At 39.9% G+C, this 232,264-nt stretch overlaps 3 protein-coding genes and 1 non-coding gene across 6 annotated transcripts; 1 reads left to right on the top strand and 3 right to left on the bottom strand.

The window, feature by feature from the left end:
- Positions 1-2,489: 2,489 nt before the first annotated feature.
- Positions 2,490-33,431, bottom strand: KIAA1614 (KIAA1614 ortholog). 3 transcript variants are annotated; one of them, XR_009551574.1, is made up of 11 exons: positions 33,114-33,431; positions 30,206-31,116; positions 29,114-29,177; positions 24,722-24,865; positions 16,417-17,915; positions 15,327-15,447; positions 13,550-13,784; positions 12,243-12,373; positions 11,083-11,267; positions 3,781-9,725; positions 2,490-3,529 (listed from the first exon to the last, which is right to left on the bottom strand). XR_009551574.1 is itself a non-coding variant. In XM_016189466.2 (10 exons), exons 1-10 carry the CDS (start codon positions 33,149-33,151, stop codon positions 9,532-9,534), a joined length of 3,522 nt encoding a protein of 1,173 aa, XP_016044952.1. In that variant the 5' UTR covers positions 33,152-33,431; the 3' UTR covers positions 2,490-9,531. The 3 variants fall into 3 exon arrangements, 2 of the variants coding, with proteins under 2 accessions (XP_016044952.1, XP_016044953.1); XM_016189466.2 differs by having other exon boundaries at positions 2,490-9,725; XM_016189467.2 differs by having other exon boundaries at positions 2,490-9,725; positions 12,243-12,370; positions 33,114-33,430.
- A 23,126-nt stretch (positions 33,432-56,557) lies between these two features.
- Positions 56,558-225,185, bottom strand: XPR1 (xenotropic and polytropic retrovirus receptor 1). Its single transcript, XM_007525845.2, has 15 exons — positions 224,931-225,185; positions 178,940-178,991; positions 118,111-118,212; positions 108,983-109,206; positions 103,339-103,488; positions 103,011-103,094; positions 102,409-102,490; positions 95,057-95,247; positions 94,705-94,884; positions 90,146-90,317; positions 88,412-88,606; positions 68,580-68,746; positions 67,790-67,929; positions 62,399-62,620; positions 56,558-58,630 (listed from the first exon to the last, which is right to left on the bottom strand). The coding sequence occupies exons 1-15, from the start codon at positions 224,997-224,999 to the stop codon at positions 58,570-58,572; spliced, it is 2,091 nt and encodes a 696-aa protein (XP_007525907.1). The 5' UTR covers positions 225,000-225,185; the 3' UTR covers positions 56,558-58,569.
- On the top strand, positions 208,437-208,540 carry LOC132540559 (U6 spliceosomal RNA). Its single transcript, XR_009551758.1, has one exon. It is a non-coding gene; the product is annotated as a U6 spliceosomal RNA (small nuclear RNA).
- On the bottom strand, positions 212,526-214,443 carry LOC103115989 (golgin subfamily A member 7). The gene has a single exon (XM_007525844.3). The coding sequence runs from the start codon at positions 214,398-214,400 to the stop codon at positions 213,987-213,989; it is 414 nt and encodes a 137-aa protein (XP_007525906.2). The 5' UTR covers positions 214,401-214,443; the 3' UTR covers positions 212,526-213,986.
- Positions 225,186-232,264: the final 7,079 nt, after the last annotated feature.

The raw sequence follows: 232,264 nt of genomic DNA, 5'->3' as shown, positions 1-232,264 counted from the left end.
GGCAAGAATGGGGAGGTGAATATGGCTTTTTCTTCCTTGGGATACCAATGCAGTTTTCTTACCCGTTCACATAACTGAGCCAGTCCAAATTGAAATGCTAGATGCTTTAATTGAGTTCGAATAGCTGAAACTGCTGAGACACTAAACTTAAAGCTTCTGATGACTTTTTCAATGCCTCCAGCACGCACATGTATATAGGCTATTTTTATAAGCTCCCTTCCTGAGAAATCACCTAATATTAAGTAGGCAGTTGGAACCAGAGCCAGCTTGGCCGAGGCAGCTGCCAGTCTCCCACCACCTTGTTCAGCACCTGGAAAGAACAAAAATACCCACATAGAATTCTAGCTTTGCTTCTCCTTTCTCAACTTGTGGGATCTACTCTTGAGCATACTTTTTATTTTTTACTTTTTTCTTTTGTATATATTTTATTTTGGGCTTTCTCCCTTTTTTTGTGATTTGCAATGATGTACTTGCGTAGCTAACTTTTGAATTGCACTTTTTAATAAATATTTGTAACAAGTTTTTTTAAAGAAGGGTATTTTCTCATGTTTAGGATAATGGTAAGTGAGGAAATCTGCCTAATGGCAGATTTATAAAACTAAAAGGTTGTTGACATCCAACATTTACACTCAACTTCTCTTTGATATATAGATCAGTTATTTTCAAATTAGTAAAAAGGCATGGGGTGGAGGAGGTTGCATAGTGGCTATGCAAAACAAACTGTCATACCTAAAGCTCTGAGTCCCAGATTCAGTCCCCTGCACCACCATAAGCCAGAGCTGAGTAGTGCTGGTATGTGTGTGGGTGGAGGGGGGAGGGGGAGGCACTATGACAAAGGGCTTTAGATGTAGGATACAATTTGTTTTTACCAAGTTTTAAAGCTTATTTTATAAGTCTAGAACAGGGATGGTCCTTAAAGTTGCATTAATGTGGGCCATTTCCCAGCAATATAACCCCAGTACTCACCTGACAAGAACATCTAACAGCATAATAACATCTTCAGGAATCGCATAAGTGCCCTAGTTAAAAGTTATGCCATTGTCCGCTATTACCAGACTTACTGCCATATGGTAGCCGGGCCTTTGGGAATACCACTCATCAGAAATGAGTAAGATATTCCTGTAACTTCAGGGACCAATTTTTGTGTCCCCAGACTGATTACTATTTGCATAGCTTTAGAATCAGCGTACTGACCTTCCTTATCTAAGGTGTTTGTTAAATATTCACTGTGTAGTGTAGACCTCTGGCTGAGGCGAAATTAGGACAGCATCTTAAAAAAGCAGCATTTACTTAAAACAAGCTCTGCAGGGCATCCTCCCATTGCACCTCCACACTGGCAGATCTGTTCTGTGACAGCCAGTCTCCAAGAATTTGCTTCTGCCCCACAGGATGGAGGTTCAACCAACTTGAGCATGTGTCTGACCCTCTTGTCCTCCAACTGAACAGTCCTTCCACTCAGATGCTAAACTAGGTCAGTTAAGTCAACTTAGTTTTCAGGACAAATATTTCTTCATCTATGATAATGTTTTGCTCGACAGTAGCAAACACAAGGGTATAGAGGTGTAGAGGACCAGAGGTGGTAGCAGCTCCTCCCAGTACACACACTGCTTAGAAGCATAGCCTGTGACTGTTGAACATTTTTCTCCCTTCAGTCTACTTTATCCTCTGTTCATCTGAAGAACTGCAGAAAAGTGATAGATGAGAGTAAGAATACAGTTATTAGAAGAACATTTTAGTAATCTGCTGGCTGGTGGGGGGAGTAGCTGGAGGGTGAGGGAACAATGGAGATAGTCTGCCAGAGTATGATCCAACTGGAAAACAAAATACCTATAGTTTCCTGTCCTTTTTATTTTTTTACCTTGTCCTTTGTCGATTGTGATGTGCACTGTGGGGCAGTTGAAAGTAGAAAGAAGCATATGTTCCAGGAGACTCTTTATGCCAAAGATGGGGAGTGAGAAACTTGGGAACTAGCCCATTAGTCTCTGCTTCTAGTCAAAGTGAAAACAGACTGAGGGTCTGGTAGCCAACAATTTGGCAACTTTCTGCGCCTTCTCACCTCGTGAGATTAAGGGCTGTGAAGAAATTGAGAAACTGAGTTGAACTCCAACAGAAATCTGTTTCTGTTAAGTGTTTTACCTTCTGTAAGTGAAGGTGCAGAGCCAAGATTCTTGTGGTAATTTCCCAGGGTGTACAGTCAGACCAGAGGGAAATCTAGTTCCTGTTACTTGTCTAGAAATTCTTAGTACTTGAAGATCTAAAATCTGATGATAAACATGAGTTGCTTTTTAACTCTGTCAACTTTGGACAAAACAGCAAATTTTGATCTTGAAAGCTAAAGTTTTATTCTAAAATATGAAACATACGTACAACCTCTAATTCTCTTTGTCTTCCTCTCTCTGCATTTCTTTCTCTCCCAGATGGTTGTGTATATATTTATAATATATTATATATATATAATATATATATATATATATATATGTGTGTGTGTGTGTGAAAAGATACATATATTTGTGAAAAGAATGTTCTTTGTCCATTAGAAGTGACAGAAGATGAACCAATGTGTTTGCAGACTGATGGAGTCCCTACCCCAGCACCTGCATGTGCCTCCCTGACCGAAGTTGGTCTTTTTCAGGTGGCATCACTGAAAGGCCCTGTGAGGTCATCAGACACTTGACTCCTCCTGGGTCTCTGCTACTGACCTTGTGAGAGGAGGTTATTTTTCTGGGATGTCCAAGTGCCCTTTTCCAGCCCCCACATCACAGAGTGTGCTTAAACTTAAAAAAAGGCAGTCCTACTCTTGCTGGACCAGCATTGATCTGCCATTCATAAACTTGCATGCTATTCTTACTGGGAAACTGCTGTCGGGTATTAAGTCCAGGTTCTGAGGGTTCTGAGTATAGTAGAATAGCCCTGCAGAGAACCTCCAATGCTGAAGCCTGATCATCCTGGTGGGACAGCCACTCCCAGTTAGCCAGTTTCCAGGATCAGCACCACCACTACCCCTCCCCCAGAAGACTCAGAAGGACCTGGGCTCATGTCCTCGACATTGAGAGTTGAAGCAACTGGGGTGTCATATCAACAAGTTGAAGCAACTTGGTGTGTCATTAACAAGTCTCCATGCCTAGAGTCCACACTATCAGATAAGCTTTCAGCATTAACAATGCTTCCGTGACATGGCTGAAGGGGCTACCAGTGACTTGTGCTTCCCTCACACCCCTAGGATGCTCTTTCCTTTGGACAAACACTGAAGCTATGTTGAAGAGAGGTGCTTTGGCCTTGTTGCTACTGTCTGTAGGTATTTGGAATCTTTTGGCATAGTCTCTTAATGAGCACAGATACTTGGAGAGACAAGTAAGAAAGAGCTTAGTGTGTTGGTGTCATTTCCTTCTGATGTGGCCCACTGGTGGCCCACTGGCTGAGCAGACAGGAACTCTGCTTGGGTAGTGACAGTCCCAGTACCCGTCCATTCTGATTGGGGTCCACATGAAATCCATCTCATGCCCCTAGTTTGCCAGTGACAGCCAGCACTCTGTAAGAAAGCATGAGATGGATTACCATTTTGTTGTCTTTAAGGTTATAAGTTAGGAAACCCAAAGGCCACTTGATTACCCAAAAGGTTTTAAATCTAAGCCCACTGCTTTGCTGTCTGCTGACCATAGCTCTGGAGCCCTATGCTCTGGGATTGATGGTGGACTCATACTCCACTCTAGTGAGGTTCTCTGCCTGTCTGGGTAGCACCAGCTTCAGGAGTGCTCTTTCTGGTTCTGTAAAAAGTCTTACCTGAGCGTTACTGCTAAAAGTCCTGCCATGAAGGCCTGTTCTGGAAGAAGCAGACATCCTAATAGAGTATCTGTTCTGTCATCTGTTTGTAAGAGAAGAGGCCAGCCAGATGTCCTGCTGATAAATTATTGCAACTGCTTGCTAAGTGCCATGTGACTATGTCCAACTGACCCACGTCTGGTGAGGAATGGCCCAGAAACTGCCCAGGAAAGGACCAAAAGAAGCAAGCTGTAAATGGTAGGGATTCTATTCTCATTCCTAGAAATATGCTTTCCCTGGCTCATTTGTAATCAGAAATGTCATTTGCAATTGAAAAATGGAATGTGTAATATATGGTAGTACTCACCAGGACTAAACTATTGTATTTTTCCAGGAAAAAATAACCTTATGGTGTTTCAGTTAAAAAAAAAAAAAAGTAAAAGGTGCAAACTTAAGAGGCGAGATCAGGGATTAGAATTGCAAATGCCTGGGTGATTTCCAGATGGTGCTTCCCCCACCCTCATCATGACAAGGCACTGGTGCCAGAAGTTTACAGCCCTTGCACAGGTAGATAAGACTCCTGTTCCCTCCACCTGCTGTGTCTCCAAGTGTGTGGGGACCTTTGGTCACAGCATCTCTTGGGGATGTGTTAGAAATGTAGGTTCCCAGGTCCCAGACCTACTGAGTCAGACTCAAGGTGTGGTTCAGTGGCTGTTTATCGAGCCCCCACGGGACTATGATGTCCCCATCCTCACCCCCTAGTTTGAGAACCACTGTGTTGTGGAACTAAGGGTATAGTCAGCCATTCCTGCAAATAAAGCATCTTTCACAGCTTTGATTGTAATCCTGACATTGAAAAAGTGTTGACACTATAAACTTGAAAACTTAAAAAAATACTTGTATAAAAAAGTAAAAACCTCAAGTAGCCATCCTTAAAAATGATATTTTTACACCCTAGAGTCCATTAGTAATGTTTCTTACTTCTGCTCTTGAAATTGTGTTGCAGCTGTATAAAGACCATTGTTCAGTATTAAAGAGAAATGGAAAAACCTAGAGCTTTGTCCTGGGTGGTTTTTGTTTCATTTGCTTGACTCCCTCTTCTTCTGCCACCAGGAATAAACACAGAACTGTAGATAGCTGGGGTGGGAAAGGCTTTTGGCTGTTGGATGGTCCCAATCCTAAACACTTCTTTCTCTGGCTGAGTCAGCTCTGTATAAGCCCCCAAACAGTTTAAAGAGTCCTTCAAATATGCCGACAACAAAAGTGCCTTCAGAGGAAGAATCTTCTTTCCATTCTGTCTTTGATTCCCTCACCCTTACTGATACAGAACACCTTTTAGTGTGCCAGGCACCATTCTAAATATTAACTCACATAGTACTTAAATATTTAAAATGGATGCACAAAACTATGAAGTGCCTCATCTAATGCCCCAAATTGTGCAGACGAGGAAACCAGGTCACAAAAGTAATATTGCAAGGTTGCACAGCAGCGAGAGACACAGCCAGTTTCTATGCCCCAGGGACTGGCACTGAGTACACATCAGTGCTGGGGAAAGCCTGGGCAGGAAGGGCTACAGGCAAACAGGCATGCTAACTAGCCTTGCTGGAGGAGCACACAATGCCTATTCGAAGCATTGTGGTTAATGCTTGAGGACTGGGAGGAATGGTTCTATGTATCCCTTGATAACAGCAGAGCAACCTCACACCTTGGGAGAAATGTGGATTTAGGCACAGGGGAGGGTTCCAATTCCATCAATACCTCAGCTCCTCTCAGGGTCTGCTGGACACCAAGTGATCTGCTATCATAAATAAGGTTCCACCCGCCTGTAAGCCTTACACTGATTCCAACTTCGGTTGAAACTGATTTAGAGTCAAGACCTAAAGGGGAAATAAAACTCCCAGGAATGATAGCCCCTTCTCACTGTCCAAGAGGGTATTTCCAGCTTTCATCGATGTCAACTTCAGGGTATTGGATGTCTGGGAACAGGGACCCTCCTCCACAGTGCCAAAATCCCCAGCATTAGCAGAGGCTCCTGTGGTATGCAAGTGCAGACAACCTGAGCACAGAAGTCCCTCAATAAGACACCTCTGGCATGAGGATGCTGGGGGGTGAAAATGTCCAGAAACCATTTGGGCATATCCTTTGACCTTTTGCCAGTGCTGTGCCCTGCCTCTAAACACATCATCATGTGCTCTCTCTTCCGTTTACAAGAGTTCACAGCAATACAGGATCACCTTTGCAATGGTGTTATCAACTCTGTGTGAAGACTTCTGGGTCCTGCCTCTGAAGTTCTACTTCCCAGGACTTCTGGGAAGTTTTGGTGATACATAAAGTCGAAGGAAAATCAAAAGAAACCAGACCAGTTTCAGGAATACTTGTCCCCTGTCTATGTAATCCAGGAACAGATGTCCCCAACTTTGTATTTAACAAGGAGCTTCTACTTCGGGACAGCATTTGATGAGAATCTGCTGTGGAGAGCAGTTCTTTGACCAAGACATTAGGCACACTGGGGAAATAACGTTGCAGTCATTTTTATACCTGAAAACTGAAGCCTGGAGCAACTGAGAACTTAGCTCATGGTTATGACTAATGAATGGTGGAGTCAGGATCAGAACTTAGCCTCTGGCCTCTCTTAAAAGAAAAAAAAAATGGTGTTAAGGGCTCAGAGATAACTCACTCAGTAGAGCACATGCCTTACCATACTCAAGGACCCAAAGATCAAGTTTCACTGCTACACAGGAGCACTATGCACAGTACCTAGTTTGGGGGTAGGAGTAAGGAGTGCTCCACAGTGGAACAGTGCTGTGATCTCTCTCTCAAATAAAAAGAATGAAAATTTGGCCCAGGATCAATATAATAAAGCATATTGAAAAAAAAAAAGGTGAAAGAAAGATGTGTTATTCACATTTCAGTGGTGATGAGCAGGCATTTCACTATGTGTTCTAACCAGAGCAACAGCAAAGATAAAGCTAAGGAAGGAAAGAGAAGGTTAAAAAAAAAAAAAAAAGACAATGGTACAAATGAGTGGTGGGCTGACATTGTATTCCCCAAAAGGCCAAAGATAAAGCCTGGATAACATCTTGACCTCACCTCTAGCACTATACTACCTCACTGTGGAAGTCAAAGAACCCAAGACGGGCCTCAGATCAGTCTTGCTGGTAAAATGTTTTGGAGTTTTAACTGGAAACATGCCTAACTCTTATAAAGTCAGAAAAACTTGGAGCCTGGGCTTAAGGGGGGGGGGGGGTTCCAGATAAGAATCAGTGTTGGACATATAACCACCATGCACTCCAGTGCCAGCCAGCACCCCAGGTCTCAGGTTTAACATGCAGCAGGAGGGAGGCTAGGGAACTTGGGGCTGGTCTTCTGGTGAGTTTTTCTGCCCACCAGGTGGGGTGGGCTGCCTTCCTGGGGTTCCCATTGGAGTCCTTGGCACACTGGTTTCTTTTTCATAGCTGGAGCTGACTGCCCCAGGGCTCTGGGCACCCCAGGGCAGGGCCAGCCTCTTTCTAATGCTGGCACCTGGCCAGATCCCTGAGAGTGGGGTCTGAGCCCAGATTTCAGAAGGACAAGACAAAAGCAAGCCCAGCAGGCAGCCAGACATCCAAAGGGGAGCCCAGATACCCTCTGGGCTGGCAGGGCAACTATTATGGCCTGTCTCCAGGTGCAGAACACCAGGGCTATCCCCCAGTAGCCCCCTCCTTGAACCAGCACTCCACCTCAGCCAAATCTGGAGCCTGAAAGCTGGCTATACTTCCTGCCAAGGGAGATTGTTGCCATTTCTAAGCAGGTGCTCTGACTCTGGAGGGAAGAAGAGAAGCAGATTAGTGATAGTGGGACTTTGAGAAATAGCTCCAGGACTGGCATGGAGGTTTGGGTGGGGAGTAGCTTAGGCAAATGGACAACAAAAGTCAATGTGTTGCCAGGTGAACCTGGTAGAGGAAGACAAGACAGGGCTCAGATCCTATGGGATTAAGGGAAGGGGGCATGGTTAGCATGAGGTGACAGTGCTTCTCAGGAAGGCATCCCATTACCTTGTAGGCTGTTTCAGCCAACACATGACTAGCTGAAGTTCCAGGTGGGGGAATGCATGGAATTTGGGCATGGTGGGCCAGGGAACCAGCAACCAATGAAAACCCACAGAAGGGCCCAGTGGTTCTGAAGGAGGTCAGTTTACAGGACCTGGATATTTGGTCAAGCCACTCCACCCGTGGGATGTAGTACGTCACCCAGCATCCTCTTGGTGATAGAGAGATAGGATTGAGGATGTCTCTTTCCCCTCAAGGACCAGGAACATTCAGGCCAGTCATCAGATAGGAAAGATTTCAGCAGCTTTGCCTCCCTCCAGAATAGGATCCTAACAACATTTTCAATTACAACTTCAGATACACATAACATCTGAAAGAAGCATTTCCCAAATAAAACCTACCCTTGGCTTGTGCAGGGCTCTAAATGCATTTTATTTTGTGTGTCTAATGCTAGTCTGAGAAACAGCAGATGAATTTTATGCCCAGGAATAGGCTGAGAGAGACCTGCCTGCCCTTCCCTGCTCTAGGTGAGAGCTCTGACCCTCCTCCTTGTCAAGACCCCGTGCCCCCACCCTGTGAAGTGAACATCACTAGTCCTTAATCTGAGTTGTTGCCCACCTCCTGTTCCCATATCTGACCTCCAGGAAGAAAGTAAGGGGTGACTAGGAAAGGCAGAAAGGAGAGAGCAGGGGGCTGCCCCTGAGAAGTCAGTTTTAGGGGCAGAGCCAATCACAGACCTTGGTCCTCCCTTCCAGAGTACAGACTGAGGACACTCACCACCTCAACACACCCTCTAACCTCCCCTACCCACCACTGATCCCTGCCCACTGCTTGTTAAAGGAAAGTAGATGTATAGCTCTGAATTGGTATTTTAATCATTTAAGACTCAGCTGGTCATTAGCTGACAGAGAAAGCAGGCCTTTGGGTAGAGTTCAGGCCAGTGTGGGACACTCCAGGCAAGACAATCATCCCTGCCCACTGGTCTACCCACACACAGGTGCCACTAGGGAATTTGGTCAGAGCATGTCCAAAGCTGACAGGATGTGACACAGGCAGGGGACAAGTGTTCCTGAAACTGGTCTGGTTTCTTTTGATTTTCCTTCAACTTTCATGTATCGCCAAAACTTCCCAGAAGTCCTGGGAAGTAGAACTTCAGAGGCAGGACCCAGAAGTCTTCACACAGAGGAAGGACTGTGAGCGCCAATTTTGGTTTTGAAATCTAATCACTAGCAAAAGTTCGCCTGACCCATTTTTGGGTTAAAAAACACAGGTGGAAAATGGAAGCTGGAGAAAGGAGACTGGGAAAAGCAGCTCAAAGCCAAGATGGCCAGGTATTTTCTTTGGTTCTCAGGGCTGGAGCTACAGGGTGTGTAGCAGGATGGGACACACAGGGGAGGGAGGGACTCCTAAACCTCTCTCCTTGTCAACAAGGATACAGGAAGGCAGTGTCACAAAATAGTGGAGGGAGACCCTTACTTCTTTCCCAGTCCTGCACAAATGCATGAGGTTTCCACAACAGGTACAACTAGGCTCCTTCCTTGTTTCCAATGGGGTTGGTCACAGAAGCACTGTCACAGCCTAAGGGGTTATATGCCACCATGACTTTTTTTTTCAGTTGACAAAAGCAGTGATATGTTCCAAGCTACCACCACTCCAGATAACAGGTGGGGAGGCGGCTCAGGTCTTCTGCGGCAGAGGTGGGGTGGTGGGCAGGGGGCGTGACAGTGAGAGCAAGAGCTCCAGATCACCTTGGGCCAGGCCTCTGCCGCAGCACTCGCAGAGACAAGCTGTCAGCGTGGGCCAACAGCTCTTGAACGTGCACTAAGCCCAGTCTTGCCACCTTGGCCCCATTCACTTCCAGGATCTCATCCCCCACCCCCAGCAGCCCTGAGTAGAGCTTGGCAGTGCCCCGGTCAGTCATCGCCTGCACGTAGAAGCCTGTGGAGGAAAATAGGAGAATTTCAGGTGTGACATCCAAGTCAGACACACAGTCCTAGGGAAGACTGAGAGACTGAGTGCTGCTTGGAGTGGGATGGTTTGGCTCACATTGGCACACACCCACCCCTGCCCTTACTGCTCCACCCCAGCAAAAGTCAAGTTTTCCTGAACCTACACTCTGAAATCTGGGTTTCAGATCTCATGGGTACTTTCCCCACCAAGACTCCTGCAAGACTGAAGTTGAATAAACTTAATCTTTTACCATCTTTCTTCTTCCTATTCAGAGGAAGGGAGTCCTCTCCAGCATCTTGGTCACTCAGAACCTTTCCTGCGGGTGAGGCTTTCCCTGGGCCCTGCTGTCTTTTACCTCCTCTTCCATGTGGGTGGCTCATGTTTCCTGCTCTGTCTCCCTTGATGGGAGGGAATTGGGCTGGGGAGGAAGGGAAGGTTGAACCAGAAGTGGCTGCTGTATACGGGCTGAGCAGGTGGCAGTGGTAAGAAAGCTGAGAGATGCCCACCAGACCACACAGACATTGTTATCATGTCAGCCATTTGGAGAGACTAAGGTAGGTTTTGCCACTGAAACTCAGGTTTCTCTTGGTGACCTTGTACAAGTCTAAACCTCTGCAGATCACAGTCAGCTCTGAGCCCATCTCTCTGTCTCCCTTCTTATCCCTTCTCTCTCCTTTAAACCTTATTTTCACCTACCTGAGAAACACCTTTTCAGAGTCGCACACCCTAATGTGGTGTCTGCTTTACAATTTTGGGGTAAAGGTATGGCAAATCATTTTGCCCCAATGGCTCACAGAGTAGAAGTGAAAACTGGCTGGTGTGAAAACTGACTGAATTCTTCCAGAATTCCTCCCTGACTCCCTGTGTGTCATCCAGACCAGTGGGCAGCCCAGCCAGGGGCCTGGAGCCAGGAGCCATGTGACATAGTCTTTGGGAGGGCCCTGGACTCAGACAGGCAGGCACATGCCTTGTGCCCAGACACTCAGCAGCTGGAGGAGGGAACTGTTTCAACGAGGCAGCCACATCAAAGGGATCCCATGCCCAGCAGGCACGAACAGCCTCTCCTGGCTCTCCAGTTAAGAGATGGCATTCAAGATTCAAGGTGTTAGCCGACAGCCTCGTGGCCTTTTTTGGGAAGCCTGCCAGCTCCAGCAATCCACACCTGGGTTCCTCAGATAGAGCTCCTGAGGGGAATGTCCTAGCCTGTCTCCTCTCTGAGTGAGAGGCTCTCTGCTTTCAGAGCTTCACAGAGTCTCTGATCAAAAGCAGCTCAGAGGCAGCCCATCCACCCCCACCCATGGTTGCTGACCCCGGACCTCTGAGAACAAAAAGAGAAAGGGCATACCTGAATCCCTGCGTCCATTCCCTGAGGCCACACAAAAGCCAAAAGTGCCCCCCGGAGAGCGTTGTAGCTGCAGCTGGCTGGTGCCATCTGGGAAGACCTCCACCACACGGCCCACTGTGCGTGCCCGGCTGGGGGCACTCACATCCTCCACACTGAGGCTGCGCCGGGGCTGGACCTCAGCTAGCCTGCAGGGGACCCAGGAAAGTGAGGACAAAGGAGGCAGGACTGGAACTGATGCCTACAGTCACCCAACTCAACCAGCACTGCCAGGGCTGTCTAGGGTCCATGAAGAGTCCAAGGCAGCCCAAGCCCCAGTAAGAACAAGGGTTTTGAATCTTGTGGGACCTCTCTGAGAATCTGATGAAAACTATAATTTTACATATATATATATGCCAGAACACTACTCAGCTCTGGCTTACGGTGGTTGAGGAGGGATTGAACCTGGACATCGGAACCTCAGGCATGAAAGTCTGTTTGCATAACCGTTATGCTGTCTCCCCTGCCCAAGCTATAATTTTAAATAACATTTCCACAAGTGAACAGATACCCTGAAGTTACTCCAGGGAGAATCTGGAGAAAGCAGTTGGCCTAGAGAGACTCATGCTCAAGTCACAGGTCAAGATCCTCTGTCTCAGGATCTTGTACCCATCTTTGGCTGGGCTAGGGAAGCACTTAGTATTGTGATGTCAAGATGCTGTTAGATAATAGCAGGTCAAAGGAATAAAACCTTCCAGCTCTCCTCCTGCCAGCAACCTGGAGTGCAACCTCACTGGCAAGGGCACATGAGCAAGATGGTACCTAGGTAGGGGTAACAAGGCTCATTCTTTTTTTAAATAAATAGTTTTTTGTTTGTTTTGTCTTTTTTTTTTTTTTTTAACAGAACAGAGGGAACTTGAGAGGGAGGGGAAGTAGGGAGAGAGGGACAGATACCTGCAGCCCTGCTTCATCACTTGTGAAGCTTTCCCCCTGCAGATGGGAACCAGGGGCTTGAACCTGGGTCCTTGTGCTTGGTGATACATACACTTAACCAAGTGTGCCACCATCTGGTCCCTTGGCTCACTCTCTCTTAAAGGGAGGGTGGATTACGTTGCTGAGACAGGAAGTTAAGCTCTCCTGGTCAGTCTCTAGGTTTGCCCTCCAAACCACTTGCCCATTCTTACCTGCCAGTTGCTTGTTCATCTCCTGGCTCCCTGATGAGGTAGAGGCTAGAACGGTCCACCTTGCTGCTCAGCAGAGTGTGGAGGTTCTGAAAGGAGGCAGCTTTCCGATGCTGGTGGGAGGGTGACACCTGCTGGCCAACATTCAAAATTGCAGGTGAAAAAAGCTTCCTAGTAAGGGTTGAGACCTGACCCCAACTGTGGATCTGAAAGTCTTCTAAGAAAGTAATGATAAGGTGCCTAGCAGGTGGTTTACTCAATAGAATGCATACATTATCATGCTGTACCTACAATCCCACTGCCATCCAAGTTAACTACCTCACTGTGTCTGTTTCTAGAACATGACCTGACCTTGGAACTCTCCGGAGTCCTATCACTCAACTGCCTCTTTGGCACATCATCTCTCTTTCCCTCAAATAGGCATTCACTTTCACTCATTCACTCACTGTGTGAAGACTACACCAGCTACTGTACTGAGCACCATGAATAAAAAGATCAAGCAATGCTCCCTCAAAGAAGTCATACTCCAATGAAAATACTATGTGACCTTTTCTAGGAGCATAGGATGAGATGGCAACATGGAGCAAAAGCTCTCATCTTGGCCCAGGGGAGGGCTCGAAGTGGTTTCCTGGAGGAAGTGACACTGGGAAGCAGCAAGAGACAAACAGAAATGGAAACAGGAAGGGAAGGTGAGAGCAGCAGTGCAGTTTAGGCACAGGCAGTGTGAGACCAGGTTACAGAACTTCAGGGAGGTCAAGGAAAACTGGGGTCCATGTGAGAAAGAGAATGACATAGGCTGAAAGTCAGATCACAAATAAGTCCTGTCAAGTGATCTGAGTTTTATCCTGAGGTGACAAGGAACCCATGATGGATGCTGAGCATAGGGGTGGCTGGCTAGATTCGCAAAAAACGGACCTCCCTGAATGCCTGAAAGAGAAAGACACAGCAGGGAGACCAGTTAGGGGACAGGTTGAATTGATTTGTGATAGTCACTGTGGCCATGGGAAAGGTCCCAGAATGACCAGGTAATAGACTCCAGCACTTGCTGGTAGTGTTGAGGGAACAAGCCAGGGAGGAGTCTAAGATGAAACCAGGCTGGGGCAACTAGGGAGCAGGACAGAAATGTGGGGTGCTGCCTATCTTCTTGTGTCCAGGGAACTCCAGTCTCAACTCCACAGGAGGGACACCAGTAGCAGCACTGTCTACCTTGGCCTCTGGGACAACTTCCTGGGCCTTATTACTCTTGCTGCGATTCATTCAAAAAGTGGCCACCATTCCACACTTACTCACCCTGTGGCCTTGGGACTCACCAGATGTAGGATCTGTAACGATGGGGTTCTCTTCACTTTGGGGGTGCCAGGCGTGGGGGTCTGCAGATGCTCCACACTGTAGCTGCGGGACTTACCCACCCTTAGCCGGGTGCCCTGGCCCAAGGCTGAGAAAAGCTTTTTCAGCCCCAAGGTGGAGGCAATACTGCTGGCACTGATTTTCTTGCTCCTGTCAGAAAGGGCAGCTGGGGGCACACAGGGCTCTGCACAGGGTACTCTGCAAAGCAAAGGTGGACATGAGGTAGTTTGAAGAGCTGGGAAGGGGAGTTATCTGCATTTTAGAGTCCTAAGTGAGTTAGCTCCAACAGCTGTGGAGCAGGCAAGGCTACAGACAGAAGAGTCTGGTGGACTGTGGCAGATTCCTCCTGGGTGGTCTTGAGGGAGTAAGACTTGGTGTCACACTCAACCAAGGATTCACCCACTCACTCACTCACTGACTCCATATCTCTTCAGGATATCTTCTGAGTCTGTTGTAGGCCCTGGAGTAATGGGAACTGTTGAGTTAAGTGGTCAAGAAAATAGACAGTGCCCTCACTCCTGGGAACTTATAAACCTTCAGTGACTGATGAATAGAGAAATCAGAGAAATCAGCTTGCTGTGACTGGAGGTCAGTTGCAGTCTCTCTGAGAAGACAGTGTATAAACTGAGAGTCAAATGGCAAGAAGGAGATGGTCCTGTCAAGGCTGGAGGAGAGAGAGTAGCTCTGGAAGCAGCAAGAGACAAACAGAAATGGAAACAGGAAGGGAAGGTGAGAGCAGCAGTGCAGTTTAGGCACAGGCTGGAAGAGGACATGTGCTCAGCTTGGGGCTTGGATGAAATGAGAAAGGGAATAAAGGTACCCCAGGAGGGTAGGTTGAGGCAGATCATGGAGCCCTCAAAATGAAGGGCAGGGTTGGAATTCACTTCCAAGTGAGAGGAGCCCTATGGGGGTTGGGGGGGGGCAGCAGAGGGGCAAGCAAGAGGAAGGAAGAACATCATGTCACTGAAGTTTTGAAAGATCCCCTGACTGATGTGTGGAGGAGGAAGCAGGGGGCTAAAGGTAAGGTCCAGAGAAGCTAGGGGCTAGCAGAGTGATACAGGAGGAGCAAAGGCAGCTCAGACCAGAGAAATGCAGGAGCCAGAGGGACCCACAGACTATTTGATTAGGAGCAGAGGCAGCCAAGAGAGCTCCAGATTTGGGTGAGAACACATGGTGTGATTACTGAGGAGGCAGATTTCAAGGGAGTAACAGAGAGCTCTATTTGGTGGCATTGGGTCTGAAGTGCCTGACCGACTCCCTGCTGGAGATGTTAGGGGAAACAGAGGATGGGAATCTGGAGTTCTGGAGCAGATGGGACTGGAAGTGCAGATTTGGCTCCAAGTGGTATAAAGAAGCTGGACCCTGCATCACTGGTGTACGGAATGGAAAAGGGGCAGGCCTCAGAGTCTCAGGACTGGGAAGACAATAGACATATCAAACCAGGCTCTTTGTTTAGCTTCTGGTTGCTTTGAAGCCCTGAGTCAGGACTTCATCTTGGTGCCTTAGGGCTGGCACCTGGAACTTGAGGTCAAACATAAAGTGTCCAATGAGGGAATGATCAACTCATGAGACTAAAATGGTGGGCAAGGAGAATTAGGAACTCCAGGCTTAGGCTGAAGTCAAGGAACCCTCCAAGGATAGGAGTAGTGAAAGTCACCTGACCCCTCCAGAGGGATTTCCCTGCCCAGTACTCCTGGCCCCCAGCCCTCACCTCCTGTCTTGCTCTTTACTGTCACTTACTGAGATGACACAGGTTGTCTGGAACATGACTGTGTCTTCTGCAGGTCCCCTTCTGGTTCCTGGTTGGACTCTGGCTCCTCTGAAGCCCCAGCTCCTCTGTCAACAATGCTCTGGAGTCCCCCTGAAACAATCACAGTGGCTCCTGCTCTGTTCATGTACGCCTGCACCCCACACAGAACCCTGCATGTAAGTAGATTCCATGCACAGTGAGTGACCTCTGGGTCTATAAGTGCAGGGAAGATGCTGAAGGGAAGGGCCTTAGCTCTGCAATTGATTTAAAGCATTTTTTGTTTAGGCAAATAGTAACTTCTAGAACTCCTGCTTCCTCCAATTTTCTTTTTAATTTTTGTATTATCTTTGTTTATTGGATAGAAACAGCCAGAAATTGAGAGGAAGGGGAAGATATAGAGGAAGAGAAACAGGGAGACACCTGAAGCACTACTTCACCACTCACAAAGCTTTCCCCCTGCAGGTGGAAACCGGGTCTTAAACCCGGATCCTTGCATATTGTAACATGGTTGTTAACATATTGTAACAACCAGGTGCACTACCATTCTGCCCCTCCTTCAATTTTCTTTTTTTTTAATATTTATTTATTCCCTTTTGTTGCCCTTGTTTTATTGTTGTAGTTATTATTATTGTTGTTGTTGTTGATGTAGTTGTTGTTAGGTAGAACAGAGAGAAGTGGAGAGAGGAGAAGACAGAGAGGGGGAGAGAAAGACAGACACCTGCAGACCTGCCTCACTGCCTGTGAAGCTACTCCCCTGCAGGTGGGGAGCCAGAGGCCCAAACCAGGATCCTTATGCGGTCCTTCTGCTTTGCACCCCTTCAGTTTTTTTAAACCTTGGGTGTCCAGCATCTACAAAGCATAGAGCTTCTGGACACCCCTTGGACAGGAAAGAGCATCCCCTTCTCATGTTCTATGTCTGTCATGGTTAAGCTGCCTCCAGGCTGAGGTTGAATGCTCACCCACAGACCCCAGTGTCTCCTACCCCTGATGCTGTTCTGAGGGGCTCAGAAGAACACAAGTCTGACCAGTGGTCACAGACCCAGGAGAGGGGTGGGTTGTTTGGCTGGGGCAACACCTTACCATTTCTGTGATTCTCCAGCAGGCATTCTGGCTCCTGAATGCAGAGGCTTTTCTCTACCTTGTTATGGAGGGGGGCTCCTCCCTGAGGCTCTAGCAGCACCTGAGGGGCACTGTTGTTGCAATTGTTGGTGGTGAGGGCCAGCAGTGGGTGCCTGATGTGGGGGCTGCGGGGCTGTGTCTGTGGGGGGGTAGGCTCCCAGGTCCTGGTAACCACATTTCTACAAGAGGGCAGGGGGTTATCTTCTGGCTCTTTCTGTTCCCCTAGCCCACGGGATCTAGTAAGGAGGGCCTTCCGGTGAGACATGGATGAAGGGGTCTTCCTTGAAGAAGGAGGGGTTGGCATCCAGACTTCAGGACTGAGGGACACACTTGGCTGTGGGGGGGTGGGGAGCTCCGTATGGCTTGGTGGCAGGGAGATAGTTTCTAAAGATGAATGCTTATCTCTATCCTGGCCTTGCCTGCCAGTCCTTGAAGCCTCTGGGCTCACGGCAGGGGTCAAAGCAGATGTTGCCTTGCATGGAGTCTGAGAGTCTTCAGACAAAGTCCAGGAATTTCGTGGTCCTGGTTCAAGCTGTTCCTGGGACGCAGCTTCTTGCTTAGACTCCAAGACAGGGGGCTTAGAGGAGGAATCTTCTTGGGAAGACATTGTCCCCTTGGGCATATGTCCTTGATCTTCTTTCAACTCACCTAGATCCTTCACCAGACCAAACCCCTGTGGGTGCTGCAGGGTGTGGGGGCTTCTAGGGGACTCCTTGTCAGTCTTTCGTAAAGACCAGGGTCCCCCTTGAGGCTTGGAGGCCCTCCGACTTGGGCTGCCCCTTCGTGCCCTGCTGGGCTTGGTTTTCCCTACCTCTTCGTTGTCTGTCCGGCCGCTGTCAGAGGTATCCGTGCTATCCAGGTCAGAATCCACTTCCTCTGGATGACCTGATGGGTCCCCAGTGTGTGTTTCCCGGAGCCACTCTGTTCGCAGTGCTCGGTCAGCTGGGTAGAGCCTGAGGGGGTTGCTCAGGACCCAGGAATTAAGGGACTCTACCTGCACCCTCTCTATCCCACCAGCAGCCTGACACTCTGGGGCCCCCCTCCAGTCAGGGGGTGCCCTCCCTGAGGCAGGGAGTGGACTGTTGAGGCAGTTGCCACAGGCACGGCACTTTTTCTGGCTGCCCTGGGCAGGGGGTACTGGGAGGACCCGCCTAAGCAGTGCCTCTTCGTTGAGGCGCCGGCAGCCCCTGGGGAGGTATTGGGCCAGGTTAGGCTTGGAGCACAGGAGACCCTGGTCCAGTCCAGGGCGAGGGCGCTGCTGAAGCCGCTCTAGGTACCGGGACTCAGCATCCCGGGCTGACTCATCCTGGAAGCGCACACGTGATGGGGAGGAGCCCCGCCTGGGCCACTGCCAGCTGCCTGATTCCCCACTGGAGGAGTCACTCGTGCTCCCATTCTGGAGGCTGTCTCTGCAGGCAAAAGGTCTCCTTGAAGTCAAGCCTGGATTTCTGCAGTTACCTCTGATGGGGAGACAGGAAAGAGGTCACCGGTAGAAGGGATGGATATAGTTTCCCATGGTGCTAGTAAGAGCTATAGTCCCTAAATCCACCCCGACACCAAGTGAGGTTCTGGGGAGTAGGCAGCAAGTCCATCAAGATGCTGACCTGGGGGCTGGGCGGTGGTAGCGCAACGGGTTAAGCGCACATGGTGCAAAGCGCAGGGACCAGCATAAGGATCCTGGTTTGAGCCCCCAGCTCCCCACTTGCAGGGGAATCGCTTCACTGCTTGGTGAAGCAGGTCTGTAGGTGTCTGTCTTTCTCTCCTCCTCTCTTGATTTCTCTCTGTCCTATCCAACAACAACAACAGCTATAACAACAATAACAACCACAACAAGGGCAACAAAAAAATGGGGGAAATGACCTCCAGAAGCAGGGGATTCATAGTGCTGGCACTGAGCCCCAGCAATAACTCTGGAGGCAAAAAAAAAAAAGATGCTGACCTGTCCTGAGCAAAATCAGTAATACCTTCTTCACATTGGGTTACCCTTCTCCACCCAGCTCAGGCTCAATATAGACGAAACATTATTAAACTTAGATGGCCCAGAAGGGTGGCTGCCACAGACAGAGGTGAGTTAGCAATACTGGGATTGCTGCAAAGGTGTTTTGGGAAGAGTAGATGATAAATTTCTCTCGAGACTCCAGGTGTGGGACTCCAAGTCAGAATTTCAAACATTCTTGCTTCTGAAAGTGTCCCTCCATGCCCCTGTCCCCCAGCCCCAGCACTCCAGGTCATCTTGCTTACAGGAGATTTAGACAGAGACAGGTTCTCCTTGGCTTCTCTGCATGTCTGTTTCAACAATCTCTCCTTGCCTACTGGTCCCTCATACATGCTCTTACCCTGAAAAGCTGTTACAATAGCTACTGTTGAAAAACATCTTCCCATTCTGTCAGAACCTTTGCTCTGGGAGACACTGGCTAGACTGGAGGCAACTGGGGCCAGATCTGACACCAGCACATCCTAGAGCCAAGTCACCTGAGTTTGTGGTGACAGCAGACTCAGATGCATTACCCAGGCACAGAGATGCCCCCAAGTAAGGAACACTCTTCTCCCTTTCTTTTTGCTTCAGTCCTGCACCACCACCACCCACACCTAACTTACTGAGTGTTTGCACTTAAAAATCTTTCTTTCATTCAATACTTCTTACCACACACTAGCCACTGCTGAGGCCCTCTATCTGATCTCCTACTCGCTGCCTGTCAGTCTTCTCTGAGCAAATGTCCATCATGTCATCCCCCAAGGGTGCATGGGATCAAGATCACAGTCTCTGGGATCAACATACAGGCCCTCCACCTTTCTCTCTTGTTCTGTGCTCCACTAACCACCTGTGGGACCTCCAGGTTCCTACCTCTATCAGATGCAGCCCTGATACCAATATTTCTTTGACTTTTTCTTATTCTGCCTTCATTTTATTGATTAAATGTTCTATCAAGTTAATCCTAGGCAAGGAGGTAGCACAATGGTTAGGCAAAAGACTTTCATGTCTGAGACTTTAAGGTCCCAAGTTCAATCCCAGATGATCACCCTGATGATTAATTTGATGTGTCAACTTAGCTTGAACACAATACCCAGGTGTTTGCCCTAACATTTTTCTGAATGTTTTTAGAAGATGCTTCTCAGGTAAACTTGTCACTGAAGTGGATTGATTCTGCGTAAACACAAGTACACTTCACAAGATAGTAGGCTTCTTGTTCAATAAGAAATTCTGACTTCCCCCAAGCAAGAAGGACCTCTGGTGGCAAACAGCCTTGAGATTCCAGCTGCATATCTCCCCTGGTCTCAGGTCAGCCTCCTCAGCAGATATGATACTCACTAAATGTAGATAGTCATGAAAATCAATTCCTTAAAATAAATATTTTTCTCAAATGCACATGTATACACACATCCTATGGGTTTGTTTCTCCAGAGAACCCTGACTACTACATCTCCCTCCTCTCAACACAGATGTTAGACTGGAAAGGATTACCAGGCCATGTGGACTTCTCTCTTAACATAGGGCAGGCCTCAAAACACCAGCTCCAGGGCCAGAAGGGTGGCACACGTGATTGAGCACACATGTTACAGTGTGCAAGGACACAGGTTTAAGCCCCTGGTCCCCACCTGTAGGGGGAAAGCTTCACAAGTGGTGAAGCAAGGCTAAAGGTGTCTCTCTATCTCTTTCCCTGTCTATCTCCCCCTTCCTCTTGATTTCTGGCTATCTCTATCCAATAAATAAATAAAGATAATAATTAAAGTATATATATATATATATATATATATATATATATATATATGACCAGCTCCTCAATTGAAAAGGGAAGAATTTTGCTCCCTCAGAAGGACTGACAAAGTAAAACTAGACAATAAGCATACCAGGGCCTGGATTTTACAGATATGCATTTCTATTCCAACTGACCCAAAGTGTACACATGCTGACAGCTGTCTGTGTTGGTGTACTTTGTGTGAGATGCTATAGCTTTTAGTCCTCAATGTACCTATAAATACTTGCCTAAATATGGGAAAGGTGTATAAATATTGTTGACTATAAACCCCATTGATTTGATCTGATCCAGGGCCCATATTCAGCTTAGGAGCCTATGTGACCTCTGCATCCCTGTAGATCTAAGCTCACATTCTGTGGTCATGAGTAGGAACGTTCCAAGCTGCCCCAATATCAGGACCCATCTTCCTCAGGTAGAACAGAGTATCTTGTCCAGCCTCCTTTCGGAGGATGGAACATTCTCTACCACTGTTGATCCACATTGAGGACAAGGTCCTATGGGGGCCCACAAAGGGGTCTATTGTGTTGTTCCTGATAGAGATGCCTGGTAACAATGGTGAGAGGGATTAATTTGAGGTCTAGATCCATCATGTCTGTTTGGGAATCTCAGGACTTCCCGACTAGGGCCCCAGCTGTTGGGGTGGCCTAATAGTGACTAAAGAAAGAGTCATCATTAACATATGCCAGTCTCTTGCCCTTATTCAGCTTTTGTAGTCCTTACTTTGATAAGGTTAGCTTGGGAGTGAGTGAGGGAGCTACTCTCTTCCCTGATCCAGTTTTCTGGTCCTTTTTCCAGCCATGACATCATCTCCCCAGACAATAACTAAGATCCACCTGCATAGTAGATGTCAGGCTCAGGAAAAAAAAAAACTAGTATAGTCATGGTTTTTTTGGAATATAACTAAAATAGCACTACTAACTATCTACAAAACAGAGACCCCCGACTTTTCATCTCAACTTTTCCAGCCTTTAGGTTCATGATTAGTCATCAATTTTTGGGGCTCTATATGTTAACTCTTTTTTCAGCCACCAGGTTTCAGATGCTAACATGATGCCAACCAGACTTCTTTGGGCAGATGACCCCACCAATGTGTCCTGGAGCCCCACTTCCCCAGAACCCCACCCCACTAGGGAACGAGAGAGACAGGCTGGGAGTATGAATCGACCTGCCAATACCCATATTCAGCAGGGAAGCAATTATAGAAGCCAGACCTTCCACCTTCTGCACCCCATAAAGATCCTGGGTCCATACTCCCAGAGGGTTAAAGAATAGGAAAGCTATCAGGAGAGGGGATGGGATACGGAGTTCTGATGGTGGGAGTTGTGTGGAGTTGTACCCCTTTTATCCTATGGTTTTTGTCAGTGTTTCCTTTAAAAAAAAAAAAAAACTTGCCTAACTCCACCCTTCTCCACCATATACCCAAACAGTAAATTAAACTCTACTCCAGTAGCACACTATACAGTACACAACTTGCTCTAGCTTGCCCACTCCCACACTCCAGTTCCTTATAACGAAATGTATCTGAGCAATTTGTGGAACTGACTAATCCTCTCAGAAATTGGATGCTTTGGTAATTCTGAAAGTTGGGTGCCAAAGCTCTCAAAGGCTGCCTCATCATGAGTTCCTTTTGCACCAAATGTTCTGCTACACAACTGGACAAATATGGAAGGCAGTTAAAGGAAGAGAGTTCAGATAGCCACAGGAAGAAAGCATCAGACTTAATAATCACTGTTAAAACATTCCAGCTCATAGAGAGAACTGACAGTGAACTACAGACTTTAAGAAATATCTGCGACATTCACTAGATCAGGGGTATATCTTTCCAGGGTGTTCTTTCTGTGTGGATAAAGAGCCTTACTGTCTGACTCAGGGAAACATGACCTATGTTCTGGGAGTGTCACTGGCCATTTCTAACCATCTCTTCTCCATAACAGCAAAGTTAGCAACCAGTCCTAATGTGTTTGAATGCTCTAGAGGGCTGATGACTGGAATATAATGTAAACAAGCTGCCCTGGGGTTGGATAGGTAGGGTAGGCTGAGAATTAAGAGTCAAGTTGTCTGAGACTGACTCCTCACAATGTTCCATAGACACCAGCTCAGTTGAGATAAGATGTTCATTCATGTAGAATATGTCAGACAGACTACAACCTCAAATCGTCAATGCAGGTGAACATAAAAACACTCGTTACTTAGCCCCCTCCTGCAGGGGAGAAGCTTCATGAGTGGTGAAGCAGTGCTGCAAGTTTCTTGTTCTCCCTCTCTTTTTCCCTCCATATATATAGATATGCATGTGTGTGTGTGTGTGTGTGTGTGTGTGTGTGTGTGTGTGTGTGTGTGTATCCCTTCCCACTCAATTTCTCTCTTATAAAAATAAAGGTTTTTTTGAATAGTGTAACACAGATAACAGTACATACCATCCCAGCTCTTGCATCTTACTGACGTGCTCTTCCCTCCCAGAATTTAGACACCAACATAAGTGTGTCTACCCACAAATTGGAAAAGCTTGTGTTTTCATAGATGCATTATTTCTATATCAATTTTGCTTATAGAAAATGCAGCTTCTGCTACCCTTTCACTCTTTGGAAAAACTATTTAGGTTTGCCCAAGTTACCTCCAGCCAGATTGAGGCTAATGCCTCTGTCTGTCCCCACTCTTCCATCATCTTTCATCAAGCTGCTCTTTGGAAGGGATGATGCCTCTGGGCATGGAGGTGCAGAGGGAAATGCATCTAGCTGGTGCCTATGTGGCATCTCCATGTTAACTCAGTACAGCCCTCCAGGGTGATTTGACAAGCGTAACCTTTCAAAGCATCTGCAGCAAGCCATCTGGTATTGATTTTTCAGCTGTACCCTCTGAGGATTCCCCAGTGCTGCCAAGTCAAAGTCATTCTTTTCTGGACACAACAGATGCTAAAGTAGGTCACCTTGCATTTCTGCAGCACACCTATGGCCAGGGGACAGCCTGGAAGAAGAGAACCTACCAGAAACTTAGTAAATGGGGATGCTGAGGCCCAGGACATTTCTAAGAGAACACTGACACATCCAGCTGGTTTGGCTGATAGTCTTGCCTGTTTTGAGGCTATGTAATCCAACCTGAGTTGGAGTGAAACAGGAGAGTTATGTGAAAGTCTAAATAAAGCTCATGTACACGCAAAGGAGAGTAGGAAGGATGCCTAAGAGAAGCCATGTTCACTCCTACCTAGTTCCCTGCAGTCAAAGGGGAATAGGCACAAAATGTGACCTGCTTGACTCCTCTGGTCAGTATTTGGGGTCTCGAGCCTCTCCTCAGGGCCACAATGACACTGAACAGGAACCAGATTGCAGGCTCTACTCCTAACAGATTCACCCCAAAGATGTCAGGGAGGTCCCTGCCTTTAATGATGGGGCTCAGGACACATGACCTGGCCAACTAGAATCCTTGCTCCCTCCGTGTCATGTGGTCATGAAAACTCAGGGGGCAGCCAGGAATGTGAAGTAGTGGTCTGAATGTCTTGAACATCACCCTTTCTTGTCTCTTCATCCCTGATGTGTTTCACTCTCACCTACGGTTCCAGCATCATAAAATCAGGTTACTGCCCCATATCTGTGGCTCTACCCTCTTTCCTCCTCTGTAGATCCTTTAGCCAGTTGTCCCCCTGAGCATCCACAGTGTATGCTCCATGGATATTCCTCCAAAGACAAAACCCAGACTTCACCCTGGGTAAGTACCTACCAAACCTCCAGATCCATGTCAAAATCCTGTGCTATTTCCCATGGCAGCTCATTAAATGACCAGTGGTGAGAACAAACACAGAACTCTCGATGCATAGTGAGAACTCTTCTAAACAGCTCAAGTGTTAATTCATACAACCTCACAGAGACCCTGGAAAACAGGCACTATCTGAATTCCTGTTTGGCAGACAAGGAAACTGAGGCATCAAGACTTCCCAAGGGCAGAGGGAGAGTTCCCATTTGGGTGAGGGAAAATGTAAAGCAAGAGGTCAGGTGCCAGGGTTTTGACCAGTTCTTTGCTGCCTCATCAAGCCTGCTTGCTTACAGTACATGGAACTCTCATTTCGATTCTGCAAGTCTCCCTAGTCCCCCAGTGAAGCCCTCTCCCTATCAATGCTTCCCAGATCTATCATATCCCTGCTGCCAATTCTGCACACTTGGTTTTCCTCTCCTACACCATTTGAGTATCCTTGAGAGCTTGGTCTGAATATCCTTGAACTTGTTTTTTTCCCCTGTTCTTACATTCCTGAGGTGCTCACAGAACAGAAGTGACCCATTTACCTGTCTTTCTTCCTGGACAAACCCTGTGTTCCATCAGGAAGCTGGGGTATGTTTCACTCACCTTTGAAGTCTCAATGCATATCCCTTGGGACATGTAAAGGTGTGTTGATTGACTAAATAAATTAACACCAGTGTCTGACACAGGAAAACATACAGATGGGAGGGAGCTGTGAGCAGTGGCAGAGCGCTCGATACTTTCACTTCCCTTGGCCCCTTTCTTCCCATGACCCCACTCACCGGCTACCCTGGGTGATGGTGGGCACAATGTCATGGCTGGCACGGAGGGGCTGGGTCCTGGCCTTCATGCGTGCACGCTGTGGCAGATATTTGGCCTCCTCATGACTGGGGTTCAGCATGGGCTCCAGCTGGGGACCAAAGGTCCTGCAAGATGGTACACAGACCAGAGCCAGCAGGCAGGGTGAGATTAGAAGCAAATAACATGGGTTAGGAGGGCTTTAACAGTATCAAGCATAGTTCTTCCAGGAAAAGCCCCAGGTGTACAGTCTCTCTGTCCAACTTCCACCCACAAGGCACCAGCAATGGCCCTGAGTGGTCTGGACAGGACCTGGGAGCTGGCTCACCTTGGATATCTGTTCAGGGGGTGGAAGCAGAAACTCCAGGAGGGTCTAGAAAAGGGTAAGGAAGTCTTCAAATTGTTTTATTGTTCCTTCTCTGGGCAGAGGCAGGAATTCTCTGGGAGGAGGGGTGAAAGGGCTGGGGTTATCAGGCTGGGCCTGTGTCTGGCCAGATGGTCTTGATCCACCTTGCCTCCCCACATCTTTGTCTCTCTGTGTCCACACATGCTTTCACTGTGGACCTGGGAGGCAGCATTCTGTCCACCAGGGGGTTGCTCCTTGGGAAGGAATGGAATATCCCCAGGTCAGAGGACTTGCTTGCCTAAGTCCCAGGGTGGCTTAGGAAAGGCATTAAGCTGGCATCACACTGAGCCTGTACATAAATGGCTCAATGTTCATCATCATGAGGGTCCTCTACTGGCCCTTGTCACCTACCAGATGTGCCCCCCCTCCCCATTCCACCCCAGTTAGACTAGATCTGCATAAAATGACAGCTGCCCTTGTTCAAAACTGTCTCACAGCCAGTGACACACAGACAGCACCATGTGACTGAACAGCAGAACAGCAGCCCCACAAGTCCCCACGGCCTTCTCTGTCAGCCAGGCTGTGGGGGACAGGTGTTCGCACTGCTTGACAGATGAGGGTGTTCCAGAGCACAGAGGAGCGGAGCAGTCTGCTGCTCAAGGTCAAATGACAATTCAGAACAGAGCTGACAAGGATGACAGCCCCACTGCCTCCTTCTCTTGTCCTGCTGGGTCCCAGGGCAGCATATGGCCAGAGTCAGACACACTCAGTGATGTGACTGCTGTCCCAATCCTCATGGTCACACACCCCCAGCTGTCCTCACTGGGGAGGGTCCACAGAAAGAGAACCTGGGCAGCTCCAGGCTCAACCAGGTCTATACCACAGACTGTGCCCCACTCCCAAATCCCAGGTCTCTCCCAGCCCATCTGTCATCTGTAGAAAGGGGTCATGCCCTGACAGGGGACAGTGCCAAGTAGTTTCCTGAATGACAGAGATGTGAATGGAAATTGGCAACACTCTTGAGGCCTCCTGAGGATATCACTGGACAAGCTCAAGGGGCTATGATTTTTATTATTGTATTTTTTTCTCATTGTTTGCATCTAACTCTGCTTCAAACTAAGAGGGAGAGGGAGAGGGAGAGGGAGAGAGAAAGAGAGAAGCACTGCTAGAATAAAGGCACCATCTGTGCCTCTGAACCCTGACAGGTCCAAGCCCAGTTCTGGAATTGGTGGTGGTAGTAGAGGGAGGGAGGCACTGGAGGGGTGTGAAAACACATCCAGGCGGCTTCCCCTAGCAGCCTCCTTTGGCAGAAGTACCCCCACCACCACTTTGCATAGTGTTGACTGGAGGGTGTCAGGGAGGGGGGTGGGTCCTCCAAGAGCAGTTGTGCTCCTCAGGGCTCCTGCTCCAACTGCAGAGATAATGAGGTTACTGGCCTGGAGAGAAGCCCCTGCCACTACGGGCCTCTGGCTGCCTGCCTGCGCCCTTGGAGCCTTCCGGGGACAGCTGTGGCTCCCCGGCTGTCAGATGGCATTTGTCACAAGACCTGGTGGGCAGGCAGGAGGGCCCCCAGGCAGCTGGCCAGATGCTGCCAGGATCAGCCTTCCTACCCCCACTCTGATTTTAAGTCATTTTCCAGTTTGGCTGTTTGTTTTCTGCTCCCCCTCCTTGGAGCTGTTAATTTTTTCATCAGCTGCCCTGCTTTAGCTCCTGGCAGACAAAGCTAGCATCTCTGATGAAGAGAAAAGCAGATCTTTTTAGGTGCTGGGAGGCATCTGTGCATAACAAACTGAACAGGGAGGAGCTGGAAAGCCACTGTCCCAAATGGCAGTCAAGGTCAGTGGGTAGAGGCAGACTGGAACAGCCCTCAGAGGGTGGTCTTTCTGTACAGAAGCGGGGGGTGTGGGGAGGAATACTGGGGCATGCTGGGTCTACCTGCTTCCCCCCTGCAATCATCCTGGGCCCCAGGGCTGCTAACCCCACACAGCAGACTGGATAGGGTCAAACTTGCATCTTTGGGAAGCTTTCCAGTCTAATCTGGCCCTGGCCTGTGACAATGGTCCATAGCCCTGGAGACAACTCCTACCCACTGTGAACTCTAAACCATTGTTCCTGCTCCCACAAGACTTCTGGATGTTCGCTGGAAGGGTTGCCACATCTAAGCCTGACTCGGCAATAGCAGTTCCTCCATGAGTAGACTGCTCTTGCCACTCTCTTGAATGTCCACCCATCTAAGGGCCAGTGAGGTAGCTTACCTGGGAGGCTGCCTCCTTTGCCATTTGCATGATTCAGGAGAAAAAAAAAGCCTAAGGGAAGCTTTGATGCTGTGGTTTCTTTGCTGTATGTCTCTCTTTCTATCTGAAAAAAATTAGCCTAGAGTAGTGAAGGAAGGCCCGGTGACAAATAAATAAATAAATACATGAAATGAAAGCTTTCTCATGTGGGGACATTTGTTTGCTCAACCAGGCATAGAGGTAAGGTGGCCAGCTGCCCCCCCCCTCCCAGTCTCACCACCTGCTAACAGTGGGAGTTGAAGAGGAGCCATACGACTAACCTTTGAGTCTGAGCCTTTGGTCATATGGACTGGTATCAAATAAGGTATGTGGCGGGAGGGAGGGGTTGGAGGTGAAATCTTTCCTCCCTTGTGGTTCACATCACAGATTTTTGGCCCTTAAGCAGTAGCAGTGGCTTAAGAGGATAATTGCTAGAGAGAACTATAGTTTCCCAGTTGTCTGCCTCTAACCACTGCATTCCCAGCAGTTCCTTAACTGCTTCCCAAACACACAGGGCAGTGTTCCCCCTTCCCTCTGGTCTTTTCTAAATCTGTGTCCTGGAGGAAGGACAACCTTCTAATCCTACACAGCCTACTGGTTCAGATCTTGAGACAGGACCACCACTGCTTTTTTTCTAGCCAGGTAGATCAAGGGAATAGAGTAGCCTCTTTCTGCAACCAAATAATCCTGGATTAAAACAATTAGTCCAGAGAGTCTTTACCTCAGAAACCTGAAAGAGGTAAGTAGCGGGAACAGAAAGAGATTGTCAGAGAAATGCAAATAAAGACAACAATGAGATACCACTTCACACCTGTGAGAATGTCATACATCAGAAAAGGTAGCAGCAACAAATGCTGGAGAGGGTGTGGGGTCAAAGGAACCATCCTGCACTGCTGGTGGGAATGTTAATTGGTCCAACCCCTGTGGAGAGCAGTCTAGAAGGCTAGAAATGGACCTACCCTATGATCCTGCAATTCCTCTCTGGGAGATATATCCTAAGGAACCCAACACACCTATCCAAAAAGATCTGTGTACACATATGTTCTTAACAGCACAATTTGTAATAGCCAAAACCTGGAAGCGGGTGTCCAACAACAGATGAGTGGCTGAGCAAGTTGTGGTCTACATACAATGTTAAAAATAGTGATTTCAGCATTTTCTGCTCATCTTGGATGGAGCTTGAAGAAATCATATTAAGTGAAATAAGTCAGAAACAGAAGGATGAATATGGGATGATCTCATTCTCAGGAAGAAGTTGAAAAACAAGATCAGAAGCGAAAACACAAGTAGAACCTGAACTGGAATTGGCATATTGCACCAAAGTAAAAGACTCTGGGGTGGGAGTGGGGAGAATACAGGTCCAAAAAAGATGACAGAGGACCTAGTGGGGGTTGTATTGTTATATGGAAAATTGGGAAATGTTATGCATGTACAAACTATTTTATTTACTGTCAAATGTAAAACATTAATTCCCCAATAAAGAAATTTAAAAGGAGGAGGAGGAGGAGGAGGAGGGGGAGAGGGAGGGGGAGGGGAGGGGGAGGGGAAGGAGAAGGAGGGGAAGAGGAAGAAGGAGAAGGAGAAGGAGAAGGAGAAGGAGAAGGAGAAGGAGAAGGAGAAGAAGAAGAAGAAGAAGAAGAAGAAGAAGAAGAAGACTATTTCTTCTTGTAGAAGAACAGATGCAGGCTCACTAATGTCTGGTTGAGCCCCTAAAGGAGGGAGGGGGAGGCAGAAAAGCTAAGGCTCTGTGCTCTCACCTGTTCTGGGCCAAGTCTTGCAGGTGGATGCCTGAATCCCAGTCTGTGTCCCCAACCAGCTGCTCTGGAAGACGAAACAGTCACAGATGAGGGCAGAGCCAGAAACTAGCCTCTCAGTTGCCACTTTTTGAGTAAGTTTTCTCCAGAAGCAATTTACTCCTCAGATACTTTGGACCCTCAGCCTGTGTCTAAGAGATGGCTTGTGATGGTAACAATTGATGGGTGGTGTCATGAGCTGAGGGGACTGTGTGGATTCTCTCAGGAGGGGAAGAGAAAAATTTGGGGAAGGGCAGGAAAGGAGGGAAAAAGGCTGTGTCTCTGGCCTGAACACACATCCTGGAAGTGCTACTGCCTGAGCTAGCTAATTCTCCTCTCTAACACTGCTAGATCTCTTCATGGGGGAATTCTAGTCTGCCCTCTCCCCCAAAACCGAAAGAGGGCAGTGAGCTCACTGGTGATGGTAGTGAGGGCTTGTCACTCCACGGGGATGCACAAAGCCACTTTCTGGAAAGCAAAAAGTTGGGGTAGTCTCCAACCCCACAGAGGGTTGTTTTGAATTGGTTTAAGGAGTTAGGGATCTTCAGGAGACAGACTGGCTGAAAGAGAGTAAATATTATATGTCACAGTCAGGAGAAAATTCACTCAGTAGAGCACTTGCCTTGCTGTGTATAGGGTGCTGCATTCAAACCCCAGCACACAGGAGCACCACAGATGGCACTGGGGGAGTTCCATGAGAAAACTGTCTTTCCTCCTCCTCTTTCTCCATCTCTCTCTGTCTCTCTCTCTCAGCTAAAGGACAGAAAATTGGGCTGGGGAGGACATTCAGTGGTATCACACATGTGCAAGGCCTTGAGTTGATTCCTTGGCACCACATTAAAAAGAAGAAGGAGGAAGAAAGGAGGAAGAAAGGAGGAGGAGGAGGAGGAGAAGGACATATGATAGAACAAAGATAAGAGGACATCCTGATTACTTTGATGACAGGCAGCTAGCTATGTGCCCCCTCTTTTCTGCCCCACCCCACCCCACCTTTCCCTTTTCCTCCTCCTGTTTTCTCCCCTGCTACCCTCCCCCTCCACTCACAGTGAGCCTCACCTGGTAAAACTCTGTCCCAGGATGGAGCCCAGGCTGGATTTCCCAACTTTAGGGGGGCCTGTCCCCCAGAACTTAGCATCTCCTGCAGTAGAAGGCGGTTCCTCTCTACCCGGTCAGACAGGGACAAAGTGTAGCCACCCGTGCCCAGTGCCTCCAGAACTCCAGTTTTACAGAGTCCTGACAGCAGGGCAGACCTGGGAACAAAGTCCTCAGAGGTTACAGGCATGCCGTCCAGGTCTCCTCCCATGAACCGACCATCCTGACGGGCGTGTGGTCTTCCTTTTCTCGGGTGAGGTGTGTGGATGGTGTTACAGGGCTCAGGGCCCCCAGGATGATTTGCAGGGGTCATGTGAATGGAGTTCTCTCGCAGCAGGCCCCTGTCATGGTCAAGCAGTGTCCATAAGGCTTCTGGAGGCCAAAGGCTCCTCCCATTCCAGCACTCAAGCCCAGGATCAGGTGGCCTGGGCAGCCTGTGGTCCCCATTCCTAGCAAGATCCTCTTCACGGATGCTGCTGTCCAGCTGCCTATTGTTTAGGCTCTGAGCAGGGAGAACCCCCATTGTCTCTGATCCAGAAGACCCTGATGATGGAGTACCAGTCACCTTGACTCCTCTGCATTTGTGCTTCTTGGAGGATGGTCGCTTGGAGGTGGCAGGGCAAGGGCTTGCCCCCTGTCTGCTAGCTGTCATCTTCTCCTTCAGGGCCCTCACCTTAGACTCCAACACAGAAGGGCCTTGATGCTGTATCCCCCATACCCTGGGAGGCTGGGGGAGTGTGCACTTGGGTGTTCTGTCTTCCTGAGGGCAGGGGCAAGGTCTGAGAAGATGTCCATTGTTGGGCTCAGAATCACTTTTTTCCACAGCTGACGTCGTCTCCATGGAGTTGGCTTTTTGGCTAGTGAGACTGGCCCCTCTGAGAAGAAAACAGAACTCCTGAGACCTGGCATCTGGCTTGCTCACACAACCTCCTGCATCCCCAAAGTGCTTAGGCATTGGGCCCTGCCCAGAGGAGAAAAACTTAGGGACAGACCCTCTGAATAATGTGAAAAGACATGGAATAGCAGAAGTCATTGAACCAGACAGAAAATGAATCATTAAATTTTTTTCTTCCAAACCTGAGTAGCATTTTTGCTTTTCTTTATTGTTATTATTTTTCAAATTGTCACCAGGGTTATTGCTGGAGTTTGGTGACTACATGACAAATTCACCATTCTTGGTAGTCACTCCAACCCTCCCCCCTTTTTTTTTCTTTGATAGGACAGAGAGAGATTGAGAGGTGGAGGAGAGGTAGAGAGGAAGAAAGATAGACACCTGCAGCATTTCTTCAATGATCTTGGACTGGCAGGGGGAAGGAAAGTCCCTGGTCCACGTACGTGGTAGCATATGCACTTAACCGGGCATGCAAACACCTGGTCCTGCATTCTAGTTTTTCTATTATAGAAGGAGCACGAGTTTCACATTCCCTCAAGCCCTATACTAAATGTGGACCATTGTGAAAATGGGTACTGGATTCCCTGTTCTCTGGAATCCTGCTTTGCTGAATGGAACATGTCAGCACCCGCTAAGAGGCAATGACATCCCCTCTCCAAAGGGCACTGGCACTGGGGTTGGACCTCAGGAAGATGCCACACAGGATGGAAACCTCCCATGGAAGTTTGTCTTTCTGTGCACCAAAGGCACAGGGCAGCCATGATTTATCAATAGTTCCTATGGGCATCTGACAGGTGCCTTCAAACTCTAGCTCTTTGTCCTCACACAGTTCTGCCAGAAGGGGATCATCCACCTCATTTTTTAGAATGGGGAACTGAGGCATGGTGAGTTGATGTGACATAGGCAAAGGTTGGAATGCAGGACATCTCCTCCCAAGGCCAGTGCTCCTCCAGAGCACCCAGTGAGCAGTTAGATCTAGGCTGTTAGATCTTGGCCCAGAGGGGTGGGCCAAGGTGAATTACACAGCCCCTGGTGATATGGTATCTTCACAATGCTGGTATCTTGACAGGGAATGAAGGTGAGCACAGGATTTTATTCACCAAGTAGTTTTGTGCATATGTTCATGAGTTAATATTTTTAATTTGTTTTTATTATCTTTATTTATTGGATAGAGACTACCAGAAATTGAGAGGGAAGGAGAGAGAGAGGGAGGAGGGAGACAGGGAGACACCTGCAACACTGCTTCACCACTCATTAAGCTTTCCCCCTGCAGGTGGGGATTGGGGGCTTAAACCTGTGTTCTTAGGCATTGTGACAGGTGCACCACCACCCAGCCCCTATGGGTTAGTATTTATTCTGTTCTGAGACAAAGCTCCTTAAACATCATACATCTTAAATCTGTCCACTTTTAACTGTGTAGGTAAAAATCAGATATACAGAAATTGCAAACAAGAGTTAATCATTCACTCTGTGTATCAACGAAATCTCACCATAGGCTTCTCTTAAATGGCAAGTCCCTTCTTGTTATTCATTTCAGGAATGCACATATTTCACAAAGCAAAATACACATAAAATGCAAAATGCCACATCCTGTTTCACCAGTGTCAGATACTTAAGGTCTGTCTTTCAGGAGGACTGGTCATCTACTTCAACAGTGACTCCAGAATCTGCCAGAATTCTCGGCAGCTAAGTCTCAACTTCCCTAAGGTTCCATGCAGAAAGCAGGGAATTAGATTATGAAGAAATTTTTGACCTATAAAACATGGAGCAGCATTCCGGATATAACCATCCCTCAGAGATCTTAGTAAGTGCGACCTTCCCATGGGGTACTTTAGGAAGAGCCTTTGGGGACTGGCCTGTTTTGGGGACTTCCTCGCTGGAAGTCAGAGAGGAAGCCTCCCCGGGAGCCTCCCTCTCGGCGCCAATCTTGAGGTCGGTCCCCTGCACTCAGGCCATTGGGCCTGTGAGGCTCATACTCACTGGAGACAGCCGATGGTGGGCTGGGTCGCTGCCTCCATGCCCTTGGCCCAGTCTCTCCCCGACGGCCCCGGACAGGGTCGCCTGGGATGCAGAAAGAGCCTGGGCCCGGCTTGGCCCGCCGCGAGGAGGGACGCGGGGTGTGTGCGCAGGGGTGGGGGTAGGGGCTCCTGGTTCGCGCTGTGCGGTTGGGGGAAGCGGCCGGGCCAGCGCCTTCCCAGGCCAGGAGGGGAGGAGAGAGAGCCGGGCGCCGCGGTGGGGGGAGCGGAAGGGGCTGGAGGATCCGGGCCTGCCCCTCCGCCCCCATCCCCAACCCTCCGCAGCCTGGCCCGGACGCCGCGCCGCAGAGCTGCTTCCCGGGGAGAGGTGGGGAACAGGAGCAAGGCTGCAGTGTTAGGCCTGGGGCGCTGCCCTGGACGCAGAATAAGCAAGAGGTATATAACTTGCTCTTCCTCATGGCTGACTGAGGCAGCTGGGCCTCAGGGAAAGGCCCCTGGTTACCGTCTAAGGGAGTCAGGGTGTCCAGATTCCAGTCCTCTGCAGTCAAGGTCAAGACCTTCAGTTTCTGCTTTCCAGGGGCGTGGGTGCCTTGGGAGGACGTGGGTTCCCTCTTCCTGCTTTGCTAAGGAGGACTTGCCTATGGTCCTAAACCAGATGGAGCTCTCTTCTTCCACAGAGAGGTTGGATTGATTGAGCCTCACTCATTTCCAAACTCCCTCCACCACCCACCTTCAAAAATAAATAAATAAATAAATAAATAAATAAAGAGTCAGGACCCAGGAGATTCCAAACATCTTCAGAATGGGAAAATGCTCATTGACCTTTCTTTCAGCTAACAAGTTCAACTCTCCAGGGTGAGTGTGTGCCTTTCTGTTTGTACCTGTTCAGAATCATTATCTCCTGGACTGGTAGGCATACGGTGAGGACCACGTGTGCCGCGCATGTGCTAAATGTAGGCAAAGAGTGGAAGGAAGGAGGGTTTCCGAAAAGGCCCCTCACTGCAGTGCTAGAGCACACAGGCCTGAGAGCAGCTATTTGGGGGTCAGTGGGAGGGTGGCTGGCTGTAATGTGTAGGTGGGTTTTGGGCTAATGTACCAACCAACCTGAGAGATGACTAGGGCAAATCCTTTGTGTTACAGAGCAGACCTAGGCCACAGGACTCTGGGACTGATGGTCTCTTGCAGCCAGTCACCTCTCCTGACTCATGCTCCCAAACCAAGCAGCACCTCCAACAGGCCACTCTGCTTGTTCCTACCAGTCACTTCATAACACAGCAACTGGGGTTTTCAGGGGAGGTCAGACTGTGCAATGGACATTCCATTTTGAAACCTTAAGAGGTGCGCTCTGTTTATTGCATCCTTTCTACAGGTGAAGAAACACAGGAGTCCAAATCTTCCTCAATCATACTACGAAGTGAGGTCACCAGCATTCTGCTTGTTAATCACAGAAAAGACTTGGCTTAAAAAAAAAAAAAAATTCTGTGAGAATCAAAATATACTGTCAGTGTGGTCTGACCCATCCTTTTAGGGTTCTTTCTGTCTTCCCCAGCTTGCAATCCAAGGTGAAATCCTTTAAATCTTGAAAGACTCCCTCCTCTGCACCAGTGTGATGCCAAAGTTAACTATATTCTCATATTACTGGCAGTATCCTCAGAGCGCAGGTACTCCAGTTATCTTTACAACAACCCTGCAAAGTAGGTACAGTGTCTCCCCACATTGGGGATAAGGAAATCAGGGGACAGAGTGTTTAAAGGGTTGACTTAGGCCATACTGCTAGTACAGTCTGAATCGGAACCCAATCCTGTCTGGTCAGAGATTGCTTCCCCAACTCCTGCTCTCTCTCCACTTCTACCTCTCCACTCCCACCCCTCTGGCCCCCCCAGTTAATGATCTCCAAGGTAAGTTCCTGAAAGTTCCAGCAAAGGCTTAATGTTTAAAGCAAACCTGCCCTCTCCTTCAAAGATGCAAATAGTCACCTTTGGTTTTACTCATTAAATTTCTTAGTTTGCATTTAATATGGGGGAGGGGTGTCAAGCTGTGTAGAGGTTGGAAAGGTTCCTATCTCCAAAATACCAATAAGCAAATCCTCAGGATATCTTTAAATTATCAGCTTTCATAGGTCTGAGGACACCATTTCTTCATCTTTATTCTTTTTTTTGTTGGGCAAACATGTGTTATGTTTTTACTGCCTACTAGGAGGGGAAATGCAGAGGGGCATGACAGATGAACAAAGGCCATTCCATAGACTCTGTGCCTGAGGGATTTCTGGTCAAGTGGGAACAGTAGAAGAGACAGTGTATACTTTCTGTACAAAGTCATCTCATCGTGGTGGCAGGATTGGTCGCAGGGATGACTGGATTGGGGTCTGTGTTGGTGCGGGGGGGGGGGGGGGGAGGTATCACAAAACTAGGTCTTAGAGGAGCAGGAATAAGCCAGACAGAAGGGGAGGGGAGGGAGGAGGCATTTCACACAAGGAGATTAGCATAAACACAGTTATGGGCTGTGAAACTGCCTAGTTTCAGTGTTACCAAGTGGAAATTTTTAACTGGGAGAGGCACAGGGAGGTCTGAGGCTAGGGAGTACATGGGGGGGGGGGGGCAAGGCTGAGTGGCATTTCCAGCATCTAGGTGAGAAGCGTGAACTTCTTTCTGTGAAATGGAGTACCTAGAGGGTGGTCTACACCCATCTTAGTCATTGAGAATGGCAAGTTTCTGTGCCAGGAACTTGCTATGATTTTTTTTTTTTTTTTTGCCTCCTGGGTTATTGCTGGGGGCTCAGTACCTACACCATGAATCCACTGCTCCTGGAGGCCATTCCCCCCCCCCTTTTGTTGCCCTTGTTGTTGTAGCCTTGTTGTGGTTATTATTGTTATTGTTGATGTCATTCGTTGTTGGATAGGACAGAGAGAAATTGAGAGAGGAGGGGAAGACAGAGAGGGGGAGAGAAAGATAGACACCTGCAAACCTGCTTCACCGCCTGTGAAGTGACTCCCCTGCAGGTGGGGAGCCGGGGGCTTGAACTAGTATCCTTTGCGCCAAGTATGCTTAACCTGCTGCTCTACCGCCCGACCCCCCTTTTTTAAAAAAAGATTATTTATTTATTTAGCCTCTAGGGCTAATAAGCAGTGCTAGCACTATGAGTTTACGGCTCCTGGCAGCCATTTTCCCCATTTTATTGGATAGGGCAGAGAGAAATTGAGAGGGGAGGGGGAGAAGATAGATAGACACCGGGCAGGGATAGATAGCATAATAGTTATGCAAAGAGACTGTCCTGCCTAAGGTTCCAAAGTATCAAGTTCAATCCCCTGCACCACCATAATCCAAAGCTGATCAGTGCTCTGTTTAAAAAAAGGAAGAAAGGGAGAAAGAAAAAGGAAGGAAGGAAGGAAGGAAGGAAGGAAGGGAGGGAGGGAGAAAGACGCAGACCTGCTTCACTGCTTGTGCAGCTTCCCTCCTGCAGTTGAGAAGTAGGAGCTCGAACCCAGGTCCTTGCACAGGTCCTTGCACTTAGTACTATGTGTGTTTAACCCAATGTGCCACCAGCCAGCCCCCAATTATTTATTTATTTATTCATTCATGATGAGTAATAAGTGGAGAGAGAGAAAGAACCAGATATCACTCTGGTTCATGTGCTACAAGGCACTGAACTCAGGACCTTGTGCTTGAAATTCCAACCCTTTATCCACTGCTCCATCTCCTGACCACTAGTTATGTCTTTATGTATCAGACTCTCATTGCCATCTTATAGAGAGAAATCTAGAAGCATGCATATCTCTCCATTCCTCTGCTACAACAAATAGGAAAATGAACTATTCCAAGAAGCCTCCTTTTTCCTCAGCCTCCCCCTCCTGCCCAGTTTCTCTAACATGCTCTGAACCCTCCACCTGAATAAGGAGCTGGGTGGGTTGTGGATGCTGGGAAAGGAGAGATGTAAGGTCCTTAGAAATCACATGTTTGAGTCAGGCAAGGTGGGGATAGGCTGGGAGGCAGATTGCTCTGCCATGCTCTAATTGCCTAAAGGAACTTGTCAACTGGAAGCTCCCTTTTGCTGGATGTTCCTGTCTTGGAACCTGGACATAGGGAAACAACTGATCTTTGCAGAAACTGCTGGAGACATGTTCACTGCCCCAGAACCCTCACAGAACTTTCCAGGAGAGGCCTAGGAGATTGTTGTGCTGGTCTCCCATGCACTGCCTTCCCTGCTTGGAACCCTCCCATGGTGTATCATAGCTGGTGGGATTGGTGCCTGCATAGATAAGCATGGGAGGCTGGAGAAAAGGTTTAACCCAGGGGGAACTGACTTGCTAGGTTGGTGTAGGGTGCAGCAATATTACCTCATAACCTTCCTAGGCCTAGTCAGGTTTGAGAAGCACAAGTCCTCAGGTGAAAACCCCTAACTCCCTCATGGATACAGGGGTCTCTCTAGCCTCAGCCCTTGGGGGCCCATCCTGTACACTCATCACATTGAATTGCTCCACCTCACCCACAGGCCACATAGGTTTCTGTCTCCTTGCCTCTGCCTAGACTTTTATTCATCTGAAACAAACTGCTTTGCACTACAACCACTTATATGCTCACCCCAATTTGGAGTCTCCTACCAGACTCAGCTCAGATATCACCTCTTCAGGGCAGTATCTCCCAACAGCTTCCAGCATCCTCCCACTTATCACCCTGAATAGTCATGAAGAGCTTCTTGATCCAAAGCTGGGTTTCCCAGCCACATAGAAGGTATTCACTAAATGCCAGACAGTTAAATGGGGAAATCCTATCAGGTAAGGAGGAGAAGAGGTGCTAATGCTTGCTAAAGATCAAGATCAAAATAATTTCCAGGGCCAGGCAGTAGCACACTGGGTTAAGTACACATAGTACGAGGCACTAGTACTGGCACAAAGATACTGGTTCAAGCCCCCGGCTCCCCACCTGCAAAGGTGGGGGGTTGCTTCACAAACAGTGAAGCAGGTCTGCATGTGTCTATCTTTCTCTCTCCCTCTCTATCACCTCCTCCTCTCTCAGTTTCTCTCTGTCCTATACACTATAAAGGAAAAAATGGCTACCAGGAGTAGTGTATTCATAGTGTTGGCAGTGAGCACCAGTGATAACCCTGGAGGAAAAAAAATCAAGGTAATTTCCAGGGTATCTGGCTCTTCAAGGATTGGTCTCCCCAAAGATATTCAGATAAGCTTCTTCCAAAATGACCACAGTAGGTTTTCAATATATGTCACCTTGGTATGTGGGGCTAAGATCAACTGAGGCCCTACCAACCTCATAAGAAACCTACCAACCTCATAAGAAACCACTTCCATAACCTAAAAGAAGTCAGAGTATCTAGCTTGAGATAGCTCAAGAAATACCATTTATATTGAAAAATAGAAAGCTATCATAAGCAGGGCAAACATCTAGAGGTCAGGTTTTGTCATATGAAGTCAGTCCCTCCTAATAATATGAGAATCTCTCCTACCTTCTGATGCTTCCATTCTCCTTGGCTCAGGATATAAATATCTAATATAGTCAGTTCACTTTAGAATTAATAGTCATGAAAATTCTCCATAGATGTGCCAATAAATTTAGTCTTTTTCTCTTACTGACTGGTCTGTTGTTAACTTGCTCATCCAGCAGGGGAAACACTCAGAATGATGAAGAAATGTTCTCTTGGGCCTGAACCATTGTTTCTCTAAATGTGCCAGGATATACCCTGGGAGGAAGCTGGCTACTGACTGGGCTTCTTGGCTGACCAGCATTTATATCTGATGCCCAAGCCTCCTTGTTCTATCTTCCTCCTTCATCCCGAAAAGTTCACAAATCACTAACAGTGGTGTGGGTCCTATTTGAGTTTTAGTGAGCCTGGAAAGTTGCAAGTAAGAATAGCTCTTAGGGCTGACAGCTAACTGTGTCACAGCACAGGGTTTCCATGCCTGAGGCTACAGAAGCCCCAGCCAGGTTCATTATGTGGTATTACCATATTCCATAGTTGAACAGTGCTCTGGTCTTTCTCATAAAAATAAATCTTTAAAAAATATATATCATGTCCAGAGATGTCAGGCATGGAATGTCAGCCCTTCACCTTCATTACTCAGGTGAGACCTTTCATTTCATAGGATTATCTAATTCCATTCCAGGAGGTTCACTTCCTAACAAAGTCCCAAAACCTAGATATAGACCAGGCCCCATAAGATAGAGCATATGTTCACATGTATCCATAAATTAGGGCAAAATATATACCTGAAAGCAAAAATACACAATAGTCTGTAGTGAGTCAGTGTCAAGTTCGTAATGAAATAGTGTCTACTAAGACTTAGATAACCTCCTCACCTACTTCCTATTTCAGTTCTCTCACTCACTCCAAAGCTAACCTCATCAAAGCAAGGACTGCAAAAGCTGAATAAGGGCAAGAGACTGGCATACTTTAATGATGACCCTTTAGTTACTATCAGGCCATCCTATCAGCTGGGGCCCTAATCGGGGAGACCTGAGATTGCTAAACAGACTTGATGGGCCTAGACCTCAAATAAATCTCTCTTTCCATCATTACCGGTCATCTCTATCAGGAACAACAGAATAGACCCCTTTGTGGGCCCCCACAGGACTTTGCCCTCAACTTGGATCCACAACAGTAGAGAATGTTCCATCCTCCAAAGGGAGGCTGGACAGTATACTCTGTGCTACACCTGAGGAAGATAGGTCCTGATATTGGGGCAGCTTGGAATGCTCCTACTTATGACCACAGAATGTGAGCTCAGATCTACAGGAATGCAGAGGTCACAGAGGCTCCTAAGCTGAATATGGGCTCCAGATCACATCAGATTGATGGGGTTTACAATCAACAATATTTATATACCTTTTCCATATTTGGGAGCTACTCTCTTCCCTAATACAGCTTTCTGGTCCTTCTGCCAGCCATGACATCATCTCCCCAGACAATAATTAGGATCCACCTGCATATCAGATTTCAGGCTCAGGCAAAAACAAAACAAAAACAACAACAACAACAAAAAAAAAAACCAACAAAAAAAAGCACTAGTACAGCCACAGGCCCTTTGGAATATAACTAAAATATGCCTACTAGCTATCTACAAAACAGAGACCCCCCCCCCCCAACTCTTCACCTGCATTATTCCAGCCTTTAGGTTCATGATTGGTCAACCATTTGTTTGGTTTTATATGTTAACTCTCTTTTCAACCACCAGGTTCCAGATGCTAGCAGGATGCGACCAGACTTCCCCGGACAGACAGCCCCACCAATGTGTCCTGGAGCTCTGCTTCCCCAGAGCCCTTCCCCAATAGGGAAAGAGAAAGACAGGCTGGGAGTATGGATTGACCTGTCAATGCCCATGTTCAGCGGGAAGCAATTTAGAAGCCAGACCTTCAACCTTTTGCATCCCACAAGGACTTTGGGTCCATACTCCCAGAGGGTTAAAGACTAGGAAAGCTATCAGGGGAGGGGATGGGATACAGAGTTCTGGTAGTGGGAACTGTGTGAAGTTGTACCCCTCTTATCCTATCATTTAGTCAATGTTTCATTTTTATAAACAAAAAATTAAAATATATATATATATCAGGGGAGTCGGTTGGTAGCACATCGGGTTAAGTGTACGTGGTGTGAAGCGCAAAGACTGGCGTAAGGATCCTGGTTCAAGCCCCCGGCTCCCCACCTGCAGGGGAGGTGAAGCAGGTCTGCAGGTGTCTATCTTTCTCTTCCCCTCTCTGTTTTCCCCTCCTCTCTCCATTTCTCTGTCCTATCTAACAATGACAACATCAATATCAACAATAATAAAAAAACAAGGGCAACAAAAGGGGAAATAAATAAATAAATAATATATATATATATATATATATATATATATATATATATATATATAAATGAGCAAATATGTGGATCATACCTGGTTAGATCAAGCCTGTTCTGTCCTCTAATCAGGCAGTGAGAAGCCCACCATGAAGGCACAGGGCCTCCCCCAGAGACTCCAGGCTTCACTGCCTCTAGGGTCTCTCATGTGCAGCCTTTCATTTCCTAATCCTAGTTACAGGGAAGTAACGGATTAGGAAAACACTTTAATATTCTACTTCCCTCAACTCTGCCATTCCTGTTGGGTAAGGAGGGTGCTATCAGAAGAGAAATGAACTCCTGCTTTTAATTTTGTCAATCATCACCTCCATTGGCCCAGTCAATCTCCTCATCTGCACAATGAGTGCCACTTCAGTAGGAAGCTCTTAAGAGGGTGACTGGACCCTGAAATCAAGTTTGTGACAGAAAAGGGTTGGCACTACATTAATAATAATAATAAATAACAACAACAACAATAATATGCTTAAGACATAGGAGAGGCTATCAAAACCTGATAGCATGATGCTCACACCAATCATTCAATAAAAAAAAAAATGATTTCAATGGGTGTGCCAAAGTATTGCCTCCTGCATTGGAAGCTCTCTGGTGTCCACTTCCCATTCCCTTCCACCATCCTCACCAGCTTCAGAGGTTTCACTCTGAGCAGCCTCTCTGAGAACCCCCCCCCCCCACGCACACACTGGGAAGTTTTCTCCTATGTTACATTAAGATAAATGGTGGTGAGTTGTGGAAGGGAAGATTCAGATCTGAGGAGTCTAGGATGGAACTCAGGCAACCTGGACTCAACTGTGGGGTTAGGCACTGGTAAATCCAGAGTACAGTTCTCTCATCTGAAAATGAGAGAACTATCTATCTATCAGTCTACTAACTATCAGTCTATCTGGACTGATAGATTTCAAACTAAATTTCTCAGAACTCTAGGGGTCCATCAAGTTCCTTGAAAAAGAAGATTCAGACCTAGGGAACCTGGGCTATAACATATGTCATCTTACCCTCCTGGTACTTCTAAGGCATTTCAAAGGATAAAGAAATCCTGAAATGAAAACTAAACTAAAACCTTTGCTTAACCTACTCTATAAAGAATTGACCCCAGAAGCCACTTTCCTCAAAATAGCAATTAATATCCTAGGAACACACTTTGGGACAACCTGGACCAGATAACCTCTCAGGTTCCTTCCCAGCAGGCCAGTCAGGTCTCTGGATTGAGCAGGTGGGTCCCACAGCAAATTACAGGGTCCCACAGAAAGGGGCTGACTGTAAACAGAAAAGGTTCCCTCTGAGGAAAAGGGGCAGCCTATTCCAGCTTTTATTTATTTTATTTTTTATATTTATTTTATTTTTTCCCTTTTGTTGCCCTTGTTGTTTTATTGTTGTAGTTATTGTTGTTGTTGTTGGATAGGACAGAGAGAAATGGAGAGAGAGAGGGGAAGACAGAGAGGAGGAGAGAAAGATAGACACCTGCAGACCTGCTTCACCGCCTGTGAAGCGACTCCCCTGCAAGTGGGGAGCCGGGGTTCGAACCGGGATCCTTATGCCGGTCTTTGTGCTTTGCGCCACCTGCACTTAGCCCACTGTACTACAGCCCAACTCCCTATTTATTTTATTTTTAAATTTAATTTTTACAGTGTGGTCTGTATGGAATTAGAGACCAGAGAAAGATTTTTAAAGGTCCATTTCTTTAGATTTCAATCCAATTCAACTCTATTTCTCAGACTGTCAATTTGATTAAGTCAATTCCCCTCAAAAAACAGCCTCAGTTTGCCCATCTATGAAGGGAGAAGAGGTGGGGGACTGGGGAATCAGCTGGTCAGCACTTGCTCAACATCAGCCCTCAGAAAAGAAGTTCCTAATCTGACATCCCCAGACACATAATGGAGAGGAGAGCATAAACTATTTCTAATATTTAAAGAAGTTGAATGAAATTTATGTATATTTACCATGAGAAGTGTCTGCTTTTGACTGGTATTTTATCAACTGTTATGAACAACTTCAGTTGTCGTGGGGACTAGGATTATTATGCAATAAATATGGTTGGTTTGTTTGGCAAACTCATTACAAACAGCATTGGTGGATGTTATTATGAATAAAACTGCTTATGAACATGTTCTAAGAACTATCTTCTGAGAAATTTATTCAACCAAGTAACAAAAAGACCAGCAAGGAGTGAAAAGACAGGAGGCTACTCACTTGAGAGGCTGCGCCTGAAACCAACCTGAGTATGCTACAAGGTGAGGCTGTGAATGCTTCTGGAAGATGTTGGGGATTTTCCTAGGGAAGGTGTCACTCCAAGGTTCCAGGTGTTGCCCCAAGGTTCTGGAAGTTCTGCACAGAAGTACGTTTAATATGTGATGTGACTACAACATGGCTGAGCTGTACAGGTAGTACTAGTAAAGGTTCTCCAATGACAGAGTGAAGGGCCATTTTTACCAAGTGCCAAGTCCTCAGTTCAAAGGGAATTGGGGCACCGTGGTTTCTACAGGACTGATTATAAAGCTTTCTGAAGGGAGCTTACACAGTGGTAGCACACCAGACTTTCATGCCTGAGGCTCCAGAGGTCCCAGGTTCAATCTCTAGCACCACCATATGCCAGAGCTGAGCAGTGCTCTGGTATCTCCTGAGAGTTTAAGAGACTTGATAGCTCTGATTATCTATGAGGAGAGCCTGGCCCTATTTGGTCTCAAGTCATCACTACATAAGCAACCCTTGGTAATGTTCATGGCTGTTTATTTTTCTAAGATGCTATTCATCTAGAACTGCATCCTCTAGTCTTCTACTCCCCTCTCATTCTTTCGCCTCCTCCAGACTATGGTCTCATCTCAGTAGTAATCTTGGGATCTGCTTCTAGGGGAGCAGCTATGAAGATTACTGGATGGTTGATCCCTGTATACTATACAAATGATGACTAGCTGTTTCTAATTCTTTAGTATGGAACATCAAAGACAATACATTTCTTATTAATAATTATAATGCTAATAATATCTTTAAGAGTTGGGCCATATCTGTGAAGATTTGGGAGACGAGGAAAACCGAGGTGGATTTCCTCTGCTGGAGACATAGACCAGGTCGCTGGCACTAGCAATATGATTAAATCTGAAAATGTTTCCCCAAAGAGTTATTAACAATTATATTTTTTTGTCAGCACTGGGGCTTCACTGCTCTAGGCCAACCTTTTCAGACAGAGACAGAGGGAAAGCAGGAAAGACCTTATCATCCACCAAAGTTTTCACCAGTGCAGTGGGGACCAGACTTGAATCTGTATTTTAAGTATGGCAAAGCAGTGACCTTCACAGACAAGCTATCTTGATGGCCCAGTTGATTCTGTTGTGTCACATGACCTAATAAATGCATAGTTTGGGGCAGAGGTGATAGCCATTCAAGTGTAGGGGGGAAATGTGAAAGATTATGAAATGGATGAAAAAGGTTACTAAGGTGGTATTTAGTGAATCCTTCCAGTTATGAGTTATTTTGTAATTTGGGTAAGTTGTAGAAAAAATGATAGTAATGCAACTGATTTTATTTTTTTTATTTATTTTATTTTATTTTATTTATTTCCTTTGTTGCCCTTGTTTTATTGTTGTAGTTATTGTTGTTGTTGTTGTTGCATAGGACAGAGAGAAATGGAGAGAGGAGGGGAAGACAGAGAGTAGGAGAGAAAGATAGACACCTGCAGACCTGCTTCACCGCCTGTGAAGCGACTCCCCTGCAGGTGGGGAGCTGGGACTCGAACCGGGATCCTTAATGCCGGTCCTTGTGCTTTGCGCCACCTGTGCTTAACCCGCTGCACTACAGCCTGACTCCCTGCAACTGATTTTTTTGTATGAAAATTCTAGTTGTACTAATGGAACTGTCCCATAAATATTGACTAGTTTCACTAATTTTGCTTTTATTTGTATACTTTTCTCAGTATTCTAGATGTTTCCCTCTATATATTTGTCTGTGGTTTGGAATCTTGTGTGAATAGGTTATACCATCTTACTGGTTCTTTCAATAATGGATGACTTAAGATCTCTGATGTGTTCATTTTATAGCTACATGAGAAGCATGATAATAACTTTTGGGGAGGCTGGAAGGTGTCTCACATTACCACGCTCTAGGACTACATTGGAGGCTTCCTGAATAATCTATCAGTGATATGGTGTCTCTCCTGTCTCTTATTCTCTACTTCGATGGATGGGGAGCCTTTTCCTCCTAAGAGTCATTTAGTTGTTTGTAACATAATCCATGTGCCATACAAAAATTTCAGCATAAAAAATTAGCACTTAGTGAAGCTATGTAAAAAGGTCTTGATTTATTGAAGTTTGAGTGCACCTACAGCTGTCTTGGCAAGGACAGACCAAATGATCTGGTGAGCTGTGGGGTGGATGGTCCCCATCTGTGATCTAGATGCAAGAGAGGGAGAAAAAGTCACCTGGAACAGTGAAATCATCCAGGCACTGAGCCCTAGTGGTAATCCTGGTGGAGAAAGTTTTCTTTTTTTCTTTTAAAGTTCACTAGGTGATTTTATTACTATTTTAAAAATATTTTTAAAATTTATTTTGGATAGAGACAAAGAGAAGTTGAAAAGGGAGAAAAAATAGGGAGAAACAAACCTGCAACACTGCTTCACCATTTATACTTCCCTGCTGTAGGTGGGACCTGGAGATTGAACCTGAGTCCTTATGTACTATAATATGTGTGCTCAACCAGGTGTGCCACCACTCAACCCCCAAAAGCTTATCTTTTAATGTGCCCATGTAGAAAGAGCCATGTGGACACACAGAAGTTTGGAAAATATGGTATTTATTGGAAACCTGTGACTGTGAAATTTACAGGGAGAAACAGAATGAGGTGGAGGGAGAATTGAACTGCAATGAGGGTTGACAAAGTGTTGGTCAACCTGTTGTGGAGCTCTGGAGTGAATCATGTTGGGACAAGAGAGCAGGGTCTGATAGAATATTTTGTGTACTGTAGCACCTTTGGAAAACTGAAAGTCCTTAAAGAAATAAAAATGGAATTACTGTATGGTCCAGCAATACTACTCTTAAGCATTTATCCAAAGGTCATGCAAACACTAATTTGAAGGGACACATGCACCCTTACTCACGGTTGAATTATTCACAATTGCTAGAGTGGAAGTAGCCTAAATGCCCATCGACATATGATTGGATAAAGAAGTTAGGAGATACATACTCCTCAATCAAAAAAGACAATTTTGTGTCCTTTGGGACAAAATGGATGGAACTGGAAGTGATTATGCTTAGTGAAATAAAAGATGAAAGCCATCTACTAGATAGTTTCACTCAGTGTGAAGTCAGAATTTGCAAAAAAAAAAAGTTTCATCTAAGACTTTGTGAAAACTATGGTGGTTATCTTTGGGAAGTGGGCAGGTGGGGACACAAGTATGGATAAGGGCAAATAATAATAATTTCTATCCCTTTCTCCCCATGTAGTATGATACTTGGATTCAGGAGGGGTTAATTTGAGACTTCCATTTGACAATTCCCAATGACTCTTGTTTTGTAGACCAAGGATTCAATGTGGGGCTCTGATCAGCTATCTACTAGGTCATTCCAAGCATAGTTTGATTTGAAACTGGCTAAGTGTTCACTAGGCAAGTTCACGACAGCAAATAGACTTCTAGAAGGTGGCTAACAATTAGGGCTACATTATCTGATTGGACTCATTCTGGCAGTTCTGGTCATGATGGTTCAGGCTTCTCAGCATCAATGACAATTCAGGCTTTAAGTCCAGGAATCTGCAGGATGCAATGTGGGGCTTTTCCCTAATGCATAGTTAATTGCCTGAGTAAATACTCACAGGGTCATGTGGTGAAGACCTAGGGAAATTATTACTGTGCTATTATTACTATTATTAATAGTGATATTGCTGTATCCTTCATTGGACTTAGGCACCTTTTATCAATAACTCTGGGTGTGAAAACTGGTTCAGAGTCAGAAACTGGGTAGAAGACTGACTTTTTAGTGGAGTATTTAAACTCAACCTCCTACTTGTCCACTGTTAATTTCTTCTGCAGGTATAATCTGAGTAGGAGTAGGGTGGTTACCATCTAATTTCTCTCTTTTCTTAAATAAGTAAACTTTATTTTATCTGACAGGAGAGAGAGAAATTGAGAGGGAGGTGGAGATAGAGAGGGCAAGATAGAGAGATACTGTGGGACTATGTGAAAGCTTGGTAGAGCTTAGGGAAGCTCTCCCATCCTCAGATGGAGGTCTGGAAAGACTCCCCACTTGTTAGCCTCTCTCGTCATAGAGATGAGCTGAGAGGGAAAAGTCTCCCAGACTCAGTTTCTCCTTGTTAGACTCTCAAGCTCACAGAAATCTTAGTTTCTCCCTGCTAGCAGCAGGCCACATGGCTGCCTGCTTTAAGGTTCAAAGTTCACATAGTCACTCAAAGTTCACACATCAACCTCACATTTTGATTACAGAGAACACACTATCATACACCTCCTCAACAACAGAGAAAACCCTGTAACTTCTATTTCCTTATGTTCCTTGATATCTATGATTTACATCAAGCCTTGTTTATCTTCTATCTCACCTTACTGGTTTAACACCTATGGTTCTCTCAAATGCCTTTGGATAATTAACCTGCCTGCCATCATGGAGAATAATTGTCTTGACCTTTATGTATCGCATCAATTCTTGTCCTACCAGCCCCCTACCACAGGGGCAAGCTGACCTTTAAGAAACCTGTATTTCTGACGTATTGAAAAATGTTCTTTAACTTTCTATATATACTCAAGCCCGCCCTCAAATAAAAGGAGTGTTTGTACCAAAATACTCCCCAGTGTCTCCTTTCTGATCTCTGGGCCCCTTTAGAGACGGAGAGGAAGAATCGGTAAGCTTACCTCCTGGCTGGAGCCACCCCACATGAGCCCCAACAAGATACCTGAAGCACTGTTTCACCATTCATGAATTTTTCCCCCTGCAGGTGGGGACCAGGGGGCTTGAACCTGGGTCCTGGTACATGGTAATAGGTGCACTTAACCAGGTGCACCACCATTTGGCCCCCTAATTTCTCTTTAGACACAAAATTCTAGTAATCATTCTTGTACCTCTCTATGGTTCTGGCCTTGGCAACCACTCTGAACTTGTCAGCCATTATAGCAATTCCAACCTACTGGTTTTGAGTTGCCACCTGGCCTCTATGGCTTAGAACTCATTGCTTTCAGGAACCATAGTTCTATAATAGTGTATTCATGAAAGATTCCTTTCTGGACTTATGTGATGCTGGTGTCCTTCTGACCAAGGAGTTTCTTACAACTTTGTCCATGGTGTTTTCTTGCCTTTCCAGCCATAGCCTAAACTGTTTAGCCTCTTCCTCCATGGTCATCCATAACAACAGTGCTTTCTTAAGTTCTGTTCAACACTATTAATTTTTCCAAGAATCCAGGAGTTACATTAGTGGCAAGTTTATCAACTCCTGTGATTCTTTTTAGGAAGTTGAATTCTGTACCATAGGGGGACATTTTGAGATTAAAAAATCTTCTCCAACTCCTCACCCCCTTAGGATCTCTCCAGCTCCTCAGTACACAGTGATGCTTGTGATTCTTGTGTACAATGTTTATCCTTCCTAAGCAGGTCCTGTATGCCACCATGACTCCCCAGCTGAGTCACGGAGGATACTGAGTAGGTTCATGTGGTTTTGCATCTCCCATAATGGGAGGGGATGGGGATGCTGGGAGGCATGTCTGCCTACAGATTCAAACTATGTCATTGGTTTTAGGGAGTCAAAATCTTTGCACCAGGTTTTCCCAATCAGGGTCCTGACCTTGAGAAAAGCTGTCTTGGTTGGGTGTTTGTTTTTGTTCTGCCACTTTTTAATTCCTGGCTATGACTGTCTTCATTTCTTCCTTCTTACTCAGGAGATGAGAACTTCTATATATGTAACCAAAGAGGCCTCTTCTGTTTGCGTATCTTGTCCTTAGTTTCATTATTTTTTCTTGGGCATCAATAATACCAATAGCAATTTCATTAGCTTATAGCTACTATCTCCTCCCTGTAACTACAAAATTCAATGAACGCAAACAAATAAAAATGCTTCCTTTTAGTACACTGTTCCAAATTTGGCACTAGTGAAACTTTTAACAAACGGGAGGAATGGGTAGGAGTGAAGAGTAACTAGTTGGCTCATGTAAAAGCATTTCCATGAACAGCAGTTGACTAGGGAGCTATATTTATTACTATCTAGTGTTTAATCCCTCCCTCAACTATTTTCTCTTAGGGTGGAGGACAAATTCCCAAAAAGCAACAATCAGTGAAACCCAATCTGATGAGGAGCCCATGAGTGTGTGTTTTCTAGAAGGGAAGAGATAATTCTCTCATTTTTCCTTAAAGCTGTTATATTCTGGTCTGAACTGATACTGTCTAGTTTTAAACTGCCAGTTAGGGAAAAAATCATTTTTTTCTCATTTGCGAAGGGGGCACAAAGAAAATGGGCCGTCCTGATCCTAGGTTTAGTAATTATTTTGGTACTCAAGGTCAGTTATTTAACACTGATTCTCTCCTCCATTAAAAGCAGTAATACTGCATGGCAGACACTAATGGAAGTGTCTTGTCTGCAGTGGCACAGAAGTTAGTTATGACTACTCAGCCCATGTGGAACATGGTTTGTTCTCTGTGAGGAGCAACAGAAAGCCCACATAATGAGTGCAGGAAGAGTGGGATCAAGTTTTCCGCTATTGTGTTTTACACTAGGATCAAAGTTAGGAGACTAACCACTTGCCAGCTGGCAGTGTGTAAGAGACAGGACCACTAGAGAAGTCAATCAAAAACCAACAGTCTCCTAAATTTACTCTGCATCTCATCTACTGATAGGCTTCTACTGATAGAAGGTATGTTTCAGCTTAACAATTATTTACTGGGCTCCGACCAATATATTAGGTATTTAAACATTTAAACATAGAAAATGTGATTTTGTTTAACTTCCTGGAGACAATGAAGCACATCTAAGAAAAAAGATTCTCTCCTTAACTAGATTGCTACTAGGACCCCAAACTACTCAAAACTGAGAGACTGACACTAAAGGAAACCAAGATCTGTCCTCAGACACTCAGATTAGCAACAGGACACACACCTCACCCTGCGAGTATTTGGATGAGGGTTGCCAAGAAGGGGTTTAAAAATTCTCAAGGGAGTCAGGCAGTAGCACAGCGGGTTAAGCGTACATGGCGCAAAGTGCAAGGACTGGCATAAGGATCCCGCTTCGAGCTCCTGGCTCCCCACCTGCAGGGGAGTCACTTCACAAGCGGTGAAGCAGGTCTGCAGGTGACTATCTTTCTCTCTCCCTCTGTCTTCCCCTCCTCTCTCCATTTCTCTCTGTCCTAGCCAACAATGATGACATCAATAACAACAATAACTACAACAATAAAAAAGGCAACAAAAAGGGAATAAATATTTTAAAAAAAAGTTCTCAAGAATCTCCTGAAGTATAGAAAGAAAAAGTCTAAATCCAATAGTTGACAAACATAATCTTTAGGGAATTGATGTTTTTGAACTATCTTTGATATTCCCTTATAGAAGGATACAAAAGTCTTGATTCATTGGAATCTTTAATTTTATTGGTTACCTAGTCAGAAGACTATCTGAAGAACCACAAACAAAATTATGTTTACTTTAGCCATAGTTTTGAAATTTAATAAAGCGGTAAAGGAGTTGGGAATTAATGATATTAATGTGCTGGTCCTTGGTTCTCTTCGGTTTCTCCTGAATGTCACTTTATTATCCTCTCTCCCTAGAAACTAGCCAGAAGTTAGTGTCAGAGTGAATCTACTGCCAAAAAACCATACTCTTATTTATTCTATTCACAAATGTAGAAAAGAGGTCACTGGGCTGCTTTCTTGGAATCAGGCAGGCTATTATAGCCCTCAACTTCCTAGGCAATCAGTATAAAAATTAATTGTACTGCAGCTAGGCAGTGGCACACCCTGTTAAGCACATGTTACCATGCACAAGGAACTGGGTTCAAGCTTCCAGTTTACCTGCAGGGAAAATTTCATAAGTGGTGGAGCATTGCTGAAGGTGTCTCTTTGTCGCTCTATCTCCACCACCCCTCTCAATTTCTGTCTCTAAATAAATATTAAAAAAATAATTTATCATCTTTCCCATCTTGTCTATAAAACTGTAATGATAATGAGATTAATTTCAAATAAAACAAACATTAAAGTGATGCCTAGGACACGATAAGAGTGCAACAAACTCATAGTAACTAAAAATTTCAAAAATAACTATTTCCTCTAAGGGGTAAGGTGGGAACCTAAAAAAGAGGTGAATCAGAAAGTATTAAATTGGCCATTATCATTCCCACAAACTTAGAACATATCTAATCAAAACTGCCCACATTATACAGGTCACTAAAGTCTAAGGATTCTGATTATGTCTATCTTAGAATCATCTAATTGCAGACTCAGTTTTTCTAAGTCTTTCTCACTTCAATTCTACAAATTTGTTTGTTAACCCATCTGGGATGATGTTTGGAAAAGTAGAACAGGCATACAATGCTGAGTATGCATGTGTCACCATCAGATTATGGGAAGGGGTAGTGGGCATTGAGAGGTAATCAACTCTCTTTAATCTGGAACTTAATATTCTGGGTTAGTTCTTTTTTTTAAATTTTTTATTTAAGAAAGGATTAGTGAACAAAAACATAAGGTAGGAGGGGTACAACTCCACACAATTCCCACCACCCAATCCCCATAACCCACCCCCTCCTATGGTAGCTTTCCCATTCTCTAGCCCTCTGGGAGCATGGACCCAGGGTCGTTGAGGGTTGCAGAAGGTAGAAGGTCTGGCTTCTGTAATTGCTTCCCCGCTGAACATGGGCATTGACTGGTCGGTCCATACTCTCTGGGTTAGTTTTTTATTTTTGTTTATTACTAGATAGATAGAGAAATTGAGAGGGAGGGGGAGATAGATAGGGAGACAGAGAGACAACTGCAGCCCTGCTTTACCACCTGTGAAGCTTTTCCTCCTTGCAGGTGGGGACAAGGGGCTTGAACCTGGGTCATTGAGCACTGTAATGTACACACTTAACCAGGTGCACACCTGCCCCACCACCATAGTTTACACAGCGGTATAGTAAGAACAGAGCTTGTGTCATTCACATAAAATGAAAAGGCACTTAGGCCTTAGTCAAGAAAGTTTCATTTCTTGGGGCTAGGTGGTGGTGAATCCGGTTAAGTACACATGCTGCCATGTGGAAGATATCTGGTTCGAGCCCCAATCCCCACCTACAGGGGAGGAAATACTTCCTAAGTGGTGAAGTAGGTTTGCAGGTGTTTTTATTCTCTCCCTATTTCCCCCTCCTCTCTCAATTTCTTTCTGTCCTGTCAAAACAAGAAAGGAAAACAATAGCAACAAGGACAACAAAATGGAAAACATGGCCTCTAGGTGCAGTAGATTTGTAGTGCAGGCACCAAGTCCCAGCAACAACCCCAGTGGCAATAAATAACAACCAAAATAAAAGGGGGGGGGGAAGTATTTTTCTTTAAATTTTATATTTATGTTAAAGGCAGTTAATTTCCTTCTCCCTTCTCAGTTTTGGTCTCTATCCAATAATACATAAAATAAAATAAAAAGAATTTGACAGAAAATTCTATGTTCACACAGGACATATAGCTATGTAGTGGTATATTACTTCAACTAACATTTGAGATTCTTTGTACATGGTACAAACATTAAATAAATACATAAGAGATACTCATCAACCTCACTGCTTTAGTTACTCCTCACAGATTCCTAAAGAAAAAAGCTGGGTGGTGGCGTAGCTGGCTGAGTGTACATGCTACAATGTGCAAGGACATGGGTTTGAGGCCTCTGTCCCCACCGGCAGGGGGAAAGCTTTGCGAGTGGTGAAGCAATGTTGTAGTGTCTCTCTGTCTTTCTATTACCCCCTTTCCTCTCGATTTCTGGTTGTCTCTATTCAACAATTAAATGAAGATAATTAAAAGGAAAAGGCAGTTTGTGATTTCTTAATTTAGTGAAATAGTCATTTTTTTCTTTTCTTTTTGAGTCTTATTTGCCCAAACCCCATAGAAGTTAGTTCTAAGCTGAATCATGTTTTGGAATACAAGAAACAGAGAAAAAAAAAAAAAAAAACACCACCATTCACCAGTGACAAAGAAGCCAGAAAACTGTTGGAAAACAGGGAATTTGTAATAATGAAAAAAGAACAGAGTATTGTAATCAATCACTTATTTTCTTTTAAAAACACATAACCACATTTGTACAACCAGCTAGAAACTATAAAACAGTACCACATTGTGCATTTAACCTACTTATCAAGAAGGGAACTCCACACTTCTTAAGAATTCTACCCATCGAAGAAGGAAAAAGGAGACAGATTTAACAGCATAGTCACAGGTACAACATGACTCCAAGCAAGCATCAATTTTTTGACGTCACCTTTTCCATTTACCAGAGTGGAGAGAGTAAGAAAGAAAGCAGGGGAGAAAAAAAGAGGGAAAGGAGCACCCACAGAGACTAATCACATTTCATAGTTAACATTTGACAACTATAGTTCAGAGTTTCATAATAGTATTATGTGATCAACACAATGTGGTAGGGGATGAAGGAAACATGAGTAGGAGAGGGTTTGAAAATTACATTTTTGTTTCTATTTTCCTCCCAAACACACTTCATTGACAACAAGTTTCTGTGCAGATGTGGGTAAAAGCAAGAAATTGACTTTTCACAACGAGATAGAGCTTAAAAGTTCAGCTCTTTTTTGTCTGCTTTTTCTAAGGTCACAATTTTATTGTCACCTTAAAAGAATTACAATGTCATGATCAATTACTTTTTTGGGATTCCCCACAATCTTTCTCCCTATCCCCTCCACGCTGGTGTTGTTATAGGACAATTAGGGAAGTGTGGGTAGGGACTTCCAGCATAGTGATAAAATGAAATTCTTGCTTTCTTAGTAGTCCACATCTTCCTGGTGGTTAACACTTCCCTCTGATTCATTATGGTACAGAGGAAAGGGCAGGAAGAACAAAAATAATACAGTGGAAGGTTAGTCAAGTAACTGGTTTGAAGGTGCACAAGATGAGACTGTGTAACTAGTAGATGCAATGAATCCAAGGCAAACAATAGGTTATTTGATTGTCCTCCTTAGGTTGATGGCACCATTAAACAAACAGAAACTGAAGGTGGTTTTGACTCAATAAACCAAATCAAAGGCCCAAGGAAGCATACTTCAGTTGGAAATTAGCATAATGATTCTCCTTCAACTCAGAGGAACTTTCATCTTGTCCCTCTCACTTCCTTTTCTACTTTAAGGAAGCAACACATTTAGAAAGTTGTCTTCAATGTGTAACTCATACTAGAGTTCTACCAATTCATCCTAGAAAGGCATGATAATACATATGAGCTATTCAGCAAGCATCTCTCCATTCTCAGGTAAACTTCTGCTAGTGTTCAAATAAACTCCTCCAAATATAACAAGATGCTTTTTCTTTTTCTTATTTAGTGAGTAGAGTGTGGTTTAATGTTGGTTAAATTACTTGGATTTGAAGCACTGACCAGTCCAAACTTCATTAAATTTAAATAAAATCAACTATTTCACATCACCATTGCATATTGTATTGCCTTAAAATACAATGTAGAAAGTTAGGTGTTAAGATTTGCTATGAAGATTGCAAAAATTTTACTAATTTATAAAATCTTTAACTCCCTTTGTTTCCATTCATCACAGCAAGATATAAAATTTAGACTCACCAGAGTGAAGCTGGCAAATTTAACTTATTCCTCTCTACTCTTTTCAAATAATGTTTATTGTCTCAACTTAGTACTATATCTTAACTGTAACGATGCTGCTTTTGAGTTAAATTGAGATAAAGTGATTTTGTTTTGAGAAAGTAAGTCATAAGCCCAACAGTTTTTAAAGTCTGGAAAGCTATCTTAACTTTTAGAATTCACATGTTATATAAAGCAAGAAGCACTTTTTTAAGTTAGGCAAAATGTGTGCAAACTATTAAAGTAATTAATCTGTGATTTGCTTACTAGGTAAATTATAAGTACTTCTGAAAATCCTGATTTTTAAAATAAAACCATAGATAGTGTCATTTGCAGATTATTTTCCTTAAACTAAATAGTTTTATTCATCATTTCTTAGTTTGCATTTGGGCATAAAGAACTATCTTCTGAATAATGCAAAGAAGTGGAAATAATGATAGTGAATTAAGGCAGATTTCTATAAGCAATATAAGTACTTAAAAGAGAAAGGGAGAGGCATCACCCATGACACTAATTTCACCTACCTTTCTAACTTTTCCTGCTAAGGTCCAATATCTTCTTGTTCCTCCATTATCTCCATATTACTTCTTTCCAATTACATATCTATTAATCTGATGCCAGTATAACTTTTTTTTTTCTTTCCTATCTTTAATTTGCCTTACTTTACCTGTTAAGAAAGGATAAACTGCTTTCTTTGTCTTGAAGGTACTTTGGTCAAATTATGGTAGACAGATACCACATACTGATAAATTACTGCTAAAAAAAAACCTTAAAACTTTCATGTTAAGAATATTGGAAAGGCACAGATCCCAGGAGGTGGGATCCATTTTCCTTTTTTAAGCGTGCATATAGATTACTGAGGTGAATGCCATTTCCCTCTCAGTCACTGCTTCTGAATCTAAAGCCTTCTAGGGAATCTAATGATAGATGCTGGAGAAAAAAGTTTCACATGAGTTTTCAACTTTTCTCCAACCTGAAAAGCAATCATTGTAACTCAATTCATGATAACTTATATTTTGCTCATTTTACTGTCTCTCCATGGTATGGTAAGCAACCTGCAAGTATAGATACTTTTTTGTGCACAGAAAATAAACCATTTTTTTCCTCAAATTTCTCAACACATCAATGCTTTCCATGCTATTTATCATAAAGAAAAAAATGAACTTTATTCTTTTATTTATATTGTTTTTCATTCTGTTTAGGGTATTTTAGCTGATATAAATGGAGTGATTCTCAACTAATAAAATTAGACTTCCTAAATCTAAAATTAAATGAAATTTTACCTTTATTTAAATTGTTACTCCTCTAAAATGGCTCTGTGATAATTCATCTCCTAAGAGTTCTATCAAGAGGTTCAGTGTGCAAGAGTTGTCAGTAAAATTTTAGGTGGCATTCACAATTCCTAGGGCATAGAAAGTATAAGAGAAAAATAAACGCACATTGTCTTAAGGAAAAAAAAATAATGTGTCTTCCCTAAGCTGTTTCTTCTTGATGAGGAAAACCTTCTTTTGTCTTTATACATTCAGAAGAAACATAAAGCTGTGAGTTTAAATACATATTATGGTAAACTGAAAGTTAAATAAACCTTAGCATTCCCATATAGAATACTAACAGAATGAACACATAAGAAAAGGAATACATGCTATATTGTTTTATCTATCAAAAAGAAAAAGTACTGATTAGGGCCTAGCATCGTAACAGTTGGAGCTGATCATTCAAGTTGCCCTGGATATAATTAATACCACCAACTTTATTTGTCTAAGAATGGTTCACTGAACTTATCTATATAACTGAGTAACTGCTGCTACTCCTTGACATACTAGTGATACTTCCCTCCATAGTTTTAAAGTACAATAAAACAGAACAGGGGGGAAAATCACAAGTATAAATACTTTATTAATAAAGGGTCACTAATTTGTTACCACTGATCATATTTGGTATAACATTAAAAAAAAATTTCTCTTCAGTTTTGAGCTAAGGAACATGTTCAACAAAACACCCTCCCAGTCCCCAAAATGCAGTAAGAGCCACAAAGTTGTATGACTTGTCAAAAAACAAAAAAATCAGAAAGAGGGCAATTTTACAAGTTTATAAAGAGTAAAAATGGAAGATATTCCTTTGAAAAGGAAACTATTTGTCAAATAATTTATGGAAATTTGGTGGCAACAGTGACTCGAATATAATTCACTATAATTATGGCAGGGGTAAGTAGAGGAATGTGGTACATAGAAAAAGAGCTATGAGAAAAGGGGAATGTGAATGGGTAGTAACCATATGTTCTTAAGCTTAAATAAGTGATGATAGCTTTCATTCCACTTGTTTTTTTCTTTTAAAAACTAAACTGAAAAATAACAATAATCTACTTTCATGTACCTATTCATGCTGACTTTGGACACATCTGGATCTGAGAGATTAAAATATACTTTTTCTTGGTATTTAAATAATGTTAGATAATGAAATACTAAATTTAGCTATATTCAAGAAAGTAAAATCCTTTACACAGCCCTTAAATTAATTTGGATGAATTAGGAATACTGGGATGAAATGAACAAAGCAGTAAATGGGCTTTTTATACAAACCATGATAGCCTGGAGTTTCTAAGAAAGATTCCAGCTTTTCTGTAAAGCAGTTTTCTTTGTCTTTTTTTTTTTTTAATTGAGAAGACAGAAAATTCAATGTTCCTTCTTTAAAACTGCTGAAATGGCTGCCAATGCCTGTTCTATCAATGTTATGTCAAAGAGGAAGTAAGATTTGTTCTATGCACCCAAAAACATAGTTTCTCCACAGAAAGACTTTTAATTTGATCAAACTCAGGCTAAAGTAACAGTATAGAAAAAAAATCTAATGGGGAGATAGAAAATATATGCAGTAGTTTTGTCTTTTAATTCAGAGTTATATACTTCACTGGAGCACAGAAGGGCATAATTTCAGTTGTTGCCAACTAACGTAGTCCTTATCTGTTCCTTTAAAAATAGTATCGGATCTCTTAAATTTCAAATGATTATGTGTATGTATATTTTGTTATGAGAGATATCCTTGGGATTCTAAAGCAGCAGCAACTTCAATATCAGTAATAAAACTTTGACTTACAGTTAAAAAGAACGAAAAAAAAAATCAAAGTGGTCTGTGCAGGATGTCTTTAGAGAGGTATTGTGGGACTACACTCTCATAAATGCTAACTTTCATTTTCCCTGTCTTCTTTCATTGTCATCATGTTCATTGTATAGGAGTGATAGCATTCTTTTATGGTTAAGCTTCATAAATAATGAGAAAACAATATGTAACAAATACATCATATTTCCCACCCACCCAGAAACCTCCCCTCCCCAAAATAAGAAAAGTTACATCAAATTAAAAAGTAGCTTCATGAATGAAGATACTGCTCTAAGTTGCACTTTCCCTGCAAGTGCAGCCAGTGCTTTGCGCTGGATATGAAGGAAAGGAAAAAAATTCTCCACTTAAACTGACAAAAAAATTTTAAAAACCAATGTCCGGTTTCAACCAGTCAAAACCGGGCTAAGCGGAAGCTGAGCTACTTCGGTACCATCCTCTCAGAGGGTCCTTGCAATGCCTGTTCAACATCCTGATAGGTATCTGTGTCCTTCTGATTGTAAACAGTCCATAGATACTATGTTTTTGTTCCTTAAAATATCCTCTGATTGGCAAAATGAAGTAAATATTTGTTTTAAAAATAGAAAATGAAAATAAAACCAGAAGAAAAGAAACACAGTGAGCTTGTTTGGAGTCCATAGGATCCGATCTGGAAGAGCTCGGAAAATGTGTTGTGTCTTCTATTTTCGGCTGGAAAGGTTCTAGAGGTTGTGTTGGTCAAGGAAAAAAAAATGCAGAGTAGAATAATCAAGGATGTTAATCTAGACTTCAGAGGACTCAAGTGTTAGCTTCATCATCTGTGTCTTCTATCAATACCTTAGTGTCACGAGCCTTGGATCTAGAAGTCATAAGGAGAAAGAAAGCATTAAAATACAAATACATCCACTGTACTAGGTACATTTCCAATCTAACTACCATAATAATGCAACTTACAGATATTGGATGGTGGCATACCTGGTAGAATGCCTAAGCTACACTTGAGGATCAGAGTTCAAGCCCTCAGTCCACAGCTGCAAGGGGAAAGCTTTACAAGTAGTAAAGCAGAGCTGCAAGCTTGCCCCTCCACTCACTCTCCCCTTCTTTCTCCACTCTCCACCTCTTTTTAAAAAAAATATTTTCCCTTTTGTTGCCCTTATTGTTTTTATTGTTGTAGCTATTATTGCTGTTGTTATTGATATCGTCGTCGTTGGATAGGACAGAGAGAAATGGAACGAGGAGGGGACGACAGAGAGGGGGAGAGAAAGATAGACACCTGCAGACCTGTTTCACTGCTTGTGAAGTGACTCCCCTGCAGGTGGGGAGCCAGGGGCTCGAACCAGGATCCTTATGGCGGTCCTTGCGCTTTGCGCCACGTGTGCTTAACCCGCTGCACTACCGCCTGACTCCCTGCTCTCCACCCTCTTTTCCTATTTCTCCAAGTCTTTGTTAGAAAAAGGAAAATTAAAAAAAAAAAAAAAATCTTCTGGGAGTGGTAAAATTGTTGAACCAAGTCTCAGCAATAACCATACTGGGAGAGAGAGAGAGAAAACACAAAGTATATACTGAACTACATCTAATGCACTAGGTGGACATTCATATTATATTTCAGGTAATATTGGAAAAACACTTTCAAAAAACTAAATTATAATCAGAGGAAGATGGCATGAACAATGGAAGGTCATGTGTAACTGAGAGGAGTAATCTGAAATAAGATCGAGTCTTGAATACTAGCAGTGTTTTCCACTAAGCACCTGAAACTGAACATAATAGTCCATTTAAAGAGCCTACTTTTTAAAGCTGAAAGTATATGTTTAGACTGCCCTCTGCTGGCAACTAACCACGATGGCTTTTGAACTTTTGGTACTGAGAACCAACTACAGCATCGTCTTAAAGTCCACTGCCTTAAAGTCCTCTGTGACACTGCTCACCCCTATGTGCCCGGTGTCCCCCACTTCTTGCTTCTGTAGGTTTGGCTTTATTGCCATACAGTATTTGTACTGTCTCATGTTTTCTCTCTTGGGCTCCCTGACTACCCTCCTTTCCTAATCCCTTTCTCTTGTTTTCCCCCCAAGACTCATTACTGTTCTGTTTTCTTTTTCAAGAAATCTATTAATTTTATGAGATATAGCAAATGAATAAGAGTGCTTGCAAAGAGCACTGCTTAGTTCTGACATGGCACTACAAGGATTGAACCTGGGGCCTCAAGCAAGTTAAGTCTTCCATAGTTCCCTCCACCCCTATCTTGAATCTTCAAATAGAAAGCATGCAGGGGGTTGGGTGGTTGGGCACTCAATTAAGTACACATAACACTAAGCACAAGGACCCGCGCAAGGATCCTGGTTTGAGCCCCCACTCCCCACCTGTAGGGGGAAGCTCCCTATCTCCCCTCCCTTCTTAATTTCTCTCTGTACTATTCAATAAAATGAAAAAAAAATGGCCTCTGGGAGCAGTGGATCTGTAGTGCCGGCACTGAGCCCAGCAATAACCCTGGAGTCAAGAAAAAAAAAAAAAAAGGGAGTTGGTGGTTAGTGCATCAGGTTAAGTGCATGTGGTGCAAAGCGCAAGGACCAGCGTAAGGATCCCGGTTCCAGCCTCCGGCTTGGCTCCCCACCTGCAGGGGAGTTGCTTCACAGGCAGTGAAGCAGCTCTGCAGATGCCTCTCTTTCCTCCTCTGTCTTCCCCTCCTCTCTCCATTTCTCTCTGTCCTATCTAACAACGACAACATCAACAATAATAACTACAACAATAGAAAACAAGGGCAACAAAAAGGGAAAAATAAATATAAAAAAAATACAGCGCTACAGTTCAGGTAATTTTTATTCTTTTATCCAGTGGGTTACCATTTCACAGTTCCTTGGCATTTTTACTTGTTTTTAATTTTAAAAAATTGTATTATATTTATTTATTGGATAGAGCAATCAGAAATTCAGAAGGAAGGGGTGATATGGAGAGAGACAGACAATCGCAACAATACTTCACCTCTTGTAAAGCTTTTCCCCTGCAGGTGGGGACTGGGGGCTTCAACCTGGGTCCTTGCACACTGTAATGTGCGCTCAATCTGGTGCGCCACCACCTGGCCCCAGGTTCTTACTTTCTTTACAGTATTTCCTTACATTGTTTTTATTTATTTATTTTCCCTTTTGTTGCCCTTGCTACAGTTGTGGTTATTATTGATGTTGTCATCGTTAGATAGGACAGAGAGAAATGGAGAGGGAAGGGGAAGATAGAGAGGGGGAGAGACAAACCTGCTTCAACCACTTGGGGAAGTGAATTCCTTACAGATGGGGAGCCGGGGGCTTGAACCGGGATTGTTAGGCCGGTCCTTGTGTTTTACGCCATGTGCGTTTAATTTCCTTACATTCTATCTAGTCTTGTAGTCAGCATCCTAAACCAAGTCCTTGTCTCTCCCATTCATAAGAATAGTGCAACAGCATTAAAGTTGGTACTCCAACCTTCAGTCGTACTTTCCAAATATACCTTAGACAAAACCATTCAAATTTAATAAAATATTACTTTCATAATGACATTCTTCTATGAAACAATTGCCTTGCTTCCTTCCTTCCTAGAAGAACAAGCTTTCACTTATTCAATCTTCATCTTCAACTTTACCTGCCTGGTTAAGTTTCTCTTACTGAAGTTACATGATTCTTCTCTCATGGCTCCTCGCTTTTTACCTGCGCCTCTAGTATACTCAACCACTCATTTACCCTTTAGAAAACTGTTCAGTGGGGACTGAGCATCCTTCTTCATTCCAGCTCACTGTGGCAGCTACTGCTTCCAAATTTCAAATGCAGAAACAATATATTCTATACTTACTACTTTCTTTCCTTTTTCTTTTTTTTTTTTTTTGCCTCCAGGGTTATAGGTGGGGCTCAGTGCTGACAATATGAATCTACTGCTTCCAGAGGCCATTTTTTTCATTTATTGGACAGGACAAAGAGAAATTAAGAGGGACACAGGGACTCAGAGAGGAAGAGAGAAAGACAGACACCTGAAGATCTGCTTCACCACCCATGAAGCTTGAACCTGAGTCCTTGAGCTTAGTGCTATGTGTGCTTAACTGGGTGCACCACTGCCCGCCCCCTATACTTAGTACTTTCATGAACAGACTAAACCAATCACTGATGAAGATACTGTGTATATTAAGAAATAAAAGCTTACATTTGAGCTCTATGAGGAAAGTGACCTAAATTCCATCTTAACTCTGAATTACTTCACTTAGCCATCCTATACACAGGGGTCATATTAATCCTACTATACAGATGAACAATAATATGGAGAAATTAACTTGGTCAAAATTACACAGGTGGCAACTGGTAGAGTCAGGAATCTGAAAGTTCACAACTTGGAATTTAGTTGTATACAAAATATACTTAATCAAATTATTCTCAATTGTACTTTGTCAAATTGTCAGACACTAATGAATATATTAGTGACATTTAATACCTCATGTATTCATTAAGACATTTTATATATCTGGTCATAAGAAACTGCTATTATTTGTAAGTGAAAAATGACTGAATATAAAAAGTTTCAATTGATTGTCTCCAACAGTTTCTTAGCTTAAATATTATCCATTTTAACATCTAACATAAATTCATCTTGCAGAAGTGGATACCATACATACTGTGAAGCAAGGCGAGGACGACGCAGAGCTATGTTCTGGCTGTACTTCCATTGCCGGTTTTTCTGTCGATTCCGTACCCCATCCTCCTGGTCCATCATCTGTTCTAGGAGTGTCTGATCATCTGCATTCAGGGGGGCCACAGAGATATCCCGTACAGCACGGAATTCACCACAGTTATTCAGATGTTCATTCTCCAGGCGGAAGAAGTTCCATACAAATCGCCTTAGTAAAATCAGACAGGGTAGGTACATTATTTACAAAATCTAAACATACTACTATTCCCATAAACCATTATATCCTAAGTTTTCACTCACAGAAAAGTGTCCAAGTAAAGGAACACCAGGTCTAAAAGGACCTATGTTGGAAAGGCGTCTGGTGTGTCAAAACAACAGTAAAAAGGTCAGTAGAGCTGGAATGGACTAAAGCACTGGGCAAAAAAAGAGGCTGGACCTGGGGACACAGCACAGTGATTACAGAAAAAAGAGGTAGAAAGGGTCTAGTGCATAGAAGGACTTATAATTTTTAGCAAAAAGTTAAATTTTCAAGTCATGCATTCAGGAATATAAACAGAGGCAATAAGAGGGCAGGGGATTAAATCTTAAGAGCATATCAATACTTTACATTTTTGGAAGAGGGAGTTGCAGTGAAGTTGAGAGGGAACAGTTAGTGAAATTGAAGAGTATAGTTTATAAGAAATCAAGTGAATAAAGTACTTTCTAAGAGATAAAGTAAAATTATTACAGAGAAGCAATCACAATATTTTTAGAATGAACCCAACTTGGTTGTGTATACTATATTTTTTATATATTGTTGAATTCATTAGCTAATAATTTTGCTCAGCATTTTAATATTTCCCCTATGTGAGACAGATTGGTCTTTCTTGGAATGTTCTCTGAGGTTTAGCTGATTGTATAAAATGAACTAGAAATGTTCTTTTTCTTTCTTCCTTTTTTTTTTTCCTGTCTCCAGGGTTATTGCTGCAGCTTGGAGCCTGCACTATGAATTCACTGCTCCTGGTGGCTATCCTTTTTCCATTGTTGTTGTTGGTGCTTTTGTTGCTGTTATTGTTGTTATTGCTGGTGCTGTTGTTATTGGATAGAATTGAGAGAGGAGGGGAGGACAGAGAGGAGAAGAGAAAGATAGATACCTTTGGACCTGCTTCACCAGTTGTAAAGCGACCCTCCCCCAAGCAGGTGGAGAGCCAGGGGCTTGAACCAGGATCCTTGAGCTTTGTATTTATGCACTAAACCTGGTGTGCCACAGCCTGGCCCCCCAAAATGTTCCTTTTATTGCCTCTTTTCCCTGGAATTTTTTTTGTGTAAAACTGGTATGTCCTCCACAAATATTTGAAATAATTTCCTAGGTCTGCAGTTTCCTTTGTGGGATGCATTTTTCCATTTTAATTAAGGGGGGTTGTTAATGGCTTATAGCACAGTTGTCTACATATAAGCACTATTTCCTAGTTGTGTGATGGGTGTCTACAAAATACTTATTCCCAACCTAGGACCCCAGCATCTCCCAAGCCCTTCTCTTTTTGATCCTTCCCTGATCCTTCGGTGCAATATATCACCCCCATGTTCTCCCTTTCTGACTGTCTCCCAAGTTCTACCTATATGTGAGGTCATCTAATATTCACCCCTCTCTTCTTGACTCATCCTACCCAATACTTTTCCTTGAGGTTCTACCCAAGGTGAGGGATTTCAGAGTTTCTAGTCTAATATCTAGGTCTCTGATAGTTGCCCTTGGCTCACCAACATTGGTTATATCGCTCTCTCACTTTGCCTTTTCTTTTTCTATGTATTTGCTTGCTTCTTTTGCTGTTATGTTACTAGTTCTATTCTATTGATACACCTGATCACCTTATTTAGAGTTGGAGATCCTTTGATTCTTTTCATGTAGGGCTCCGTTTAGTAATTCTTGCAAGACCAGATTATTGGTAGTGAATTCCTTTTAGTTTCTGTATGTTTGGAAAGATTTTAGTTTCTCTTCCATACTTGAAGGATAATTTGGCAGGATACAGTATTTGTGGTTAGCAATTTTTATCTTTTAATACTGTGAATAGGATCTGTGATGAGAAATCTGATGAAACCTGATGGTGCTACTCCTGTATGCCAGATTCTAGTAGCCTACAATATTTTTTCATTGTCCTTGCTCTTATACATTTTTACTCTGATGTGTCATGGTAAGGGTTGTTTTAGATCCAGGAACTTAGGTGTTCTTTCAGCTTCTTGAATGTTTACACTTCGAATACTGATGTGGAAAATTTTTTGCTATGATTTCTTTGAATATGCTCTCTGCTTCTCTCCTCTTCATCCTTACATATCCCAATAGTTGTCATTCTTTTTTTCTTTTTTTTTTATTGTTGTAGTTATTATTGTTGTTGTTGTTGTTGGATAGGACAGAGAGAAATGGAGAGAGGAGGAGAAGACAGAGAGGAGGAGAGAAAGATAGACACCTGCAGACCTGCTTCACCACCTGTGAAGCGACTCCCCTGCATGTGGGGAGCCGGGGTTCGAACCGGGATCCTTATGCCGATTCTTGTGCTTTGCGCCACCTGCGCTTAACCCGCTGCGCTACAGCCCGACTCCCGTCATTCTTTTTTTCTAATGGAGTCTGCTATTTCACAGAGAATTGCTTCTTTTTTCATGAACATTTCCTTTCCAACAGCTCTATGTCAGAGAGAGTGGTGGTTTTATCTAGTCCTGATATTCTTTCCTCAAGCTGATTTATTCTATTACTAGACCTCTTATGTAATCTCAACTCCATCCAAAGTACCTTCATACCCAATAGGTCTGTAGTGAAATTATCTGAGACCCTGAATTTGTATGTTTGACTAGAGTCTTGAATTGCTTTCATAATAAGCTTTTTGAATTCAACTTAGCCATTTTTTTTTCTCAAATCTTTGAGAGTTTGAACAATTTTGCCCCGTTTTGGCTAGACATAGTTTTGACTGTTCATCAAGAAAGGAGCACTGTGGCTATGTTGTTTTTATGTTATGCAGGGGGTGCAGATAGGTGAATGGGTAGGAGGGGGTAGTCTTCTGAATAGCCTTGGGTAGGTTTAGACAGAATACGTTCTTGCTGTCTTATTTCAGAATGTACTTTGGCTTCTGGCAGTCCTTGCTGCAGTCTGGGCAAGCTGTACAGTTTGTGTTTTTTCCACACTTTCTTGGGACAAACCTGTGTTCTGCTGTGTCTGTACCAAAATGGTGCAGCTGCTGACTGTCTGCTGCTGACTCCCAGTTCAGTTTTTGTCTTGAAAGTTTGTCTTATGAACCTTATCACACTGGCCTGCACCTCAGTAAATTCCTTCAAACGTGAGCAGTAAAAACACCTCCCCAAAGAGATCTAGGTAAGCCTATGTTCATAGTAGCACATTTATAATAGCCTAAAGTTGAAAGCAACACAGATGCCTCATGACAGATGAATGGCTTAAGAAAGTTGTGGTATATATACAGAATGGAATACCATTCAGCCGTTAAAAATGACAAAATCATTTCCTTTGCCTCATCTTGGATACAACTTAAGGAAATCATGTTAAATGAGATAAGTCAAAAAGAGAAGGACAAATACCAGATGATCTCATTTATAGGTGGAACTTAAGAAATAATGACAGAAAGAGAAAACACAAAGTGAACCTTAGACTGGGTGTGGTGTATTGCAACAAAGTAAAGGACTGGGGGAAATGAGGAGAAAGAAGGGTAAATGAGGGCACTGGAGTTCTGGTACAAGATGGTGGAAAAGGACCTAAGCTAGGGTTTAGAGTGTTTTGCAGACATATTATAATGGAGAGATGAGAAGTTGTACTCACATGATAACAACTGTACTGTAAAAATAATTAAACTCCCAATAAAATTATTAAAAAGTGTTAAACATATGAAAAAGAATGTATTGCTTTCTAAATATTCATAATTTTCCAATTATTTTATTATTTCCCTCTGAAATTTACTGAGATATCCTTCAGGGACCAACATGTGATTAATTCTGGTAAATGTTCTATGTGAATTTAGCAGAATTTGTATTGGGGCCAAGTGATGGTTCACCTAGTAGATTGCATGTGTTCATGTCCCAGGTTCCTACCTGTGGGTTTGAGGGGATTTCATGAGTGGTAGTACAGTGCTGCAGTTATCTCTCCTCTCTGTCTCTCTCCTCTACCTCTTTCCCTCTATTAAAAAAAAAAAAGCCCACCAGGAATGTAAACAGCAAGCCCCATAAACAACCCTAGTAAATGAATGAATGAATGAATGAATGAATGAGTACTTAGAATGTCTATTCATCTAAGTCAGTTAATTCATCATTTGCTTATTGCTAGGGTGTGTTACTATAATTGTAAATTCTTTTTAACAAATCTGCTTTTTATATTTTTAAGCTGTATTTTAAGAAGCATACAAATCTGAACTAACCAACACAACTAAATCTCAGTCTCTAGAAAATTTCTTTAGTGCAAAAGCAGCTTCAATGTTTTGTTTACTTCAGGTGACTACTTTCACTTATTTTCTGTGCTATCTTCTCAGACCACTAATATCTTCATGAAAGGCTTAAAAATGTTTTGTTTTTGAGAGATTCAGAGAGAAAAATATATAAAGGAAAAAACCAGAGCAACACTCAGCTCTAGTTTATGGTGGTGCTCAGAATCTGGGACCTCAAAGCCTCAGGCTTCTGCATAACCATTATGCTGTCTCCCTAGCCCAGAAGATTTTAAAAGCATTTTATTTGCTATTTTCATTTCTTTCAATGATAAAATTAGGCTCAAGAACCCAGAATGTCAAAATGCAAATAATGATACTCTGGCAGGGGAGGTTGCTTACAAGTAGGACATATGCTTCATTCACATGCATAGGGCTTTGGGTTAGGGTTAAATCTCCAAACCACATAAAATTGTGGAGCAGTGTTCTGGTCTCTCTCAATAAACATTAAAATAAGAAAACAAACTGCTCTTATAAGATTTTAATTTCTCTATTATGACTTTACCTTCCAATATCTACTCATGACTCAGCCAATAGAATCTAGTTCTAAAAAGACATCAACAGCTATTGTTAGCTTTATAAGAATTAACCTCTGGTCTTTAAAAAAAAAAAAATGAGGAGAGAAAGAGACACTGGCTGGCAGCACTGCTTCACTACTTATGAAATTTTCCCCACGGAGGTGGGAACCGAGGGTTTGAACCTGAGTCCTTGCACATGGTAATTAGTGTATGCTAAACAGGTGTGGCACTCTAATTCTCAGTCCTTTAAGTTAGAATTTCTAACTCTCAAGTTGATATTTGAACATTTAAGCTATGCTAGTATAAGTTTTAACAAATTGTTATGAGAATTGGAACTCTTTAGGTTAAAAAAAAAAAACAAAAAACAAAAAACAACCTTTGACGAACTTTTTATGACAGTCTGCTTACCGGAAAACCTCAAGAGGAGCAAAGACAGTGGCAATGATGTCTCCAGAATGAGGCAATGAAGTCATGGAGGTAATTGAGATTTGAATAGTCCAGGCAAAGCGTAATATCACATCCTCTATGATGGCACAGTAGTAATAGGCCTGAGGAATAATAAACAGAGTACACTTACCATTATACAATTCATAAATACACCTATCACAACAAGACCCACATGTTGCACCAGCAGATAATGACTATTAAGTTTTATTTTTTCTTCTGTATTTTAGAAAGATGTCATCATCCTAAATGGTGTAATATTTTAAGTGAAATTTTACTGAATTTCAGTAATCATTTAACAAATATATATTCCATTCCCATATTGTGTATCAGGCTCTCTTCTAGCCCTCAGAAAAACCAGTTACAGGAGATACTTCATTTGATTATGACTACATTTAAATACAGATATTACAATGCAGAGTGATAACTGCTATAACTGTTTGTACAGAATAAAACAGGAATAGGGAAAATGGCTAAATATGCTTAGAAAAATAAAGGTCACCACTCCAATCCCCAACACTTATAGCGTATGGTAGCACTGGGGATTGAACCTGGAATCCCAAAAAATGGTTTTTCTGAGATCCTGCAGGCAGGAAAACCATTTTCAGAACCATTATACTGTTTCTTCAGCTGAAGAACTTTTTAAATAAAATGAAACTCAAACTGACTTTTTAAAAGGAGGATCAGGTATATGGTCTTCTTGAGAACTTACTCTAAGTCTTTTATCATCAACACAAACACTCTTTGTACATACTTTCTGGGGATATACAATCTCTTCCCGGAGGAAGGTGTTTTCACCAGCATTCTTATCAAAGAGACCCCAGTCCATCTTCAGATCCCAGATGAGGGTATAGCAGGAACTGATGATACAAAAGACAATCCACAGGTAAAAGAAGACTGTGCTGTCTGAATGACTTTGTTCTGAAGAAAAAGGAAAGGTTAAAGAGAAAAATTACTAGATTTGAGTAAAAGTATTTTTATTAGATAAAACTAATTTTAAAAGATTCTTCATATATTTCCAGAAAGGGAACTAGATTTTAAACAGTTTTCCTACAGGATCATTGTTTAACAAATTCCAAATAACAAATCCAATTCCCCCAAATTCTGAAGTATCATCAAACAATTATAAACCATATAAAAATTTGTACAGATTCACATTTGGACTTCTAGAGGTTCCATGTTAAATACATAAAAGCCCAAATAATTGTAAAGATTTTGAATATCCTAAAAAAAAAAACAAAAAACATTATTCTAGCTGTTGCCATTAGATGGCAGCTTAGAGTCAAAGATAAAAGAAAAACACTAAGTAGGAATGTACTGCACTTGCTTCAGGAAATTCTTGAAGTGTTTACTTTAGAAAGACATTTTCTTCATCTACTTAGGTTTTGTCAATACTCACTGTAAAGGCAAAATTTAATTTTAACTCTAGATAAAATGCCAGAAAGCAAGAATGATGACAATTTTATCCTTTTGGACATATATGAAAGCAAATTACTTCCAAACCACAGTAAACCATGGCATTTTTTATTCTTTAAGAGACTTTTTATTGACACAAAGATTACAGCTATGTTGCAAACATTGTAATGTAAATTTTGCTTTTATTAAGAACTTTATGAAGTGCACTAAATGAGCAATAATCTCTTAGATAACTATAATCTAGTAAGTAAAGCAGCCATTTATTACTAGTATTAAGTTTGAACTCAAAGCATAAACAAAATGCTATGATAACATCAAGGAGATGGGAATGCTTATAACAGGAAAGATAAAACAGTATTTCAAGATATTTCCAGAAGGACAAATAGTGTAACAAAGGGTAGGCAGAAGAAGCAAGGCAATTCAAAACAGAAGTTAATGAAAAAAGAACTGGGTGGTGATGCACCTGGTTGAGTGTGCACCTTACCATGTACAAGGACCTGGGTTCAAGCCCTTAGTCCCCATCTATAGGGGCTAAACTTCATGAGCAGTGAAGCATTGCTTCAGGTGTCTTCCTTTCTTTCTCTATCTCCCTTTCCCTCTGTTCTATCAAATAAAATAGATTTAAAAAGATAATCAGAAGGCATGGGGGGGGGAGTAAAAAGCAAGGTATGAATGGGCATGTTCTGAAATGAGGCTGGAATAACTATTTGAGCCTTATGATCAGATCTGCATTTTAGGAAAACAAATAGTGGCAACATGAGGATTTATCAGATGAGTATAGGCAGTATCAGATCTTAGTACTAAAAGCTGATTTTCTTACCTAAGTGAAGAAAATTAGAACAAACAAACAAAACCACCAAAGGGCTGGAGAGTAGCATAATGATTATGCAAAAGGCTTTCATGGCCTGAGACTCCCAGATCCCAGTTTCAGTCCCCCACACCATGACAAACTAGAGCTGAGTAGTGCTCTGATATCTCTCTGTATCTTTCTGTATCTCTTCCATAAAAATAAAACAAATAATAAAAAATCACAGTTCAGATCATTATACAGAAAAACATTACAATAAAAATAAAGAAGGAATGAATGAGCAATGTGCTCATTTTCTTTTATTCTATGTTTCAAGTAAGTCTATCCTTAGTGCACTGGGTCAAGTCCCGCCCTCCTTTCTAGGACCACAGTATTTCTATGAAATATACATGACTATATAAACACAGCACACACACACCCTATTTTAATGAACTATTTTAGAATAAATAATATTTTATCTCATGGATCATCTCAAACACTGATTAGCATACACCTGATCTCCATATGGTATGCACTGGTCTCTTTTTAATTATTGCCCTTACCAGAATTTTCCAATCTCCCAAATGAGGAGTACTTCTCCCTGAAATCATCTGCCTTCATTGGTATTCAGGGGATGTACTGAAAAGATATCATCACTTTAGGCAAGCAATTACATCTAATTCTCTCTTGGCTAACTCTGGTAGCCCACTTTAGTGATGCTTAGGATCACAGAAAATCAAGTCATTGCTATTCTATCCATAGCATCTATCTATTACACACCTGCTTCATTAAAAACATAATTTATACTGGACATATTTATGGTAACGTATCTACTGAATGTAAAGTAAAAGTAAGCTTATGTTTTGTACCCATAGGCCATGTAGTAAGTATAAAGCAAATAATGTATCAGGAAAAGAGCAGAAAGAGAAATCAAGAGACATGTATATGGAAATCATCCAGAACCATTATTTTGGTAAGGATATTTTTAAAAATAAGAAGTGGGGGGCCAGAAGGTAGCACACAAGGTTAAGCGCACACAGTGCGAAGTGCAAGGACTGGTGAAAGGATCCTGGTTCGAATCACTGGTACCCCACCTGTAGGAGGGTCACTTTACTAGTGGTAAAGCAGGTCTTCAAGTGTCTGTCTTTGCCCCTCTCTGTCTCCCACTCCTCTCAATTTCTTTCTGTCCTATCCAATAACAACAGTAGCAACAACAGAAAAAAAGATAGCTGCCAGGAGCAGTAAGAAAGAAAGAAAAGGGGGGTGGGAAAGAAGGAAGGAAGGAAGGAAGGAAGGAAGGAAGGAAGGAAGGAAGGAAGGAAGGAAGGAAGGAAGGGAGGGAGGGAGGGAGGGAGGGAGGGAGGGAAGGAGAGGAGGGAGGAGGAAGGAAGGAAGGAAGGAAGGAAGGAAGGAAGGAAGGAAGGAAGGAAGGGGCACCTTCTGAAAAGAAAGTGCATGGCCTTCTAAAACCTTTTTACTCTAGTAATAGTTTACTATTTTTTTAATTTCAAATTAAATAAAACAAATACACTGGATACCAAACCTGTGCAGGCAAGCTGATTATGAATGGACTAGAATCTAACCAATCCTAGTAATGTTGCTATTATAGCAAAAAAAAAAAAAAATGATGAGATTAATATGATTCTCTGAAAAATTAACAGGCAGGAACATTTCACTGTGTTTTAGTCAACATCTGAATTCACAAGTACTAGACTTCTTCAGATAATACTCACATTTATCCTTAGGTCAGGTAAGACAGACATTATAATTCTCATTTTACAGTTAAGGAAATTGAAGCTCAAAAAGACATTCAACTAGTGAAGATACTTGTATTTGAAGTTAGTTTACTGAGATTGTATATAGGTTATTTCTTTCCAACTTTATTATAGAAAATCCAAACTCTTAAAAAAGACCGGGAAAACTGGAAATCATCGTGTTAACTTGATGACTGAGGAAATTTAAAAACAGTTTCTCTTTGGCATCTTTAGCTAAGGAACTTCTAACATAGCATTGTTTCTTTGGTCAGGCTTACTCGTAGGTATTTTATTGATTTTGCTGCAACAGTGAATGGGAGTGATTTCTGGATATCCTCTTCTTCGGCTTTATTGTTTGCTTAAAGAAATGCCACTGATTTTTGTGTTCCTTTAATAGTGACTCATAGTTTTCAGTATACAAGTCTTTCACTTCTTTGGTCAGGTTTATTGCTAGGTATTTTATTGCTTTTGCTAGTAGCACTGTTTCTTTAAGTTAACCACACCTCCAAAATGGAAAGGAAAAACAAAAAAACAAGCAAACAAAAAACTATGGTGTGTACTGCACCAAAATAAAAGAGTTAAATTTTAAAAAGTTAATAACTACTTCATATTGCATGTAAAATTATTGTTTTAGAAAAAGGCAAAAAATGGCTAGCAATAATGAGCAGTGAGGTAAAATTGAGGACTCACCTTTAACTATATATTTACATATTATTTGAATTTTACAGTGATATATACATATCTATGTTTTAATTTCTTTTTAAATTAAAGATTTAAAGTCTTCTCTAGGGAAACTAATTGCTACTAAGATGTGGATATTTTATAAATGATGGAATGATTCCTAGATTAAATATGAACAGATGTTTCATAAGTATTGATTTTAATTCTTACAATATTTAACACAATACACATCTATCTGCTTCTCTAAGTATTTAGTTTAAAAGCAGCAAATGAAGGCTTCCTTAATAAGGCATCACAGTCCTTGTCTGCTTTGCTTTGAAATTATGAATGGTTTCAGATGGCTTTCTTAGAACTGATATACTAATGTGGAATATTGGTAGGTTGTGTAGAAAATGGTGAAGATTTTGACATTGCTTCTCTCTATGCATGTCTCCTACTAATATATACTTTGTTATTTTTACATCTATTAATTAACTACATATTATTTTTGTGCTACTACATTATGTTTTTATGATCTATATTCCTATTCATTTCAAATTACCTCAGTTCCCTAAAGATGTTTTCCAGTCCCAATTTCATTTTCAAATGGCTGTAATTTTGGCTCATAAATTTTATGACTTAATTTTTTTCTGTGCAACTAAGAAAAATTCCTACTTCAAGCATTGCCTGAAGCTTTCATATAGCTTCATAAAACAGGCATTTGAAACACTATAAAAATGATAGGATACTTGTATTTCTCTGTAAAGTGATTGGGTGGATGATAGCATTCCATTTTGTTAAATAAATGAAATTGTATCTCTTTGCAAGAGAAGGCAGGAACATAATTTTAATAGTCTGAGCCCCTTTGTCAAAGATTAGATGTCCATAGGTGTGGGGGAATGATGGCTATGTTGTGTAGCTGAGACTTGTCATGTAAGCCATGTATTCTGAGTTGTATATAAACCCTAGTAAAACTTAGACAGGGGTCGAACACCATGTTCAGCCCTAGCGCTAGAAATAAAGACTTTGTTTTTACATAAAAAAAAAGAAAAGAAACATAATTTTATCCACTCTAGAATTATGTTATTTATTTAGAATGCCAAACAAGTAGGGAAAGACAGAAATCAATCAATAATCATAGAAGAGAGCATTTTTATTTGAGTCAGCAAATAAAGGTCTATATAAAATGCAAATTAAATTCAATATGATTATAGATGACTTAATTTATTGATTATATCAATCACATCACTTTATTCAGACATTTATAAAATATTTTCATGTCAGAGACTATCAGGATACTAGAGATACACAGATGAAAATGACGTAACTTACCTTTAAGTCCTTCCCTTGGAGGTCAGTTCAGTAAGGGATGATAAATTGTAATAGAATTTGAAACGGGCATGGTAATGAGGTGGCTTGAAAGGGAATAACTCCTTATAAAGTGAGTACTACTATTACTAAGTAACACTTGGGCCTAGTGGGGGTTGTATTGTTATGTGGAAAACTGAGAAATATTATGCATATACAAACTACTGTATTTACTGTCGAATGTAAAACATTAATCCTCCAATAAAGGGAAAAAAAATTTAAGTAACACTTGAGGTACACGTGACCCAAAGTCCATACTCTCACCAATTATATTCTTCTGCATCTATCATTGCTTAACTACCTTATATACAGTATAAAAGGAAATAGCAGTATTCATACCACGTTTAACCTATCTTCATGACTGCTCAATATCCATTTACAACCTGTTCTTCATATTCTGTTAATATTTACTGAGATGTGGTCAGTAAATAAATTACTTTTAGCAGAAGAACCCTCAAGTACAAGGTAAAAACAAAAAAAATTGGATCAGCAGCCTAATCCTACTGAACTAGACTGAAGGTGAGGCTAAGGAAACACATTTTTAAAAAAGCAATTGTGTGGAATTGTACTCTCTTATCCTATGGTCTTGTCATATTGGGGCAGCTTGGAATGTTCCTACTGATGACCACAGAATGTGAAGTTGGATCTACAGGGATGCAGAGGTCACATAGGCTCCTGAGCTGAATAAGGGCCCCAGATCAGATCAAATCGATGGGGGTTACAGTCAATAATATTTATACACCTTTCCCATATTTGGGAGCTACTCTCTTCTCAGATCCAGCTTTCTGGTCCTTTTTCCAGCTATGACATCATTCATCTCCCCAGACAAATACTACGATGCACCTGCATATCATATTTCAGGCTCAGGGGAAATAAGCAAACAAACAAACAAACTAGTATAGCCACGGACCCTTTGGAATATAACTAAAATATGCCTATTAGCTATCTACAGAATGGAGACCCCCCCCCCCCCCCAACTCTTCATCTGCACTACTCTAGCCTTTAGGTTCATGATTTGTCAACAACTTGTTTGGCTTTATATGTTAACTCTCTTTTCAGCCACTAGGTTCTAGATGCTAGCATGATGCCAACCAGATTTCCCTAGACAGATGATCCCACCAATGTGTCCTGGAACTCTGATTCCCCAGAACCCTGCCCCACTAGGGAAAAGAGAGAAATAAGCTGGGAGTATAGATCGATCTGTAAACTCCCATGTTCAGCGGGGAAGCAATTACAGAAGACAGACCTTCCACCTTCTGCATTCCACAATGACCTTAGGTCCATACTCCCAGAGGGTTAAAGAATAGGAAAGCTATCAGGGGAGGGGATGGGATATGGAGTTCTGGTGGTGGGAACTGTGTGGAGTTGTACCCTTCTTATCCTATGGTTTTGTTTGTGTTTCCTTTTTATAAAAACAAAAACAAACAAACAAACAAAAACTGGCAGTAACATTTTGGGGCCTGCTAGAAATAACCATAATATATCACTAAATAAAAATCTGAATCAACATGCCAGATGAGTACATTTGGACTTCCTGAATTGAGTGCAAGATTGATTATTTGAATAGAGTTCAAGGCTGCCCTAGCATCTAGTATTTCTAAAATTGGGTTGTAACCCTGTTAAATAAAATGGAAGACAAAAGGGGAAAAAAAAAAAAAAAAGAAAGATGATTCAGAGTCTATCAAAATTTGAGGGTCACAGATGGCAATATGCTGACTGCTGGAAATAATTTTTTAGAGTATACGAGGTGAGAATTCAAGGAATTCTGATTTTGTTGTTTGCTGTAATAAAACCTGGGGAAAGCAATTTCACAAAAAGAAATCGTATGTGCTAGGTGCCAGATATTGATGAGTCGTTACATTAGTATAATAGAATATACAAAGCTGAAGGTCCCTTAGAAAGTTTTAGCTAATTCTTGAAACATCTTTGAAATGAAAAAAAAATTTTTCCTTTTCATAAAAGAATTGCAGTTATCTCATCTTGGATGGAGCTTGAAGGAATCATGTTAAGTGAAATGTCAGAAAGAGAAGGATAAATATGGGATGATATCACTCCAGACATTAGTTGAAAAATAAGAACAGAAGGGAAAACACAAAGCAGAGGACTCTGGGGTGATGGGGAGGGTTTAGGTCCAGGAACATGATGGCAGAGGAGGACCTACTGGGGGTTGAACAGTTATGTGGAAAACTGAGAAATATTACACATGTACAAACTATGGTAGTTTACTGTCAACTGTAAAACATTAACCCCCTAATAAATTTTAAAAATGGAATTTCTCAAAGAAAAAAAAAACTGCCATTACACAATCACCCCAGAACCTCACTTCTCCAGAGCCCTACCTGACTGGGAGAAAGACAGAAACAAGCTGAGGGTCTGGATAGACACGCCAATGTCCATGTCCAGTGGAGCAGCAATTACAGAAGCCAGAACTCCTACCTTCTCACCTCAAAAAGAAATTTAGTCCATATTCCCAGAGAGGAAGAATGTTGGGGAAGATGACTAGAGGGCTCCTAAACCCAGTTCCATCAGGACCCAGAGAGAGAAGAGGAAAAAAGGAAAGACTTTTGGAAGTAGTAATAGATATAGGTGTAGGTAGAAAAGACAGGACCATAGAAAAAATGGGCAGGTGGCTAGGTGGTGGCACACCGGGTTAAGCACACGATACCAAGTGCAAGGACACACACAGGGATCCTGTTTTGAGCCTCCAGTTCCCTATCTGCAGGTATGATGCTTCATAAGTGGTGAAGCAGGTCTGCAGGTGTCTTTCTTTTTCCATCTTTCTCTCTCTAGTTTTCTCTGTCCTACCCAATAGAATGGAAAAAATGGCCTCCAGGAGCAGTGGATTCATAGCACTGGCACTGAGCCCCAAAGATAACCCTGGAAGCAGAAAAAAAAAAAAAAAAAAGGAATATTATGCAGCTAGTAAAAACGAGGTAATCTTTTTTGCAGTATCTTGAAGGTAACATGTTGAGTGAGATGAGCTACAAAGTGAATGTCTAATACCAAATGATCTTAAGGTGGAATTCAAAGAAAAAGGGCAATAAAAGGGAAAACCCAAGGTGAAATTTGGACTGGGTGTGCTACATTTCACCAAAGCAAGAATTCTGGGGAATGAGGGAAAGAGGTGGGAGGAAGGGAAGGAAGGGAGAGAGAGAGAGAGAGAGAGAGAGAGAGAGAGAGAGAAACAAGGACAGAAAAGGAAAACACAAAGCAAAATTTGAACTGGTGGTGGGATGGGGGTGTGTACTGGCAATAGTGCACTATACCAAAGCAAAAGACTCTCGGGAGGGAGTACTTGGGAGGGGGTAAAGAAGGCCTTGGGGTCTTGAAGTACCCGTATGCCAACAACTGTACTGCAAACCATTAAGCACCCAATTAAATGGAGACAATGGAAAGAAAAAGTCTTTTTTTTAATAGAACAGAACTGTCTCAGAATTTATGGACAACTTTATTCATTTGATAGCTGATAGTCTATAATTTAAATGTTCTGTCTTCCTGCATTTGTTTTGATTTATAACTTCTGAAACACATTATTTTATCCAAATACAGTCATAAGAATTTTAATTCATAGCTACAGTGAAACTTATTTTCTAATATTTTACATGTTTTTCACATTTCTATCATAGTTCACAAAAAGACATCAATAACCATTTCTAGTGTACTTAAACAACTTAATCTTTATAATAAATCAAGGAAGAAATTAGTTTGATTTTACTACCCTTTACCTCAAAGTCACTTTCTCAGGGTGACATAAATAGTGACTAAGTTACCCTACTTTTAATCCATCTAATTCCAAAGTCCATGTTCTTTCTCTCAACATGAAATCATGTCTTGGGGCTGAGTGGTAGGACACCTGGTTGAGCATACACACATTACAGTGTTCAAGGACCTGGGTTCAAGCCCCCAGTCCCCATTTGCAGGGAGGAAGCTTCACAAATGGTGAAGCAATGCTACAGGTGTTTGTGTTTTTCTCTCCCTTCCATTTTTCTCTCAATTTCTGTTACTATCCTAAATAAATAAATATTTTTAAAAAATTCCTACCTTTTCATTAAGATCATACTTATAAAATTCCTACTGGCAGAGTGCTTGATTAAATTAAGCAAAGAGATGGAGCTAGCACTCTAAAAGAACATACCTACTTTCTAAAACAAAGTCTAATGAAAGATTCAAAAAATTGATTTAAAACATCACATTATTTTCCATTATTGAGGAAGAAAATAAACTTAGTCATATGCTTGCAAGAGAGAATGGAAAAATAGTATACAACAGACCCTAGTCTTACAGTTTCAGTGACTGAGTCATTTCTACACCAATTATAAAAGCCTGTGCAGGTTTCAAGTTCATGTTGTGTGGTAGACATGAATTTTCTTTGAGAAGACTTTTTGGTAAGGACAAAGCAGTTGCAAGCAGTATAATTCTGTCTTTTACAGAAACATGCTCTGGGACATTTTTCAGAAGCCCCCCAAAATTACTTACAGAGAGTTATACCAATAATCACACATGAACAAAACAAAGAAAATGAACAGTCAATGTGATGTTCAAGCATTAGGTATGTCTTACTTTTTTAAAATTTTTTATTTTTCAAAGATATGTATTATTGGATAGAGACAGAGAAATAGAGGAGAAGGGGATATAGAGAGGGAGAGATAGAGACACCTGCAGCCCTGCTTAACCACTTGTGCAACTTTCCTCCTGCAGGTAGTGTCTGGGGCTTGAACCTGGGTCCTTGTGAACTGTATTTAATGTGAATGCTTAACCAGGTGTGTCACCACCTGGTCCCATAGATATGTCTTATTTTACTACCTATTAAGTATTTTAATATGTGCAAAAGGAAAAAGGGTTAAAATATAGAAAAATTTCTCCCCTACCCTCTCTCTCTTTAAACAGAGCACTGTTAAGTCCTGGTTTATGGAAGTGCTGGGGAATGAACCTGGGACATTCTGTGCTTCAGGCATATTATAGTCTTTTTGTGGGAGTCAGGCAGTAGCGCAGCGGGTTAAGCGCAAGGATCGGCATAAGGATCCCAGTTCAAGCCCCTGGCTCCCCACCTGCAGGGGAGTCGCTTCACAGGCGGTGAAGCAGGTCTGCAGGTGTCTTATCTTTCTCTCCCCGTCTTCCCCTCCTCTCTCCATTTCTCTCTGTCCTAACAATGATGACATCAATAACGACAACAACAATAAAAAAAATGGCAACAAAAGGGAAAATAAATATAAAAAAATTTAAAAAGAAGTCTTTTTGCATAACTATTACACTACCTCCTCAGCCCTATGGAAAATTTTCTTTAAAACTTTTTATTCAAACTGTATTGTATGCCTCAAAGTATCAATGAAAGTATTTATTTACTCAGTGGTTTTCTTCTCAAATTTGGTTCGCTATATTCTAAGAACATGCAGGTAACAATCCTTGCTTACTAACAGTATGTATTAAGAAAACAACTAGTGGAGCCAGGTGAGCAGTGGCCCTCCTGACCGAGGGCACGAATTCCCGTGCACAAGGACAGGGCTTGAGCTCCGGCTCCCCACCTGCAGGAGGGACACTTAACAAGTGGTGAAGCACGTCTGCAGGTATCTTTCTCTCTATCTATCCTCCTCTCAATTTCTCTCTGTCTTATTTTATGGGGGTGAGGTGGAGGTGGGGGGGAAGGAGAGCAAGAATGCAAGCAAAAAAGAAAATAGTGGCCAGTGGGAGCAGTGGATCTGTAGTGTGGGTGCCAAGCTCCAGTGATAACCCTGGTCGCAATAAAAAATCAAAAACGGAGAAAAGTCAATTTTAAGAAATACCTAATTACCTCTGATATATTTTTTAACATCTATTGACATATAATAAAGTACATGTAAAGTGTACAATTTGTTGCTGGGCACCTGGGTTGTTTCCAGGTTTTGGCTTTTACAAATTGTGCAGCTGCTGCTATAAAATAAAGATAGGCGCCAAGCATTGGCACACCTGGTTAAGTGTTCACATTACAATGTACAAGGACTCAGGTTCAAGCCGCTGGTCTCACCTGCGGGGGTGGGGTGGGGGGAGGGACAACAACAACACACACTTCCCCACTGGTGAAGCAGGTCTGATGGTCTCTATCTCCCTATCCCAATTTCTCTATATCCAATAATAAATAAATAATATTAAAAAATAATGATCAAGTAAGTGCTTCCCTGTTACAAAGATACTCTTCACCTGACCCTAGTCAAGGTCCTTAGTTGTAGAAAGATTCTTTGTTGAGCCAATCTACAGTAAACCCTTTACCTTCTGTATCTGAACATCCTTAGTATCTCATTACATTCCTCTTCCTCCTGTGGTATTTGGTCACCTTGCTTTGCCCCTGGCAAGAATCCTGTCAAGTTAGTTTAGTCAAAAATCTTCCCTTGTCTCAGTTTCCTGATACCAGCTTTCCACCCAGCCTGCTCCTTTGGCTATTAATTCCCACTAGCTGACTCTGCATTTGATTTAGTAGTTTTACTCCAGGACTTCTTTTCTTTACTGCAACAGTTCCTGAGTACAATTTGCTATTTGTCACTTTACTGTTAATCTCTGATTCTAATACCTCAATAGGCTGTTGATACATGCTAAATACAGAAACTGACCCACAGAAGTATTATTAGAGCTTTTTAATACCTCCACTCTTTATCTACTACTTACAGGTGCTAAGTGCTTTGTATTACTTTTGATAAGCAATTAAATAATATTCTATGCATACGTAAACATTTTGTGTGTATGTGCATGTGTGGAGCCAGGCTTCACTGCTAACTTACTCAGATTTCACTGCCCTGCTGGGCATTTTTTTTTTTTTATTCATATGACAGAGAAACATAGGAAGAGGAAGAGATACCACAACATTGGCACTTCTACAGTCATTGTGCACCCTGCTTGATGAGAGAGCTCCCTGCCTCATATTCATTTTCCTTTTTTAACCCATTTCTTTAATTACTTTCCTGGAGAGAAAATTATAGAAAGGGAATTATAAGGTCAAAAAGTACCAATGAATTTAGAGCCAGATAAAAATGCTGAGTTGCTTATTCAGATATGTGAAGAGTGGGATTCAAACCCACACCGCAAGGAGACACTATGACTAACACTGAGCCTTAGACCTCTTGGCAATCCTGACATGACATTAAGTTGCCTACTGATTCATGCTGTCATTGAGTGTATGTCCATCACTCTATATTCTTTTTTTTTTTTTTTTTTTTTGCCTCCAGGGTTATCGCTGAGGCTTGGTACTTGCACTATGAATTCACTGCTTCTGGCAGCCATCTTTTTTTTTTTTTTTTTTTCCAGTGCTGCTGCTGCTGTTGGATAAGACGCGGAGAAATTGAAAGAGGTGGGGAAGACAGAGAAGGGGAGAGCAAGACACCTTTCACCGCTTGTGAAGCGACTCCCCTGCAGGTAGGGAGCCGGGGACTCAAACCAGGATTCTTGCAACAGTCCTTAAGCTTTGTACCATATGCGCTTAACCTGGCACACTACCACCTGGGCCCCCATCATTCTATATTCTTGTCAGTGATGACCAGTCTCTGTTCTTTGATTTAATATTATTTTAAGTTGCACTTATTTTGTTATTAGAAAAATGTATTTTCCTATGTGATTAGTCAAGGCTACTTATTCTATAAAATTACCTGTTTATATCCTATTACATTAGAAAAAAATCAACAAAAATTGATTTCTATACAGTGGCAAATTAGATTTAGTTCAAAATATTCACTTCTACTCTCATAGCCTTTTTGTCATGACTCTTACTCTTCCTGACATTAAGTTTAATGACTTGCTCTGGTTTCATGATGAGTAAACTTCCTTTGGGATTCATCATGCAGCCTGCTTTGACCAGTGGGAGGTGAGGAGATAGGAAGCAAGGAGAGAATTGAAATGAGCTTGTGTAAATGGGAATTGTTGCTGCTAGTACCATGTGAAGAGTTTTTAAGTAACTGCTAACCTTACCTGACCCACAGAAACATAAGCAAGAGTAGATTATTGCTATTCTAAGCTATAAGTACTAGAGTGAGTTACTATATAGCAATAATTGGGTTGTCTTGTTTTATACTTAACTGTGTTTATGTTCTCTATAATAATACACAATAGGAATTCAAGGCCCTAGAATAGTTACCTGAGCATTCTTCTGTTCTTTTCACAGTTTACCTAAAAAATATCTTTTGATAAACTTTTCATTAGTAAGTCTTATGTGAAATTATATAATGTAAAATACAAATACTATTTTCAAATAATTGTCAATTTTTTTATAATTAGAAAACTATTCCATAATTGATTTCATGAAGCTTTCAACTTCTTTTTTAAAGTATCACAGATGTCACAACTTGTAAGTAATAAAATAGTGCTGTTACTTTGAAACTTCAAATTTTTATGTATTGTTACAAAAGCATTGTAATTTACATAGAAATTCTAACAAATTACAATGACCACTTACAAGAAAAAATTAAATTTTACCAGGATATAACAAACATGTTTATTTTTAATGTGTAGATATAAAGTTAAGTAATTCAAAACTACCTATTTTTAAATCAACTTAAAGGTGAAATATAAACAGAATTGTTACTATAATACTTTTAAAATCATTTAAAATTAACATAGTGCCATTAGATAAAGCTACACAGAAAACATCTGTTCACATCAAGTTAACAACTAAGAGACCATGTGGTGGAATACTTGGTTGGCTGCACACTTACTATGTGCAGAGGCCCAGGTTAAAGTCCCTGATCCCCACCTGCAGGGAAAAGTTTCACTAATGGTGAAGCAGTGCTGCAGGTATCTTTCTCCTTATCTCCTCTATCCTAGTAAGTATAAAAATAAATAAATAAATAAATCAGAAGAAAATACTACCTCAAATTTGACTTTAGATAATCAACAGGATTTAAGCCAATTTTGACAAATAACGAATTATAAAACAATCAATTTCTTGTCTCCATTAATACTTAGGCTAGAAAAATCATAGAAAAATATATTAAATTCCGGGAGTCGGGCTGTAGCGCAGCGTGTTAAGCGCAGGTGGCGCAAAGCACAAGGACTGGCATAAGGATCCCGGTTTGAGCCCCGACTCCCCACCTGCAGGGGAGTCACTTCACAGGCGGTGAAGCAGGTCTGCAGGTGTCTATCTTTCTCTCCTCCTCTCTGTCTTCCCCTCCTCTCTCCATTTCTCTCTGTCCTATCCAACAACGACGACAACAACAATAATAACTACAACAATAAAACAAGAAGGGCAACAAAAGGGAATAAATAAAATAAAATAAATTTAAAAAAATATGTATTAAATTCCAAATACATTATATTACATTAATGAGTTTTTGTTGTTTTATATTATGTGTGACTAGTAATTATTATATTATATTTTTATTAAACTTTCAATAGAAAATAAAAAACAGTATTTACTTAATGAGTCATTAAAAATTATGCATGTCTTACAAAACTGAAATTTAGCTTTCTGGCACAGCTGCCTATTATTCAGGGTAGGAAAAGGGGTAACAAATTGGTCATATTCCAGAGAGGAAGCACTTGAACACTATGTGTCCTTACTCAAAACAAAGAAATAACTATTTCCATGGAAAGCACTGAACTACTGCTGGGGAATCCTCATTAAGGAACACAACTCTCCTTAGAGAATGTTAAACAAGAAGAGATCTAGAAGGAATCTGGGCACTGAAAAACAACCAAGCTAACAAACATAATGAACTCAGCATTTAACTGAACAGAGAACAGAGCATCTTTTTCTCCCAAGTATTTTAAATCTAGTAGCAAATGCTTGTTAGCAAATGCTAACCAAAAAGTCTAAAGCAACATATGAAATATTAAAGTTCTTTTCCTTGCATATATTCAGAAAATGGCAAAGAGCTAAATCCAGTAAGAATTTATGAATTATTTCAGAGTTCTAGAAACTGTAAACCCATCAACAGGTTTAAAGAAATTACCACAATGGCCTTTTCAAATATTGCACCCTCCACAGGTTTTTCCTGGTCAAAGTCAAGAAACTTCAAGGACACACAAAAACCATTAAAACACTTTCCTGTCTCTTCTAACCTCAATTCCAATACAAAACTTGTAGGAATTGGCTTCTACTTAGTTTTATAATAAAATATGAATTTTTACAATGTAGAAATTGGCCACTAGCTAAACACCTTTATTTCTGGAATCAGTGATGGAAAATAAAATATACTAAAATAATTTTAATGTATCCCCTTTTTACTGTAAGTTGAAGACTGGGTGCAATATTATATTAAGTCTCCCTAAAATGGGTTACTTTTCTACACTTCCTTGCTCTAACTTATGAAAAATACCATTTTTGGTGTAGTGTTAACTCTTATACTTCCATTTTTACAAATCATGCAGCACAATATAAAACATAACCTTTGAAACAATCCTGAAAAGGTCCCCAATAATGCTGTTACTACGTTAACTTGTGTAGGCTAATTCTCTGAAGAAGATTCATATCCCTGATTCTGAAAAAGGCTCCCTCACTAGCTTCTACATTTTCCTTCCTAACAAAATCAATGCTTTGTAACAGTAACACAACTTCCAGAGAAAAAGACCCAACCCATTAGCCATATAGAGCCTGTTCTTTCTAGAGTAATTACTTCTTTTCAAGTCTGTATTTTGTCTTTTCTGTGATGCCTTTTCTCTATGAATACTGCCCAAGAAAACAGTTTTACTTTGTATTATCACACAATGCCAAATTTTCTGCTTATGGTTTCTTTACCTATCTTTCCAGTTTTCTTCTTTTCACCTTAGTGATATAAACATTTACTATGTAACAAACATATCTTAAACAGATTTCAATTTTAGGAGGATATAAAAGAAATATAATCGATGATCCCTCTATAAAGAGGCTAGCTTTAAAAAAAAAAACTGCACACATGAATTAAGTTTAGTAACTAAACAGCTATGATCCTTGAACAAAAAGTCAAATACATTCCTAAGTGACTATTGCCTCAAACAACCCCTCATCTATGGTGATCATAAGGGTTTCTCCTAAAGACTCAAAATGGAAGAGAAAAGAAAATTACATTTTGTCAATGTGTAGCATTCTATAGATTATAAGGTAATTTCATGTGCACTACCTTATTTACTCCTTACAACAAATCTGCGACATGAACTGAACAGAAACTATTGTCTGTGTCTTAAAAGTGTGGCTTTGGAAAATAAAGGCCTTATGTTGAAGATGATCTGAACTGGAAAATAGAAGCACTTATACCACTCATAAATTACATGGCCTTGAGCAAAGATATAATGGGGTAACTGGAATTCTCCTTAATATAGACTATAGGATATAGTTTAATTATCACCTCTGGGAAGTCTTTATCTACAAATCCCAATCTTAGACCAAGAGACCTGTTTAGGGATTTGGACTATAGATCGTTCTGGTATCCTACTTGCATTTTATCCCCGAGAGACTGGAGGTGGTGGGGGGGGGGGGGCGGTGGCTGACTATTTGCCTGGAAAAATAAAAAATCACAAAGCATAATTTATCATTTTAACATATGTATACACAGATGGAAGTTATAAGTATGTTCACATTATTGTGAAACAATTAATACCTTTTTGCTTATCTGTTCCTGCTTCTGGATCATAAATTCTTAAAAGATTAGTGTTTTGTTTGCTGCTATGTTTTCAGTGCCTAGCACAGCCTTATGCATAAAATATTCAATAATCCTTACTGAATGCATGCTTTCTCTATGTAACTACCTATTGAATCACCAAATGACCTCACTCAGAATTAGAGAATTAAGAAATATTTATGCTTGTAATTTACTATTGACAATGAAAAAGAAGAAATGCTTACATAGGAGTGTTTACAAATCAAGTGAAAACTATTTTCTGATTAGCAAGTGGTTTGCTAATTCAGATATACGGCAGCTATTTCTCTATAGTATATTGAATGAGTGTAACTTACTGTTTCAAGAGTATTTTTCAAAAATATATTAAAAGAGTAAGATAAAAAGCATTTAATTAAAAAGCACAGCACTGGCAAATGTATTAAAATAATTTTTTTTAATTATTTTTTTTCCTTTTTAAAAAAATTTTATATTTATTTATTCCCTTTTGTTGTCCTTGTTGTTTTATTGTTGTAGTTATTACTGATGTCATCATTGTTGGATAGGACAGAGAGAAATGGAGAGAGGAGGGGAAGACGGGGAGAGAAAGACAGACACCTACAGACCTGTTTCACTGCCTGTAAAGCGACTCCCCTGCAGGTGGGGAGCCGGGGGCTTGAACCAGGATCCTTACGCTGGTCCTTGCACTCTGCACCGCGTGCGCTTAACCCACTGTGTTACCGCCCGACTCCCCTAAAATTAAAAAATATTTTTATTTCTCTTAATAATTTTTGTATTATGTTGGGATACGCTAACCTTTTAAAATTAAATATACCCAACATTTTATGGTTTACTGACCAGAAACAGACAAAAGTGAATAACTAATAACTAGTTGATACATGTTCATTCGACTTCTGCACAACTCTTTATTTTATTTAGCTTACTTTCCATTCTTTGCTCTCAACAAAGAAAACTTGAAAAGCTACCAAAATTACTAATGATGATATACTATGTAATTTTAACACTATCATTCATGATTTGTCCCCAAAATTATGCTAAGTGTCTATAACAATAAAACTTATTCTCAAGTACAATTATGCTTATAAAGGTTCTCAGAATTTACTTTTGTAAAAAAAACAGAAGATGAAATAGTAATAAAATCAGCTCATTAAAATGTTAAAATGGAATAGTTATTAAAGTTTGCAGTATGTTTGTAATATTGTTTTGATCAACTGTAGATAGTAATAAGGGTAGTGACAAAAACAGGAAAATTAATCTTCTAGTAACAGTTAATAATTCCCCTCCCCAGTTGCCAATATGTGTTTTTCAAATAGAATATATCTGTCATCTCATCAAAATGGTCTGTACTGTACATTTTTTTCACCAGCTTTCTGTTCAGGTAGAATTGCCAGGCTTTTCTTAGGATTAAGGGTTTCTCTGCAAGTCCTTTCCTTCCTTACTGAGCTCTTATGAGACTCACAATAGTTAATAATTTCAATTTATGTAGATATGCACCAGACAAAACTCATTAAAAGAAAAACAGCATATTAAAATAAAATACATGAAAAGTTCAATGGGAATGATTATAAAATTTCTATTACAGAAGTGCTTTACTTTGAAAAATATAAATCATGATGAGTATCATAATTTATTTGGATTATCTGGATATATTTACTAGAAACATCTGGTGGTTTTCTTTAAAAGGTGAATATTTAAAATACATTGGAAACTATAATTTTAGTAATTAAACTTAAGATGAAAATCTTTATATACAAATTTAAAGATCCCGAGTGTTTTAAATAATCGTATACTTAAACATTTATAGGATACATGAGTAAAAAAAATGTCTGAAGATTACAATGCTATCTTATCTCTGTTTCTAGCTTTAGGTTTTAGATTTGGAATATTTGTAGATTTGAGGAATTCAGATTTTCAACTTCATGAATGGTATTAATGTAAAGATATGCTATATCCTAAAATACTTAAGTTAGCTGCATGATTTACAAATACTCTAGTAACAATCTGCATCATAGTAAAAGTCCAGGTTAAATAATGTTTCCCATAGCAAGTATTAAAATGATGGTAGCTCTGAAGTACTTAGTTCAATTGTATCATTTAATGACAGTGCCAACATAGTGGTATAATTTGGTTGCATTACCAATATGACTGTGAGCAAAGAATCCACTGTAAGAAAGAGGATGTATGTTGTAAAGTGTTCTGCTGGGCCAAGTTGCCAGTCTTACTAAAAAACTAGGTCCTAATCTTTCAAGACTACCAGACATGCTTGATAAATAGCAATTCTAGAACACTAGCTAAGCTTCCTAAAGTATAGCATCTCAATTAAAAATACCCACTGAAAAAATTACCAAAGTATTTAAAAATAATTATCATAATTTCAATTCGTAGCATTTCCTTACCACCCACAGATGAGAAAGTGCTGCCTCTAAGGTGTGGGCTGACAGTGATTTAAACAGAAAAAGAACAAATGCCTTTTCATACAAGGAAGAAAGATCTTTGACTGACAGTTATTAGAAAAAGGTTAAAAATTCAAAAGGAGTGAATGCACGTGGCTCAGAACCTAAAAGCTTTTTTCCTCTTCCGAACAGAAGAGTAGTCTCAAGTAATAACTGGTTGCCATGGAGATAAAAAGTAGAGAGATCAGAGAACTCAATTTGCAGTTAAATGGGCTGGAAACAATCCTTACTACTGGCTGAAGAAAAGAGATTAAAATATACATGCTTTCATAGGGAATCTTATTCCTCTAGCATTTCCCAAATCTCATTAATGAACAAGAAGTCCAAATGAAAACCCAAAATGTCCACAGGTTAATATTTCAGGTTTTCAAAGACTATTACACACCTTTCCTATTCCGGATAACTTTGAATCTTTGTAACTGAACTTGTGAGTAAATGCTACAAAGATACTAAAATTGTGGTTATGAACAAGTAAAGTGCAAGGGAGGGGTCTGAATCTTCGATGGGATAGAGTGTGACTAATAAAAAAGCAGAGGAATAGATTCAAGCAGTGATAACTGTCATTTTGAAAAATCTCTTCACAATCAGTCATGGATTACCTTTGTGAGTGCTGTACAGGGCTGCAAACGTCACCATGAAGAAAGTAGTAGAGTATTTCCCAGCATTAACTAAGTGTGGAAAGGCCCTTTTTGTGTCTCGGTATCGGCGCAGGCACTGGATGAAGCGAAGCCAAGCAGGAATGCACTGAACAACAGCCCGCACCCCATATGAATAACTATGGCAAACATCTGGTTCTGGGAAAATTTGAAAGAAGAAAATATTACAACAAAAAATAACTCGTTTGCATCATGTAGTCATACATTGATTCTAACACCGACAAATCTACAAAAACAAGGAGACAAAGTTTCGGATTCACTTTTATCATTACAACTACTATATTCTTTTTAGCCTCCAGGGTTATCATTGGGTGCCTGCACTTCGAATCACTGGTCCTAGAGGCTATTTTTCCCCTTTTGTTGGCCTTGTTGTTTATCATTGTTGTTATTATTGTTATTGCTGTCATTGTTGTTGTACAGGACGGAGAGAAACTGAGAGAGAAGGGGGAAGACGGAGGGGGGAGAGAAAGATAAGATACCTGAAGATCTGCTTCACTGCTTGTGAAGTGACCCCCCCTGCAGGTGGGGAGCTGGGGGCTGGAACTGGGATCCTTACTCCTAAGGTGCCTGTGCTTTGTGCCATGTGCACTTAACCCGCTGTACTACTACCTGGCCCCCACAACTACTGTATTCTTAAACTTTGTAGTAATAGAGAAATTGAGGCTAACAGGTAAAATACATAGGGGAGAAGATCCCTAGTGGGAAAATTCACCTGCTCAGATTTATATCTGTCCTGAAATAGCTTTCTTTGAAGTACGTAAAACTATAAAAAATAGAGAATATGAATATATTAGTTGAAGGGATAAAGGGGTTAGCTATGAAATTTGAAACTTCTGGAAAATCTAGGTATCACTAGTGACTTCAGTCAATTTCATGAACTCCAAATGGTCACGATATGACCATGCCCATTAAGTATTGTCTATACTCTTGCGTCACTTTTTCTTTCTCTTTAAAATTATGAAATTTATGGTTTCAAATGGCAATGGAATTGAATAAACAGATGAATAAATATTTTTACTAGGCCAGTAACTATTGTGTTATGATAACTCTGATCACTGAAAAAATCACTGGTTTCAATTACCTTTTGTTAGGAGGGTGACTGATACACACACACACACACACACACACACACACACACACACACACACACACACACACACACACCCTAAACTTAGTCTTTGTCATTAAGGCAAATTCCTTAATACTCTAAACTCTTGGAATAATCTAAGAGTGGGGAAAAGGCCAAAAGAAAACCAAGGTCCCAGACAATAAATAAATAAATAAATAAATAAATAAAGCATAATCAATAATGATGCTCTCAAAACACTGATCTAACTCATAAATAATCAAGTGTTTTTGATCATTATAAAGCAACTGAGGGGAACTGTTGGCACTAAAAGCATTCATAATACAACTACCAATGTACTTGAACTTTTTAAAATTTTAGTTAAGTATAAGTTGTAAATGTCTTGGCAAACAGATAGTTTAAATCATAACACATTACTTAAGAGCCAAATTATATCAGATAAAGCAATTGCTCAGAGTGCCAACTATATTTAATTAAGCTTGTATTACTGGATGAGTTTTCACTGTGATCTTAAATGTCTTCTATATCATTCCTGAAAGTTCTTCGTTTATATTGGCAGCTTAATAGTGGGATGCATATTCACACCCTACCTTGTAAATCTTTTGGCAACAGGCCCCTACTTTCATCCCACTTGAGTTCAAAACTGTAGAAACAGATCATATATTCCAGGTCCATCAGTATTACTGACAGGCTGTTGAGCTGATCAGCCAGCCAGAAATCAGCAAAGCCTACTTTGTGGAAGGGGGCTGTAAATACTCGAAACTAGGAGAAAGGGAAAAAAAAATAAAATAAAAAAACAAGAAAATTCATATTAAATTCCTCTAATTTATGTATGATCATGCAGCATGACTAATGTAGCTGGTAAGATGTAAAGCAGTGAACCAATCATAAACACAGGTATCTGACAACAATAGCTAGGTTGAGAATTGGTGTAGGGAATAAGTTGAATGGATAAATAAGAAAGGAAATGAGGGGGGGGAGAGAAGGCAGGAATAGCTACAGTTAAAGAGGAGGAGCAAGAGTAGAGTCTAAAAACAGAGTAGCACAGGTAGAAGCAATGAAGACATCTAGCGTTAAGTTCCAGGACAAGTTCTGCTGAAGAGCCATAAACTAAAATTCTGAAATGTCCTCCCATGTCCGCCAAAAGAGCTCAGTTGAAAGAGCATTAGACTGAAATGCCCTCCCATTTTAACTGTGATAGGAATTCAGTTAACTAAATACCATACTTTTCTTTGTTAGGAAAAAATAAGAAGGAAAGGATTATAAATTATCAAGATGCTTTGTTCCCTACCCAGTCACTTTCATTTCACTAATACCATAGTGATGATTGTAATGTCTTGAAATTATGCCACAGAGATCAAGCCACATTTATGCAAATAACAAATGAATTCATATTGACTATACTAAGCATTAGTCCATGTTGTGTAGTTTACTTATGATCCATTAACTAAAATAATTCAATCCCCACTCTACAGATGACCTATATGTAACAAACTCATCCTAACCTACTGTATGAAAGATTGCTTACTACTCTAAAGAGAAATTCTGGCAATGCACAGAGGGGATGCATTAGCTACTACTGCAATCACCAGAAATAGGATTTTAAAAAATTCTACTTCTTATTCTGTAAGACTATTTTTAGTTTATAGATGTGAAAATTGATTCGTAAAACACAGAAATTTGACTAAGCATCAGTTTTAAGAAGCTGAATATGGGTCCCAAACAACATCAAATCGATGGGGTTTACAGCCAACAATATTTATACCCCTTTCCCATATTAGGGAGCTATTCTCTTCCCTGATGCAGCTTTCTGGTCCCTTTACCAGCCATGACATCACCTCCCCAGACAATAACTTGGATCCACTTGTACATAAGACTTCAGGCTCAGGGTAAAAAAAGAAAAAGAAAATTATATCCTGTCCCTCTCCCTACATGCTCTGACCTCTATTCTGCTCTACTTTTTCTAGCAAGTCTTATAATTCAATGACTTATGATATATTATTTAAAAAATTAAAAAAAAAAGAAAAAGAAAAAACTAGTATAGCCACAGGCCCATTGGAATATAACTAAAACAGAGCCCTTTGGAATATAATTAAAATAGGCCTACTAGCTATCTACAAAATGGATGACCCCTCAACTCTTCATCTGCACTATTCCAGTTTAGGTTCATGACTGGTCGATAATTTATTTGGCTTTGTATGTTAACTCTCTTTTTAGCTACCAGGTTCCAGGTGCTAGCATGATTAGCCAACCAGACTTCCCTGAACAGACAACCCCCCACTAATGTGTCCTGGAGCTCTGCTTCCCTAGAGCCCTGCCCCACTAGGGAAAGAGAGAGACAGGCTGGGAGTATGGATCAACCAGTCAATACCCATGTTCAGCCGGGAAGCAATTACAGAAGCCAGACCTTCCACCTTCTGCATCCCAAAATGACCTTGGGTCCATACTCCCAGAGGGATAAAGAATAGGAAAGCTATCAGGGGAAGGGATGGGAGTTCTGGTGGTGTAACTGTGTGGAGTTGTACCCCTCTTATCTTATAGCTTTGTTAACGCTTCCTTTTTATAAATAAAAAAATTTAAAAAAAATAATAAAAAGAAAATGAGTTGAAATGTTTAGCCCTTCAGCCATATCAAACTATATTCTTGCAGTAAGCATATTCTGCCTATAGCCCATGTTTCTCCTCTCTGACTTGGCTGGCTCCATCGTTTCTCTAAATATTATTACAGTATTACTTTGATTATTTACTATGTTATATTACTTCTTATTTAGATAAGTGGCTAAATTACAAATCAACCCTAGGTGTCAATATCTATGACTGATATTGTTTTGGAGCTAAGTCTGACCAGGTGCCTGGAGGACATAATGCAGGTTTTGAGATCTTTTTTTTTTTTACTTGAGCTGATGTTTTTTGAGTTCATGGTTTAGTCTCTTGATTACTCTTACTCCTTCAAAACAGTTGTGCAGTCAATCAGAGAGATATACTATATAATTTGCAGCCATAAGATCCTGGCACAGGGATCTCATCTTTTGAGGGTAGTGGAGAGGGCCAAGGGGTGAGATGCTACCCATTTTTCTGGGAAAGCGTCTGGTGACAACTTACATAGTATTTTAAGAAACATCAGAGTGCTCGCCAGGAGATTTAAAAGAATTCCAAGAGATAAAAACAAGAAGACAATTTAGGCTATAATGCTAAAGAATGTGAAATCTAACTTTATCTCTAGTTGTAGACTTTTGTGAAGTGGGCACCCTAAGACAAATTTCTTCTTTCTCACTGACATGAGACAGAACTACCATTACTTTCACAATCTGCCAAACCCAGTTTCAAAAAAAAAAAAAAAAAAAAAAGAAAGAAAGAAAGAAAAAGGAAGACTAATACAGAAAACCTCTATAAGAACAGAAAAGGAGAAATATGCAGTAGGTGAAGAACCGATCAAGAGGTGGGCATGGGAAAAGGCATGGCACAAACATAGTAACCAAGAAGAATAGAAATTTTATAGGGGAATATGAAAAAGCAAAGAAAGTAACAATAAATGTCAATATAGCCTAAGTAGTGAAGAAAAGAATGTAATTATCACTATTCATGCAATTAACAAAGATTTATTTTTTACTATATGTCAGCAATTCTGAAGGTACAGAGATATGTAAACAGTGTCTACTTTCAAAGTCCCATAGTCAGATTGGGCAAATAAATTCCCACTGAAATAATGATAGCACATGCAATAGGTATATACACAGATATAACACAGAAGATTCTAGAAATGCACAGAGAGCAAGCAGCTCAGAGATAGGGTGGGAAAGGGGAAAGTAAATCAAACTTAATTCTCTGTTCTTATACTCTATCGAATATATCTTATGTGTTACATTTTTAGATTTTTGAGAGAAAAATCAATTCCACAGATTTAATTTTAAGTATAGATATAAATGATACCCACTATCACGATGTCCACATGTCATGCATCCCCTCTACTAAAACTCAAGGGAGAAAATGCAGTTTTACTATATAGGTCAAGAATTTTTAAAAGATTTTACCAGAAACATTCCTTGGAATCATTGTTAATTCACTAGAAATAAGCCTAAGGGAAAGTTTACACTGTGAGACTAAAATCAGAGTAAATTCACTAGGTCAAATAACAGTAAAATGATCTCTAAGGAGCATTTTTCTGACTTGCGGTATTACAAATATAACAAACCTCACTGCCTCTTTCTGTATTTTACTAATTTAATAGTACTTTTATTTCTACTTATATCATCAGTGTCAGACTATCTCATCAACAAGTCCTTGTTTATTAACACATAACAAATACATAGATAAATGCTTACTCAATAGGGAAATCATTGTGCTAATAAGAGTAACTAGTCATGCATATATCATAGCTTACAACTTAGCCAAAGAAAGATGCATTGGGGAAATGCTCACTTAGCATACAACATACACAACTGTATTATCCTATTATTGAAGTCTTGCCATCATACAGATGCTAGAGTTTTCTGAGTCCTTAAGACATCTTTTCAAATAACATTACAGAAATTTAATAACAATCGTGGCAGGAAACAATAGATGTTATCATCTGAAAGGTATTTTCCTTGTAACCAGGGGTTTATCTTTTAATACAGATAATGGTTTAAAGTTCCACAAAACCCAATAATAAAAAGATAGGTAATCTCAAAATAAGAAAGGAAATCTAAGATTGCTATTCTAACTGGAGATGATTTGTTTGTAAAATAAGTCACAAAAAGGGGAAAAAGACTTACTTAATTATTCTTCTTATGCCATTCTTTTAATGTTTTATTAAAGCAACCCCCTTGCAGGTGGGGAGCCAGGGGAAGGAATTGAGATCCTTATGCCAGATCCTGTGCTTCGCGCTATGTGCGCTTAACCTGCTGCACTACAGCCCAGGCCCCCACTATCTAGATTCTTAACAGAACAGAAAAAAAAATGCACATGTGATTTTCCCAGGATCACTATAGTATACAAGGTCAATGGTACCAATCACCACCAATCACAGTCCCTAGAGCTGGGGTACTACTCATACCGACAACATGAACCATGCCTTCTAGAATCATGGGATCCAGCACCCTGATTTCATTCTGCAGGAAACTAATGACTAATTTATCACTCTAAAATAGTGCATAAGTTTTAGGACTTACCAGCAGTTTAAGCAGCCAAAATCGAGATTTATAATATAAGGTTTTGGTGGGATTAATAAGAAAGAGAGCCATAAATCCATAAAGGACAAGTGGATACACATATGTGGGGATGACATTAACTGGAGCAAAGAAGCATGCTAGAAGACTCAGGCACCATAATATCCCAAGGAATCCAGCAATCTGATAAAAGGATGGGAAAGACAAAGAGAGGAAATTGTAAATTTTATTCAGAAATAGCTTTAAGACAAAGGTAAAAATAATGTTGAATCACTGAGTCTAATAATCCTTTTCAAGTAGAAGATGGATCTCAGTACCCACTATTCATTGGACTTTATGTTGTGCTTTTGATTACCTCAAAGAGATGTTGATGAGACAAATTGCTTCTTGGATTAAGTTCAAAGATGAGCACATGATTTACTCCAGCTTGTCTCCAACCATATGTGTTGATACCCAGAAGAAAAAGGAATTCAATCAGAAGAAAACCGCCCCGATAGATTCTTATCAAGGGCCATATACTTCTATCTGTTTCAAGTTTAAATACAGCTGAAAGAACATTAAATAAGTTGTAAGTTAGAAAATCCATTGTCACCTTTGTTTCTTCTGTTAATCTCAACAGTACAGCCCTGGCAAACATCAGTACTGTAATTTAAGTTCTTCACAATCTGATCTTCAACCTCTCTTTCCTAAACTTATTTTATAATGCCCCTAATCATTAACTCTTATTCCCAATAAATTTTATTCTTTTAATAAGTTTATCTTTTTACATGTTTATGCTGTTCCCTACATTTAAAATGATCTTGTTCTTTCTCCACCATTTAGAATTCTACTTGTTATTTAAGAGTCAGAAACTTTAAAAAAATTTTATTATCTTTAATATTTATTGGATAGAGAAGGCCAGAAATCGAGAGGGAAGGGGGTGGTAGAGATGTAAGAGAGACAGACACCTGCAACACTGCTTCACCACTTGCAAAGCTTTCCCTCTGCAGGTGGGGACTGGGGGCTCAAACCTGGGTCCCTGGCATTGCAACATGTGCACTCAACCAGGTGCGCCACCACCCGGCCTAAGAGTCAGAAACTTATTTGTTCATAAATTCACTAACTCATTAGGTTTCATTTTGAAGTTACTATGTAACAAATATTTACATTTGGTTAATGATTTCTCAATTTTCCAAGTAACTATAAAAGCTTCTGTCAAGCTCACTCATTTGAAATTTAATTATATTATTACCATAAAAACCTGGTTAAGGGTGGGTGGGGAGAATACAGATCCAAGAAGGATGACAGAGGACCTAGTGGGGGTTGTATTGTTATATGGAAAACTGGGAAATGTTATGCATGTACAAACTACTGTATTTACTGTCGAATGTAAAACATTAATTCCCCAATAAAGACATTATAAAATAAAAAACCTGGTTAAGTAACCATTTTTTTTTATTAATATGTAATGTTCTGTGGTACTAAATATATATAATAATATAAAAATAGCTGTTTAGAAAAATTCTTTGCTTTGGAGCAACTATTAGACCAGATTTCAAATCCTAGCAATACTAGGCCAAATTATATTTAACATTTCTAATTCTCAGTTTCCTTGTTGGTCAATGGTAATAATATCTACTTTCATAAGTTTATTTAAATGATGAAATAAATCTCTATCCTGAGAAATAGCACAGTGGATAAAATCTTGAACTCCAAAGCATGAAGTCCCAAGTTCAACCTCTTGCACCCCATGAGCAATAGTGGTCCTCTGGTTCTTCCTTATTTAAAAGAAAAATCTTGGCGCTAGCGCAGCAGATTAAACACACGTGGCGCAAAGCACAAGGACCAGCGTAAGAATCCCGGTTCGAGCTCCCAGCTCCCCACCTGCAGGAAAGATGCTTCACAGGCGGTGAAACAGGTCTGCAGGTGTCTGTCTTTCTCTCCCCCTCTGTGTCTTCCCCTCCTCTCTACATTTCTCTCTGTTCTATCCAACAATGATGGCATCAAGAAAACAACAAGGGCAAAAGGGAATAATAAATAAATAAATAAAATAAAAATTAAAAAAAGAAAGATCTTAAAAAGATTAAATATGAAAAACATACATTGAATGTCCAAGTCAATATATGAATCATTATGAGTATTCAGTGAATATGTTTCTTTTTTCTTGGTGACTTTGATATTTCCATTAATTTGAAAATATGTAATTGGTGGCTGTTACACATGATACTACTTTAAGAGCTACGGATTCAGTAATAAAAGACAAAATACTCTGCTTCAGGAAATTTCTGTTTTGTATAATATCAGCTAATGATAAGACTTTTGAAGAAAACAAAGTAGGATAAGGAGATAAAGAATGATTTAGGTATTATTTCATGTAGAGTGGACAAGTAGATCTCTCAAGAGATAACATCTGCTGCGAATTTAGAGAAATAGAGAATGAATCAGGTAAATAAATATCTGGAGGAATAGGACTCCAAATAGAGGGAAAATGCAAAACACTTTAAGAGGAGTATAAGATTGATGCGGTCCTGGAAGAGGACAAAGGCCAAAGCCACTCTGGAAGAATGAATGAGAGGTTTAAGTGGCAAAAAGGTAACCGGAGACAGGTCAGGTACTACTTTGTCAAGACTAAGATTTTAAGACTTCTGTGAGAAGCTAAAGAAAGGTTTTTGCACATAAGTGACACCACTATATTGATAATTTTAAAGGGCTACTTTAGTTGTTAATTAAAGAATAAGAACAATAGGGGAGTCGGGCGGTAGCTCAGTGGGATAAGTGTACGTGGCGCAAAGAGCAAGAACTGGCATAAGGATCCTGGTTCAAGCCCCTGGCTCCCCACCTGCAGGGAAGTCACTTCACAAGCAGTGAAGCAGGTCTGCAGGTGTCTATTTTTCTCTCCCCCTCTGTCTTCCCCATCCTCTCTCCATTTCTCTCTGTCCTATATAATAATGATGACATCAATAACAACAACTACAACAACAATGAAAAACAACAAGGACAACAAAAGGGAAAATAAATAAATAAACGTTAAAAAAAAAGAATAAGAACAATAGCAAAAATATTCATTAAGGAGATACAATAAAAATCAGTAAAGGAGAAATCTTTAAGAGAACATACTTTAAAAACTTAGGTGGCTTTTCACCTTTATGAAACCAAGTAAGTAGAATATGGAATTTTTTCAGACACGTTATTAAACACTGGGTCATGTCCCCCAAGAAATTGAAGCAATTATGCACATTAATTTTTGATCTAAATGTTTTAAAAAAGGAATCGTGTTTGTACATGCATTACTACTGCTGTTTCTCTGTGAACTCTCAACACTGTTATCTTTCAAGCACCCACTGGGAGACAAATAAGGATAGACAGCTGGCTTTAACTATATTTACTATGCCTCCTCCAGATACACCCAAAGATCAAACAAAGAAGGGTTCTGAGGTGAGAGAACATAATTCATAATACAAAATGCATGAAGCACACCCATTAAAAAACAAATCATTGTCTTATAAAAAATTCTCATAAAACAGTTTAATGTTTACAAAAGAAAAGAAAATATCAACTTGTCCCTGAATTAAAACACATTTCAATTCATTCACAAAAAAGAATGTCTATTTTTTTAAGTCTTAACGACATTAATAACACTCATCTTAAGGAGAAAAAATTTCACATTAATGACTAAATTTTTTCTACAATGAGAACAGCTTCCAGCACATATACATTTATTTATTTATTTATTTATTTATTTACTTATTGCTACCGGTGCCACTGCTGAAGCTCAGGGCCTGCACAACAGATTCGCAGCTGCTGATGGCTTCCCCCCCTCCTTTTCTTCCTTTTTTTCTTTTTGATAAAGATAGAAATAAGGGAGACAGAGAGGGAAAGAGAAATAGGTACTTGCAGTACTGCTTTACTGCTCATGAAGCTTTTCACCTGCAGTGGGAATTGGAGGTTTGAACTTGGGCCCTTGTGCATGGTCCTCTTGGCCCCTTATTATCTTATCTTGTCTTATCTTATCTTTCTATCTATTCATTTATTTTGCTGTCAAGAATTTTTCACTGAGGCTTCACATCTACATAATTGCATTGCTCTCAACAGACTCTATTTTGTATTTTGGAAGGAGGAAGTGTTACACAGCTCAAGTAGCTTCCCATTTCCATGATGCTGCCAGGTGCCTGGAGCCAGAACCAGGGTCCTTGTACTCTACCAAGTAAGCTGTCTCCCAGCCTGTAGTGCTTCCCAACTACAAACTTTCATTACTTGCACTTCCTTATGTATGTATGCATGTGTATATATTTACACACACACACACACACATTTTTGGTTTCTTTAAAATTTTTTTTTTTAGTTTTTCCTTACTTGTTTATTGGATAGAGACAGTAAGATATCAAGATGGAAGGGGGAGACAGAGAGGGAGAGAGACACCTGCAGCTCTGCTTTACCACTAGCAAAGGTTTCCCCCTGCAGGTGGGGTCCGGGGGCTCGAACCTGGGTCCTTGCACACTGTAATATGTGCGCTCAGCTAGGTGCGCCACTGCCTGGCCCCGATTAGTTTGTTTCTAAGGAGAACCAGAGCATCACTATGGCACATGTAGAAATGGGGATCAAACTTGAGACCTAATGCTTTTAAGTCCAGTGCTCTCTAGCCATTGCACCACCTCTGCGTCACTACTTAACATAACACTTTGTTGGTGACCTCTATAAACTCTAATTATCATTCTAGACTATCACATAGCCTTGACGAAGATCAGGTCTCTCCGTCATAACCCACTTCCTTCTCCTATAGTCTACACCTTACTCCAGTCAATTAAATCTCTGCTTATCTGTCTCATCCTCTTGGAATGCTTTTTATTGTTCAACATATCTCATTTTTTTCATAAAGTCTACCTATGAACTCTCATTTAAAAGCACCTGTTTCTTTGACCAGCTTAGAACACTTAATACTTCCGATCTTGCAGTATGCTATTACTATCTTAATGTATGTCTTAATTTTCTATTAGAACAATGTAAGTTTGTAAGGAAAGAAATTCTCTTACCTATCTTGAGACTCAAAGGTATCAAACATGATAATGAAATACTTAAAATCTACTTTTAGAAAAAAAAAATTCTAAACAATTCTGTAAATAAGTTAAGCTTATTTAACAAATGAAAAAAAAATAGTTTCAGAGGTTAAGCAATATCCTTAAAACTAAAACAACAAAAAGTAGATCTGAGACTGAAACCCAGGCAAAGGTCTTTTGAATTCAAGTCAGTCTTTTTTCCACAACAGCTAGCTTGACAGAGGTAGTTGGTTATTTTATTTTATTTTATTTTATGTTCTTATTTTTTCACACCAGAGCAATGCTTAACTCTGGCTTAAGGTGGTGCTGGGGTTAGAATCTGGAACCTTTGGTGCCTCAGGCATGAGAGTTCTTTTACAAAATCATTATTTTATTTCCCTACTCCACCACTATCTTGATGTCTTGCTACCTATGTATAGGTGTTGCTGTTGTTGTTGCTTATCACAGTATTGTCACATAAATACATTAAATTCACCTAGAGAAATAGAACTAGAGGGGCCAGGTGGTGGTGAACCTGGTTAAGCACATACATTACAGTGCACAAGGTCATGGGTTCAAGCCCCTGGCCCCCATCTGCAGGGAGAAAGCTTTCTAAGTGGTAAAACAGTGCTGTAGGTGTCTCTGTCTCTCTCCCTATCTCCCCTACCCTTCTTAATTTTTCTCTTTCCAGTAATAAAAATATTTAACAAATAGATATAGATTAAAAAAGTGATCATAAGTTATATCAATATTGAATGATAACTATAAACATTAGAGCTAATTTGTAGTAATTGGTAGGAAGAATCACTCTTAAAATACTAATAAAATACAGTTAGTGGGCAAAATGCACCCTTAATGCTATTACAATTTGGATTTTAATTTTAAAACATGTAAATGACAATCTTTTCTTTCTTTTTTAAAATATTTATTTAATCCCTTTTCGCTGCGCTTGTTTTTCTGTTGTAGTTGTTGTTGTTGTCATCGTCGTTGTCGGATAGGACAGAGAGAAATGGAGAGAGGAGGGAAGGATAGAGAGGGGGAGAGAAAGATAGACACCTGCAGACCTGCTTCACCGCCTGTGAAGCGACTCCCCTGCAGGTGGGGAGCCTGGGGCTCGAACCAGGATTCTTTCCCCAGTCCTTGCGCTTTGCGCCACCTGCACTTAACCTGCTGTGCTACTGCCTGACTCCCTCTTTTTTTTTTCTTCTTTCATTTTTGTAATTGCTCGGGATTAACTGCTCTAGGCTGACTTTTCCTCAAAGAGAGAAAAATACACCAGACACTAAAGCCTCTTCCAACATGAGGGGTGGGCAGCATAAGCAGGGGAGGGGGCCACTGCATGACAAAGCAGGTACCCTATCTAAATGAGCAATTTTGCTGGAGCTGTAAAACTCATGATTAAAAAAAGAAAAGGAAAAAGAAAAAAAATAAAGAGAGAAAAAAGAGAGAGATGTGATAGGACCTAAGTAACTTACTTTAAAAAACAGGGGAAAACATTTGCTCATAGATTAAAGATGAGTTAAGAAGGAAGAGAAGGAAGAGAGATAGGCTGAAGGGTTTTTGCCTGATAAACTGAGAAGTGTCACCATATGGAAGAGAAGCATATTGATGGTAAGTGTGAAATGCCTATTACATATCCCAAGTAGTCAATCAGAAATCATTCAGAAGAGAGTCTATCATTTGCATGTAGATAATATTTATAGTCACAGACTTGAGTAACATTTGCCTAGGTAGGAAATAAATGCAGAGGTATTTGAAGATTGAGCCCAGTAGTACTCCCCAACATTTAGATGCCACAAAGAAAAAGATAATTAGTAAAGAAAACAGGAAAAGAATTGCCAGGAAAATTTAATCTGAAAATGTCAAAATAAAGTTTCACAGCAAAAATCGATTGAAGACAGCATTTCAAAGAGTGATCAGCACTGCCAATTGCTGGTGCACAGCATTCTGTTGGGCAACTTAGTAAGATGTGTCCTTTGCAGTTATATCATATATTGATATTGGGATTGAACTTGCTTTGAGCAACTCATCTTTCTGTTAATTTTTAACTTGTACAGAATAGGAAATAAAATAATCAAGCTTCTTAAAATTATGTGCAAAGATTATGTAATTAGGTTCTAGAGAGGATATAGAGAAACTTGCAGAAATGACTACACTGATAAACCATTAGAGAATTCCATTAGAGAGTTCTCAAAGAGCAAAGTGAATGAGTATATGACTTTAGTAATACTTTATTACCAGTTATTTATTTTTACCCTTTGATCTACAGAAGAAACAGGGTTCTATTGACCCCTTTTAGACTTCTAACATCAAGAACTCTAAGAGAGTAAATTTATGTCTTTCTAAACCAAAGTTATGTTAATTTGTTTTTTGTTTTCACTACTGAACTCTGGATTGTATGCTGTCAGTAACACATTATTTATTCTCTTCTGAGAACAGGGAGCTGAGATTTATCGTAACTGAACTCTGAGCAAGTCCAAAGGTGCATATAATAACTGAAAAATAGTGGCTAGTAAGAGTCAAAACCAGCAATGTTTTCTAAAACAAATAGCCATTTACTGTGTATTAATAAAAGAAAGTTTACCCTGAGAGATTTTTCTTTTAAGTTTTTTCAAGTTTAGTTCCTTATATAAGGAAAGAGCAAAATGTAAGTAAATGAGTAAGAATAATGTAATTCAAATTTTAAGCTACTTACCGGCAAGCACAAGGGTAACATTTAGTACAATGAATATACCGCAAAAGAGGCCAACTCTAAAAGTAGTCCATGCTGGTGCAGGCTGTAGATAGAAAAATAAAATTGGTGGCATATAACAAAAAACTGAATAGATTCTGCACATGCTGCAATAAACTGATAGCATAAGCCCCAAAGTTCTATCATAAAAACAAAGCAGGTTGAGCCCCTGCCCTCTAGTTGCAAGGGAGAAGCTTTGCAAGCAGTATAGCAGGTCTCTTATTCTCTATTTCACTACCCCCTCTCAATTTCTCTCTGTCCTATTAAACAAACAAACAAACAAAATAAATAAATAAATAAATAATGGCTGCCAGAAGCAGTGCATTTGTTTTACAGGCACCAAACTCCTGATATAAGCCTAGTGACAAAAAGATAGCATTAGTGGTTATACAAAAACTTTTATGCCTAAGGCTCCAAGGTCCAATCCTAGGCACCGCCATAAACCATGCTAAAAAATAAATCTTTTAAAAATAAAGTAAGGAACCCAGTAATTTTATCTATTAAACAGACTGTTTTAATTACTAAATTGGCAAAACTAAGTTAACTATCAAGAGAAGCAAAGTAACCTGAGCAGCTCCCAAAGGGGGGACACGTAAACGTTTCATAGCCTTTTGTCTGTCACCATCTTCAAGTTCATTGGTCACTACAGCCTAGAAAGACACAAAATTATTGAATTTTGACATACATTAAACTAAACTTGAATATATAATTTGGGGTTGTTCATATACATGGTATTCTGATTATTTTAGTGAATGTCTACCGACAATGAAAAAAAAAAAAGAATGAAATACAAGTGTTCAAAGCTAGCAAATAACTATAAAAAAGAATAGAAATGAATTACTTCATTAGAAATAAGACATGAAAATATGTTGTATATTAGTAGGATTATTGTACCTCGGTTTCAGAAATGAGCTGGTTTATTTTCTTGCAGGTATAAAACGGGGCTACTTCTACATGAGCCACTCGCCAATCTGCTCCACGGGATGTTTCCAGGATTTTGTCATGTTTTTTAAGGATTTTTCGAAACCCTGTAAAATTCAGATTCTACAAAAAGATATGAGAAACACTAGTATAATTTCCATTACAATAAAGAAAAAAAGAGAAATAATAATATTCAATGACAGAGCCAACTGAAGACTGGGTTGCTTTCACAAAAGCCATTTACTACTAAAGGGTAAGACTTTTTAAAAAAAAATCATTTCAATGTAGTGTACTATCAGCAATACGAATAAATGTTAAAATATGTACCGTTATTTTTTTAAATATTTATTTTAATGAGGGGGAGCATGAGGGGACAAAAGCACTGCTCAGCTGTGACTTGTGGTGCTAGAGCTTCAGTCAAGAAAGTCTTTTGCATAATAACTGTTATTATTTGTACTGTTAATGGGAAGTCCAAAACTCTTCTATTGCATTTTTTTTTTTGAAAACGTGTTTATCTGGTGAGCAAGAAACAGTCTGAGAGAGGCCAAAGCACCACTCCAGCATAGACAGGGTCAAGATACTACATTCTTAAAGTCTGCTGTTATTTAATTAACAGGATAGATCACTTAGAGTAGTGGACTTGTTTTATTATACACATGCCCCAGGCTCAAGCCCAAGCTCTAACACATTAAGGGAAGCCATGGTGTCTTTCTTTCTAGGAAAGAAAAAACAAAGAATAACTAATAAAAGAAACTGACAGATAACATGCAGGTAGACAAAAGAATAACTGTCTGGGGAGATGGTGTCAAGAGGAAAAAGGACTAGAAAGCTGGATCAGGGAAGAGAGTAGCTCCCAAATAGGGGAAAAGTATATAAATATTGTTAACTGTAAACCCCATCGAACTGATCTGGGGCCCACATTCACCATAGGAGCTGTAGGTCTGAGCTCGCATTCTGTGGTCACGGCTAGGAACATTCTAGGCTGCACTAATTTCAGGACCCATCTTCCTTGAGTAGTAGAGTATGTTGGCCCAACCACCCTTTGGAGAATGGGACTGTACCTACCACTGTTGATCCTCATAGGGGGTAAGGTCCTACAGGGGTCCACAAAGGGGTACATTATGTTGTCCCTGATGGAGATGACCAGTGATAGTGGAGACAGGGATCTATTAGAGGTCTAGGCCCATCATGTAAAGTCATGAGCCCCTTGGAATTTACCTAAAATAGACCTACTAGCTTTTTCCAAAATGGAGACCCCCAGATCTCATGTAATATATTCTTGCCTTTAGGTTCCTGATTATTTAACAATTTGTTCTGCTTTATATCTTAAAGCCTTTTCAGCCATTAAGTTGCAGGTGCTACCATAACACCAATCTGACTTCCCTGGGCAGATGACCTTACCAATGTGTCCTCAAGATGCTCCTCTCCAGAGCCCTGCCCTACTAGGGAAAGAGACAGACAGACTAGGAATATGGATCAATCTGTCAACACCTATGTTCAGTTAAGGAGCAATGAAGCCAGACTTTCTACCTTCTGCACCTCATAATGATCCTGGGTCCATGCTCCCAGAGGGATAAAGAATAGGAAAGCTTTCAAGGGAGGGGATGGGATAAGCTCTGGTGGTGGGAATTCTACCCCTCTTATCCTATGGTCTTGTAAATATTTCCATTTTATAAATAAGGTAAAAAAAAAAAAAAAAAGAAAAGAAAAAGAAAAGAAAGGAAGAGAAGGCAGGACCATAAACTAAATGAGTAAAATATATATCTGTGATCTTGGGAGAACTACTGCAGCTTCCAATGGAGGGAATAGGGCACAGAACTCTGGTGGAGGGAACAGTATGGAATCATATGCCTATTATCTCATAATTCTGTAAATCAATATTAAATCACTAAAAAAAAAAAAGAGAGGAAGATAGAAAGAATCTGAGCATTCATTCCAATCAGACTTTGTTTGCTACCCTTTTTCTTACAATTTAACTGATCATTCCCAATTCTCCCTGAAGTTCATATATCACAGCCCTGCTCCTCCTCAAAATAACTTAAAAAAAATTTCTTTATTGAGGGATTAATGGTTTACAGTTGACAGTAAAATATACATGCATAACATTTCCCAGTTTTCCACATAACAATTCAGACCCCATTAGGTCTTCCTTTGCCATCATGTTCCAGGACCTGAACCCCCACCATCCTACCCCAGAGACTTTTACTTTGGTGCAATACAACAACAAAAAAATAACTGTACCCTTTTTAAATTTAATTTCATTTTTTTAAATACTGGTATTCTTAAAGAGTAGAGAGTCTCAAAGAATATAATTGAGAGCTTTTATCCATAATAATTATTGTTATTTCCCCAAGGAATTTTTACATAAAAGCACCTTGGAAATTTAATAAATATATTTCCCTCTAACCCACTAGGTTATATAATGAAATGGTAATGTTTGCTTTATTTTAAATATGATCTATAAAGTTTTAGACAAATTTTGAAGAAATTCCTATTATATAGCTTATATAATTTTTTAGTCTTAGAAAATAACTTTCCAACAGAGGTTTCATTAAGTGATAAATATTAAATCAACAAGGAAGAAAGTAAAATTTCCAAAGAAAAGTATGTACATTAACAACTAGAATTACTACAGATAAGAGAAATAATTACTTTTTAATTATTTATTTTCCCTTTTGTGGCCCTTGTTTTATTGTTGTTGTACTTGTTGTTGTTGATGTCATCATTGTTGGATAGGACACACAAAGAGAAATGGAGAGAGGAGGTAAGGCAGAGAGGGGGAAAGAAAGAGAGACACCTGCAGACTTGCTTCACTGCTAGTGAAGCAAGCAACTCCCCTGCAGGTGGGAAGCCAGGCTCGAACCAGAATCCTTACACCGGTCCTTGTGCTTCAAGCCACGTGCGCTTAACCTGCTGGGCTACCACCCGATCCCTCCTTTTTTTTTTTTTTTTTAAGGCAGAGACAGAAGCAGAAAAGAGACCACGGCACCATTGCTTCCTTAAATATGGTAGATGTCAAGCTTGAGCCTGGGTCACACTCTTGCAGTGCATGCACTATCCAAGTGAGCTGTGTCAGACTCATACCAAATCAGTACACTCTCCAAGTGAGCTATTTCACTGACCCAGTAACTACTTAAATTTTTTTTTTATATTTATTCATTTTCCCTTTGTTTTTGCCCTAGTAGTTATTGTTGTTGTTATTGATGTTGTCGTTGTTGGATAGGACAGAGAGAAATGGAGAGAGGAAGGGAAGACAGAGAAGAGGAGAGAAAGATAGACACCTGCAGACCTGCTTCACCGATTGTGAAGTGACTCCTCTGCAGGTGGGGGCTCAAACCGGGAGGTGGGCGGTAGCGCAGCGGGTTAAGCACAGGTGGCGCAAAGCGCAAGGACCGGCATAAGGATCCAGGTTCCAGCCCCCGGCTCCCCACCTGCAGGGGGCGTCACTTCACAAGCAGTGAAGCAGGTGTGCAGGTGTCTTTCTCTCCCCCTCTCTGTCTTCCCTTCCTCTCTCCATTTCTTCTGTCCTATCCAGCAACAACATCAATAATAGCTACAACAATAAAAAATAACAAGGGCAACAAAAAGGAATAAATAAATATTAAAAAAATTTATTTATTAATAAGAAAGATAGGAGGAGAGAGAGAAAGAACCAGGCATCACTCTGGCACATGTGCTGCAGGGGATTGAACTCTGGACCTCATGCTTGACAGCCTAATGCATTATCCACTGGGCTACCTCCTGGATCACTCCAATAATTACTTTTTAATTTGAAGTTTCAATATTTACCTCTGGTAATACGTTTGTTGTATAACCTTTAGCTTTTATACAGTGTATGATTCTGTAATAATTCTAATTATTGATTACAAATAATAATGAAAAATACTGCATAAGGTTTCTCTAAAGGGCAATGTTTTCCCTATTTAAATGTTTATTAATAATGTTTTTTCAGAATTAACTAAACAAATTTATAATGAATCACAAATGAATGTAAGTCCTTAATATTCTTAATGTCTAACACATGGTAGTTCAGCTTTTTAGATTGGATTTTTAAAAACACTAAGTGACAAAATAGCCTAAATTTGTCTTTATAAATATTTGCTGTGATTTATTTCACAATTTTCCCCCTAAATCTTTCTTTTTATTGCCACAAAGGTTAATTGTTGGAGCTAGGTGCCCACAGGACAAATTCACTGCTCTTGGTGGGTTGCCCTTTCTTTCTCTTTCTCTCTCTCATTGATAGGGACAGCTAGAAATTGAGAGTGATGAGGGAGATAGAGTGAGAAACCTGTATTATTTCTTCAATGGTCATGAAGACTCCTTGCTGCAGGTGGGGACCAAGGGCTTAAACCCAAGTCCTTGCACATGATAACGTGTATTCTACTGGTTTGCCACTGCTGAGCCCCCATTTTTTTAAAAGGACATTCAGAAGTAATAGGTACAGCTAAAACTTAGAAAGGGAGAGAGGGCAGGACCATAGGAAAAAAAATGGGCAAATCTGTATAAATATAGTTATAGAAATAGTTAACAAATATGACCTTGGAAGAACTACTGCAGTTTCCAATGGAGGACATGGGGACACAGAACTCTGGTGGTGGGAATGGTGTGGAATTATACCCCTCCTATCTCATAATTTTGTAAGTCAATATAAACTAGTAATAAAATTTAAAAAATGAAAAATTGGTGTCTTTCACATTATTGTTAATTGTACATAAGTTAAGTGGCTCATTGCTTTTGTAGAACTATTTCTATAATTTAGGAGCATATAGAAGCTCTTCCACAATAATATTAAGTGAACAGATACATGTTATTCCTTATTTCTATTCACTATTACTAATTAAACCAGAGATCCCTCTTAAAATAGGAAAAAACTACTAGTTCTTGAGACAAGAGTTACTTCAGAATATTGTGCAAAAAGGTTTTAGAAGACTGATCTTCAAAAGTAGAAGTGTAGAGGAAAAGGAAGGCTTAGAGACAGTTTATTCAGTAGAGCACTTGCTTTATTTACCATGCATTAGAACTGAGATTCAAGCCCTGGCTACTGCATAAGGAAAGTTTAATGAACAGTAAATTCATGTTATGGTTGTTTTTCTCTCTCTCTCTCTCTCTCTCTCTCTCTCTCTCTCTCTCTCCCCCTTTTCGCTCAGAAAAGAGAAGGGGAAAGCAAGATTGAGAATTAAGAGCAATATACCCCTACATGAGTGGTAGAAGTGCACAGGTGTGAAGCCCCAGTGAAACCCTGGCATCAAAAGCAGCAACGACAAAAACATAGAATCTGGTAACACTATTTACCACCTCTGATACATGGTTTTTAGCCAATAGGGACATCTGAAACCCCATTTAGAACCTAGAGAATAGCCTAGGAAGTGGCATGGTGGATAAAATATTGGACCCTCAAGCATGATGTCTTCAGTTTGAGCTCTAGCAAGACATGTGCCAGAGTGCTGCTCTGGACTTCTCAATAAATACCAACAATAGCAATCCACCTAGAGAATAATGGCATGTTAAGATTTCTTTTTCTGCATAGGTTCTTGAGTATTGTTCAAAATAATTATATTAATTAATTTTTTTCACTTAATCAAAAAGTTCTATTCTCAAAGGTAAGAAATCTAAGTACCTGATAGTTCTGCAGCAGGATAAGACTGAGGTAGAACTCACTAAAGGCCAGTTTAAGGTCTTTAATATTCCTATGTTGAACACGCTCTTCATGGGACAGGTGGAAGACTGGCTTTCTGCGTTGTCGCAGAGTAGTGACACCAGTGCTTTCTTTTTGTGCATCCAGTGATGACTGAAGCTCATTCTGAAGTGTAGCAAACCTGCGTTGGGCCTCTGCAAGTTTTTCTATAAGAAAACAGAATTATCAAGTCATCAAGATGAAAAAGCTAGCATAAGTTCTCACTAGCTTCTGGATTTTATTATAATTTTTTATTATACTCTTAATATGTTTGCCTAAAATTTTTAGGAGAAAATGTTGCATGTGCTATTTAGAATCAGGTAAGAGGAAATGTGTTGGTGTGTGGTACATTTCATTCTATCCTATGCTTTTCTCCTTTCAAGACCTCAAATATACCCTTTCTTTTTCATAGATGAAGTAGCAGAACTTTAAAAACTGAAAATGTAAAATGGCACAGCATCATTAGAATGGAAAAAGAAATTTGGTAGTTGTAAAAAGGTTAAATACATACTGAGTTATCTTAACTACATGTTCAAAAGAACTGAAAATATATTCAAACAAAAACTATATATACATACAAGCTTTTGACTTTCTAACAAAAAATAGAAACAACCTAAGTGTATATTAACTAATGAATAGATAAATGAAATAATGGGGTATTATTCAATCACAAAAATGAGTGAAGTAATGATTCATAATATAACATACTAAACTGAAGACATTGCAAGTGAAAGAAGTCAGACACAAAATGATACATACTATATAATTGTGTTTATATAAAATATTCAGAGCAAACAAATCCATAAAATCAGAATGTAAATTAATGATTTACAGATGGGGAGGAGAAATAGGAAGTGACTGTCAATAGGTGTTAAGTTTTTTGCAGTGCTAAAAATTATCTGGATCAAAACCACTGAACTAAAATGATCTACATCAGAAACGATAGAAACAAGTGCTAATGAAGATATGGAGAGAAGGGGAACTTTCTGTACTGATGGTGGAAACGCAACATGGTGCAGCTTTTGTGGAAAACAGTTTCGAGATTCCTGCATACATTAAAAATAAACTTATCATACTACTCACCAATTCCCCTCCTTGGCTTCTAGCCAAAGGATACAAAAATACTTACCTAAAAAGGTCAGTACACACCCCTGTTTATAGCAGTGCTACTTGTAGCAGGCAACATTTGGAAACAACCCAAGAGCTCAACAACTTGGGTTAAATGGTTAAAAAGTTAAAAAAAAAAAAAAAGTGTGGCATATGTACACACAAACTACTACATAGCTGTAAGAAATGATGTTCTCCCATGCTACTGCATGGATGAACTAAAGGGAATTGTGTTGAGTGAAATGAGTCTAAGGAGGAGAATTAGCAGATGATCTTACAGATAGGATCTAAGACAAAAGCAAAGGACAATACAGGACTATAGTCTATCACAGCAGATTTGGGGACTCAGAAGGTAGAAGGTAGAAGGAAGCACTAAAGGGAGGTTGGGGCTTAAGTCCATACAGTTTAACAGGATGATGGTTTGGTAGTGGATTATATGTACTATACCTATCTTGGGGAAATGTGAAAATGTACCTTTCATGACAACAATCCTGTTAATCAGTATTTCCTTAGTAATGTGATACTGAAAGTGAAAGAAAGAAAAAAAACACCACTGAATTAATATACTTTAAGAGGATGGCCCTGATATGTGAATATATTAATTTGATTTATTTATTTGGAGCTAGAAAGAAATGTTTCTAGTTAAATAGGTCAGTGCATAAACAGGATTACAAGTTGGACTCTGACTTTTTAAGCTGCTTCACTTCTCATTATACATATTATGACTTCAAGTCACATGTTGCAAGAAGAAACCAAGACTGGCAAATTATATTGGCAAAGGTACATCTGCACACTTAACATATTTGTACGGCACACACATTAAAAAAGAATCCTCTAACATTTTCTTTAATGATCACAATGGGACTAGGTAGCAGTAGGTTCAAATCCTTGCCTCATCATTAAAACTGCATGATTTTAGTTTTTCTTTTAAGTCTTCTAAGACTTTCATGGATGAAATATAGTAAAAATTAACCCTTCAAAGGGGGATCTGTAGATAGAAACATAAGATGCTACATAATTCTCATAATTCTAAAACATGATTATGTGATAATAACAAAATACTATATACATCTAACTCAAAATGCTATATACATCTAACTCAAAGTTCTCCTTCCCCTTGTGTAATATGCAGTTATACTATCTTAAGTGTCCCAAACATTAATCTTTTTGTCTTTGCATGAACTGCTTCTTCCTATTTCACTGTTGTCTCTTTCTTTTTACTTATTTATTTGCCTCCAGGCTTATCACTGGGGTTCAGTGCCTACACTACAAATCTACTGTTCCTGGCGGTCATTTTTTCCATTTTATTTATTTTATTGGACAGGAGAGAAACTGAGAGAGGTAGGGGAGATAGAGAGGGAGAGAGACACTTGCAGACCTATTTCACTGCTTGTGAAGTGAGCCCCCTGCAGGTGGGGAGCCAAGGGCTTGATCCAGGATGCTCGCACTGGTCCTTATGCTTCATGTGTTTAACCTGGTACACCACCACCCGGCCCCCTGTTGTCTCTTTCTTTTAGAGATTATTTCTAAAGGCTAATTCCATGATTCAACTCTATTTCTTTTTAATTTTTTAATTTATAAAATGGAAATATTGACAATACTATAGGATAAGAGGGGTACATTTCCACACAATGCCCACCCCCAGAATCAAAATAATCATGTTTCCAGACCAATATTTATTCTAAACAGAAATCTAGTTTGCAGACAAAATTTTATCCATCAGTACCAACATCAACTACATTCTCTGTATATCTCATTATATTTTCAGGAAATCTAAAAATAACCCTTCCATTGAGCTATAGAGAAACATTAATGAGGAGAGCAACTACACTCATGGTGCTAGCTGGGCTGTTATCACAAAGTTGGGTTGCTCACTTTACTGTGGCAGAATTCAGGTCTTTGAAGTTGTACTGTCTTGCTGGCTATCATGTGGGGTTTGCTTCTAAATCCTAAAGAAACTTTTACCCCTATCCAGCTTCAAAGTAAGCAGCAAAGAAACTCCCACATGTGAAATCCCATACATGCTTTAAATGTTTTTCCACAGGAACAGCTCAGTTCAGAACAGGGTCACCTGGGATAATCTCTGTTAGGGTCAATTAACTTGGGATCTTAATTACACATGCAAAACAGCACCTTCATGGCAGCACCAGGTTAATGTTTGAATAACTGGAAGAGAAAGGCAACATACACACAATGGTGGGGGTTAGAGGTGGAGTGGGGGTGGTGATAATGGGATCTTTGGAGGTCATGTTAAGAATTATGCCTACTACTCAAAGAATTCTGGTCCATACTCCCAGAGGGGTAAATGTTAGGGGAAGATGACCAGGGGATTCTGAACTTCAATTCCATCCTGACCCGGAGGGAAAAGAGGAAAAAAGGAATAACATTAGGAAGTAGTAATAGGTGTATGTGTGACTTAGAAAGGAAGAGAAGGCAGGACCACAGGGAAAAAAATGAATAAATATATATAAATACTATTGTATAAAAATAATAGTCTACTCATATCTGTGATCTTGGGAGAACTACTACAGTTTCCAATGGAGAGAATGGGGACACAGAACTCTGGTGAGGAAGGTATGGAATTACACTCCTGTTATCTTACAATTTAATAACTCAATATAAGGTCTCTAAGAAAAAAAAAAGAATTATGGCTACCATATACTTCTGAAGTGATGTGAGTTTCTGGAGACTCCAAATGCTATTTGGTCCAATAGTTATAATGGATTTGCTTTTCTGGACATTTTATACAAAATAACCAAACAAAAGAAATAAGTGGTCTATCCTTTTTGCTGATTTTATATAAAAAGAGAATATGCAATCTGATGTCTGTGTGACATCTTTAAATTAGCATGATTTTGGGGTTCATCTATTGTGCAGCACATCATCAGTAATTGTTCCTTTTGTTGAGCTGTTTTTCTCTCTATGAATACATCACAGTTTAACTATTCATCAGTTGTTAGTATTTAGATGGTTTCCAGTTTTCAAATAGATAAATTTGAAATTTATGGTCTATTATTGTGCACAGACATGTTTTGTGTATACTATCATCTTTGTATCGTATATAGTTGATTTAACCTATGTTTTTTGAATGAAAGTGTAGGGAAAAAATTTACTTTAAAATTCAAGACAGCTTAGATAATGAGAATTTAAAGTGTTATTACAGGCCCCAGAGCATACTTTACTGGGTGAGTCAATGTCCAAAACTAGACATTTATTTATTTTTTAATAGTTGAGAACAAAAACTTGATTATCTCTTTTTTTGAACTTCATTAGTACTTTACTGAGGAAATGCTAATTTACAGGAATATTACTGCCACAAGGGTACATTTCCACATTTCTCTAAGATTAATGTTAGAACATCGCAACCTCCATCAGACCATCATCCTACTCCACTATAGGGCCTTAGATCTCCAACCTCTCCTTATTGTTTCTCCCTTCACTGTTCTAATTTCCTAGATCTTTTGCGATACACCATAGCCTGCTGTACTGCACCCTGCTTTGTTTCTTAAATCCCATCTATGAGTGAGATCATCGGATGTCCATCCTCCTCCTTCTGGCTTAATTCACTCATCATGACCCCCTCCTGTTGCATCTATGTTGTAACAAAAGAGATCTTGTCATTTCTTATAGTGGAGGAGGAAGAGGAGGTGGAGGAGGAAGAGGAGGAGTAAAGTGTTTATATATCTTCCTTCCTTAATCACTCATTGCTGGGCACTCAGGTTGTTTCCAAATTTTGGTTATTAAAAATAGTTATCCAATGAACAGAGAGGCATGCATCGATCTTTTCAGATAAGTGTTTTCATGTCTTCTAGGAGAGGAATTTCTGGATCATATAGAAGGTCCATTTTTAATGTTATTAGGAATTACTGATAGGGAATCGGACGGTAGTGCAGCAAGTTAAGTGCATGAGGCGAGAAGCTGTAGGACCAGTGTAAGGAATCACTGAAATGTTTTCCATTTAAAATCAAATCAAAATGTTTCCAATTTAAAAATCAAATCAACAAGGTTAAAAGGTTTCTTTCTCTTTAGATCCTTCACAGCACCTGTTGAATCTGTCCTTTCGATGTATGATCACTCTCACAGGATGTTGTTTTTGACGGGTTATGTTGTTTTCGCCGGGTTGGCTTCACGGGCGGGTAACAGACGACCAGGGACTCATGGTTGAGCTGTAGGCAGTATCTCTTTATTCATGCAGGACGCAGCACAATCTAAGATGAGCTAAGCTAAACTCAAGGTACAGTACTGTAAAACTCACAATGCTGTCTTTATATATACTTGCCAAGTAAGGTGGAAACAGGATGTGACATAGAGAGGGTGGAGAGAAAAGTGACTGGTGAAAATCAGAGTGTGACAAAGAGGGGGCAGATTAGGCGAGAATCCTATCACTGAACCACAAATGCCCTGGAGGGAGGGTGGAACTTGTTAACAGTGGTTATGTAAATAGAATGAAGTGGTTATGTAAATAGAATAGTGTTAAGCAGGGGGGATTTAAACCAAATGAAACAGAAGGGGTCTCATGCATACCAACAACAGGAGTGAGACAGTATATCATTGTACTGCTGATTTATATCTCTGATCATCAGTGTATTTATTTTTTAAATATATATTCATTTACTTGTTTAAAAATATTTTATTATTTATTTATTCCCTTTTGTTGCCCTTGTTTTATTGTTGTAGTTATTGTTGTTATTGATGTCATAAGATAAACACCTGCAGACCTGCTTCACCACTTGTGAAGCGAACCCCCTGCAGGTAGGGAGCTGGGGGTTCGAACCAGGATCCTTATGCCAGTCCTTGCACTTTGTGCCACCTGCGCTTAATTTTTAAAAATTTTTATGGAAGATAGAAAAGAAGGAAGGTTAGAGACCAGACCACTCACTAGCCAGTTCTGACATATGGTGGTGCCAGGTATTGAGCCTTTTGCCTCTGGAGTCTTAGACATGCAAGTTGCTAACAGGAGAACCTTGATGTGAAAGTAAATATTCCTTTCTTTGTACACCAAGAAGCATTATCTATTCTTTGGAACATACACAATCCATTTAGAACTAAGTTTGGGGACATTTCTCTTATTTCAGGCTCAGGGAAAGAAAAAAAAAAAAACTAGTATAGTCACGGGCCCTTGGGGATATAACTAAAATAGGCCTACTAGCTATCTTCAAAATGGAAACCCCAACTCTTTATCTGCAATATTCCAGTCTTTAGGTTCATAATTAGTCAACAATTTTTTGGCTTTGTATGTTAACTCTCTTTTCAGCCACCAGGTTCTAGATGCTAACATGATGTCAACCAGACTTCGCTGGACAGACAACCCCACCAGTGTGTCCTGGAGCCCCGATTCCCCAGAGCCCTTCCCCACTAGGGAAAGAGAGAGACTAGCTGGGAGTATGGATTGACCTGTCAACGCCCATGTTCAGTGGGGAAGCAATTACAGATGCCAGACCTTCTACCTTTTGCACCCCATAATGACCCTGGGCCCATACTCTCAGAGGGATAAAGAATAGATAGGAAAGCTATCAGGGGAGGGGATGGGATATGGAGCACTCATGGTGGGAACTGTACCCCTCTTATCCTATGGTCTTATTGTCAGTGTTTCCATTTTATAAATAAGCAATTAAAAAAAGAGAGAGAGAAGTTAAAGGTGTACTTAGTCAATGATTCTTAAGTCAACAACTCAAACAAGGTCTGAAGGAGCTGAAACTCTTGCCAATAGTTTATATCTTTTCTTCCATGTCTCAAGAGGGATAGCTTCTCTAGGAGGCGGGGTGGTGGCCCACCTGGTAGAGTACACGTTATAGTGCACAAGGACCCAGGTTCAAGCCCGTCTCCACCTGCAGGGGGGAAGCTTCACAACCAGTGGAGCACTCTCTCTCTCTATTTCCCCTTTCCCTATCAATTTTTGTGTCTAGAAAATAAATATTTAATATTTATTTATTTATTCCCTTTTGTTGCCCTTGTTGTTTTATTGTTATAGTTATTATTGTTGTTGTTATTGATGTCACTGTTAGATAGGACAGAGAGAAATGGAGAGAGGAGGGGAAGACAGAGAGGGGGAGAGAAAGACAGACACTTGCAGACCCACTTCACTGCTTGTGAAGCCAACTCCCCTGCAGGTGGGGGCCCAGGGGCTGGAACTGGGATCCTTACTCTGGTCCTTGCACTGTGCACCACCTGCGCTTAACCCGCTGCACTACAGCCTGACTCCCCACAATAAATATTTAATAATATAAGAAAAAGAGGAATATCTTCTCTACAAAAATTAAGAGAAAAATAAATCAGGAGGCTTACATATTTTTGGGAGGATGTTGCACAGATTGATGGAGGCATTATCAGGAGTTGATAACTTTTATTTTAATTTGCAAAGTGGGATATATATTGAGTATGAGGTAGAAGATAGGGGAAGTCCAGAGAACTCAGGAGAATGATATAAGGCTTAGAAAAGCATATTGGATCATGGAAAGAACACACAAGGCTATGAGGACAAAGTCTGAAATACAAAAACGTATTTATAATGATGCAACATTGTTCTCTCAAGTGTTTTTTCTCAGTTGTCCTAAGCAGCCCAAGGATAGGTATGTGGATTTGCTCACAGGTGGAGTTTCACTAGGCAGAAGCAATATAAGACAATAAAAATAACTGGATTAAAAGCATAATAAACAAAGTTAAAATAACTGATGAAAAAGGAAGTAATTCTGGGAGGGACTAGAATGAGGCAATCAAAGAAATCTGAGCTAAGATGGAAAGCAGGATAAAAGAGGAGAGTAAACATAAAATTTACAAGGGTTATATAGGCAAGAGTTCTAACATTTTTTTAACTGTTTTTCTTTTTAAAGATATTTAACTTTTTGGTGTATTGCACCAAAGTAAAAGACTCTGGGGTGAGAGGGAGGGGTTCAGGTTCTGGAACATGATGGCAGAGAAGGACCTAGTGGGGGTTGTATTGTTATGTGGAAATGTTATACATGTACAAACTATTGTATTTCACTGTATACCATTAACCCCCCCCCCCAATAATGCTTCTTTTTTTTTTTTTTAATTTAAGGGCAAAGGTAAATAGTATAATGGTTATGCAAAGAGACTCTCATGCCAGAGGTTCCAAAAACCCGGGTTCAAACTCCCCCCATCCCTATAAACCAGAACTGATCAGTGATCTGGTTAAAAAAAAAACCACAAACTTTAATTGGTAGAACAGAGATAAACTGAGGGGGAGGTAGAGAGGGAGTGGGAGAGAGACAGAGAGACACTGTAGCAGTGCTTCACTACTTGTGAAGTTTCCCCCCTCTAGGTGGGGACAGGAAGCTTGAACCTGGATCCTTACACATGTTAATACATTCACTTAATGAGGTGTACCACTGCCCAGCCTCAGGTTCTAATATTTTCTTCTCAACTCCAATGGCACTGTTTAGATGTTAAGTCTAGAGACCATGTTCTGGAAAGGCAGCTGTGATTGCTCCATGAAGTGGAAAGGTGTAAAATAGAGATGCTTAATAAGCTAGAACTGTATGATTCAGCTCTGAGAAAGACAATAAAATCAAGGTTTTGTTGTTTGTTTTATCATTAAAGTATTGCTCAGTTCTGGCTTATAGTTGTACTGGGGTCTGAATCTAGGATATCCAGAGCCTCAGGCATTAAAGTATTTTACATAACCACTATGCTATTTCTACTGCTCTAAAATTAAGTTTCTGGCTCCTGAAAGCATTGGAATAATTGTAGTGAAGTTCTATCAAGGCAATGCTTTAAACTCCTTGCAACTGCAACATAATCTAGGCAACAGTCACAAACCTTGAGATATAATATGTATATTCCTGTCCAAATCAGTGAAAATACTCCTTATGGGTAGTACAGCTAGGAAAATATGCCCCAATATTAAAATGTTGATCAAAAGTTTAAACAATAGCATGGTAAAGTTTCAAAATTAAAGCAGCAAAATTATGTCAATGTGTGGTATCAAAAAAAAAACCACTCACCTGAATAAAATGTATTGATTTTGGCAAGTTCCTTTTCACAGGTTTGGAAAAATTTTTCTTCAAACTTGGCAAAATACCTCTTGACTGTGTCTTCATCTGTAACTGTAAGCAAGAAAAATAATATTTAAATTTCATATATAAAAATCAATTAAGAAAACAAAAACTTTAAATCACTACTTTTAAGACCAAAATGACAATACATGAATTTTTCTGGGGGGAGGGGGGAGAACTGTGTTCCATATTAAGAAAAGACTAAACGGGCCAGGCAGTGGTGCGCCTGCTTGAGCACACCTGCTACTACAATGTACAAGGGCCCAGTTTCAAGCCCCCAGTTATCTATTTGTAGGAGGAAAGTTTCACAAGCAGTGAAACAGTGCTGCAGGCCTCTGCCTATCCCTCTTTCTCCCTTTGCCTCTCAATTTCTCTCTGCCTCTATCCAATAAATAATAAATAAATTTTTAAAAGATTTTTTTAAAAAGATCAATGAAAGACATTTTCTTTTCTTTTTTTTCATACAGTTTTTATTGGGAGGTTAATGGTTTACAGTACAGTTGTTGGCACATGGGTACAATTTCTCATCTCATCAACACAGGTGTCTGCAAAATACTCTCATCCCAAAATTAGGTTCATGATCGTGAACCAAGACCTGAAAGCTCCACTCTCACCACCCTGTACTCCTTCCACAGAGTCCTTTGCTTTGGCGCAATACAACAAACCAGTCCAAGTTTAATTGTATAATCTTAATTAGATCTTACACAGTGAATTGAAACTAAGCCCACCAATAAAACCATGATAGGGGCCAGGAGATAGCTTCCAGATATGTAGCATGTGCCTTGCCATTTCAGAGCCCCTGCACTTCACTTGATCTTAGACAGCATATAAGGCTAGTAGAACAGTGTTGGAGTGTGAAAGACATTTTCTAATCTCCAGATACTAGTCGTAATACATAATAATCTTTTTGGTTTGTTTTGTTTTTATCGAAGGCACTGTATGCTTGAAATATCTAGAGAAAGGACAGATTCTATTAAGTCCCTCAGGTGTTCCAAATATTAATGCAATCTCAGAATCTCTCTTTTTTTTTTTAAATCTCAGAATCTCTTAAATAATCACCTTTGGCGAGAGAGATGGCTAACTGGGTAGGGCACATATCTTGCCATGCCAAAGACACAAGCTTAAGTCCCAGCACCATGTGGGAGTGCCGAGGGACCTCAGGTCCCACAAAAAGCAAACAAATAAAAGCAATATCTTAGTTTAGTTAATCATCGACTTTTTCCACTTTTTAAAAAAATATTTTTCTTTTGTTGCCCTTGTTTTATTGTTGTAGTTATTGATGTCGTCGTTGTTAGATAGGACAGAGAGAAATGGAGATGGGGAGACAGAGAGGAGGAAAGATAGACACTTACAGACCTGCTTCACCGCCTGTGAAGCCTCCCCTGTAGGTGGAGTCAGAAGCTCAAACCAGGATCCTCTTGCCAGTCCTTGCACTTTGCACTATGTGCACTTAACCCGCTGTGCTACTACCCGACTTCCAACTTTTTTCACTTTTATTTTATACTCTACTGTATAATTAGGAAAGAAAAACCCAAAGCAAAAATGGGAATGGGGTGGATTTGTTCATACTTGTTATTTGGCAAAGTGATTTAAATACAGTTTATGTTTTAAAAATAATTTCATGTATCTTAATGTTGATAGAGGTTGCATATTCAGAAATGTCATCTACTTTCAACCAAGAGCATGAAAATAAAAAACTTAAGCTTCTGAAAAACTAAAGTATGTGCAGTGAATCTTATATATTAAAGTACATACACTCTGCCCATTGTTCAATCTCTATGCAGTTCATTTCCGCCAGTTAGAGGATGTTTTATCTAAAATACCAGCAGTCCATTATTATCTAGTTTCTGGTTCATATATTATCTAGTTTCTGGTTCATATATAACTCAATAGCTACAAATCTGAAAAGGGCAGAATAAGGTTACACTGCAACACAGCAGTAATAGCAAAAAAAAAAAAATAGAAAAGGGGAGAAAATGGATTAACAACAGTAAGAATAGCTATAAGCAATAAATTAAACAAAGAAAAATGTTTTTACATCTCAGATTTAAAAAGACAAAGTAGTTTACTGTAAGGGGATTTGAGAAACACAGTAAAAAGGAGTAAATGAAGGGGGTGAAAAAAAGGAATAAATGGAAAGCCCAGAAATTGAAAGACAGACAGAGACTGATTAAGGGGGACTGAAATTAAAAAGAATGGGTTATACCACAAATAAAAGTGGGTCAATTAGTCATCATTTAAATAAACTCCAGGGGGTTGGGTGGTAGCTAGTGGGTTAAGCGCATGTGGCGCAAAGCTCAAAGACTGGTGTTAGGATCCCAGTTCAAGCCCCCGGCTCCCCACTTGCAGGGGGGTCGCTTTACAAGTGGTGAAGCCAGTCTGCAGGTGTCTATCTCTTTCTCCCCCCTTTGTCTTCCCCACCTCTCTCTATTTCTCTCTGTCCTATCCAAGAATAATGACAGCAATAACAACAACAATTATAATCACAACAATGGTAAAACAACCAGGGCAACAAAAGGGGAAAAATAGCCTCTAGGAGTAGTGGTCGTGCAGACACTGAGCCCCAGCAATAATCCTGGAGGCAAAATAATAATAGTAACAATAATAATTAATAATAATAATCTCCACGTGGAGTTACAGAAATGAAGCTAAAAGTATGACTAGGGATCATAAGCCCTCTTGTGGGCCTCTCCAGAATCTTGCCCTCACTATAAAGTAGCAATGGCAGGGACTGCCCCACTCTCCAAAGGGAAGCTGCAGCAGCCTACCCTGTCACTCAAGGGAGGCTGGTTCTGAAATGAGTGCAGCCTAGAAAGTTCCAAGCTATGACCATGAACTGTGACCTCAGACCAACAGTGACTCAGAGGCTACATAGGCTGCCCGAATTCAGCTTTCTAGCCCTATTCTCAACTCTTGAGACCATTCTGAACCCAGACAATATTTTTAGTCCACCTACATGCTAGCTATCAAGCTCAGGTAAAAATTACTAGACATGAGCCCCTTGGAACATACCTACAATAAGAATTCCTAACTTTTTTCCACCCTAAGATCCCCAATTCATCTGTTTTATTCTTGTCTTTTATTTAGTTCACTCCTGTTTATTAAATATTTTGTCCTGTTTTATATCTTACTACCTTTCAGACATCAAGTTGCAAGTGCTATTGTGATTCTATCCATACTTCTCTGGGCAGATGACCTAACCAATGTGTCCCAAAATCTCATCTCTTCAAAGCTCTACCCCATTAGGGAAAGATAGAAACTGGCTGCAGGTATGGATTGACCTACCAACACCTATGTCCAGCAGAGAAGCAATTACAGAAGCCAGCACTTGCACCTTCTGCACCCTTACTGGAGTTCAGAGCCCTCTAGCCATCTTCACCAACACTACCCACCCTACCCCAACCCCCATGAATATGGGCTAAAATTCTTTTTGAAGTGCAGAAGGTAGGAGTTCTATAATTGCTTCTCTACTGTACTCTGGTTTTGGCACGTCAATCCATACCCCCCAGCCTGTTTATATTTTTCCCTAGTGGGTAGGGCTCTGGGGAGGTAAGGTTCCAGGACACATTGGTGAGGTCATCTTACTATTTATTATTATTTTAAGATTTATTTATTCATGAAGGAGAAAGGAAAGAGAAGATCAGAACATCACTCTGGCAAATGCAATGCTAAGTATTCAAGTCAGGGTTTCATGCTACAAAGTCCAGTATTGGGAGTCGGGTGATAGCACAGCAGGTTAAGCGCACATGGTATGAAGTGCAAGGACTGGCGTAAGGAAAGTCCAGCATTTTATTCACTGAGCAACCTCCCAGGTTTCACATATTTACTTATAATAGTGATAAAGAAGGTGATGTTTGGGGCTGGATGGTGGTGCACCTGGTTAAGCACACATCATGTGCAAGGACTGGGGTTCAAGCCGCCATTCCCCTCCTGTATAGGGCAAGCTTTATGAGTGGTGAAGTAGTGCTGTAGTTGTTTGTCCTTTTCCTTCTCTATCTCCCCTTCCTCTTTCAATTTCTCTCTGTCCTATCAATAAAATGGAAAAAATGGCCACCAGGAGCAGTGGATTCATAGTGCAGGCACCAAGCCCCAGAGATAACCCTGGAGGAGGAAGGAAGGATGGAAGGAAGACAAGCAAAGTTCTAGATGTTATATCTTACCGCCTTTTAGCCACCAAGTTGCAGATGCTACTATGATGCCATCCTAAAGTTTCACCTCTCCAGAGCCCTACCCCACTAGGGAAAGATAAGAGACAGGCTGGGGGTATGGATCAATCTGGCAATGTCCATGTCCAGATGAGAAGCAATTATAGAAACCAGACTTTCTATCTTCTGCAACCCCCCAATTTTTTGGTCCATACTCCTAGAGGGATAAATAGGGAACTTAAAAAAATATTTATAAAATGGAAATATTGACAAGACAACAGGATAAGAGGGGTACAATTCCCACCACTCCGTATCCCCTCCTCTCCCTTGAAAGCCAACAAGAATAGGGAACTTTCCAATGAAGGGGGTTGGGACACAGAATGCTAGTGGTGGGAACTGTATGGAATGGCACCCCTGTTACCTTACAGTCTTGTTAATCATTATTAAATCACTAATTTAAAAAAAAAGAGAAAGACCCACTAAAACTTTCTCAATATTTTAAATGTTTAAAGACAAAGGCTTCTTTTTAAAAATATTTATTATTGGATAGAGACAAAGAAATTAAGAGAATGGGGGAGATAGAGAGGGAGAAAGACACCTGCAGACCTGCTTCACCACTTGTGAAGGTTTCCCCTCTGCAGGTGGGGACCAGGGGCTTGAACCTGCATCCATATGCACTGTGAATATGTGCTTAACCAGGTGCACCACCAACTGGCACCTAATATTTTAAATGTTCCATTCAAATTTTTATCATTACTTTAAATTTTCTTAAATTTGAAATCTATGATATTGAGACTAGTGATAGTGTTTGACTTTATGGATCCTTTATCTAGCAGGGTGTGTACTCCATAAACTGTTTTTAAGTTATTATTCTTGAAACAGTACTAACAAGTTTTGTGAAAATCATTATGCTTTATTTAAGCTTTTAAAAATCAAAGTCCAACAATTGGATATTCATGCATAAAAATGAATAGACTGAGTTAATAAAGAGTTAGTCTATATATAACTCTAAACACAGAGCTAGCATATGATCCAACAGTTCCACTGGTGGGTATATACTCAAGAGAATATGTGCACACATATTCACAAAAAACATAAACACAAATGTTCACAGCAGTATTTTTCATAACAGCTAAAAAGCAGAAGTGATCCAAGTGTCTATCAATTGATGAATGAATAAAACATGGCTTATTCATTCAATGGAATAGTTATAAAAAAATGGGCTGGAGGAGATGCTCAGCAATAAAGCATAAGACTTGCATGTTTGAGGCCCCAGAAACCCCAGGTTCACTCCAAGGCACAGCACAAGTCGGAGCTGAGTGGTGTTCTGGTCTTTTTCTCTTTTCCATAAAAATAATTTTTAAAGTGGAAAGAAATTAAGTATTACTATGTACTAAAGTATGGATGAGTAATGATGAGAACATATGTAAGAAAACAGATACTTAAGCCCACATATAATTCAATTTATATGAAATGTAGAGAATAGGTAAATATACAGGCTAGCAGTCTGGGGGAGGTGTGGAATGGAAAATAGTGAAAATGTCCTGAAATGTGAATATACAGTAGTTTGAGAAATATCAAATTTAGTATCACCTTTTGGTGTTTTTATTACATTTCTTACATAATTGTTTCTATGACACCCCAGCTTCTCAAAAACTACTTACAAATCATAAGAGATCAAATGAATTAAAATTAACATGTAATTAGCTTCCATCAAATAGGAAGAATGTTTAGCACCATTTCATGTTTATCATAAGCGGGAGTGGTTTTTAAAGTATGACGTACAAACTAGGAGTAAATAACTTGAAATTATACTTTCCCTTAAATGCTACTTCATCAACAGATAGGTAAATTATATAAAACATAAGGCAAAGACTTCAAACATAAAATTTTACTCTCAAATCACTAGTATAGCAGAACAGAACTAATTGGGAGCCATTCATTAAACAAATATGGAAGTCCCTTCTCTGTACCAGGCAAAGAGGCTCATATGAGGAATATAATGAAAGCAAAATATACAAAGCTCCGCCCACAAAGATTATGTCCTATCTGAGGGAAAGACTTTAATCACATGCCTGCACAAAGTATAATATGGATTTTGAACAAAAAGTAAAAAATGAGAAATAGCAGCACTGGGACCTCTCAATTCTACATGAACTAGGGCATAGGAGGTGTGATAGTGTCTAAAGTGTCATTTGAGATGAAATATGAAGAGTAAGAAAGTATTTTCTAGAATAGGCATGCTCCAAACAATAGTAGTAGTACATATGTAACAAGATGCTACAGAAAGAAATGTTAGATAGGCAAGCAAGAATCTGATCAATTAAGTTCTGACAGAATAAAGGAATAAATAGCCTTTTCCCTATGACCAACAGACAACTTTGAAAGATATTTTTAGCTGAAGAATGACTGATCCGGTATGTTTTATAAATAAGGAGAGATATATGGAGATCAATCAGATGTAGTACAATAGGTATAAGTGAAAGATAATGACAGTCTGAACTAAGGGCTTGAGACTGAACTAGAGGGCACTAGCGACACAGAAGTGGAAAAATTCAAGACACAGTTTTAGAGGTTAAATCAATAGGATTTAGTGATAGATTGGATATAATTAATTCATAACTACCTTCCTTAGCTTGAGTAAGTGATTCTCTGTCTCTTCTCTTTAGTCATAGAGGGCATATAAACAGTCAATCTCTAAGCCCTCCAGTAGCCTCACATTTCGTATGACATAACTAAAGTTGCTTACTTCTGGAAAAATTCTCAATCTATTTAGACTTAAATGGTCCTAAAGACTTTCTGATTCATCTTGAGATTTCACTACATAATTTAATGTGCTTATAAAATAGTTCTGGTAGAAAAAAATTTTTTTTAATTGATCAAGGGCACAGAACTGGCCCAGTAATTGAGGATAAAGTCTACCCTCCTGGGGGTCCTTACCGATTGGGTGAAGTTCTTTACATGCCATACATCAGACAAAAGGTTAATAGTCAAAATATATAAATATTTCACAATACTCAGCAACAACAACAATACCAAACAAATCTCCTCTATAAGTGGGGAGAGGATATGAACAGAATATTCACCAAAGAACATATTCAGAAGGTCAAGAAACATATGAAAAAATGCTCCAAGTCATTGATTGTCAGAGAAATGCAAATAAAGACAATAGTGAGATACCATTTCACCTCTGTGAGAATGTCATACATCAGAAAGGACAGTAATAATAAATATTGGGAGAGGTTGGGAACCCTCCTGCACTGCTGGTGGGAATGTAAATCGGTCCAACCATTGTGGAGAGCAGTCTGGAGAACTCTCAGAAGGCTAGAAATGGACCTCCCCTATGATCCTGAGATTCTGATATATCTCAGCTATTAGTAATGATGAATTCACCTTCTTATCATCTTGGATACAGCTTGAAGGAATCAAGTTAAATGAGATAAGCCAGAAAGAGAAGATTGAATATGAGATAATCTCACTTACAGACAGAAGTTAAAAAGTAAGAATACAAAGGGAAATTACAAAGTAGAACTTGGACTAGGTTTGATGTATTACACCAAAGTAAAGGACTCAGGGGAGGTAGGTGGGGGATGTCCTGGTGCATGATTTTGCAGGAAGACCTAGCTTGGGGGTAAGAATGTTTTGCCAAAAACAGAATTTTTATACATGTATCAACAACTGTATTTACTATATGATTTTCTTTTTCAATTGCCACAAGGGTTGTCACTAGGACTTGGTGCCAGCACTGCTCCCAGCAGCCATTTTTCTTTTTCTTTCTTTCTTTCTTTTTTTTTAATTGGACAGAACAGAGTGGAAGGAGCACAGAGGGAAAGAAAGACAGAAACCTGCGAACTTGCTTCACCACTTGTGAAGTGGACCCCCTGCAGGTGGGTGTCGGGGGCTCGAACCCAGGTCCTTGCGCTTGGTAAAATGTGTGCTTAACCAGGTGTACCACTGCCCACCTCCCATGTATTTACTGTGAACTATTAAGACTCCCAATAAAAAAAAAAGTTCCTAAAGGCCAAAATAATGAAGTGAGTGATAGTACTGGATTATAACCTATAGAATACTACAAAATAACCTAGGTTCAAGCTCCTGGTCTCCACCTGCAGAGGGCAAACTTAATGAGCATTAAAGCAGTGTTGTGGGAGTCGGGCGGTAGCGCAGAGGGCTAAGCGCATGTGCAAGGACCAGTGTAAAGATCCTGGTTCCAGCCCCTGAGTCCCCACCTGCAGGGGAGTCACTTCACAAGCAGTGAAGCAGGTCTGCAGATGTCTCTCTTTCTCCCCCCCCTCCGTCTTCCTTTCCTCTCTCCATTTCTCTCTGTCCTGTCCAACAACAAAGACATCAATAACAACAAGTACAACAATGATAAAACAAGGGCAACAAAAGGGAAAATCAAAAATGGCAGTGTTGCAGGTGTCCTTTACCTCCTCCATCCCCCTCAACTTTTTTCTGAGTTTATCATTAAAAGAGAACAGAGAGTGAGGAAAAAAAGAGAAAGACTACTAGGGGCAATGGAGTCATTATGTAGACAATAAGCAATAAGCAAGGTGCAAATGGGGGGGGGGGGGGAATCAAAGGTCCACACTGATTAAAACAAAAAAAAAATAACTGAATAGGTAAATTAAGTATAGGAAGAAGGACAGTTCTTCCTAAGTGCTGGGAGTGATAAAGGTGTATGTTATGTACATGAAGAGGCTTATGGAGGTACCTAAAGATGTAGGCTAGATGACAGGATAGCTAACAATATGCTTAGAAGGTTGGGACTTTCAATCCCACCTGCACACCCACACTTCCCGATGAAGAGAGGATCTGGAGGTTGAATCAATCAGGGAGACAGTGGTTTCTGTTTTGTTTTTTTTTAAATCAATCCTACCATTATAATGAAGCCCTCATTAATACCCAAAAAGAAAGGATTTTGAGAGGATCTGTGTTGGTGAACATATGTTGGGGACCTTGTGACTCATAATATCTGATTACTTACCTGTTTCACTTCTCTAACAGCTATATATTAGCAGCAGACATGTCAGAAACTCTTTGCTTTCTCTGTGGTTCTGTCTTCAGGAATATTTGGCAAATATCAGGGTACATATAGCCAACAGGTCAAAAGGCCCTCCAGGGCCTTATCTAGAAGGAACCTTATCTTATACCTCTCAGCTATGCCTACAGCCTTTTAGTAAAACCAGAAATTACAGAGTAAACAAAGAATGATCAGTAGAATTGGAGATAACAAGTCTGAGATTAGAGGGATTTACACCCTAGAAGAGAGATTAGTCAATTATGTAAGACCTTAAAATATTTATGTATGCCTTTAATACATAAACTTATTACTTGACATAGTATTATTATGCACACGTACCCAATAAACAGAGAAAGGGAGTGGTCCAGGTGGTACAACATGTGGTAAAATCTCACTGTGAGATGTACATTGTGTCCCCATCCCTCAATTTCTCCTCTCAGCACCAATGGTATGATGAAGTAATTCATTTTAATCCAGGCCTGATCATGGAAACCCAGCAAACATGTGGGGGTAAAGAAAAAGTGGCCTTGGCGAGACTTGGAAGCTCCACATCTTTCACCATTTTTGACATAGTCATCACTTTTTTCTAACCATTAATGAGTTATATCCTTTTACAGTTTATTAATCAGAAGTATCAGTTAACAACCTGGGTTTGTTTCTGACACCTGAATTCTGAGGAGGTCATGAGAATCTCCCACATATAGTCAGTTGTCAGAAGTACAGATAATAAGATAGCTTGGGTTTTCTTTAATGTCAGACAGTTGTTTGGGGGAGAAATTCGTTTAAGAACCAGAACCCTTAATCCTTAGAATCTGGTGCCATTTCCAGTTGGGTACTATCAGGATTGAGTTAAAATGTAGGATATCTAGCTGGCATTTGGAAAACTGTTGTGTTGGGTACTATCAGGATTGAGTTAAAATGTAGGCTATCTAGCTGGCATTTGGAAAACTGTTGTGTTTATGGCAAACACTCATAATTGCCATAAACACCTCCTGGGTGTAATTTGATAATAAGAAACCCACTGAATTCATTACTATGTGGTATTCTTGAAGAAAAAAAAAAAGGTGTACTTTTAACCTACTAATGAGAAAGTGTCCGACAAAAATAAAGATCATACAAAATAATTCATCAAAGAATGAAAGTCATGACTAAGGAATAGTCACAGACAAAATGAGACTAAACATTCAAACAATTCAGTGTAATAAAAAATTCTGAACTATTTCCCTATAAAGAAAAAAACAAAGGGGTAAATGTGGGCAATATTTAATGAGGTCATTATTTTAGTCAACAGTATTGAGCCATCTATATTTACCTTCTGGACTTGATAATTGTACTACTATTAAAATTAACTGTCAAAATTAGGGAAGTGTATAGATGAACTCTAGTATTCTTGCATATTTTCTACAAATTTATAATTTAGAATCCTGGGTTCAATCAGCAGTAGTACTATTATATTCCAGAGCTGAGTAGTGCATTGATCTCTCCTTTGTATCTTTATGTGTCTATCCCAAAGAAATTAAAAATAAGGAAGTGATAAAATCCACAGTAATATCAATATATTAAAAATTCACAATGGAGCAGGGATAGATAGCATAATGGTTATGCAAGGAGACTCTCATGCCTGAAGCTACAAGGTCCCAGGTTCAATCCCCTGCACCACCATAAACCAGAGCTGAGCAGTGCTCTGATAAAATTTTTTTTTAAATTCACAATGGGGGCATATATTAAAAATAGTATCAGGTGGAACTTGGTCTGGATTCCTGACAACTAGAAGGAATCTAAAAGTCAGAACAGAAGAGATATAAAAAATGAGGGAAACAGTTGCATCAAGGGTTTGGAACTGAATATTGAAATCAGTACAGCATATATAAAAAGATCAGACTGCTTGAAGCTTATGCAAATGTAAAGATCATTTAGTATTAAATGGATCTTATTGTGGATGTGAAAAATTGGCTCTGGAGTCAGACTTTCTAATTCTGCCACTTACTCACTGAGTGCTTGTAAAAGGTCTATTTCTTTCCACTATTCCTAGATAGCACCAATATAGGAATGGTGCAGAGACAAAGACCCACTCCAATGCAACTGAACTACTTATCTATTATCTATATATAGCTTCCAATTAAATGAACATAACTTCCCCTTAGGCTACATGTCCCTTGGCTATTTAAATCCTAATCATCCTTGAAAATGCTTCCTCTACAAAGTATTCTGATACAGCTAAATACTCTTAAGACTTAAAAATACAGGAGCTATTACCCAATATAAAATTCATTTTAGAGACAAAGATACTGAGAATCTGAAAGGAACAATGACATTTTAAAGGCATCTGACCTCCATCACAACACTTAATATAAAGCACATAAGGGCTTGGAAAATAGCATCATAGTTACGCATAAAGACTTGGTGCCTGAAGTTCCAGGTCCTAAATTCAATCCCCAGCACCACCCTAAGTCAAAGCTGAGCAGTGCTCTGGTAAAAATAAAATTAAAAAAATATTTTAAAGCACTTAGTCATTCACAAAAATAAAAAAATATATATATACTAAAATATCAGTGGTCCTCAAACTAGGGCAAGTAAAATTGTGCAAGGATTCCTAACAGGCAAAAACATATTAGAATATCTATTTGTGGGGAGCCAGGCGGTAGCACAGTGGATTAAGCACGCATGGAGCAAAGCACAAGGATTGGTGTAAAGATCCTGGTTCGTGCCCTCGGCTTCCCACTTACATGGGGGTCGTTTCACAAGCAGCAAAGCAGGCCTGCAGGTGTTTATCTTTCTCTCCCCGTCTGTCTTCCCATCTCTCTCAACTTCTCTCTATCCTTTCCAACGACAACAATAACAACAAGGGCAACAAAATGGGAAAAATGGCCTCCAAGAGCAGTGGATTCTGAAATATGGCCACTGAGCCTCAGGCAACAACAAAGCCAGTAGTTTAAACTGCTGTGTTATCTTCCTAGCCCTAGTCCCACTGATCTTTTATATTGTCTTTATGGGTTGTAGGAAAAGTCATGATGCATTTTTGCATAGAAAAACATAAAAAAAAAATTGGTCATGATTTTTCTAACCCAATATTTCAAAGGCAAACCAGCTAGCTTTGCTAATGAATTATATCAAAACTTCAAGGAAGAACTTATGTTTATTCTTCCCAAACTCTACAAATCTGAAGAGTGTCTGGGAAGATAGAACAGTGGTTATACAAGCAACTAAAGAGAAACAACTCCCAAACATTTTAATATTATCTTGGTACCAAATGCAGACAAGTACACTACACAAAGATTTTGTCTCCCCCCCGCTTTAGATTGATATTTCTAATAAGCACAGATGGAAATAGTCTCACTTAAATATGAGTAAATCATTGGTCACATAGGATTTATTACAGAGATGCAATGATGGTTTAGTATACAAAAACAATGCTGTACAACCATTGTCGTATGCTTTACATTGGTTTGTTCTAGCCCTCCCCCGCCAAGAGAATTGGATCAGTCCAGTTAATTTCACGGGCCCGCTTGGCCCCGCCCCAAGAAACCCGGAGAGAGGGTTCCTGAGTTCGAGAGGGCCAGACTTTCAGAGGGTTCCCCAGTACGAGAGTTCCAGAGTTGGAGAATTCCTGAGTTCGAGAGTAAGAGAGAGTGCTTGCGCCGCCGACGCCGCAAAGAGACATCAGAGTTCTGTTTGGTGATTAGTTTGTCTTAAGTTTATGAATCATTGTTCCTGAATAAAGAAATACAGCTTCCCTGCCCAGCCGTTGTCTCCGCGTCTCTGTTACCCGCCTGTGAAGCTAGCCTGCCCAGCCAGAGCCCTCCGAATTTTAACAACAAACCATGTTTGCAACACATCAACAAAAAGGTAGGGGGGAAATCATATGATCATATAAACAGATGGCAGATAAAACATTTGACAAGACTTAGTGCCCATTTATGATTATATTCTTTTTTATAAAATGGGGGCAGAAGGAACATACCTCAATATAAAAAAAGCCCATGTATTATAGTTACATAGTTAGTACCATGCTCAGTGAAAAACTGAAAGTGTTTCTTCAAAGATCCAGAATAAGACACACTTTTCACGCTCAGCACTTCTCTTAAATTTGTACTAGATATTTTAGCCAAAACAATTAAACAAGAAAAAATAAGAGGAATCCTAATTGGAAAAGAAAAAATGAAACTATCTTAATTTGCAGGTGACAATATGCATAGGAAACCGTAAAGATTGCATAAAATCTACTACCAACAATAAATGAATAATATAGGAGGCCACAGAACACACAAAAAAATTTTGTAACTCTGACACCATCTCCCCAGACAATACCTTTAGCTTACCTGCATTTTAGCTGTCAGGCTCAGGCCATAACTGGTAAAGTCATGGGCCCCTTGGAATATACCTAAAATAGACTTCCTATCATTTTCCAAAATGGAAACCCCAAATCTCATCTGCTATATTCTCCCCTTCAGGTTCCTGATTATTAAACAATTTGTTCTGCTTTATATCTTAATGCTTTTCAGTCACCAAACTGCAGATGCTGCCATGATGTCAACCTGACCTAACCAAGCAGATGACCTCAGCAATGTGTCCTGCAACCCCACCTCCTCAAAGCCCTGCCCCACTAGGGAAAGATAGAAACAAACTGAGAGTATGGATCAACTTGCCAGCACCCATGTCCAGCAGAGAAGCAATTACAGAAACCAGACCTTCCACCTTCTGCACCCCATAATTGTTCTAGGTTCATACTCCCAGAGGGATAAAGAATCGGAAAGCTTCCAAGGGAGGAGAAGGGATGCGGAACTCTGGTAGTGGGAACTGTATGGAATTGTACCCCTCTTATTCTCTGGTCTTGTCAATCATTATTAAATAAAAAAAAATCAGATGTAGTCCTATATGCAGATGAGCAAGAAAAAAATAACAATTCGCAGTGTACTATGATCTACGTAAATATTGTGATGTATACTTTCTGGCAAACAAAATCATATAAAGTTCTCAAGATTAACAGGGCATTTAACAATTAAGTATCTAAAACACAGAGATACAGTTAATAGATTTGTGAGGAATGCTTTAAAGTCATATGATAATCAAAATATTTTAAAATATAGTAAAAAAATTTGGAAGTTGTTTTGTAATTTCTTCAGTTACAAAAAGCCACATTATCACCAAAGAAACTGGTTCTTCCTGCCATAGGGAGAAAAATGCTAAAACAGTACAGAACAAACATATGGAAATGAAAACATTCCTTTTCCAGCACATAGCACTGAAAACAAATAAAACATTACAGACGGCTTGAATAAACAAACAATAAATTATACAATGTTTGCTAGCTGGTTAGATTAAAAAACATTTTCTAACATGTCTTAGGTTTATGAAGTTGCCATATTTTATTTTAATAGTGAAATACAAGCATATTTGGAGGGATCCACTATGGAAAGATGTATTGGAGGAAATATATTATTAATAACAAATAACTGCTTTAATAGTGATAATATTTCATAAGAAAACATTTTTATGCAAATGAGAAGGTTCTTGACTGGAATTCAAATAAAAAGAATTACAAGATTAAGGTGAAAAAAAAAGAACAGCATTTGCATTGTAGTAAGTGTTTATTTTCTTTGGTCATCAGAAGTACACAAACCGCTACACAAGCTCATCAAGGTTGCTGATTAATTAAAAAATGCAATCCTTTAAAATGTAGTAGGAGGAGCCAGAGAGATAACTTATTAACCAATGGGCCATGGTTCAAACCCCAACACCACATGGGAGTACCATGACACAATGGGAAGATCTTTCTCTGTCACTCTATCTGAATGAAAAAAAAAAAAAGTTGGCCCAAGAACAGTGTAGAACGCATGTATAGCCCAGTTCGACAAAGAAAATACAGATGGGTAAATAGACAGGTAAGAAAAGTAGGCAGACCGACACTGGTAAGACAACAGTAGGGAAGAAATAGAACAAAAGCCTTTCAGTGTTGATAGTTTGTAATAAGAGTAACAGTAAAAAATCATTTGTTGAATACCAAAGTGTGATCATCTCATTTCAAAATCATTTTTAAAAAGATGTTGAACTTTAAAAATTAGAGAAAATATTTCATATTTAGTGACCTTTTCTGAAATTAGTGACTGTAGTGCTATGTAGCAGATATGAAAAAATAAAAAACAAAAAAAGTGTAATCTGTTCTTTCAAAATAAAGGTAACATTTCAAATAAGCATATGCTTTTCAAAATTTTGAACTTGGGGGTATCTGACAACTTGTGGGGATAACTATTTGCAAAAGCATATATGAAAATAGGCATATATATATGCCACTAAAATTTTTAGAAAATGTTTTACAGATTTAGAATCTCTTGAATACTGTCAATGAGCTTTAAATTCATCTGAAAAACTAAAGACAGAACTGTTTCAATGGTTTATAACTAAGGATTATCAAAGAATAAAAAGAAAAATAGTAGACAAACTTAGAGAAAATTCCTTAAAGCAATTAGAACATGTGTTTTTTAAAAATACTTCATTTATTTATTATTTATTTATATTGGAGACAGAGAAATCTAAAGGGAAGGGGCAGATTAAGAGGGAGAGAAGAAAAGAGACACCAGCAATACTTTCTTTACTACATACAAATTCCCCTCCTTACCTCCCCCCAACCCCAGCCCATGAGGATTGGAGCTTGAACCCAGGTCCCTGAAGATGAACAATCTGAATTACTTTGTACTATAAACTGACTCTTATTTGTGAGATAGACCTTTTTTTTTTAAAAAAATATTGTGATCAAGAAAGCAAACTATCAAAATGTAATTTATGAAAAGATTATAATTTATCTTTATTAAAAACTAAACATGCTACAAAGAAACCAAATCCACATCTAAAAGCATCCTAGAGAATAAATATTTAGCAATACTAAACAAAAAATATGTAAAATTTTCACTGAGAAGTATAAAAGATAACTGACAGTAATTAAAGATATAAATAATTGAAAATCATACCATTTTCATATATCACAAGCCTTAATACTGTTAAAATATAAATACCACTCAAACTGATCTACAAATCAATATGATCCCTATCAAAATCCCAGCTAATTTCTTTGCCAAAAAAGACAAGCTGTTCCTAAAATTCTTATGGAAATACAAAGAAGATCAATATAGGCAAAACAGTCTTACAAATGAAGAAAGAAGGCTCACAATTTCAGATTTCACAATGTACTACTACAAAGCTACAATAGTCAAGACACTATAGTACTGACATAAGGATACACATACAGGTCACAGGAATAAAACTGGAGAATATATGGGGGGAAAACTGCACATTTTTGTTTCACATATTTCTGACAAAATGCCTGTACAATCAAGAAGGAACAGTTTCAAACAAATGGTGATGAGAAACTGACTATCCATAGTGATGGAATTAAATATACAAAATTTAATTCAAAATAGATGAAAGGCTATTTTTTCTACAATATTCCAAATTCTATTTTTAGCTATCTTAGGTGGCATATGTTTATGATCATAAATTGCAGAGCATCCTTTTAAATACGGCATTAAAGAAAAAATAGCTATGATACTTTATCAAAATTTAATTTTTTTTGTGATTCAAAGAAAAGTATCAAACCTAAGATATCACAGGAGAATGTATTTTATATGTGAAAAAGTTAACAAAAACCTCATGGTTGCCTTTATAATGTCCAGAATAAGCAAATACATGGAGACAGAAATAACTCTTTTTTTTGTCTAGCTGGGGTTTGTTTGATGTCAGTGTTAATCGCTAGGATCATTCCATGGCTCCCAGAGGTAAGTCCTTCCTTCCTTCCTTCCTTCCTTCCTTCCTTCCTTCCATCTTTTTTCCTTCCTTCCCTCCTCCCTCCCTTCCTTCCTTCCTTTCTTTCTCTCTCTCCTTCTTCCTACCTTCCTTCCTTTCTCTCTTCCTTTTTTTCTTTTTTAAATGTTTTATCTTTATTTTTTACTATCTTTATTTATTGGATAGAGACAGCCAGAAATCAAGAGGGAGGGGGGTGACAGAGACAGAGAGACACCTGCAACACTGCTTCACTTGCAAAGCTTTCCCCCTGCAGGTGGGGACTGGAGGCTCAAACCCAGGTCCTTGAGCATTGTAATATGTGTGCTCAACCAGGTGCGCCACCACCCGGCCCTGTCTCTCTCTCTCTTTTTCTCTCTCTCTCTCTCTTTCTTTTTCTCTATCTCCCTTCCTCCCTTCCTTCCTTTCGGGTGGAGAGTGAGAAACAGAGGGAAGTAAGGGAAAGAGGAAAAGAGAGACACCTGCAGTGCTGCTCTACCACTTGCGAAACTTCCTTCCTACCACTGATGACCTGGGGCTTGAACTCAGGTCCCTGAAAATGGTAATATGTCCTACTAGGTGTACCACCACCCCCCACAAACTGCTCATAAAGGTTTAATTTTTCAATATCAAATTTGAAGAATTATATTTTAGTTCTAAAGTTTAGTTCTGCTGTGCCTTACTAAAACCGTTATCACAGTTTCATATATATTTTTTAGCACTTTTTTTTTTTTGGGTCATCAGTGAGGATTCACCACTCTGGATCAATTTTTTTCAGAGAGAAAGAGGTATGTGGCCCAGGAGATGGTGGAGTGGACTTTCATGCATGAGGTCCCAAGTTTGATCCCCAGCATTGCAAGTGCCAGTGCCATGTTGATTCCCGCTCTCTCCTTCTTTCTTTTTCCCCACCCTACACTTTTAATAAATAATGAAATAAAATATTTTTTTTAAAGAAAGAGAAAAGCAGGTGACCCAGATTCAAAATAGGCTCGCATCACAGTGGGCAAAGCTTTGATGCTGTGGTGTCTTCCCCCATCTATGTTTCTGACTTTCTTTATATCCGAAAAAGTCATCTCAGAGCAGTGTAGCACCAGTAACTAAGTATATAAGTTAAGTAAAGAATTAAGTAAAAGACAAAAACATCACAACACCAAAGTTTCTCCCAGTGCAGTTGGGACAAGGCTTGTACCTGGGTCACACATATGACAATGCAAGCATACTCCCAGGAGAGCTATTTTGTTAGACTTTGAACACTTCAAAGTACACTAATGTGATTTATGATGATGATCCAGTGAAAAACAAGACCAGAGTGATTTGAAGACAGCTTTTTTTTTAAATAAATGTTTTTTTTTAAAATAAATGTTCAATTCTACTGAGTAATCAAGGTATTTCATAGGCACAGTTGGTGGCAGAGCATTCTCCTTCTAGGACCTGTTAAAAAATCAAAATAGAGGGAGTCGGGTGGTAGCGCAGTGGGTTAAGCACAAGAAGCTTGAAACACAAGGACCGGAGGAGGGATCTTGGTTGCTTGTGAGCCCCCAGCTCCCTACCTGCAGGGAAGTCGCTTCACAGGCGGTGAAGCAGGTCTGCAGGTGTCTGTCTTTCTCTCCTCCTGTCTTCCCCTCCCTTCTCCATTTCTCTCTGTCCTAGCCAACAATGACGACAACAATAATAATTACAATAAAAAACAATGGCAACAAAAAGGAATAAATAAATAAATATTTTAAAAAATTTAAAATAGGGGGCCAGGTGGTGGTACACCTGGTTAAGTACACATTACAGTGCACAAAGACACAGGTTCAAGCCCCTGTTCCCCACCTGCAGGGGCAAAGCTTCAGGAGAGGTAAAGCAGGGCTGCAGGTGTCTCTCTCTCTCTCTCTCTCCCTTTCCAATAAATTAATTAAAAATAAAAATAAGTTAATCTTCCATTAAAATTACATTTAATCAAGCTTTCTTAGCCAAACACTAAGATCACCAAAAGAGCAATGGGGAAAGTGAAAAAAAATTTCCAAAGAAACCTGATAGAAAAACATTCACATACACGTTCCAGAGAGTGGAGCACATGGTAAGAATACATACACCCAGGTTCAAGCCTCACCTACAGAGAGGAAGCTTCACAAATGCAGTGGTGCTGCAGGTGTTTCTCCTTCTCTCTGCCTCTTTCCCCCGTTTTCATCTTCAATCAGAGAGGGGGTGGGTGGCAAGGAGGAAGAGGACTCTCCAGGAGTGGTGGGTGTTGTGCAAACACTGAGCTCCAGTGATATTATGGTGGCAAATAAATAAAATTTAAAAATTACAGAAAATGAAAACCAGGAAATTTCCTAAGATTATTTTCTATTTATATGCAAAAACCAAATGCATAAGATTTCTGGTAAAAAGTCACTATTGTGAAAACTCTTAGCATAGTAGAGAGATACCAACATCGTTTATTGTCTAATGGTTACGATTAGCTTTCATATTTAAATTATTTTAGCAAGGGACAGCTCACTTAGTAGAGCAGGCACCTTACTATGTGTGAAGCTGTGAGTTCATATCCTGGCACCACAAGAGAGAACTATGGATAGAACCAGAAGAGCTCCACGGATGGTAGAATACTGTTATAGTGTACCCCCCCACCCTTTTCTCTAAAATGAGGGGAAAAAATTAGCCCTCCAAGGATGCTCAGCACATGAAAAAAAGTAAAAAATAATTTTAGCATCTACAGTGAAAATGAACCAACCAATCTAGTCTTATCTCTCCCCACACCAAAATGACCCTTAAAATTTTTTAGACATGAAAGCTACACTTTATCACGTATCTTCAATTTTACTTAGTTCTTTTCTAACCCATTACCTCTTTTGCCAGCCATGGCTAGTATTCAAGTCTGTAAGTAAATGTAATTAATGTCATAAACATTCGACTTTCATTTGAAGCTTCAATGTTATTTTCACTCATACTATCTGCTTCCTCTTTTTCCATTACTAAGTGTCATAGATGATGCTATCGTTACATTGGTTTCTATATTTACAAGGGACTATGCTCATATCCCCAGACTTATGGGCGACACACTCCCCGTAGACATTAACTCTTCCTTTCTCCTTTCTCATCAATGAAACAATTTTTAATACTCTATGTGAAAGATGAGCTCAATGTCCTTATACATTCAAGATTGCAGACTTAGCGGTAAGATTTATTTCAGTGATTACTGCCATCTGCTCTACTTTACAGGAAGAAAGTCTGTCACAACAAATGGAACCATTGGTTTATTTAAATTACTCTACTTCTGAGAGTGACCTATATTTAATTTTCCAGGAAATATGTAAGACAGTAATGCATCCTGACAGTTATAATACTACAAAAGAACACACCAAAAAAATTAAATGTTACCAATAGGTTTGACTTTCTTATTGTTATTTACTTTTAAAACAAATGGTAATGCTCACAAAGTAAATCTACTAATACAGAATATAAGTGATTTTTTTTCCTACACAGAGGTCAAAATGTAAAGGCTTACTTTTCCCAGATTAGTAATATATTAAATCCATGTAGAGAGCTATCTGAATATATCATTTTCTCTATGTTCAGAAATTAGTTCCTCTCCACTAGGAACTAGAAAGCGACCAGCTAATCCATTTCAGAATTAGTGCTGCTTTTCTTCTATTTAACTAAATGAAGGTAGAAGTGAAAAGACTAACTAGGTAAATGGGTTTTTAACTTTAAATTTACTTAATTTAATTACATTTATTATTATTACTATTATTATTATTTAACCAGAGCACTGCTTAGCTCTGGTTTATGGTGATGCAAGGAACTGAACCTGGGTCTTTGGAACCTCAGGCATGAGAGTCTCTTTGCAGAACCATTATGCTATCTACCCCCACCCTAAATTTACTTTAAATACCCATTTACCTAGTGAGTCTCACACATTCTCAATGTGTAAGTGTGTGTGTGTGGGATTCTGCTGCCTGAGGCTCCAAAAAAATGCTATAGTGCAGAAACTTTAGAAAATGCTTTATTCCAGGTTAAAAATGTGAAGTCATTCATAATGATGGAAAATGTAATATCAGAGAATCCATTTATTTTTATTCACTTTTACTTTTATTCTTAGAGAAGAAGAGACACCAAAGAACCACTTCTCTAATCTTGGAGCCCTTCAATTCTACCATTCCTCATTCTACCATTCCTCAAACTGTCTATCATGATGTTCCTATCTATTGCCAGGGAGTGAACCCAGACCTCACACATGGTAAAGCATACACTCTACTGTCTTGAGCCATCTCCTGCCCCCTGAAATGCTTCAAAAAAAAAAAAAAAATCCCAGGGGTCGGGTGGCGGCACAGTTATTTGAGCACACGTTACAATGCACACGGACACAGAATTGGTACAGATCTGCAAAAGAAGTAAAAATAACCAAATAAAAAAGTGGGCCAAAGAATTAAAGTTTTCTAAAGAAGAGATACACATGGCCATGGACATATGAAGAATGCTCCACTTCACTTATCACTACAGAAATGCAAGTTAAAACTACAATGAGATATCATCTCATACCTGAGAGAATGGCTTTCATCAATAAACCAAGAAATGACATGTTGAAGAGGTTGCGAAGAAAAAGGAATTCTATCTAGCTAATCTACTAAAGCCCAAGATCATCTTCCTATTTGTTCATTTAGAAGAGAGACAGAAAGGGAGAGAAAACCAGAGCCCTCAGTGTACAACAACAATGGTAAGGATTGCCCCACTCTTCAGAGGGAGGCTGGGTTAACATACTCTGCCACTCGAGGAAGACTGGTCCTGAAATGACCAGTGCAGCTTTGAATGATTCTAGCTATGACCATGGAATGTGAACTCAGACCAACAGGGATACAGGTGTTACACAGGCTTCTGTGCTAAATGTGCAGACATGAGTTCAAGGTCAGATTGATGAGGTTTACATTTAATGGTATTTATATACTTTTCCCAAATTTGGGAGCTTTGTTCTACACTTATCCAGCTATCTAGTCCTATCCTCAACTCTGACACTATCTTCCAAGACAATACGCCTTGCCTACCTGTATGTTAGCTTTTGGGCTCAGTCAAAAATTAGTAAAGTTATGAGTCCCTTGGAATATATATAAAATAGACTTCCTATCTCCTTCCAACATGAAGACCCAAAATTTCATCTGCTATACTCTTACCTCTTGGTTCCTGATTATTAGATAATTTGCTCTGCTTTATAGCTTAATGCTTTTCAGCCATCAAGTTGCAAATGCTACCATTATGCCAACCTGGCTTCCCCGGGGCAGACAACCTCATTAATGTGTCCTGGGACCCCACCTCTCCAGAGCCATACCCCACTAGGGAAAGACAGAAACAGGCTGGGGGTATGGTTAATGCCCATGTTCAGCAAAGAATCAATTACAGAAGCCAGACCTCCTCCCTTCTGCATCCCATAAAGATCTTTGGTCCATACTTCCACAGGGATAAAGAATAGGGAAGCTTCCAATGGAGGAGAGGGGATATGGAACTCTGGTGGTGGGAACTGTATGGAAGTGTACTCCTCTTATACCACAACTGTGCCAATCATTATTAAATTTAAAAAAAAAAAAAAAACACCTCTGGTGGTGGGAATAGTGTGGAATTTTACCCCTATTGACACATAATCTTATGAATCAATACTGAATCACTAATTTAAAATAAAAGAATAGAATAAGAATGGCTGGGGCAATCACTCACCCAACAGAACACATTTCATTATATGTGAAGGTCCTGGCACCAGCTCCCTGCCTAAGGGAAACTTCAAAGCAATAGAACAATGCTGTGGTAGCTCTCTTCTTTTCTTTTTCTCTCTTTCCCTCTCTGTTTATATCTGATATTGAAAGAAAAAAAATTTTAAAAAGTTTGCTTCAAATAACAGCATCACACAGACAGAAACTAAATATTCAATAAATACACACTGAATGGGTCCAACACAAGAATGTAAACAACAAAGGAAAAAGTTAGAGTTAGTCACTAAATACAATTAAATTCTGAACGATACTTACTTCAAAAACTAAAAAGTCAAACTCAATCTTGTTCTCTCAATTCACAGATGTTGCCTGTTTGTGTTTGGAATATGTGTCATTTCATGGAATTAATTATTTAGCTAATATTTTCTTTCTTATGAAATCTGGTGTTAACTGGAAATTAATTTTTCTAAAGACTAAACAAGTTAAATGTCTAAAGATACCACAATGTAATAGCAAAATCTGTTTAAAGCCATTTTAAAAGACAAATGGATCAATTTTCAAACAGACTTGTAATATTAAATACAGAATAGACACATTCTGTCTAACAATATGCATTTATGAATTTACGTGTGTTTCTGCACTGCAACAGGCATTATTCAATGGAGCCACAGTAAAATACATTAAAAACCAATTCTCCCTTAGAATTAATCAAAGAAACAACACTGTGGGGCTCTTGCCCTTCCTCACTAATTCATTCAAGACAAGGATCTCAGAAGCAACTGGCTGTGTCACTTTATATGATAGTTATATGTAAATATAAATTAAAGGACATAAATTATGGTGAGGTCTTGTATGATACAGCAAATGCTAACATAAGGATTTTCAAAGTTAACCCAACTGCCAAATAATTTGATTATAGCAATAACTATCTATTGCTTTTGTTAACCCTACAACAGCAGAAATCTTCCCCATTCTCTATAAAACCTGTATTTCTCCCAGTCCTGGAACTTCTGGGGTGGGACTCATTTTCCTGCATGCTTCTCTCAATTCATACCAATTGATACTGCATCAGCTGATCTCAACCTAATCAATGCAACCAGTACCGCCTTGGCATGTTTCACTTCGGATTGTGTCCAGAGACGTCAGATCTGGAATGTCAACCCTCCAGCTTCACTACTCTGATAGAACTCCTTAATTCCATTCCAGGTGGTGCACTTCCTAACAAAGTCTCAGAACATAGATACAGACCAGGGCCCATGAGATAGGGCATATCCATGTATCCATAAGTTAGTGGAAAATACATACCTTAAAGCAAAAGTGCACAATAGTTTGCAATAAATGCAGCAAGCAAGTAGAAAGACCTAAAAAAAGACACCATAAAGTACCTAATCATATAGTTTCTACTTAGATCTAGATACCCTCCTCATCTACTTTCTATTTCACTTCCCTCAATCACTCCAAGGCTAACCTTGTCAGACAAAGTAAGGACTACAAAAGCTGGATAAGGGCAAGAGACTGGCATACTTAATTGATGGCTCTTTTGATTACTACCAGGCCAACCCATCACCTGGGGCCCTAGTCAGGGAATCCTGGTATTCCCACATAAACATGATGGACCTAGACCTTTAACAGATCTCTCTCTCCACTGTCACTGGTCATCTCCATCAGGAACAACATAGGGTACCCCTTTGTCGGCCCCTATAGGACCTTGCCCCATATGAGAATCAACAATGGTAGGGACAGCCCCATTCCTGAAGGGAGATTGGGCCAACATGCTCTACTACTCGGGGAAGATGGGTCCTGAAATTGGTGCAGCCTAGAATGTTCCTAGCCATGACCACAGAATGTGAGCTCAGACCTATAGGGATGCAGAGGTTACACAGGCTCTTGCAATGAATATGACCCCAAATCAAATCTGTGGCATTTACAGTTAATAGTATGTACATACTTTTCCCATATCTGGGAGCTACTCTCTTCCCTGGTCCAGCTTTCTAATCCTTTTTCCAACTATGACACCATCTCCCCAGACAATACCTTTAGTCAATGTTAACTGCTAGACTCAGGCAAAAATTAGTAAAGTCATAAGCCCCGTGGAATATACCTAAAATAGACCTAATAGCTTTTGCCAAAATGAAGACCCCAGATCTCATCTGCTATACTCTCCTCTTCAGATTCCTGATTTTTTAACAATTTGTTTTGCTTTATATCTTAATGCTTTTTCAGATACCACGTTCCAGATGCTGCCTTGATGACAACCTGACTTCTTGGGCAGACAACCTCACCAATGTGTCCTGGAACCCCACCTCTCCAGAGCCCTGCCCCACTAGGGAAAGAGACAGATAGGCTAGGAGTATGGATCGACCTGTCAGTGCCTATGTTCAGTAGAGAAGCAATTACAGAAGCCAGACCTTCTACCTTCTGCACCTTATAATGACGCTGGGTCCACGCTCCCAGGGGGACGAAGAATAGGAAAGCTTTTAAGGGAGAGAATGGGATATGGAGCTGTGGTGGTGGGAGTTGTGTGGAATTGTACCCCTCTTATCCTACAGTCTTATCAATATTTCTACTTTATAAATTCTTAAAAATGGATGTAAAAGACAGGTGGTGAGAACTGGGGGAAGAGTTGACTTTCAGGTCATGGTACATGATGGTGGAGGACCTAGGATGAGGGTGAGAGTGTTTTGAAGAAAAGTGAGAAATTTTACACATGTACCAACTACTGTATTTACTATAAACCATTAACCTCCCCCCCCATAAAAAGTCATCTCTTCGAGCTATTTTCAGATATCCTCTCAAACTTGCCTCATGGCAAACCATTAGCTTACTATTACAGTACTTAGTTCTCTTTTCTCTTACAACATTTATCTTACTAAAGGAAACATTTAAAAGTCTTCTCCCCTAAAATAGTTTTTTATTTTTTGGAACTCTTCTCCCAAAAGACACATATTGCTGTTTGTTTTTAATTAAACTATGTGTTAACAGAGTTAGGAGAAACCCCATTCTCCTCTCTGAACAATAGAAGATTGATGAGCACTAATGGTTACACTAGATCCATACAAAAAGAACTTATAATCTTGTGACATAAGAACATGAATTATGTATGGAGCCAGGAGGTGGCGCACCTGGCTAATTGCACACATTACAGTGTGGAAAGTCCCAGGTTCAAGCCCCTGGTCCCCACTTGCAGGAAGGAAGCTTCACGAGTGTGAAGGAGGGCTACAGGTGTCTATCACTCCTTCCCTCTCGATTTCTGGCTGTCTCTATCAAATAAATACATATAATTAAAAAAATTTTTTTTTAAAAAAAGAACATGAATTATGGGGGCTAGGTAGTGGCCAGCCTGGTTAAGTGTTCCAAGTGCAGGGGCCTGGGTTTGAACCCCAGCTCCCCACCTGCTGGGGTACTTCACGAGTGATGAAGCAAGTCTGCAGGTCCGTCTCTGTCTTTTTGTCTCTCTCCTTCTCCTCTCCTCAATATCTCTCTGTTCTATCAAGTATAATAGAAAGGAAGGGGAGAAGAAGGAAAAATGGTCACTGGGAGTGGTAGATTTGTATTGCCAGCACCAAATATGAGTGATAACCCTGGTGGCAATAAAAATTTTAAAAAGGAAAGACACTCAGAAGTAGTAGGTGTGACTTAGAAAGGAAGAAAAGGCAGGACCATAGAAAAAAAAGGGCAAATATATAAAAACATAGATAGATATAAAAATAATAGTCAACCCTTACCAGTGATGTTGGGAGAATACAGTTTCCCATGGAGGAAATAGGGATACAGAACTAAATGTGTGGAATTATAGCTCTGTTACCTTGTAATTTTGTAAATCAATATTAAATCACTAATAAAAAATGAATTATTTCTAGAGGCAAAACAACTATTCCTAGAGATGAAGTCCTGAATGATCCTATACAGAGTTGTTAACTCATTCAAATGAAGAAAACAGAAAACTAAAGATGGGTTTGAGTGGTCAGGGCTTAAGAAATACAAAACAGGAATTTCAGAAGGAATTGAGGGCAAATAAACAAAGAAAATGTTTTATTATCAACATCTTTCTAAATGGAATTATATTATGTCATCCAGTCTCTAAGCAGATGGTCATAGGCTCTCAAGAGGAAAGAGTACTAAAAAATGAGTAAAGTGTATGTGTGTGGGGGGGTGAGGACAGGTAATGGTGCACCTGGTTGAGCACAAATGTTACCATATGCAGGGACCTTGGTCAGACCCCCACCAACAACCCACTTCCCATCTACAGAAGCAAGCTACACAAGTGAAGCAGTACTGCAGGTATCTACTTCTCTATCTCTCCCTCCCTTCTCAATTTCTCTGTCCTATCAAATTTAAGAAATATAAAAAAGCAAAATCTACCATTTTTTAAAAGTAAAGTAAAAGTAGTTCCTCTCTGCTACAAGTAGTAAAGTTGTCCATTACATGAACTCATACAAAAGAAGATAGCTATCATATACACAGGATGACTCAAAGAATTTAATTTAACACCTTTTGTGGTAAAATGGTCCTAGTATAATAATAGGAGTATCAGTACTAAGGGCATTAACATAATGATCAAAACAATGGGCTAGTTTTGCATAATGGTTATGCAAAAGAACTCTCAAGCTCTGAAGTCCCAGGTTCAATGGCCCACACCAACATAAATCAGAGCTAAGTAAGAAACAAGAAAGAAAAAAAAAGTATGCACATCAATGAAAGTGCAGGAGCTTTTTAAAACTGTAAAGTTATTTTTGCCAAGATACTATAATTTTCAAACTATGCAATATGAAAAATTTTAACAACTTGTGAATTTAAAATTCCTTCCTAAACTATCTAACTCCCTAAAAAAATTCCTGTAAAATAGAAAGCAGAAACTAGGAAAAGGACTAAGGATATATTTATAGTTTGTACAATCTTTAAGAATACACAAAACAAGGGCCAGATGGTGATGCACCCAGTTGAGCATAGACATTACCATGCCCAAGTCCCTGGTCCCCACCAGTAGGGGAGAAGCTCACAAGCAGGTGCCTGTCTTTCTCTGTCTCTCTTTATCTCCCCCTTTCATCTCAACATCTCTCTCTCCTAACAAAGAGAAAAAACAAAAAGAATATGCAAAAGCTATAGTTTACTAGTAACTCTATTATTCCAACATTATGTGAATGTTCTAACATATAAAGGATACCTGCTGATTTAAAATAGATTGTTTTATATCTAACAAAGATTGATGATAAATTTGAATGCATTAATATTAAAGGTCTTAAAGGAAATTTGATAATTTCACTTATCTATGTAAACATACCACCTGTTCAAAGTACACTAGTCTTATCACAGGTCTTCCCATACCAAAAACGGAAACATCATTTCAGGAGGAAAGAAAGAGTGACAACTGTATCAAAGTGAAAAAACAGTCTATTCTGGGACCAGTGTTCTTATGGTCAAGCATTTAACTTTTTTTAGGAAGGATTTTTTCAAAAGATCAATTGAATTTCAGGTAAAAGCCATAAATTAATTTACCAGTTAAAAGCAAATTAAGTCATTTTCCTGTTTCTGACAGAAGAGAGTGAATATATCAGATTGTTTTATAGCCAATTTCTCAACAATTTTCTACAACTGTATTTAGTTCTTTCTTAAAATAAGAGCTCTGAATAAAACTAAAACATATAACTAACTCATAATGTAAATTAATATGAAGTAATGTTTTATATGCTTCTAGATTAAGGTTTAACTTCCTTTCAGAAACATTTGTTTAAATATAAATTATATATAACAAAACCCAAAACCTGAATATACTGTTGTAAAAAACCACACTTTACAAATATTAGAATAATGATTTTCAAGCAATGCACATAACCAATGGAAAAATGATAGTTCCAACTTTTGCTCAAATCCAAGACAAACACAAATGCCTTCTTCACCTCTCTTTATACATTCTTTTATACTATGATACTATACTAAGTGGCAGTTCAGATAATTACTAACATCTAACTACGTGAGTCTATACTCAGTCAAAAACAACACCCCTGGGATAGGTAGTGGTATCTGGTTAAGCAAACACACACACTGTAGTGTACAAGGACTTTAAGTTCAAGTTCCTGGTCCCCACCTGCAGGGGGAAAGTCTCTTATGTGTCTTCCTGTCTCTCTCCCTATCGTCCCCTCCCCTCTCAATTTATCTCTGTCGCAATTCGGTAATAAAGAAATAAAAGTTCTTAATTAAAAAACAAAAAGCAATACTCTCATATTTGTTAGCCAATTTTCAATAAATTATACCAAAAAAAAAAAAAGGAAGGAAGGAAGGAAGGAAAGAAATGGGGAGGGGAAGGGAAAGGAAGGGGTCAGTGTACATTTATCTGAAATACTGAAATTTTACAATCTTGATTCCACCAGTGCTGGTACAAAATAAAGAATTTCTTTTTGAATTCTAACAATATGCCATCACAACATATTCTGACTTTATCCTTTGGTCAATTCTATCTTTTAAACATTGACATGGACATTATAACAAATTATGGCATTCTCTAAAGGTATAATGCTGAACAGAATAAAATGTAAAGTACAATAATTTTAATGATAGCTGGAAATAAGTTCTTTATAAAGTGATTTAATGTTTCAATAAAAAGTCATTATTAGAAATGCATTAACAATATAAGCCCAGGGGAATGAGTTTTCATTGAAAAAAAAAAAAAGCATCATGGGGTTGACAGGTGGTTCACCTGGTAAAGTGGACAGGTTATTATATACAAGGACCTGGATGTGAGACTTGGGCCACCAGGATAACACATAAAATTTTTATTGGCTGGTACAAGAAAAAGCAATGACATTAAGTTTATTTTTTATTTTATTTATTTATTTTGCCTCCAGGGTTATCGCTGGGGCTTAGTGCCTGCACTACGAATCTACTGCTCCTGGAGGCCATTTCTTACCCCATTTTTTGTTGCCCTTATTGTTTTTGTTATTGCTATTGTTCTTTTGTATAGGACAGAGAGAAATAGAGGAGGGGAAGACAGAGGGGGGGAGAAAGACACCTGCAGACCTGCTTCACCATTTGTGAAGCGACCTCTGAGTAAGTGGGGAGCCAGGGGCTAGAACCAGGATCCTTACATGGGTCCTGCCATGTGCACTTAGCCCACTGTGCTACTATCCGAACCCCTTAAGTTTATTATTTTTTTATTTTATTTATAAAAAGGAAACACTGACAAAAGCATAGGATAAGAGGGGCATAACTCTACACAATTCCCACCACCAGAACTCCGTATCCCATCCCCTCCCTTGATAGCTTTCCTATTCTTTAACCCTGTGGGAGTATGGACTCAAGGTCATTGTGGGATGCAAAAAGTGGAAGGTCTGGTTTCTGTAATTGCTTCCCTGCTGAACATGGGCGTTGACAGGTGGATCCATACCCCCAGCCTGCCTCTTTCTTTCCTAGTGGAGCAGGGTTCTGTGGAATTGGAGCTCCACGACACATTGGTGGGGTTGTCTATCCAGGGAAGTCTGGAAGGCTAATCACACTAGCACTTGGAGCCTGGTGGTTTGCTGGGGCTCACGTGGAGTGACTCCAGCCAGGAAGGTAAACTGACCGGTTCCCCCTCGCTAGCTTGAGGGCTCAGCAATATAGACTAGAGACACCGGGGAGAATTCTAGTACAAACACTCGCTTTTTTCAGGGGTGGGCTTGGGTATATATAGAAAGTTAAACAAAGAACATTTTTCAAATACGTCAGAAATTACAGGTTTCTTAAAGGTCAGCTTGCCCCTATGGTAGGGGGCTGGTATGACAAGAACTGATGCAGATACATAAAGGTCAAGAAATTAGTCTCCTGATGCAGGCATTTAATTACCCAAAGGCATTTGAGAGAAGAATAGGGGTTAAACCAGTTAAGATGAGACAGAGAGAAGATAAACTAAGGACATCAAAGGGCACTGTTAGGAGTGTGTGATAAGGTGTGTTCTCCTTTGTGATCAGAGGTGAAGTGAACTTTGAGTAAATGAACCTTAAAGCAGGCAGCCATGTGGCCTGCTGCTAGCAGGGAGAAAATGTGAGATTTCTGTGAGGTTTGAGAGTCTAACAAGGGAAAACTGAGTCTAGGAGACTTTTCCCTCTTGGCTCATCTCTATATGGAGAAAGGCTAACAAGTGAGGAGTCTTCCCAGACCTCCATCCAAGGATGGGGGTAGTTTCCCTAAGCTCTACCAAGCTTTCACATAGTCCCACAGTGGTTGACAAGAGAATTAACATACAAAGCCAAACAAATTGTTGACCAATCATGAACCTAAAGGCTGGAATAGTGCAGATGAAGACTTGGGGGCGAAGGGGGGGTCCTCTGTTTTGTAGCTAGCTAGTAGGCCTATTTTAGTTATATTCCAAAGGGCCTGTGGCTATACTATTTTTTTCCCCTGAGCCTGAAATCTGATATGCAGGTGGATCAAAGTTATTGGGGAGATGATGTCATGGCTGGAAAAAGGACCAGAAAGCTGGATCAGGGAAGAGAGTAGCAAACTAGGTGCCCAACAACAGATGAGTGGCTGAGAAAGCTGTGGTATATATACACAATGGAATACTATGCAGCTATTAAAAACAATGAACCCACCTTCTTTGACCCATCTTGGATGGAGCTAGAAGGAATTATGTTAAGTGAGCTATGTCAAAAAGATAAAGATGAGTATGGGAAGATCCCACTCATAAACAGAAGTTGAGAAAAAAGAACAGAAAGGGAAACTCAAAACAGAATTTGACTGAATTTGGAGTAGGGCACCAAAGTTTATTTTTAATTGTTAGCATGTGCCAGAATTCTAAGGAGCTTGTTAAAACACAGATGACCAGGCTCCTTCCCCTGATTCAGTGGATCTGAGTTAAAGTTCAAGAATTTACGTTTCCAACAAATATATAGATACTTCCACTACTGGTACAGAGGCCACATTTTAAAATGTGCTAATCTATTGCTGTTAAATTATGATGTGATTTTTTCATGTCATATAATATGCACTTTCAAAATAATACCTGATATTGCTATAATTCATCAATTTATAAATGTTATGCTAACAGTTTCCAATTTGTTTTTAATTGAACAATAGGTAATTACCATGGTCCTTGACGTCAAGTCTTTTATGGCATACCTCTACCAAAAAGAAAAGCTCCCAGTAGGTTAAGGGGCTGTCACATCCTCTACTGTTTACAGACTATGAAACCTGACAGTCTTCAGAGAATCTATTCTACATCACTGTGTGATTACATTTGCCATTTCTTATTAATCAGGTTTATTCTCTAAGATACTATACTTTATTGTTTCTAAATAATTAAGTTTGTCTTCCTTTTACTATTTCTTAAAAAGATAATTTAATAAACTGTATTATCATATAAAAAAGCAACTTATCTCCTATCTCCAAGCATTTTGTCTTGTTCTGTCAGACCCATTTGTCTATTCATAAACTACCTTATGAATACTTAAAGTCCTACTGATCTCTCAGAAATAAAATGTTAGATTCTACAGCACACCAATATTTATTAAATATCAAATGTAAACATTTTGATTCTCAACAGAGTCATAACCCTATCTTTCAGTGCTTCTGATAACTTTCCACTAGATGTAAGCCTTTTCAACTGTAAAGTTGTGTTCTCCTTTCTCAATTAATACTACCTTCAAAATAATCTTCACTCTTGTTACATTTATGTGGTGGTCCAGGAGGTCAGATATTGAAAATTATAGAAATCTAGGTTTTTACATCACTTTTTGAAAGAAACTTGTCCTGCTCTGGCATATCCACTTTAAATTCTGTGTGAATGAGAATTTATGTTATATCACTGAAACTTGGGTTGGTCTATTATCAAATTAGCCACACTGTTCTAACAACACCTGAGAGTAAGCTTTTTTGATTCACCAGTAAACATTCCTATACTACATACTGATTACTGCAGATTATGTACAGTATAATGAGGTAGATGGTTTAATGTGACATTTATTTGAAAATGATTTTTACATTTACAGAACTACACAGTATTTGTTATGTCTAAGATTTATGCAAACAAAGCATATTTGCAATAATAAATGTGGAGAAAAAAGACTGATACTGTGACCAGAATAAGTTGATTATATTTAGTATGGAACAAATCTTAACTTTTAAGTCACATTTCCCATGCCACTATGTTCAATCATACTATCCTGATCCAAAATAATAAAGTAATGATTAAAACATTTATTTCATTTAATATTTTATACTCTAAAACACAGACTACAAAGTTTTGGTTATTTTATATACTCAGTAATCTCTAGGTATTTTGACAAGATATTCATAAATAATTAAAAAATTTTAATAGGCACCTGAGTACAACTGTCTTGAAATGTATATTGTGTGTGTGTGCACACACAATGATACTAACCGTTTACCAAAGATGCATAAAAAAATGAACTTTTGCAACTGTGATTCAAATCAACAAATCTATCGAACTTTTGGGTTTAAAAAAAATTGCCTCAAGAGAAAGTAATGTGAGGGCTTTGAGATAGCTCACCCAGCAGGACACATAATTTATTGTGCCATGAGGACCTAGGTATGAGCTCCTAGAGCCATACAGGAGCACAAGGCACAACACTAAGGGGAAATTTCATCAACAGAGAAACAGTGTCTTTCCTTCTGCCTCTGTCTAACTGAAATTGAGGGGGGTGGGGGGAGAGTCTGCCAGGAATAACAGAATCATACAGGCCCCATTGGTAAACAAAATGAGAGAAAATAACTATTTTTATTTATGATTTACAAAATAATAGGATTACAGGGACATAGTTCCAACAATACCCATCACCAAAGTTCTGTGCTCCCCACCCAAGATGACTGCTATAGTTCTAACAATCTAAGTTTGGCTTCTTCTTTATATATATATATATATATATATATATATATATATATATATATATATATATATTATTATTTATAAAAAGGAAACATTGACAAAACCATAGGATAAGAGGGGTACAACTCCACACAATTCCCACCATCAGAACTCTGTAACCCATCCCCTCCCTTGATAGCTTTCCTGTTCTTTAACCCTCTAGAAGTATGGACCCAAGGTCACTGTGGGATGCAGAAAGTAGAAGGTCTGGCTTCTGTAATTGCTTCCCTGCTGAACATGGGCGTTGACAGGTCAATCTAGACCCCCAGCCTGTCTCTCTGCTTCTTTTTCATTTTTCCTTTTGAGAAAATAATTTTACGTGTATAAAGTACATGTAATTCAACAGGTTAAATTTTCCTAACATAAGCTATTACATAAAACAAATATTACAACTACTATTACCAATAATAGTACAGACTATACATAAATATGTATTATTATACTCATAATAATAATTACTATTATTAGCCCCCCAAGGTTATCATTGGTCCTTAGAGTCATGCCCATGACTCCACTGCTTGCAGAGTCCCTATTTTTTTTTTTCTCTGTAGATAAAGGTGAAGCACAGAAATGGAGGAGGAGAAGGAGGAGGACACACACATACACGGAGAGACATTACAGCAGCGCTTGTAAAGCTTCCTCCTACAAGGACTCTCAAGTGACGATGGGGACTCAAAGCTGGGGATCCATACATTATAATTTATGCACTTTAATGTACATCTCCAAGCTTCCAGACAAAATTATTTTTACTAATGTTACCTTTTTTACATGGTTTTCTGCTCAGTTTAGTTTTAATTTTTTTTATTATTTTTAATTGTTTATTATTACCAGAGCACTGCTCAGCTCTGGATTATGGTGGTACTAGCATGGTTTTCTGCTCAGTTTAGTTTTAAATTATTATTATTATTATTATTACCTCCAGGGGCTCGGTGCCAGCACCACGAATCTACTGTTCCTGGCGGCTATTTTTTCCCTTGTTGTTTTATCCTTGTGGTTATGATTGTTGTTGTTATTGATGTCGTCATTGTTGGATAGGAAGAGAGAAATGGAGTGAGGAGGGGAAGACAGAGAGGGGGAGAGAAAGACAGACACCTGCAGACTTGCTTCACCGCTTGTGAAGCAACACCCCTGCAGGTGGGGAGCCGGGGGCTCAAACTGGGATCCTTATGCCAGACCATGCGCTTTGCGCCACGTGCACTTAACCTGCTATGCTACTGCCCGACCCCCCCTTTTTTAAAAATTATTTTTAATTGTTTATTATTACCAGAGCACTGCTCACCTCTGGATTATGGTGGTACTAGGGGCTGAATCTGAGACCTTTGGTGCTCTGGTCATAAAAGTGTTTTATATCACTATTACACAATCTCCCCAACCCAATTTCTTGAATTTAAAAGAAAAGCAAACTGGGCAGAGGTAGATAGCACAATGATTATGCAAAGAGACTCTCATGCACTCGGTTCCAAAGTCCCAGGTTCAATGCCTCACACCACAAACCAGAGCTGAGCAGTGTTCTGGTTTAAAAAAAGAAAAGGCAAACTTTTGATTTTTTTTTTCTTTTTTGCTATAGCTCTCAACTGTATTGGTTAATTGGCCATACAACTAAAATATTAAGATTAAATTTTCCAGACAAAACTATGATTTTTAAAAAATATTTTATTTCAATATGAGAGAAGAAAGAGAGACAGAAACACTGCTCAGCTCTGGTACATGATGATGGTAGGGATTAAATCTGGGACCTCAGAGCCTCAGGAAGGAAAGCCTTGCATAACCATTATATTATTTCCCCAGCCCCCAAACTATGCTTTTATAAAAGTAATGTAAAAATTGAGGAACTAAGCAGTGGTATACCCTGTTGAAATTACATGATACAATGCATAAAAACCTGGTTCAGCCACTATTCCAAATGCTAACATGCCAACCTGACTTAGCAGGCAGATGATCCCACCAATGTGTCCTGGAGCCACACTTCCCCAAGACCTCACCCCACTAGGGAAAGAAAGAGACAGGCTGGGAGTATGGATCAACCTGCCAACGCCCATGTTCAGCAGGGAAGCAATTACAGAAGCCAGACCTTCCACCTCCTACACCCCATAAATGACCCTGGGTCCATATTCCCAAAGGGGTAAAGAACAGGAAAGCTATCAGGGGAGGGGAGCGGATATGGAGTTCTGGTGGTGGGAGTTGTGTGGAGTTGTACCCCTCTTATCCTATGTTTTGTCAGTGTTTCCTTTGTATAAATAAAAACAAAACAAAACAAAAAAAAAGAACCTGGTTCAAGTGCCTCAGTCACCATCTATGGGCGGGGACTTTCCAATCAATGAAGTAGTCCTGAGGGTATTATCTCTCTCCTCTCCCCCTCTCTACTCCCCTTTCTCTCTGAAGTTCTCTGTCTCTGTCCAATGAATAACTGCATAGATTAAAAAATACTAATAAAAACTGGTGGCTGGAAGACAGCTTTCTTAGTAGAGCTGCCTCTCCATGTCTCTCTCTCTCTCTGTTTCTCTGCCTCTCCCCTTCTATCTAAAGGGGGGGGGGAGTGGCCATCAGTAACAGTTGAGTTGTGCAGGGAACCTTGCCCTAGCAATAACCTTGTTGGCAACAAACAAACAAACAAACAAACAAAAACCAAATTCTAAAAGATCAGTCTCTCCACTAACAAACTGTTAAGATTATTAAAAAGTATGTCTCAAAATAGGCCTTCCACTCCCTCCCATAATCTATAATTTTTCCTATAATAACTAGTTAAGACTAATAATGAAATATAATTTTAATGAAAAATATTACATTAGTGTTGGAGAAATTCAAAGGCATTACAGAAAGAAACACTTAACCCCTACTGTCCACCATTTAAGAAGTTGCCTTACTAACAAACATATGAAAAATTCCTCCAGGTCACTGATTATCAGAGAAATGCAAATAAAGACAACATTGAAATACCACCTCACTCCTGTGAGAATGGCATACATCAAAAAGGACAGCAGCAGCAAATGCTGGAGAGGCTGTGAGGGCAGAGGAACCCTTCTGGTGGGAATGTAAATTGGGCCAGCCTCTGTGGAGAGCAGTCTGGAGAACTCACACAAGGCTAGACATGGACATTCCATATGACCCAGTAATTCCTCTCCTGGGGATATAACCCAAGGACTCCATAACACCCAACCAAAAAGATATGTGTATACCTATGTTCATAGCAGCACAATTCATAATAGCTAAAACCTGGAAGCAACTCAGGTGCCCAACAACAGATGAGTGGCTGAGAAAGCTGAGGTATGTATACACAATGGAATACTATGCAGCTATTAAGAACAATGAACCCATCTTCTCTGACTCATCTTGGATGGAGCTAGAAGGAATTATGTTAAGTGAGCTAAGTCAGAAAGATAAAGACGAGCATGGGATGATCCCACTCATAAACAGAAGTTGAGAAAGAATAACAGAAAGGGAAACTCAAAGGAGGATATGACTAAATTTGTAGTAGGCTTCCACTACAGAGCCTATATTTTCTCCAGTCCTAGAATCTCTGGGGTGGGGCTTATTTTCCAGCATGGTTCTCTCAAGTCATACCAAATGATATCACATCCACCAATCCCAACCTAGTCAATGCAACGAGTACCACCTCAGCATGCTTCACTTCAGACTGTGTCCAAAGATGTCAGGCATGGAATGCCAACCGTTCACCCTCATTACTCGAGTGAGATCTTTCCTTTCATGATATTTTCTAATTCCATTCCAGGAGGTTGACTTCCTAACAAAGTCCCAAAACCTAGATATATATAGACCAGGTCCTGTAAGATAAAGCATATGTTCATATGTATCCATAAATTAGGGCAAAATATATACTTGAAAGCAAGAATACATAATAGTCTGTAGTGAGTCAGTATCAAGTTCATAATGAAACAGTGTCTACTTAGATTTAGATAGCCTCCTCACCTACTTCCTATTACAGTTCTCCCACTCACTCCAAAGCTAACCTTATCAAAGCAAGGACTGCAAAAGCTGAATAAGGGCAAGAGACTGGCATACTTTAATGATGACTCTTTAGTCACTGTCAGGCCATTCCATCAGCCGGGGCCCTAATCGGGGAGTCCTGAGATTCCCCAGCAGACTCGATAGGCCTAGACCTCAAATAAATCCCTCTCTCCATTGTTACCAGTCATTTCTATCAGGAACAACAAAATAGAGCCCTTTGTGGGCCACCATAAGACCTTGCCCTCAACTTGAATCAAAAATGGTAGAGAATGTTCCATCCTCCGAATGGAGGATGGACAATATACTCTATGCTACACCTGAGGAAGATGAGTCGATATTGGGGCAGCATGAAATGTTCCTACTCATGACCACAGAATGTGAGCTCAGATCTAGAGGGATGCAGAGGTCACATAGGCTCCTAAGCTAATTATGGGCCCCAGATCACATCAAATCGATGGGGTTTGCAGTCAACAATATTTATACCCCTTTCCCATATTAGGGTGCTACTACTCTCTTCCCTGATCCAGCTTTCTGGTTCTATTCCCAGCCATGACATCATCTCCCCAGACAATAACTTGGATCCACTGGCATATCAGATTTCAGGCTCAGGAGCAAAAAGAAAAAAACAAACTAGTATAGTCACAGGCCTTTTGGAATTGAACTAAAATATATCTACTAGCTATCTACAAAATGGAGGACCACCCCCCCCCAACTCTTCATCTGCACTATTCCAGCCTTTAGGTCCATGATTGGTCAACAATTTGTTTGGCTTTGTATGTTAACTCTCTTTTCAGCCACCAGGTTCCAGATGCCAACATCATGCTAGCATGATGCCAACCAGACCTCCTTGGACAGATAATCACACCAATATGTCTTGGAGCTCCGCTTCCCCAGAGCCCTTCCCCAACTAGGGAAAGAGAGAGACAGGCTAGGAGTATGGATCGACCTGTCAACACCCATATTCAGTGGGGAAGCAATTACAGAAGCCAGACCTTCTACCTTCTGCATCCCACAATGACCTTGGGTCCATACTCCCAGAGGATTAAAGAATAGGAAAGCTATCAGGGGAGGGGATGGGATACAGAGTTCTGGTGGTGGGAACTGTGTGAAGCTGTACCCCTCTTATCCTATGGTTTTGTCAATGTTTCCTTTTTATAAATAAATTCTTTTTAAAAAGTAGAAGTTTGTGATCTTGTAGTCCAATTGTTTTGAATGACTGAAGCAGATGAGCTACTCAATATGAAAGGGTTAAAAATGATCTTTCACTAAAATAAATGTAAGAAAAATATGTATGTAGGGGAGAATATAATGATTTTAATAAACCTCTATTGACCTGTCAGTCTTCTATAGACCTAGTATTTTATCTATTCAAAGAAGAATATTTATAGGATCTAACTTGAAGCGAGGTACAGTGACTCAACCATTTATATAAACCCATATTACTACTTGTCTTATAATTTTCTTTAAATTATGGCTAATTTACATAGGCTACTTCTAAGATGTCATCAAGAGAGTCATGTCCCCATGAGTATCTGCCAGTACACTGCTAACAGATGGCTAATCAGTCTTAATAATGGTCCTCATTATGAATATTACGGACTGGGAGTCGGGGTAGCACAGCGGGTTAAGCGCACATGGCGCAAAGTGCAAGGACTGGTCTAAGGATCCCGGTTTGAGCACTTGGCGTTCCACCTTCAGGGGAGTCGCTTCACCCGCAGTGAAGCAGGTCTGCAGGTGTCTGTCTTTCTCTCCCCCTCTGTCTTCCCCTCCTCTCTCCATTTCTCTCTGTCCTATCCAACAATGATGACAACAATAATAACTACAACAATAAAACAACAAGGACAACAAAAGGAATAAATAAATAAAACAAAATCTTTAAAAAAAAGAATATTATGGATTAAGAGGTTCACAGCTTATTAGAACTACACACTCACAACACTCACAACTACACTGGTGAAGCAGTCAAAACATACAATTTTGAAACTGAAAAGGCTTTATCAAGCATCAATCCACTCCTCACACTTAACAGATAATGAATGTAACTAAGGCCCACAGAGACTCATAAAGTTAGTTCAAGGCAAATATGAGATTTAACTAAAGATGCTTTTGACTTTACAGTTGCTTTTTTTTTTAAGACTTTATTTATTCATGAGAAATATAGGAGGACAGAGAGAAAGAACCAGACATCACTCTGGTACATGTGCTACCAGGGGTTGTACTCACAACCTCATGCTTGAGAGCCCAATACCTTATCCACTGTGTCAGATCTCAGACCACTCTACAATTTTTTTTTTTTTTGCCTCCAGGGTTATCACTGGGGCTCTGTTCCTGTACTAAGAATCTACTACTCCAGAAAGCCATTTTCCCCATTTTTTGTTGCCCTTATTGCTGTTATTGTAATTGCTGTCATTGTTGTTGGATCGGGCAGAGAGAAACCAAGAGAGGAGGGGAAGACAGAAAGGGGGAGAGAAAGACAGACACCTGCAGACCTGCTTCACCACTTGTGAAGCAACCATCCCCTGCAGAGAGGGGGCCGGGGGCTCAAATTGGTCCTTCCTCAGGTCCTTGCGCTTCATACTATATGCATTTAACGTGATATGCCACCGCTCATCCCCCAATTTTTTATTTATCTTTTTTTAAAAAAAATTATATTTATTTATTTTTCCCTTTTGTTGCCTTTGTTTGTTTTATTGTTGTAATTTATTATATTATTATTAGATAGCCCTCACTAAGTTAGCTAAAAGAAAAACTTTTTACAGAATAAAATAACTCCAATATGAAAATTACGTATAATATGCAGATACTTAATTTTTCATGACATGTAGGTGAAAGTAAAATGCCTGCTCAACTATTAAAATCAGAGAATGAAACACAGAAATGTACCTAGTTACAAAATGAAGCTAATACAGAAAGCTGCTCCCTGTAGTCCATATGTGGATACTATAAATAAATCATACACCAAAATGTGATAGCAAATAAAACAAGAAAAGCAATAAAGGAACCTAAGAAATAATTTCTGTTATTTCACTGTATACACTACAGACTATGAGCAAAGTCTTCTGTTCACTGAGCTGACAGATAATGTCTGCCCTACTTCATTCTTTGGTAGTAAAAGCTGCAATTAATTTACAAAGCATAAGCACTTAACATTAAAAAGAAAAAAGCCTCTACATGAACTATCCCATTTGTTCTGTACTTACACAAAATGCCATTTTATATCCTTGTCCTATAAAAAAAAAGGATGATATATTTAGATGGCCTTGCATAGATGTTAATAAGCCTGGAAGTAACCCAGATGTCCAACAACAGATGAGTGGCTGGGGAAGTTGTATATACACACAGTGGAATATTACTCAGCTGTTAAAAATGGTGAATTCACTTTCTTCACGTCATCTTGGATGGAGCTTGAAGGAATCACATTAAGTGAGATTAGCCACAAAGAGAAGGATGAATACGGGACATTTTCACTCAAAGATAGAAGTTAAAAAACAAGAACTAAAGGGAAAACACAAAGCAGTACTTGGACGGGTGTATTGCACCAAAGAAAAAGACTCTAGAGTGGGGGGAGGGCTCAGGTCCTGGAACATGATGGCAGAGGAGGAACTAGTGGGGGTTGAATTGTCATGTGGAAAGCTGAGAAATGTTATGCATGTATAAACTATTGTATTTTACTGCTGATTATAAGCATTAATCCCCCAATAAAATAAAAAAGTGATGATAAACATGAAATAACAATAAACATATATTTTAATTTAAATTTAGTTGACAGGACAGAGAAAAATTGAGGCAGTAGGGAGTGGGAGGGGTAGGGAAACAGAAAGAGACACCCCTGGAGGCTAGAGACAGAAATAGAGATAGCAAAGAATTTCTGACATGGCTGGGCTTAATACACAGCTGTTAATAATCAGGCATTATAAATCAGAGTCCCCAACACCCATATGACAAAGGTTGTGGGAAGCCTGATTATGTAGCCTGTTTGAAATTTAAGAAGAAATCTGTGACCATTACCTAAAGGGGAGAGAAGCAGTCTTGTGTGACTAAACCCTGCACTTGTGATATCCGAGCTTATATACAAGCAGATAGTGACAGATGTGAATGAACTTATAGGATACTTTCCGTAGGGAAGACACTCTACATTTCATAGCAAGAAGTGTCAAAAACAAAGTGTGAAGTAATAGAAAGACACATAAATTATTTCTCCCTATTGAATAACTATATCCAGGAGTTATTCTTACCTTAACTTGAAGAGTTCCACAGAAGGTATTCAAGCTTTTGTCAAGTCCACCACTATAACTATAAACATCATTATAAATGAAGACATTATTTCAGAACTAAGTGAATAATACTAGTGATTTGTGCCATTAATTTTTCAAAGTGTCACAGGTCAAAATAAATATCTAATACTTCCACATGTACTAAGTAGTTAAGCCAAATAGCCTAGTGAATAGTTATGTCCTGTTGAGTATTGCATAACTTCTCAAATACTGAAATCACATTGGATTCCACCAGACATCACCGTCTTCATTCTCCAATCTCACTGGTCTTCACACACTACTAATATTTTATCTCAAAAAATCACTAAAAATCCATCTTCACCAATATATGCTAGGAAAAGATATGTAGTAAGCTTGAAGGCTGGGAATGACCTAGTACTAATAATTTTAGTAGTTTTTAAGAGATGTCAAACCAAACCAAAACAACAATACAGAGATGCTAAACCATACTATAGTTCTCAAAAATGTCAAATATCTTGTGGCCTCTCCGTGCATACTTTGGGAGCCTTTGATATAATGATTATCAACAGTGACAAACTGTGTGAAACAATGAGTGAAAGGTAGCAGACTGAAGTGGTAACATACAAGAGCACAGAGTGAGGAGGGAGGAATGATGGACAGGAGATACAGCACAGTAAGAGTGAGCAGCAAAGTTTACAACAGAACATAGCAAAAAGAATAATAATGGAGAAAGGACAAAAACAGGAAGAGATTGATGTACAAAGAAAGACAAATTGATGAGCAAGGAGGCAGGTGAACACAAGAAAAGGAAAGCCAAATGGTGCAGAAAAGTAGAAACAGTCAAAAAAAGAGGAGAATACTGACAGGAAGATACATAAACTTAAGAAGACACAGTAGAGAAAGCATGGGGGGGGGGTGTCTTGGCAGTGCCAGAGTGGTTGAGCATATACATAACTACGTGCAAGAACTCATATTCAAGCCCCAGGTCCCCACCTGCATGGGGGGATGCTTCACTAGTGATGACACAGTGCTACAGGTGTCTCTATCTCTCTTCCTCTCTTATTTTCCCTTCCCTATACAATTTCTCTATGTCCTAAAATAAAATAATTATCAAAAAAATCTTAAAAAAAAATAAAAGCAAGGGAAGTAAAAGGGCAAGAGAAAAAAGACATGCAAAGAAAGACATAGATATAAGAAAATAGAGATAGGGCAGATGAAAGAAAATATTTGAGAGGCAAAAAGAAAAACATGGAAGAAAGAAATTTAAGGAGGGTGAAAGGGAAGGCAAAAGAATCTTTTCCTCACACAATCTCTACCCAAGGGAACGGACATTACAGTCATCAATTCCTTACTTAAAGGCACAAACCTTACAGTCTAAAGGGTATGAAAGAGAACTAGGAGTTAGTACAACCATTATTACATTGAGTTCAACACACCAGGATTTTTATTGTTTTTGTTTTGTTTTGTTTGGCCATGTTATTATCACATAAAATCTTTACTCTCTTATCTCAGATATTAATATATCCATTAACTGAATCTCACTGAGTTTTGTGAACTTAAGTGGTCTCTGCTACAGAACTAATGTGTCAACAATTTGTTTTTCCTATAAAGACTATAACAGCCACATAAAAATTACATAAATTACAAAATTTAATTAAATTTCAAAAGTTAATAAAGGCAAAAGCAGAAAATAAGAAGTTCCCATATAGTCATGAGCTCTCTGGAATATAACTAAAATAGGATTACTAACTACAAAATGGAGACACACACACACACCCCCAACTCTTCATCTGAACTATTCCATCCTTTAGGTTCATGATTAGTCAACAACTTGTTTGGCTCTATATGTTAACTCTTTTTTCAGCCACCAGGTTCCAGATACTAACATGATGCCAACTGGACTTCCCTGGGCAGAGGACCCCACCAATGTATCCTGGAGCCATGCTTCCCCAGAACCCCGCCCCACTAGCGAAAGAAAGAGACAGGCTGGGAGTATGGATCAACCTGCCAACGCCCAAGTTCAGCAGGGAAGCAATTATAGAAGCCAGACCTCGCACCTCTTGTACCCCATAAATGATGCTGAGTCCATACTCCCAGAGGGATAAAGAATAGGAAAGCTATCAGGGAAGGGGATGGGATATGGAGTTCTGGTGGTGGGAATTGAGTGAAGCTGTACTCCTCTTATCCTATGGTTTTTGTCAGTGTTTCCTTTTTATAAATTTTTTTTTTTTTTAAAAGTAAAGTCATGGGCACTTTGGAATATACCTAAAATAGATCTACTAGCTTTTTCCAAAATGGAGACCCCAAATCTACATCTGCAATAATCTTTCCTTCAGGTTCATGATTAGTCAACAATTTGCTCTACTTTATATATTAACTCTTTTTCAGTCACCAGGTTCCAGATGATTTCATAATGGCAACTGAAATTCCCTGAGCAGATGACCCTACCATGTGTCTTGGAGCCCTGCCACCTCAGATCCCTGCCCCACTAGGGAAAGAGAGAGACAGGCTGGAAGTATGGATAGATCTGCTAACACCCATGTTCAGCAGGAAAGCAATTATAGAAGCCAGACCTTCCACCTTCTGCACCCCACAATGAACCTGGTTCTATACTCCCAGAGGGATACAAAATAGGGAAGCTATCAAGAGAGGTGATTGGATATGGAGCTCTGCAGGTGGACATTCTTTGGAAATATACTTGTCAATGTTTCTGTTTTATAAGTAAAAAGTTAAGGGAGTCGGGCGGTAGTGTAGCGGGTTAAGCACACATGGCGTGAAGCACAAGGACCAGCGTAAAGATCCCGGTTCAAGCCCCCGGATCCTCACCTGCAGGGGAGTTGCTTCACATGCTGTGAAGCAGGTCTACAGGTGTCTATCTTTCTCTTCCCCTCTCTGTCTTCCCCTCCTCTCTCCATTTCTCTCTGTCCTATCCAACAATGACATCATCAGTAACAACAACAATAATAATAACTACAACAACAATAAAAAAACAAGGGTAACAAAAGGGAAAATAAATAAATTTAAAAATTTTTTTAAAAAATTAAAAAAAAAGAAAACAAGAAGTTACAATAAAGCCCCAGCTCAGTATTAACATTCTGCCAATAACTGTCACATTTCAAACTATAAATATATTCACAACTTTTCATTATTATATATAGTTTTAAATTCATTTTGACTGAAACATATTGAACATAAGTCAATCCCTTTGCTCCTAATCACTATGAAATTGTCATACGAATGTTTTAACTAGTACTCCTAGAATTAGAACCTCTAAATCTGTCTCTGCATTTCTTGGTATTTGTATATTACAAGTTTTCTAAGTATTTTGCAAATGTAATTATTCAAAATTTGCTCCAGAAAAATAAAGTGTTACTGTAAATTAGTCAGAGTATAATGTGAGACTAAGTTGGAAAAAATAGTTTATCTACTCCAACTGAACATTATGACTGTAGTAGTTGAAAATATACAGATGGCTAAATCAAAGTTTACATTTTATTTAAAAAATGGCTTGTACAATGAGGTTTATTATTTTGTTGTTAATGCTGCCAAGGTGATTCTAATATGCAACCATGGTCAGTAATTACTGATCTTATATATATTGCTACCAAATGCAAAAATTGCCTCCAGTTTTTTGTGTGTAAGCTTAGTTTTAGGACTTTAGTTATTTGTTCTAGCAAGCAAAAACTGCTGTTCCGTACTAACAGATTGAAAGTCTACCATATCTAATCATATAAAATCATTATTGTTCACCATCAGAGCTATTAACTACCCTAAATATACTCTAGGTGCTGGATGGTGGAGCACCTAGTAGAGTGCACAGATTATTATGCACAACAACATGAGTTCAAACCTCTAATCCCCACCTTGACGGAGGGAGAGAGCTTTAGAAGTGGTAGAACAGTATTGTAGGTATTTCTCCTCTGTTTCTCTCTCCCTCTCACCCTATAACAAAAACAGAAAGAAAAAAAAAAAAGTAATGTCCACCAGGAAAAGGTAAAGTTGCACAAGCATTAAGCCCTAGCAGTAATTGTGATGGAGGAAACACACATACACACAAGCAAAACACTCTCTAAATATTTCTTCAATTATCAATGTTACACAGAAGTTTAATGCCATTCACAAAGACTTGTGATTCATATCTAGAGAAATTTTATATTCTTTAAAAAATGTCCTGGGGGGAGGGGCATGGCAGCGCAGCAGGTTAAGTGCACATGGCGAGAGGCACAAGGACGGTGAAGGAACCTGGTTCCAGTCATCAGCTCCCCACCTGCAGGGGAGTCACTTCACAGGCATTGAAGCAGGTGTCTATCTTTCTCTGCCCCCCTGTCTTCCCCATCTCTCTTGATTTCTCTCAGTCCTATCAATAATAATAACAACAACAACAATAAACAACAAGGCAACAAAAGGGAAAAAATAGCCTCCAGGAGCAGTGGACTCATAGTGTTGGCACCAGGCCCCAGCAATAACTCTGGAGGGAGGAAAAAAAAAAGGTACCTATAATAAGTCACAATATTTAAAAAATGGGTATTTATCATGGTGGTACAGTTCTATGTACTTGGATACAGAGCAATAATTCTACTGGAAGCTTTATCTTTAGGATACAAACCAAATTAACAGGCAATCCTTCCTAAATATCTTTTAATTATAATCATCTTTCCATATTGTAAATTGTTAAAATTTTCATTTATCCTATCTATCCTATGGTGAGAAATGTTCTTTAGCACAGTATGCTGGTCTATACTGTTTGCAACTTCCATCATATAAATATTCTTGTCATGACCAATTTTAGGTTATCAAAACTCAAAAAGGATTAGTAGAGTACAGATTATCATTAATAACCAGTGACACAAGGTTCCAGCATACCACTAATGTAATCATAATTCTTTTTGTCATTTTTTAAATTGCCATCAGGGTTATTACTGGGCTCAATACATGCAAAATGAATCCAACACAGTAAGTGGCCCTTTTTTTAAAAAAAAAATCTTTATTTGGTAGGACAGATAGAAATTGAGTGGGGATAGAAAACAGAAAGGGAGAGAGACAGAGAGACACCTACAACACTTGCCTCACTGCTTATGAAGCACAAGGACCCCACTCTCCACTTATGGATATTTAAAGAAAGGTGAAGCAAAAGAGTCGGGCATTAGCGCAGCAGGTTAAACACATGTGGCATGAAGCACAAGGACCGACCAAAGGATCCCAGTTCGAGCCTCCAACTCCCCATCTGCAGGGGAGTTGTTTTACAGGTGGTGAAGCAGGTCTGCAGGTGTCTTTCTCTACCCCCCGTCTCCCCCCCCTCCATTTCTCTGTCCTAACAATGACGCCATCAATAACAACAATCACTACAACAATAAAAAAGGGCAAAAGGGAAAATAAATATTTTTTAAAAGGTGAAGCAAGTCTTCAGCTGTCTGCTTATCTTTCTCCCTCTCTATCTCAATGTCCCCTCTCAATTTCTCTGTTGTAGCAAATACGATAGAAAAAAAAGTTAATGAAAATCACATACATTTTAAAATTTACATTTCTTCTTTCTTTGCCTCCAGGGTTTTTGCTGTGGCTTAGTGCCTGTACTGCAAGTCCACAGCTCCTAGCAGTCATTAATTTTTTTTTCTAATTTTTATTAGATAGGACAGAGAGAAATTGGGAGAGGACACTGAGATGGAGAGAGGGGGTGAAAGCTAGACTGCCAACACCCATGTTCAGTGGAAAAGCAATTATAAAAGCCAAATCTTCCACCTTCTGCACTCCATAATGATCCTGGGTGCATACTCCCAGAGAGATAAAGAATAGGGAAGCTATCAAGGTAGAGGATTGGATATGGAGCTCTGGGGGTGGACATTATGTGGAAATGTACCCCTCTTATCCTACAGTCTTATCAATATTTCCATTTTATAAATAAAAATTAAAAAAAGAAAGAAGAACAACAGACAACTACAGACCTGCTTCACCACTAGTGAAGTGGACCCCCAGCAGGTGGGAATTGGGGACTCAAACCCACTAATATATGTGCTTAATGAGGTGCACTACCACCAAGACACAAATTTCTCTAATTCTGAGAATGTTTTTTTAAAGCACAATGGAGTCTTCTTTTGAAAACCCTAACACATTTTGGTTTTAGCCTACAAAAACAAAAGCTCAATTCTTAAGAAAAAAATCATTCGTGGAGCCATATAAAACCATAATTTCAAATATCTTAACCATGTTAGAGAATTTTAAAAAGCTGACATGTATGAAAAAAAGTAGAGATGAATAAAATAGTGGGTTGAGGTAAGAAAAAAAATGTAACTGAATAAAACATATGCCTAGTATAAGAAAATGCATTTAGCTTTTAATTGCAATATACCAGAAATTAATCAGAAGAACTATAACTTCTTATTTAGTTATTAACTAGTGCACTGGGATAACTGATTCAGCACTCTAGTGAGACCTCAGTTGCTTCATCTTCTAAATTGAGAATAAAACAGGTCAGCTTTTCCCAAAGTGCTCTGCCAGATTTTTGTCCCTTTAGAAGAAAAAAGTCCAAAGGAATATGGAAAATAGAGAATATACACAGATAAATCAATATTAAGTCACTAATAAAATTAAAATAAATTAAAAGAATATATACAGAAGATATTTTTGGGAGAATGGACATATTCACATCTTGATTACAGTGATAGTTGTATCACTGTATATATTTATTTTGCATTTCTAGAAATATAAATACTTTTATATAGCAGTATATACAAGTTCCATACACCAAGTTGTGTGCTTTAAATATGTACAGTTGTACAAATATCAATTATGCCTCAATAAAACTGTTAAAATATATATTATGAGACCAGGAGATAGCTCATGTGTCTCAGCATGAGTGAAATCCCAGTTTCAAAACCCCAGCACCCTATGGAGGCAACAGGACACCAGGAACAATAGATTTGTAGTGCAGGCACCAAGCCCCAGCAATAATCCTGGAAGAAAAAAAAAAGAAAGAAAGAAAGAAAAGAAAAGAAAGAAAAGGAAAACTACTTATATTCTTAGAAACCAATCTATATATCCACAAGCAAGAAAGTAATTTAAAAAAAGAAAAAAACAAAACAAAACTCAGCACCAGAGTAATGAGCACAGCAGTTCATGCATGTTTGATACCACTAAGCAGTCTCCTAGCCCACTTTTTTCTTCCTTAGTGAGGGCACTGCTCTGGTGGACATTTTTTCCTTTTCTTCTGTTTTTAAAAATCTGACAGAACAGAAATTGAGAGGGGAGGGAGTGATAGATAGATAGGGAAAGAGAAAGAAAGACTCACTTCACAACCTGTGAAGCATTGCCCTTGCAGGTGGGGAGTGGGTGCTCAAACCCAGGTCCTTGTGATGGTAACGTTTGTGCCACTACACAGCCCCAGCACTATTCTCAAGCAATTAGAAATCACTGCTAGTTACTACAATGATTATTAGAGCAACATTTCCACTTTGGAAACAGATAGCTTTGTTTTGCTGTTCGAAGGTGTATACTTATTGCTGAAAAACTACTCTCTGATCTTAGTTTGTGTGCTTCTTTCTACCTTTCTATTGGTGTCCTTTGTCTGGACTCCTAAGGTAGCCCTACATGAAGAAAGCAAAAAGAACATTAATAGGAACTTCACTTATTTCAAAGTCTACCTTTAGTCCTACCAATTTTCTCAGTTTTCTAATAGTTAACAATTTCTCTCTTTCTTTTTTTGCCTCCAGGGTTATTACTGGGACTCGGTGCCTGCACTAAGAATCGACTGCTCCTGGAGGCCATTTTTCCCATTTTGTTGACCTTGTTGTTGTTGTTGTTGTTGCCATTGCTGTTGTTCTTGGATAGGACAGAGAGAAACTGAGAGAGATGGAGAAGACAGAGAGGGGAAGAGATAAGACACCTGTAGACCTGCTTCACCACCCTTAAAGTGACCCCCTTGCAGGTAGGGAACCGGGGGCTCGAACCCAGATCCATATGCCAGTCTTGCACTTCGTGCTATGTGAGCTTAACCAACACTGCACTACTGCCTCGCCCCTAATTTCTAAAATTTCCAGATTCATTAATCTGGTACAACATTTGTCCTGTATGGCATAGTCTATATAAAGTTTCTGTTATAGTCTCGTAATTTAATATTCTGAAATTATTCCATTTCTACTTCACTACTTTCCCTAAAAGTTACTAATCAGAAAGAGTATCAGGGGCCAAGTGATAAATTACTTATTAAAGACAGGCCTTGGGGGTAGGGTGGAAGTGAAGCGGGTTAAGTGCATATGGCATGAAGCACAAGGACAGGCATAAGGATACCGATTGCAGCCCTGTTCCCCACCTGCAGGGGGGTCAGTTGACAAGCCGCGAAGCAGATCTGCAGGTTTCCCCCCCTTTACCTTCCCCTCCCCTCTCAGTTACTCTCTGTCCTATGCAAAAACAACATCAATAACAACAATAATAACCACCACAACAATAAAACAAGGGCAACAAAAGGGGAAAAATAGCCTCCAGGAGCAGTGGAGTTGTGGTGCAGACACCAAGCCCCAGCAATAACCCTGGAGACATAAATAAATAAATAAATAAATAAATAAATAAATAAATAGGGCCTTACCATGCAGAAGGCCTTGAGTTTGAGACTGCACTACATGGGAGCACCATGGATGACACCAGGAAAAGCATCAGGAATGGTGGTGATGCAGTAATTAGTCCCCTCTCACCCTCTCTCTTCTCAGCCTCAATCTATCCCCTGCCACAGTAAAAAAATAAAAAAGCAGGACCGGGTGGTGTCGCACCTGGTTGAGCATATATGTTACAGTGCTCAAGGACCGGGGTTTGAGCCCCCGGTCCCCACCTGCAAGAGGAAAGCTTTGCGAGTAGTGAGGCAGGGCTGCAGGTCTCTCTCTCTCTCTCTCTCTCTCCCTCTCTCCCTCCCCCTTCCCTCTCAATTTCTGACTCTCTATCCAATAAATAAATAAAGATAAAAAATTAAACCTTTAAGAAAAATTAAAAGGCTGGGTGCAGCTCAACAGTATGGTACATGCACAATGCTCCAAGTTCATTCTCTAGTACAGAAAAAGAAACAGGAAGAACACGTTAATTAATATAATATGCAGCACTGCCTTTTTTTCTAGCAAAGTAATAATTTAATAACTTTAAATACTGCAGTGCCACAAAGATTATAAGCCTGCATTCAAAACTATTTCATTTCTGAAGCCTATGATACTCAATTTTTATTTTAAAAACATAGTTTTATTACTATTAATAATACCATTTTATAGCCAGCACCGAGCATTAAAATATATTTGATTCTTTTTCTATGAAAGAGAGGCAGGGGTAGCTAGCATCATGTTTATGTAAAGAGACACTCATGTCTGAGGCTCTGAAGTCCCAGGTTCAATCCCCTGCACCACCGTAAACCAGAGCCGAGCAGTGCTCTGGTAAAAAAAAAAAAAAGCAAGTATTTCTTCAACTCAAATAGGAAGGATATCTATAATTCAGAAACACATATTTTCCCAATAGCACAGCTATATACAAGATATTGGGTACTGTACAGCAAACCCTAACAAAAGGACTTTTCAAAGTTAACCCAATTACCAAAATTGTGATGATAACATTAACTATTGATTGTCTTTTTGAACCCTAGGAACCTCACATCTCCACTATAGAGCCTCTACTTCCCCCAGTCCTAGAACCATTGTATAGGGCCCACTTTCCCGTATGCCTCTCCCAATCCATATCAAATAATATTGCATCTGCCAATCACAACCTAACCAACACAACGATTGCCACCTCAATATGCTTCACTTCAGACTGTGTCCAGAGACTTCACATGTGGAATGACAACCCTCCAGCTTCATTACTCGGGTGAGACCTTTCCTTTCATAGTATACTCTAATTCCATCTCAGGTGGTTCACTTTCTAACAAAGTCCCAAAACCTAGATATACACCAGTTTCTGTGAGAGAGAGCATATGTTCACACGTATCTGTAAACTACTGCAAAATATATACCTGAAAGCAGAAGTACACTAGAATTTGCAGTGAGTACCCCCCTAACACTTCCTCTCCACTATTCCAAGCTTTGGGTCCATGATTGCTCAACAATTTGTTTGGCTTTGTATGTTAACTCTCTTTTCAGTCACCAGGTTCCAGATGTCATCAGGATGCCAGCCAGGCTTCCCTGGACTGAAGACCCCACCAATGTGTCCTGAAGCTCCACTTCCCCAGAGACCCACCCTGCTAGGGAAATAGAGAGGCAGACTGGGAGTATGGACCGACCAGTCAACGCCCATGTTCAGCGGGGAAGCAATTACAGAAGCCAGACCTTCTACCTTCTGCAACCCACAATGACCCTGGGTCCATGCTTCCAGAGGGATAGAGAATGGGAAAGCTATCAGGGGAGGGGGTGGGATATGGAGATTGGGTGGTGGGAATTGTGTGGAACTGTACCCCTCCTACCCTATGGTTTCGTTAATTAATCCTTTCTTAAATAAAAAAAAGAAAGAAACACATATTTTCTATTAGTGAACTAGAATGAAGTTAGTGGTACCTTTAAGTATACAAAATTTTGAAAATGTTAAATATTTATTACCTAGAAGCTGCGATTTCCACAAAAAAAAAAAAAAGAATATGCATCTTTTTCCAATGTAAAAACAAAATCAGGAAATGATTTTAAAAGGTTTGAACAGGGGGTCGGGCGGTAGCGCAGTGGCTTAAGCACATGTGGCGCAAAGCACATGTGGCGCAAAGCACATGTGGCGCAAAGCGCAAGGGCCGGTGTAAGGATCCCAGTTCGAGCCCCTGGCTCCCCACCTGCAGGGGAGTCGCTTCACAGGCGGTGAAGTAGGTCTGCAGGTGTCTATCTTTCTCTCCCCATCTGTCTTCCCCTCCTCTCCCCATTTCTCTCTGTCCTATCCAACAATGAACGGCATCAACAATAACAATAATAATAATAACCACAAGGAAGCTACAACAAGGGCAACAAAAAGGAAAAAAATGGCCTCCAGGAGTGGTGGATTCATAGTGCAGGCACTGAGTGAGCCCCTGCAATAACCCTGGAGGCAAAATAAGTAAATAAATAAATAAATAAATAAAGGTTTGAACATCAATTCTGTCTTTTCATCCTTTCTAAAAGTAGTTAATGAGGGGTTCCACAGACAGGGTATCATACATGAGGATGCAGGCTCAAGTTCTCAGGCACTACATGGAAGAACCATCTAAAAGGAAAGCTTTATCATCAGTGAAGCAGTGCTGATGTGCCACCCCCACACTCTAATTGGAAAAGCGGGGGGGGGGAGGGACTGGCCACCAGAACTAGAAAAATCACATATGCATGAATTCCCAGCAAGGCCCTAGCAGTAAATAAACAGATAAGTTAATGAGAAGTGTGCGTTGGGGGCCAGGCAGTGGCACAACGGGTTAGGTGCACATAGTACAAAGCACAAGAATCCTGATCCGAACCCCCAGTTCCCCATCTACAAGAAAGTTGCGTCACAAGTGGTGAAGCAGGCCTGCAGGTGTCTGTCTCTCTCCTCCTGTATCTTCCTCTCCCTTTTCAATTTCTCTCTGTCCTATCCAATTAAAAAAAAAAAAAGAAAAAACGGCTGCCAAGAGCAGAGTATTCGTAGTGCTGGCACTGAGCCCCAGCAATAACCCTGAAGGCAAAAAAAAAAAAAAAAAGTGTGTGTGTGTGTGCGTGTGTATTGATCTGATTTCAAATTTCTTTATTCTCATGAGCGAGAGACACCAGACCAAACAATCCCCTTACTATACACATCAAATATATATATTTTAGACTAGAAAAATCAGGTACTTTTTTGAGAGACAATGATACAAGATAACAAAACATGGCAGGGAACAAGATCATAATAAATGAAAGACAAACTATGTATTATAAATGCATAGTTTGACAGTAATCTTATATTTCATGAATTTTAGAAACACAATTCACTTTCCATCCTCCAGAACTAAAAAGCAAACACATTATCTGTTAAAACAACAAAGACCTGGGAACAGAGGTGAGGTGGAAGAAGATGCCTGAAGTGGATGGACTTTATCCATTCAAGCGTATAATCAGAATGAATAATTTACAAGCAGACTTTCATCTTCAATGCCTCTAAGAACTGAATTCTAAGGAGCTTAGGGAGACTGTAACACATCTGCTAACCAAGTAGAATAAGCAGAAGCAACCTAAGCAAAAATAGTCTAACAAAACCTGCTCATAAGACCAAGTTGGGGGAGGGAAAAGTAGAAAAGAAGTGGTGAGTACAGTGGTGGTCAGTGACTTAGGTCCATAACTACCAATTCATTTAATTTCAGAAAGTCAGTCTGTATTAAGCTAATTGAATCAGTCATGTTAAGCTAACATTAGCTGTGTATACTCCCCCATTAAAAGGAATGCTTCATAAGATAACGAGGCAAAATGCAGATGGAAAAAGCATCAGTGGGTCTTTTCCTTTTTATAATAATTCAATCAATGGGTGTGTATATATATATATATTCCACTGAGTAGGCATGTATAAATACATTCAACAAGTTCGAGCCCCTAGCTCCCCACCTACAGGTGAGTTGATTCACAGGTGGTGAAACACATCTGCAGGTGTCTTTCTCTCTCCCTCTCTGTCTTCCCCTCCTCTCCACATTTCTCTCTGTCCTATCTAACAATGACGGCATCAATAACAACAATAACTACAACAACAATAAAAAAAAAACAAGGGCAACAAAAGGGAAAATAAATAAATTCAACAAGCCATACATAATTTTTCAAATTCATTTGTATTTCACTTTTATGTTGCTCCCAGGGTTACCACTGGGGCTTAGTGTTTGCATGGCTCCAATGTTCCTAACAGCCTTCTCCCACTTTTCTTTCTGATAAAGAAAGAGACAGGGGGACTCGGGCGGTAGCTCAGTGGGTTAAGTGCACGTGGCACAAAGCACAAGGACTGGAGTAAGTATCTCAGTTTGATTCCCTGGTTCCCCACCTGCAAGGGAGTCACTTCACAAGCAGTGAAGTAGGTGTGCAGGTGTCTATCTTTCTCTCCCTCTCTCTGTCTTCCCCTCCTCTCTCCATTTCTCTGTGTTCTATCCAACAATGACAACAACAACAATAATAATAACTGCAACAATAAAACAACAAGGGAAACAAAAGGGAATAAATAAAATATTTTTTTAAAAAAAGAAAGACAGGAAGATACATAGGGGAACAGAGAGATACAAAGAGACACATGCAGCACTGTTTTACCCTTCATGAAACATTCCCCTGAAGAACCTGAACCAGGCTTCTCATGCATGGTAATGTGTACACCCAAGCAAGAGAGCCACCACACCGCCCTGATTTTAAAGGAGATAAACCAAACTATATAGACACATAAAAAATAGTTTGGTGACTTAAAGAGCATACATTTTATAATAGCTTATAAGATTATTCTCATTCTCAGCAATGCAGCACTATGCTTGAACTCTATGATATAATTTCCTTCTCTCAGTAATAGTACTGAGAAATACAAATCAGGGATCTTTTGTTGTTTTGAGGTGTCAGGATATCAGCATGTATTATTTTGATGTAGTGTGTGACTTCAATGCTCTCAGGCTGACTTTTTCATTTTTTTTAAATTTCAGATTGAGAGCTAGAGGTGAGACACCACAGCACTACTCCACCATCTGTGGAGCTCCTCAGGTGTCATCCATGGTGTCAGAATGTGGTGTCATGACATGAACTGGGTTTTGGCCATGGTAAGGCATGCACACTACCAAGTGAACCATCTCCCAGTCCATCAAGAATTCAGTATTTGCCAAGAAAATAAAACACCAGGAAAACTGGGTCAAATGTGAAGCATATTTGAGAATTATTAATTTATGGTTGTTTTATCATTTTATTTACTTTTTATCTCAGTTTTAAGATAAAAAGAAATTCACTGTTGCTAATTTTTTAATGCACTAAATATATGGTGTAGAGGGGGAAAAAAAAAGGGAGAAAAAATAACCAAGGCCTAGGGGGCCTGGCGGTAGCTCAATGAGTTAAGTGCAGGACTGGATTAAGTGCAGGATTGGCATAAGGATCCCAATTCCAGCTCCCGGCTCCCCACATACAAAAGAGTGGCTTCACAAGTGGTGAAGCAGGTCTGCAGGTGTCTTTCTCTCCCTCTATCTTCCTCTCCTCTCTCGATCTTTCTCTGTCCTATCCAACAATGACAGCAATCACAACAACAACAACAATAATAATAATCACAATGATAAACAACAAGGGCAACAAAAGGAAAAAAACAGCCTCCAGGAGCAGTGGATTCGCAGTGCAGGCATCAAGCCCCAGCGATAATCCTGGAGGCTAATAATAATAATAATGGCCTGTTGAACACCTTTTCCCTTTTAAAATGTTAAAGTTGAGGCAACAAAGGTCCCAAGTTTAATCCGGTACCTCCATAAGCCAGACCTCAGCAATATTCTAATAAGAAAAAATAAATAAAATAACATAAATAAATAAAGTTGGCAGGTCTTAATAAATCTGTTCATGCTTCATTATTTTATAGATAACTACTAAATAAGTCTAGAGAAAAAGACAGAAATTAATATCATTAACATTTAATATGCTGTAAAAGATAGTTAATATAGATGCATAATTCCAAAGAGACTAAATTAGAATTCTTTCAATGTAGCTTTCCTCAATATTACATGGGGAAAAATGTTTCCTTAAATGATGTCTTATAATCTTCAATTTTCTAGTAATATTTCAAAAAAGAAAAATCCATATTTAAAAATACTACTGGCTACATGGCTTTAGTTTGTTTCATTCTATATTCCTTTTTAGATAGAGAGAGAGAAGCATAGTGAACATGTGAAAGACACCTGAGCATCAAAACTTCCTTCAATGTAGTGGGGGCCAGGCTCAAACCTGAGTCACATACATGGGCTTTAGTTAATCTGAGTAGACATTCCCCTTAGAAAGGCAGCATGTGCTTTGGCATGATTAGTCTATAATCACAACCTTAAAAACCGAACCCAAAGAGTTTTAGCATCTCTAAATAATGATATAAAGAAAAGCCTCTTAATATATAAACTTTGTCATATTGAGCATGCTTTCACAGATTTCTTATTTCCTTTCTTATACCAGAACCTCAGGCATACACAATTTCACTACTCCTAGGCAGACTTTTTTTTTTCTTTTACAGAGAGGGAAGAGGGGGAGAGAAGGGTAGGAATGGGGAGAGGGAGGAGTGGTGGGGGGCAAGATGGTGAGGGGAACCAAAGCAAACTCAAGTACCAAGACATTCCTGTGTCATACTGGAGCTTGAACCCAGGCTGTATGCATGGCAAAGAACATGCAAAGTGAGCTATTCTCCAGCTCCCAAAATTCACTTTTTCTCTGCTAACAGCTAAAAGTGAATGAAAATTACTAGGAAAATACCTAAGTGTCAATGCAGTTAAAAATGGTAAGGGAAAAGATGTTGAGATGCTGAAGAAAATACACTTTGTTTTTGTTTGTTCTGTTGTTTTTTTTGTTTGTTTGGACTCTACGGTTATTGCTGGGGTTCAGTGCTGGTACTAAGAATCGACCACTCCTGGAGGCCTTTTTTTTTTTTTTCTTTTCATTCAATAGGACAGAAATTGAGGGTGTAGGAAGAGATAAAGTGGGAGAAAGACAGACACCCGCAGACCTGCTTCACCACTCATGAAGCATCCCAAGTCTTTGAACGTACCTTGCACTTAAACTATGTGCACTTAACCGGGCGCACTATCGCTTGTTCCCCCAAGAAAACACAAGTTGAATGCAGAATTAATAGATGCAAATACAAGGTAGATATACTGAGTCACTAAAAATGACATTTTGTGAGGAGTGGGCAGTAGTACACATAGTAGAGCTCACATGTTATGTGTGAGGACTCAGGTTCAAGTTCCTAGTCTTAGGGGGGGAAAGCTTCATGACTGGTTGGTTGAACAGTGCTACAGTGTCTCTCTTCTTCTCTCCTTACTCCTCTATTTCTGTCTCTATAAGAAAAAGAAAAAGAAAGAAAGAAACAAGGCCACTGGGAGTGGTGGAGTTTTTGTGCAGGCACTGAACCCTGATAGAAATGAAGGGGAGGGGCAGGGAGGGGAGGGGGGGTAGCATGGGGGAGAGAGGGGAAGCAAAGGGAGGAGAGAGGAGGGGAGATGAGAGGAAAGGAGAGGGGAGGGGAGATGAAGGGAGACTAGGGGAGGGGAGGTAAGAGGAGATGAGGGGAGGGGAGGGGATGGGAGAAAAGATATTCTGTGGATCTGGAAGTGCTACTCTTCACTTGTGAAGTGACCCCTGCCCCCTGCAGGTGGGGAGCCAGGGGCTCAAACTGGGATCCTTGAGCTAGTCCTGGCGCTTTGAATTATGTGTGCTTAACCTAGTGTGTTACCACTTGGTCCCCAGGAAGTGCTACTCTGAAGCATGAGGCCCTGAACTCATCACTGGTACTACATGTACCAGAGTGATGTTCTGGTTCTCTCTCTCTCTCTCATAAATAAGTATAATAAAGATTTAAAAATTATATTTTAAGTTAGAAACCAACAAGCTTTACTAAACTCATCTATTATGTGCCATAAATATGAGACTCTAAAAGCTAGTGACTAGAATGAATTCATAGAATTCCAGTTTTCTGTCTCATATAGTAAAGAACATCTAGAATGTTTTTAGCATACAATCATCTCTCAAGAAAAAGAACTAACTAAAGCAAAAATTTAAAGAATACCCAAACTCAGAAAGAATAATTCACTTAAGAAATAGCTGCTACATTAGTCTCTAATTAGAACTTTGGAGGAAGGTGCACTGAGTTCTTACACACACACACACACTCATGATCTGCACTCCTAAAATTTAGAATACTGAGAACCAACACTAAAACAATTTTTAAAGGATTAATCAGGTTCTATTTATCAGTATGAGAACTCTTACAACTTTAAGTTACATTTTCTCAAAAGTTATATCCATAGAGATAAACTACTGAGCAGAAATTGAGGTGAAAAATAATTAATAAAGATAATTGGAATGATAATCACACTTCTCAGGTCAGTCATTTTACAACTGCTTATACAGCATGTGCATATAAACATTTACTATGATCCATAGTTTGACTAGTCCCAGTCTAAAAATATGGTGTGGACAGAAAGGAAAAGCTGTGTTGTCCAGGCTAACTTTGGAGCAAAGATCTAGTGAATGGCAGATTAATATAAGGATGGATACCAAGGAGTGAGGAGCATGTCAAAGATAAGAAATCTGGCTCTACCTCTGGGGAAAAACTTAACTGCAGGTGCCAGACTTGCCTAACTGAAGCTCCCTATCTGATACCGTGCCACCTGTACCAAAGTGGTACTCTGACTTCTCTCTACTACTCTCACGTACCCCTTCATATGTAATTAACTATGAACCTTAAAAAAAAAAAAAGGAACTCCCTTTGAAATATAACTAAAATATGCCTACTTGATATCTACAAAATGGAGGACCCCCCCAACTCTTCATCTGCATTGTTCTAGCCTTTAGGTTCATGATTGGTCAACGATTTGTTTGGCTTTGTATGTTAACTCTCTTTTCAGCCACCAGACTTTGTATGTTAACTCTCTTTTCAGTCAACCAGACTTCCCTGGACAGACAACCCCACCAATGTGTCCTGGAGCTCCACTTCCCCAGAGCCCTTCCCCACTAGGGAAAGAGAGAGACAGGTTGGGAGTATGGATCGAGCTGTCAACGCCCATATTCATCGGGGAAGCAATTACAGAAGACAGACCTTCAACCTTCTGCATCCCACAATGATCTTGGGTCCATATTCCCAGAGGGGTAAAGAATAGGAAAGCTATCAGTAGAGGGGATGGGATATGGAGGTCTAGTGGTGGGAATTGTGCAAAGTTGTACTCCTCTTATCCTATGGTTTTGTCAATGTTTCCTTTTTATAAATAAAAAAGTTTTTTTAAAAAAGAGGAACTTTTGCTTTAAATCAGTATCTTTGTTTCACAGTGCTAAGGTAATTAAGAACATATTAAGAGACCTACTGTAGGGTAAATGTACACTGAAAAAAAAAATCAATTGAAATACAATCAGGTGCCAGAGAGAGAGTTCACTGAGTAAAGCATGTGACTTGCCAAATGCACAGTGCAGGTATGTTTACTGGCATGACATGGGAGTATAATGGGTACCAGAGACAGCAATGGTTATATAATCTCTCTCCTTCTCTACCTGAATGAAAAAAGTAATCTAGGAGAAGTGAAAAAAAATCACACATGCATGAGGCTTAGAATCATTAAAAAAAAAAAAAAGTATGAGAGAAAAAGGAGAAAAGAAATATCCTACATCAGAAGTAGATATGAATTACATGATAAGGCATATTATATTAGTTTCATACTCTGCAGTTTAAAATCACTTTCCATAAAAATACTATTTGTGGATAGCAACAAGAAATGCTGGAGAGGTTATGGGAGCAAAGGAACCCTCCTGCACTACTGTTGGGAATGTAAATTGGTCCAACCTCTGTGGAGAGTAGTCTGGAGAACTCTCAGAAGGCCAGAAATGGACCTATGGCCCTGCAATTCCTCTCCTGGGGATATATCCTAAGGAACCAAACACACTCATCCAAAAAGATCTGTGTATACTTATGTTCACAGCAACACAATTTGTAATAGCCAAAACCTGGAAGCAACTCAGGCGTCCAACAACAGATGAGTGGATGAGAAAATTGTGATATATATATTACTCAGCTATTAAGAATGATGAGTTCACCTTCTTCACCTCATCTTGGATGGAGCTTAAAGGTATCGTGTTAAGTGAGATAAACCAGAAAGGAGGATGAATATGGGATGATCTCATTCTTGGACAGAAGTTGAAAAATAAGAACAGAAGTTAAAACACAAAGTAGAACTATTTGAACTGGGTTTGGTGTATTGCACAAAAATAAAGGACGTGTGTGTGTGTGTGTGTGTGTTGTGTGTTTTCAGGTCCTGGAGCATAAGGGTGGAAGAGGACCTAGGTGAGATATTAAGAGTGTTACACATAAAATTGAGAAGCTCTGCATATGTACTAACTACTGCATTTACTCTTAACTGTAAATCATTAATCCGCCCCAATAAAAAAACTGAAAGAAATATAGTATTTATATGATTAAACATAGGGATTAATGCATCTTACCTTCCACAGAAGGTGCCTGGTCCTGAGCTGAATACAGCATATCCTTAAAAGCCTATGAGAGAGAAAGAAAGGATATACAGGAAGTCATGAGTAATCTTTACATAACAAAACATTTTAATCTGAAGCAAGTATTTTTCTCAATAGTCAGAAAATGACTACATATGACACCTTAAACTGAGGATTTAGTAAAAGCAGTTCAATTAGCCTTATGGTAAACTAAAACCCAAATGCTATGCTTTCCTATCAATCCATCAATGTCTAACCTTTAAGATGAAGACTAATTAGTATATTTTTAAAATTAAGGGACACTTAGCAAAAAATGAAAAGTTACCTGAGGGCATATAATCTTTACTAAGATAAGGTAGTAATAGTAACTGAGAAGAACTGTCCTAAGAAGTGCACTAAATTTACCACCTTAACCATTTTTAAGTATACAGCTCAGTAGTACTATGTTCAGGTGGTTTTTTGTTTGTTTGTTTGCCTCCAGGGTTATTGCTGGGATTCGGTGCCTGCACTACGAATCCACTGCTCCTGGTGGCCATTTTTTCCATTTTGTTGCCCTTGTTGTTTTGTTGTCGTTGTTGGTTAGGACAGAGAGAAATCGAGAGAGGAAAGGAGGACAGAGAGGAGAGAAAGACACCTGCAGACCTGCTTCACCACTTGTGAAGCTACCCCCCGGCAGGTGGAGAGCCATGGGCTCCAACTGGGATCCTTACACCAGTCCTTGCGCTCCTTGCACTTCTCGTCATGTGTACTTAACCTGCTGCGCTACTGCCAGACATACATGTTCAGGTTATTTTATAGATAACTTCAGAATTCTTTTCATCTTGGATATGAAAACTTTTTAATAAAGATCTGCAAAGACCTCAGTAAGCATTCCATACTTATTCAGACAGTATATGTTTTTGCTATGTTCCAAATCCGATTTATCAACTACTGTCTTCAGGTAATTTCAATGGTTGTAATTTGATATCTTGATAATTGGTTTGGGATTAGGGAAAACCATATTTCTATTTACCATCTACAATAGTAGAATGAATTAAGTGGATGAAATTCCTGAGCTAAAGAGCTAGTCATAAATTTAAATAACTTTATTCAGTTATGTAGTTTCAAGGGTTCAAATACTATCTAAACCTGTGGTTTCCAAACTGGCACACAGCAGGGTGACTCAACCTCCAGTACAACTGACAGTTTTGGAGCCAGATAATTGTAGAGACCTGGTTTGTTCATAATAGGATTTTAAATAGCATCCTTTACACCTAAAGACCCATTAGATACTAAGCAACAATCCCCTCCAATGTTTTAACAACCAAAAATATCTCCAGACATTGCCAAATGTCCTGAGGTAGGAAACAAAATGATCATCCCTTTTTCAGATACACTGGCCTAGAATCTTTCAGATATAAAAACAAAAACAAAGGGGATGGGGGCTATACTTGTGTCAGAAGAGATACTAGAAAACACACAGAAATCTTTTTAGAAAACCATCATTAGTGACCCAAACTTGTCTAAAAATCGTATTTGAAGCTCAGCCTAATGTTTTTATAGGAATTAATTCTTAAATTTGTTCTGCATATAAATCCAAGTGTTGCAACAAAAGGGAAAATAAATAAATATAAAAAAATTAAAAGAAAGAAATCCCAAGTGTGACAAGGATCTTCTAAATATTTTTTCAAAAGTATATATAGCCAATATTTTCTCTAGAATTTCAAGTGTTTCAAGTACCACTAACTTCCAGTCTAAAGATACATTAATCCAGGTCTTAAGCAAATTATTTTTATAAAGATGAATTAAAATTTTATTTTAAAAAACGAGTCTTAATTTTTATTATAAAACTGAATCATAATTTCAATTAAATCAACATGACTCTCAATGAAATCAAGGATAACTCTTTGTTTCTTACAACTTCAGTTTTCCACTGAGTAAGAGACCCTCTATTTTCTTATCATTATGGTATTCAGAGAACTCTATAAATAGGATATCATTCTATTCCTATAACAGAATAGCCCTCAATTGGGAACTGGTGTGGGTAGGGATACCAACAAAGCATTGCCTATATTAGTCCTTACAGGATGTTTGACTATAAATCACTAGAAGCATTGATCTGGTTTGTCAGTATTACACTCAAATATTAGGCTGACAGAAAAGTCATGACTTTTGTTTTTGTTTTTCTATATAAAAATGTGCCATCACTTTTCCAACAGCCCAGTATATATAACAAATATCTAGTTTCCTCAATTTGTGGAAACTATTATTTAATAAAATTTATAATTTATAGAAAGCTGATTTTCAAAGGATTCAAAACAATCATTAACAAAGAGTACCTCAAATGTAATCTCTCAGTAATCAATTATGTGCTCTGTTATGAAACAAACTGAAAGGTTGTCAGGGAGGTATATATCCATATCCACCTGGAGAACTGCTCAACTACGGTGTATGGTAGTGCAAGGGATTAAACCTGGGACCTCTGGCATCTCAGGCATGACAATCTGTTGCACCACCAATGGCACTATCTCCCCAGTCCACATGAGACACAATATTTAAACAGCATGCAGTGAATAAGCTGGTAGTCACAAATTGTCCTTACCATAAAACTTTGGACATATGATCCAGAATAGTCTGGATGTCACCTCATGCCTGTTACAAGGTTATTAATCAAAAAAGATGAGAAATAACAAATATTGGTGACTATAAGGATATAAAGAGCACCTTTGATGGGTATGCAAACTTGTACAGTCACTATGGAAAACAGTGTGAAGGCTCCTCAAAAGTTAAAAAAAAAAAAAAAAAGGGAGAGAGAGAGAGAGAAGAAGCCAGAGAGGGTAGTCCCAAAACAAAAAAGTTGGCCCAAAAACTGTGAGACTGTGCATGTGTGAGGCCCTGGCTCTGAGCAACAAAAATTTAAAAATAGAACTACCATATGATCCAGCAATTCTATGTCTTGGTATTTATCCAAAGAAAACAAACACTAAGTTTAAAAGATACATACACAATCCCATGTTTACTGCAGAATTATTTACATAGTTGACACACATGCATAAATGGATAAAGAAAGTAAGATGTGAAGATGTGTTTATGTATATATACACACACACTCAGAGAGAAAGGATTCATACTAGTGAGAATATACATCAAAATGAGTGGAAACAAGTGTTAGGATGTGGAGAAAAAGGAACTCCAGGACAAAGTTGATGAAAATAGAAACAGGTACAGCCCATGTTTAAAAAAAAAAAAGTGACATGGGAACCCTCAAAAAAATAAAACAGGGGAGGGATCAGGTGGTGAAGGACCTGGTAGAACACAAGCATTGCAGTGTGTAGGGATAAAGGTTCAAACCCCCTGGTTCCCACCTGCTGAGGAGAAGCTTCATGAGTGGTAAAACAGTGCTACAGGGGTATCTCCCCCCTTCCACCCTCCCCCAACAACCATTCTCAATTTGTCTCAATTCAAAATAAAATATATATATATGTATTTAATTTTTTATATTTATTTATTCCCTTTTATTGCCCTTTATTGTTTTTTTATTATTGTAGTTATTATTGTTGTTACTGATGCCCTTGTTGGATAGGACAGAGAGAAATGGAGAGAGGAGGGAAAGACAGAGAGGGGGAGAGAAAGATAGATACCTGCAGACCTGCGTCACCGCCTGTGAAGCGACTCCCCTGCAGGTGGGGAGCCGGGGACTCAAACCAGGATCCTTATGCCGGTCCTTGCGCTTTGCACCACGTGCACTTAACCCGCTATGCTACCAACTCACACACAAACACACATACACACACACACACATTAAGATAAATAAAATGAGGAGCCAGGTACAGCATACACCTGATTGAGTACATATGTTACAATGTACAGAGACCTGAGTTCAAGCCTACATCCCCCACCTGCAAGGGAGATGTTTCATGAGCAGTGAAGCAGTGCCACAGATGTCTCTCTTTCTCTCCCTATCTCCCCCTCTCATTCAGTTTCTCCCTAACCAATAAATAAATAAATAAATATAAGCATAAAAAGCAAGTAAAATAAAACAAAATGGGGGAAGCTAAAAGGAGGCACAATCACTAGAAATGTGGGAGTCTAGAGCATGAGCTTCTGAGCTTGATGACTGACGTTGTATATTCTAGTGTGATGCTCTGGTTCTCTCTCTCTCACCCTAATAAATAAAATTTACAAATAAAAAATTCAAATGAGGAACTAGGGAGACAACATAATGGTTATTCAAATGACTTTCATGTCTGAGGCTCTAAGGTCCCAGATTCAATCCCCAGTACCACCATAAGCCAGAGCTGAGCAGTGCTCTGTTCAAAACTAATTAGTTTAATTTAATTTTAAAAGGCAACCAGAGAGATGGAGATAGTATAGTAGTTATGCAACAGACTCTCAAGTCTGAGGCTTAGAGGTCTAGGTTCAATTTCTAGCACCATAATAAGTCAAAACTGAGTAGTGCTACTGAAAGGAAAGGGAAAGGGAAAGGAGCAGGAATACATTCTGATCTTGTAATTCTACTCAGCATATATCCAAAAGAAATGCACATGTACACAGGCGCACACACACACACACACACACATACACACACACACACACACACAATGTAATTCAAGATGATATATATATACCTCCTTTGTTCCAAGATGCACTGTTCACAACTGCCAACATATGTATGCACATCAACAGATAACTGAAGGGCTGACCAAATAACATGCTTGCTTTGCCATGCAGGAGGCCCAGGTTCAAGTAAGCTTCCACTTAAGTGGAGAAGCTAGTGTCTTCCCCTCTAACCTCTGTCTCTCTGTCTGAAAAAGTCAGACCAAAGCAGTGAAGCCCCAGCAACAGCTATTTTTAAAAAACAGGTGACCAGATAAAGAAGTTGAGATACATACTCAGGGAAACAGTACTACGCCATTAAAAAAGATGACACTGTGGGGCTGGACAGTGGCACAGCCAGTTAAGCACACGTTAACATGTACGAGTATTCAAGTTCAAGCCCCTAGTCCCTACCTGCAGGGGTAGAAACTACACAAGTGGTGAAGCACAGCTGTTGGCTGTCTCCCTTTCTCCCTCTTTATTGCCCTCTCCCCCTCTTAATTTATCTCTATCCTATCAAATATAAGAAGGAAAAAATGGGGAGGGAGGGATGGCCACCAGGAGTGGTGGATTTTTCACGAAGGCAGCAAACCCCAGAGATAACATGGTGTGTGTGTGGGGGGGGGGGGGGAATGACATCATGTGATTCAGTTCAAAATGTGTAGAACTAATAGCAATTATACTAAGTGAAATAAATAAAGAGATAGGAAACAACTGCTGGATGGTATCACTCACATATACCATCTAAAAAATTAATTTACCAAAAAAATAATAACCACCAAACTCCTAGCCTCTGAAAACTAAGGTGATAAGCAAAGAGAAACGAAGTTTTCATTTGTTGTGTTGACACAGAAACTTCAGCAGTAAGTGCTTTTATTGTACACAAACACTCATGTGCACACACTATACTCCTAAAACCTTATAATATTGCAAACCAGTATTTAAAAAATTGTAGAATATTTTTCAATCACAAAAAGAATGAAATCTTAGCATTTGCAACAATGCAGATCAACCTGTTTGATAGCATTATGCTGAGAGAGAAAACTATATGATCTCACGGATATCTGACATCTTAAATTAAAAAAAGATTCATAGATATAAAGAACAGATTAGCAGCAATTGCCAAAGGTAGGGAGAAAATATGTAACAGGGCCAAAGGCACAAACTTCCAATTATGACTTAAATAACCCACAGGAAGTACAGCTTGTCATCAACAGAAAGAAATACTGTATAGTATATTTGAAAGTTACTATGAGAGCTGCCTCTCTTAAGAAATTAAAATTTTCTAACTATGTATAATGATGGATATTAGACTTATTGTGATAATTATTTCACAATATATACAATATTAAATAATTATGTACATAAAGTTGTTACATTTCAAATGTACCTCAATTAAAAAGCAAATGGCTAATGCTTACACAGAGAAAAAAATGCATAGATTGGACTGACTCTAAAACAGAAACAGATATAATACATGAATACATATTCATGTATGTGTGCATAGAGCAGTGAAAGGAAGCCGGTAAATTGCCAGAAAAGTCATGAACATATTTTTCTATGCAAAAAATGCATCATAACTTTTTCAACAACTCAACCCAGTAAATTAGGACAATTTGTCCTCCTCACTATAACTACAAGCAGAAAAAGTTTTAAATATGCAAAGCCACTAGTCATATGTTCCTATTAAAATAGGGACATTTCGTATGTATGTATGTATGTATGTATGTATGTATGTATGTATGTATGTATGTATGTGAGAGACCAGAGTAGTGCTCAACTCTGGCAATGTGGTAGTGCTGGGATTTGAACCTGGGACCTCTGGGGCTACCGTACTCTATCTCTCTGGTCCTAAAATTAATTTTTTTAACTAGCTAAAAGCAAATAAAATTTAAAATATAATTCCTCAATCACATTAAACTATATTTCATTTTTTAAAAGAGGTATTTATTTTTATGAGAGAAAGACAGAGACCTGAGCACTGCTCCACTCTGGCATATGTGATGCTACAGGTTGAACTTAGAGTCTTATGCATCCAAGTCCTATGGTCTGTCCACTGAGCCTCCTCCATGGCTGCATATTTATTATATTTCAGCTGTCTAAAAGTCATATATTGCTAATAACTATGGCTAACACAAATGTAAGATACTTCCTTTACCAGAGAAAGTTTTATTTAGCAGTTCTATCTTCTAGAGCTTCCATACTAATACAATTTGCTAACGCTGCTGTCCTTAGAATCCAGTAAGACTTCCAGTAACAATACTTTTGAGTACTGTCCAAGCTTATAACTGGACTCCAGGACCAAATTAAAAATCTGCAACAGTCAAATGCCTGCCCTGACTTAACACTAGTAATACAATATCACTGCCTGCACAGATAGGCTAAGTGCTTTATAAACATGTTGTCTCAGCATCCTAATTACTTGTTAGCAATTTTCACTATTTTACAGATAGAAATTATCAGAATGTTCTCACAATAAGCAATAAAGTCAGACTTCAAATCAGTCTGTTGGGTTCCAAGTAAATTCTAAAATCAGTACACAGTATAAGATAAATACAAAATTAAGAAACAATCCTGGGAGTCGGGCTGTAGCTAGGCGGGTTAAGCACAGGTGGCGCAAAGCACAAGGACTGGCATGAGGACCCCGGTTCAAGCCCCCAGATCCCCACCTGCAGGGGAGTCGCTTCACAAGCTGTGAAGCAGGTCTGCAGGTGTCTATCTTTCTCTCCCCCTCCTCTCTCCATTTCTCTCTGTCCTTATCCAACAATGACGACATCAATAACTACAACAACAAAACAACACGGGCAACAAAAGGGAGTAAATAAATAAATATTTTTTTTTAAATCTTGATTTGGGAGAAACAGCATAATAGTTATACAAAAGACTGTAAAGCCTGAGGTTCTGAGATCCCAGGCACCACTGTAAGCCAGAACTGAACAGTGCTCTCATCTTTGTCTTTCTCTCTGTATGTCTCTTTCACTGTCTGAACTGGAAGACGCTTTGAAGAGGGTTAAACCGGGAACAGCTGCTGGCTATGATAACATCACCCCAGAACTCATTCTTAACCTGGGCCCTGCGGCAAAGAAGTGGCTCGCTTCATTCCTGTCCCACATCTTGGAATCTGAGTCTATGTCCAAAGTTTGGCGTCGTGCGAAGATTATAGCGGTTTTGAAACCAAAGAAAGACCCAACACTGGCCGCCAGCTATACACCAATTTCTCTCCTCTCTCTGTGTTACAAACTCCTTGAGAGGCTGCTTCTGTCACGTATTTCTCATCTTACAGAGAAATTCCTATCATCCGCCCAAGCTGGTTTCCGCCCAGGAAGATCTACCTGCAAACAAGCCCTGGCCCTCTCAACTTACATTGAAAATGGATTCCAGAAGAATTTAAAGACGGGTGCTGTCTTTGTTGATCACACAGCAGCCTATGACACGGTCTGGCACCGTGGTCTCCTAGTCAAGATCTCAAGATGCCTGCCTCCATGGGTGGCCAACACTATATCGTTTCTTCTCCAAAACAGAAGTTTCCGGGTACATCTGGGTGACAAGTCTAGCAGATGGAGACTTGTCTCAAGTGGCCTCCCCCAGGGCTCTGTTCTGGCTCCTACGCTATTTAATATTTACATTAATGACCTCCCAGAAACTTCTTCAAGGAAGTTCATCTACACTGATGACATCTGCTGTGTAACTCAGGCATCAAAGTTCAACATCCTCGAGGAAACACTCACTAAAGACATGTCTCTGATATCTGATTACTGTAAAAAATGGCGACTGATCCCTAGCACTGCAAAAACGGTATCATCTGTTTTCCATCTACACCATGCCTCGGCCTCGCGTGAGCTTAATGTGCAGCGATACGAGAATCCAGCATGAAGCCCAGCCAGCCTATCTTGGCGTTACTCTCGATCGCACTCTGTCATTTCACAAACATCTCATAAAAACTGCAGCAAAGGTGGGCACGAGGAATAACATCATTGCAAGACTGGCCAGCTCCTCATGGGGCGCGAGCGCTTCCACACTACGATCATCATCTCTGGCATTATGCTATTCCACTGCAGAATACTGTGCACCAGTATGGTTCCGTAGCCCCCATGTCCACTTGGTCAATTCCAAATTATATTCCTCCATGAGGATAATTTCTGGAACCATCCGTTCCACCCCAGTTCCATGGCTGCCAGTTCTTAGCAACATAGCCCCACCAGATATTCGTCGGGATGCGGCATCATCTAAGTTCATTTCCCACGTCTACGCTCGACCGGACCTGCCAATATACACGGATATCTTCGCCCACCCTGTTCAACGCTTGACGTCTCATCACCCAATCTGGTCCCCTACGCCTACACTGAACTTCTCTGTTCCAGACTCTTGGAAACAGAGTTGGCAGTCAGCTGAGGTAAAGAACAAACACCTCATCACAGACCCCTGCAAGCAAGCGTCAACCCGGCTTTGACCTAGCAAGTTATGATTGGGCCCTCCTCAATCGCTATTGAATAGGCCATGGCCGGTGCGCCGCTATGTTCCATCGCTGGGGAGCCAGAGACGACCCGAACTGCCCCTGCGGCTACAGACAGACTATGACCCACATATTCAATGACTGCCACCTCTCCAGATTCAAAGGAGGTCTCGAAACTTTACATCAGGCTCAACCTGATGCTGTTGACTGGCTACGGAAGAAGGGCAAACGCTAGAAGAAGAATTAAAAATAACAATAATGAAATATAAAAAAGCAGAAATCCATATGCCCAGAAAAATTTCCTTTAAAAATCAATAAATAAACGCTCCTAAACCAGCATAGCTGCAGTGAAAGTCTTCATGAAAAGCACAGGAAAAGGGGAGTTTCAAATTAAAATAATGGTTGTAAATCCAAACCACCAGGAAAGAAGATACCCAAACCAAGGATCTGACAACCAAACCACAGGAGCTTGACCAGACAGCATTAACTATCTGAATCATTAACTTTCCCTTTCCAATTACATTCTTACCCAGCAAACTTCTGGTTATAAATCCTCCCTCCTTATATCTTGGTGACAGGGAAAACCAATTTTAATCTAGAATGTGTTTACTTGATATACTTTCCATTATACATTTATTAAGTTAGCACCCAGATTTTTATATATCACAATCCCATGTAAGCTCCTTAATATCATGCAATTATTTAATTATATACTACTGTGTAGCCCCATCAATCTGGAATCACAGAAAAGACCAACTGCTGATCAGAACCTGGCCAAAGTGAAATCACCAAGGTAAAAAGATACTCCATGAGGCTTTTTGGCAGGCAAGTCATATAGTGTTCCCAAGCAACACTCTGACCTCAAGTGCACTTTCTATTCCAATTCCATCAGCATTTGTTACTCCTGACTATAGTCATGACAATTCTAATTACCAAATTTCTCCATATCTACTGTTTCTCTTTCAGTTCTCTCCCTACCTCAGTGCAACACAACATGAAGAACCCCACAGCAGTGAATGGAACCTGAAATTAGTCAAACCTGGGTTCATATCCTGACTCCACCACAAACTAGCTATCTGGACTTAAATACCAAACTCTTTATTTCATAAAATGTTTTCTTCTCTACATGTCAACAAGACTGGTATCAAAATCACATGAAATAATTGATCCAAGAAATACATGAACTATTAAGTATGCCAGGCACTGTCAGTTGTTGACAGGTATGTACTATTGGGCCTGACAAAGTTAAATTCAGAAAATATATAATATATTACTGCAATCATACTTCATCAAATAAGTTTCTAACAGTAATATATGTATATCTATAAAAAGTCTGCCAGTTAATCTAGATACAGAATTTAATTATAAAATGTACCTTAATTTAAGTTGCTAAAAAGTACACATTAAAACTAACTTTAAGGTAGCAGCAGCAAATGCTGGAGAGGTTGTGGGGTCAAAATAACCCTCCTGCACTGCTGGTGGGAATGTAAATTTGTCCAACCTCTGTGGAGAACAGTCTGGAGAACTCTCAGGAGGCTAGAAATGGACCTACCTTATGACCCTGCAATTCCTCTCCTGAGGATATTTCCTAAGGAACTCAACACACCCATCCAAAAAGATTTGTGTGTACCTATGTTCATAGCAGCACAATTTATAATAGCCAAAACATGGAAGCAACCCAGGTGGTCCAACAACAGATGAGTAGCTGAGCAAGTTGTATATATACACAATGGGATACTACTCAGCTATTAAAAACAGTTAACTTCATCATTTTCTTTTTTAATTTATAAAAAGGAAACAATGACAAAACCATAGGATAAGAGGGGTACAATTTCACACAATTCCCACCACCAGAACTCTGTATCTCATCCCCTCCCATAATAGCTTTCCTATTCTTTAACCCTCTGGGAGCATGGACCCAAGGGATCCATGCAGAGGTTGAACCTCTGCTTCTGTAATTGCTTCCCCGCTGAACATGGGTATTGACAGGTCAATCCATACTCCCAGCCTGTCTCTCTCTTTCCCTAGTGAGAAAAGAGAGGAAGGGCTCTGAGGAAGCAGAGCTCCAGGATACATTGGTGGGGTTTTCTGTCCAGGGAAGTCTGGTTGGCATCATGCTAGCATGTGGAACCTGGTGGTTGACAAGAGAGTTAACATACAGAGCTAAACAAATTGTTGACCAATCATGGACCTAAGGGCTGGAATAGTACAGATGAAGAGTTATCTACTACTTTGTAGATAGCTATTAGGCATATTTCAGATAAATTCCAAAGGGCATGTGGCTATACTACTTTTTTTTTCCTTTTTCTTTTTACCCCTTAGCCTGAAATATGATATGCCAAGTAGATCCAAGTTATTGTCTGGGGAGATGATGTCATGGCTGGGAAAAGGACCAGAAAGCTGGATCAGGGAAGAGAGTAGCTCCCTAATATGGGAAAGGGGTATAAATATTGTTGACTGCAAACCCCATCGATTTGATGTGATCTGGGGCCCATAATTAGCTTAGGAGCCTATGTGACCTCTGCATCCCTCTAGATCTGAGCTCATATTCTGTGGTCATGAGTAGGAACATTTCATGCTGCCCCAATATCGATTCATCTTCCTCAGGTGTAGCATAGAGTATGTTGTCCATCCTCCATTCGGAGGATGGAACATTCTTTACCACTGTTGATCCAAGTTGAGGGCAAGGTCCTATGGTGGCCCACAAAGGGCTCTATTTTGTTGTTCCTGATAGAAATGACTGGTAACAATGGAGAGAGGGATTTATTTGAGGTCTAGGCCCATCAAATCTGTTTGGGAATCTCAGGACTCCCCAATTAGGGCCCCAGCTGATGGAATGGCCTGACAGTGACTAAAGAGTCATCGTTAAAGTATGCCAGTCTCTTGCCCTTATTAAGCTTTTGCAATCCTTGCTTTGATAAGGTTAGCTTTAGAGTGAGTGAGAGAACTGTAATAGGAAGCAGGTGAGGAGGGTATCTAAGTCTAAGTAGACAATGTTTCATTATGAACTTGATACTGACTCACTACAGACTATTGTGTATTTTTGCTTTCACGTATATTATTTTCCTTAATTTATAGATAAATGTGAACATATGCTCTATCTACGGGACCTGGTCTATATCTAGGTTTTGGGGCTTTGTTAGGAAGTCAACCTCCTGGAATAGAAATAGAGAATACCATGAAAGGAAAGGACTCAAGACTTCACCGTTTTCAGCCGATCTTGGATAGGGCTTGAAAAAAATCATATTAAGTGAAATTAGTCAGAAACAGAAGGATGGATATGGGATGATCTCACTCTCAGGCAGAAGTTGAAAAACAAGACAAGAGAAAATACAAGTAGAACCTGAACTGGAATTGGCGTATTGCACCAAAGTAAAAGACTCTGGGGTGGGTGGGGGGAAGAATACAAATCCAAAAAGGATGACAGGATTGGGGGTTGTACTGTTATGTGGAAAAATGGGAAATGTTACTCATGTACAAACTATTGTATTTACTGTCGAATGTAAAACATCAATTCCCTGAGAGACTTCTGGAGGCGGGGCTACAGAGCAGCAGTTGTGTATTTCTCCTCTCCTCTCCTGGCTCAACTAGGAATACCAAAAGAGAACACCTGGGAGGCAACAAGACAGGACTAGAACAACTTTAGGAACCCAATAAACCACCAATGAGTGCAAAGACATGTGGCTCGTGGACAAGAAGGAGCCTAAGGAGAGATAGAGTGGCTGGTAACAGTCCGGCAGATTACCTGTTGAGGCATCACCTCCAGTCTGTTTTACCAACAAAAAGACTGCTGAAACAAGAAGAGGACTCCCCTAAGACTAACCAAATGTAACTGTGACTGTCCACTGCTACTGCCCTTAAAGGCTGAAGCAGCACAGGGGAGGCCCTGTGCTGACATCTGGGAACAGAGAAATGACCAGAAAACTCAGAAAAAGAGCTACACCTCGTGGCCTAGCACTGGGGCTGTATAGTGGGAGCCTTTCCACATTGTTCTCCTGATGAGAACATAGTGAATAATTGCCTCAGAATGAACAGACTATATACGGGATTTGTTTAGAAACTCACAGGGCCCAGCAGTGCTGACCAGCTTGACAGAGAAGCTGAAATGAGCCAAGAGCTTTGGATCCTTGGGGTGTGAGAATCTCTTTGCATAACCACTGTATTATCTCTCTCCCACCCTGCTTTATTTCTTGGTAAGGAGTGAGTGATTAAGCTAAAAACCTACTTATAGTTTAAAAGCCCAGAGGCTCCCATAGCCTACAGTAAGAAAAAGAACAAAAGAGACTTTTAACAGCCTCTATGCTCCACTCAGGGACTGAAATAATATTGAAACAACTGTTAATTTCCACAACTGTGAAGTCTTTAAGTACCTTACTTAGACACAAGTCAATCCAGGCAAGAGTGATCAGTAATTTGAAAAGTAGTGAGAGAGGGACCTCATAACATACTATATAGAAAGGTTAAATCAACAAGAAGAAATACTGAGAAATCAACCAGGACAAGAGTCCAGCTAAAAGCCCCCAAAGGTTGAACCACAAAATAGTGAGGTCAACATCCAAATGCTTGTTAAGGAAATAGTCACAGGAGTGAGTCAAGAGTTTGAAAGAACTGTCATCAGAAATCCAGAAAACAACAAATGAGGCTCTGGAAGAAAACACTATCTCAAGGTTATTAGGGAACTAAAAGCTGAAATAGCTGAGCTAAGAATACAACTAGCTGAAAAAACTAAAACAGTATCAGAACAGGGTAACAAAACAGATGAACTCCAGAAAACAGTAGAGGGGAGAAGAATAGAATAAATGAGGCCAAAGACAGAGTTAGCAAGATCGAGGATGAATTAGAGACAACTAAAAAAGAAGTAAGAGATCTCAAAAAGAGATTAAGATACTGAAAACAGCAAAGGAGACCTATGGGATCACTTCAAAAGAAATAATATCCTCATTATTGGCTTACCAGAGGAAGAAAGAGAGGGAGGGGAAGAAAGCATTCTTCAGCTGAGAACTTCTCTAGTCTAGACAACATAAAAGACATCAAGGTTCAAGAAGCCCAAAGGGTCCCAAACAGAATTAACCCAGACTTAAAGACACCAAGACACATCATATTTAGAATGGAAAGGAATAAAAAGAAAGGATCCTGAAGGCTACGAGAGAAAAACAAAGAGTCACTTACAGAGGAAAACCTATAAGGTTAGCAGCAGATTTCTCCACACAAACACTACATGCCAGAAGAGAATGGCAAGGATATCTATCGAGTGCGCAATGAGAAAGGCTTTCAAACAAGACTACTGTATCCTGCTAGACTATCATTCAAACTAGATGGAGGCATAAAAACCTTCTCAGACAAGCAACTCTTGAAAGAATCAACTACCACCAAGCCTGTCCTGAAAGAAGTTCTGAAAGGTCTCCTATAAACAGTCAGACCACCATAAATATGCCATATATCAGAACATTCTAAAACTCTACAATAACTGCATTAAAATATCTCTAATCTATGATATCAATAAATGTCAATGGCCTGAATTCACCTATTGAAAAGTACAGAGTAGGAAGATGGATCAGAAAACACAACCCAACAAAATGTTGTCTACAGGAAACTCACCTAACTCAACAAGAGAAACACAGGCTCAAAGTGAAAGGATGGAAAACTACATGACAAGGCAATGGCCCACAAAAAAGGGCAGGAACAGCTATTCTCATATCTGACACGACAGACTTAAAAATAAATAAAATTTTAAAAGATAGGGATGGACATTACTTAATGCTCAGAGGATGAGTCAACCTGAGGACTTAACAATTATTAACATTTATGCACTCAGTGAGAAGCCATCTAAATACATCAAACATCTACTGAAAGAGATACAGCAATATATTAACAGCAACACAGTAATAGTAGGAGACTTCAACACCCCATTCCCTCAACATGACAGATCATCCAGGCAGAAAAATCAATAAAGAGGGGGTTGGGCGGTGGCACAGTGGGTTAAGCACATGTGGCACAAAGTGCAGGGACGGGTGTAGGGATCCCAGTTTGAGCCTCCGGCTCCCCACCTGCAGGGGAGTCGCTTCACAGGCGATGAAGCAGATCTGCAGGTGTCTATCTCTCTCTCTCCCCTTCTCTGTCTTCCCCTCCTCTCTCTATTTCTCTCTGTCCTATCCAACATGAACAACATCAGTAATGGCAATAATAATAACCACAACGAGGCTACAACAACAAGGGCAACAAAAAGGGGGAAAAATGGCCTCCAGGAGCGGTAGATTCATGGTGCAGGCACCGAGCCCAGCAATAACCCTGGAGGGAAAAAAAAGAAAAGAAATAAAGAAATGAGGGGGAGTCAGGCTGTAGTGCAGCGGGCTAAGCGCAGGTGGCGCAAAGCACAAGGACCAGCATATGGGTCCCGGTTCGAACCCCGGCTCCCCACCTGCAGGGGAGTCGCTTCACAGGCGGTGAAGCAGGTCTGCAGGTGTCTATCTTTCTCTCCTCCTCTCTGTCTTCCCCTCCTCTCTCCATTTCTCTCTGTCCTATCCAACAACAACAATAATAACTACAACAATAAAACAACAAGGGCAACAAAAGGGAATAAATAAATAAAATAAATATAAAAAAAAGAAATGAAGGCGCTAAATGAGGAGATAGATAAACTAGAACTATCAGACATTTTCAGAATCATTCACGCCAAGAAACTGGAATACACATTCTACTCAAGTCCACATGGGTCATTCTCAAGGATAGACCATATGTTAGGCCACAAAGGCAGCATCAGCAAATTCAAGAGCATTGAAATCATCCCAAGCATCTTCTCAGACCACAGTGGAATTAAACTAACACTTAACTGTTGTTTTCGACGGGTTATGTTGTTTTCGCCGGGCTGGCTTCACGGGCCGGTAACAGACGACCAGGGACTCATGGTTGAGCTATAGGCAGTATCTCTTTATTCATGCAGGACGCAGCACAATCTAAGCCGAGCTGAGCTAAACTAAAGGTACTGTAAAACTCACAATGCTGTCTTTATATATACTTGCGAAGTAGGGTGGAAACAGGATGTGACATAGAGAGGGTGGAGAGAAAAGTGACTGGAGAAAATCAGGGTGTGATAAAGAAGGGATCAGGGTGTGACAAGGAGGGGGGATGGAGCAAAAACATATCATGAAACAGTGGGGATTGAACCAATGCCCTGGAGGGAGGTGCTTGTTAACAGCGGTTATGTAAATAGAATGAAGTGGTTATGTAAATAGAATAGTGTTAAGCAGGGGGAATTTAAACCAAATGAAAGAGAAGGGGTCTCATGCATACCAACAATTCCCCCTTTCTTTTTAACTAATGGCCATTGCGGGGTGAACAGAAACGTATATCGTACAGGCATTTTCAAAAGAACTGGCATATGACATGGAAAACAAAATAGGCGAACAGCAATAACCAGTGTGATGCCAAGGGGAACGTTTCTTGCCTCAAAGGGCAAGGCCTAGCAGGCGAAAGGGCATTTCTTGCCTCTGGGAGTGCTTTATGCTTCTGGGGGCATCTCTTGCCTCAAAGGGCGTTTCCTACCTCTGTGGGCATCTCTTGCCTCTTGGGGCGCTTCATGCCTCTGTGGGCATAACCTAATAAGGAGGGGGAGTTTTCTGCCTCTGGGGCAGAGCCTGCAGGCAAGGGAATATGGTCTATAAAGTCTCAAGGCAATTGGCTGAAGTTAGTCTTTGAGAAACACAGCAGCGTGTACCAGTAAGTCCGATGGAGGTGTCAGTCCAAAGTAGCTGACCACGGAAGAAAATGCCAGAGGATGAAACGCTGCACGTCTGTCTCGATGGGGAATGTCGGCCACCAGAATTCTGCTTTTTTTTTTAGAGAGTGAGCTTTGGAGTCTGTGAATCTGTTTCTTCAGGTCGTGCCAGGTTTCATCATTGGTTTCTGGGGGTGTGTTGTAATCATTCCATCTTGTGGGCAATGTCAGAGAACAGGCGTCCAAATGGGTTTCCAGAAATTTTCATTTGAGTAGGTGCTTTTTCATGTGAAGACTTTGACAGCTGAAATTCACTTACTTGTCAAACAAAACTTGTAGCAGATTAGAAGTTTACTATAATTGATAACTCCATTAAAACTGGAAGTCCTTTCTAGTATGATTTTAAGGTTGTTTAAACAGTTTAAACTCAATAAAATGTGGAAAGGTAAACAGAAGAAACACAGTTAAAAGCCTCAGGCATGAGAATAATTAACATAATCATTGCACTATCTGCCCCACCCATAACTCATACAGTTTTCAGGATTAAACGTTTCAGATTCATGTCAAGACGTAAAAGAGAAATCAAAGGAGGGAAAAAACAACTTTTTGGATTGTTTCTGGATGTCTCTAGAAATCATGGCTGCGTCCAGCATTTTTTTTTTTTTAAGTCAATGTAAAGAATCCAATCAGGAAAGTAGAACTAACCACGTGTCTCCATACTTGGGAACTGCCAGGGTACTTGAGAATGTTCTTCAAATTAGAGTAGTCCTTCTCCATGGGAAACATTCGAGAAGAAGTCCAGAAAGTCCCAGTGGAAATCCCCATGCATATCCCAAGGTCTACGATCACAGTCATAAAGAACCAAACTGTGGCCCGGAGCAAAATGTAGTCCTTTTCCTCAGGAAACATGGGAGAGGGAATCCAGAAAGTCCAAGGAGAAATCTCAATGCATCTCCCAAGCTCTATGATCCCAGTCATAAGAAACCAAAGTTCCTGGTCAGGGAAACAAAGTTTGGCCCAGAGCAAAATGTTCCAGAGACAGAGTAACTGTCTCATGATGAAACAGTAGAGGCTTTGGCAAACCTCTTCGTAAGTAGAAGAGAAGACCATAGTGCATAGGTAGGCAAAGTCTTCACTTATCTGGGAGTTGCGCAGGTCCGGTCCCACGTTGTAGGCGCCATATGTTGTTTTCAACGGGTTATGTTGTTTTCGCTGGGCTGGCTTCATGGGCCGGTAACAGACGACCAGGGACTCATGGTTGAGCTGTAGGCAGTATCTCTTTATTCATGCAGGACGCAGCACAATCTAAGCCAAGCTGAGCTAAACTAAAGGTACTGTAAAACTCACAATGCTGTCTTTATATATACTTGCGAAGTAGGGTGAAAACAGGATGTGACATAGAGAGGGTGGAGAGAAAAGTGACTGGTGAAAATCAGGGTGTGATAAAGAAGGGATCAGGGTGTGACAAGGAGGGGGGTGGAGCAAAAACATATCATGAAACAGTGGGGATTAAACCAATGCCCTGGAGGGAGGTGCTTGTTAACAGCGGTTATGTAAATAGAATGAAGTGGTTATGTAAGTAGAATAGTGTTAAGCAGGGGGGATTTAAACCAAATGAAACAGAAGGGGTCTCATGCATACCAACACTTAACAATCAACAAAAGATTAGTAATAGTCCCAAAATGTGGAAGCTCAACAGTATACTACTAAACAACTACTGGGTCAAAGAGGAAATAAAGGAAGAAATCAAAATGTTTTGAGCGTTCAACGAAAATGAAGACAGAAACTATCAATATATTTAGGACACTGCTAAGACAGTACTGAGAGGGAAGCTCATAGCCATACAAGCACACACTAGGAAACAAGAAAAAGCACAAATATACAACCTGATCACACACCTTAAAGACCTAGAAGAAGAACAAAGGAACCCTAAAGCAACCATAAGGGCAGAAATAAGTAAAGTTAGGGCAGAAATGAGTAACACTGAAAATAAGAAAACATGGTCCGGGAGGTGGCACAGTGGCTAAGGCTCTAGACTCTCAAGAATGAGGTCCTAGTTCACTCCCTGGCAGCACATGTACCAAATGTGATGTCTGGTTCTTTCTCTCTCTTTCTCCTCCTCTCTTTCTCATTATAAATAAAATATTGGGAGTCAGGCAGTAGCACAGCGGGTTATGCACACGTGATGCAAAGCGCAAGGGCCAGCGTAAGGATCCCAGTTCAAGCCCCTGGATCCCCACCTGCAAGGGACTTGCTTTACAAGCGGTGAAGCAGGTTTGCAGGTGTCTCTCTTTCTCTCCTCCTCTCTGCCTTCCCCATCTCTCTCCATCCTATCTAACAATGATGACATCAATAACAATAAAAAACAACAAGGGCAACAAAAGAGAAAATATTAAATAAATAAAATTTAAAAATATTTAAAAATAATAAAATAAATCTTCTAAAAAAATAAATAAAATAGCAAAACCATACCAAAGATCAATGAAAGTAAATGTTGGTTCTTCGAAAGAGTAAACAAAATCGACAAACCTTTAGCCAAAGTCACAAAACAAAAAAGGGAGAAGACCCAAATAAATTGGATCATAAATGAAAGAGAAGATATCACAACAGACATCGCAGAAATTCAACATATCATACAAGGCTTCTATGAACAATTATATGCCACCAAGCTAGAGAATCTGGAAGAAATGGACAATTTCCTAGATACCTATGAACTTTCAAAATTTAATAAAGAGGAACTAGAAAATATGAACAGGTCCATCACAGGCAATGAAATTGAAACAGTTATCAAAAATCATCCCAAAAATAAAAGTCCTGGGCCAGATGGTTTTACAAATGAATTCTACAAAACCTTCAAATAAGAACTAATACCTCTACTTTTAAAAGTCTTCCAGAAGATTGAAGACACTAGAATACCCCCTTCCTGCTTCTATGAAGCCAACATCACTTTGATACCAAAAGCAGACAGGGACACAACCAAAAAAGAAAACTACAGACCAATATCTCTGGTGAACATAGATGCTAAAATACTGAACAAAATTCTAGCCAACCGGATACAGCAGTATATTGAAAAGATTGTTCATCATGACCATGTGGGGTTTATCCCAGGCATGCAAGGATTTGTGGAGCAGGCACTGAGCCCCAGCAATAACCCTGGAGGCACAAAAAAAATAAGTTCTTTATAAGATTCTCCTTTTTTTGGGAATGTCAACTGGTCCAACCCCTGTGGAGAATAGTCTGGAGAACTCTCAGAAGGCTAGAAATGGACCTACCCTATGACCCTGCAATTCTTCTCCTGGGGATATATCCTATGGAACCTCCAACACATCCATCCCAAAAGATCTGTGTATACCTATGTTCATAGCAGCACAATTTCTAATAGCCAAAACCTGGTGTCCAACAACAGATGAGTGGCTGAGGTAGTTGTGGTATATATACACAATGGAATACCACTCAAGCTATTAAAAAAGGTGACTTCACTGTTTTCAGCCCATCTTGGATGGAGCTTGAAGAAATCATGTTAAGTGCCTAAACCAAGTAGATCAGAAGCAACCAATAGCACAGCTATATACAAGATACTGGGTACTGTACAGCAAACCCTAACAAAAGGATTTAAGTTAACCCAATTACCAAATAATGTGATGATAACATTAACTATCGATTGTCTTTTTGAACCCTAAGACAGCAGGAACCTCACATCTCCACTATAGAGCCTCTACTTCCCCCAGTCCTGGAACCCTTGGATAGGGCCCACTTTCCCGTATGCCTCTCCCAATCCATATCAAATAATATTGCATCTGCAGATCACAACCTAATAAACACAATGATTGCCACCTCAACATGCTTCACTTCAGACTGTGTCCAGAGACTTTACACGTGGAATGAAAACCCTTCAGCTTCATTACTCGGGTGAGACCTTTCCTTTCATAGTATACTCTAATTCCATCTCAGGTGGTTCACTTTCTAACAAAGTCCCAAAACCTAGATATACACCAGTTTCTGTGAGAGAGAGCTTATGTTCACACGTATCCGTAAACTACTGCAATATATACCTGAAAGCAGAAGTACACTAGAGTTTGCAGTGAGTACCCCCCTAACACTTCCTCTCCACTATTCCAAGCTTTGGGTCCATGACTGTTCCACAATTTGTTTGGCTTCATATGTTAACTCTCTTTTCAGTCACCAGGTTCCAGATGTCATCAGGATGCCGGCCAGGCTTCCCTAGACTGAAGACCCCACCAATGTGTCCTGGAGCTCAGCTTCCCCAGAGACCCACCCTGCTAGGGAAAGAGAGAGGCAGACTGGGAGTATGGACCGACCAGTCAACGCCCATGTTCAGTGGGGAAGCAATTACAGAAGCCAGACGTTCTACCTTCTGCAACCCAAAATGACCCTGAGTCCATGCCCCCAGAGGGATAGAGAATGGGAAAGCTATCAGGGGAAGGGGTGGGATATGGAGATTGGGTGGTAGGAATTGTGTGGAATTGTACCCCTCCTACCCTATGGTTTTGTTAATTAATCCTTTCTTAAATAAAAAAAAAAGAAAGAAAGAAAGAAATCATGTTAAGTGAAATAAGTCAGAAACAGAAGGATGAATATGGATTGATCTCACTGTCAGGCAGAAGTTGAAAACAAGATCAGAAAACACAAGTAGAACCTGAACTGGAGTTGGTGTACTACACCAACGAAAAAGACTCTGGGGTTGGGGGGGATATATAGTACAGGTCCTGGAAATGGATGAAAGAGGACCTAGTGGGGGTTGTATTGTTATGTGGAAATCTGAGAAATGTTATGCATGTACAAACTATTGTACTTATATAAAACATTAATCTAATATAAAACATTAATTTCCCCAATAAAGAAATAAAAAAACATTAATCCCTCAATAAAGAAATTTTTAAAAAGGACTCTGGGGTGGGGGTGGGGGAATACAGGTCCAAAACGTATGACAGAAGACCTAGTGTGGGTTGTATTATTATATGGAAAACTGGGAAATGTTATGCATGTACACACTATTATATTTACTGTTGAATGTAAAACATTAATTCCCCAATAAAGAAATAAAAAAAAATATTTTAAAAGGTCTTAGTTCTATAGACAAGGGCCTAGGGGACAGAGGACATGTACACATGTATCTATAAGTTAGGGGAAACTATTTACTTCAAAGTACAAGTGCTCAATAGTCTGCTGTGTTTAGACTTAGACTTAATAAGCCCAGCAAGCAAGTAGAAAGACCTAAAGAAGACACCATAAAATGTCTAATTAAATATTTACTACTTAGGCCTAGGCACCCCCACTTCCCTACCTCCTACTTCACTCCCCTTAAACACTTTATTCCTCAAATAACTACACAAAAGTAAGAGATATCCCCTAACCTCTCCTGACACCAAGAGCATTAATGATAATTGTTAGAAGAAATATTATATACAACTGCACAAGAGATATACTGGCAAAAGTATGTATCAACTAAAGGACAATTATTGTCCCCTATGACAAGCTCTATGATAATCATCAAACAAGTATAATGCAGTAAAACATCAGGTTAACTTAGATCCCAATTAAACCCTAGATCTATTCTCTCCCCAGTTTGAGGCCAGATCCCATAAAACCAAAACTGGTTTGGATACAACAAAAGACACTCCATGCTTTAACAACTGGGAGAAAGTATAACTTTGTCACATAAAGGACTATAAAACCTGAATATGGGCAAAAGAGTGGTTCACTTTAATGATGGTCTTCTTGGTCAATACCAGGTCACCCCATCATCTGGGGCTCTAGTCAGAGAATCCTTGAATTCCCACACAGATATGATCAGTCTAGACCTCTAATGGATCCTTCTCTCCACCATCACTGGTCCCTTCCAACAGGAACATTATCATAAGCCCTGTTCTAGGCCTCTCCAGGACCTTGCCCTCAATGTAGAAGAGCAATGGTATGGACTGACCCACTCTCCAGAGGAAGTCTGGATCAACCTATTCTGCCACTTGAGGATGAAAAGTCCTGAAATGAGTACAGTCTACAATGTTCCCAGCTGTGACCATGGAGTGCCAGCTCAGACTAACAGGGACTCAAGAGGTCACACAGGCTCCTGTGCTAAGGAAGAATACATAGACCCTAAGCCTCAGATTGATGGGATTTACAGTTAATGGTATTTATATACTTCCCTCATGTTTGGGAGCTACTCTGCCCTCATACAGCTTTCTAGCCCTATTCTCAACTCTGGCACCATCTTCCCAGACTATAATTTTAGCTCACCTGAATGTTCTTTCTATCAAGCTCAGGCAAAAATTACTAAAGTCATGGGACCCTTGGAACATATCTAAAGTAAATTCCTAGCTTCTTCCCACACGAAGACCCCTAATTTCATCTGCTCTGTTCCTATCTTTTGGTTCCTGTTGATTTTTAAAATTTTTATTACCTTTATTTACTTATTGGACAGTGAGAAATTGAGAATGAAGGGGGAGACAGAGTGAGAGAGACAGAGAGACACCTGCAACAATGACAACAGTAATAATAACTACAAAAATAAAACAAGAAGGGCAACAAAGGAGGAGACAGAGTGAGAGAGACAGAGAGACACCTGCAACAATGACAATAATAATAACTACAAAAATAAAACAAGAAAGGCAACAAAAGGGAAAAAAAATAAATAAAATAAAAAATTTTTTAAATCCCTACCAAAACCACAAGTGTTAGTTAGCGTTTGTTAGCCAGATGGTGGCACACCCAGTTGAATGCACATACTACCGTACTGAAGGACCTTTGTCAAACCTCTGGTCCCTACTTGTAAGAAGGAAACCTTATGAACAGTGAAGCAATGCTGCACGTGTCTTTCTCTCTCTCCCTCTCCACTTCCCTTCCCTCCTTAATTTCTCTTTTTTCCTATCAAATAGAATAAAAGGGGTGGTGGTGGAATAGCCACGGTGGATTTGTAGTGCAGGCACCAAGTCCCAGCAATAACCCTGGTAGCAATGAAAGGAAAGAGAAGTACAAAGAAGAGAGAGAGAAAATGAAATAACGGAAGAAAGAAAAAAATGGAAAAAAAAATTGAGTTAGTATTATTATCATTACTATGTTATTATTTTTTAGAAAATAAGATTCCAGGGGGCCAGGCAGCGGCACACCCAGTTAAGTGCACACAGTACTAAGAGCAAGGACCCGCACAAGGATTCTGGTTCAAGCCCAACTCCCTATCTGCAGGGGGATATTTCACAAGCAGTGAAGCAGGTCTACAAGTATCTTTCTCCCTCTCTATCTCCCCATCTCTCTCAATTTCTCTCTATCCTATCTAATAGGAAAGAAGGGAGGAGAGGAAGGAAAGGAAAGAAAGAGGAAGGAAGGAAGGAAGGAAGGAAGGAAGGAAGGAAGGAAGGAAGGAAAAAATTCAGTGAAAACTCAGGGTTTTTTTTGTTTGTTTGTTTAGTGATTTAATAATAATCAGCAAGATTGTGGGATAAGAGTGGTACAATTCCACACAATTCCCACCACCAGAGTTTCACATCCCATTCCCTCCACTGGAAACTTCCCTATTTTTTATTTTATCCCTCTAGGAATATAGACCAAAGATCTTTATGGGGTGCAGAATGCGGGAGGTGTGGCTTCTGTAATTGCTTCTCAGCTGGACATGGGCATTGGCAGGTTGATCCACACCCACAGCCTGTGTCTGTCTACCTTTCCCAAGTGGGGTAGGGCTCACAGAGTTCCATGACACACTGGTGAGGTCATCTGCCCAAGGAAGTCAGGTTGGTGTCATGGTAGCATGTGCAACTTGGTGGCTGAAACTTCTGCTTAATAGTCAGGATCCTAAAGGTAAGAATATAGCAGATGAGATTTGGAATCTTCATGTTGGAAAAAGCCAGGAAGTCCATTTTAGGTATATTCCAAGGGGCCTTTGACTTTATTAATTTTTGCCTGAGCCCCACAGCTAACATTCAGGTGAGCTAAAATTATAGTCTGGGAAGATGGTGTCAGAGTTGGCAATAGGACTAGAAAGCTGGATCAGGGCAGAGAGAAACTCCCAAATATGAGAAAAGTATATAAATACGGCTAACTTGTATACCCCATAGATCTGATCTATGACCCATGTCTATTCATATTAGCACAGGAGCCTGTGTAACCTCTGTATCCCTGTCAGTCTGAGCTCGAATTCTACAGTCATATCTGCCAGGCTAGCATGGAAGTGCCTCTTCCCGGGCGCGTACTCTCTGGGTTGGAGAGAACTAAACCGGAGCCAGTCTGGGCTGCCACTCTCTCAGCGACGCCGGAGAGAACTTGAACTTGTGGCGGAGTGGCAATGCAATGTCTTTATTGATCAGAGGGGCAACGCTTTTATAGGATAGACCTGGAAGTGGCAAGTCGGAAACAGAAATGGCTAGGAAGAGAGTGGAGAAAGGCAAAAGGGTGCTGGGAAGGTAGAAACTTCCTTAGCAACTGTTGTGAGGTTTTAACTGGTGGGATTAATTAATGCCCTGGAGGCAGGGAGGGTCCCGAGGGCAGAAAGAAGACAGATCAAAGGAATGAAATGGATGGGGATCTCTCAGGCAAAACAGTGATTATGTAGATAGACCATAGTATCAGGAATGCAGGGTGGAGCAAGGGGAGCTGGCTTAACAATTTTCCGACAATATCTAGGAATATTCTAGGCCACAATCACTTCAAGATAAGTCTTCCTTAAGTGGCAGAGTATGCTGACCCAGCCTCCCTTCAGAAAGTGGAGCAGTCCCTACCATTGTTGCTCTACACTGAGTGCAAGGTCCTATAGAGGACCACAAGAGGGTTTATGATGTTGTTCCTGATGGAGATGACTAATGATGGTGGACAATGAGGTTCTTTAGAGGTCTAGGCCCATCAGATTTATATGGAAATCCTCAGATGATGGGGTGGTCTGGCAGTAACCAAAAGGGCCATCATTAAAGTGGGCTGGTCTCTTCCCTTATGCAGCTTTTGTAGTCCTTACTTTATCTAACAGGGCTAGACTTAGATTGAGGGAAGTGAAATAGGAAGGAGGTGAGGGAGGGTATCTAGGTCTAAATAAAAAATATTTGATTAACTTTTATGGTATCTTTCTTTAGGTTTTTCTACTTTCTCGCTGCACATATTCTGGTGTTCTTCTCTACTAATACTTATTCTCGAATTACCTACCTGTGCCCCAAATTTGGCTTGGTAACATTGAAAAAGTCTTTTTGAACTCTAAAATCAATTCTAGGATTAAGAATTAAATTTCCTTAGAAAATTATGAAGGGGGGGTGCACTGGGTTAAGCGCATATAGTACAAAGTGTAAGGATCCATGCAAGGATCCTGGTTGAAGCCCCAAGCTCCCCACCTGCGGGGGGGGGGGGGTCACTTCACAGGTCTGCAGGTGTCTTTCTTTCTCTCTCTCTTTTGATTTTTTTAAAATTTTATTTATTATTATTTTTATATATCTTATTATTTCATTTATTTATTGGATAGAGAAATTGAGAGGGGAAGGAGAGGTAGAGAGAGAGAGAGAGCGACAACTGAAGCCCTGCTTCAGCACTTGTGAAGATTTCCCCTGCAGGTGGGGACCAGGGGCTTGAACCCGTCCTTGAGCACAGCAGTGTGTGGTCCTTGCACACTGTAATGTGTGCACTTAGGTTTTCCACTGCTTGGCCCCTCTTTCCCCCTTTCTACCTTCCCCTCTCCTCTCAATTTCTCTCTGTCCTATCCAACAGATAAATTAATTAATTAAATTAATTAATTAAATGGCCACAGGAGTAGTGGATTTGTAGTGCAGGTGCTGAAGCCCCAGCTATAACACTGGAGGCAAAAAACAAACAAAAGCAAACAAAAAAATATATATATATGAAGAACTACAATTAGATAATTATAAAAAACTCAAAGAATGGACATGAGTAGATAATATAATGGTTATACAAAGAGACTCTCATGCCTGAAGCTCCTAAGTCCCCAGCTTTAATCCGCCACACCACCATAAACCAGAGCTGAGCAGTGCTCTGGTAAAAAAAACAAAAAACAAAAAACCCTCAAAACACTTAGATATTTGAATATACATGTGAATTTTAACTCAATTAAAAAAAGAGACTCTCCAACATCAAAATAAGTAAATAAATAAATAAAGCAGTCTATATTGCAATGAATACAAGTGATCAAGGAGTGTACATGTTTAACATTTCTCAGTTTTCCACATAACAAATCATGGAGAATTTATCTCAAACCATATAACTATTCCTAGCTTTATTACTGTTGTCACTGGGGCTTCACCATCTGTGTCTACTTTTCTGGATAGAAAGAGAAAGACACCAGAGCACTGAAGCTTTCCCTAGAAGTGACAGGGACTGGCTGGCTCACATGTATGGGTGGGAAAGTAGGCACTCCATGCAGGTTAGCTATTACATTGTCGGAAAAGTCATGATCCATTTTGCATAGAAAATGTCATGACTTTTCCGACAATTCCATGTTTTGTATTTTGCCAGCCCCTCCCATCTAGCTCGCTCGCTCTCTCTCTCTTTCTCTCTCTCTCTGTGTTTGTGTGTGTGTGTCTGTGTTTTGTGTGTATGCCAACTTATTAATACAAATATCACAAATAAAGGGCCAGGCACTGATGCACCTGGTTAAGTGAACACTTAATCAGGGTTCAAGCCCCCATTCCCCACCTACAGGAGAGATGCTTTTCTTTCTCTCCCCCTCTCCTCACAATTTCTATCTGTCCTATCAAAAAAAAAAAAATGAATGCCAGAAGCAGTGGATTTGTTATTCAGGCACCAAGTCCCAACGGTAAACCTTGTGGCAAAATTAAGTAATTAAATTTTTAAAAATCACAGATAATACCGGCCAGGCAGTGGCACACCTGGTTAAGCACATACATTACAGTGTGCAAGGACCTGGGTGCTTTTCAAGCCCCTACCTCCCCACCTGCAGGGGGGGAAATTCACAAATGGTGAAACAGGGCTGCAAGTGTCTCTGTCTCTATTTTCCCCTTCCCTCTCACTTTCTGTCTCTATCCAATAATAAATAAATAAATTCACAGATAATAGTTAAAATCAACAAAGTTATCTTCTAAGAAAACAAACCTAGAGGGACAAGTTTTAAAGGAAAGGTCCTATTAACCATTCTCTACTATTGCTGAGCTCTGGAGGAAACATAATTTTAATGGAAAATCTATAGTTTGTACTATGGCCAGGCATTGTGTTAGACCTTTTCACATTCTAGCCCATTTGAGCCCCACAAACACCCAATAAACAGCTATTTCCATTTTATACACAAGGAAACTGAAGAACAGAGGGCTAAGTGAACCTACCTAAAGTCATTCAGATAATAACTGTAAAGCTGGAAAAGAAACTTAAGCAATCTGCCTGCAGACTATGTTCTTAGAATGCACTACTAACATATTAACATGTAGTGTAAAATAATTAGCAATAAAATAAATCAAGATGATTGTGCTTACTTGCCCACTAAAGAAGTCATGTGACTTTGAGTCACTTCACCTCTCTAGACCTCATTTCCTACTTAAGAATGAAATTGTACTAAAAGCCTAAAGTTCTAGAGGTATAACACTCCATAATCTATGACCTAGAAGCCATAAGCCACAATTGGCAAAGCAAAAACTAGTTCATTTTTTATTATCTTCTTTATTATTTATAAAATGGAAATACTGATAAGACTATAGGTGTTAATATACACTCCTATTAACTTACAGTCTCATGAATAACTATTTTAATTTATATGAGGGGGGAAATGGCTGAGTATATGTTCCTTCAATCTAAGCACTTAAGACTTCAAATTGGTAATCAGATTGAATTTTAACAGTGGGCTCAAATTGTCACATTTCTAGTAATGGCTTGTTCTTTTAAATATTGTCTCCAAAAGGCTTAGACCAGGGAAAACAGAAGCAACTGGTGGCGTTCCTTTATAAGATACAGCTATATATATATAGCATCAAAGGACATAAATTATGGTGAGGTCTTGTATGATACAGCAAATCCTAACAATGGGATTTTCAAAGTTAACCCAATTGCAAAATAATCTGGTTATAGCAATAACTATCTATTGCCTTCTTAAACCCTAAGACAGCAGAAAACTTCCCCTTTCTCTATAAAGTCCAAACATCTCCCAGTCCTGGAACCTCTAGAGTGGGGCTAACTTTCCTGCATGCTTCTCTCAAGTCAGACCAACTGATACTGCACCTGCTGATCACAACCTAATCAATGCAACCAGTACCACCTCGGCATGTTTCACTTCAGACTATGTCCAGAGACATCAGATGTGGAATGTCAACTCTTCAGCTTCCTTGCTCTGGTGAAACCTTTCCTAGCTCATAGGACTCCTTAACTATTTTGAGTGGTGCACTTCTTAACAAAACCTATATAATATATACACCGGGACCCATGAGATAGGGTATATCTATATATACCCATAACTTAGGGGAAAATATATACCTTAAAGCAAAAGTGCACAGTAATTTGCAGTAAGTCAATAAATGATGCAAGAAAGTAGAAAGAACTAAAAAAGACCCTTTAAAGTACCTAATGAAACAGTTTCTACTTAGACCTAGATATTTTCCCCTTTATATCCTTTTCACTGTAGCTAGATATCCTTTTTATGCTCATCTTCATATGGTCCTCTGTTCACTAGCTACCTGTCTAATAACTTTCACACTGAAAATTCTAAGGAAAATATAAATTAAAAGAGATTAACTCTGACCTCAGGCTATGTTCTACCTTCAAAGCATGCTGACAGAAACCTGAGATAAAAAAATAAACCAGGCATGATGGCTTTAGCAGCATATATACTGAAACTTAAATGCTACAGAGAAGATTAGCATAGCCCCTAAGCAAGGGTGACATGTAAATTTGAAAAGAATTTCATATTTATAAGGGAATAGAACAAAAGTTACAAATGTTTATCTGGAAGCAGAAAATAGCTCAGATTGCCAAAGTAATCTTGAGGGGGGAAAAAAGAACAATATGGAGGTATAGTGCTTCCTACTGAACTACTGTAATCAAAACTGCCTTGTACTAAAATCAAAATAGACACATAGGTGAGCTGAACAGAACTGAAAGCCCAGAAATAAGCCCCCATACCTATAGACAACTAATTTTTGATAAGGGGGCTCAAAACATTAAATGGAGTCTCCCCAGCAAATTGTGTTGAGAAGCTTAGGTTAAACATACAGATAAATAAAACTGGACCAATACAAATTACCATAGACAAAAGTGAGTTCCAAATAGATCAAAGACATGGACATTAGACCAGAAACTATGAAATACAAAGAAGAAAACACTGGCAGAACATGTCATGATCTATTCTTCAGAAACATCTTTAAGGAGGCCAGGCGGTAGCACAGCGGCTTAAGCGCACGTGGCCGCAAAGCGCAAGAATTGGCAGAAGGACCCCAGTTTGAGCCCCCGGGTCCCCATCTGCAGGGGAGTCACTTCACAGGCGGTAAAGCAAGTTTGCAGGTGTCTCTTTCTCTCCCCCTCTGTCTTCCCCTCCTCATTTTCTCTCTGTCCTATCCAACAACGACAACAATAATATTAACAACAACGATAGACAACAAGAGCAACAAAAGGGAAAAGGTGGCCTCCAGGAGCAGTGGATTCGTGGTGCAGGCACCGAGCCCCAACAATAACCCTGGAAGCAAAAAAAAAAAAAAAAAAAATCTTTAAAGGTTTAAGAGCTAAGAAAACAAAAATAAATCAACAGGACTACATTAAACTAAAGAGCTTCTTCATGGCAAAGGAAACCATTGCCAAAGCAGAAAAACACTTAAAGAATGAGGCCTTTATATGACATACACCACATAAAAGGCTAGTAACCAAAATACATAAAGAGCTCACTAAATTCAGAGAGAAAAAAAACTCACTATTAAGTAAGATGAGGGCAGACAGGATCTTCACTAAAAAATATAAGATCCAGAGGGCCAACCAACATATGAAAAAGTGCTCAGATATTCGAGACATGTAAAAAGACAACAACGTGATACCACTTTACACTTAAGAATGTCATACATTAGAAAAGACAGAAACAACAAATGTTGGCAAGGGTGTGGGAAAAAAGGAAACCTCTACAATGGTCCAACCTTTGTGAAAAGTCTGGAGATTTCTCTATAGTGCTAGAAATGGATCTCTACTGTCTAGCCCAGCAATTTCTCTCCTGGGGATTTATCCCAAGGAAACAAAAAACACCTATCCAAAGAGATCTATGTTCTCTTATGTTCATAGCAGCACAATTTTAATAGACCAAAGTTGGAAATAACCCAGATGCCCAAAAACAGATAAGTGGCTAAGAAGGTTGTGGTATGTATATGCAATGGACTACAACTCAACAGTTAAAAAGGATAAAGTCATCTCCTTTAACTTATCTTGGATAGAACCTGAAGGAATCACATGGAGTGAGATAAGTCAAAAAGAGAAGGACAAATAAGAGATGAATTCATTTAAAGGTGGAACTTAAGAAACAAAAACAAAGGAAAAGCACAAAGTGAAACTTGGGATAGGTGAGACAGATTGTTCAACACAACCAAGTGGGATTTATCCCAGGAATGCAAGGCTGGTTCAACATAAGTAAGTCAATCAATGTCATTCACCACATCAATAAAAGCAAAGCCAAAAACCACATGATTATCTCAATAGATGCAGAGAAAGCCTTTGACAAAATCCAACACCCATTCATGCTCAAAACTACAAAACAATGGGAATAGATGGGAAATTCCTCAAGATAGTGGAATCCATATATAGCAAACCTACAGCCAACATCATACTCAATGGACAGAAGCTGAAAGCATTCCCCCTCATATCGGGGACTAGACAGGGATGTCCACTATCACCATTACTCTTCAACATATTGGAATTTCTTGTCATAGCAATCAGGCAAGAGAAAGAAATCTAGGAATACAGATTGGAAGGGAAGAAGTCAAGCTCTCACTATTTGCATATGATATGATTGTATACATAGAAAAACCTAAAGAACCCAGCAGAAAACTACTGGAAGTTATTAGGCAATATGGCAAGGTGTCAGGCTACAAAATCAATATACAAAAATTAGTGACATTTCCACATCAGAAAAGGTAACAGCAGCAAATGCTGGAGAGGGTGTGGGGTCAAAGGAACCCTCCTGCACTGCTGGTGGGAATGTCAATTGGTCCAACCTCTGTGGAGAACAGTCTGGAGAACTCTCAGAAGGCTAGACATGGACCTACCCTATGACCTTGCAATTCCCCTCCTGGGGATATATCCTAAGGAACCCAACACATCCATCCAAAAAGATCTGTGTACACATATGTTCTTGGCAGCACAATTTGTAATAGCCAAAACCTGGAAGCAACCCAGGTGTCCAACAACAGATGAGTGGCTGAGCAAGTTGTGGTATATATACACAATGGAATACTACTCAGCTGTAAAAAATGGTGACATCACCGTTTTCAGCCGATCTTGGATGGACCTTGAAAAAATCATGTTGAGTGAAATAAGTCAGAAACAGAAGGATGAATATGGGATGATCTCACTCTCAGGCCGAAATTGAAAAACAAGATTAGAAAAGAAAACACAAGTCGAACCTGAAATGGAATTGGAGTATTACACCAAAGTAAAAGACTCTGGGGTGGGTGGGTGGGGAGAATACAGGTCCATGAAAAATGATGAATGACATAGTGGGGGTTGTATTGTTAAATGGGAATCTGGGGAATGTTATGCATGTAAAAAAAAAAAAAAAGAAGAAGTAGAAACGCAAAGCAGAAATTGACTGAGTTTGGAGTATGGCACCAAAGTAAGAAAGCAGAAGTATACTAGAGTTTGCAGTGAGTACCTCCCTAATACTTCCTCTCCACTTTTCCAAGCTTTGGGTCCATGATTGCTCAACAATTTGTTTGGCTTTGTATGTTAACTCTCTTTTCAGTCACCAGGTTCCAGGTGTCATCAGGATGCCGGCCAGACTTCCCTGGATTGAAGACCCCACCAATGTGTCCTGGAGCTCAGCTTCCCCAGAGACCCATCCTACTAGGGAAAGAGAGAGGCAGACTGGGAGTATGGACCGACCAGTCAACGCCCATGTTCAGCGAGGAAGCAATTACAGAAGCCAGACCTTCTACCTTCTGCAACCCTCAATGACCCTGGGTCCATGCTCCCAGAGGGATAGAGAATGGGAAAGCTATCGGGGGAGGGGGTGGGATATGGAGATTGGGCGGTGGGAATTGTGTGGAGTTGTACCCCTCCTACCCTATGGTTTTGTTAATTAATCCTTTCTTAAATAAAAAAAAAAATTAAAATAAAAAAAAAAATTAGTGACATTTCTTTATGCAAACATTAAATCTGAAGAAGACATCCAGAAATCACTCCCATTCACTGTTGCAGCAAAATCAATAAAATACCTAGGAATAAAGCTGACCAAAGAAGTTAAAGACTTGGGAGTTGGGCGGTAGCGCAGCGCGTTAAGCACAGGTGGCGCGAAGCACAAGGACCAGCGTAAGGATCCCAGTTCGAGCCCCCAGCTCCCTACCTGCAGGGGAGTCACTTCACAGGCGGTGAAGAAAGTCTGCAGGTGTCTTTCTCTCCCCCTCTCTATCTTCCCCTCCTCTCTCCATTTCTCTCTGTCCTATATAACAATAATGACAACAATAAAAAAACAAGGGCAACAAAAAGGAAAATAAATTTTAAAAGTTTTTTTTTTCCTAAAAAAAAAAAAAAGAAGTGAAAGACTTGTATACTGAAAACTATGAGTCACTATTCAAGGAAATAGAAACTGATACCAAGAAATGGAAAGACATCCCATGCTCATGGATTGGAAGAATAAATATCAAAATGAATATTCTCCCCAGAGCCACATACAAATTTAATGTGATACCCATCAAAGTTCCACCAAGCTTTTTTTTTTTAAGAAAAAATTTACTGTGTTAATATTTCAGCAAAGTTATTTCAACGGGTTTAAAAGGCAGACAGACAAATACAGGCCATAAAGTAACAACGAAGTTTATACAATTAAAATATTACACAAACATATGGGACTTATGAATAATAGACTGCTAGTGGAAATTATACTTGAAAGACTGAATCCAATATTAGCACCTACAGTATCTCTGAAAGTAAAACCTTTAACTGCTTCATTCTTTCCTAATACATTTCTCTTAACTTTTCTCCCAAATACAGTGCTCTCAAATCCCAATGATGAACGCAAGGCATAAGAAGCCCTAAACTAAGAACACATAGGCAAAAGAACTATAAATATTGACTCAGACTTGACAGTTTTAGTTGGAAATTACTTATACTTGGTAAGATTTCTGTGCATTGAATACTGTATAGGAAGAAAGTCTAAAAATCAAAAGGTTTGCCTGGGAGGACAGTTAAAAATTAGCAGTATATAGTATTATTCCTATCAATTTTTTTTCTCATAAGTTATATTTATAACAAAACTATAATTAAAATATTTATTATACTTGCTTATTACACATTCAGGGACACAGGAGGGACATTTAGGAGTTTGATGGTTTACCATCCACTTTATTGTGCTTACTTATTTTTGTAATGAACAAGCAAAGCATAGCACATCTTCCCAACATTCAAGGTAATGCAACAGCAAAATTCTCAGAAGAAAAATAACTGGAATTGCATTAAATACTTTTAATTAGGAAAACTGCTATAATAAAACAAAATAACATGATACACTTTTTTTTTTTTTTCCAATGAATTTCAGTTGGAGAAACTTAACAACAGAAACAGATCTGTAAAATTTAAGCCATGGCAAAATTATCAACAGTAATGTTTGAAATCTGGGAGAAATCTACGGCCATACCATCCTAAACATACCTGATCTCATCTGAAATCTGGGAGATGCACTAACACAACCAGACACAGCTACTTGTCACACAAATCTTGGAGAAGAATATTTTGTTAGTTTTGAAGCGTATGACTGAATACTGGTTTAAGATCTGACTTGCGGAAGTTTAGAGGATGGAAGCTGGCCCAAGGAATGAGGAGTCCTTGGTACTAATAGCAGATAGGAAATAAAGTTTTGTGTTGGGCTGACCAGCTGCATATTTTATCAGTGATCTTGAATAGAAAAAGTGAAATGCTTCATTGTGTTTTCTCAGAAACTAATCAAAATATTAGAGAGTCCTACACAATTTGGAGACACAAAGTGGATGCTGAATGACCACGTTACCCTGGGTGTGGAATTTTACAAAGTTAGTCCTTGGAGTAAATGGCACCATGGCTCTGGCAGCAGATACAAAGGAATGATGCTCTGGAGAGGAGGTAGGGGACACCCTGCAATTGGCCAGTGGATAGATGAGGGCCTCAGCTGGAGGTGGCATCTTAAATTCAATGGTTTATCTTCCACTGCTCATGCTTCTGTCTTCATAAATGGTAATTTCAATAACTCGAAGTCCTCTCTCTATGGGATCTGTCAGGAGGAGGCCTTGGGGAGCATGTATCTTCTCGTTCTGCTCTTGAATATATTTGGAGACTTTCTTTAGAACCTTCTCGTAATGAGTTTCCATGCACAAGAAGATGGTATATGCTGTTAAACAAGCCAAGCAGCCTTCAAGATACGACTGGCCACCAAGCTTCTCTGCTTCTGCATAAAGGTTATTTAGAGTTCGAACTGTTTCTTCAAACTGCTGTCTATCAATCCGGTTCTCCAGCTCCGCCGGGAACTTAGTCTGGAACTGGCAGCGAGTGCCGCTGCTGTAGTCTCGCTGGATGAACACCTTCCCGGACACCGGCGCCTGCTGAGGCCTCATGGCGGGCACAGAACGGGCGGCGCCGCCTCCTCAGCCCTCCAGCTGCTGTCGCGCCGCCTCCACCAAGCTTTTTTAAGAGAATAGAATTGTGTGGAGTTATACCCCTCCTATCCTACGGTTTTGTTAATGTCTCTTTTTTAAAATAAATAAATAAATATATTTTTTAATTTAAAAAAAGAAATCAGTTAATCTCTTTAAACATGAGTTTTGTCACCAAAGGATGCATACACATCGTTTATTTTTCAAAAATGTTACAAAGATTAAAGGAGATACACAAATTAAAGCAGCTCATACCTGTCTCCTAACAGTTCAATAAAAGTTAAATTTTCTTTTTTCTCCTTAATAACAAGCTGACCACATTTCAACAAAAGCAACTCAAAAGAAAAGAAAGGATCTCAGGAGAGTCGGTCAGTAATGCAATGGGTTAAGCACAGGTGGTGCAAAGCGCAAGGACCGGCATAAAGATACCACCTGCAGGGGAATCACTTCACAAGTGGTGAAGCAGGTCTGCAGGTGTCTATCTCTCCTGTTTTCCCCTCCTCTTTCCATTTCTCTCTGTCCTATCCAACAACAATAATAACTACAACAATAAAACAACAAGGGCAGCAAAAGGGAATAAATAAATGGATCTTGGTTTGCTAAGGAGATACCAGAGAATTCTCACCCATAGTATCCCCTTATTTTCTCTTATGCTTCACAGACTGTAGTGTTCTCTCAGGTTATCTCCATACTTTTTTGAAAGGAGTCCTATGATTAAAGGTAGACCTTATATGTAACCCAAAAGGTAAAAATTGTTTTCATAATAATTCAACTTCATTTGCTTTTTTACACTCTTATTCATACAGTGGAGTTTTTCCAGAGGCTACATGAAATGTTTTATCTCTGATGATTAGTAGAATCCCACACTCCCACCCATACACACATGGGTGCCCATGAAGATGCCTGGAGCTTGGTAATGTGTGTACTCTGCTAGATAAGCCACCTGCTAGACATCTTGACTGTTATTTGACCAACATACTGTTTCTCTTGTTACAGATAATACCAAAATTGTAAGTTATGACTACAAGTGGTTAATTGCATTTTTCTCTGATCACTAGTAAATAAACAACTCTGTAAGAATTATCAGATCAGTCCTCACAGTTACTCCAACCACTTGAAATAAGTTACAAAATGTCTTCCTATAAACAAACTCAATCTGAAGATTTATAGAATAAAAAATGTGAAAAGTCAAGAAAGTCTTCCCTACTGTTTAACATGTAATACAAATTTATGTGTCAAGTCTCCAGCAATATTTTTTTCTGCACTGATAGAAATACTGATAGAAAACACATACACACACACACACACACACACACACACGTACACAGACACAGGCAGAAAGACACACAAAGTTTTGTGGTGTTGCTGCTGCGTGTCTATTGTTCACATGTTATTTACTAAATTATGATCTCCATTACATTACAGGAAGATTTTTCCATTTGTTTTCTCCTGTACCACCTAAGTCTGGAACAGTCGCTAGGACCTGTTAGGCTCCTAATATATTTCTGTTTAATGAGGTTTTAGCTTTTTAAGTTAATGATGCCATAAATATTAAAAGTACTGACTAAAGTCCAAATAATATATTTAAAGTCCTATTTAATACTTTTTGCTTTACTTCTCAACATTTTGTTCCCATAAAGAAAGCCTCTGGAAGCCAGGCAAGCAGCACAGCAGGTTAAGCGCAAAGGGCACAAAGCACAAGGACCGGCATAAGGATCCTGGTTCTCAGTTCACGCTCCCGGCTCTCCACCTGCAGGACTGCTTCCAAGTGGTGAAGCAGGTCTGCAGGTGTCTCTCTCTCCCTGTCTCTGTCTTCCCCTTGTCTCTCGATTTCTCTCTGTCCTACCCAACAACAGCAATGGCAACAATAACATTAACAGCAACAACAAGGGCAACAAAAATGGGAAAAATGGTCTCCAGAAGCAGTGGATTTGTAGTGCAGGAGCCCTAGCAATAACCCTGGAGGCAAAAAAAAAAAAAAAAGGAAGGAAGGAAGGAAGGAAGGAAGGAAGGAAGGAAGGGAGGATGGAAGGAAGGATCTTATATTGGTTTACCAAGGTAAAACATTAGAGGCCTAGTCCATAATCACAATAAAATTATGATTTTTTCCTTCCTTTCTGGCATATTATTGAAAAAGTCATTTTTACTACTGAGGTATAATTGGCAAGCAACATTATCCTATTCTCAGGAGTAGATATGTTACCCCTGTTATTTTTGTTTGTTTGAGTTTGTCTTCTATTTTAAGGTCATGAAAGAGCTAATGTTTAATGGCAAATCTACCAGCCTCTAGCAAACAACAGAACCTCTATGGGGCTGGGTGGGTGGCACACCTGGTTGAGCACATGTGTTATAATGTTCAAGAACCCAAGTTTAAGCCCTCAGTCCCCACCTGCAGGGGGAAAGCTTTGCAAGTGGTGAAGCAGTGTTGTAAGTGTCTCTGTCTCTCTCTTACCCTCTCCCCTCTCAATTTCTGGCTGTCTCTATCAAATAAAGATAATACTATATATATATATTTTTTTTAATTCATTTTTTTACCATAGCACTGCTCAACTCTGACTTATGGTAGTGTTAGAGAATTATACCTGGAACCACAGATACCTAGGCATTAAAGTTTAGTTGTTTTCTTTTGTTTGTTTTAGCATGACCATTATGCTATCTTCCTGGACCACTCCCCTTTGTTTCTATTAATGTAAATATTACATTGATTGACTATCACATATTTAGCCACTCCCTTAATTCCTGGGATAAGTCTCATTTAGTTATGTTGAATAATACTTTTAATATGCTGTTGGACTCTATTTGCTAATATGTTACGGATATCTATATTTATTTATCAAGGATACTGGCTTATGAAGTTCTCTTCACATGATAACTGTATCTAACACTGGTATCAGGAGAACCAAATAAAGTGTTTTACGAAGTGAAAAAAAAAAGATAATACAAAAAAATTTTAAAGATTTTAAAAAATATATAGAAGAACCTCTATAAATTATTGTCAAATAAATGAACATTTTTAAAGCAAATTTTATTGAGCTTCTGTTAGCATGTGTAGAAAAAGCAAAAACCCTTATCACTGTGGATGTTCTCTCAATTCCAAAGACCAGTTTAATAACAAGCAACCCAGAAACCAGCTTTGGTTAAACTCTACCTGGACAATTTTTTTCATATCATACACATCCCTATTTTTTAAAAAGTGTACTACACACTCCAATACACATGTACCTATCAGATATGTCTATCTATTACTATGTCTTTTATAAGAAAATTTTAAAAAATGAACAAAGATTAAATAATTTTAACTTTGATTTAAGAATAGAATAAAAATATTTTAATCCAAGAAATTACTGGCAGCAATGCTTTTAGAGAACATTCCTGGAAAAAATTAACTTCATTAAAATAATATTGATGTATAATAGTATATAGGTTTCAGGTTCAATGTTCTAAGTTAGCATCTATACATACAGCACTATATTCATCACCAAAAGCCTAGTTTCCATCTTTCACTATACAACTGATCTCTTTCATCTAACTTATCTAACCCTGACCACCACCACCCCTTTTCTGTTAACCACCATTCTGTTCTGATAGTTTTTTTTTGTTTTCAATTTATTGCTGCCAGGGTGATCGCTGGGACTCAGTGCCTGCACAACAAATCCAATGCTCCCAGCAGCCATTTTCTTTTTCTTTCTTTGTTTTTTTCTTTTTCTTTTTATTTGACAGAATAGTAAGAAATTGAGGGGCAGGGAATATAGAGTGAAAGACACCTGCAGCATTGCTTCACCATTTGTGAAGTTTCCCCACCCACTGCAGGTAGGAATGGTGGTTCTAATCCAGGTCCTTAAGCATGTGACATGTGCTCAACTGGAATCACCACCATCCAATCCCTGTTCTTATAGTTTTAGGAGTTTTTGTTTTGTTTCTTTATATTCCATATGTGGGTGAAATCACAGAGTATTTGTCTTCATCTGACTTACTCCACTTGAGCGTAATACTCTCTTCGTTCGCCGATATTGTTGCAAATGGCAGGATTTTATCTTCAAGTTGACTATTCCAATTATCTATTGATGCACTGTCAATGCTTCCAGCTGTTGCCTACTATGAATAATAGTGCAATGAACATAGTCATGCATATATCACTTTGAATTCGTGTTTCCATAGTCCTCAGATAAATATCTAGAAGTGTGATAAGTAGATCATATACTAGTATATTTTTTTCTTTTATTTATAAAAAGGAAACACTGACAAAACCATAGGATAAGAGGGGTACAACTTCACACAATTCCCACCACCAGAACTCCATATCCCCTCCACTCCCTTGATAGCTTTCCTATTCTTTAACCCTCTGGGAGTATGGACCCAAGGTCATTGTGGGATGCAGAAGGTGGAAGGTCTGGTTTCTATAATTGCTTCTCTACTGAACATGGGCGTTGACAGGTCTATCCATACTCCCAGCCTATCTCTCTCTTTCCCTAGTGGGGCAGAGTTCTAGGGAATCGGAGCTTCAGGACACATTGGTAGAGTTGTCTGTCCAGGGAAGTCTGGTTGGCATCCTGCTAGCATCTGGAACCTGGTGGCTGAAAAGAGAGTTAACATATAAAGCCAAAAAATTGTTAACTACATATCCTAGTATTTTAAGGAATCATAATTATTTTTGAGGAACCAAATTCCATGACTGCATAATTTACTTTCTTGCCAGTAGTATGCATAGATACCCTAGAAATACTTTTATTTTTTTAAATCTTAAATGTTAAACAAAGTCTAACATTTGTGACATAGTATTTCAAAGTTCTAGTTAAAATGTCAACATTCAACCAATTTTAAAATCTGATAATCATCTTAAACTAAAAAACCGACCTCAAAGAGGCAAGATATTCTTAATATATATTCATGGCAAAGTTTATTGTGCGGGACAGTGGGTATAAAGTTTGATTTCAAGGAGTTATAATTTTATTTTGAAATTCTGAAGTGAGTTTCTTATCAGAGCTATTCAAATGTTATTTCATTTGCAACATGGTGACAAAAAGCTAGTACTTCTACTAGAATTGTCAGTTCTAACACTTTCCTGCATTACTGGTATTATTGTTGAGGCTTCTTTATAGGCTTTCTAGCATCTTCTCACCCAAAGACCCCTAATTTCTGTTCTATTCCTATCTTTTGGTTCCTGTTTATTAAATAGTTTTTCCTGCTTTGTATCTTATTGCTTTCAGCCACCAAGTTACTGATGCTACCATGAAACCAACCTGACTTCCTTGGGCAGACAACGCCATCAGTGTGTCCTAGAACCTCACCTCATCCACAGAACTCTACCCCACTTGGGAAAGATAGACTGGCTAGGGGTTTGGACTGACCTGCCAGCGCCTAAGTTACAGTGAAGCAACTGCAGAACTCCCACCTTCTGCACCCCAAAAAGAATTTTTGTCCATACTCTCAAGAGGAATAAAGAATAATGAAGTTTCCAATAGAGGGAATGAGACACAGAATTCTGGTGGTGAGAACTGTATGGAATTTATACCTCTATTATCTTACAGTCTTGTTACTCATTATTAAATCACTAATAAAAAAAATTTAAAAAGGTTAGGGAAGCAGAATAATCATTATACAAAAGAAGCCTGAGGCTCTCAGGTCCCAGGCTCAACGCCTAACCGCACCATAAGACAAAGTTGAGTAGTGGTCTGGTCTCTGTCTCTCTTTCTCTTGCTCTGTTTATCTTTCTGGTTGTAGCTATCTTTCATTAATAAATAAAATATTATAAAAGAAAGAAATATTCATGAGTGCCACGCATCTCACTGACAGTTATTTACAACTGTTATCTTAAATGCAGTCTACTGTACTTTCATTTGCAGAAGTACCTAAAATAAAGTGTGGTTTGTGCCCCATCGGGTGGCCAAACTGGAAATTTCAAACAAGTTCCAGCAAGACAGGTTAACCCTAACTAATCAACATAGTACCTTTGGGAAATTGTAGCCTGGAACACAAGTGTTCTCAAGGGAGAATTCTATAAATGAAAATCACAATGTTGTGGCAATGTTTCCTTAGTTGAAAATAAGGGTCAGTGAGATTATGCAGAATCTCTCCTTTCCCAAATTCTCCAACAAAAGAATTAATCCACACCTGTCATTCTTTTTCTTATAATCTTTTTATTGTTTTTATCTTTATTTACTGGATAGAGACAGCCAGGAATCAAGAGGGTAGGGGGAGATAAAAAGGGAGAGAGAAAGAATACCTGCAGCACTGCTTTACCACTTGCATAGCTTTCCTCTAGCAGGTATGGATTAGAGGCTCAAATCCAAGCCCTTGTGCACTATAACATGTGTGTTCAACCATGCATCATCACCCACCCCTTACAGCTGTTGTTTTTTTTAAAAATATTTATTTTATTTATTTATTCCCTTTTGTTGCCCTTGTTGTTTTATTGTTGTAGTTATTGTTGTTGTTGTCGTTATCGGATAAGACAGAGAGAAATGGAGAGAGGAGGGGAGGACAGAGAGGAGGAGAGAAAGACAGACACCTGCAGACCTGCTTCACCGCCTGTGAAGCGACTCCCCTGCAGGTGGGGAGCCGGGGTTCGAACCGGGATCCTTATGCCGGTCCTTGTGCTTTGCGCCACCTGCGCTTAACCCACTGCGCTACAGCCCGACTCCCATAGCTGTTGTTTTTTATTTATGTAAGTTAAAATTATTTCATTGGGTCAGCTTTCCATTCACAGATTAAAATCTCATAAGAAAATTTTTGATGCAGAGGGTAGATAGCATAATGGTTATACAAACAGACTCTCATGCCTGACACTTCAAAGTCCCAGGTTCAATCCCCTGCACCACCATAAGCCAGAGCTGAGCAGTGCTCTGGTGTAAAAAAAAATAAATAAAAATTAAAAAAAAAAGAAAATTTTTGAAAAGACATTATTAATTGAAGGATACTATCTGTAATAGTCTTCTAATTTTTGTCATCTTCATATATCAAACAATATTAAGCCATAAAAAGTAGAGCAATTTCAAGCTTGATTGGTTCCTAGAAAATAGAAGTACATATGCTAAGAAACTATCAAATCTAGTTTCCTCACTACAGATGAAGAACTTAAGGCCCAGAAAGAGGAAGTGATTTCATCAGGCTCACACAGCTAGTAAGATCCTGTATATAAACATTACTCCCAATGCTTATACATCTATGCTCAAGAGACTACCTATTTCTATATGATCCTGAACAAGTAACCTAAGCTCTCTGGACCTTGGGTTTTATCTAAAAAAAAATTAGATATTTTTTATTATTTTAGATTTGATCATTTATTGGACAGAGTGGCACCTGCAGCACTGCTTCACCACTAGGGAACGTGCATGTGAGGACAAGGGGCTTAAACCCTGGTCCTTTTGCATTGTAACATGTTCATTCAATTGGGTGTGCCAACACCCAGCCCCTAGGCAGATTATTTCTAAATTTTCCTTTAACCTTTAAAATCCTGAAACTCAGATACCTTATTGTTTTAGTACCTTACAGAAAAGCAAGGGAAAAAAAGGACAGAAATAAATAAAGAAATAAAACCTGTAGTATACACTAAAATAAATAATCCCTGACTCCTGAGTAACCAAAGCAGAGAATCCGAAGGGAGAAATCACAAATCAACAGCCTGCAGCACAAATAGATTTGCTTCTTTTGCTAATATTCAGTAAAATATTAACATGGTCATATTAGTCTACTTAGTTAAAACTGGTGTAAGTTAATTTTGAGTAACCAGTTACTGCTCCAAAAATGTTTTCTTTATATGGTTTCCAATACTGCTCTAGTCTTTGTTTTATTAATTTGCCCATAATGACAGTCTATAAACTGCATTTACTGTTTATTAGAAATGCCAACTGTTTTCAGGATGTTGATGGGTCATTACCTTTAATCATTTTAATCAAAGAACACATAACATTAAAAGTTAATTTTAAAAACTATGAACTAAAATGAATATTGTCTACAATGTTCTAGTCCTATATTCTTATTTTATAAAAAAGGAGTTTTCTGCAAAGGCAAAATGACTGTACACAGATTGCCAAATATTTGACTATACAATACACAGGAATTAGGATCTATTTGACCATGTATATATATATAGTATATGCTTATTCCATGTGCAATTCAACATAGCAAAATGACTTAAAAACCAGAGATCAAATAGTTCATACTATTAATAATATTCACAGCACTAGAAAGTGCTCTAAACTAGAAATCAAAGGCAATACACCAAAATTTCACCACCAACGCCTGAAAAATAAATTGATGAATCTATTATATTAATGTTTTAAGAGTATAAAGAAACTACATGTTGCTGCATTGTAAGGTTCTTTTCTTTAGCAAAGGCCAACATGGTTTAGGATTCCTCCCCCCAAAGTTTTTAAGCTACCATAATTCTCTTATTTATGCTTCATTAAGTATTTTTACAGAAACAGCACAAGCTCCTGAGAAATACATAATACACCAAGCCTATAAATTTTTTTCTTTAAAGGCTCCAATTCACAAAGAAAAGTGCCTTGCACTTAATTTTGTCTCTCAAACAATAAGATTATGCAGCACAGAAAATACAAAGGACTCTGCAGAATTTCAATTATTCACAACAAATTATTTTTTTCAAGCAATAATTTATAACTGGTCCATGGAAAGAATGCAGTCACACATATGATCAGGAATTTTGGCTGTTACTAGCTTAGAATAACCATATAGGGCTAGTATCTAACTAGAGTATATAAAAGGAGTCCCAGAAATTACTGTGGCTGCTCAAGCCACAAAGCTGACATTATAAATCAAGAGGCAATTGCATTTTCACAGTAAATCTTATGCTTTCCCTTCTGACACCAGATATACCAAATTAATACAATTCTAAGAAACAGTTAAGCAATGTAATACTTTAAAATGAATCACAGCATATAACCAATAACTATTACCTTTGTCCCAAACAAGAATTTCTTACTATTTATCAAGTATAAGATACTGGGTACTATGTCTCCATGAAGAACTGGCAGTGGTGCTGAAAATTACAACTAGAAAGATGAAAGACCAATACTCTCCTTTCAATAAAAACAATCATCTGGACTCAAGCCAAGATCTTAAAACTGACTGAATGTTATTTCAAACAATAAATCAAAAACTCTACAGGCTGAAAAGCTACTCCTTTATTTCATCCTTCCAAAATGTGGCCACAAAACACTACAAGAAAATTAAGTAAGGAGAAAGCATTAATAATTCTGGGCCCCCTTCGTTTCTGGCACTAAACAAATATTCTATGTTACAGGGGAATTTATTTTACAATCTTTAAGGTTCTGTCTAACCTACCTATATCTCTTTCCCTGTCTTCTTCAATTATCATAATGGCTATATAAATTGTTAAAACTTGCTGATGTTGCCTAAATACAACGGGGCTTAAACAGAAATTGCATAAACTACTTTAATTTATAAAATCTTGCTAGGAGACTTTTATGCCTATTGATTTTATACTCTTTGTCCCTGCACATAGCACAAGTGTGAATTCCTGGAGGTTACAGATTAAGTATTTCTTTATCCAGAAGCTAAATAATCACCAACCAAGAAAAAACCTATAGCCAAGATTAAAGCCCTTCCAGTATCTGGCTTGAATATGTAAACGTGTTCATCATTTTTACTTTTAAGGTTCCTTATCACTATTAAATACCCAGGAGCAACTATCACAAGGGGGAGGGGCTCTGATTTCTGGAATACTCGGCATGTTTTAAAAGTATATGGTTTACAATTCAGTACTTTTCTCCCTAGCCAAAACAAAATTTAGGAGCCAGACCCCGAAAATGTTAGTAATTCTCTGCCCTTCCTCTTCCCGCTTCACTTCATTCCAAAACAAGAGCAAGAGCTGCAGATGTGGTTACTTTGAATACTTGAAGCAATCAGTGAAACAGACTGGTCACAGTCTCGTTCCACACTCAGGAGAGTCACTCAGAATGCACCGGCAAACAGACCAGCGTTCCCGCACAGGTGCTAGACACTAAAAATCAAGCCAGTCCTGGTCTCTGAGTCTTTGTCGGGCTGGGGGGGGGGGGGGGCGCGGGACTTGGTGGACTGGGGGGAGTCGCCGCAGAGCTGACCCGGGAAGTGAAGGGCTCTCGGGTGAGAGGTGAGCCGAGCCCTAACCTTGGCGAGGGGGGCGCTCGCCCAAGTTGGGGACGCGGGTCGTCGGCGCGGACCAGCTGCAACCCACACCCCACCTGCGCTCGCCCTTCCGCCGGCCTCCCGCCGCCTCCCCGCGGACCCGCAGCGCTCCCCGGCTGCACATCCGTTAACCCGGGGCGGCGGGCGGCGGGCGGCGGGCGGCGGGGGAGGGGAAGGTCAGCGAGCGGCGCTGGGGATGCCGCAGTGGCTCCGCGGTCCCGGGGCAAAGTCCGGCGGGGCTCTCCGAGGCCCCAGGGACGGCCAGCGGCCGGGAGTTCGGGCTGGCGACGCGGTAGCCCCTCGGGGTGCCCCCTCCCCGGACCCCGCGGCCGCCGCCGGTACCTCATACTGGATGTACTGCTTCCTCCACTCGGGAGTGATGTGCGCGGAGAGGTGCTCGGCGAACTTCATCCTGCCGCTGCCCTCTCACTCTCCCTCGGGTCCAGCAGTTCCAGGCGGCGGCGGCGGCGGCAACAGCGACTCCGACTCCTCCCCACATGGGCTCCGGCGCGACACCGCGCTGCGCTTCTCTCCTCCTCCGCCGCCGCCGAAGTCTCCTCAGAGCCGCCCTCCCGCCATCTTCCTCCTCCTCTCCATAGCCCCGCCCCGTCCCGCCCTCCAGACGTCATCGCCATGGTAACCGCCTACGCTACGCCGACGGCGGGGCAAAGGAAAAGGCGGGGTTGGAGTGTGCTCTTAGGCCCCGCCCCTTTTAGGCTGGAGAAGCTGCAGGCAGCTCGCTTGACACCTTCTGGCTCTCAGGGCCTTCCAAACTGCTTTGACTGCCTACTTCGGAAGCAGCAGTGTTGCTATTGTAATTAATATTAACACTGTGGCAACGTCCACACAAGACGTTTCTATTTGCAAAGCATCATGCAAATATTTTCCACTTTAGTAGTTACTCGTCATACAATTAAACATAAAACAAACTATTCAAACAGGCTAAATAGTTAAGGCCATTGCTAAACCAATGGTATTATGCACGCCGTAGGTGCTCAATAAATGCGTGCTGAATTTAATTAGAAATGTCAGGGCCAGAAAGTGCATGCTGATTCTGAAAGTCAATGTAATTACCTTGGCCCCGCGGCTACCAGAAAAGACAGTGATAACACCTGGACCCAAACCTGGACTGAGGGGCACCGACTGAGCTTATGGCTAAACTTCCTGGGGTGTAAGGGTAATGGATAATAGGTAGGCCAACGTTGGGAAGAAGGAGAGCCCCACCAGTAGCAAATTCTCCCCAGGGGAACCACAGATGGTTTCAGCATTCATGCTACAGTCCTTGGGGAGCATGGAGACCAGGTTACTCACACAACTTGGCACTCCTTTGAGAGAGAATCTGACGGGAGAAAAAAAAAGCCTAGGTCCTGAAGAAGCCCTGAGTAATGGTAATGGTGATGACAATGGTGATGATGATAGTAAAAATTAATAGCAGCTAACATTTATTGAGCACTACCTGCTCATTCACCAAATACTATTCTAAACCCATTTCACATACTTTGCCCATGCATTCATTACTGTGAAGAAATCTAAAGATTTACTAGAAGACTATTGTTACTAGGATAGTATTCTGAGATAACAATTTCTGCTGTTGACATTTTTTTCTCCATGTTTTTCTCCTTTAGCCTTTCCCTTAATTCTGTTTTTTTAACAATTTGTTTGTTTTTTCATGAGAGATATGATCACACATAGAGAAAGAACAGGAGAGAGAGAGGCAAGAGATACCAGAGCACTGCTTCATTCTGGCTTACGGTGGTGTGGGGGATTGACCGGGGACTAGACATACTCTCTGTGTTCTAATAAGTTGAGCTATTTCTCCCGAACCCCCGGACTCTTTCCTCTAGTTCTTGCCAGTACTTTTCCTGCAATCAATCTCAGTAGGGCTAAATTGAGATGAATAGAAAATAAGCATATGCAATGAGGACAAATGTGGCTTTTGTGTGAAGCATCAAGTTCTAAAAAGAGGGTAATAGGACAAGAGAGAGAGAGAGAGGAAGAAGGGGGGAGAGGAAAAGGAGGAATAAGAAAAAGGAGGAGGAGGAATAGAAGGAAGAGGAGGAGGAATAGAAATGAAGACTCCTCTCAACTCAGTGCAGTGCCTCTCTGCCCACCATAACAATTCCACTCTACTGAAGGTAAATATTGGCAGGAGAAAGAGGTGCAAAAAATGAGGGCAATGCTCCCAGGAAAGAGGAATGGCTGTATGAGGTACCCAGGAAGATTGAACCAAGAGCAGCTGCAAAAGAGATTGTTGGGCCTTTTGCCAGCTATATAAGACTCTTGGCAGTCACCCCCTGTAGACTATGACAACCTGTTACCAACAGCACATCTTGATGCCTTAACTATGCACAAGATTCTGGAACCATAGTCCAATCCCAGGACAAAAGGAAATCCTCAACACCAACTCTATAACAACAATTGTTTATTGCCCTCATGCCAAAGTTCTGATACCCAGTGGGACATGAAAAATCTTAATTTATCTACAAAGGTATATTTAATAATAAAGTTCCTTACTCCTAGCATTAATTTACATAGTTCACTGGTAGAATCATCAAATACCTCATACTTGTAGAATACCCAACCACTGCAAAGCAGTGTTCTGGGTAATATGATAATCGGAAGAGTTTCACATGGAGTCTCTGCCTTCCACTTATAGGCAAATAATTCTTCATTTAACAATATATTACTAAGTGTTATGTTATTCATGCAACTTTTGGAATGGAGGAGGCTACAAATAAGATATGGGCTGGTGAAATAACTCACTTGGATAATGTATTGCTTTGCCATGTGCTTGATCCAGGTTCAAAGCACATGGTCCCACACACTGAAGGAAGTGTTGGTGCTGTGATATCTCTCTCTTTGCCTGTCTCGAAATAAATAAGACTCTGTCTTGTCCTTAAAAGACATTATAACCAGGGGATATATCCTAAGGAACCCAACACATCCATCCAAAAAAATCTGTGTACACATATGTTCTTGGCAGCACAATTTGTAATAGCCAAAACCTGGAAGCAACCCAGGTGTCCAACAACAGATGAGTAGCTGAGCAAGTTGTGGTATATATACACAATGGAATACTGCTCAGCTGTAAAAAATGGTGACTTCACCGTTTTCAGCCGATCTTGGATGGACCTTGAAAAAATCATGTTGAGTGAAATAAGTCAGAAACAGAAGGATGAATATGGGATGATCTCACTCTCAGGCCGAAGTTGAAAAACAAGATTAGAAAAGAAAACACAAGTCAAACCTGAAATGGAATTGGAGTATTACACCAAAGTAAAAGACTCTGGGGTGGGTGGGTGGGTGGGGAGAATACAGGTCCATGAAAAATGATGAATGAAATAGTGGGGGTTGTATTGCTAAATGGGAATCTGGGGAATGTTATGCATGTAAAAAAAGAAAAAAAAAGAAGTAGAAACGCAAAGCAGAAATTGACTGAGTTTGGAGTATGGCACCAAAGTAAGAAAGCAGAAGTATACTAGAGTTTGCAGTGAGTACCTCCCTAATACTTCCTCTCCACTTTTCCAAGCTTTGGGTCCATGATTGCTCAACAATTTGTTTGGCTTTGTATGTTAACTCTCTTTTCAGTCACCAGGTTCCAGGTGTCATCAGGATGCCGGCCAGACTTCCCTGGATTGAAGACCCCGCCAATATGTCCTGGAGCTCAGCTTCCCCAGAGACCCACCCTACTAGGGAAGAGAGAGGCAGACTGGGAGTATGGACCGACCAGTCAATGCCCATGTTCAGCGAGGAAGCAATTACAGAAGCCAGACCTTCTACCTTCTGCAACCCTCAATGACCCTGGGTCCATGCTCCCAGAGGGATAGAGAATGGGAAAGCTATCGGGGGAGGGGGTGGGATATGGAGATTGGGCGGTGGGAATTGTGTGGAGTTGTACCCCTCCTACCCTATGGTTTTGTTAATCCTTTCTTAAATAAAAAAAAAAAAAAAAAAGACATTATAACCCAGTCAGAAAGACAAGCAGATGTACCAGGATCTAGACTGCAGTGTAATATGTGCTGTCAGGAGGTATGCACAAGGAAACAGACATGTAAATGACCCAGAAATAAAGCATGGCATCACAGAGAAGGTGATTTTGAAATACTGCCTTAAATAACAGTCCTACAGAGAGAAAGACATCCAAAAAACTCAAAGACAAAAGGAAGAAGTTGAAATTACAAGTAGTCTGACCAGAATATCCTCTAAGACAGCTAAATGTCCCTCCCTATTGCTTCCTTCTCCCTTTACCTCTTCTCTAATACCTAGTCAATCCCCCTACCCACTCACCCTTCTCACCCCTGTTCATCGTATGGGTAATACCAATTTATAAAAGACTGAGTTCCTTCAAGACAAACTGTTCAACTCTCTCATTTCCTCCACTTTAATATGGCTCCTGGCACACAAATGATGAAAACCCAAGGAAAGAAAGAAGAAAATATGGAAAGAAGAGGGAAAGTACACATGGGGGATAATTGCAGGACTAAGATTATAACACTGTGAAGGAACAGATGGTGACAGTGGGGGCAATACAATGTCTTAGAGAAAGTTTACACAGAAAGGGACTAGCTCAGAATTGAGAAGAAAATATAATAGAGTTTCCTGGTTTTAAACACCAGTTCAGGTAATGAAATAATTTTGAATAATAATTAAAAAATAATAATTTTGAATGAAAATAAACTTTGGAACTTATATTCTACATGGAATTGGGGAGATAGCATAATGCTTATGCAAACAAGTTTTCATTCCTGAGGCACCAAAAGTTCCAGGTTTAATTTCCCAGTACCACTATAAACCAGAGTTGAGCAGTACTCTGGTTTAAATATACATATATAAATTAGTGTGACTTTAGACAAAGAACATTACCTTTTAGCTCCTCCATTTCTTCATCTCTCAATTGGAAATAATGCCTCCCTAACATTGTGAGAAGCATCAAATGGTATTTTTGCTTACAAAGTACTTAGCGAAAGACTAGTACCTCGGTGGGTTGAGCACTTAATATTGCTGATCATGTAATCAGCAACCTCTGTTAGCAGTGTGAAGGATGGGTCTAGATTTGGTACAATCAGAGACCAATTTATTAATAAGCACCTACACAGCACTTCCTCGATGCCAGAGAAATGTTCTAAATATTTTATTAAAACAAACTCAGTTCACCCTTCAAAGACTGTAGGAGGTAGCTAGTATCATTATCCTCATTGAGCAAACTGAGACAGCAAGGTTACCTAGTGAGTGGCTGAGCTGGGATTGAACCCCTATAAGACAACTTCAGGGTCCTTGAGCTTGACAGTTACATTATGCTAACTGCTGATCTGGCAACTCAAGATAGTCACAGTGATGGACAGAAGAAACTGTGGCATATGGCTCTAACTCTGGTAACTGGCATAATGCTGCAAGGACCGACTTAAGAATCCTGGTTGAAGTCCCCAGTTCCTCACCTGCAGGGGGAGTCGCTTCACAGGAGGCGAAGCAGGTTTGCAGGTGTCTATCTTTCTCTCCCCCTCTCTGTCTTCCCTATCTCTCTCTATTTGTCTCTGTCCTATCAAACAACAACAGCAGCAATGACAGCAATAACAATAATAACAACAAAGGCAACAAAAATGGGAAGGAATAGCCTCCAGGAGCAGTGGATTCTTAGTGCAGGCACCAAACCTCAGCGATAACCCTGGAGGCAAAAAAAGAAAGAAAGAAAGAAAGAAAGAAAGAAAGAAAGAAAGAAAGGAAGGAAGGAAGGAAGGAAGGAAGGAAGGAAGGAAGAACCTTTGCCCATAAAAGAGCAGTTACCAACAATGTCAGATGTTACAGAAAAGTTGAGTAGGATAGCTTCTCTGTAAAATTGGATTTTACAGAGTCCTTAGTAATCGAAGAGAAAGTGTTGCTGATCACATGAAGCAGGCTGAACAGTGAAAATCATTTTTGCTTAACTGTATCCTAAATTGTATTTATTCTGTATATACCAAGAGTGAGGACTTAATAGTATACTCAGCAATTTATCTAGAAATTCATAAGTGCTGAGTCTGAACACTTTATTTTTATCACATATAATTCTAAGTTTTGGAACAGTTATACTTACCACAAAGTAAGTGTTCTAAACTTAGAATTATGTGTGATAAATATAAAGTTAAACTGTTGCTTGAGCAAATGAGACTGGTGATCATGTTGAAGAGGAGGAACCAGCCTGCTGAGATGAGACCTCCAGCTACACCTTTGGAACTGAGTAAAGATCAAGTCCTCAAGTCCAGCTTGGACTTGGAATTATATGGGATCCAGCCCTTCTTTAAAATATAATAAAGATGGGCCAGCAAAACTGCTCACTTGGATAGTCTGCTGCTCTGTCATGTCACAACCCAGGTTCAAGCCCAGCCCCTACTGCATTGAAGGAAATATACTTCGGCGTTGTGATCTCTCTCTCTCTCTGCCTCTCTGTCTTAAACACACGCACAGATACACATATAGACACATGGTATAGAGTCACATATGTTGCCATCCACAAGGCCCTGGGCTCAAACCGAAACACCACATAGGAGCACCATGACACTGAATGAACTCCATGGATAGTGGAGTGCTGGGAAATTGTATAGATGCATTCACATCTGCCATGTTTTCCCCTCAGGCTACTAGTTCCCGTGAGAGTTGGGACATTCTGGGAGTGCCTGTTCCACCAAGTTATACCTTCAGGATATTGTCTATATCCCCGTGATATCTGGAGTGCTTTGGTCACTCTTCCCCCCTCCCATTCTCATAAGAGTTATCATCCTATCCTGGAGTGCTATGGTTTCTCCTCCCCCCTCCCATTCTTGTGAAAGCTACTCCTATAAAAACCCTTCGTTTTCTGCACCTCGTTCTCTTGCCAGCGCTCCACTCTGGTGTTCAGAAGCAGGAAAGGTTACTGCGTGAGGCGGCCATTTTCGCTACCTCCACGTGGCCCAACATGCTTCTCTAGCACCCAACTCTGAGGTGCCAGCGCAAATAAAGATTTGTGTTTCCTCTTTGCTCTGGACCCCCTCTCTCTTCTCCGCGGCCTGCGCACAACAACATCTGGCTCAACAACAGTGGAGCAGCACTGTAGAGTCTCCCTCTGTGTATCTCTATTTATCTATCTAAAATGAATGTTTAAAAAATGGCCCAGGAACAATGGTCCCACCACCACACTGCAAAGAAAAAATAGAGTATATATTATATTATATTATATTATATTATATTATATTATATTATATTATATTATATTATATTATATTATACTATACTATACTATACTATACTATAATATACTATATTCTCAACAAGGGTTCACAGATGGGCCACTGATAGCAGATACACCTCTCAATTTTACATGTAAAACTCTGTGTACGTTTGACTTTTTCTGGAGAAAGGGTCTACACCATTTCTCAAGAGCTGCCACATCCCCAAAATATTTAAGTAACTGCACTAAAGCACTAAATCCCTCTCCCAAAAAAAATCATAAGACTTTACAAATGAAGTTTCAAATTATTAAATTTTCTACTTTCTAGAAATGCCTTTGTCTTTAACACAACTGTGATTAAGTATACCTTAAAGTTCTTTCAAGATTTATTTGTTCATCTATTTATAAGAAAGAGATAGAGAGAGACTATGCCAGAACATTACTCTGGCACATGTAATGCCATAGATGAAACTCAGGACCACACACTTGTAAGGCT

The sequence above is a fragment of the Erinaceus europaeus genome, chromosome 9, assembly GCF_950295315.1.
Source record: "Erinaceus europaeus chromosome 9, mEriEur2.1, whole genome shotgun sequence".
In the NCBI taxonomy this organism is placed as follows: Eukaryota; Metazoa; Chordata; class Mammalia; order Eulipotyphla; family Erinaceidae; genus Erinaceus; species Erinaceus europaeus.
This window is presented reverse-complemented; position numbering and strand designations above follow the sequence as displayed.

Excerpts from the sequence above, each read along its gene's own strand:
- KIAA1614 (XM_016189466.2), bottom strand. The coding sequence starts at position 33,151 with ATGGAGGCAGCGACCCAGCCCACCATCGGCTGTCTCCA. Across the intron at positions 31,117-33,113 it reads CCCACCATCGGCTGTCTCCA|AGGGGCCAGTCTCACTAGCC; the intron begins GTGAGTATGAGC and ends TTTTCTTCTCAG. Across the intron at positions 17,916-24,721 it reads ACCATCACCCAGGGTAGCCG|AGGTAACTGCAGAAATCCAG; the intron begins GTGAGTGGGGTC and ends TCTCCCCATCAG.
- LOC103115989 (XM_007525844.3), bottom strand. The coding sequence starts at position 214,400 with ATGAGGCCTCAGCAGGCGCCGGTGTCCGGGAAGGTGTTCATCCAGCGA.
- XPR1 (XM_007525845.2), bottom strand. The coding sequence starts at position 224,999 with ATGAAGTTCGCCGAGCACCTCTCCGCGCACATCACTCCCGAGTGGAGG. Across the intron at positions 109,207-118,110 it reads AATCAATACATTTTATTCAG|AAAAACTTGCAGAGGCCCAA; the intron begins GTGAGTGGTTTT and ends GTTTTCTTATAG. Across the intron at positions 95,248-102,408 it reads TGTTACCCTTGTGCTTGCCG|CTGTATTTAAACTTGAAACA; the intron begins GTAAGTAGCTTA and ends ATGTTCTTTCAG.